Raw genomic sequence first — 288,358 nt, forward strand, 5'->3', positions numbered from 1 at the left:
TGGCAAGAGTGAGTGACCATCCTGTGCTGTAGGTCATATTTCTCTCTCTCTGGGTGGGTACATTTGGCCGCCTCCTCAGCAGGCACTGGCTGTCTGCCACACACATGCCAACACGTGCCTGACAGGGCAGCTGCATGCACCAGGATTTTAGCACGTGTCAGGAGCAGGCTCATGAATCTCATTGTCTCCCCCTGGAAACTGCCAGTTCCTTGAATGAGTACAGGGCAGCTGCCAGGGACCCAGCAACCAGATCTCAGCTGGAGGTAGGGGCTGAGTCCCGAAAACTGCACCTGAATAACAATGGCCCTTCCACCCTAGTGTCCCCACGTCCCCATGTGTCACCAATGCAACCAGCAGGTGCCATGAGCATGGGAGCATTGCTGAATCTCCAGTTGGTCCCCTTCCTTGGGTGGCCATCCACTGCCACAGCAGATGGAAAGAGAAAGCCCCTCCAGGCTCCTCTCCCTCCACAGCCCTCCACACGTGCTGTGATCCCAGCATGCGCATTCTGAATCAGTAAGAGCCAGTAAGAAAAACTCTCCGGTCCCTTCCAACTCTTACGTGTCCCCACCTGCAGGTTGATGGATGGACCCCTCCTTTGGAAACCATCCTCCCTGGAAGTAAGGCCTGTTTTCCTGTTTTCTTCTCTGAGGGGCCTTCTCCCCACCACATCTCCTAAAATTGGGCATGCACAGAGTACATTCCAGGGCACAGTTGATCTGCAGGCTGACGGCAGAATCTTGGGAGACCACAGGCCTGCTGCTGACGGTTGAACCCAAGCATCCAGGTGCCAACACGCCAAGCCCACACCCTTGGCCTCCCTGAGCCCTGCAGGCTTCCCAGGCCTCTTTGGAGCTAATGTTCCAGCATTCAGACCAGCACACCCGAGCCTGCAGTCTCATGTTACTAAAGTAGCTTGGCACACAAGCAAAGACTCCATGGGGGCTCCCAAGCTTCCCCTTCCAGGCACCAGGCCTTCTTTATGCCTCACGCTTCTTGATGAAGCAGATAGAGCACTTCTCAGGGAGTCAGGGGACCTGTCATTAGCAGGATGTTGGAGGAATAGTGAATCCTTCAAGTACACAGCAGTTTTCCTAAGAGTTGTCAATGTATTCTACATGGAAATGAGCTTTTACAGGAAGTCAAGAGCTAAAGGAATGAACAGAGTTAAGAAGATTTGCCTGGTAACCCAGGGACGCTCCATCACACAAATCCAGGGGACGCCACTCACACTGTGTTTGCTGGGAACTGCTCCCCCTACGGCTGCGCAGCTTTCTGCCTGCTCTTTCCTTCCCATTTCTTCATCCAGTCCCGTGGTCATTTGGGACACTGTGCCCTATGCTTTTGGCAAATTTCAAGTTAGTCTCTTAGAATGTGAGAGCCAGAGGGACCATTGGGTTTATGGCATCCATTCCTCCACTTTGGAGATAGGGAGGCTGTGGCCTGAAGAGGTAACTTGTCTGTGCATCCTAGGCGGAGGCAGGGCCCAGATCCTGCACTCCTGACTTCCTCTTCTGCAGCACTACCCTGTGTGTGGCTGCAGACCTGGGAGCCTGCTGGAAACACAGCTTCTCCAGCTCCAGCCCCAGACCTGCTGAATCAGAACCAGCCTTTGATCAAGACACCCTGGTGACTTGCATGTAAAAGTTCTAGAAGGACTGATCCTTAACCACACCCAGGAAGAAAGGATACAGCCCTCTAAACACACTCTTGTTTCTAAAATAACCCGCATTCCCTGCACTCTGGAAGGAAAAGGACATATGATGTATGGGGAGGAGAAGGAGGACTAAGGTGTGTTCATTTTGCAAAGCTGCTCATATGGAGAACGCTGCCCTCCAGGTGGACGGGCTCAGAAGGAACGTCTGTGGGACGGGCTGACAAAAGCCTGGGAAAACGTGACTCTGTAGTCCCCTCTCTGACTTATACAATTGTTTGTTTGGACACTTGACTGACACAAACACAGCCTCTTCACTCCTCACCCTCTTGACGTCAAGAATACGACCCTTTGCAGAGAGGGGAGACCTCAGAAGAGTCAGAAGAGTCTTGAAGAGGCCTTGAACTTGAACCCCGCAGAGCCAACAGCTGAACTCCCTCCTTGCCTCCCAGAGGCATGGTTCTGCAGGAAGAGGCTCAGCTCCCGGGCAACCAGACCCTCTCCCCACAGACGCCCCTTTGCTCTTCATGCTGCTCTTGGTTTGGCTTTGGCTGACAGATGTCATTTCCTCATCCCTGCTAGAGTGCAGGCTGCTGCTTCTTCCCAGGGGCCAGCAGCAGGGCCTTGTCCACCTCTGCCCTGGGCCTCCCTTGGTTCTAGGAACAGCAAGCAGTTGTTGGGGGCTGAATTTTCTACCCCCAAAAGTCATATGTTGAAGTTCCCCCCAGTTCCTCAGACTGTGACTGTATTTGGAAACAGTGCCTTTGAAGAGGTAATTAGGGTAAACTGAAGCCATTTGGGTAGACCTTAACCAATAGGATTGGTGTCCTCATAACAAGAGATTAGGACACACAGAAGCTCACAGGGGCACACACGCACACACACACACACACACACACATACATGTGGAGTGATGACCATGTGAGGACAGGGAGAAGGCAGCTGTCCACAAACCAAGGACGGAGGCCACAGGAGAAACGAACCCTGCCGACACTTTGACCTCATACTTCCAGCCTCCAGAACTGTGAGAAAACCAATTTCTGTTACTGAAGCCTCCCAGCCTGTGGCACTTGGTCACAGCAGCCGAGCTGACTAACGCACTCATGAGCATGCATGATGAACCCAATTCCTACTTCACAGCAGCTCCTTCTCTGGGAGTTACCCATTGTTATCCATTCCTGTGAGGAACTGGATGGAAAGACTTCTTCTTTTGATTTATTATAAACAAGTGATAGAAGGATGTAGGAGTTTGTGCACAAAACCTAAGTAGTTTTTTCCCCACTGGAAAAGAATCTGCAATGCATCCAGTTGTCTTATGATTGAGGTCTTTTTGTTGTTTTAATTTTACTTTAAGTTCTGGGATACATGTGCAGAATGTGCAGGTTTGTTACATAGGTATACATGTGTCATGGTGGTTTGCTGCACATATCAACCCATCATCTACGTTTTAAGCCCCACATCCATTAGGTATTTATCCTAATGCTCTCCCTCTCCTTGTGCCCCGCCCCCTGGCATGCCCTGGTATGTGATGTTCCCCTCCCTGTGTCCATGTGTTGAGCTCTTTATTAGCATATTTTTCAATCAAGAGTATTGTAAACTCCTTCTCTCAGGCATAATTAGATTTCCTTTACAGCTAGAGAACCTAGTCTAGGGTTGATTTGGTCTGTTGCCCATCAGCCCACTGCCAATATTTCTAAAGCTCTATGCCCAGGAGAACAGCACTTTTCACCAAAAGCAAACAAACAAACAAACAAACAAAAAACAAACAAACCAAACGGCAGTCACGGTGCCTATAATCACTGCACGCATGGCTACGCTCAACCGTAAGGGTCTTGTTTGTATTACCAAGTTATTACTCTGTTTTATGGCTCCTTTTTATTTCTCTGCATGCCCCTCCCTAGTTTTGTTTTTGTTTTTTAATCGTGATCCCTGTTAGTCAAGGGATGGCCTGTCCCTGTCCTGGGCAATCTGCCCCTGCTCCCCTGTAGCTGGTGGTAAGCACATTCATGGCCCCTGCCTAACTATCTCTTTTAGAGATCAGGTGTGATTCTAAGGAAATGGGGGGTTACCTTTAGTTTCTTTCCACATCTGAGGTTCTAAGTTTCACCTCTTCTCCTCCCAGTGTCCCCAAATTGGGCAGGCTTAGACTGAGCCTCAGCCTTCATCAGTCTGTCACCAACGGGTAGAACCCTCACCCACACACATGGGTAAGCAGGATTAAAATTGCCTTTGCAAAATTATGTCAGTGAGAAAATTATAGCAGTGAGGGAAATCTGATCTAGCCAACCCCCGCTCTCTTGCCTTTAGCTTTCAGGCTGCCTTAATTACTCCTAGGCTTAGGCCAAGCTAACTTTGGAAGACATTTAGGTTATAGTTTAAATAATAGCCCTAAATAATAGCCCTCCTCCCAAACTCGACAGCCTTTGAAAAGCTAACGAGAGACCACCAAGCTAGGGTGAAGAGATGAGCCTGAATTCTGCCAAGGTGTAGACATAAATGATTCTCAACCATTATTCCGGAGGTGCTACAGATAGTGTCACTCCTGTAGACTGGCCTTTTGAGATATCTTTTCAGGTTTTTTACATGTCTGACACCAATGGTTCTACTTGGACCCACCAACCAATGGCTCCTGTGACCCCACCCAGGAGCAATTCAGCTCAAGAGGACAGCTTTGACCCCCTATGATTTCATCTCTGTCCCAACCAATCAGCAGCAAGCACCCATTGCCTAGCCACCCCCACTGCTACACTCAAACAGTCCTTAAAAACTCCTAAACTACAAGCCTTCCATGAGATGAGATTCATTTGAGGAATAACGCCATCTCCCATGTGGCATGCCCAGCCTCGTGTCAATTAACTCTTTTTCTACTGCAATGCTGTGGTCTTTGTTTGCGCAGCAGGCAGGAAGAACCCATCAGGTGGTTACAGGGTGTCTTCCCATCAGGCCATGGCGGTGGGGCCACACCCGTCAACCTCCCTCCTATGCCAAATCTCCTGCCTGCCCCAGTTACCCAAGGAATCAGTCAGTGTCACTGGGGAGCCATAAATCTCACCAGTTATTTTAACAGAGAGAATTTAAATTAAAGGTTTGCTGACTAGGTATGAAGTTGGTAACTAGGTAAGAGGAAGGGAAAAGAGGAGGCCTCTTGCCAGTAGCTAGTGATGGAGGAGGGATGGGCAGGGGCACCAGGGGTGCCCCACTTCTCTGAAGGTCTGTGGGGCAGAGCAAAGGCCTCCCTGTCCCCTCTCTCTGCTTCCACTTCAATCTCTAAGAAAGCCTGAGCCAAGCCTGGCCTCTGCCCCCATCACTGGAAACTGCTTCAGGGTTAACCTTTGAGGAGAGATTTTGAACTGTAACCACCCAGTGGGTTTACCTTGCCCACTGCCTAGACAGAACCAGTTTATCAAGACAGGGGAACTGCAATAAAGAAAGAGTAATCCACACAGAGCCAGCTGTGTGGTAGACCAAAGTTTTATTATTGCTCAAATCAGTCTCCCTGAGCATTCAGGGGTCAGAGTTTTTAAAGATAATTTAGTGGGTAAGGGCTTGGGAAGTGGGGAGTGCTGATTGGTCAGGTTGGAAATGGAATCATAGGGAGTGGAAGTGAGGTTTTCTTAATGTCTTCTGTTCCTGGGTGCGATGGCAGAACTAGTTGGACCAGATTACTGGTCTGGGTGGTGTCAACTGATCCATCGAGTGCAGGGTTTGCAAAATATCTCAGGCACTGATCTTAGGTTTTTAAAATAGTGTTGTTATTCCCAGGAGCAATTTGGGGAGGTTCAGACTCTTGGAGCCAGAGGCTGCATGACCCCCACATTGTAATTTCTAATCTTGTAGCTAATGTGTTAGTCCTGCAAAGGCAGACTGGACCCCAGGCAAGAAGAGGGTCTTTTCAGGAAAGGGCTGTTATCAGTTTTGCTTCACAGTCCAACCATGAACTAAATTCCTTCCCAAAGTTAGTTCAGCCTAAGCCCAGGAATGAACAAGGACAGCTTAACAGTTAGAAGCAAGAAAGAGTTGGTTAGGTCTGATTTCTTTCACTGTCATAATTTCCTCAGTTATAATTTTGCAAAGGCAGTTTCAGAACCAGTGAAAGGTGAGTGCTGGGTTAAGGTGGCTTGAGGGGAATTCTCCAGCTGGGTGTTTGTCTTTTGTCCCATTTTCCTTCTTCCCACCTCTCCATTCTCTCTGCTTTTATGCCCCACCCTGCCTGGGCACCGACTGCTCTCTCTTCTCTCATGGCCTGGAAGGTTGCCCATAAGGATGGAAGTGCTCAGTGTCTCTCTGTTCTCAGTGGGCTGTTAAAAACGTAACTGCACATCCCTGATCCACATACACAGTCTGCTGCTTATAGGAGAACTTCTCAAGTTTTAGGGTACTGAATTATAAGGTCTCCAAAGCATAGAACACATGGGGTTCTAGAACTTGAATTTATGTTACAATAAAGCAGTGATTTAAAGAAAATACTCTAAGTCTGAGCTCTACTCCCAGAGATTCTGATATTGGTGTCTGGAGTGGGATCCACTTGGGCATGAGGATTTCAAAAAGCTTCCCAACTGCTTTAAAAGTGAAACCAAGGTTGAGAACTATGCCCTAAGATACACACAAATACAGCAAATAAATGCCATTATCAAAATTATAAGAATGGAGCAGTCTCAGTGAGGTGTAAAGAAACGTGTGGCTAAGCACAATCCTCCATTGTCATCAATCCCTGCTTTCTGATGTTGGCTTCCCCCAACTGGGCTTGAGTAGGAATCTTTAACTCATCTTGAACTCTTTCTAAGACACTAGTAGTTCCAGAGTTTTCAACAATTCTGCCAGGTTTTTATAAACTTCTTTCTTTTACCACAGGTTTTGATTTCTCTGAGACAGACAGAGAGAGAGAGAAAGTGAGAGAGGGAGGGAGGGATGGAGAAGGAAAAGAGAAAGAGGGGAAGGGAAGAGAGAGGGCAAAGAGAGAGACAGGAGAGAGGGAGAGAAAGAGAAAGGATGGGGGGAGAGAGAGAAGGAAGAAAAGAGAAAGAAGGAGGGAGAAAAGGGCAAGAGAGAGGGCAAAGAGGGAAGAGAGAGGGAGAGAGAAAGGGAGAGATGGGGAAGAGAGAGGGAGAAAGATAGAGAAAGAAGGGGGGAAAAGAGAGGGAAGAGAGGGAGCATGGACAGAGGGAAAGAGACAGACAGGGAGGGAGAGAGGGGGAAGAGAAAGGACAAAGAGGGAAGAGAGAGGGAGAGGGAGAGATGGGGAAGGAGAGGGAGAAAGAGAAATGAGGGAAAGAGGAGGAAGAGAGGGAAAAAGGACAGAAGGAAAGAGAGAGACAGGGAGGGAGAGAGGGGGAAGAGAGAGGGCAAAGAGGGAAAAGAGGGAGAGGGAGAGAGAAAGGGAGAGATGGGGAAGAGAGGGGGGAGGGAGAATGAGAAGGAAGGAAAAAATGGGAGGGGGGAAGGGGCAAGGAGAGAGAGACAGTGAGAGAGAGAAAGCAGTTGCCTTGGGCCCTGAGTCTCAGGCAGCAGTGACAGCTTCCTCCCTACCAGCTAAACAGGGCCTTTTCTTGTCTTCTAGCTCAAGGCAACATCTGCCTTTCCTCCCCAGTGGTGACATAATAAAAGCTCATGGCCATATAACCTGTCAACTTGTCTGTCCTCTTTCCAGCATCAAGAATCCACATGTTTCTTCCAGAGGGAAAAATAAAAGAAAGAACTTTTATAGACACCATGCAGCAAGATTTGAAAATATAGACTTAACATGGTTTTGATCATAGAGGGTATCTAGAATGCAGTCCCATCCAGATTTCAGAGATCATTATCAATTTTCTCTTTGTCCCTAATCAGATCACTGTATGTGGTTGAGATAAGTGGGGTGTATTGAGTTATGGGGTGGTATTCAGACAGAAGAAAATAAATAGACACAAACTCATCTTATTCTGGGTAATTCAATTGGAATGGAAAGAAAGGGAAAAGGAATGAAGGAAGAACCCAAGGTCAGCTGATAATGCTGCCTGCACATGGTATGACACCTTCAGAGCAAATGATAACATGGCTCTCTTTTTAATGCTCTCCTTGGCATGGAGATGCTGATGTTGTATTTTAATAATATAATAACACATCAATTAACCAGCCTTACAGCCATGCTCCACAGACAACACATTCCTTCATGTCATCTGGTGCTTTTTATTATTACACTTTGGATGATGTGTCCTCAACAAGGATCATTTCTCTCCTTTCTTAAGCAGAGCTTATTGGTTATAATTTAACATTGGAAATTAGTGAGAGTCACCATTTATGATGATTGTAAGGTACTTGTGCAGGATGAAAGTGGCATCTCCCAAGGGAGAGACCGGGGATCAGAAAGGAGCTATTCTAAGCTGTTATTTATCTAAGCTGCACCACCCCATGGAGATGGATAAGACAGGGCCCATCTCTGTTTAAGTGGTGGCTTTAGTGATATCAGCCCGGAACAGGGTGGAGAAGAGGCCCCTTAGCAGGATCATGCCGAGAAACAGGGTCCAAGAGTAAGCCCTCCTCATACAGGACAAGGCAGTGTTGTGTCCTAAATGATAATAATAATTGCTTTGGAGAGATGTGCTTGCCCACAGATAACCTACAAAGCCACAGTTCTTGCTGGAGATGCTGAAGCCATGGGATTAGAATCCATTTCTCCCATGTCAGAGTTGACAAACCCGGACAGAGGAGGGTCTCCACTGATTTTTGGCCAAAGCCTGAGCTCTGGAGTTTTCCACTGACAGATGGAAAAGGGTAGAGTTCCCAAAGCAAGGGGCATGGGGGTCCTGGGCAGGAGACCTGCAGAGGGGCTGTTAGGAGCAGAGACAGTGAGCGGTCAGGAGAAAGATAGCCTTGGAAGGTCTCAGCCTGGGAGATTCCTCTCCTTAGCCACAAAGGCCCAGGCTCTTGTCCTCCCCTGCTGTGTAGGGAAACAGCCACCTGGCCCTTCGGTGGTTCAGCCAGACTAGGGAGACAGAGAAGCTTGAGATGGGAAGGTATTTGCTTCCTGATTGCCACAGGCTGAAATGCAGTTAAGAGTCAACCCCCATTTCTCCCCTCCTCCACCCACACTTAAAAAATATCTTTGGTCGTGCCACCCTGATCCCTGGAAGCCATAAACAGGGGATATTCCAGGCCAAATGGCTGAGAGACTTGTCACTGATTGTCCTCAACCTTCCTGCCCTGCATACTCACCTCCTGGGCTACAAAAGATCACCCCTCAGGGCAGAAAGTGAGGGACTCTTCTCTGCACCCACGATAGACTGTGTTGGTCTTTAGTTTCTAGTTTCCTCCCTCATTGTCAAGCTGTCAGTGTTTTATTATTATTATTATTATGAAAAAGGGACAGGGGGCACTGATGAGGTTGTTTTAGCCAAAGATGCATAGTCTAAACCCAATCACGAAGAGACATCAGACAAACCCACATATTATAAAACAGCTGGCCTGTACCTCTCAAAAATGTCCATGTTATGAAAGGTAAGGAAAGGCTGAGGAAATGTTCTAGATTAAAGGATTCAAAGAGACATGATAAATACATGTAACACAGCATCCTGGGCTGGATACTCTACTGGAAAATGTTGGCAATACCAGCTATAACTAGGGCAACTGATGATATTTGAATGCAGATTATAGATAAAATGATAGTATCTTACCCATAATCAATGTTGAATTTTCTGAATTTCATCATCATACTAGGGTTATGTGAGAAAGTGTACTTGTTTTTGGGGAATACCCAAAAACATTAAGGGATAAAGGAACATGACATATGCAACCTACTTTGAAATCATTCAGAAAAAGTATGTACAAATAGACACACACGGACAGGCAAAGAATGATACAGCAAAGCAAATGTAGCAAAATGTCAACAAGTTGATACAGTGTCTATAGGAGTTCTTTGTACTGATATTGAAACTTTTCTGTAAGTTTGAAATTCTTTTGAAGAAAAAAGAAAAATATCAAAAGAAAGTGATGGGGAACTCCAAAAGAAAAGATCATGGAAGGACCCTTTAAATAGAAGCAATTCATATAGAAACTAGAGGAGTTGAAAAAAAAAAGAAATAAGTAAATAGAAGCAATTCAAATAAATATGAAAAATGTTCAACACCACTAACAACCCAAGTAGTGCAAGGTGGTACTTTTTAAAATCTCATCCCATTAACCTACTGAAGAAAAGGATAACAACCACTTTTGGTGAGGAATCAGTGACACAGGAACTCTCGTCCCTGCTCGTAAATGGACAGTGTTTCTGAAAAACAACTTGAGACTTTAAAATGCTTTTAGACTCAGACCTTGTAATAGAATTCTTAAAAACTTATCCAAAAGAAAAAAAAATCAGAGCTAGGGACAGAGATTTATATCTAAGCATATTCTCTATGATGTTATTTACAATGGAGAAAAACAGCATGATTTAAGTGTCCAAAAATAGCACAAAGGATAAATAAATAACACGTGTATATAGGAAAATACTGTGTAGTCATTTAGAGCTGTGTTTCAAAAAAACATTGTTTTCCCTGGCACAATCCTGCCCACCTCCCAACCTTCTCTCACTCTAGCCAGTCCACCCCTCTTTCCTGGGAAGATGAACCTGCTAGGACTTCCAACTCACCACGGAGCCCTTGGGGCACATTAAGGATCACAACAAAAGACTTTTGCTCACAATTTTAACCGATTGATCCAGCAGCCCTTTTTCCTGAATCTCCTGCTTCTGGTTCCTGAACTCTCTTGATTCTACCCTTGGCTTTTGAGGTTTTTCTTCTTTTATTGCATTGGTCTGAATTTCTGTCCTGGATTTATGTCAGTATCAGCCTGAAGCCTCTCACCAGGACTCAAGATGTTGCCCCAGGTTCTTCCCCTTTTGTTCCACTCTGCCAGTGCAGCCTTCCTGACTGACAGCTCTGCGTTGCATTCTTCAGGCAGTTAACACACAACCCCACTGCCAGTGCCAGCTCTGATATTCTAAGCTCTGCGTTGCATTCTTCAGGCAGTTAACACACAACCCCACTGCCAGTGCCAGCTCTGACTTTCTAAGCTCTGGCTGGAGTTAACTCCTTGGCTTCTGATACCAAGGAGGTAATTTTATTTGGTGAAAACTAAGATTTGGAGCAGAGAGATATAAATCTAACACGATCTTAGTCCACAGCCCTCACTTGTCTCACGGGTTATTTAGAAGTGTGTTGTTTGGTTTCCAAATATTTGAAGACTTTTCCAGATTTCTTTTTGTTATTGACTTCTAATTTAATTCCACTGTGGTCAGAGAACATACTCTGTATGAGTTCCATATTTTAAAATTTATTGAGACTTATTTTATGACTCAGGATATGGTCTATCTTGGTAAATGTTCCATGTACACTAGAAATTAATATGCACTCTGATGTTGATTACAGAGTATTCTATAAGTCTCAATTAGGTAAAGTTAGTTGATACACTGTTCAATTCTTTAATATCCTTACTGAGTTTTTCTACTTGTTCTATCAGTTATCAAGAGTGGGTATTGAGATTTCCAACTATAATTATGGATTTGGCTATTTCTCCTTTGAGTTTTATTAGCTTTTGCTTTGTGCATTTTGAAACTTATTAGGTGCATAACTAGGATTATTATGTCCTCTTGATGAATTAACCACTTTATCACTATGCAGTGATGATCCTCCTTATCATTAGTAATATTCCTTGCTCTGAAATTTACTTTGTCTAATATTGATATAGAAACTCTGTCTTTAGATTAGTATTTACACATATCTATCTTCCATCCTTTTACTTTTAACATATTTATGTCTTTATATTTAAAGTGGGTTTCTACCAGACAACATATACTGAGGGCTTCTTTTTTAAAAATCTAACTTGGTAACCTCTGCCTTATTTAATTAGTGTTTTACACCATTTACATTTAATGTGTTTATATGATTGGATTTAAATCTACTATCTGGCTATTTGTTTTCTGTTTGTACCTTCTATCATTTGTTTATTTCCTATTCTTTCTTTTCTTGGATTATTTGAGCATTTTAAATATACATTTTATCTCTTTAAGTTGTTTGCTAGATATAACTCTCTTGTTTTTCTAGTGGTTGCTCTAGGGTTTCTAGTGTATATCTTTAGCTTACCACAGTTTACCTTATACATTATATAACTGTGTATATTGTATAAAAATCTTGCAACAGCATACTTCCATTTCTCCCTTCCTGCCCTTTGTGCTTTTGTCATACATTTAAATTCTACATGCTATAAACTCCACAATGTATTGTTATTGGTTTTGTTTTAAACTACCTTTTAAATAGATTTGAGAAAAATAAGAAAAAGTATTTTATATTTGCCCACATATTTACTAATTTTGGTACTTGCTTTGATATGTCTGAAAAGTCTATTTCACTTCCTTTTTGGAAAATGTTTTTTGCTAGATGAACATTTTTTTCCTTCAGTTTTTAAAAAGGTTGCTCCACTGACTTTTGGCTTACATTGTTTCTGCTGTCATTGTTTTTATTCCTTTGGATGTATTATCCACTTGTCATCTGCTTACAAGTCTGCTGTCATTGTTTTTATTCCTTTGGATGTATTATCCACCACTGCCTTTGCAGCCTCCCCTTCACCCCTAACACACCCAGCTGGTTTTAAGATTTTCTTTTCATCACTGGTTTTCAGCAATTTGATTATGATGTGTCTTGGTGTATTTTTTCTTATTTTTCTTTTGCTTCGGAGTCATTGAGCATTTTGGATCTGTGGGTTTATAATTTTTATCAAGTTTGGAAAAACCTCAGACATTATTCTCTTAAATATTTTTTCCTATATCCCCACATCTTTACTGTTCTTCTGTGGTTCTAGTAATGTATATTTTAGGGTGCTCGATGTTTTATTGATGCACTGTTCATTTTTTTCCTCCTTGTGTTTCATTTTGGGTAAGTTCTATTGCTCTGTCTTTGAGTTTACTTATCCTTTCTTCTACCCTACCTAGTCTGCTGTTAATCCCATATAGACACTGAGACTTTTTAAATCTCTCCAAGTTCTATTTGAGTCTTGAATTTCTTCCATGTCTCTTCTCATTGTGTTTATGCTTTATTCTATCTTCTTGAGCATCTGGAGTAAATTTCTTATAGCAATTTTAATAACCTTGTCTACTAACTCTATCACCTGAGTTATTTCTGGGTCTATTTCTATTGATTTTTCTCATTATTGTTCATATTTTCCTGCTTCTTCATATGCCTGGAAGTTTTTGTTTTGATGCCATACATTGTCAATTTTCCATTGTTGAGCGCTGGAATTTTTTATGCCTAAATGTTTTCATGTTTTCTTCTGGGATGCAGTTAAGTTACTTGGAAACAGTATGATTCTTCTGAAGTTTTTTTAAAACCTTTATTAGGTGGATGCCTAACAGCCTGTCACTGAGGACTATTTTGACCCCACTACTAAGGCAATACTCTTCTGATCAGTCTACTCGATGCTTCAGGTGTAAGGTCTTCCACTATGGCTAACCTAGCTTGAACTGAGCTTTGGGGACTTTTCTGCCTGCTTCATTCCAGGGGTTCTTTCCTCATTTTTGGTAGTTTCCTCACAGGCATATGCTCATCAGTACTCAGATAAAGAATCAAAGGAGACCCACTTCACATCTCTGGAGCTCTCTGTCCAGCTCTCTTCTCCATGGTAATCTTCCCCGTGAATTCTAATCACCTTGGACTCTTCAAACTCTGATCTCTGTCCCCTCAACTCAGGGAGACCACTCAGTTCCTTTGGGGCTTCCCCTTCCTGTGCTGTGGTCTGGAAACTCAACCAAGTCATAAGATAGAACATTGTAGGCCTCACCTTACTTCCCTCCCTTCTTTCAGGGATGACTGTGTTGCACTATTTTCCCATATCTAAAAATTGTTGTTTCATAATTTTTGTTTGTTTGTTGTTGTTGTTGTTGTTGTTGTTTAACCAGAGGGTAAATCTGGTCCTGTTACTCCACCATGGCTGGAGGTGGAAGTCCTCTACATCCCTCTCGTGAAATATGAAAAGTGAACTATACAAACTGCAATAGAACGCTATGTGTTTAGAAGTTTAATTTGAAAATGAACCACTGAGACATAACCACATGGCTAAATCCCTTTTTCTCCTACTTAGGTAAAAGATATTATAACAAAAAGAAAAGAATTTAAAATCCTAGAATTTCAAAGGAGCAAAAGATGTTTTAATCATCCAGTTCCTCTCTTTCCTTTTGTACATGAGGAAGTAAAATCTCAGAGGTGTTAAGGAATTGTCATATTAGTATTGGTCAGAGCTGGGATCAGAACCCAAGTTTCCCAACAGACAAGCCACTAAACCATGTTATTTCCATTCTGCCCACAAACAATAGTGACCATTTATCAAGTACTATTAAGTACAATGCGTCCATATTTTGTAAGCATTATCCTAAACTTCCTGACAACCCTAGCAGTATCAGGGTAGGTACTACGATTGTCACCATTTTACAGATAAATTACCTGAAGCTCAGGGGGTTTAAATGATTTGTCTAAGACAGCTGTTCTCAAATATGGTCCCTGAAACTCTTCCGTGGGGTCTGCTGGGTTAAACTGTTTTTATAATAATACTAAGATGTTATTTTCCTTTTCTACCATGTTCACACTTGTACTAAAGGTGTAAAAGCAAAGATGGGTAAAACCACTTGCACCTTGGCATGAACCAAAGCAGTGGCACCAAACTACATTCAAAACTCTTGTATTTTTCACCATCATGAACTTTCAGGGCTTTTAAAAAGCCAGTTGGACTTTAAAATGTTCTAAATGAAACAGTATGTTATTAATTGTATTAATTATGGACATCTATGTAGATGTCATTTTATTATTCTGTGGGACAAAATGGGAAATACACTTAAAGCACTTCTGCAAAGAAAAGCATTTCCTTGAGTGTCTGAGTTTCAGGCTGAACTTGACACTTTTTTCTTGGAACGTCATTTTTATTTGAAATAATGACTGACAAACTATGGTTCATCATATACAGTTATATAGTAAACACTTTCCTAAAAATGAGGAAAGTGAATCTATCACTTCAAAGAAAGCAACTGACAACATTTGTCATCAATGATAAGATGAGCTTTTGGGGGGGAGATGGAATTTTGTAAAACATATTTTTCACTGTGAGCTTGACAGCTTCCCAATACTGCAATACTTTCCTGATGAGATTGGTGAAGACACTAACAAAATGATTTCATGGTATTATACAATAAAATGCATCAACATTTCGAATATTTGCTTAACTCAGCAAATAAATATTTTCAAGATGAGCAATGCCTGATATCAGAAAATCATGCATTAGTAAAAAAAATCAAAGTACAAAATCAACCAGTGCACTTTAATGTAATAGCATTTGAAAAATGTTCACTGATAATGCTTTCAGATTCCACACCACAATTAACTTTTAAGAAACTGCCATCTGCCTTTGTAGAATCAAAATATATCCCAAAATTACCTGAAAAAGCTATTAAAATACTTCCTTGTATTCCAACTGTATATCTGTGTGAGACTGAATTTTTTTCATATACATCAACCAAAACAATATATTGCAACAGAGTAGATGAAGAAACTGATATGAGAATCCAGCTGTGTTCTATTAAGCCAGGGAATAAAGAGATTTGCAAAAGTGTAAAACAATGTTACTCTTCTCAGTACCTTTTTTTTAAATAGCTTTTTACATAACAATGGGTTATTTTTGTTAACACGTAATGGGTTTATTATTGTTACTTCTAAAAAAGTTAGTAAATTATTACTTACATTTTCTCCTATTTAATTTCGAATAGTCAATATCAACAGACATAACCCACATAAACAAAGGCTCCTCAGCGTCCTTTAAAAGTGAAGAGTCCTGAGATCAAAATGTTTAGGAAGTGCTAGCCTTAGATAACACATCTGAGAAGTGATGAAGCCGGGTCTATGTTCATCTGGCTCCCAAACCCATTTTGTTTCCAGGATACGATGTTGCCTCCTTACCCAAAGTCTCATCAGTACTAAAATGAAAAACAGAATTGGATTCCTAAAAGCTTTATTTTGCAATGTTTTCCATAATACTTAAGTTTTTCAATGTTTAGATATTTTTCTTTATTGAAGGATGAATTTCTTTTTATGGCTTGTTTTATATCTTGCAATGTTTTTTCTATAATGTTTAAGTTTTTTTATGTATGGGGGTGTGTGTGCATATATATATTTTTTTCTTTTTCTTTTTTTTTTTTTTTGAGACATAGTCTCACTCCGTCGTCCAGGCTGGAGTGCAGTGGCGCGACCTTGGCTCACTGCAACCTATGCCTCCTGGGTTCAAGCGATTCTCCTGCCTCAGCCTCCCAAGTAGCTGGGACTATAGGCACATGCTACCACGCCTGGCTATTTTTTGTATTTTTAGTAGAGATGGGGTTTCACTGTGTTAGCCAGGATGGTCTCAATCTCCTGACCTCATGATCCGCCCGCCTCAGCCTCCCAAAGTGCTGGGATTACGGGAGTGAGCCACCGTGCCCAGCGATGTTTAGATATTTTTGTGGAAGCAAAAGTTTCTTGTCCTAAAGCTTTAGAACTCCATTAGGTATTGAAGATGACTCTTTGGGGCTATAAAATAAAATGTAGTAAACATACTAGTTTTATATTGCATGCAAAGTCCAAATAGCTGAGAGATGTCCTCTATTAGATTTCACAAAACAGAAAAAATTCTGAGCCAGGCACAATGGCTCATGCCTGCAATCCTAGCACAAGAGACTGAGGTGAGAGAGAATCACTTGAGGCCAGGAGTTTGAGACCACCCTGGGCAACAGAGCAAGACGCCATCTCCAAAAAAAATTAAAAAATTACCCAGGTATGGGCCGGGCACAGTGCCTCATGCCCGTAATCCCAGCACTTTGGGAGGCAGAGATGGGTGGATCACGAGGTCAGGAGTTCAAGACCAGCCTGGCCAAGATGGTGAAATCCCGTCTCTACTAAAAATATAAAAATTAGCCGGGTGTGGTGGCAGGCGCCTATAATCCCAGCTACTTGGGAGGCTGAGGCAGAGAATTTCTTGAACCCAGGAGGTGGAGGTTGCAGTGAGCCGAGATTGCACCACTGCATTCCAGCCTGGGTGACACAGCGAGACTCTGTCTCAAAAAAAAAAAAAAAAAAAAAAAAACCCAGGTGTGGTGCCCTGTATCTGTAGCCCCAGCTGCTCTGGAGGCTGAGGCTGGAGGATCGCTTGAGCCTAGGAGTTCGAGGCCGCAGTGAGCTGTGATGGTGCCACTGCACTCCAGCCTGGGCAACAGAGGTAGATAGATCCTGTCTCTTAAGAACAAAAAAAGTAATTCTAATTCTCTGGCTCTGGGCTGATTTTTCATCCACTGGGACTCAGCCCCAGGAGTTACAGTGATGTCCCAGGGGGGCCAGCCTTGCTGGGGGATGCCCTTAGGAGGAATTCTTGCATGCCCTTCCTCAGCCGTGCATTCTCCGCGACCTCCCTCAGGCTTCTGTGCAGCTTCTCCATCTCCTTGTATTCACTCCCGACATCTACAGGAGAGCAGAAAGCTCACATCAGGACTTGGTGTCCGTTGCAGAAACGTCTCCAGAAAGCAAATCCCCCAACAATCCTGTCACTTGTCCCAGAATATGAGATCTGGAGTGGTGCTTACAGATCAGACATCAAAGCAGGTGTTCCTCCTCTTACCAGAAAGCTTTCTTAGCATGGGGTCACCCTCAAAAGAAACCCAAACCTACCCATAAGAAAAACCCTGGGAAGTCACTGGGTCTGTATTAAGGCTTCACAGGTGTGTGATATACAAAGCACGTTGCACAACAACACCTCCCCTAACTCCTCTCCAGGCGGCTCCCCCTCTTCCCCCCACCCCAATCCCTATCCTCCCAGCACAACCCATTCTCAGTGAATGTTCTCTTTCTGGCATCTCAGGTTTTAATCCCATGATCTGTAATCAAACCATGTTCTCACAATGGTTAGTTTTATGTGTCAACTTGTTTAGGTCACAGGGCCCAGATACCGGATTAAACGTGAGTCTGGATGCCTCTGGGAGGGTGTTTTTGGATGAGATTTACATTTAACAGGGATGATCCAGTGACAGCCTTGGGCCTTTGAGATGGAGTTTTGCTCTTGTCACCAAGTCTGCAGTGCAATGGCATGATCTTGACTCACTGCAACCTCTGCCTCCCAGGCTCAAGTGCTTCTCCTGCCTCAGACACCCAACTAGCTGGGATTACAGGCACCCACCACCTCGCCTAGCTAATTTTTTTTTTTTTGTATTTTTAGTAGAGACAGGGTTTCACCACGTTGGCCAGGCTGGTCTCGAACTCTTGACCTCAGGTGATACGCCCGCCTTGGCCTCCCAAAGTGTTGGGATTACAGGCATGAGCCACCGTGCCCGGCCAAGCCTTGGTTGGGCCTTTGTCTGCAACATCGACTCTGCCTGGTTCTGCAGGGATGGCCTCTGGACTGGAACTGCCTCTCTTTCTGGAGTCTCTGTCCTGTGGGCCTCCCTGCATCAGATTTTGGGCTCACCAAGCCTCCACCATCGTGTGGGCCAACTTCTTAAAATAAATCTCTTCCTCTATCCACACATCCTACTGGTTCTGTTTATCGGAGGACGCTGACTAATTGCAGTCCCCTTTGAAGGGACACTTCAGACTGAGCCCTGAATGACTTTCTAATCCCCCTTGGCTTTCTGTGCCCGAGGGTGACTCAGGTTAGTTGGCCCTGAGCCTGGCCAGGGATGGGACTCATGAGCAGAGGGGAGTTAGGACCCGGAGTCTTTTTGTTCTGTCCCATATCTGGAAGGCCTGCCTTCTCCCCACTGCCTCTGAAATCAACCTAACCTTTGAGGCTTCCCCCAGGACCCAGCTTCAGTGATGCTTCCCCGCGTCCCAGCCCTGAATAACCACCCTGTCTCTGAACTTCAAGAATAACGATCTGAAGTCTGAGTGGGTTCCCTCCATCAGGGCTTTGCTTAAGTGTCACATTCCCAGGGAGACCTTCCTTTACCTCCCTGTCCCATACCCCAGCATCCCTTCTTCCCTTTCTGTGTTTCGCTTCCCTGCCACATATTTCACTTATTAGTTTGCTTACTGCCTGCCTTCCACCCACTGGGCTGTGAGCTCCGTGAAGGTGGGGACTCTTGCCTGTATTGGTCACCACTGTGTCCTCAGCACCCAGAACACTGCCTGGCACCCAGGAGGTGATCAGAATCGCTTGCTGAGTGAATGCAAACTCCCCAGTCTTACAATGCACATTCTTACACATCTTGTCTTACCAACCAGGTAAGGCCCTGACAACAGGGACTGCCTTTTAGATTTCTTTATAAAGTATGACCCCCTGACATGATGTATATTTGCTGTCGATGGTGAAGAGAAGGAAATAGGCTTAAATTATAGCAGTTGCACTTGACATCAAACTGAGGGGAGCACCATCTGTCAAGTGCACCTGCAATAATTCTTGAAGTTCAGAGACAGAGTGGTTATTCAGGGCTGGGATGCGGGGAAGCTTCACTGAAGCTGGTCAAGATCTCTGGCAAGCGGGAGTTCTTTAAAGCAGGCACATTGGAATGACTATCATCTTAAAACTTAGATTCCTATAAAGGCCTGGACAGAAGGTCGTGAGAGTCCAGTACATAATAGTGTGAGGGTGTTGTATCTCCTTCCCTGGAGTCCGTTAGGATCAGGTTAGAGGTCCATCTAACCAGCCATAAATGGGTCATAAAGATTCCCAGAGAGATGGAGAAGTGCAGAACGGATTGTTAGAAGCAGCCATTGTGGCTTTGACTTTGGGAACAGCTCTGTCTACTTTCACCCTGGCAAACTCAAATGGCATCAGATCTGTTCATTGCAGCAGGCAACTATGGATGTGGTATAAAATATAAAAGGCACAAAATATACAGGGTGCAGAGCAAGGCTCCCACCCTCTCCTACCCTCCAGCCTTCCAGTTCCCCTCCTTAGAGGCAACGAGTACTGCCAGTGTTCTATGTAGCCCATGGAGATTTTTATGCACATACAAACATATACATATGTATTTCCTTTTTTCCCCTCTCACAAATGGCAACATACCATATACATTTACTCACTTTGCTGTTTTCCACTTTGTAATATATTTTGGAGATCATTTCATGCCACTACCTATAAAGCTGCTTTATTTTTTCTAACAGTTACACAGTCCTCCACTCCTTGTGTATCTAATTTAATTTGAGCAGTGCTTTACTTACAGATATTTGAGTTGTCCCCATTTCTGACTTTAGAATGTTACCCTGAATAACCTTGTCTATATGCCACCCTCCCCCCATATAAGGATATCTGTAGGGTTGTTGCGCCAAATGATATGTGCATTTTAAATTTGGCTAGAAATTACTTAATTGCTGTTTGTACCAGGTTACCCTCTCCAGTTTATACCGGAGGCCTGATGGAGCCCATGGCCTGAAAGGGACACGGTTGCCTACACCAAGGTCCACAGCTGGGGCCGCATCCCTAGGCTATAGGTGGATTAAGAGAAGCCTTTCTCCACCATCACCAGACCATGAAATTTTTCTTAAGGAGGCATCAACTTAAAAGAAAGACTTTATGGAGAGAGCAGGGCAGAGCTGTGGATTTAAATTAGCCGCTTTCCAGCTATGGGACCTTGGGCACATTTCCTAATATGAGTCTCTATTTCTGCATCTGCAAAATGGAGCAACAACGTCTATCCCAGGGAGGTAATGTGAGAATTCAGTGAAACCATGAGCACAAAGCCTGAGTATAATGCTTGCTGTCAGTTGGGTGCTGGGCAAAGGGTAGGGCTGTTGTTTTCATCATCATCATCATCATCATCACCATCATCATCATCGTCATCATCTCCATTCCTTGCCCTGCTAATTCTTCCTAACTTCCTAACTTAAATTCCTAAAATTTAAACTTTAATACCTTTAAATTCAGGAAGGAGTAACCACAGCCAGGGCTGTCTGCACAATCACCCTGTATACAAAGCTTTGGCGTATTTACCTGCAAGCTCCTTGTAGAGGCCATCCCCCTGGGACGAAGCAAGGGCCAGCATAGTGGTGATGCTGCCCTTCACCTTCTCCACGATTCCAGTCTATGCAACAAGGACATTCAGTCTGTTAGGATGGTGCAGCCCAAGGAAAAGTGGATCTTATAAAAGGGACCCCACCCAGTCCCCCAGCCACGGAAGGTACAGACTGGGGTTGCCAAAGTCAGGCTTTGCAACCCAGTTGCAAAACGGTGAAACATTTTCAAGGACACCAAATGGCCCAGGAGGCAGCAAGACAACATTTCTGTGGGCTCCCATCTGTACAGCATCTCCCTCCCCGCCTACAGACTCGTGGGGGGCTGCAGCTCTGGTGCCAGCTGATCAAATCAGGAGCTAATAGGGAAGCATGAAGGCATGGCGGAGAGAATGGCAATCACAGAGATGGAAAAAGAGGGAAAGAGCTGGTCACTTTCCCACCATCCTCTCGTCCATGCATCTGCTCACTGGGGAGATGTTTGCTGCACACTTGCTCTGTGCCACTCACCTTACTGTACATGTCTGATTCTTCCCAACTGCCTGAGAAGTGTCTTCTTGCTACTCTTAGTCCTTTTATCAACTAAAACCCCTTTCTTCCCTCTTCTGTTTCTGCCTCCCTTTGAAAAAAATGTCAGGCTCCTTCCTGTAGCCTGGCAGAGTCTAGTTTTGAAGCTGGATCTCCTACGCTTTTTCTTTAACTTTCTAGATTCTAGATCAAGAGCCCTAAGCATACATCTCAGCTCTAGCCATGGACCTGGAACCTGTAACTCAAGGCCTCTAGGTTCCAGCTTCCTCATCTTTAAGATCAGGGAACGAGAGATTCACAGCTCCTAAACCACAAGAAGGAGTCACCTCACGCTAGAGTGAAAACGAAGCAGCAAGCCACATTATCGATCAATATATCAGAGACTAATCTGTATATTCAACAAAATACTATTCCATTCTTTAATTTACAGGACTATTGCGAAGAGGTAATTAAAAAAAAGTAAATCTTCAAACATTATGTATAAAAAGAAATTTCATCCATTGTGTAGAACTAAAATATTTTAAAAAACTAAAAGTTAACTGGCGTTCTTTAAAAAAAAAAAAAAAATCACAGAATGGGAACACTCTATGGTCTTGCCCAGTTTTAACTTCCTTTGTTTCTGTCATTTCAGATACATTTGTACATGGTCAACATACACATTTTTTAAGCGACATAGTTTCCTGGGTGTCTTAAGATCCAGTGTCTATGTACACAACGGGGAAATGGGAACTGGCTTTATGGAGTTCGGCCAGTTTCTTGTCCATGAATTTTTAGACGGTGATAACATGTTAAAGGATTGAAACTAAACTGCTGCTGGTGAACAAGATGCCTCTTAGCCTACTCCAAGGGGAATTACATGCTTTGAGTTGTAAAGAAGGATATTTTCCAAAACTGCAGTCCCGGTGGAGGAGAGGAGATTGGGCAGAAACAGGTTGGAGATGTTTCAAGAAGGCTGGTTCTGAGGTGGACTGAGATAGCAATAGGCCAGCTTCCTTGAGGGCTTGGGAGACAGGATCAGCCAGCCTGGGTTGAGGCAGAAAATGTGGAGCCTCACATGGCCAGGGAGGAAGCCCACAGTGGCATGGACTTCAAGGATCTCTACTACTTGGGGGAAAGGGGGTGGCAAGCCATGAGGCCCAGAGCAGAGGCAAGATGGTCCAGGTAGGCTTGGCAGAAGCATTTAGGCCCAAAGAAACCATCGGGAACTGTCTTCGGGGGTAGATAAAATTAAAGCTGAATGTGTGCTGGTTACCATAACTGACTGGCCTTGAGTAGTGTATCGATATTTACTTACTGACATTTTATGTAGACAAGACATCTCCCTATCTAAACAATCTGTTTTGAGATCGTGCTATTGTTGGACATGCTGGAGACAGGCTTCCCAATCCCAAATCCCAGCTGTGCATCTCCCTAGCTGTGTGGCTGGTTGATACATCTCCCGCTGCCAGAAGTTTCTTCTCTATAAAATGGGAACAATGATAGTACCTACCTCACAGACTTGCTGGGGATTAAATGAGCTAATGTAAATAGCTGAGCACATGTCTAGCTATTACAGTCTCTGTGCTACTGGTGACTCAGGAAAGAGGAGAGGCACAAGAGAGTGTTGGAAGACTGCAGCTCTCAAGTCGAAGCTCCAGAAAGCATCTGTTCCATTTGGACCCAAATGCCTACTATGCCTTCCACCTTCTGCACTCGCTTCCTCTCCTCCCCCGGAGCCTCTCGGGGTCTAGGATCCAGGATGTGGGCATAGAGTACCTTCAGCTGCTGAAACTGGTGCTGCATCCTTTCCTGGGCCCTTTCAAACATGCCCTCAGCCACCTGCCGGTCCACTCCTCTTCTGATGGCATCTTTCATCCGCTCACACGCTTTTTTGCCCGTGATCTGAGCTGCCTCTGGCAAAAATGATAGCCACAGTCACACCAAGACAAGGACCTGCTTAGAAATCTTTGGCATCATGGCCGGGCATGGTGGCTCACACCTGTAATCCCAGCGCTTTGGGAGGCTGAAGTGGGCAGATCACCTGAGGTCAGGAGTTCAAGACCAGCCTGCCCAACATGGTGAAACCCCCGTCTCTACTAAAAATACAAAAATTAGCTGGGCACAGTGTGCACGCCTGTAATCCCACCTACTTGGGAGGCTCAGGCACGAGAATTGCTTCAACCCAGGAGGCGGAGGTTGGAGTGACCTGAGATCACTGCCACTGCACTCCAGCCTGGGTGACAAAGCAAGACTCCATCTCAAAAAAACAAACAAACAAAAAAAGAAATCTTTGGCCTTAGAAAGAAAAGCAAGCCAAGCAAACAAACAACAACAACAAATATATATATATATACTTATATAAAAATAACACTTTATATGTTTAGATAATAACCAGCATTCAGAAAACCTAATGACTGAATTAAGCTGAAACTTGCAAAATCACTCCCTACCCCTCAAACGACAGAGCCACCAAAACAGGAAAGAGCCTGAAAGTGAGTTCACAAGTGAGTTCAAGTATTTGTGAATACTTGGAAACAAAAATGAGAACCTGGACACTGGATTCTACAGCTAAATCAGCTGGGATGTTGTATGCAAAAAAGCAGGGTGTCTGGACCAAGGGTAGACAGAAAGAGCTGGAAAACACACAGAGAAGGGTCCTCACACCCTGCAGTCATGTGGTTGCAATGTGTGGACTGAGAGTGCTGCAAAGTCTTAGGGTGCAAGAGAACAGGGCCTTTGAGGGAGCCGCAGAAAAGGATGCGAAAGGTGCTAACAGAAAGTCCCAGAGCAGGCAGAAATGCTGTCCCCCGCAGCCCCCACCTTCATAACAGAGCTTCAGGTCACTCTGGACAGAGGCAGTGAGGGACTCGTAGATCCTCCTCTTCCTTCTGAGGATGTGGTCCTCCAGGCCCCCGAGGATGGCACTTATCTGGGAAGATGTGGCAAAAGAGGCTGTTGGTGACAATTCCCTCAATGGAAGCAGGTCAGGTGTCCCAGTGCATGGCCACCATTCCCTCCACCTCCACCTTATATGATGCCCAGTTGTTTGTCTGTCATCTCCACAACTAGGCTGTGAGCTTCTCATAGGCAGGAACTCTGTTCTAAGCATCTTTATACCCCAAGTGCTTCCCATGGTGCCTGGCACCTACAAACTACTCAATAAATATTTGCTGAGTTGAACTCAGGCACAGGCAAGGTCCTGGAATGGGCCCTCTCTGGGGGGCAGAGGAGATACAAGCTCTTTCCCTAGCATTGCCATGTAATTTGAGGTGGCACTGGAAGGAAGTGGGTCACAGACAAGAGTCTTGAGGCCTCAAAACTAAAAATTGACCTAAAATTGAACAACAATAACAAAAAGGATAGAATTCTTTAAGTTTCACTGCATCGGATGCTACTTTGTAACATTGGCAAAAATGATAGGTTAGTGAAAATGGTTCCAGTTGATGCAAATTTTCATACAATTAAGGCTTCTTTAAAGATTCTTCCTGGAAACGGAGTCAACTTTGCAACCTTGTCGTGCACTCTCAGTTGCTTCACAGTGGAACAAAATGTCCCACACCTCCTCCAAGGCAGTCAGGCCCACTGCCGTCCCCACATCCCACTGGGTTCTGTATTTCACAGCGCCTCCTAGGAGGTACTCCCTGACCCTGGATACTCCAGGGAACAAGGGAACAGACAGGCAACCTACAAAACTGGCCTGGGAAGAAAGCCATGCCCAACCTCACTGCTCTCCTCACTTTATAAGGAACGTACCTCCTGGATCAGGAAATTTTTTTTGCAGCTATCATATTTCCAGCCACTTCTTATCCCAATTTCTGTCATTTTCTCCTGCAGGGAGTGCTTAAAAGCATCGATGTGAGGCATCAGAGCTGAACCAGTGGGCTTCCCCGTCCTACAGAGGAAAGTGACAAAAAAGTTTAAGAGAATGGTGGCTGCTGTGAGGCTGAAACAAACACGAAACTAGCTGGTGTCCTTTTATTCATTTAAGAGAAGGAAGATGAAATCTAACAGTTATCAAATCCCTATAACGTGCCAGGCACTGTGCTGTGCCAGACCTTTGACATAAAAACCTATGAAGTTCGTGAGATAATGCTCACTTAACAAGTGAGAAAAATTGAGGTTCAGAGAGGATTGCTGGTGTGTCCAAGGTCACACAGCTAGCAAGAGGCAGAGCCATGCTTGGAACACTGCTTTAACTACAGGACTCACAGTCTTTCCACTGCCAATGTGTGTCCACTTGAAAGGGTGGAACTTGAACTATACCTAAAAGTTGGGTAAGATCTGAAGAAGTGGAAAGAAGAAATTATTCCCCATGGGACAACATGGTAAGCACAGTCGTTTCAGAATATCCCAGAAATAGGAAGTGAGAGGTTGCAGAGGAGAGAGCACAAGCTTTAAATCCTAGCTCTCTGCTCATGAGTTGGGTGCCATTGGGAAAGATGCATAATTTTCTGAATCTCAGTTTGTTCAGATGTAAAAAGACAGAAGCCACTCCTTAGAGTCGCTGGGAACATCCAATGAGCTAATGCCTGCCAAGTGCTCAGCATTGGTGGCCAGGACAGGTAGCTGCTCTCTCTTTGCCACCTGCTGGGTGGGCTACAGCACAAGGCTGCAACCAGGCAGCGGTGCAGGCAGAGGTTGGAAAGGCAAGCTGGAGGCAGGTGGAATGTCTTGAACGCGTTCTAAGGAATTTGAAGTTTAGCCCACAGAATTGTAAACAGGGCGGGGGTGCAATCGATGGAATGGCATAATTCAAGACGTGCTTAAAGAAAGGTGGGGCAGGGATGGGGGCTCTGAGTAAGACACAAGCAAAGGCTGGAGAATGGTTCAAGCAGCCACCAATGGGCAACCACGTGAAATGCCAGCGGGAAGGACAGAGACTATGGGTGGCTGTACTTGGGGACTGGGAGATTCTGTTTCTGCTGATGGAGTAAAGAATTAGAGGTCAGCCGGGCGCGGTGGCTCACGCCTGTAATCCCAGCACTTTGGGAGGCCGAGGCGGGCAGATCACAAGGTCAGGAGATCGAGACCATCCTGGCTAACATGGTGAAACCCCGTCTCTACTAAAAAATACAAAAAATTAGCCAGGCATGGTGGCGGGTGCCTATAGTCCCAGCTACCCGGGAGGCTGAGGCAGGAGAATGGCGTGAACCCAGGAGGCAGAGCTTCCAATGAGCTGAGATCGCGCCACTGCACCACTCCAGCCTGGGCGACAGAGCGAGACTCCATCTCAAGAAAAAAAAAAAAAAAAAGAATTAGAGGTCAAGGAAGGAGGGAAGGAGGGAGCACCAAGGAGGTACAGTCCCCAAACCCACACCATGTATGTGAGCAGGCAGAGTGTGTCAGAAACAGACACAGCATCTTCAGTGCATTCAGGGAAAGCTCTGAGGCTGGGTGTGGTGGCTCACGCCAGTAATCCCAGCACTTTGGGAGGACGATGGGGGAGGATCATTTAAGGTCAGGATTTCAAGACCAAACTGGTCAACACAGCGAAACTCTGTCTCTACAAAAAATATTTTTTAAAAGTTAGCCAGGCATGGTGGCATATGCCTGTGGTCTCAGCTACTTGGGAGGCTGAGATGGGAGGATTGCCTGAGTCCAGGAGTTTGAGGCTGCAGTGAGCTAGGATTGTGCCATTGCACTCCAGCCTAGGCAACAGAGCAAGACCCTGTCTCATTTTTTAAAAAAAAGGAAGAAAGAAAGTTCTAAAGGCCATGTGTTTGCTTAATTCTACTCTCTCCAATCAAAATACCCTGTCCTGGGCTCAGATCCCTAAGAAAATGTATCCCCTGCTGCATGTATGAGATATTTGAAAAATAATGGGAATCGTAACATTAGTCTGAAAGCAGCATCTCAATCTGTGTCCAGGTCATCATGGGAAATTTTTAAGTAAACCAAACCAAGAAGGCTTTTGTGTTTTGCCAAAGACTAAGGTTTCCTTCTCCAGTTACAAGCTACTCTTTACACTTACAGATCCAAAGTCTAAATTCTTAAAGACTGGCTCCACATTCTTCCGATGTTTGTTCCCGAAGGTGCAAGATGAGAGATCCTTTACCTAAAAATGCTTCCAAAAACAGGGTCGATCTGGTCATAGATGGGCTGAGTGAGGGCTTCATTTAGATCAATTCTCGCCAGAGTCCTGGAGGCATAGATGCCATTTTTCAGGCAAACAGCTTTCAGGGTCTGATGAAAACCTTGGTTTCCTTTACTCCTCTAGATAATCAACAATAAATTAGCAGAGTTAGCAGGCATTAACTGGAAGGTCACTGGATTAGAATTGCATTGCCCTGGCCAAAGATCACTACCAAGAATCACAGGAAAGTGTAGAGACAACATGCTCTTTAAATATATGATTAAACTAAAAGAGGGAGGACAGTGGTCACACCTCTAGGTCGTCTGGGTGCCCCTGCCATGGGCTTCCTAAAGTCCCTGTGCTCACTTTGATCACAACCCTTCTGAAGTGATTCTGTGTTAGTTTACTCATTTGTCCAGCTCCTGTACTCGGCCATCAGCTCATTGAAATCAGGCACAGTGTCTCATCCATCTTTATGTCCTCAACATCTGGCAATAACTTAAGTAGTGTTTGAGAAATATTTGCTAAATGAGCAATTATTGAATGAATAAATAAATGAATGAATGACAACGTTCTATGACCGGACAATAAGTATATGTCTTGAATTTTCTAAGGATAGTCCAGATTTCATAAACTTTTTGTTAAACTTTTAATGAAATACAATTTGATTTGTAATGTCTTGGCGATGTTTTTTTCCCAGGGAAATAAATACATAAATGAGAGGAAAGAAAAATATAAAGCTAGACCTATGAGAGACATTAATCAATTTCGGCCAGATGGTAATCATTAGTAAAGAGAGTAAAAATGTGTTTGCTAAAATTTCAGTAGAGAGCTCTGTGATTTTTTAATCAATGATATATGTTTTAAGGGAATGGCCACATAGCATTGTACAATTGGTATAATTCTCTCTTTTTTTCTCTGCTCTTTTTACTTAGTATTACAACATGAGAATATCCCCAAATCATTGTAAATATGTTCCAGGCCAGATGCAGTGGCTCATACTGGTAATCTCAGCACTTTGGGAGGCCAAGGCAGGTGGATCATCTGAGGTCAGGAGTTCAAGACCATCCTGGCCAACATGGTGAAACCCCCATCTCTACTAAAAATACAAAAATTAGCCAGGCATGGTGGCACATGCCTGTAATCCCAGCTACTCAGGAGGCTGTAGCAGGAGAATCGCTTGAACCTGGGAGGTAGAGGTTGCAGTGAGCCGAGATCGCAGCACTGCACTCCAGCCTGGGCAACAAGAGCGAAACTCCAACTCAAAAAAAAAAGTTCCAAAAATTGTACTAATCACCATTTAATATAGTATCATATGGATGAAAAATAATTCATTTTACCTCTCTCTTGTTCTCAGACATTTCGGTTATTTTCCTATGTTAAATAATGATATGATGTTAGTATGTAACTGTCTTCCCAAATTTCTGATCTCAAAGATACATTGTTTGTTTGATAGGAGCACCTTGGGCATGTTTGTAGTCACAGAGGAAGAAGTCATTAAAGGGCTGATGAGATGGGACAGTTGATGGGGTTAAGTCCTGGAAACACTCGAAAATGTCTGTAGTTGCTTCTTCCGCTCACAGCAAACTCTCAACAGGGTGATCTCTGCCTCATGCCTTCGTCCTCTCAGCCCCCACTCACTCATTCACTTTCTGTGATCTAGGTTTTTCAATCGTGGGATAGAAACAGCTCTATCTAAGGTCACTTCTTTATCTATTGCTATGAAACAAATTACCCCGAACATAGCAGTGCAGTGGCTTAAAAACAAACAGTAAAGGCCTGTCATCCCTCAGGGATCTGTGGGTCAGGACTGGGATGGCTGGGCTGGCCACTCTGGCTCAGGATTCTCCTGAGGTGTGGTCAGGTGTGGCTGGGGGCATAGTCATCTGAGTGAGGCTGGAGGATCTGCTTCCAAAGACACCCGGCTGCTCGCTGGTGCTGGCTCCTGGCCTCAGGCGGGGGCCTTAGTTGCTCTCCATGTGACCTCCGCACACAGTGGCTCAATTTCAGGACACAAAGGCGTCCCCCTGGGAAAGTGACCCAAGAGCCACCACGGAAACTTCCATGGCCCTTGATGGCCTAGCCTCAGAAGCCACACACTGTCACCTCTGCAGCATTCTCCTGCTCAGAAATCAGCCCTGATTCAACGTGGGGGAGACTCCATGAGGGCATAAATACCCAGAGGTGAGGACCCTTGGGGCCACCGTGGTGGCTGCCTAGCACAGTCACCAATGAAACCCTCAATGGCCAAATCCAATGGCTCTGGTTTGCTTTTGTTTGTTTGTTTGTTTGTTTTTTACTTCTCAGGAGCATGTGATATTCTTCTTAATGAACTTTTTTTTTCTTTTTTAAGAGACAGGGTCTCTCTCTGTCACCCAGGCTGGAGTGCAGTGGCACGACCATAGCTCACTGCAGCCTCCAACACCTGGGCTCAGGTGATCCTCCTGCCTCAGCTTCCTGAGAAGCTGGGACTACAGGGGTATGCCACCATGCCCAACTTTTTTTTTTTAAGAGACAGGTTCTTGCTATGTTGCCTGGTTGGTCTTGAACTCCTGGCCTCAAGCAATCCTTCTGCCTCAGCCTCCCAAAGTGCTGGGATTACAGGCATGAGCCACTGCACTCAGCCTTAACAAACTTTATTACTTCAGTTTTCTGGTTGGAAAATAAGAAATTAAGCATTACACTAAAAATAAGCATAAAAATAAGAAAATAGGCATTACACGATTTCCTTCTTCTGCTACCTCTCAGGCTTTTCCTTCTCTGCCCCTCCCCTGCCCCTCTTTATTCTTTTGCTTCCTTAACGTGGCCTTTGTATGAAGCGATATCCTATCACTGTCCTTCTCTCCACTCCTCCTCAATCCCATTCACTGGTATATGTGCATCAATTCCATGCAAGTGACAGCTACATCCTCCAGCGCCACCTCTCTCCAGGCTTCAGTTCCACATTTCCAACACTGTATTAGATATTCCACCTCCATGAAACAGTAAATACATAATCTTCAGTTGTGAAAATATTGCTTCCGCAACCAAAGGATAAGCTCCTCCCTCCCAAATCTTCTTAGATCTTCTTTAAATTGAAGCAATTTGCTTTCTCTTGGATGCACATCTTCCCCAAAAATGTTGCCACCTTGCTTTCCCACACCCCCCCCATGTCTGAACTATTGATAATCCTCATTGAGATGTCCTTCAGATTTGCTCTCCCAGCCACCTCTTCCTTCCTATTCTGTCTGCCACAACCTTCGTTGAGATCTTGCCATGTCTCATCTTAACAAAGCACCTACTGTAAGGGAAATGGCTGCGCTTTAGTCAGGAGTAGGCCGAGGCGGTCTTCTACTGCATCATGACTCAGCGGGTTTGGAGTACAGGTGCACAACCCTGCACATTATGTAACCACGCCACATGAGGTGCATTAGAGGATCACCCACATGAGCTTGTGCTTGGCTCAGAACCACTATTGTCTATAGACGGTATAATTACCCTGCTAACGCTGTACATACAGCTCGCTCATGCCCAGAGAAAGAGTAAAGCCATGTCAAAACTGTCTACGATTCCTCGTTTATCCAGCTACCCGCCACTCGCTCACCAACTCCCCTCAGACCTCAGTTAGACCCTGACACCTCCTAACCAGGCTCTCTGCCTCCAGTTTTCCCCCAAGCATTACGCTTCCCAAAGCATTAGTTCTGATGAAGCTATTCTGCTCAAAACTTCACTATGTTCCAACTGTTCAACCTGGTCTAAAGTCTGCAGCAAGCTGACTGTCAGCCTATTCCCCCAAAACTCTGCCCTGTGTACTTGCACTGCAGTTAGATGGCAGCTTCTGGCTCCCACATGAGCTCTGGCCTTCCTCCCCTGAAATGCCTTCCCTGCCCCTCCACTCCTCTGCCCAAAGACACACCACCAGCCTCCAGGGCCAGGCTCCAACAACCTCCTCTCTAGAAGGTTTATTGGACTGTCCTCTAACCTGGCCTGCGATTTCTTTTCCAATATCCATCCCTCCTGCTTCACTGTTGCCTCCCTAGTCCTTCTGTTCTGGAGAAAATGAACTCTACTCCTGCCTCCAGGATGGGACACACACACAGGCCTGAGCTATTCAGCACAAGGCATTCTCTTTTCTCAGGGATCGGTTTAGAAATAGGCATGTGACCCACTTAGAGCCAAAGAAACACCGTGAGGGGTTTGCTGAGGTTTCTAAAAAAAGTTCACTCTTCTGAAAGCAGGCCCGGAAATGGCTATCCCCCTCTTCCTCTAGACCAGTGATTCTCAACCGGGAGTGATTTTGTCACAACTGAAGAGTGGGGGCTGCTACCAGCACCTAGGGGGTAGAGTCTAGGGATGAAACAACCTGCAATTCACAGGACAGCCCCTCACAACAAAGCGTGATCCGGTCCCAGATGTCAATCATGCTGAGGTTAACAAACCCTGCTCCAGAGCTCATGGTGTTCAGATGTGAGTGCAAGAACAGCTGCAGCCATTTTGCCATCATGAGAGAAGCAGCCTGAGAATGGGGCCCATGGAGGCACTGGATTCAGCTCATCCCCCAGGCCCTCTCTTCCCTTGGCTCTCGGACACGTGGGCCAATACACTTCCTCATGGCTAAGAATGGCTTCAGTTAGGGACTCTGATTTGCAGCCAAAAGATTCCAGCCTGCCACAGCCCCCACCAGAATGCTCTCCCTTCTCTAAACATTTGGAGAACTTTCTGACTGTCTTGTGGTCCTCACCAGCATGCTACCTTTTATTATAGTTCCCCAAATGCTCTCTTAACTCTTCTGAGCAGGGATGTATCTTTCTATTCCCGAAAACTAATAAGAAAAACAGTTGATTTGTTAGACACTCTCTTTATGCTGAGTGCGTTGGTCAACCCAGCATTATCGCTTTACGTTCATTCTTTCAACTTATCTTTACAGCAACCCTATAACATAGGTACCATGGTCCTCAATTTACACAGAGGAACCTGAGGCACAGAGAGTTTGAGTAACTTGTCCCGGTCACATAGGTGGCAGATGGGGAAACTGAGGTACGAACCAGAGCCCATGTGGGATACGAAGCCTCTTGGCAACCATGCCTTGTATTCCAAAGTCCTTGTTACATGCAGAAATGAATGAATGAATGAATGCAGCAAAATTTACTTTTATGGGGATTTATAGATGTTAAACTATATAACTGGTTGGCAACTACAAGTTGCTGCAATCGTTTGCTGAGTAGTTTAGGAGACGCAACAGGTGAGTGCAGCAGGAGTTGGGTGTCAAATTATGAAGTTAGGCCGACCTGGGTTAGATGTGGAGTCCATGCATGGCCATGGAAAAGGTATTTAGTCTCTCTAAGGCTGTAAAATTAAAATAATAATAAGGGTGTTTGCCTCACAGAATGGCTGTGAGGATGGGATAAGGTAACGTGCAGTATCTGATTCCACAGTCAGCATTTTGCTCACATTTGCTGACTGAATGCACGCATGCGTACATACTACACACACGGATACTTGGCTACCCACGCCCAACCGCATGGAAGACACTCCAGCTGTCATCCTCCTGTGTCCACACACTGACACTTTCCCCAGTGACCCCAGAATCACCCCAACTTATCTCCTCTTTTACTCTTGGTTCTTTCGGCATTTATTCTTTGTCTTGTGCTAGAGAATCTCCTCCTTTCCTTTCATCCAAATTGCAGCACATGCATCTACTTATCTAGACTTTTTTTTTTTTTGAGACGGAGTCTCACTCTGTCACCTCAGCTGGACTGCAATGGCACCATCTCAGCTCACTGCAAGCTCTGCCTCTCAGGTTCAAGTGATTCTCCTGTCTCAGCTTCCCCAGTAGCTGCGATTACAGGTGTCACCACCACACCCGACTAGTTTTTGTATTTTTAGTAGAGACTGGGTTTCACCATGTTGGCCAGGCTGGTCTCAAACTCCTGACCTCAGGTGATCCATCCACCTCAGCCTCCCAAAGTGCTGGGAATACAGGCACAAGCCACCACACTCAGGCTCATCTAGACACTTAAACAAGATTTTACACAAAGCACACAGATAACAACACCCAGAAGAGGCCAGGTGCTAGAAAGCCGGTATCATCGGTGCACATAGAAAAGCCTCCAGGAAGCCAACCACCCCATCACACTCACCTTTTCACACATTTTCCACTGCTCACATTCCAACTTTCCAAGGCCCACTAAAAACTACAACCACAGACCATCCATGCACTTCTCCCAGCATGGGGGGACACCAAGTCATCTTTGCTACATGAGCAGTGTTGTCCATCACATCTTCCCCTTAATGGGTGCTACGGACTAAAGTGTGACCCTTGAGGTTCACATGCGAAGCCCTAACCACCAGGGTGACTGTGTTTGGAGACACAGCTGGTAAGGAGGCAATTAAGGTTAAATGGGGTCATAAGGGTGGGGCCCTGATCTGACAGGTGTGGTGTCCTTCTGGGAAGAGAAAGAGATCCCAGGAGTGTGCGTGCTCAGTGAAGAGGCCACGTGAGGACACAGCAAGAAGGTGGCCATCTACCTTCTCCAGAGGAGGAGAAAGGCCTCAGAACTCACCCTGCTGACACCTTGATCTTGGACTTCCAGCCTTCAGAACTATGGGAAAATCGATGTCTGTGGTTCAGGCCACCCAGTCTATAGGATTTTGTTATGGCAGCCCAAGCAGACTAATACAATAGGCCTCTTTTTTCACCCCTTAGTCTTAGATAAATACTGCCTTACACTTACATTTTCATCCTTCAGAAACTCTATACAACTAATTATGAAATAAAACCACAATTTGTATGCCAATTGAGAGGTTACAAGATGTTTCCTTATTGTGTAAGCTCATTGATACTGATATCAACACTACCAGATAGGTAGGGCAAGCATTGAGCATCCTCATTTTATAGAATAAAACCAATAAATTTTTTAAAAATGGGTCTAGAGCTTTGCCCAGGGCTACAAGGTGGATGTTTGGTGGAGCTGGTACTCCAACCAAGACCCTCAGATCCCAGATTCCCACTCTGTCTTTGCTGAACTGTGTACCTTCCTTGGTCCTTTCAAGACACAGATGAACAACTGTTACGTGCAATTTTCACTCTCTCCTACCCTCCTCTAGCTCTTTTTTTTTTTTTTTTTTTTTTTTTTTTTGAGATGGAGTCTCACTCTCTCACCAGGCTGGAGTGCAGTAGTGCAATCTCGGCTCACTGCAATCTCCGCCTCCCTGGTTCAAGCAATTCTCCTGCCTCAGCCTCCTGAGCAGCTGGGATGACAGGCACACGCCACCACACCTGGCTAATTTTTGTATTTTTAGTAGAGACGGGGTTTCACCATGTTGGCCAGGATGCTTTTGATCTCCTGACCTTGTGATCCGCCCACCTCGGACTCCCAAAGTGCTGGGATTACAGGCATGAGCCACCGTGCCCGGCCCGCTAACTCTTTACCTCTTTTGAAGGGAATGGGATGATGCAAAAGAAGCTTGGGGATTGGGCAGGCCTCCTGGAATATCCGAGTTTTCCCTGGAAGGGTCACTCACCACCAAGCATGCCCTGAGGATGCAGCGGTAAGAAGTCCTGGCGGTCCTGACCCCTTCTTGCAGAGGCTGCTCCATGCAGGCGAAGCACTGTGCGATGGCCTTCTCCAGCAGCTCAACCTTCTCTTCCGCAAATCTCCGCAGGACACTCATGTGCAAGTGTTCATTCTAGGGACAAGGACCATAAAAGCATCAGGCCACCCCCTCCCTAAGGGCACCTTCTCCTGAAGCTTTGCTTTCTTTAAGCTTGTCACCAGCTCAAGATTCAGCTTATCACTCAGAGCTGACTTCTCTTTATTGTCCTCATAAGACCTCACTCAGTGCACAGACCCCTTTACGCTTTGTGGGGTTAGAGAATAGAACAAATACCTGCCTGGTGCAACTTATTTCATTTCTTAAAAATCACAGTCTCTGCTTATTCAGCAACTTATTTCAGCTGTATTATCCATCAGGCTATTTGGGGAAGTAGCTATCCACATAGAAATCCAATTGTTATCAAAACAGATTTTTCCAATGACATCTGATTCAACAAACATTTCATGAGCTTTGACTTTGCACGAAGGAGTTTTTAAGGATAATGCTTCTTAAATTTTAACATGCATACAAATCAACAGGAGATCTTAAAATCTGAAACCCAAGGTCCTGGGATTCTGCATTTCTAGCCAGTAATGCTGGTCTTCCGAGCTATGGACCACACTTTGCATAGCAAAGCTACAGGACCGCAAAAATAAATCCATGCTTCCTTCTTCAAAGAATACAGTCTAATCAGGGAGAAAACATATATTCAAATAATACAAGGAAGTGACCACCAGAGAAAGCCTTGACCCCTAGGTGCCTGATATGGTTTGCTGTGTACCCACCCAAATATCATTTTGAATTGTAGCTCCCATAATTCCACGTGTTGTAGGGGGGACCTGGTGGGAGATAATTGAATCATGGGATTGGCTTTCCCCATACTGTTCTCATGGTAGTGAATGAGTCTCATGAGATCTGATGGTTTTATAAGGAGAAACCCCCTTTGCTTGGCTCTCATTTCTCTCTTGTCTGCCACCATGTAAGACATGCCTTTTGCCCACCATGATTGTGAGGCCTCCCCAGGCACATGGAACTGTGAGTCCATTAAACCTCATTTTCTCTACAAATTACCCCGTCTCGGGTATGTCTTTATCAGCAGCATGAAAATGGACTAATACAGTTCCAAACTGGGAACTCATAGTGTTGTTCCCCACATGGGAACCTTGGTGGGTCCCACAGTGCCTGCAGCAGACAGAGCCACACTCCCCACCTTGGCCTTTAAGGCACCTCATAGCCAGAACTCACTCCATCTCTCTAGCACCACCATCTCTGTTTGCCTGACACATCCTGCCAAGTAGCTACCCCTGGACTTGCTGCTATTCCCCAAACATGCTGTCAGTCTTGTGCCCTCTGGGCCTTGCTGATTTCATCTTTGTTACTTCGGAGACAAAGCTCAAAGGTCCTTCCCATGAGGAACCTTCCCTGAGTCCCCAGGTAGAGGTGGGGCTCTCTGTCCTGTGCTCCCACTGCACTTCCCACAGTCCTGCACCACAGCACGTCTCCTGCCTCCTGCCGTATGACATTTCTCTCGTTCCCTGTGTCTTCTTCCCTGGATAGGAACTTGCCAAAGGAGCAGGCTCTTAGTCATGCTCTTTTATTCCAGGGCACAGCACAGAGAGCAAAACCCATAGACATGTGTGGATTGAACGAGTGGCCCAGAGAAACTGCAAGATAATTTGGGCTTTTAAATTCTATTCCAAATAGACAGAAATAGCTCTCGAATCGATGTGTGACCTGATACAGGTGATTTAACTTCTCTGATTCTCAACGGTATCATCTTTAAAGTAAGTGAATTGGGTTGAATGATCTTGAAAACAACCTCACACTCTAAAATGCTGTGAATCTTGGAGTAAATACGTTTTAGAGTTTATGGAGACTGTTTAGCATTCGGTGCACCCCGGGAATTTCCCTCATTTTCACCATTAAGACTTCTACAAAGCATTTTTCCCAGGACATCCTTTAGATTCTTTTGAATTTGTGGTGTCACCAGTGATGAAAATGAAAGAAGAAAGAAGTCATGGAAAGAAAAGCCATGGGCATGATTCTCACAGTGCCTCACTCTCAATAAATCCTTGTTGAATAAACAAAAGAATGATAAGAAAGGGAAGAGCGGAGAATAAAAGAACAATAAGAAACAAAGAAGCTGGCACTTAGTATGAATAAACGCAGACTTCATTTGACATTGAGATGTGATCATCAACTTCCTATGGACTCTTAAAAATAATGATTGCTCATTTAAAATCACTACTCAAACTCCAAATTTTTGGTTTCAGTGATCATCTTTGAAAAAAAATCAATCACACACATATTTAGATTTGATTTTTCAGAATTCAAAGGAACTGACAAATTCTTGCCTTCCAACTTTCTATCAAAGAGCTAAGAGTAAGACCAATACCTAAGGCCAAGGAATTTTGAGCAAAGTTGCCAGCAACTCCCTAACATAGCTATTGCAGAATTGCCAGTCAGCCCCCTTCTCCTCTATGTTTTCCACTGCTTGGAGTCTGGCTGCAAGGGTGAATCTGAGCCCCTCTGAGCTCTGCACTTCCATATTAGCAAAGAAAACACGTGGGGTGGGCACTTCTGGCCTTGATGGCAAAATGCCTTGTCCTAATGTTTGTAAAATACACCAACCTCACACAGCCTACATCAGATTCATTTTCCATCAGCACTTCCAAAAGCAATCTTGTGCTGGGCAGAGAGACAAATTTCACCCTGAAGAACTGTTTTGGGAAATTGGAAGGTCAAACCCTTCCCCAACGATTTCAGCGGACAAAGTCAAATAAGAAAATCTCAGATTCCAAGAGTTTTGTTTTGTTTTTGTCCTGTACAACTAGACCAAAACAAGACATAAGAAATAGATTTAAAAAAGACTGAATTTTGCTCTATATGCCCCTTTTATGCAGAAGAAAGACCCCACACCACTAAAGACTTTTTACAAGCATTTATACACAACCAAAGGCCCCAGGTGGCACTGCTTACTCCCACGTGGAAGTCAGGTCTCGAGTGTCTGCCTCCCCTTGCCACCCCACAGGGTCACCATTGGCCCACCTTCCCCATCCTCAGGACCAGCTCCTCGACCACTCACAAAGCCCTATTCATGTACTTCCTCTGCCCCTTCCCTGTTCCAGCATAACAAGAAGACAAACACCTTGACTGTGCACATCTGACAGGTGAAGGCAAGTGTGGAAATAAGTGAAAACCAACCAAATGAGGACAAGCAGAGGCTGTTTATTCACAGCTCACTACAGCAACAGAGTCAGCCACCATCATTTGAGTTCAGCAGAGACTCAAAAGCAGGCAGGGGAGTGGAAAAGCTTCATGGTGGACAAAAGGAAAGGCTTCGGGGTGCCCTGATTGGAGGCTGTTGGCCTGGGGACACTAAAGACGGGCTAGCTAAAAGCAGAGCAGCCAATGTGGTTGGTTAGGCATAGACATTTGGTTTTCCCGGTTGGTAGTAAGTTGGAAGCAGGAACAGAGATTAGGGAAGTTATTCATCAAGTCCCGGCCATCTGGTGCTGATTGTTACAGAGTTATTCTTTAGCCTCCTGGGTTGTTATTAGAGATAGCAGTTTGACTTCCTGAAGTCTGACTTACAGACAGAAGGCTTCCTGGGCTGTTTATTGTAGATAAGAGGTTGGTTTCTGGGCAGGTGGCTGCAGGTTGTGGTCAGAGATCTATCTTTACGCACGGTCCAGCAATTGTCTTTGCATATTCCATCTCTCATAAGGAGACAACACAGCTGGTGACTGACGACAGTAAGAGGTTTTTCTCCAAAACCCCCCAAGTCTCTAATCTAGCAGCTTATCCCTCTTATTTTAGGGTTAAAAAGAAACCATCCATGAAAGAGATAAATATGTCAATTACTATGAGAAAAGTAATTTTAACTACTTTTTCAGAAGGCCTGCATTCTTGCCAGTGAAGATAACTATTGAAACTCTACTGAAATTCCCTCCAAGCTTCCATCCTCTCACATTATTTTCCTGTGCTCTTCTGAGCTTGAGATTCTGACAGCACCAGAGACAGATGAAATATTTTTGGACTGTATACATAAACACGCCTCTCCAGGGTAACCAAGAAGTGTCTATATTCCACTAGAAGCAAGCCAAATCACGCCTGCCATCGCTTAAACACATTCCACCTTGTTCAAGTCTCAGGAGAGTTGGAAAATAGCTACTATTTTGACATTTTTCTCTCAGCCCATCTGTCCCAGGTAAAATATTACTCCTTTCTCTTTTACCCAAATGTTATGATTTTAACCCTCTAATTATCTTTTTGTCCTTTTAGACTCTCTGAACTTCATATCTTCCTTTAATATGAAAAGAAAAAATATCGTAAGTTAATTTTCTAACTTGGTAAAAGGAAATGTCCTGCCCAGGAAGGGGGAGGATATGAAAACCCAGTGTCTTCCATACCGGCAGGTTTTGCGTGGAGTTGAAACTATCTGTGAGGAGCAACAGGCCAAAGGCTTCAGTCACATACTTGGTCACTGTCCTCTTCTTCTTGTCCAAGAGGCTCTTCCTGATGTATTCTCTTAACTTAGGGATTTCTGGAATTCACAGGCAGCACAAATAATTGTTAAAGGCCAGAAGTTTGTGGTCAATAGAATTCATAAAAGTTGAAAGACCAAGGTGGCGATATGAATGAACTAGAGTTGAGATCCCAAGTGGGCTGGATGCCTACAGAACCAACCTTTCTGAAAAGCACTTTTCCCATGTCTAGGATCAATGACAGTGATGAATGGTAGATCAGCAATACTGCATATTCATTTTCTTTAGCCGTATAAAAAAAACTACATGGAAAAGAACAGGCTAGTTGAAAACATGGGCTCTTTCCTTTGAACAGCTATCACCTGCAGAGGTAAACCAAAGTGCTCAGAATTCTAGAGTCCCAGCCCTTCAGTCCCCCTAGACTTTTCTACCTATATCAACTAACCCTTAACACCAGAATAGCCCATGCTTGTTGTAGAAAGGAACAAGAACCTCTGACATGCAGGATTCTAGATGTGACAGGATTCCTGTCACATCCTAACCCATTGTCTGTCAGAAGATAATAGATGCCACTCTACCCTTTTCCCCATTATTCCCATATGTGTCAATTTCTGTATATTATTCCTTCCATATACCATGCTAGTTTTGTCTTTTATACCCTTAATCAAGCAGTTCCCCCATCTCTGGGAACATTTCACACCTTCTGCTCCTTAACCTCCATTCACATACCTACACATCTAATAAAATGCATGCACGTTGCAAGCCATATCAAGTTCAGATGAGAATGCAGTCCTGACCCTGCCTGCCCACCCACTTTCCACTGAGTATCTAGTGCACGCAGAGCTCTAGGTTCCCCGGGCTTCTATTGCACTCATGGTCAGCAACAACTAAGCCTTATTTTTACTTCAGTTTTTGCATTTGGGTTAGTATTAGCTCCTCATCCAGATTTCAAGTTCTGTGAAGAAAGAGCCATGCCTTATGCTTTCACTGCCTCACAGACAAAATATACAATAGTCACTCAGGAAACAATTCTAATGCCTGAAGCTGGGTGGGAGGGGACTAAGGAAATGATAACCCAATTTTTTTTTTTTTTTTTTTGAGACGAAGTTCCACTGTTGTCACCCAGACTGGAGTTCAATGGTGCGATCTCGGCTCACTGCAACCTCCACCTCCCAGATTCAAGCAATTGTCCTGCCTTAGCCTCCCGAGTAGCTGGCACCACCACGCCCGGCTAATTTTTGTATTTTTTAGTAGAAATGGGGTTTCACCATATTGGTCAGGTTGGTCTTGAACTCCTGACCTTAGGGGATCAACCCACCTCGACCTCCCAAAGTGCTGGGATTACAGGCATGAACAAACATGCCTGGCTTTTTTTGTTGTTGTTTTTTGAGACAGAGTTTCACTCTTGTTGTCCAGGCTGTAGTGCAATGGCGCAATCTCGGCTCACTGCAACCTCTGCCTCCCAGGTTCAAGCAATTCTCCTGCCTCAGCCTCCCAAGTAGCTGAGATTATAGGCATGCACCACCACGCCTGGCAAATTTTGTATTTTTAGTAGAGATGGGGTTTCACCATGTTTGTCAGGCTGGTCTCGTACTCCTGACCTCAGGTGATCTACCCACTTTGGCCTCCCAAAGTGCTGGAATTACAGGTGTGAGCCACTGCGCCCAGCAACCCAATTATTTCACCTTTACCAACCCATGGTAAGATTTGGAGGCAAGAGGAACTGTGGTCTCTGGCACCACAACAATGCAGAGAGGAAAATATCCTTATTTGCAATTCGTAATGAAACCATGGCAAGCTGGAAAAAAATTGTTTGTGTGACACAAAAAGTTCTAGAGCAGGAAATTCGAAGTGCCAAGCTTGATCTTGAGAATTTTAGTGATGGAGATTTAAAAAACATAAATTACCCGTTTCCTCCTCGGTGAGGAGAGCCTGCTGCCAGTACTCCTGGGCGCTGACTGTATACACCAGATCTGAGGCTTCCAGAACCTTGAAGTCCGCTGGCAGTTTTCTCTGAAGTGAGAGAGTCACACAGAAAACAGAATAACTCAGACCATGGCAAAGGCAATCATGCACAGGACCCACAAGAGCCTTCAGCCAATTTCAGCTCACTCACTTTCAGTTCTCCATGACCCTCTCTGGGAACAGACAATGTTCTCAATGTCTGGTGTTGCCATCTGTCCACTCCTAACAAGGTCAGAAGTTATGAGGAAACTGCTGCATAGAAACTATTCTCTTGGGAGTTAATATCAATTCTAGAAGAAAATGTGTAGAGAAAATAGTTCAAAGGTGTATTTAAATGTTCAGAGGGGGAATAATACCAGGATCCTTTCTCAAAAAAGAAACACATGTCTGGAATAGGCAGTGATGTGCTGCAGCCAGCTCGTACCAGCTCCTGAAAGCCAACAGCACACATCACTTTCCTACTCTGCATTCAGTGACGTCACACTGGTAGCTTGAAATTGACAATGTTGGGACTGTTTCAGTCCTGAATCTCAAATTGATAACCCAAATCCATAACCACATTGTGATCCCCAATCTTCAACCAAATAATTCCAGCTGACATGTGACCACAGCTTATCAATACTAAGAGGCACATCATTTCCCTGTTTAAGATTTCTGAAATTGAGATGCATCTTGCAACTGCTATAGACCAGGTGACAGTCACAAGGTGGTTGTCACTGCCTGCGTGTTATGGGCTGAAATGTATCCCCCTCCAAAATTCACATGTTGAGGTCCCAATCTCCACTAACTCCTATTTACACCACAGGAATTGGCAAATGGTACACATCAGCCTTTTGGGTTTTTTGTTTGTTTGTTTGTTTGGGGGGATTTTTTTGTTTTTAAACAAAGAGCTAGTTGTTAAACATTTACAAGCGCAACGCAACACAAACCTGGCTAAGGTCCTAGAAAAGTGACAGTTTCTTAAGTAGTGAGTAATCATACACATTTTAATGCAGACTAATGTTGAAACATTAGTCTGGGTGCAGTGGTTCACACCTGTAATCCTAGCACTTTGGGAGGCCAAGGCAGGCGGATCACAAGGTCAGGAGTTCGAGACCAGCTTGGCCAATATGGTGAAACCCCATCTCTACTAAAAAATACAAAAATTAGCCAGGCATGGTGGTGTGCACTTGTAGTCGCAGCTACTCGGGAGGCTGAGACAAGAGAATTGTTTGGACCCGGGAGGTAGAGGTTGCAATGAGCCAAGATCATGCCACTGCACTCCAGCCTGGGTGACAGAGAGAGATTCCATCTCAAAAAAAAAAAAAAAAAAAAAAAAAAAAAAAAGTCAAGCAATAAAGAATTATTTGAGGGAGTCTTTTTTTGTGCTTAGAAAAACATTGTCGTGGAGAAGTCATACTAGAATCATACAGAAATAGAATTACATATTCTTTCATTCTTCTTACTTAAAAAAGAGAAAAACATTCACCTATAGAATGTGCATGTGCGTGTGTGGGTATTTGAGGGAGGTAGAAAGCAGTGAAGAGTTGTCAATCTCTTTCTGATGCAAAGATATAAAGAGCTGAGTGAGTAGACGCCTTGCAGTCCACTGGGACTGGTGAGAAGCCGTGTCCCTGGCAAGCTATAAGCACATGTAGTTAAGGCTGGAATACGGATATCTGTGTAGACTGCCAGAAGCCCACCCCCACCAACCCCCTTATAGAGTGAGCTGAAGTTGCAAAAAGAATCTATCTGCTGAGATTTTGCTTTGATAGAGTTTTCACTCTAGGAAAAAGTTTAGGGAAAGCTGAAACTATTTTCTACTGGGAGATGAAATTAATGTAGAATTAACTTTAAGTAGGGTTTTAAAACAGTTCCAAGAAAGGCATGTGCTTAGCTGTGTCTAGATGTTTGCGTTATTTAAAATCTGGACCTAAATCTTGTATAACTTTTCTAAAAATTATTGAAGATTAGTTAACATTTATGCTTTTTATTGTAGTAAAAAGAAATGTTTATATAGTGTCAGTGAAGTGACTCTAGTATAAAGCGTTCATATTATTGTAAAAGAGAAGTAGAAACAGCTATAGCTAGAGGTAGGATCCAAGATGTTAGTAGATATTCATTAAATAATGCAACAGAAACATTACACACTGTTCTAATTTAAACACATGGCTTGTCATAATAAAACGTAACACAATATATTAAAGTTTGTAAAAAGACGTTGTATGTGAGAGAGGAGAAAACGTGGAAGCTCAGACCAGAAGGGAGGCTAGGTGTGGTGGCTCACACCTGTAATCTCAGCACTTTGGGAAGCCGAGGCAGGTGGATTGCCTAAGCTCAGGAATTCAGGACCAGCCTGGCCAACATGGTGAAACCCCGTCTCTACTAAAAATACAAAAAATTAGTCGGGCATGGAGGCACACGCCTGTAGTCCCAACTACTCGGGAGGCTGAGGCAGGAGAATTCCTTGAGCCTGGGAGGCAGAGGCTGCAGTGAGCCATGATCATGCCATTGAACTCCAGCCCGGACAACAAAGGAAGACACTATCTTAAAAAAATAAAATAAAAGGCCGGGCACGGTGGCTCATGCCTGTAATCCCAGCACTTTGGGAGGCTGAGGCGGGCAAATCACCGGAGGTCTGGAGTTTGAGACCAGCCTGATCAACATGGAGAAACCCCATCTCTACTAAAAATACAAAATTAGCCAGGCAAGGTGGTGGGTGCCTGTAATCCCAGCTACTCGGGAGGCTGAGGCAGGAGAATCGCTTGAACCAGGGAGGCAGATGTTGCGGTAAGCCAAATCGTGCCATTACATTCCAGCCTGGGCAACAAGAACAAAACTCTGTTTAAAAAAAAAGAAAGAAAGAAAAAGAAAAAAGGAAAGGAAAAGAAAGGAAAGGAAAGGAAAGGAAGAAAGAAAACAGAAGGGTTACTCAATGGAAGCAGAATCAGAAAGGATATAGTAAAGTTGGAGTTACACTGAAACCAGTAATATCAATCATGACCCAGCTGGGTGAGGCAGCTCATGCCTGTAATCCTAGCGCTTTGGGAGGCTGAGACAGGTGGGTCACCTGAGGTCAGGAGTTCGAGACCAGCCTGGCCAATATGGTGAAACCCTGTCTTCACTAAAAATACAAAAATTAGCCAGTTGTGGTGGCGCATGCCTGTAATCCCAGCTACCTGGGAGACTGAGGCAGGAGAATCACTCGAACCCAGGAGGCAGAGGTTGCAGTGAGCCAAGATTGTGCCACTGCATTCTACCCTGGGCAACAGAGCCAGGCTCCGTCTCAAAAAAAAAAAAAAAAAATCATGACCTGATTTTTAAAAATCTACCTGAAATCAGTGACATAAATCGTGACTCATTTTTTAAATCCACCTTTTCTAGCTTTGTCATGAAAATTATGTTGCAGTGATGTCACTCTGCCACTGTCTTACTTGTATGAAATAATTTGATCTGAGCCCCTAGCACTCTTTTTTTGCTGTTGTTAGAGATGGGGGTCTTGCTATGTTGCCCTAGCTGGTCTTGAACTCCTGGCCTCATATGATCCTCCCACCTCGGCCTCCCAAAGTGCTGAGATTACAGGTGTGAGCCACTGCTCCTGGCCCAATTATTATTTTTAATGTTATTCTCGCTAAAAGAAACCCCAGATTCCTGGAGAGTAGTTGCTCCATATCTTGGGGCAGGGAAAAATAAAGTGAACCTGAATATCTTGTTGTAGCTAGACAGCAAGAATGTTTTTTAAATGCTAAAGGGAGTAATGCTAAAGGGAGTCAGCTTAAAGCGTTCCCACTGGCCAAAAAGTGACACATTGAGCATCAGAATGAACACAATAGTTCTGTGAAAAGCTATGAGCTCATTATGATCCTAAAACTGAGTAAATAAAATAAGGTATGTTAAAGTAAAGGCATTAACCACCTCAAACAATGTATGCCTGAGACTGTCAAAATTCAGTCTGTAAATTCCACTTGAGCAAGTCCTAAAAGTTTACCTAACTTATATAAAAGAATGTTAACAGTCTTAGTAGGGGCACAAAAATCCCGTCAGGTCAAATCAGGCAGTAAAACTTTGTGAATTAGGGTAAAATAAAAAGTCGTGTGACAGTTTATAGTAAAAACTGAGCCAAGGCGGCCAGGTGCATTGGCTCACGCCTGTAATCCCAGCACTTTGAGAGGCTGAGGGCAGATCACCTGAGGTCGGGAGTTTGAGACCAGCCTGACCAGCATGGAGAAACCCTGTCTCTACTAAAAGTACAAAATTAGCTGGGCGTGGTGGCCCATGCCTGTAATCCCAGCTACTCGGGAGGCTGAGGCAGGAGAATTGCTTGAACCCAGGAGGCAGAGGTTTCGGTGAGCCAAGATAGTGCCATTGTACTCCAGCCTGGGCAACAGGAGCGAAACAAAACAAAACGAAAACAAAAACAAACCAAAAAAAAAAAACTGGGTCAAGGCAAAATTTAAGGGAAGGTCAAGTGAACCATAACATACCAGGTAGTAAGAAAAGATGTGGAGCTAGAAAGCCTGGTTACTATAGGATGGGGCCCAAATCAGGCATCTTAGAAGGATCTATGTGCCTGTGTCTCAGCCTTGAATCTCAAACTAGTAACTCAAATCCATAACTACATTGTGATCCCCAATCTTCAACCACTTAACTTCAGCTGATATGTGACTACAGCTTATCAATACTAAGAGGCACATTGTTTCCCCGTTTAATATTTTTGAAATTGAGATGCATCTTGCAACTGCTGCAGGCCAGGTGGCAGTCACAAGGTGGTTGTCACTGCCTTGTGTTATGGGCTGAAATGTATCCCCCTCCAAAATTCACATGTTGAGGTCCTAATCTCCACTACCTAAAAATGTGACCTTATATGGAAATTGGATCATGGAGGATGAAATGTATTAAGATGAAGTCATACTGGAGTAGGGTGGGCCCCTAATCCAATGACTGGTGTCTTTAAAAAAAGGGGAAATTTGGATACAGAGACACACACATGAGGAGAATGGCATATGAAGACTGGAGTTGTGCTGCCACAAGCCAGGAATTACCAGAAGCAAGCAGAGAGAACTGGACTAGATCCTTCCTGCAGTTTCAGAGGGAGCATGGCGCTGCTAATACCTTGATTTTGGACTTCCAGCCTCCAGAACTGGGAGATAATAATTTTCTGTCGTTCCAAGCTACCCAGCTGTGGTGCTTAGGAGGTTCATACACTGCACATGGGTGAACTTGGTCACAGCTGTTCACATTGCCCTTCCTTCTAATGAGTTGTGTGCATTTCTTAACTGCCATTTAATATGTCTTTTAAAAGATTATGTTATGATTCAGCATTGAAAGGTCAGCATTTTCCAGGCCGTTACATCGAAAGGCCTGGAAATGGAAACGTGGGGCATATACTTGATGTTAGTGGAAAAAATGCTCATGGTTGGTGTAGACAGTAATTCCAGATTTTTTTGCAAAGCAACACCTAAGTGCTTCATGGGACCTAGGAAAGGGAGACATCCACATGTAGATGAAGGTGGGTTGTGTTTTGATACTGAGGTATATGCAAAGTGACTGCCTATCCCACACCCAGCCAAAAAAAAAAAGTGATGGAAACTCAAAGAATGCCTTATAAAGAACTTCTGTCTCATGTTTTCTGTGATTAAAACTAAATTTGCTCCAAGGCCAGGCACTGTGGCTCACACCTGTAATCCCAGTGCTTTGGGAGGCCCAAGCAGGAGAATTGCTTGAGCCCAGGAATTAGAGACCAGCCTGGGCAACATACCCTGTCTCTACAAAAAATTTAAAAATTAGCTGGATGTGGTGGTGCATACTGGTATACCAGTAGTCCTAGCTCCTTGGGAGGCTGGTGGGGGTCAGGGGGTGTGGAGTGTGGGCAGGAAGATAGCTTGAGCCCAGGAATTCAACGTTGCAGTGAGTTATCATTGTGCCACTACACTCCAGCCTGGCTAACAGAGTGAGACCCATTTGGGAAAAAAAAAAAGTTCCAAACAACGGCATGTAGTACAAGTAAAGGTTTCACAATAATTCAAACTGAAATAAAGTGGTTGGAGAATGAAGGCATCACCTTGCCATCAGAGGTGTGGGTTTTAGGCCTCAGAAGAACTTGCACCATAGCGGTGACAGCTATAGTCACCCTGCAAACTGAGGTATTGCTGCCCAGGCCCTAACTCATACAAACCAATTCGGCATGTTTACTGGCATAGTTGTAAATTGTGTATTGAAGTGTTCTACGTTTCCATTTCCAGGGATAATATGATCAGGCACTCATACAATGCATATTTCTTTAATACCAACAAGAACAATTCAGCAGACCAATACCAGCTGTACTAAGTTTTGCCTCATTAAAACTGGCATCCAAGAATTGCCTGGTAGAATATTTTGGCTTGAGTATGAGGCCTAATGATATTGCGCTAGAAACAAAAGCTTTGAAATTTTCATTTCCACGTTGCACAACAGACATTTTCTGTATCAATATTATTGAAGGCAAAATACAGAAAGAAACTGAATATAGAGCTGGTCATCGGCCAAATGTTTTTACTATTGAATCCAATACCGAAGATTTTGTTTCAGCCAAACATATCATCTGTCACATGGTACTTACTCTGATATATCCCTTATGTTGTGGTGTTTATATTTTATCTTAAACTTGGTTTTAGTTTTATAGTTGTATAAGACTATTATAGGCCAGACGTGGTGGCTCGCGTTGGTAATCCCAGCACTTTGGGAGGCCGAGGTGGGTAGATCACCAGAGGTCAGGAGTTCGAGACCAGCCTGGCTAACATGGTGAAACCTCATCTCCACTAAAAATACAAAAATTAGCTGGGCATAGTGGCAGCCACTTGTAATCCCAGCTACTTGGGAGGCTGAGGCAGGAAAATCACTTGAACCCAGGGGTCGGAGGTTGCAGTGAGCCGAGATTGCACCACTGCACTCCAGCCTGGGCAACGGAGCGCAACTCTGTCTCAAAATAAAAAAGTTAAAAAAAAGACTATAATAATAATAAGTTGTATGTTTGTACCTATTTTAGTGATAAAATAGTAAAAATAGGAGAACACTAAGTGCAGCTCGGGCCTTATCCCTGTCCACTCCCTCTCACACTCTCCCTCTGAGCCTTTCCAAGCTACTTGCCTGTCATTCGCCAAACACAGCAGCCTGTGTGAACAGTGTTCCTGCTTCTGCCTCAAAAGTGCCTTCTCGACTTTTTCACCTTACTAAAGACTACAGGTTCTTTAAAATTCTGCTCTGCAGAGCACTGTGGTGCCTGCCGAGCTGTAGTCCCAGCTACGTGGGAGGCTGAGGCAGGAGGATCACTTCAGCCCAAGAGTTTGAGACCAGCCTGAGCAACACAGTGGAAACCCCATCTTTAAAAATAATAATAATAAAATTGGCCAGGTGCAGTGGCTCATGCCTGTAATCCCAGCATTTTGGGAGGCCAAGGCAGGCAGATCACCTGAGGTCAGGAGTTCAAGACCAGCCTGGTCAACATGGTAAAACCCTGTCTCTACTAAAAATACAAAAATTAACCAGGCATGGTGGCATGCACCTGTAATCCCAGCTACTCAGGAGGCTGAGGCAGGAGAATCGCTTGAACCCAGGAGACGGAGGTTGCAGTGAGCCGAGTTTGTCCCACTGCACTCCAGCCTGGGTGACAAAGTGAGACTAAGTCTCAAAAAATAATAATAATAAAATAAAATTCTGCTCAGAGGCTGAGTTTTCCTGGAACACCTCCCCAGTCCCACCTCCCCTGCCACCAGTGTGACCTGGCATCTTTCCTCCGTGTCCCATAGCACTCAACAATTCCTCCACTGTATGGAGAGCCCAGACTCACCTGGGCCTACTCCTCTGTGGACCACATGCTCATTCGACCCTCCCAACAATCACAGGAGATAGATATCATTATCTCCCCGCTTTAAAGATGAGAAAATGGTGCCTCAGAGAGGTAACCGAAGCAGTAGGACTGAGTTAAATCCAAACTGTCTCCTCTAGGTCAGTAATCCCAGCACTTTGGGAGTTCAAGGCAGGTGGATCACTTGAGCCCAGGAGTTTGAGAACAGTCTGGACAACATGGTGCAATCCCATCTCTATAAAAAATACAAAAATTAGCCAGACATGGTGGTGCATGCCTATAGTCCCAGCTACTTGAGAGGCTGAGGTGGGAGGATCTCTTGAGCCTGGGAGGCAGAGGTTGCAGTGAGTCAAGATCACACCGCTGCACTCCAGCCTGGCCAACAGAGTGAGACCCGCGTCTCAAAACAAAAGAAACAAACTGTCTATTCCAAAGCTTTGGCCCTTGCAACTACACGATACCAGGCATACATTTGTTTCTCAAAATCTAGTTGCTGGGATACAGAAAAACACATAGGGAAACCTATTAACTCACCTTCAGTTTTTCCTTGAGAATTCTAGTCCTTTGTAGTTTTATCATTTCATTTCTTTCTAAAACAGCCTCTCGCTGACTCTGAATAGCTTGCTAGGTTGCGAAAGGAAATAGAAGCATGCAGAGAGCAGCGTTATCAACAGTGATGAGGTGGCAAGATGCACATTTTTTTGGCAGATTTTCATTTGGTCCAGACAGTCAAATATGCATGCACTGTATTAGAATTATACACAGTTGCCGGGCATGGAGGCTCATGCCTGTAATCCTAGCACGCTGGGAGGCCAAGGTAGGCAGATCACAAGGTCAGGAGATCGAGACCATCCTGGCTAATCCAGTGAAACCCCATCTCTACTAAGAATACAAAAAATTAGCTAGGCGTGGCGGCACGTGCCTGTAGTCCCAGCTACTCGGGAGGCTGAGGCAGGAGAATTGCTTGAACACAGGAAGCAGAGGTTGCAGTGAGTCGAGATCACGCCACTGCACTCCAGCCTGGGCGACAGAGTGAGACTGCATCTCAAAAAAAAAAAAAAAAAAAAAAAATATACGTTGACCCTTGGACTACATGGGTTTGAACTGCATAGGTCCACTTATACGTGGATTCTTTTTCAATAATTGAAAAAGATTTGAAGATTTGCGACAATCTGAAAAAACTCACAGACAAACCCTGTAGCCTAGAAGTATCAAAAAATTAACAAAAAGGTGTCATGAATACATAAAATAGATGTAGATCCCAGTTTATATTTGATAATGTACTACCACGAAATGCACACGATTCTATCATGAAAAGTTAAAATTTATCAAAACTTCTGTAAACATCTATAGACTACATGGCACCATTGGCAGTCAAGAGAAATGTAAACAAACATTAAGATGCAGTATTAAATCATAACTGCATAAAATTAACTGTAGTACACACTATACTACTGTAATAACTTCAGAGCCACCGCCTGTTGCTGGTGTGGTGAGCTCAAGTGTTGCAAATATCCACTTAAAACGCCAAACACCGTGTGATACTAATGATCTCCATGTGAACAACTGCTCCAGTAAATTGCGTATGGCAATAAAAAGTGATCTTTTGCAGTTCTCATGTATTTTTCAGCCTGTTTAGAGCAATACCCTAAATCTTGAATAACACCATCGGACCCACGTGAAGTCCAGTGATCCTGGAGGGGCTCCCAAGTAGCAGAGAAAAGTCATGACATTACAAGAAAAAGTTGAATCGCTTCATATGTGCCGTAGATTGAGGTCTGCAGCTGCTGTTGCCTGTCAGTTTAGATGTACGATTCATCTTGTAAACAGATGAAGTAAACTTATGCTATTAATAAATACGGTGCCGTATTGTAAATGTATTTTCTCTTCCTTATGATTTTCTTTCTTTCTTTTTTTTTTTGTTGTTGTTGTTTGAGATGGAGTCTCACTGTTGCTCAGGCTGGAGTGCAGTGGCGCGATCTCGGCTCAGTGCAACCTCCGCCTCCCAGGTTCAAGTGATTGTCCTGCCTCAGCCTACTGAGTAGCTGGGATTACAGGTGCATTCCACCAGGCCCAGCTAATTTTTGCATTTTTAGTAGAAACGGGGTTTCACCATGTTGGTTGGGCTGGTCTTAACTCCTGACCTCATGATCCGCCCACCTCAGCCTTCCAAAGTGTTGGGATTACAGGCATGAGTCACCAAGCCCTGCCATGATTTTCTTAATGACATTTTCTTTTCTCTAGCTTACCTATTGTAAGAATACAGAACATAATACATACACAAAATATGTATTAATCGACTGTTTATGCTATCAGTAAGACTGCCAATCAACAGTGGCTATTAGTAGTTAAGTTTTTGGGGAATCAAAAATTATGTGTGGATTTTCAATTGAGCAGGGAGTTGGCACACTAATCTCTACATTGTTCAAGAGCCAACTGTAATATTAGTCATAAAAAGTATTATTTAAAAAGAATTAGTTCAGGCCGGGCGCGGTGGCTCACGCCTGTAATCCCAGCACTTTGGGAGGCTGAAGCAGGTGGATCACCTGAGGTCAGGGGTTCGAAACCAGCCTGCCCAACGTGGTGAAACCCCATCTCTACTAAAAATACAAAAATTAGCCAGGCATGGTGGTGGGTACCTGTAATCCCAGCTACTCCGGAGGCTGAATTAGGAGAATTGCTTGAACCTGGGAGGCAGAGGTTGCTGTGAGCCGAGATCGCGCCACTGCACTCCAGCCTGGGTGACAGAGTGAGACTCTGTCTCAAAAAAATTAAAAATAAATAAATAATAATTAAAAAATAAAAATAAAAATAAACTAGTTCATACTTACATTTCCCACCTTTCTTTCCCTGAAATGAAATTAGAAAAATGTAACAATTACTTAACTTTTACTATGTGTCACTGCAGTCTTTCGACTTTCCCCAAAAGCAGCACACACTCCCCTGTGTCTGTGCCTTTTCATAAGTTCTTTCTTTGACCCAATGCTCTCTCTTCTGACCCATCTCCAGCATCCACTTGAAAAAAGTGCCTTCATTTCTCAATGGCCAGCCAGCGTTTCGTCAGCTGTGAACATTTTCTGTGACCTCACTCCCTGTCCCAGTCAAAAATGCAGCCCTCTCACCCTGGGTTCCCATAGCACCTGGCTTGTCCCTTCATGTATAACCTTTAACCCTCTTTTAGATGGTGAGCTCAAAGACTGGGCAATGTGCCTCTGAATCCACAGCCCCTACCTGTGTTCAATAAATGCTTATCATTAATAAATTAGATTTAATTATGTTAATTTTTTTTTTCAGACGGAGTCTCGCTCTGTTGCCCAGGCTGGAGTGCAGTGGTACGATCTCAGCTCACTGCAACCTCCACATTCCAGGTCCAAGCGATTCCCCTGCCTCAGCCTCCTGAGTAGCTGGGACTACAGGTGTGCATCACCACGCCCAGCCAATTTATTTTGTATTTTTTAGTACAGATGGGTTTCACCATGTTGGCCAGGATGGTCTCAATCTCCTGACCTTGTGATCTGCCCGCCTCAGCCTCCCAAAGTGCTGGGATTACAGGTGTGAGCCACCACACTCAGCCTAATTGTGTAAATTTTAGTGTTGGCATTGGAAAGGGAGGGCTGGAGATATTCTCTGCTGGGGTGAGATGGGGAGAAATGAAGCTGCAATTCCAACCCAGACCACGACAGCAAGGGAATTCCTGGAGACAGCAGTCAGACCTAAGCTTCAGTGGGCATGGAGGAAATGGTGGAGGGGCTGTAAAGGAGCTGTTGTTGGAGGTGAGACACATCCGTGACATCACATCCCGTGAGCACACACCCCATGGATCCAGGAAAGCCCAGTTTATACCCGCTGATCCCCTCTAAGGACTAATCATACCCCCTCTCACTCTCAAAATTGTCCCAATATAGAAGGTTAGTTATAGTCTTCCTAACTATAGGGACAACAGAGCTCTCCATAGAAATCAACATCTATTAAGCCCAAAAATGCATACCTTTCATTGTTATTTGTTATCATACAACTCTTAGAGAATGCATCTACCTTCTCCCGAAGTTCTAAAACTTTTGAGGACCTGTTCCAAGTGAGTTAAAAAGTTCAGAAGTCTCTGGCTGGGGATGCTGGGCTTAATACCTAGGTGATGGGTTGATCTGTGCATCAAACCACCATGGCACATGTTTACCTGTGTAACAAACCTGCACATCCTGCACATGTACCCTGGAACTTAAAATAAAAATAAAAATTTAATGATTTTTAAAAAGCTCAGGAGTACAAAAACCTGAAACATCAAAGCTGTACCCTGGGCTGGGTGCAGTGGCTCACACCTGTAATCCCAGCACTTTGGGAGGCCAAGGCGGGCAGATCACCTGATGTCCGGAGTTCAAGACCACCCCGGCCAACATGGTGAAACCCCATCTCTACTAAAATACAAAAATTAGCTGGGCGGACCGGCCAGCGCCTGTAATCCCAGCTACTCGGCAGGCTGAGGCAGGAGAATTGCTTGAACCCAGGAGACGGAGGTTGCAGTGAGCTGAGATCGTGCCATTGCACTCCAGCCTGGGTGGCACAGCAAGACACTGTGCCAAAAAAAAAAAAAAAGCTGTACCCTACCAGATAGGATTATAGGCTGTACCCCCTAGTTATGGGGGCATCTACACTTTCTACATCTGTGGAGCAGGTGGGATCATCACATCACACAGTGCAGGAGGTACACCATCTGCATCTGGTACATGTGAGTGGCACCCCCAGAGCTGTGTAGGGGACACCAGCTTGGCACTAAGCAGCTACCCTGGAAGGTTCAGATTCCTAAGACAACCCAACCAAGGGTCCTGATGTCCCAGGAAGTCACCCAGCCTTTTCTTTCCTCCACAACAATCACTTCCTGAAGCCCTCTAACCACGTTACAAAGTCAAGCTCCATGCTACTGTAGTCAGGACCCACAGAGGAAAGCCCCTGACTGGAGCCCACATCCCTGCGAGCCCAGCACAATACCTTAGGTATTCTGGCAAGTGGAGTTTGTCCATCTTGGTGACCACCAGGGCCACGTCCCTACAGAAGCCCCGCTGGCAGGCTTTGATGCTCTCATTCAGAAGGTCTTCGTGGGCTCGCCCCCCAGAAACTCGCTCTATGTCGCTGATCACCCAGATCACTGAGCACTTGTCAATGGTCTGCAAAACATGACCACGGCATGTGTCAGCACAGGAATGGAGTCACGGTTCCTGAGGACCGATTCCCTAATGTATCCCTTAAGCCTCTCCCTCCAGTCCCACCGCTCACCGCTCCCCACCGCACTCTGTGCACTAGCTGGACTGAGCTATGCGTTGTTTCTCATATGTGCCTTGTTTTGTTAATTCCCTGGCCACAGCCTCTGCCTAGCCCCCATTTGTTCCTCAAGACTGTAGAGGACTTCTCGGGCATTGGGCTGGCCTCTGCATCCTGTAACACCTGGGACTTACCTCAAGCAGCGCCTGTGAGACACAGTGACTGCACCGGGTCTGCTCTCTGCCCCTTGATGGGAAGCGACTGTCTGCACCTTCCCTCTTGGGATCCACCTCACCTCAAGCCCAGTGCTTGGCACACAGGAGAGGCTTCACAGAAGTTTGTGGCATTAGAGATTGACAGAATTCCCTAAATCAGTCCTCCAGTCCCAGTCCCAGATCCATCACTGGCTTGCTTTATCTCAGTTGTCCCCTGGGGAAAATTCTTGTTTTTTCCAGAACTAGGTTTGGTGGTGCACCTACCCTCTAAGCTGTCACCTGACGGCAGCATTTTGATGTTTGACTGCCCCTGCACGTTTAGTTCAATGCCACCAGATGGCAGCATGGAGCCAGAAACCATATGACAAGTTGCAAAGGCCAATGAACATGAAACAACATAATGGCGTGAATGTTGCTTTATTAAATATGCAACTTTCACATGACGATCATGTGTAGCCTGTGACGTTTCTCTAATTGTATTGTTACTCTTGTCTTACCTCCACATAAATGAAAATCTGGTTCAACTCAGGGATTGAGTTTATTTGTGGTTCCTCAGTGCTTTGCATACAAAGGGATGACAAGTTTGTGACTTGAAAATTAAATCATCATTTTGCTTTACACCAGTAGTTTTTAACTAGTAGAGATTTTGTGCCCCAGAATATATAAACAGTCTCCAATTTGTGATGATTCAGCTTACAATTTTTCTTTTCAACTTTACAATGGGTTTACTGAACAATTGGTAAGTCCAGTACAAACGGGGCTAATGATGGTTATGATTCCAGCTTACAGTAGGCTTATCAGGATGCAATTCTATGGTACATCAATGAGCATCTGTATTTGGCAAAAAATGTCTGGAGACATTTTTAATTGTGACAACCTTGGGGGGGTACTTGAAGGTAAAGGCCGAGGATGCAGCTAAACATTCTTCAATGCCCAGGACAGCCCAACCCCAGCTCCCATCCCACAAATAATTATCTGGCAGCCCAAAATGTCAAGAGTTTGAGAAACCCTGATCCAGGGCAGTGGGTTTCAGCTTGCTTTTAGCATGGGAGGCTTTTTCAAATGAAATCTTAGTTAGAATTCCAACATATAAACTTGATTTTTAAAAAGCAGAACTGCTCTGGTTGAATTGGGAGTGCAGGACCCAGAACCACCATCGGGTCAATGCCCTCTACCCTCTGTCCAGGAACCTTTTGGCTCCATACATCACTGCTTAAAAAGCATCTGTTTCTCAAGTTAGAGAAACCCCTTGGATTATAGGGAAGTAATGAGGCCCAAGCGGTAAAGAGACTCGAGTGGGGCCACACGACGATGGATCCTGTCTCTCCTCTATACGTGAATAGACTTTGATTTAGGCAAGAAAATAAAAACCATTACGGCCCTTCTGCTTCCCAAAGTATAATCAACTTAGAAAAGCTTTGGGCTCTGGGCCAGATGTGGTGGCTCACGCCTGTAATCCCAACATTTTGGGAGGCTAAAGCAGGCAGATCACTTGAGCTCAGGAGTTCACCAGCCTGGGCAATATGGTAAAATCTCATCTCTACAAAAAAAAAAAAAAAAATTAGCCAAGTGTGGTTGTGTGCACCTGTAGCCCCAGCTACTCGGGAGGCTGGGACAGCAGGATTGCTCAAGCCTAGGAGGTCAAGGTTGCAGTCAGCCATGATTATGCCACTGTACTCCAGTCTGGGCAACAGAGCAAGATGCTGTCGCAAACAAAACAAAACAAAACAAAACAAAAGTAGAAGCAGCTTCCAGCTCTGTAGCGTCAACAGTGGGCAGAGAATGGTCCAGCCAGCAGAAGGCCATAAGGATGCTAGGCTGGGTGCTCCTTAAGGGCAGGGCCCCCGTCACCTTCATATTCCCCATGGTCCTGGTAAGCCACAGGTGCTTAGTGTTTACTAACGTGAGAAAAAGACAGCAACCATAAAGGGTGCAGTGGTTAAATTTCAGACCGACCCCACACAAAGCTCCCACTGCCAGGGTTTGGTAAAGTTAGCGTCGCAGAAGATACAAAAAAGCATTTCGATAAAACCTGAACTGCCAGACTTAGGAGTAGATGAGGTGGCACCCCACCACCCCCAACCTGCATCTCCCCAGGCCCCCACTTTGAGAATGGGACTCAGAGGAGTTCAGAGACATGCCTCAAGTCACGTGATTTCTAAGTGGCAGATCAGATTCAGGGACATCTGAATTCATAACGGGTTTTAGGGAAGGCAAGACTGGCAGCCTGAAAGACATAGGGAGGGCGACTGTGTCGTTTTCCCTGCAAAGAGGGGGGTCTTGAGTAACTTCTTGTGAGAGGAGGTCAAGAAAACCCACAAGAATGCAGGGGAGCCGGGCCAGGCAGAGCACGGTGGGAACCATCCCTCGCTTCAGCCTGACCTCCTCAGAGCACATTTTCTGAGCCAGATCCGCCGTCTTTGATAAGCTGCCCAGTGTATCTGAACTGGCTGCAGCCGCGGCTCCATCCAGCGAGAGGCCCTGGCAGCCTTCCTGGGCTGTCGCTCTCTCGGCCGGGCCTGGAACTAGCCAAGATTCACGATTTCCACCCCAGGATCCGAGGTCTTGCAGAAACTAAGGCTCACAAGGCCAGGCCTGAGCCACCGACCAAGGGGAAGGACACAGAGACTGCCTTCCTCCTGCCGGAGGTGGATAATATAGAGCGTGCCCTGGGGGAGGTGGGGTAGATAGAGCCCCAGCAGGGAAGTTAGGAAACCTGCTCTCCAGTTCAAGGCTGTGTGGTCCTGGACAAGTGACTTTCCCTCTCTGAGCCTTCATGTCTTCATCTGTACAATCAGGGCAGAGGCTAGAGCTTGCTCTAGATTGTGACTGGAAGTCGTGGTCACCAAGCTCCCCTGGCACAGTCATTCATCTAAACAAATCTGTGGAGTTTAAAGAACTGGATTCTTTGGCAGCTGCTGTGCTGCTCACAACTCACTGATGCTGGTCCCCCTCTCCCAGTCCCCTTCCAGCTCCTGGGCTCCTGTGTTCCTCCCACCCTGTGCTCCAGAGCACCTCTGTTTACCGCGCCCTTTCTCAATCACATGCCCCAGTCCCTCTCTTCCTGCAAGTTTCCCCAGGAAGCCAAACTCTGGAGCAGTAGTACTAAAGACCCCGGAACTTTTCCAGGCATGTCTTCCATAGTCTCCCTCCTCCACGGACCCCATGCTCCTTCTCCCATTCACCCAGGAAGACTCACCCTGTCCCCGCCACACCAGCTTCCTCAGACCTCCAGCTCTATGCTGATGCTGCTTACAGCCAACACAGTTGCAGCCTCTTGGTTCTTGGTGACTGGCTGCAGCTTCTCTGCTTTGTCCCCAACACTTGGCCTCCCAGTTCCATTCTGTCCTTGGTCACTCTGTTTCCTCTTAAGCCACTCTAATGCTGGTCTTTCTCATACATCACACACACTTGTCCCAGCTCCAATAGTCACGTCCTGTGATTCCTCCCTCCCCACTTTCTCTGGCTACCCATACCCTGCCAGGGCCTTGAGACTTAGAACATAGAAATTAAAAGAATTTAATTCCAATGAACTCATAAAATCCCTGAAGCTGAAACCAGAGCATTCTTTGTTGCTTGAGAAAGGGTAGAGGAGTTTAGGGAAGACAGAACTAAACCTACGAAAGACAGTCACCTTTTTCCACATCTCGTCCCTCTTGCTGTTGAAGTCGCCTGTGCCTGGGATGTCCACCAGCACGACCCCTTCTGGGATCAGGTCGGATTTGGGAAGTGTGACTTCCACATGTTTGATCAAGGGCCAGATGCGCATCTCAGCGGCCTCTCCATCCCAATCTCTCCTCTGTGTGCGGATGTAGGGGTCCAGCTTGATGGACAGCTCTTCCGCCTGAAGAAGGAGGACAGAGTCACACACACCAGCCATGCACCCAGCTCTGTTCACCCCGGTTGGCTGTGATGCAGGTTCATGGTAAGTATGCTGAGTAAGGGTAAGAAGTGCGTCCGACAGGAGGCCTGTGATCAGGTCTGTAGGACCTAGAACATGAGAGCCAGGAAGGACCCTGAAGAGGAGGAAGTTCAAGATCCTTACCTTACAGATGAAACAAAACCTATGTCAGCTAAAATGGGACTTTAGGGAAGTTATAGTATTGCTGAATAATAAGTTTATCTTCTAAACTGCATTCAGTTCTAAAATTAACATAATATGTAATTGACATTTTCATTATTAGAAAGCTAGCAATGACTATAGAAAATTAACAGTGATATGGTAACCATATTTTCCAAACTGAAAATTGATCTGAAATTGGATCTTTTTTTTTTTTTTTTTTTTTTTTTTGAGACAGAGTCTTGCTCTGTTGCCCAGGCTGGAGTGCAGTGGTGCGATCTCGGCTCACTACAAGCTCCGCCTCCCGGGTTCACGCCATTCTCCTGCCTGACTCCCCAGGAGCTGGGACTACAGGCACCCGCAAACACGCCCGGCTAATTTTTGTTGTATTTTTAGTAGAGACAGGGTTTCACCATATTAGCCAGGATGGGCTCGATCTCCTGACCTCGTGATCCGCCCTCCTCGGCCTCCCAAAGTGCTGGGATTACAGGCATGAGCCACTGCGCCCGGCCGAAATTGGATCTTAAAAAGAGTTTTTAAAATTTATCTTCTGATTACAAAAAATACCTTGATATGTAGGCATTTCTAGAATATTTTAATGATGGTGGGTGAGAGAGGGAATAGTTCTTAGACCATGGTTCCTACTTAAACATGTCTTGGGACAATGACACATCCATGCCAGCAACTATGACAGTAAATCTCAACTGGGGTACGTCAGAGGACAGGGGATTTGGGATGTATGGTGGTCACTGTTAAATAAATTTCTATAGAATAGTCCTGAAAGAAAGATAAGAATGTCAGTTCTTAAGAGAGTTTAAATTAAATCGCTGGATTTGTTGCAATCTGGGGAAGGAGTAAGAGATTTCATCAATTTCAACCAAATGATAAACCGCGAAAGAGGAGATAATAAAAGCTATTTAAGACATTGTAATTTTAAAATAGAGCAGATACCATAAGGGAGAAGTCCAGGAAAAGGCATGGGCTTGAAAAGCCCCTTTCTACAAGAGGGCTTAGCCCAATAAACTGGTTCCAGGCAAGCATCATTATGGAAGGCCAACTCAGATTCTAGGATCTCCAGTGGAAACCCTGAATTTGTAAGCCCACTCATTGAGATGGTAATTCTGTTCACCTTGTTTCCGTGGGTAAATTTATGACGCTGGGAAAGAGTATTTCTAAATACAGAGTTGGCAAAGACATTGATACCCTTGTGTAAGTTGCGTGTATTCAGATAAAGCAACTAGTTTTGTAATCATTGTGTTTCTTAGACATGCTCAGTCTATGTTTTAGATATTAGAAGTGTAATCATTTTAATAGTAATATTCATCTTAAAACTGTAAGAAATAGGCACTGTATTTGTTTGATTTTCCAGGTATGCAAGAGATAGCAACATGCTTTGAAAAGGTTTCATTCATTTGATTTTTAAGTGTGCCTAGTCAAGTATTTAAACATTTTAAGAGGCTCAAGTATATTGAACTTTAACTGTAATGCAAAAAGCCTAAGGAAACGTGATTAATTATGTAAGTATCATTAATATTTAAGGAAGATTTGCTTTGTTAATCAGCAGATCATTGAACATTTAACTTTAGGACATGTATAAAAATTGTACCCATTTTACCAATAATCGCTAGATTTATAAATAGAATAGCAATATTTTAAAGGTGTATTTAAAGGTGAGAGATACAAGAAAAACTAGGTTTTTAAATGTATAGCTTTCCTAAATTGAATGTTGATTCCACAAATATTTTGTTTTAATTCAGAAATTGAATTTTAACTTAAAATAAACATTGTTTATAAAAGCAAGAATATCATTCTACTAGTTGCCTATCGAATGTCCACCCTGTCCCTCTTTTATGCCAGCAGAATCCTGATTTTCTGTCTGATTGGGGAGGCAGTGGAGTGAAACTGGTCTAAGCAAATCATGACAAGTCTGCTTTTCACTTTCTCTGGACTCCCTTTCAGCCAGGAAGGGCCGTGTGGCTCAGTTCTGAACTCTGAAATCTACACAGAAATTTGTCAGAGGTATTTCTGGGAAAGTTTTTACTTTCTGATGAAAGGGGAGATGTGGCCGATGCCAACCTTTCCTCCACTTCTTCCTTCCAGGAGGCTAGCATGAAGTCTAGCACTCCGGGAGCCATCTCATGACAATGGGGGCGACGGAAGGCAAAGGGAGCCAGAGATGCTGATGTTGGCATTGCACAGCCACTAAACCAACCCCACCCCTACTGCCCCCAAACCTCTTACATGAGAAAAAGAATAAATCCCTGTTTGTTTAAGCCACTATAAGTCTTCTTAAAAAATCATTGGCAGCCCAAACTATCCCTAATTATTCTCAAGTAACTGTAAATAGTCTTTTTTTGGGCACAAAAGCTCCTCCATTCACATACCAAAAATTCCCATTTGATAGCCATAAATAATGAGGATAACTTGGGCTATGGATACTTCTAATTTGGGTAGCAACTTATTTCTTATTTCACACAAACACTGTACCACAAGCCCATCCCGTGAAACAGATTCAACTGTTAGACTTGAGACCCAGGATGAAATCAAGGAAAAAACGAACTTGACGCTACCTCTTCCGCCTTGAGGGTGATGACTCTGGAGGTGGGGATCTTCCTTTTGGGCTTCGCCCTCAGTAACTCCTCATAGTTCTTACTCTCTGCCCCATTTCCATAAATCATTTGTAGCTTCCAGGTGGCTTCCTCCACTGCCTCATCCCTGTTCCACGCATCTGCCTCTTCTCTGCCCAGCTCCTCCGTCCTATGCAGGAGTTTGGTCAGGTTCTTCAGCTCCTCCCTCCACTCCTGCCAAGGCAGAGTAGGGCCAAGCCCCTCTTGACACAGACACAGAGAACACCGACAAACAGAGGGGCCCATTGCCCCCTGTGGAGGGCCAGGGGGCTGCATATTCAGAAAATCTAGGTCATCTATCTGGGGTCTCGAAGAGGGGAATGGCTTGCCCAAAGTCTCATAAAAATGCAAGGACCAGGCTAGACCCCCTCCCCAGCTCACTTGATGAACTTTCTCCTGGGATGGGCTCTTTTCATTCAACAAAGGCATGAGCTGTATTTGCAAGGAATATAATGTTATCTCTGAGAGACAGTGAGAAGGAAAGAAAGAAAAGGAAGAAAAAAAGGAAGAGAAGGAAGAAGGAAAGGAGGGAGAGAGGGAGGGAAGAGGAAGGAAGGAAGAAAGAAAGGAAGGAGGGAACAAAAAAGGAAGAAAGGAAGGAAAAAGGAAGGAAGGAAGGAAGGGAAGGAAGGAGGGAGGAAGGGAACACTTACCTGGTCAGACAGAAGGTGGATTTTGGCCTCATACTGCACACAGCAGCCAGAGCTCACTTGTACAATGCAGGAAGTACATATGCTTTCTCCAGACACTGGTAGAAACATTGCTTGCTGGATGATGGCATTGATCAGGGAGCTCTTCCCAGCCCCAGTGCTTCCAAATAATCCAATGTAGATTGGGTCCACTGTTGGCTTTTCAATCAAGGCAAGAAGCCTATTTCTGGATGAATTTTAAAATGCACATTGTCATGATCATCAAAGTTTAGAGTGAAGAGCATTGAAACAGAATGCAAAGGAACTGAATTCTAATCCCGGGCACGTCACTACAACCTGAGTCTCTGTTTTCTCCTCTGTCAAAGGAGAATATCAATCCCTGTTTACTACACAGAGTTGGCCTGGGGATCAAATGAGATTATGTAAAAATATTTGGTAATGATAATTCCACACAATCCCTGTAATGTCTATATAGATGTGAGGTGTCTTTATTTGTATTCACTGGAAATTGCATATTCTTTTTGTTTGTTTGTTTATGTGTCTGAGACAGGATCTCACTTTGTCACCCAGGCTGGAGTGCAGTGGTGCAATCATGGCTCACTGCAGCCTTAACCTTCTAGGCTCAAGGGACTCCCTTGCCTCAGCCTCTGCAGTCGCTGGGACTACAGGCGTGCTCCATGAAGCCTGGCTAATTTTTTTGTATTTTGTATAGAGACAGAGTTTTGCCATATTGCTCAGGCTGGTCTCAAGTGGTCCACCCGCCTCGGCCTCCCAAAGTGCTGAGATTACAGGTGTCAGCCACTACACCTGGACAGAAATTGCATATTCTTGACCCTAGAAATACAATGTATACAGACATGAAGTATTAATAGTGTTAGGAGCAACACAGAGTCTTACTAAGCAGGAGAAATTGTAGCCTCAGCACCACTTGAGTCCTTCAAGTCAGCAGAGGACAAATAGTTGGGGACATGAGCTCAGAGTCACACAGCCTGGGGTGAATTCTGGACCCTCTCACTGACTACTGGTGTGACTTTGTTCAAGTCTGGGCCTCTCTGAGCCTCAATTTCAGTAAAATGGAAGTGATCATAATAGCTCCTACTTTATAGGAGTGTTGGATGGGTTAAATGATATTTGACATATATAAAGCACTTAGCAGATTACCTAACAGTGACAGCTCAATGAATGGCAACTATCCCATAGCTACAGAAATTTGTGTCCCTCTTTTCTTAGTTTCTAATTAAATAGTCCCTTTCCTTGTTGGGGGAAAGCACCTATAATCGCCTAAGGAAAGACACTGACATAAAATTTCAGGGTTGCAGATTTCAGACTCACATGAGATACTTGACTCCATTAGGGATGCTGTCATCCAGGAAGACAGACTGAATAAGTTTCTGATAAGTGTTGCTCAAAACCCTTCTGGTCCGTGATTCCAATTTTTCATCTGGAATTAACAGAGAGATGTCACCTGTAGGTACCTGGCAGGGATAAAGTACTAGGTCTCCAAAGGAGGTGTCTGTTGAAGATCGCAGAGAAGGGAAAAAAGAAATGAAATGAAAAGCCGATTAAACAAGATAGCAGGTTATCTCACACGAGGGATGGCGGCTCACTGGAGATAGCAATCATTGGTTCTGAAAATCTCCAAAGAGCCAGGCTGCTCTGAAACTCTGGTAACAGAAGTTATGGTATGTTTGGCCACGGGCTTCAGCCCCTTCTAGATTTTTCCCTCCTGTGGTCATAAAAAGAAAGAAAAAATGCAAGGACACCATGCTGACACCCACGGAAGCACCAACCTAATCATTTTCACAGGCTTTGTTCTAATCTGGAAGAAGTTATTTTGATAACAACCCTCCTGCCCAGAGATGCCTGGAGACAAATTGCCTAACTGCATACCGCTACAGAGACTTTGAGCTCTCTCTTTCCAAAACAGGTTTATTTGATGTTTCATCCAGCTTCAGAATTTAACCTCCTCTTCCTTTGACCATTTTAACATACTTGGAACAGAACCGAACCATGTTAAAACAACGGTTCCAAGACACTCACATTCCTTAAGAGCACTCTGCTCCATGGAGGGAAATGCTCGGAACCGCTGGTCTCGATCTGATTTCCTTCTTTTTCTCGTTGGTTCTTTATATAAATCATCTTCAACTAGAGATAAACAGAGGATATATAAGATTATAGGTGTTGGGGTATGGTATTCTTGCCTCACCTCTATCAGCATAGAAACTCAAAGGGTCTAACAGACTGGCTGGGTGCAGTGGCTCATGTCTGTAATCCAAAGCATGAGGGATTACATGCCTGGGAGGCCAAGGTGGGAGGATTGCTTGAGGTCAGGAGTTCGAGACATGCCTGGGCAACACAGCAAGACCCTTGTCTCAAAAAAAAATTTTTTTTTTTGGTAGAGACAGGGGTCTTACTGTGTTGCCCAGCAGGCCAGAGTGCTGTGGCATGATCATGACTCACTGCAACCTCAACCTCCCAGGCTTATGTGATCATCCCACCTCAGCCTCTAGAGTACCTGGGACTACAGGCACACACCATCACACCTGGCAAATTTTTGTAGAGACAGTGTTTCTGTATGTTGCCCAGGCTGGTCTCGAACTTACCAAAAATATATATCTATTTGTTTTTTATTAGCCAGGTGTGGTGGTGTGCACCTGTAGTCCTAGCTACTCAGGAGGCTGAAGTGGGAGGGTCACTTGAGCCCAGGAGTTGTAGGCTGCAGTGGGGTATGATTTTGCCACTGTACTCCAACCTGGGTCATACAAGACCCTGTCTCAAAAAATAAAAATAAAAAAATAGGAACGGCTTCCAGCTCTGTCTGCCCATAAACTCATTTGGGAAAAAACACTGTTGGATCATTCCAGTTTGGTTCCTACTTCTCAGAGTCACAAGACTGTCTGCATTTAGTTCCAAAATGTAGAGTTCAATCTATCTCCCCAGATAAAAAGTTTCTATTTGCAACTCCTCAGAAGCCAAAGTGGCTGGACATTCTTCACCAAATGCCAAGTCTTAGGAAATCAACCAACTGTGTAGAGAAAAGCTGAAGGCGGGGTTAAGTGTGCAGTGAGGAAAGGCCTCTGGGAGGTCTTTCCAGACTAGGAAAGAAAGCGACTAGAAGCAGAACGCAAAGGAAAACAGGGGCCAGGTGACCAGAAAAAATCACATCTCCTTGAGCCTCAATTTATTCATCTGGAAAATGAGAGAACTGACAAAAAAAATACACATGCATTACAAGAGTTTGGATGGATGCCCTTCAGAGATCCTTCAAAATTTGGGGAAATTTTTTCCCTTCTTCGCTTGGAGACATCAGCAGTTGCTTCCTTGCATAATAAGCAAGAACAGAAATCACCTAGAAGCAGATCCTTGTAGCTCTGCGGAGATTCATTCACTTAAGCAGTTTCCCTTGGTTATGAAGTGAAGGGCTTGTTGGGCCCATCATCCTAAAGAAGGGGTATAACCAAAATGTTGTGTTTTAGATGGATTTTAGAAAACACCCCCTGGTCGTGTTTACCTGGCTAGAAAGGGGCAAGAGGTGGATCTTTGGGGTGAAGGTTGTTGAAAATGGTTCTAACCCAGGGCTCCTGGGGCTGGCCTGCGCCTTAGAAAATGGCCATGAGGTGAACCGAAAGAGTAGATCCCCAAGAATCACAGGGAGGCCATGAGGCTCCAAAACTGAGTGTGACATTCTGAGGTCATTCCCTGCAGAATCACAGAGAAGAAATGTCACGTGGCATCCAAGAATGGCAGCCCACACAGAAGGCCCAGTCTCTGCCTGAGGGCTCCAGACACAGATCTCCCAGACAATTCAGGCAGCCCTCCCTCTCTGTTCAACCTTGCATCTTCCAGTATAAATGGAAGCCAACGCACACCCCGTAGAATATTCTAGTGCAAGCCATGCTATTTGCCAAGGCCTGAATCTCTGCCACCTCATGCTCCACGCTCATGCCACAACTGAGAGTTGAGAGAGGTTATACTTCGACCCTTCCCTCTCAGACATTCTAACTGATGATTGAGCTCAAATTCAAGAATTTGCCCTGGCTCGGTTTGAGGACTGCCTTAGAACTAAATACCAAGTGGTTGCTGGCTTGGCGGCTGGAGCTGGAGAGGAAGAGGCAAAGAAAGAAGTCTGCTGGTCAGGCCCCTAGGCCAGCTACCGGCTGAAGAACACTTTAATCTGTGCTCCAAAAAGCATCTCAGAACTCCAGGATGTGTCCACAACCTGTCTGTGGAAAGAGTGGAAAGGGATGTAGACTTTGTAACTCAGGAACTCTTTTGGGTAAACAATGTTTGCCTAATCTCTTAGCCATGTGTATAAAACAAGGGACAAGTCCACACATCCAGGGCCCTTATTTCAACATTGTAAGGACTGGCAACGAATCTGATAAGAGTTTGGAAGCTTATTTCTCAACTAAAGCAAAGGCTAGGAAGTCCAATACAGCAGGGTTTAAAACTTTTTCTTCAATTTCTAAAATGCAAAACTATCTGGAAAGGAGAAAGTATTCCATCTTGGATTTATACCATATGAGGGTGGTATTTTTATATTAGATTGTAACCAAAATAAACTTGTCCGAATTTAGATCACAGATCTTATTATTCTTGTCCATCGCTCAAGCCCTTCCTTGCCCTTTCCAGCATTCTCCACCGAGAAACCAGCTGTTGGGGTGGATAGCGGCAGTCCAAAAAGCGTAGTATACTGCTGCTGTTCCTTCTTGCTGCCACAAGGTGTCAGTTTTGAAAACTGATCCCCCAACAGCCTGAGCTGAGATGCGGTTTCATTGTTGACTGTTGAAATTTTTTTTTTTTTTTTTTTTTTTTTTTTTTTGAGACGAGGTCTCCACTCTCGCCCAGGCTGGAGTGCAATGGCTGGGTCACGGCTCACTGCAGCCTCAACCTCCTTGGCTCAAGCAATCCTCCGACCTCAGCTCCCAAGTAGCTGGAACTACAGGCACTCACCACCACGCCTGGCTAATTTTTTTTTTTCTTTTTTTTTTTTTTTTTTCCAGTGATGAGGTCTTGCTGTGTTGCCTAGGCTGGTCTTGAACTCCTGGGCTCAAGAGATCCTCCTGCCTTGGCCTCCCAAAGTCCTGGGATTACAGACATGATTCAGACCATTGCCAGAAACTGCCAGAAATCTTCCAAGCAAAACGATCCCATTCCTCTAGGCTAAGCTCAACTGAGGTGACCCCAAAGTGGCAGCTCTTCCTATATGCCTGCTCAGGCTTGCTTCAGATGCTAGCATCACCCCCACTAACCCAGAAACACTGCTTCACTTTGCCCCTAAGGAAATCCATCCCCTCGGAGTGAGGAAACATTCCCTCTTCAGTCCTCAAAACACAAAGGATATGATACGCCACTGTTTTCTGCAACTGGGGGTTACATCCCTGTCATCGTCCTATAGGGAAGGCTCCCTCATTGGCTCCAGGGGCGCAATACCAGCCTTCTGAGGGAGGGAAGCCACCCGCACTGACTCCAATGTGAGTCACCCTTCCAGGAGCCGCTCCAAGGCACCTACATCTCTCCTTCTACAGAAAGCCGCCTAACGTCATTCCAGGGGTCTTGTAAGACAGGCTACCTTCAGGGAGTCCAAGCTGACTTTCTGGAACATTATTATTATTGAGATGAAGTCTCACTCTGTCGCCCAGGCTGGAGAGCAGTGGCACAATCTTGGCTTACTGTGACCTCCGCCTCCTGGGTTCAAGTGATTCTCCTGCCTCAGCCTCCCAAGTATCTGGGACTACAGGCACACACCACCACACCTGGCTAATTTTTGTATTTTTAGTAGAGATGGGATTTCACCATGTTGGTCAGGCTGGTCACGAACTCCTGACGTCATGTGATCCACCCGCCTCGGCCTCCCAAATTGCTGGGATTACAGGTGTGAGCCACCATGCCCAGCCTAGAACATTTTTTTTTTTTTTAAAGAAAAAGCTGCACTTATTTAACTGCTGGCCAAACAGTTCACTTCATTATGAACAGGTTATTTCAGTTACTGTTGAAATATCTAATCTTCATTCACTATTTAAACTTGTCATGAGAAAGCACCTTCTGAATAAAGAGTAAGGAACAATGACAACAGAGAAATATAGTCCCAACCTATTTGCCTTTTATCCTATATCAGTAATCAGTTCCTATATCCTCCATCAGAAGATACTGCAGAGATGTTACCTGGATGCGGTTCCTGGCCAAAAACATCCTTCGTTTCTGCCATTCCTTGTTACGTGAACTCCTGCTCTTCTCAGTTCAGGAGAACCAGCCTGTGAAGACAAAGTACAAAGACAGGTGGGGCAGCGGAATTTGAAAATACAGAAAGCAAAACCTAAGGATGTGTCAGTCTGCTTGTGCGGTATTTCTGCCCATTCCAACGTATCTCTGAATCCCTCACAACACCTAGTACACTACTTGATGGAAATATAACAAAGATTAGTGTTTGAACACTGGTTTCCAATAATACTTAGGCCAGGCGCAGTGGCTCACGCCTGTAATCCCAGCTCTTTGGGAGGCCAAGGCGGGAGGATCACTTGAGGTCGGGAGTTCAAGACCAGCCTGACCAACATGGTGAAATGCCGTCTCTACCAAAAACACAAAAATTAGCCAGGCATGGTGGTGGGTGCCCGTAATCCCAGCTACTCGGGAGGCTGAGGCAGGAGAATCTCTTGAACCTGGGAGGCGGGGCTTGTAGTGAGCCGAGATGGAACCACTGCACTCCAGCCTGGATGACAAAGCGAGACTCTGTCTTGAGAAAAAAAAAAGAGTCTAAACCAGTATTACCTGAGAGCTTTAGGGTAACTCACGCTGAAATGAGAATAAGCCTCTGGTGACCAGAGCTGTGAAGGTGAATTTATATAGCTTCGCTGCTTTGGGTGGCATCAGTGCTCCATTGGGGCAAGCCTTGAACCCTGAGCCAGTGATATTTAGTTCCAGAAAGTCTCAGCAGGAATCTGGGAGGTGGAACATTAGATATTCCTAGAGTTCCCTGGAGTTGCTTTGGGGGGCTGCTGACTGGGGAAGGAGAGGCAGTGACTTGGTTCCCTGGACCTTCCTCACCAAGCGCAACTTCCACCAGGAGGACACCCCTCCTGGGCTCTCCTTGCAGCTTGCAGCATGGAGCATCTGCAGGAGGGAGAGGAGAGGCACATCCAAAAGAAGAAGGGACAGATCCAGTTGGTCTCCAGTCCACCAGCAGATAGGGCTTGGACATAGAGGGAGAACTGGACCCGTGGAGGCTCAGAACAGAGGGCACTGCCCAGACAGGGTAGAATCTGCTAGCCTGGAGCTGCTTCATCTCCACCCATAGAGAAGAATTTGAGGAACACGAGTGGGGAACACCCAACGTGCTTACTTGCCGTTACCTGATGTTTCTGTTTGGATCACTCAGCCGTGTATTTCAAAAGCAGTCACCAGCCCTTCTGAAATATGCAAAATCACCTTTGATCTGTCCTACTAGACCCACAGGCTGTTATTTAGGGAAACTATGTCTCATTTACACATTAACCCCAAATTAAAATCACCATTCATCAGTTACTCTTAGTTTGGTTTGCAGATATTAACTGACTAAACGGCTTCTGTATTTGGTGGGTGTTGGGTGAATGGGGTGAGAACCCCTATTAAGTGCAAGATTCTGAGTCTTAGGTAGAGCTCTTTCCCTCTCCCTTCCTCCCCTCTGCAGCCCATTTTCAGACCATCCCACGCTCCTTACAGTTCTCCAAAGCAGGGTATCCTATTGAACTGCTGAGCATTTTAGCACATGTGGGGTGCCCTTCCCTTCTTCTCGCAGGTGAATTCCTGCTCTTGCTTCAAAATCCTGTTCTAGTGTTTCCTCTGTGAAACGGTGTCTGATTCCCACTCATTCCCCCCGTGTGTCCCCGGCTCCATACACACCTGTGTTATAACACTGACTGTGCTGTGCTTACGTCTCTTCCTCCTGGTTGAACGACTCGAGGTCAGAGGACTGCATTTTTTTCAGTGGTGCATTTCTATTAAGAAGGGCAATGACTAACTAAATGTTAGCTGAATGAATGGATAACATAATGGATGGGAAGCTTTTGATGAGATTCCACACCAAAGGATGTTTAAAAGCTAAATTTGTTGTTTTGGTCTGGTGGTTTGTTTGCTTGTGACAGAGTCTTGCTCTGTTGCCCAGGCTGGAATGCAGTGGCACAATCTCAGTTTACTACAACCTCCACCTCCTGGGTTCAAGCGATTTCCCTGCCTCAGCCTCCAGAGTAGCTGGGATTACAGGCATTGCACCACCATGCCTGGCTAATTTTTATAATTTTAGTAGAGATGGGGTTTCACCATGTTGGCCAGGCTGGTCTTGAACTCCTGGACTCAAGTGATCCACCCACTTCAGCCTCCCAAAGGGCTGGGGTTACAGGTGTGAGCCACCATGCCTGGCCCTGAATTCATTTTTGGTATGTTAGAGTCCTTGATTGAAGAGTAAAGCAAAGAGTAGAAATAAATAGTCAAGTATGCAAATGAAGCAGCACTCACAGTGAGGACTGCTCCACGGGGATGAGGAATATTTGATGTGAGGAAGGGAAGACACAGGTAAAGGCAGAAGATGGGGGCGGGGGCCTTCATGGTGGTCTTCAAATGCATTACCTTACAGCTGCAAATAAAAGAGACATCCTGCATATTTTCTAGGGTTGCCAGAGGGTAGAAATAGATCCACTAGGTGGCAGGTACAAGAAAGCATTTTGGTTTAACATTCTCAACTAATCAGAGTTGTCCAAAATAGAATGAGCTCCCTTAGGAAACTGTGAATTTTCTGCCTCTAGAGGTGTCTGAACCTATATTGATATGACCACCTAATAACAACATTGAGATAGATAAATTTTAAGCCTTCTTCAAATCCCAAGATTCTATTTTCTTACTTGAAATTTTCACCAAGAAAGCTGGTAGTAGAAGTGCCCTATGAGGTCACCAAATTTCACAAGAGGCACAAGCAATTTCTGGTTTGGAATACTGAGTCAGAAATGCTGACACACATCAAAACCTAGGTGAGCTACAAGAAAAAAAAAAGGTAGATGGGCTATAACATGGGTAAATATACCATAATGCATGTCAATAATTTTAGGCAGGGTGTGATGGCTCATATCTATAATCCCAGCACTTTGGGAGGCTGAGGAGGGAGGATTCATTGAGCCCTGGAGTTTGAGACCAGCCTGGGCAATCAAGTGAGACCTTGACGCTACCAAAAAAAAAAAAAAAAAAAAGAAAGAAAGTAGCCGGTTGTGGTGACACACACCTGTAGTACCCACTATTTGGGAGGCTAAGGTGGGAGGATCCCTTGAGCCCTGGAGTTCAAGGTTGCAGTGAGCTATGATTGCACCACTGCACTCCAGCCCGGGTGACAGCAAGACCCTGTCTCAAAGAAAAAAAAAAAATTAGATACAGAACTAGGATTACCCCTAGGAAAAAGATCTGTTGTTTTCTGAAGAGAGCAGCTCAAGGAGTGACTCGTATGAAATGCTAGGCATCATATTATCACAGTGAGCACTGGAAGCAAAACAAAATGTATGATCCAACCAGTGAACAAATCCATGGTCGACCTCCAGGACAGCTGGTGTACTGGAATTCAAATTCTAGGAGGAAACAGTGGAGCCGGATAAAGTACAAAAGAACTGATAGACCAAGTTGATAAGAGTCGTGGTCATACAGACACTAAGATTAGGGACCTTCAATTGAGAGAGCTGTGGATTAAAGGGCACAAAATCAAAGGGCCTTGAGTTTAGAGCAGAAGCAGCTGTGGTCACTGAATTCTGGAATACGGGTAGTGGTTTTGGCTTCTTTCAGAATCACAAGAACTTTAGTTCATTTGACTTCATTTACTAAATCAACAGTACACAGTGTCCAGCAAGGGCCGTTAGCATGTAACTAGCTGGGGTTGGTTTGGGTTTAGCTGCACGCAATGAAGACAGAAAACCACACACCTTCCTCCGTAGCAGCATCTATGGTTTCTGTATACAAGTGATTTGTGAACTCTAACTGAAATTTGGAATCATTGGAAATTATGTGGTTTGGTTGTGGTGGATTGGGCTTCAAATTCCTTTGGCCGATGTTCAAAGACTGGCGGGAAGGGATCATTTGATGACCAAACAAAAACACTAGCAAATGGAAAGGGATCATTTGCAAAAAGGCTAAGAGGACAGAAGAAAATAAACACCAAGTACATAAAAAGGAAAAGCAATAAACAAATGGGGGTAGTTTGGTACAGACATTCAGTATATAGTCATTGGGTTGAACTAAATGATGAGGTGGGAAGAACATTAGGCTGGAAATCTGGTGCGGAAGCTTCCAGCTCCAGCTTTACCACCCATCAATAAAGCTGGAGGACTTCAGACAAGTCGTTTTATCACCCTGGCCTCAGGTTTCCCATGTGTAAGGCAAAGACTGAACTAGTCCTTAAAGTGTGAGTGTTCTCTGATTTAGATGGGTGCTAAAAAGACACAAATTCTCATTTTGAAAATGTCACCTGTCATTGAAACTGAGACCGTACCAATGATTAGGGCTTCCGTGTGGCCAAGAGCAGTACACCGAGAGCACTGTGATTTCAAGTGCATTGTATTAAGGAGAAAATGAGCCACAGGAGTATAGTCCTTCTTCTAATCATCCTGCAGTCTATTTCCCCCCAAAGGGAAGGAATGGTGGTGTTCATTGTGAAAATTTGGTTTCTGTGGAGAAGTAATTGATAACAGTCCAAATTTATTGCTCAGATAAGCAAGGTTCTGCCTGTGTGGTTTATTTTGCTTGTATTTCAGCTATGTGGTTAGCACTGAAGTTTTGCTTTTAGTGCTTATTTACATTCATGTGCACTGAACCTAAGAATAGCATCTTTTAAATAAGACTGTGCACATTCAGCTAGATATAGGAAGGCCGCACAGAACTGATTTCCTGATAAATAATTGTAACTTTTCACAGTTACTCTTGCTTTTCTCCCTCTCCTTTTCTTCTGTTTGTGTTTGCTTATTGTCTTTTTTCTTACAGGAAAATCACAGAGGCAACACAAACGCAGGTCATTCCTGTACTAGAACAGCTGCATATCATGGCATTGAATAAAGAATGCGGGCTGGGTGCGGTGGCTCTCGCCTGTAATCCCAGCACTTTGGGAGGCTGAGGCAGGTGGATCACAAGGTCAGGAGTTCGAGACCAGCCTGACCAGCATGGTGAAACCCCATCTCTACTAAAAATACAAAAATTAGCCGGGTGTGGTGGCACGTGCCTGTAATCCCAGCTACTCAGGAGGCTGATGCAGGAGAATTGCTTGAACCCAGGAAGTGGAGGTTGCAGTGAGCCGAGATCACGCCACTGCCAGCCTGGGCAACAAAGCGAGACTTCGTCTCAAAAAAAAGAATGCTAGGGCCCCTTCTTCTACAGATCCAGACCCTGAGGACCAGGAAGGGGAAGAAACTTGTCCAAGGTCACATAGTAAGGTTATGGCAATGAGGGCTGAAACTCAGTTTTCCTGACTCCAAGTTCAATGTTCTTTTCATCACATTCAGCAGCCTCTAATAGGCACTATTTAAACAAGCCCCCTGGAGCTCAGGCATAGGGCAATGGAAGGAGTAGTGCCCGCAAAGGAGGGTTCCCTCAAATGCATGGCAAAGGCATTTCAGGAGAAGGAAGGCTGTTGAGTGGGGAGAGAGAGTAGCAACTTGATAGAATTGTATGCAGGAACTGAAGCTGAAGCTACTGCCTGCAAACTGCTTTTTTGTTTTTGTTTTTGTTGTTCTTTGTTTTTTGTTTTTTGTTTTTTGTTTTTTTTTGAGATGGAGTTTTTGCTCTATCACCCAGGCTGGAGTGCAGTGGCACATGATCTCAGCTCACTGCAACCTCCACCTCCCAGGTTCAAGCGATTCTCCTGCCTCAGCCTCCCGAGTAGCTGGGATTACAGGCGCCTGCCACCATGCCCGGCCAATTTTTGTATCTCTAGTAGAGACAAGGTTTCACTATGTTGGCCAGGCTGGTCTCGAACTCCTGACCTCAGGTGATCTGCCTACCTTGGCCTCCCAAAGTTCTGGGATTACAGGCATGAGCCACCATGCCCAACCTTACTGCCTGCAAACTTGAAGACACCCTCAGAAGTAAAACAAGCCAGAGAGAGAGAGAGAGACTATCAGAGGAGTACATTTTCACTGCATTTTTTCTGTGTTCAATGCAAAATTCAATGTGTTTATTACAAATGACAAATGTCCTTTTCTTTTCCCCTAGTTATTCTCCTTAGGCAGAATCTCATTTCACCCTACCTTGCCTCGCATCATTAACCCTTGCCAACACTATTTACTTACTTAAATTTAAATGCTTAAATTAGCAAAGTTTCTCAAAGGGGCATTTTGGTCATTAACATTGGTTTACTCTCTACTTTTTTTTTTTTTTTTTTTTTTTTTTTTTGAGACGGAGTCTCGCTCTGTCGCCCAGGCTGGAGTGCAGTGGCGCGATCTCGGCTCACTGCAAGCTCCGCCTCCCGGGTTCACGCCATTCTCCTGCCTCAGCCTCCCGAGTAGCTGGGACTACAGGCGCCTGCTACCACGCCCGGCTAATTTTTTGTATTTTTAGTAGAGACGGGGTTTCACCGTGTTAGCCAGGATGGTCTCGATCTCCTGACCTCGTGATCCGCCCGCCTCGGCCTCCCAAAGTGCTGGGATTACAGGCGTGAGCCACCGCGCCCGGCCTACTCTCTACTTTTAATAAATATGGGAAGTGCTTGGTACACAGCAAGCACTAAATAATTTGTTGAATGAATGATGATAGATATAATTTTTTGTATCTATATCTAGATAGATCTATCTAGATATAGATATAGATATATATCTTAGATGGTAAGATCAAGAATAGCAGGAATTATATTTACTATTTTATTTATTCATCCATTCATTCAACAAATATTTGTGAGTGCCTATGATGCACCAGGCACTGTTCTAGATACTGGGGGTACAGCAGGGAACAATGTGGTCACAGTATCTGCAAACAAAGGGCTTCCATATTCCAGATGTGAATGGTGGAGCGAAAATTATTAGGGATTTGGAGTCAGAATGCCTGGATTTTTGCTCCTGCTCCCAATCTTCAATGCAACACAGAGCAAATCACCTGATCTCTCTGAGCCTCTATTTCTCCACATATAGGATAGAATTGGTTTTAAAAAAAAATACCTGTATCAAGAATTCATTGGCCAGGCATGGTGGCTCATGCCTGTAATTCTAGCACCTTGGGAGGCCAAGGTGGGCCGATCACTTGAGGTCAGGAGTTCGAGACCAGCCTGGTCAACATGGTGAAACCCTGTCTCTACTAAAAATACAAAAATTACCTGGGCATGGTGCAGCATGCCTGTAATCCCAGCTGCTTAGGAGACTGAGGCAGGAGAGTCACTTGAAGCCGGGAAACAGAGGTTGCAGTGAGTTGAGATCACACCACTGCACTCCAGCCTGGGCAACAGAGCGAGACTCCACGTCAAAAAAATAAAAAATAAAAAAGAGTTCGTTGTGAGAATTAAATGTGATAATGAATGCAAAATTGCTCTGCAGGCACTTATGCATCTGTACAAATGTTATTTTTTGAATATTTTGTGAAGGTAGTTAAACTAGAAATCAGTACTAGTGTCATCCAGGCCACGTCTGTTAGTCTTTGGGGAACAGATGCCACCTTAGCTGAGATTCTGACTCCCGTTCTTGTCCCTATTGATCAAACACATTGAGGATGCTCTACCATCTTCCTTAAAGAATCTTTGATCAGCTGGGTGCAGTGGATCACACCTGTAATCCCAACATTTTGGGAGGCTGAGCCGGGCAGATCATGAGGTCAGGAGTTTGAGACCATCCTGGCTAACTCGGTGAAACTCTGTCTCTACTAAAAATACAAAAAATTAGCCAGGCGTTGTGGCACACGCCTGTAGTCCCAGCTACTCAGGAGGCTAAGGCAGAGGAATCGCTTGAACCCGGGAGGCGGAGGTTGCAGTGAGCTGAGATCATGCCACTGCACTCCAGCCTGGGCAACAGAGTGAGACTCCATCTCAAAAAAAAAAAATCTTTGGTCAAGTTTTTTCTTGCTCTCACAAGAAGGTGAGCTGAAGAATGAAAGAAGGAAGAGGAGGAGACTGTTAATGAAATGATAGAATGTTGATGAAATTTAGAATTTATTTCCTTTCTCTTTGAGTTTGGGTTTAGGTTTAAGTAACTTTGGTGTTGGCAACATTTCCTAACCACCTCGTTGGCCACTGCACTGCTCTTCCAAACTAGGGATGTCCCAAGGGAGCAATTTAAACACATTAGCTCAGAAGCAAAAGTGAAACAAGGGCCTCCAAATCTCTAAAGGAAAAGAGGTATGTTTTCAGCATTAACACATCGGCTAATGTGTTCAGCATTAGAAATGTGGCCACCAGAAGCAGTCGTAGTAGAAGGGAGGCTTTAGGATGACATGTTTTTCTCCATCTTTCTTCCCTAGGTAAAGAGGTAAGCAAAATAAGCAGATATTTTCATAACGTACTTTAGCAGATTCTGGTGAAACGAATTTGAATCTTCTCATATTGCTCTCCCAAGCTTGTTAAAGCTAATGAGGCATAAGATGACACTTCCCTCCTTATCAGGAATTCATACACCTGCCAGCAATTTCTGCAATAGCTGTTTTCTTTTGGGAGGAATGATTAATGACTTGCCTAAGATCACGCTGTTCTGTAAAATTCAAACTAAAACCTGATTCTCCCCATTTCTAGCCCACTGGCCTTTTTACATAGCCTTAAAATTCACTTAAACAGCCTGAGCATGGTGGCTCATGCCTGTAATCCCAGCACTTTGGGAGGCTGAGATGAGAGGGGATCCCTTGGGCCCAGGAGCTTGAGACCAGCCTTGGCAACAAAGTGAGACCCTCATCTCTACAAACTTTTTTTTAATTAGCTGGGCATGGCAGCATGCATCTGTAGTCCCAGTTATTCAGGAGGCTGAGGCAGGAGGATTACTTGAGCCCAGAAGGTCAAGATTGCAGTGAGCCACGTTCATACCACTGCACTCCAGCCTGGGTAACAGACCGAGGCCTCAAAAACAAACAAACCAAACCCCCAAAATTCACTTAAGCAAACAGAAAAGTAAAATTCACTTTCCCTTAAGAAATAACTTGCTTTAAGAATATCAAAGGAGAGAGAAGAGACAAACGTCCCATATACAGAAGAATTCCAAATAATTTACGTAGCTACTCCATCCTCAAGGAGGTAGAATAAAACTCCCTGCTCCTCAAGTGTGTGCTGTGCATAGCAGCTTCTTTCCAAAGAGAACACGGCGGAGATTGGAGCAGGGAAAGGATCACCTTATAGCAGAGAAACCAGACAAGCGCTGCCTCTACCAGGTGGTCAAGGTCAACACCAACAGTCCTAAATCATGTTGACAATATTATCCCTTGATATGATGTGATGAGAACAGCACTTTAACTCCGGGACTCCTTCCCCAAAACCCGTAACTCCATTCTAATCATGAGAAAAACATCAGACAAATGCCAATAGGAGAAGCCTACAAAATACCCAACCAGTACTCCTCAAAACTGCCATATTCATCAAAAACAAGGAAAGTCTGAGAAACAACGCTACAGCTAAGAGGAGCCTAAGGGAACATAACTAAATATAATGTGCTATCCTGAATAGGATGCCACAGTAGAAAGCAGACGTTAGATAAAAACCAAGAATCTGAATCAAGCACAGACTTTAGTTTAAGAATAACATATCAGTATCGGTTCATCAGTTGTAACAAATGTACCACACTAATACAAGATAATGGGGAAGTTGGGTGGGAATTACATGGGAATGCTCTAAACTATCTTCTCAATATTCCTGTAAACTCAAAACTGTTCTAAAAATTAAGGTCCATTTTTAAAAAATCAACCACAAGTTACAGTACAAATTACATAAAAGAAACAACTTACCAGATGTCACTGAACAGAAAAAAAAAAAAAAAAAGTTCTGGTTTAGTTACAGGAGTCCACAGAGGAGATGGTGGCAGCTTCTCCTTGGTTCAGGTATTTGGAACCAGCTGGGGTACGTAGCCCTTTGGGCCACAATCACAAAGCCACGTTTACATAGCAGAAGTGAAACTGACTTGCCATCAGGGAGCTATTTACCATGGTCTCCTCCCACAGATACTGATTTATTCTGTCTTCTTTCACTTAAATCTAAATTCGCCAGGCGCGGTGGCTCACTCCTGTAATCCCAGCACTTTGGGAGGCCGAGGCAGGCAGATCACTTGAGGTCAGGAGTACAACAGCAGCCTGGCCAAAATGGTGAAACCTTGACTCTACTAAAAATACAAAAAAAAAAAAAAAAATCAGCCAGGCGTGGTGGCAGAACCCTGTAGTCCCAGCTACTCAGGAGGCTGAAGCAAGAGAATCACTTGAGCCTGGGAGGTGGAGGTTGCAGTGAGCCGAGATCGCGCCACTGCACTCCAGCCTGGGTGACGGAGCAAGACTACATCTGGAAAAAAAAAAATCTAAATGGTACATGAAACGGGGATCTTGCATCCCTCTCTGCCATGTTCCTACAAGTAGACAGATCTGTCTTTTTTCCTTTCCAAATGCATCACTGCATCCTTCCACAGCATCTTTTCTCTGAGGGTAAACACTATTCAGATGACTGGTTCACTGGAGCAGACAGGAAAAATGCCCCAGTTCCAAGACAGACAAAGCACTGGCTCCCCGACACCCAACTATAAGACATGACTGGGAGAGATGGAGGATATGAGATAATAAATATAAAGTTATTCTTGACCCAAAGTCTTAAAATTCACCAAAAACAACATTTGCCAAAAATAAAACAACATTGGATTGTTTGAGTGTAGAAATGAGTGATATACTGCTTTACACCTCTTTCTGGAACTTAAATTTTAAATCCGTATATTTTTATGTCTTTATTTAGTTAGAGACAAGGTCTTGTTCTGTCACCCAGCCTGGAGTGCAGTGGCGTGATCATAGCTCACCACAGCCTCGACCTCCCAGGCTCAAGCCATCCTCCCACCTCAGCCTCCTGGGTAGCTGACACCACGGTCATGCTCCATCACGCCCATCTAATTTTAAATTCATATTTTTAATAAACCCAGAAAACAAAAATTTGAAAGTGCTGCCCAGGAGAGAAGAAAATAAAACCCACTCCACTTTGCTGTGTCTGGCAACCCAAACCATCACATCACATACAGGGAAAAAGTTGTCCCTTGAACCCTCAGCTTCAGGGTGTGTGTTACCTTTTTTTTTTTTTTTTTTTTTGTGAGACACAGTCTTGCTCTGTCACCCAGGCTAGAGTGCAGTGGCGCCGTCTCAGCTCACTGCAACCTCCGTCTTCTGGGTTCAAGAGATTTTCCTGCCTCAGCCTCCTGAGTAGCTGGGACTACAGGGGTGCGTCACCATGCCTGACTTTTTTTTTTTTTTAATTTTAGTAGATACAGGGTTTCACCATGTTTGCCAGGCTGGTCTCGAACTCCTGACCTCATGTGATCCGCCCACCTCGGCCTCCCAAAGTGCTGGGATTACAGGTATGAGCTACTGTGCTGGGCCAAGGGTGTATGTTACCTTTAAAGGCCAACTCAGTCATTACCAAGACAACCCTCAGTACTCTAGGTATGTATTTAGTCTGAAGAGGGGATTCAGAAGGTAAAGAGGTCAGAACAGGGAAAGAATTGAAGATAAATGTTTAGACTGTGGTCTTAAAAACTGCTTTGAACTTTTGGCAAGGTGACGTCCCTCCTCCATAAGAAAACCACAGAAACACCAGTCTAAAGTTCAGAACAAAGAAAGTCAGCACAAATGCCATCCTGGATGCTGAGTCTTATACTGATCTCTCTAGGCAAAATCACCCCTTACGCTTACATTCATGTCACGTGTGCTCAGCTCTCCCTCTACTGGCTATTTCTTAGCTTCAACAGTTAACCACAAATGCTACTAAATTACTTAATTATTAAAATTAATTTTGAGCATTTTTAAAGCTTCCTGGGGCAAGGCCCAGTGGCTCACACCTGTGATCCCTGCATTTTGGGAGGCCGAGGTGGACAGATCACCTGAAGTCAGGAGCTTGAGACCAGCCTAGCCAACATGGTGAAACCCTGTCTCTACTAAAAATACAAAATCTAGCCGGGCGTGGCAGTGTGTGCCTGTAGTCCCAGCTACTCAAGAGGCTGAGGCAGGAGAATTGCTTGAACATGGGAGGCAGAGGTTGCAGTGAGCCAAGATCAGGCCACTGCACTCAAGCCTGGGCGACAAAGGGAGACTCCATCTCAAAAAATAAAAAAATAAAGCTTCCTGAGTTCCTTTGTTTGTTTGCTTGTTTTTGTTTGTTTGTTTTAGACAGGGTCTCACTCTGTCACCCAGGCTGAAGTGTAGTGGCATTATCACGGCTCACTGCAACCTCAACCTCCTGGGCTCAAGTGATCCTCCCACCTCAGCCTCCCAAGCAGCTGGGACTACAGGCATGTGCCACCACACTTAGCTTAAAAAAACAAAAAACAAAAAAACAAAAACAAAACTTTAGTAGCGATGAGGTCTCCTTATGTTACCCAGGCTGAACTCAAACTCCTGAGCTCAAGCGATCCTCCCATCTTGGCCTCCCAAAGTGTTGGGATTACAGGTGTAAGCCACCGGGTCCAGCCTCTGGGGTTCTTTATGGTAGTCCTTGGCACCTGCTATTGGACGCCTGAATGCTAGGCCTGTTAGATGTTTCTCCATTCTCTCAGGCTGAATTTCCATTGAGCTCACTGAAAACACTGAAGCAATGAGACCGTCGACAGAGCCTCATCATCACCCCCAACCACCTAACCGGTGCTCTGCCCTCCAGCCTGTTGCTAGATGAACTATCCATGCACCCATTAAAGGCCAATCCCTTCTCTGTGCACCAGATTCCATCCCTCTCTCTAACTGAAGAACCACATAGAGTACTTCCTCCTCTTCTCTAACTCACCAAACTTTCACTCTCCACTGGATTATTCCCATCTGTGAACAGATTTGATGTCATTCATTCCACCTTAACAAACACACCCTGGACCTCCATTTCCCTGCCAGGTATTAGTATATTTCTCTGCACTTCTTTATGACAAAACTCCTAGGCTGGGCATGGTATCAGCACTTTGGGAGGCTGAGGCAGGAGGATCACTTGAACCCAGGAGTTCAAGACCAGTCTGGGCAACATAAGGAAACCCCTGTTTCTACAAAAAATAAAAATAAAAATTAGCCAGGCATGGTGGTGCATGCCTGTAGTCCCAGCTACTTGAGGGGCTGAGATGGAAGGATCACTTGAGCCTGGGAGGTCGAGGCTGCAGTGAGCTGTGATTGCACCACTGCACTCCAGCCTGGGTGACAGAGCAAGACCCTGTCTCCAAAAAAACAAACAAAACCCCACAACTCCTCAAAAGAGTTGTCTCTACTTACTGTCTCAAATTCCTTTCCTCTCAAGCTATTCCACTCAAGCCTTCACCTTTCCCATCCCATTAAAACTGTTCTTGTCAAAGTCCACAATGATCCTGGTCAATTTTCAACCTTTATCTTTCTTGAGCCATCAGGAGCATTTGACCTGGTTGATCATTCCCTCCTGTTTGACAAACCTCCTACACTTGGCTTTCAGATAATCACTCCCCTAGTTTTCATCCCATCTCCCTGGAAGTGCTCCTCAGTCTCCTTCACTGGTTATTCCCTCGCTCCTCAACCTGTTAATAATAAAATACCCCAAGGCTTCATCTTCGGTCTCTTTCCTTTCCACAGCCACCCTGTTTCGTAGCTTTCAATTTCGTTCACATACCGATGGCTCTCGACTGATATCCAGTGTCAACCTCTTTCGTGTCTTCCTGTTCACTAGTCATCCGAAAATACAAGTTCAAACCAGTCCCCGCCAGTCCCTTGAAACACCTCTCCACCTAATTTTCTCCATTTCATCTAATGATAACTACATTTTTCCAGTCCCTTGGTCCAAAAGCTTTGGTGTCACACTTGATGTTGCTGTCTGCCTTTCATATTCCACATCTGATCTGTCAAAAAGTCTTGTTGAAATCTTCAAATTATATTTAGAATCTGAACACTTCTCACCACGTTCACTGCTGACTACCCCGATTTGAGTCTCAATAATCTCTGGCCTCATTCAGTGGTTCCTAAATTTTGCTGCACGTTGGAATAACCCAGGATCTTTTAAACATGCTAATGCCTGACTCCCACCCCTTGATATTCTGATTTAATAGGTGTGGGATGTGATCTGGGCACTGGGAATTTTTCACTGCTCTACAGGTGATTCCAATTGCAGCAAAGTTTGGGAATCATTGGCCTGGCTATGGTAACCGCCACCCACCTGATCTCCCCACTTCCACACCAACCCCCTCCCACAGTCTATTCTCAATGCAGCAAATAGACATGCTTTTAAATTACAGATCAGATCCATTCAATTCTCTGCTAAAAACGCCAATGGCTCCCCATCTCACTTAGGGTAAAAGCCAAAGGCTTTTCAATGGCCCACAAGGTGTTACATGAGCTGCACTGCCCCCCCAGCCCCATGCTCCACTCCTCTGACCTCTCTTTCACATTGCCTCACCCACTGCTCCCGTGATGTCAGCCTCCTCAGTCTCCTTGAACACCCCAGGCATCCTCTCACCTAGGACTTTTTTTCTTTTTTGAGATGGAGTCTCGCTCTGTCACCAGGCTAGAGTGCAGTGGTGTGAGATCTAGGCTCACTGCAACTGCCACCTCCCAGGTTCAAGCAATTTTCCTGCCTCAGCCTCCCACGTAGCCGGGAGTGCAAGCGCCTGCCACCATGCCCAGCTAATTTTTGTATTTTCAGTAGAGACAGGGTTTCACCATGTTGGCCAGGATGGTCTTGATCTCTTGACCTTGTGAGCTGCCCGCCTCAGCCTCCCAAAGTGCTGGGATTACAGGCTTGAGCCACTGCACCTGACCTTCACCTAGGACCTTTGCACTAACCATTATTTTAGCCAGAAATACTCTTTCCCACATATCTACACATCAAGTATTAGCTCAAATATCACATGGTCAATAAGGCCTACTGTAACCCCTATTTAAAATTATACCTATAACCACCTATCTCCCTCCCCTCTCTCTGAGATAAAACAGGGAAGAGGTAGAGGATGGTGCCATTAGATAAGGAAGAGCAGATCTGGAGTAATAATAGAGTTCTGTTTGGGACATGTTAAGTTTGAGATGCCTATTAGACACCCAAATCTAACAAGATATCAAATAGGGGGAAAGTTGGGGTTGGACTGGAAACCTGGGAGCAAACACGTGGTGCTCTGGGGATCACCTTGGAGAGACAAGGCTGAGTGACCCCCATGGAACACTAGTATTCTGAGGTGAGGCAGAGACAGAGTTCACAAAAGAAAGAGAAGAAAAACCAAGAGAGTGGAGGGCCCTGTCATAAAAGATGTTCATGGAAGTGTTGACAGAAAGAGTCAAACTCTGTAAAATACTTGAGGAGATTTATTCTGAGCCATGAGTGACCAACTGAGGCAAGACAGGCAAGCTCCAAAATTGGGCTTTGCCTGGGAGGGTTCTTGGCTTCGCCCAGGAAACAATTCAAGGGTGAGCTGATGGTGTTAAATAGCAACTTTCATTGAAGCAGCAGTGCACAGCTGCAGCAGAGGGACTGCTCCTTGCAGAGCAGGGCTACTCACAGGCAGTGCCCAGAAGAGCAGCTCAGAGGCAGTTCTGCAGTCATATTTATACCCACTTTTAACTATATACAAATTAAGGGGCAGTTTACGCAGAAATGTTGAGAATGAGGATGGTAATTTCCAGGTCATCAGGTCACTGCCATGGAAAGGGGAGGGTAATGTTCAGGTGTTGCCACGGCAATAGTAAACTGACATGGCATACTGGTGGGCATCTTATGGAAAGTTGCTTCCACCCCTGCCCTGTTTCAGCTAGTCCTCAACTTGATCCAGTGTCCAAACTCTGCCTCCAGAACAGAGTCCCACTTCCTACCTCACATGGTCCGTGACAGAGCCCCAGGGGATCCTGAGAACATGTGTCCAAGGTGGTCAGGTTACAGCTTGATTTTATACATTTTAGGGAGTTATAAGACATTACTACATGTAAGATGTATATTGGTTTGGTCCAGCATGGAGGAAAAGTTAAATATTAAATCTGAATTCAATTGAACCTGGACACAAACAATAGTCACCAAGTCCTGGAACAGGTTTTGTGAGTCCCTTGAGGCTTTCATCCAGCACTGTTGCAGAGAAATCTCTATTTCAATCTATTCCTATAGTTATTGAAAAACAATAGACAATAGCAAAAACAAGTTGACCTTTTTGTGTTCCTTGAGCCCGGTTGTGAAGGGCCCTTGTGACTGGGCCTCATGCCAAACAACTTGTTACAAAAAGAGCTAGGGTCCCAGGCCCAGCCGAAGCTTCAGGAGACCTCTCCTCATCTGTGCAAGGAGGAGTGGCCAACTCTGGAGCCCAGGCTGTTGTTTCCTGGTCTGGTGGTGAATCCTCCATAGTCTGGTGAGTGTAGTGCCCAACTCTGGAGCCCAGGATGTTGCTTCCCGATCTGGTGGTGAATCCTCCATAGTCTGGTGAGTGTAGTGCCCAACTCTAGAGCCCAGGATGTTGCTTCCCGGTCTGGTGGTGAATCCTCCATAGTCTGGTGAGTGTAGTGTCCGAGTCTGGAACCCAGGCTGTTGCTTCTTGGTCTTGTGATAAATCCTCCATAGTCTGATGGGTGTATGTATGTATGTGTGTGTGTGTATATATATTATATATATATATATATACTTTCCCTTCTACCCTTCCCATTGCAATTTGCTTCTTATATCTGCATTGCCATTTACATGGGATAAAGGTCGTTTACCCTTAAAGGTATTGTGTATGTGTCTTTTCTTCTCCCCTCACGCATATCCCACAGAGAACATCCAGAAAGGTGGGACAACTCAAAGCACTGATGTGGGGTCAGGGGGCAACACTTTCAGGTCACAGGCAGATTCAGTTTTCTCTGACTGGCAATTGGTTGAAAGAGTTATTATCTATAGACCTGAAATGAACAGAAAGGAATGTCTGGGTTAAGATACGGAGTTGTGGAGACTAAGGTTTTATCATGCAGAGGAAGCCTCCAGGTAGCAGGCTTCAGAGAGAATAGATTGTAAATGTTTCTTTTTTTTTTTTTTTTTTGAGCCGGAGTCTCACTCTGTCACCCAGGCTGGAGTGCAGTGGTGCAATCTCGGCTCACTGCAAGCTCCGCCTCCCGGGTTCACGCCATTCTCCTGCCTCAGCCTCCCAAGTAGCTGGGACTTCAGGGGCCCGCCACCACGCCCGGCTAATTTTTTGTATTTTTAGTGGAGACGGGGTTTCATCATGTTAGCCAGGATGGTCTCGATCTCCTGACCTCGTGATCCACCCACCTCGGCCTCCCAAAGTGCTGGGATTACAGGCATGAGCCACCACGCCCGGCCATAAATGTTTCTTATCAGACTTTAAGAGTCGGTTCTGTGCTCTATCAGCCTTAAGGTCTCTGTGTTGATGTTAACACTGGTTAGCAGCTCCTGAATTCTAAAAAGGAGGAGGGAATAAGGAGGCATGTCCACCCCCACTTCCCATCATGGCCTGAACTAGTTTTTCAGTTTAACTTTGGAATGCCCTGGGCTGAGAATTATTTTTGGTTTACAGATGAGAACTTATGTTCATTGGTATAGGATGACAATGAGGTCAGACAAATACCACTGAACTTGGCAGGCTGGGAAGTTACAAAGCTTAGCAAGGCCAGTTTCAGTGTCATAGTGGGGTCAAAGCCTCGTTGTTGCCTCAATTCTAGTAGGGTACATATTCCTGTCTTTATTAATGGGAGAGGTTCTTAATCTCCAGCCCATGGACAAAGGAGATCATAGATGGGTTTCAGGAAAACATCCCAAGTCCTGCCTCCAAATTTTGCAAAATTTTGTGCCTGTGTATTTTTCTGGAGAACGTAAACCAAACAGTGTCTGAGACAGGTCTCAGTCTGGAGGTTTATTCTGCCAAGGTTGAGGAGACACCCAGGAAAAAGAGACATAAGTTATCACGGAATCTGTGGCCTGTGGTTTTTCCAAAGAGGGTTTTGAGGACTTCAATATTTAAAGGGAAAGAGCAGGCAGAAGGGGAAAGAGGAACAACTATGCATTCATTTCACACTCAGTAAATCTGCCTTTTACAGAAGACAAAGTAAACATAGAGGAAGGAGTCAAATATGCATTTTTCTTGGGGTGGACTGAAGGGTGATTTCTAGTCTTGTCCTTGTCCCCTACCTACTGTAAATTTGCATGGTCAGGGTGAAATTCAACAGAAGTGTTGTAAGGTAAAGACTCTGCCACTCACAAGGAATTTCCCTGTGAGCAACTCCTCTGGGAGGCCACCTAGGGAGATATGTGGGCTTCTGTCTTTGCAGCTGTTTAGGAACAGAAGGAAGGCAGTTTTTGCGTGACTCAGTTCACAAGCTTAACTTTTTGTTGTTGTTGTTGTTGTTGAGACAGGGTCTCGCTCTGTCATCCAGGCTGGAGTGCACTGGACAACAGAGCATGATCTCCACTCACTGCAACCTCCACTTTCGGATTCAAGAGATTCTCCTGCCTTAGCCTCCCAAGTAGCTGGGATTACAGGCGTGCACCACCACGCCTGGCTAATTTTTGTATTTTTAGTAGAGACAGGGTTTCACCATGTTGACCAGGGTGGTCTTGAATGCCTGACCTCAGATGATCTGCTGGCCTTGGCCTCCTGAGATGGGCATAGTGCTAGTATTACATGTGTGAGCCACTGCACCCGGCCCTAAGCTTAACTTTTTTCTTTGGCAGAGTTTAGGGTCCCGAGATGTTATTTTCCTTCCACAAGAGATATCCACAGCTTTCACGATGGTTACCGATCATATGTGCCATTCATCTAAGACCAAGGTGACCACCTGGTCCCAAAGCCTGCACCTCGGATTCTTATTCGATTCCCGCCTGGTCTCTTCCAGGCCCTCAGTTAGTTTCCACAACATGGGAGGGCTCCTCCTCTGTGGTCTCGCCCATTCGCGTTCCCACCCACCCTCCCCGGATGTGACGACCCTGGGCTCCCACATCCCCCCCAGGAGAGACCATCCACTTCCACCCTTTCACTTAGGCTTCCTGGCGCAGCCTCTATCCAGGAACTCTGTCCCATAGCTGTACTGCCCAGGTCGAGCTTTCTAACCCCAAGATGCCACTCTGTTCAGACGTTCCCATCCTCCATCCCTGAGACCCGGGGCAGGATCGCAGCCTAGGGGCCTCACGCGCCGCCTGCTACCCAGCTAGTTGCAACAAGGGGCGGGGCGGGGCTTTGTGCACGTCGGCTTCCGGGAAGAGCTTTACGATACATTGACCGACATTTTACGACAGGCGGGATTGTTTTGTGGCTGTCAGCTTTCCCCGTGGTCTGAGTTTGTGGCTGCATTTTTATCCCTGGTGGCTCTGCTACGGCGGCGCAGAAATGAGGCAGAAGCGGAAAGGTGCGAAAGGGGAAGGAGATGGGGGAAAGGGGTGGTCCGAAAGGGGCGAACGCCCAGGCAATCAAATGCTGAACCGAACTTTTACCGCGAGAATCCGCTACCCAGTCCAGTCGCCCCGCCACCTAGGGTCAGTCTGTCCATTCTGGTCCCCGAGCCTTCTCGTTTTTCCTGTTTTGCTTTTTGAAGCACCCTACCCTTCCTCTCTTCCTCTTTGGCAGTCACGTGGTGTCTTGTTTGCATGGCAGGGAAACCTTTATTCCAAGATACGCCCTCCGAGGAGTTAACGTCGATTTAACGGGTTGTAGGACTTTTCATTTGTTAAGATTTGTTTCACGACACATTTGACGTGTTAGTTTGAGAGTTTCTTTTAAAGCCTTATTTTAAGGTATGAAAAAAACCTTAATTATCCTTGGATTCAGTGTAAGAGTTGTGCATGCAATTATTCCCATTTTTATTACATCATGAGTTAGCTATGAACAATTCCACCTTTGGTTTTTCAACAGGACGGATTCAAATTTGAAATATTCTCTCACAGGTTCTGTTCCTATTTCTATATCTCACAGGTTCTGTTCCTATTTCATTTGACCAGGTGGTCTAATCGTGGTAATTGTTGTCAGAATAATAGCTACCATTTATCGAGCTTGTATTTTGAAGTCGGTATCATTTCCATTTTACAGATGAAGAAGCTGAGATTCAAAGAGTTAAGTAACTTTCCCAGACCAAAATTATACTTAGGTATGGAGCTGGCTGGTCAGGCTGTATCTGTGACCTCAAAAAACATAAAATGAAAAATAAATACATCGTTAATCACTATGCTTCTTGACATTAACTGTTATTTTTCTTTCTTCCAAGCAACAATTCTAAGTGTCCAAGTTACCTTAGATTAAGTCTTGTCATATTTGCATGTCCTAAATTAATTTGTTATCTCACTCTAACTTGCTCCTTCTCAATCTATCAGGATTCTTTTAGCTTCTTCTGTCACCAAGTCATGTTGATTCTTACTTAGAAATTACTTCTTGATATAGTTTCTTCCTCTTCATTCTGGCCGCCAATCTCCTAACCCACCTTCATCACTAACTAATATTTGAATGGTATTTTAGCTTTCATATACATTATTTATTTGAGTCTTAGAATGGTTTTGTGAAATTTGGATGTATTACCCCAATTTTACAGACAAGGAAATGGGCGCTCAAAAGTTGTTGATCTTGGCCAGGCGCGGTGGCTCATGCGGGTAATCCCAGCACTTTGTGAGGCCAAGACGGGTGGATCACTTGAGGTCAGGAATTGGAGATCAGCCTGACCAACATGGTGAAACCCTGTCTCTACTAAAAATACAAAAATCAGCCGGGCGTGGTGGCAGGTGCCTGTAATCCCAGCTACTTGGGAGGCTGAGGCTGAGGCAGGAGAATCACTTGAACCTGGGAGGTGGAGGTTGCAGTGAGCGGAGATCGCACCACTGCACTCCAGCCTGGGTGACCAAGCAAGACTCTGTCTCAAAAAAAAAAAAAAAAAGAAGAAAAAAAATTGTCGATCTTTTCCTTTACCACACAGCCAGTAGGCATTGGGACTGGATCCTGTCTTACATTTTGTGGGTTTTTTAAAACAATGTTGCCTTTCAAGAGCCATTCGAGTAGTATCCATATTATATGTATTCTTTTTCACTTTCTGAATCATTCTTTGTACCAATAATATTCTTACCTTCCTTAAACATTACTTTCATCTTTTTATTTCCAAAGTTGAGAATATGCAATTCTTCACTGTCTATTGCATTCCATTTCAATGCCTTTGCCTAGTGGCCAGGGTCCCCTGTCATCTGTTCTTTATTAAACCCTGTTAGAAAGCTGGATTTTAGTTAGGCTGTGCTGTTTCACACAAAGATAGGTAATTCCTATGCCTGACGTTATTTCTTCTGGATTGCCTTCTGTTTTGCATGTCCAAATCTTGCCCTATCTTTAAAGATCCCTGTGCCATTTCCTTCATGAAGTCTTTTCCTACTCATTTACTCTTCCAGTTCTTGATACACTCAAGAGCTATACAAGTGGTTTCCAAATCTTATCTCTTCTTATCAGCCGATCCCCTTTTACCCTCCAAATAAATTCTTACACAGAACCTCAATATATAAACAGCTGAAAGCAGAGCTGCTGTGGTGGAAATAAAGAGACCTCCTCCTTTTTTTCCCCCATGCCTTATTTTCCTCTTCCCTTCTCCCTTCCTCTGCCATGACCACCACCAGTCCTACCTCTGTTACATGGCCCCGAGGCACCTTTGTAGAATTCTGGAAGTGCTGAGTTACATGGTTTGGAAAGCATTTAGCCTTTGAGTATAGATGGACTTTATTTCTCTCAAAAATTGTTGTGTATGTTAGCCTTGCCTCATTAAATTAGATGCAGTGTGTTACAGTGAAAAAAGCATGGAAGTTGTGGTGAAAAGAGCTGGATTTGAGTCTTGGCTCTGCTGTTTACGATAGCTTGTTAACTTGCCTTAGCCTCATTTTTCACATCTATAAAATGGGATAACAGTACCTACCCTCCGTGTTACTGTAAGGGTTCAAATGAGATAAAGTAAATGTGTGGGCTCCATAACTGCCAGGGCCTTCCATCCACGCTTTCATTATGTTTTAGCTTTCTCTGCAGTGTGAGTCCTCAGCCCCCTGGGCCACGGACCAGTACCGGTTCATGGCCTGTTAGGAGCTGAGCCACACAGAAGAAGGTGAGCAGCAGGCGAGCAAGTGAAGCTTCATCAGTATTTGCAGCCTAAGCTCTGCCTCCTGTCACATCAGCAGTGGCATTAGATTCTCAAAGGAGTCTGAACCCTGTTGTGAACCGTGCATGTGGTGGGTCTAGGTTGTGTGCTCCTTATGAGAATCTAATGCCTGATGATCTGTCACTGTCTCCCATCACCCCCAGATGGGAGTGTCTAGTTGCAGGAAAACAAGCTCAGGGTTCCCACTGATTCTATGGGAACAGAATTCGTTATGGTGAATTGTATAATTATTTCATTACATATAACAATGCAGTAATAAAAATAAAGTGCACAATAAATGTAATGCACTTGAATCATCCTAAAACCACCCTGCTCCCCTGGTCTGTGGAAAAATCATCTTCCACAAAACCAGTTCCTTTTATCAAAAAGGTTGGGAACCACTGCTCTACAGGCGAGAAGCTTGCTTGCTGACAGCTTCCAAGCTGATATCCCACAGCTTTTGTCCCTGGAAAAAGACTGGCATTTTTTACCTTGAAGAAAAGAGCTCAGATTGGCCTGGCTTAGAGATATGCCCATCCTTGAACCAATCCTTGAACTGTGCTTGAGTGGATGGCGTCATACAAGAACCTGTCAGCTTCTGCTGTTGCCTTTGGATGAGACCGAGAGCCCCAGTTGCCAGAAGTTCATGATGGTGGACAGACAATATTTTAGAAATGCATTAAGATTCTTAGGCAGATACCTGGGTTTGAGTTTCAACTTTACTCCTTGATAGCATCTTCATGTAATAGGCACATATTCTTGTTCTGTCTACCTCTGTTCTGAGAATTACCTGAATTCATGCATCTAAATGTTCTTTATGAACTCTAAAGTATTATGCACATATTAGTAATTACACCTCTGGAGATAAAGGGAAGAGAATTACTTTGGTCCTTTCCTGTGTGATTAAGTTCTTTCTCCTCACATTGTTTCTACTCCTGTATCCTTTCCTGTATTTATTTTTAATAATCTCATAGAGTATGTGCTTCTAAAGGGAGCTTTTCCCATATATATGTAAAGCCACGTTTGTTTTAAAGATACAAAAGATATGATCAAATTGTAAACAGTAGAGATTTAGCATCTTCTGAACTTGAGCTATTCATTTGGTATATTTGTATGGTTTCGGATGGAAAACTGCTACTAAATCAGATTTTAAAATCTTGATTGAATGATACGATTTTTGACATTGTTGAATATTAACTTTCCAGGAGATCTCAGCCCTGCTGAGCTGATGATGCTGACTATAGGAGATGTTATTAAACAACTGATTGAAGCCCACGAGCAGGGGAAAGACATCGATCTAAATAAGTAAGTGGATATAAAGAGAGAGCAAGCTTGTTCTTAGGTAGCAGATCTCTTTTATGAAATTATCTAGTACTACTTGTTTTCCAGCTCAAGTTTTATTTTAGTTGAGAATTTTAGCTTTCTGCCTTGCCTTGTCATTCATTTCTTTTTTTTTTTTTTGCAAGTTCCGCCTCCTGGGTTAACGCCATTCTCCTGCCTCAGCCTCCTGAGTAGCTGGGACTACAGGCGCCCGCCACCACGCCTGGCTAATTTTTTGTATTTTTAGTAGAGATGGGGTTTCACCATGTTAGCCAGGACGGTCTCGATCTCCTGACCTCGTGATCTGCCCGCCTTGGCCTCCCAAAGTGCTGGGATTACAGGCGTGAGCCACCGCACCCGGCCGTCATTCATTTCTTGATGGCAAAATTGTCTTAGCTTAAGAATACTAATAGCTTCTAACATTTATTGGGCACTTACTGTATTCCAGACACTGTTGCTAGTGCATTATATGTATTAGCTCAGTTAATCCCCTCAAAATTCTGTGAGATAGGTACTGATACCAGCCACACTTGACAGGTGGGTAATCTGAGTCAGAGAGCAGTTAAATAATTTGTCCAGGGGTAAGTAACTAGTAATTGGCAGAGCTGGGATTTGGAATTAGGTCAGCCGTCTCCAGAGCCCATGTTCTTCTGTGCTGCATCGCTGCACATCCTACTTTCCTTCCCTACTGTCTCAGCTGAAGCAGCAGCTTTCTGTCAGGAAAACCCTCCCTTTGGGGCCCCTGATCTAATCCAACCCTCCCCTGCTGTAGAACCTCTTTGACACATTCATCCACTTCCTCTCCATAATCATTTTCAGCTTGGACTTTCCTACAGTCTCAAATAAGAGTTGTCTTTCATCTCTGCATCTATTTTTTTTTTCAAACTATAATATATATTCACTCTATGTAGATCTTCCCTAATGAAAGGGTTCTCTCCCCAACCCCAGGTCGTCTAATCATCACATACAGGAATGACCTTTTCTTAGACTCTCTTCTCTGATACTTGAGATGCTGCAATATTTTACCCCTTCCTTGAATCCTCATGCTTAGTAAATATTTGCTACAGGAATAAGTAAATATCCTCTTTTGACTATAAAGTTATTGTATTTTACTGATTTTTCTACCGTGTCTTTAGAAGTTTTTCTTTCTTTTTTTGTTGGTTATACCCCTGATTATACAAATCTTTAATTTCTAGTGAACATTTCTACATCTTATATATATTTGTTGTTCTCTTTAATTTAGCACATCTAAAGCTAAAGCTGCCATCGTCCTTAAAACTCACCCCTCCTCAGATGTCACCAGCCTATTACTGGAAGGTCTCTCAGTCTGGCTTCAACCTGCTTTTCCAAGTTTTTAAATCTCTGTACCTTTACATTGAAAATCTTCTGCTTTCTGTCAAGTTGGTCTGCTTGTATTTCTTAAAATATATGCATTCCTGTTTTTGCATCTGCACATAAATCAGCCTGTCTGCCCTCCATGTCATCTTTGTGTCTTTAGTGACTGAGACCTACTCTTTCTTCTGTGCTCATTTCCATGAATATCTCCCCAGCACACATCAGATTCCTCCCTGAACTCTGGAAGCATTCATTGTTGGTATGTGTGTGTGTTTTATGACATATGTTTTAATCATTTATACATTAATTTTCTTGGTACGCCTGTCTGCAAACATGTAAACATAGAACATGAAAGGACTGTGCCTTGTACATTTGAACATAGCAGGTATTCAGGCAGCCTCTTGTACGTGTTAGGTACTCAATTAATATTTGTTGACAAATATGTGAGCACTTCACAGATATTTCTAGATGGATTAAAGTTAGAAGACAGGGTGACTGTTAAGAGTTTGGCTAGGAGGCACAAAGAAAAGCTGGTAAAAGTTTTTTTTAAACTTTCAAAAATATGTACTTTATTTCCTATTTGGTTCTGCATAGCCATCCTTGATTTTTTTTTTTTAATTGTTGTTGTTGTTTTGTCTAAGACAGTAGTTGTCAACCAGGGGTGATTTCCTCCTCAGGACATTTGGCAATGTCTAGGGACATTTTTGAGTGTTACAACAGGAAGACAAGAAGAAGGCTGGTAGTACGTAGAGACCAAGGATGCTGCTAAACATCCCTCAATTCGCTGGCCACCTGCCACAGCAAAGAACTGTATGGTCCCAAACATCAGTAGTGCTGAGGTTGAGAAAGGTGGAGTCAGAATAGTCCTTTGAAGCTGCAGCACTATTCTGAACTAGATCTATATTGTGTCATCGTCCAGGGACCCTTCTCCCTCCATAGTCCTCTGGTTTTCTTTCTGGTACTCAAGGGTGGGAAGTAGTCATTCACTCGTGAATTTTATTCTTCTATTTCCCTGATAGTCACAGATCTTAAAACTATCCTTGTCACGTGGTGAAGGGATTGGAGAGTGACAGTTGTTAATGATGTTGTTTATAGATCATCCTCTTGGTAGCTTGTCCTTAAATAACCGTAATCTTGATAATGTGAGATGCTTTACTTTCAGGGTGAAAACCAAGACAGCTGCCAAATATGGCCTTTCCGCCCAGCCCCGCCTGGTGGATATCATTGCTGCCGTTCCTCCTCAGTATCGCAAGGTCTTGATTCCCAAGTTAAAGGCGAAACCCATCAGAACTGCTAGTGGGGTGAGTGATTCAACTCATGAGGTATCGACACACTGGGTATCTGTTCTGGCAGAAGTCCCTGCTCCATGTAACACCCGTGTAGTGAGGTAGAGGTTGGGGATTCTGAACTAATGAAGTCCCTGTATTAGGATATGTGCTGGAGTGGAGACCTGTGCTGAATGCAAGGAGAGCAGAGAGAGAAAAAAATATAATTGTGATTAAAGGAGTAGATGATGTTTTGACCTCTTTAAAAATATAGATTTAGGCTTGGTGACAATCACAACAGGATAAATGTTGGCCATCTTAAGCTGGTAGCTTTCAATATAATTGATGCTTATGAAAGGTACTTTTGAAAGGTAGTTAATGGTGCAAAGTAGTTCTATATATGGTCATTATGAGCACTGTGGAAGTCCAGACGACAGCGATGTCCCTGCAGCAAAAGGGGCTGGGGAAGGCCCAGTAGAAAGCACAGAGCTTGCTTGACCCATAAGCCAAGAAGAGCAGGCTCGAAGTGTCATGGGAGCAAGGACACAGGGGCTAAGGCACAGAGGTAGAAATGACAGGAAGGGCGTGGTGCACGCAGGGAATAGCGAGTATGCCGAAGGGCGTTAACAGTTCAGGAGAGTAGGACTGTGCGTTGAACAGATAGTTCGGGATCAGCTTGTAAAAATCTTAAGTGTCTGGCAAAGCAGCTAGATAATAGGAAACAAAAGTTTTGAAAAAGGTAGTAATATGAACAAAGTAGATTTTCAGAAAATTAATTTGGATACAACATGCAGGGTAGTTTGGAGACAAAAAGACTAGTTTAGACGCTCTTGGTATGATGTCAGTATTGCAGTGTTAAGGACTTGAGTTAGGATGGAGACTCTAGGATGAAAAAAGATGAGTGTGAGATACATGCACAGAAATTGATGGTATTAAGACCCTCCTAACATATGGTCCCCAGCACCAAATGCTGTTCCTAATGTGATCCCACAAGTTCATTCTGTTATTTGAATTGGGATATTATATTCCAGGCAGCTTGTGTTGACTTGGTGACCATATCTCCTGGATCACCTTAAGTTTGTGGCTAATTAAACCCTAAAATTTTTACATACAATGTACCACCAAACCTCATATCCTCTTCTTTGTACTTAAGTGTTTTTGTTTTGTTTTGTTTGTTTGTATCTAGTGTAAAAAGCTTGTTAGCCAGGCACGATGGCTCACACCTGTAATCCCAGCACTTTGGGAGGCCGAGGTGGGCCGACCACAAGGTCAGGTCAAGACCATCCTGGCTAACACGACGAAAGCCCGTCTCTACTAAAAATGCAAAAAAAAAAAAAAATTAGCTGGGCGTTGTGGTGGGAGCCTGTAGTCCCAGCTACTCGGGAGGCTGAGGCAGGAGAATGGTGTGAACCCGGGAGGTGGAGCTTGCAGTGAGCTGAGATCATGCCACTGCACTCCAGCCTAGGCGAAAAAGCGAGACTCCATCTCAAAACAAAAAACAAAAAAACTTGTTAAGAGAAACTAATAGTCCATGCCCCTCACCTCCCTTTTTCTACCCTAGGGCAACCATTTTTAACTCTTAGCCAATTTCTTTAGCATTGACTTCCATATCCATAAATAAAATAACATTCTTTACATAATAGATAAGTCTTGACTTTCTTTTTTTTTTTTTTTACCTGAGACAGTCTTGTTCTGTTGCCCAGGCGGGAGTGCAGTGGCACGATCTTGGCTCACTGCAACTTCTGCCTCCCAGGTTCAAGCGATTCTTGTGCCTCAGCCTCCCAAGGAGCTGGGATTACAGGCATGTGCCACAATGCCCAGCTAATTTTTGTATTTTTAGTAGAGACAGCGTTTCACCATGTTGGCCAGGCTGGTCTCGAACTCTTGACCTCAGGTGATCTGCCCGCCTCAGCCTCCCAAAGTGCTGGGATTACAGACGTGAGCCACTGTGCCTGGCCGACTTTTTAGAGTTAAGCATTATGTGTGGGCTTGCCATTAAAGAAGACAGAAACTTAGCAACCTTTCAGCCTGACTGGCAAACTGAGGCTTCTGTGATACCACCTTCTCTGTTTCTTCCTCTGTCTCTGATCATTTCTGTCCTTTCTTGGCTACCCTTATTGTGCTTACCTCTAAAAGTTGATGTTTTCTGTCGTCCTGGGCTCATTGTGTTTGGTATTTTACATGCTTTCTTTGGTAACCTCATCCATTTGATGATTTTAGTATTGATGTATGCTGACTCCCAGCATGAACAATGGTTCATTCCCTGAGCTTCAGACTCCTGTCAGATTGTCAGTTAGGCATCTGTCCTTTGACTGCCTGAGAACCTCCTGAAGTATAGCATAACCAAAACTAATACCAGACTTGCTTATTCACCTTTCCTGTCCATGTTAGTTCATGGTACCACCGTGCACTCAGTTTCCAAAAAATGTGAAATGCATTTTCCGTTCCTACTGCCACTGGTAAGAATGCTTTGGCCTTTATTATTTCTTGTTTAGATTATTTCAGTCATTTCCTTACGCATCTATTTTGTCCTACCTACATGAAATGCATCTTTAACAGTGTCACAAGAGTGATCTATTGAAAGTATCAGAAACACACAGCTGGTGGCCATTCCCTATCTACTGCCATTCTCACCTCCATGCTTTTATTCTTGCTGTTTTTCTGATGGTGCTTTGTTTATTTTATACAGTAGTTTTAGGTTTACAGAGAAAAAAAATTTATACACTTCCTCCAGCACCTTCACCCCTACCCCAGTTTCCCTATTATTAATATCTTGCATTGTTTGGTACGTTTGTTAGAATTGATGAACCAATATTGTTGCATTATTATTAACCAAAGCCTGTAGATACATTAGAATACACTCTGTGTTCTACATTCTATAGGTTTTGCCAATGCATAATGTCATGTATCCACTATTACTGTGTCGTATGAAATAGTTTCACTGCCCTAAAATCTATTTGTGGCCGGGCGCAGTGGCTTATGCCTGTAATCCTAGCACTTTGGGAGGCTGAGGCAGGCAGATCAGCTGAAGCCAGGAGTTTGAGACCAGCCTGGCCAACATGGTGAAACCCCGTCTCTACTAAAAATACAAAAATTAGCCGGGCATGGTGGCGAGCGCTTGTAATCCCAGCTACTTGGGAGGCTGAGGCAGGAGAATAGTTTGAACCCAGGAGGCAGAGGTTGCGTTGAGCCAAGATAATGCCATTGCACTCCAGCCTGGGTGACAGAGCGAGATTCTGTCTCAAAAAAACAAACAAACAAACAGAAAAAACAGCTCCTATTTGTCCCTTTCCCTCTGCATGTTCTAGACATAACCTGACTACCACTGATTGTTTTATTGTCTTTAATAAAGTTTGCTTTTTCCAGAGTGTCATGTACAGTAATTGGAATCATACAGCCTTTCCACTTAGCAATATGCATTGAAGTCTGCCATGTCTTTTTGTGACTTGGCAGCTCATTCTTTTTTTTTAATTGCTGAATGATAATCCATTGTACGGATGTACCACTATTTGCTTATTCATTCACCTATTGAAGGACATCTTGGTTGCTTCCAATTTTTGGCAGTTTTAAACAAAGCTGTGTGAAGGTTTTTGTGTCCACCTACATTTTCAGCTTACTTGAGTAACTGTCAAGAAGTGCAGCTGGTAGATCATATAGTAAGACTGTGCTTCACTTTGTAAAAAACTGCAAACTCTTCCAACGTGGCTGCACCATTTTGCATTCCCACCAGCAGTGAGTGAGCACTCTGATGCTCCACATCCTTGCTAACACTTGGAGATGTCGGTGTTGTGGATTTTATTTAATTAATTTATTTATTTTAAGACAGGGTTTTGTCCTGTCACTGAGGCTAGAGTGTGGTGGCATGATCACAGCTCACTGCAGCAACCTCCCAGGTTCAAGCTATCCTCCCACCTCAGCCTCCCAAGTAACTGGGACAACAGGCATGCACCACCACACTAGCTAATTTTTGTGTTTTTTGTAGAGACAGGGTTTCACCATGTTACCTAGGATGGTCTTGAGCTCCTAGGCTCAAGCAATCCTCCCAGCTTGGTCTCCCAAAGTGCTGTGTATAGGCGTGAGCTATGGTGCCCAGCCAGTGTTTTGGATTTTAGCCATTCTCATAGTTGAACAGTGGTATCTCCTTGTTGTTTAGTTTGTAATTCCCTAATGACATGATGTTGAGCATCTTTCCGTATACTTATTTGCCACTGTATATCTTCTTTAGTGAGATATCTATTCACATCTTTTGCCCTGTTCTTAATTGGGTGTTTTCTTACTAGGTTTTAAGAGTTCTTTGTATATCTTAGCTGGAAATCGTTTATCAGGTACCAATTATGCAGATATTTTCTCCTAGTCTGTGGCTTGTCTTTTCATTGTCTTTCTCAGAGCACAACTTTTAAATATAGACAATTAGGTCCATAACCCATTTTGAGTTTGTATTTGAGTTCGTGTTTGTGTTCTTGAAACACCATGGTTGTTAACTTGGATACATTACTGTCATCTAAGCCTCAGACCTCACTTAAGTTTCACCAGCCGTTTCAATAATGTCCCACAGAACCTAGTTCAGAATCACCTGTTGCATTTAATTGTCATATCTCTTTAGTCTGGACATTTCCTTTGTCTTTTTTGGACTCCGTTATCTAAACACTTTTGAAGATTTCAGGCAAGTTATTTTGTAGCACGTCCCTCAGTGTGGGTTCATCAGCTGTTTTCTCATCATGAGATTCAGGTTACTCGTCTTCGGCCCGTGCATCATAGAAGCGGCACTACGTTCTTCTCGTCATCTCCCATCCAGTGGTGCGTAGGTTTGGCTTTCCTATCACTGATGTTCCTCGTTTTGATCAAGGTGCTGTCCACCAGACTTATGCTCTGTCAAGTTATTTTTTTCCACTTTGTATTAAGAAGTGTTGTATGGAGAAATACTGAGAAACTAGGTGGATATCCTGTTTCTCATCACATACCCTGTTCACTCCTTTATTTGTGTGAAGGAATTAATGGTTTCCTATTTGGTGGGTTGTCATCTGTTACTATTTATTTTGATGCACAAATTATTGTGGACTTGACCAGTGGGAGCCTTTTCAAGCTGATTTCTATGTCTTTTTTAAATGTCCTCATCATTCTTTGAGCAGTTTCTAGCTTTCTAGCACAATAAAATGTTCCAGGCTTGGCCAGACATGGTGGCTCACCCCTGTAATCCCAGCACTTTGGAAGGACGAGGTGGGTGGATCACCTGAGGTCAGGAGTTTGAGATCAGCCTGGCCAACATGGCAAAACCCCGTCTCTACTAAAAAAAAAAAATACAAAAAATTAGCCAGGCATGGTGGCACATGCCTGTAATCCCAGCTACTTGGGAGGCTGAGGCAGGAGAATTGCTTGAACCCAGGAGGTGGAGGTTGCAGTGAGCCAAGATCACGCCATTGCACTCCAGCCTGGGCAACAGAGTGAGACTCTGTCTCAAAAAGGAAAAAAAAGGAAAATGTTCCAGGCTTATCTTAGACTTTCTTTGCTCCAGCCCCGGAATCAGCCATTTCCCCAAGGAGCCCTGGTTTGTTTTAGTTGGAGAAGGATATTTAGATACTAAGACCTGAGTCCTAGGTGTGCTTACTGCTGTTAGGGTGTTGCTGCTGCCAGACTCTCTCAGTGGACCAAGCGAGGACATATATATGTATAGCTGCATACATAACATGCACACATACATGTAACACATTTCCATTTGTATTTATTTATCAGTCTACCATATGTTGAACACTCTGATTGGCCACAATACCTTTAATTCCACCCAGCCCACAGAGTTCATTCTGCTTCTCTCTCTTTCCATGTTTATAGCTACTTCTCTGATAGTAAGAAGCCTGGCTTGCTTTCACTTTCATAAATGGCCAGATTTGACCAAGTGCCCCGGATGTAACCAATCTTGCGTCTCTGCCACTGCCTCCTGTCCTCACCTCACTGAGGCTCTGTCAGACCCCTCTGAGGTTATTTACACCCAGACCCTGAAACATGAAGCTGCTAGTTTAATAGTCCCTGCTGCAAATATTGAGATCCAGTGTGTTCATGAGGCATTTGAGTCACAAAGGTTAGGTTTATGTATAATTTCATAGAATTGCTTAAAGAAATTTTTTTCTTACAGGCTGTTTACTAAGACAATCAGAGAGAGAAAGACTAAGAATCACTGTGGCTTTAACAGTTAATTTATTATTTTGTACTTAATTTATTGTAAAATGGAATATAACTTCACATATATATTACATACGGACAATTTAAAGATGATTAATATTGAACAGAGATCACTCTTGTACCCATTGCCCAGCTTAAGAAATACAGCCTCGTCAATAACTTTGAAGCCCCTTTTTGCCACTCTGTGGTTGCATTCCTCTCCTTCCTTCCGAGGGATAAGCACTCTGTGGAGTTTTATATTAATTATCCTATAATAGCTTTTTTATTCATCTTTCTTTTATAGATTGCTGTCGTGGCTGTGATGTGCAAACCCCACAGATGTCCACACATCAGTTTTACAGGAAATATATGTGTGTAAGTATGGTGATTTTATTAAATTGTATGTGTGTTTTAATTAAACTAAATATGCCCCCTCTAGCCCTTAGTCAGTACATCCTGGTAATGTTTAAAACTTCAGCTTAATAGATTTATAGATTACTCCTTTCAAGCAAGCAACCATTGGTAGATATTTTAGTGCTTTAAAATTGGAATATATGAGGCCGGGCAAAGTGGCTCACGCCTATAATCCCAGCATTTTGGGAGGCTGAGGCAGGTGGATCACCTGAGGTGAGGAGTTAAGACGAGCCTGGCCAGCACTGTGAGACTCCGTCTCTACTAAAAATACAAAAATTAGCCGAGCGTGGTGGCATGCGCTTCTAGTCCCAGCTACTTAGGAGGCTGAGGCAGGAGAATCGTTTAAACCTGGAAGGTGGAGGTTGCAGTGAGCCGAGATCACGCCACTGCACTCCAGCCTGGGCAACAGAGTGAGACTCCATATCAAAATAAATAAATAAAATTGGAACATATGAATATTTTAATTTATTGCAATATACAATTTTAAAAATGTAGGTTATGGAACTCACAACAGTAGACATTGGGATATGCAACTCAAAACAGCACATTCTGTTAAACTCATAAATGAAACATGGGAATATGAGCTGCCTAAATTCCACGTCAGAAATTTAAAATGAATTTGGATCAGAAACATATCAAAATAAAAAATTATCCTTATACGTAACCTTTAGATTTCTCAAACTCACCTATTTGAAAGAATTAGCGGAAGAGTTTGCATGATTCCGGGTAGGAAGATAAAAGGGGGGAAAGATTTTCTTGAGTATGGTTCCCAAGAGAACACTGAGTATTGATTCAAACTTAGGAAAACTTCATTTCTGTTATTTGCCCCTAAAAGCTTAAACCTCTGAAATAATCACAACTGCAGTATTTTGAAAATGGGTGTAATAGTGTCCCTTTACATATTTATCTTATTTACTTCTTGGTAGAAAATACATTATTTACAGATACTGCAAAGGTAGATTCTTCTGTTAGGATTTGAAAAGGAAGCTCGTTTGTTATCAGGATTCTTTGGAGATGGTAGATGCTTGGAACTAGCTGGTTGAACTCAGTTTTGCATCTGACATTCTTGTTCTTTTGTTGTACTGGCAGATACTGCCCTGGTGGACCTGATTCTGATTTTGAGTATTCCACCCAGTCTTACACTGGCTATGAGGTACAGTAACTTTGAGGCTGTCCTGATGAAATGTTGCATCATGCTTTACCTGTAGTATGGTTTTACCAGTACTGGCTTTCTGACAATTTTTTGTTTTTGTTTTTGTTTTTTTCTGATTTTAAAAGCTGTTCATTCACCAAATATTTGCCAGTGTCTACTAGTGCCCTATATTGTTCTAGCCACTAGAGAAATACTTACATAAGCATAAATAATACTTACTTCTTATCCAAAACGCTGTTCTAAGTGCTTTACAACTGTAAACCTTATTGCAGTGTTTTGAAGATAGACACTATCATGAGCCCAGTTTGCCAATCAGGAAACTAGGGCATAGCAGGCTTAAACAGCTGGCCCAAAGACACACTATTAGTAAGTGACAACCAGGTTTCGAAGTCTGTGCTGCTCACCACTACATTGTACTGTCACTTTAGCAGTGGAAAATGGACAGGGTCCCATTGTCTTCTGGAATTTACATTTTTTTTTCTTTTTTTTTTTTTTTTGAGATGGATTCTCACTCTGTTACCCAGGCTAGAGTGCAGTGGCACGATCTCCTTCACTGCAACCTCCTCCTCCTGGGTTCAAGTGATTCTCCTGCCTCAGCCTCCCGAGTAGCTGGGACTACAGGCAAGCACCACCACGCCCAGCTAATTTTTGTATTTTTAGTAGAGACAAGGTTTCATCATGTTGGCCAGCCTGGTCTTGAACTGCTGACCTTAGGTGATCTGCCTGCCTCGGCTTCCCAAAATGCTGGGATTACAGGCGTTAGCCACTGTACCCAGCCTGGAATTTATATTTTAATAATGGAAGGTAGACAGTAAAGAAACAAGAAAAAGTATCAGGCACTCAAAAAATGCTAAGCAGAGATGTAAAATCAAGTAAGGTGATGGCAGCTGAGATGGTTTAGCTGTGGTCGTTAGGAAGGGATTCTGTGAAGTGAGATTGAAGTTGAGTCTGAATGACAAGAAGGACCTAGTCCTAAGAATATGTGAAAGGGGCATTCCTAGCAGAGAAGTCACTAGAATGAGGCCCAAGGAAGGAAAGACATGGGGGTGTTGTGCAGTGCAGGGGGTGAGGGAAGCATGAGGCTCGGAGTGCAAATGAGCTGGAGTTTGTAAGCAAAGGTAAGGAGTTTCCATTTTAGTGTAGGAGTCATGAGAAGCTATTAGGATTTAAGGCAGGGGAATGATACAATCCGATTTAGGTTTTTTGAAAGATCATTTTGATGGCCGTGTAGAGAAAGGGTTAGAGTGGAGACCAGAAAGAAGGCAGAAGGCCAGTGAGGCGCTTTTGAAGGAGTCACCCTCCTCAGAACACCTCAGAAGCCAGGAAAGCTTGTGACTTTTTTCTCATATCTGTTTTCATTTTTTTTTTCTTGTTTTCTAGGGTTCAAATTTTTTAAAATACAAGAGGAATGATTTCGTGAAAAGGCTTCCTCTCATTCCTATCCCCTAGCCACTCTTTTTTACTCCTCCCCCTACCAGTTAGTGTTGTTTGTTATTTCCTCCCCATCCTTCAGGGATATTTTAGGGAACACAGCATACACAGGTTGCCTATCCCTTATGTGAAATGCCTGGGACCAGAAGTGTTTCGGATTTTGGATTTTTCTGGATTTTGGAATATTCGCATATACATAGTGAGAAATCTTGAGAGTGGAACCCTAATCTGAACATGAGATTCATTTTGGGTTTATGTACACCTGATACACCTAGCCTGAATTAATTTTATACAATATTTTTAATAATTTTGTGCGTGAAACAAAGTTTGTGTTAAGTACTTATGTGTGGAATTTTCCACTTATGGCATCATGTTGGCACTCAAAAAATTTTGAGGTTTGGAGCATTTTTGATTTTTGGATTAGGGATGCTCAACCTGGACATATTCTTTATTCGACTGATTCCATATAAGGTAGCATATCAGAGTCCTCTTTCACTTTGCCTTTTATTTTACAATATCTTAGTGAACATTTTATGTCAGTACATTGTTTCGTGGCTGTAGAGTATTCCACTGTATGATGGTAGCCATTACAAACTGTGTGGTATTTTAGAAGCTTACTTAAAAGTTACTTTATTATATGATTCTGGTATATGTATGCACATCTATGTCTGTGAGCAGAACACTTTGGTGACCCTGGGATTCCAGAAGTGTTTATACAAAAGACAGATGTGATCCAAGGAGACACCCTGCTGTTGAAGTGTTTATGACAGCGTGAGTGGACACCTGCCAGATGCGATTCAGTACATTATTTTGAACGCTGACAAGACTGAGAAAAATTAATGGGGGTACAAGCCACGTTTTCAGTGTTCGGAACCATGGAGAGTTTTTTTTTTAAATACAGTCCTTTTGAAACTACTTTTTAGTTTTAATTCAATGTGGGCATAACAATATTTTTCTCTTCTAGCCAACCTCTATGAGAGCTATCCGTGCCAGATATGACCCTTTCCTACAGACAAGACACCGAATAGAACAGGTACATTTTTAAAAAACATGTTTCTTAAAAATTAGGTGTTTATACTTAGTAAGAAGCCATTGTTGCTTGATTCAAATTGAACCTGAAATAAGAACGAAAAAGGTGTTTTTCCTCTTTGTAAGTTTTCAATATCCATTTGAGGGAGGGAGAATTTGCCATGCCTACCAAGGTCAAAAACACTACTTTCTTTAAAGACTGTATTTATTGTTTAAGGGTTTTATATTCTCTAAGTTTTTTTGAATTTGTAGAAAGTCATTTGTAGTATGAAATTTGTGGAATAAAGATGTATGAAAGTTCTTAGACAATGGGTGGGTGTGTTGACTTTTAATTTCCAAAAGTCAGATTAAGAAGTATTTTGACTGGCCATGCGCAATGGCTCATGCCTGTAATCCCAACCCTTTGGAAGGCTGTGACAGCAGGTCACTTGAGCCTGAGTTCGAGACCAGCCTGGGCAACATAGCAAAACCCCATCTACAAAAAATACAAAAATTAGCATGGCATTGTGGTGTGCACCTGAAGTCTTAGCTACTTGGAAGGCTGAGGTGGAAGGATCCCTTGAGCCTGGAAGGTCAAGGCTGCAGTGAGCTGTGATCATACCACTGCACTTCAGCCTGGGTGACACAGCAAGAACCTGTCTCAAAAAGAAGTATTGTGACAGATTTGTTGGGTGGAAATAGGAAATTTCCTACAAAGGAGTACAAAGAACTAGTCGGGGTATGGCATTGTTCTATATCATGGTCATGGTGGTGGTTACATAACTCTAAATATCTATCAGCTCTCATCCATTGTATACTTAAAGTTAGTGGATTTTATCGTATTTAAATTATACCTCAGTATGGTTGACTAAAAACAACTACTATGTACATGACCTTGCAGTGTTCAAGAAATCTGAACATTAATACAGATTTCCTTTATTTACAAGTTTATTTTAAACTTGTCCAATTTAAAAAATGTAAAGCACTGTCCATAGTTGTAATAGTAATGTATAGTAGGCACATCCAAGTCTAAAGTAGATAATGATACATAACCATAGTGGATAAGTTGTCTCTGGGTTTGTTTATTGGCTTATTGGTGAATACTGTTCAGTTTTAATATCCACTTTGCTGTCACCCAAGCGTATGAGGAACAGGATTGTCGGTGACAGGAGAGGACTCCATCTGGGGGAGCCCACATTTTTCCAAACAGTGGGTTCTAAACTGACCTTTGCTTCAATTTCTTTTTGGGCTATGATAGTTAATTTATTTAAAATGTAAAACTATTGAGCATGAAATGCTTATGTTTACCAAAAAAAGGAGCATAGTTTACAAGATTTAGAAATGAACATAGAGCAGTGATTCTTTTCTTAAATGCACTAGAATTACCTGAGTAACTTCTCCAAAACGTGTCACATCTTCACCTCAGGAGGTTCTGATTAAGTCTGCTTTAAGGTCCTAGCAAGATATTTTTAAAAACTACCAGGGTAATTTTGATGAGTATCTCTTGTAAAGAACCATAGATATAGAAATAGAGTATTCTTTTAGTGTTGATATATGTACACACATGCATATATATAATTTTTCTGTATACATTTTTTGCCATTTTCAGAAATTAGTGTTAATTTCAATACCTATTTTTAAAAATTAGAATCTTGGCTTATTGTAGTCAACAAAATGAAAGATTTGTATCATTCTCTCCACTAGTAGAGGAGACCTAATTTTTTTTTTATTATTATTATTTTTTTAAACAGAGTGTCACTCTTGTTGCCCAGGCTGGAGTGCAGTGGCACAATCTTGGGTCACTGCAACCTCCGCCTCCTGGTTCAAGCGATTCTCTTGCCTCAGCCTCCAGAGTAGCTGGGATTACGGCACGTCTGGCTAATTTTTGTATTTTTAGTAGAGACGGGGTTTCACCATGTTGGCCAGGCTGGTCTCGAACTCCTGACCTCAGGTGATCTGCCAGCCTGGTCCTCCTAAGTGCTGGGATTACAGGCATCAGCCACCGCACCTGGCCTGAATATTTCATTTTTAATCAGACTTTCACTTTTTTTTAGAAAGCAGACTTGAAGTGCCTCCTGTGCCTAGAATCATCCATCAATTTTGGACTGCTGTCTTGATTTTTCTTTCTAATCTATTCTTTTTTTCTTCCATTACATCAAATCCTTATTATGTTACATAATCATTCATGTATCATTGTTGACCATAAATGCCACCTTTTTGTCCTCTAGGCTTACCACCAAGTCTGACATAAAATACATGATCAATAAATACTTACTGTTTTGCGTATTGTATTATATTTGTCTTTACTGCTTTCTAGTTTATATTCTTCGTGTTTTTAAATTTCCACTTTGTAGGCATTCAAGTCAAGCCTCTTATTTGTTATTTTATATTCTCATTCTCCCTCCTTATTTGAGTTGTACTCACTTTTTTCTTTCAGACTTGAGCCTATTTTTTATCCACAGAATTAGCTAAGTGTGTTTCATTACTTCTGATTTTTAAACTGTACTGATGAAAACACTGCAAAATAAGAGATTTGCAATGCCTTCTTAGAGTAGTTCCTTATGCTTATATCATTCTAATGCTGATGAATTTGTCTTTCAGTTAAAACAACTTGGTCATAGTGTGGATAAAGTGGAGTTTATTGTGATGGGTGGAACGTTTATGGCCCTTCCAGAAGAATACAGAGATTATTTTATTCGAAATTTACATGATGCCTTATCAGGACATACTTCCAACAATATTTACGAGGCAGTCAAGTAAGAAATTCTTATTTTATCATAGTCTCCAGAGTGGTTGTCAGTTTATGCTCCTAGCAGTAGTCTACTAGAATGCCTTCTGCCCTGCATCCACATTCTTACTTCTCATAATCTTTCTTATTTCATGGGAAAGGATTATTTCAGTGAAAATAATGCTTTCGCTGAAATAATCTTTTCCAGTGAAAATAATCCTTTTAAAGAAAAAATGAATACAGTTTGTTGACATAGTAGTATTCTCAAATAGAGAGATTCGCCAAATATGGTCCATGAATGTCTTTTCAGCCTTAGGCTGGTCTAAATGACAGTAGTTTTGATTGACCTGATTGAGTTTTTCAGCCCACCCAAGAAGGGGGCTGGGAGTATTTTAGCTGCTGTAAAATCAGCAAAACAAGGTACTGTTATTTAAAAACCTAATTTAGAGTAAATATTTCATAATTATTAAATAATAACTGTTTATGATTGGGATCTTAGTCCGTGTTGTGCTGCTGTAACAGAATATCTGAGACCAGGTAATTTATAATGCACAGAAATGTATTGGCTCACAGCTTTGGAGGTTGGGAAGTCCAATGTCAAGGTGCTGGCATCTGGCAAGAGCCTTCTTACTACGTCATCACACGGCAAAAGGCAAGAGAAGCAAAAAGCGGACCAATTCACCCTTTTATAATGGCATTAATCTTACCCACAAGGTCAGATCGCCTCTCAGAGGTCCCACCTGTTAATACTGTTACAATGACAATTTCAACATGAGTTTTAGAGGGGACAAACTCATGTTTGTCAAATCATGTGTTATTCAAACCACAAGTTAATTTACTCATTTTGAATTCTAGTTGACAAAATTATGCATTATTTTGACACCTTGTTTTTAGCAAGAAGAATACTACAGGTTAGTATGTAGTTCAGTGATTTAAGAAGTGAAAGTCTTAAAATAGTTTTTGTTTTCAGGAGTTGCAGGAACACCTGGATAGTTACTATTTTCCTTATTTAACAAATACTTCTTGAGGGCCAACTAGATACTATGTGCTGTTTTAGATACTGGAAAGTGGTGATATTTAGGCTGAAACCGGAAGTACAAGGAGGAGTTAGGCCAACAGCAAGAAAGATAAAATAAAGGTTCTGAAATGGGAAACAGCCTGGGGTGTTCTAGGGACAGAGAGGAAGCCAGCATGGTTAGATCCTGTGTTAATCCATTTGTGTCCCTATAAAGGAACACCTAAGACTAGGTAAGTTATAAAGAAAAGAGGTTTAATTGGTTCCAGTTCTACAGGCTTCACATGAAGCATAGTACTGGCATTTGCTTCTGGTGAGGCCTCAGGAAGCTTCCAATCATGGTGGAAGGTGAAGGGGAGCCAGTACATCACATGACGGGTGCAGGGAGGTGCCACACTCTTTTAAACAACAAATCTCACGTGAAACAACTGAGCGAGAACTCACTTATCACCAAGGAGATGGTGGTAAGCCATTTATTTATGAGGAATCCAGCCCCAGGACCCAAACACCTCCCACCAGGCCACACCTCCAATATTGGGGATCACATTTCAACATAAGATGTGGAGGGGACAAACACCCAAACCATGTCACATCCCAGTGAACAAGAGAAAGAACGTCATGAGACGGGGTTGAAGTGTTAGGTAAGGGCCAAGATACATGCTTTTAAGGAGTTGAAGTTTTATTTGAAATGCAGTAGGGAGCAGATGAAGGGGAAGTGGCATGTTCTGGTTAACAGGTAGGGTCATTCCAGCTACTGTCTGGCTAATGGATTAGAGGAGTACCAGGGTGAAAGTGGGAAACCAGGTAGGAGGCCATCTGATTACATCCATCCCTGCTCAGATGGGGGCAGCAGCAGTGGTGATGGAGAGGAGATTGAGATGGGGGTAAGAGAAAAGAAGGGATCAAGCCTGACACTAAGGTTATGGCTGTCAGAAATGGTAGGAAGGTAGGGTAGGGCTGTATACTGAGGTGGGAAAGATAGCGGGAAGAGCAGAGAAAATCTCAGAGGGAGAAAATCAAGAGTTCTGTTTTGGATGTGTGAAGTCTGAAGAGCCTGTGATACATTGAAGTGGAGATGTCGGTGGGCTCTGAATACAAGAGAAGTCTGAGCTGACGGTACGAAACTGGGGATTATCAGCTCATAGGTAACATTGACAACCATGTAAATGGAGGAGACCACCTCATGGGAGAGTTGTGGATCTCCAAGGTATACTAAGTGAAAAGCAATTTTTAGAGCAATTCTTATAGTACGATCCCATTATTTGTGTGTTCATGCACATACACACACACATATCTGTATATAAATGCATAGAAAAGGTGGCAGAATAATGGTCATCATAGACCTTAGAGCTGAGGAGGAAAGGACATGGGAAATGGCAGCAAAGGAGGATATTTACATTTGCTCTGTATACAGTGGGCCAGGTGTTGTCATGGGTGTTTAATATTCACTTATTTAGTACTCATAGTAAGCCTTTGAGTTAAGTGTTCAGATTATCCCTGTTTTACAGGTGAGGAAGCTGAGGCACAGAGAGATAAGCAATTTGCCCAAAGTTGCAGAGGTGGTTGGTGGTAGAGTGGGATATAAATCCCAGGTAGCTTTGCTTTCAGAGCCTAACTTTGCAAGCTGTGCTAGGTGTCAGAATGTGAGTGTGTCTGTATGTATGTGCACATGTGTGTGCACATCATCAGAGCTTGAAGATCTTGGAAGGAATATGGCCTGTTTTTCCTCGCCCTCCTTCCCTGCCACCCTCAGGCTTTTCTCTGGCTTCTCTTTTATATGGGGTGAGGGTTTCATATAGCTAATTATAAGGTTGTTCAAATAGTGCCACCTCTTAAGATTTTTTGTGTAGGACCAAATTTTGGATAGACCTAAGAGTGGTTTTTATTACCCTGTAAGTAAAGCAGTTCTTGGCACATAGTAAGCACAAGTAAATGCGTGAATGAATTTTGAATGAACAGTTAGCTAATGACCTGGGTAGGGTTGCTTCTTGGAATTGGGGGCAGCCATATCTTTTTGTGCCCTCCCTACTCCCCCTACCCCCTTAACTTCCTTTGTTCTCCTTGGGTTTGTAAAAGTGAAAAGAAGAGAGGAGCTTTTTCATAAAATTTAATACCAAGGGTAGCTCAAAGAGCCCATGTGAAAGGTTTGGCAGCTGGGAGAGTTTGTGTGGACAGCAGCCCACTTCTGTTTGATTGACTCTAGGGAATGCAACAGGTGAATTCTGTGTCCGTGAATCTGGACCTGTAGCATTGTGATTTCTTCGTCTTACAGGGGCTTTAGTAATAGAGGAGATGGCGACTGCATTGTTACTGCTTGTTCAAAACTGATCAAAAGGCCGGGTGTAGTGGCTCACGCCTGTAATCCCAGCCCTTTGGGAGGCCAAGGCGGGCAGATAGCTTGAGGCCAGGAGTTCGAGACCAGCCTGACCAACATGGTGAAACTTCCTCTCTACTAAAAATGTAAAAATTAGCTGGGCATGGAGGCTGGTGCCTCTAGTCCCAGCTATTTGGGAGGCCGAGGCACAGAAACACTTGAACCCAGGAGGCAGAGGTTGCAGTGAGCCAAGATTGCACTACTGCACTCCAGCCTGGGCGACAGAGTGAGACTGTGTCTCAAAAAACAAACAACAACAAAAAAAACTGATCATTAATATGAGTCATACTTAGTAAATGCTGAAGTCTTCAAACTTTAGAGGAGTAATGATATCATCCAGCTAATTACTCTTAATAATACTGAAAAATCAAACTATACCTTAGATAAAATGTGATTGAGGAAAAACAACCTTTATTAGTTCAAAGCCAGGCGACGGGGATGGCAGCAGAAGGTTCTCTCAGAGGGTTGCTGACCACAGTTCATTCAGCTCTGAAAATTCCCTGGCAGGGACATCTATGAAGATAAGTTTTTCTATGCAAGCTTATATACTTCTGTACTCATTTCTTGGACCTTAATATGTAAGGTCTTCTTATCTTGAAGACCTTATATATTAAGTGGGATTGAGCTGTAAATATCTTAGACTTGCCTCTCTCCCCCATAAAAATTTGCCACTAAGCTTTTCATCTCCTGCAGTTTGGGTCCCCTGAGGTAAAAGAAGCAGGCCAACTAAGATCTGCATAGTGAACTTTTAGTATGTATCTAGTTTGACATTTTCATCAATTGAAAGTAAAAATTTTGCTTTATTCTTGGTGTAACATTTTATTTTTGCAGGAATGTTCTAGTGCTAATGGTGCTTGAATGTAAGTTTTCCATCACTGGGTTGAAAATAGGGTTGTCTAGTCCAGCGAGCTCAGTACAGATCATGATGTGTTTGTAGAAAAAGCCCTGTGGAAGAGAAAGCCTCTTTCAGTAATATTCTAGGCAGTGCCAGTGTTGTTTTGTTTCTGTTCTTGAATTTACCTCAAGAGGGCAACAAACACTTTATTTTCAGATAAAAATTTATATATGATTTGGGTCTTCATTGCAACACATCTCATGAATGCCTCTTGAGAAGTAATGAAAGTACAATCTGGGAGCCATAAAACCATCCATAAATTACACTGAATTCTGCCAACACACACTTTAAATGTTTTGCTCTTTTCTCTTAGTCTCTATATTTTTATGAGATAATCTGGAAAAAAAAAAGACCTGATTTGTGGCGTGTTGTTGCTTTGTTAAGGTAAAGTTGTACTACAAATCCCTCATAATAGAGTTTGTATTTGTTTTGTGGGAAACTTTGTATTTGAGGAAATAATAGTCTAGTTTGTGCTATAGAGCTAGAGACAGAAAGTATTTTCAAGTGTTGGCATAATTGTGAAATAAAAAGCAGCCCAGAGAAGTTGTGGTTTTGACATAATGTGGCCCTCGGAAATGTTTGGATTTGACCTTGCCCTTCTCTCTCATCCTGCCCAGAGTGTATGCGTGAAAACTGGTTGGTTTGCACAGCGTAGCCCACCGCTCTTAGATGTAAGGTGATGAACTTCATGTTTATTTTACTTTTGTTTTTGCTTGCTGACTACATAGATGTAAACTGACTTTCATTAGCTTGGCAGGGTTTTTTAAAGATTAATTTTAAATTAGGTTAAAAATGATATATTGTGACCTATGAGTCAGCAAGCAGCATTTAAGGTTAACAGTCTGTTCACGTTAGGGTCAAGTTTTACTGCTGTGTTGGCTCAGGTGTCCCTGCTATGTTTTCATATGTTGAACCTGATTAAAGTTTTGCTTCTTAAAAGAATAGGAGTTAAGGTAAAGAAAAGCCCCAGCAAGCAGAGCCTGGTTATTATTTATGGCAAGCTAGTAGCAAGCAGTGTGTTATATATTCTCGTGGATGGAAAAATTGGAAAGTTGAGTGAACAGAGAGTTCAAGGACAAAACAGGTATGGCTTTTGTGAAGGCTCATTAAATCAAGCAAAGTGCTAATCACTCAGTACTATCAGCTGGACTGAGATTCTTCAGTAGTCTCCAGAGAGCAACAATTACTGGTGACTGTCATCGTGTAACAATCAGGCTCTGGAGATGAAAAAGACCGGTAGTGGGATCTGAGTCACCCATTCACTAGAATGCAAATGTTGCCAAATAACTCCAACAACCTTTTAAAATAGTTTTATTCCTTTTTAATCAGCTTTGCCCAGAAGCAGTTTTACATTCAATCTTTAATGCTCCTTGGCTGTTTTCACAAGATGCAATTTAAAGGGTAGTTACCCATTAAAAAGTAAGTGAGTCATACTTTCTCCCTGTGGAATTTTAAATTCATTTCCCGTTCCTTCCTCTTCCCCCACCCCCCCCCCCGCCCCATTAATGACTTTAGATCCTCCAACTATGTTCTTACCTGTCTTAGAAAAGCTGAAGTGCTAGGTAATGCTAGGTACCAGGCCCAGAAGACAATTTCGTAGACTTGCACAGCTGCAACGGAAGCAAAAGGAACCTACAGAGACCTGAGAGTGAGTGACTGTGGCCCTGCTGCCCTGGGTGTCATTTCTGGCAGGCCTCAGGACCTTCTGCATTTCTGGGCTTTGACGCTGACACTGCTTATCTCTCACTTTTTCTATTGACCATTTTACTTTCTCTTTTGGTCACCCAGATTTCCATACATGGTGACCAGGATCCTTAACATTGGCCAGAGAACGTAGGATACAATCTTAGTCACTTTAAGAGAGTTGATATGGTTTTTCTTTCAGCATTTTATTTGAAACAAAAATTAAACAGTTTTAAGTGAGCATCCACATACCCATCACCTAGATTCTACGATACTTGCTTTATCACATATCTGTCAGTTCCACTATCCATTCATCAGTGTCTCCCGCGTGTGCTTGCGCTGTCTTTTTTGATGAATTTCATAGTAAGTTGTATGCTTCAGTACCCTTCTCCCGGGATACTTCATCATGCATATCACTGACTAGTGTTCACTGTCTGCAGTGTTTTTCTTTCGAAGTAAGTTTACATACAGTACAAAACAACTTGTGGCGTTTTATATATATATATATATATATGTGAACACATATATTAAGTATACCATTTGATTATTTTTGACAAATGCATATACCTGTGCTACAAAGTCCTATTAAGATACAGAATGTCACCGTCATCCCAGAAAGTTCCCACATCCCACTTGCCAGTAAATCCTCCCCTGCGCCTCCCAGAGGCAGCCATTCTTCTGATTTTTTTCCCCATCACAGATTAGTTTTGTCTCTTCTAGAACTTCATATAAATGGAACCATATAGCATACACTTGTAGGCCTCTCTCACTGAGCATAGTATTTTGAGATTTATCCATGTGTTGGGTGATTCATTAGTTGTTACCTATTTAGTGCTGAGTAGTATTCCATTGTATGCAGAGATCACAGTTTGTTTACCATCCTTCTATTGATAGACGCCTGAGCTGTTTTGTTTGTGGCCATTATGAATAAAACTTCAGCGTACATTCTTGTATAAGTCTTTTTGTGGCTATATGTATTTATTTCTCTTGGGGGAATAAATAGACATAGAATTGCTACGTAAGTTTAGTTTTACAAGAAACCGCCAGTCATTTTCCCAAAATGGCTCTACTATTTGTACTCCCACCAATAATGTATGAACATTTGGTTGTACCACATCTTCACCAACATATGGTGTAGTCACTCTTTTTAATTTTAGCCATTCTAGTGGGCGTATAATGGTATCTCGTGGTTTTAGTTTGCTTTTTGCCTGATGACTAATGATGTTGAACACTTTTTTAGTATGTGCTTATGCTATTTGAGTATATTTCCTTTGTGAAGTATCTATTAAAATCTTTTGCCCATTTTTGATTGGGTGGTTGTATATCCTAGCTGCCAGTCCTTTGTCAGCTCTATGTTTTGCAAACATGAAAACCCAGTCTGTAGTTTGGCTGTTTGTTATGTTAATAATATCGTTTAGCCAAAGTTTTTAATTTTGATAAAGTAGAATTTAGCAGTTGTTTTCTTTCATGGTTATTGCTTTTCTGTATTGTCTCTAATAAACCATTGCACGTTCCCAAGGCACAAAGATATTCTCCTGTGTTTTCTTCTAATTACAGGTTTGAGCTTTCACTTACAGGTTTATGTTCCATCTTGAATTAATTCTTATGTGTAGTATGAGGTGGGGATCAAGGTTCCTTTTTCCCCATATAGACATCTAGTTGCTTTAACATCACTTCTTTAAAGATTTTCCTTCCCTATTCAGATTATATCACACCTTTGTTAAAAATCGAAGGACTCAGTAAATGTGGGCTGGGCTCTTTTCTGTTTCATCAATCTGTTTTTCAGTCCTTATGCCAGTGCTACACTGTTTTGATTACTGTGGCTTTTTAGTATATCTTGAAGTCAGGTAATGTGAGTCTTCTAACTTTGTAATTGTTTTTCAAAATTGCTTTAGAAATTCTAGGTCCTTTGCATTTCTATGTAAAATTTAGAATCAGCTGGCCAATGCTCTATTAAAAAGTATAATGGATTTAGAATTGTGTTAAAACTATAGAACAAATGGAAAGAATTGACAATTTATTGCTTCTTGCAATTCATGAACATAGTCTATCTCCTTGTATACTTAGGTTTTTAAATTCTCTTAGCAATCTTCATTGTTGAGATTGTATAAGCCTTTTGTAAACAAATTTTTTCAAACTATTTGTATGTGTTTTGGTGCTACAGTAAATGAAATGTAAATTTCATTTTTAAATTTTATTATTATTATTATTATTTTTTTTTTTTTTTGAATCAGAGTCTCGCTCTGTCGCCCAGGCTGGAATGCAGTGACGTGATCTCAGCTCACTGCAACCTCTACCTTCTGGGCTCAAGACATTCTCCTGCCTCAGCCTCCCGAGTAGCTGGGATTACAGGCATCTGCCACCATGCCTGGCTAATTTTTGTATTTTTAGTAGAGATGGGGTTTCACCATGTTGGCCAGGCTGGTCTCAAACTCCCGGCCTCAGGTGATCCGCCCACTTCAGCCTCCCAAAGTGCTGGGATTACAGGCGTGAGCCACCATGCCCAGCAATAAATTTCATTTTTTCAAATTTTTGCTGCTAATATATATACATACAGTTGATTTTTATATATTAATGTTATGTCATAAGACCTTACTAAATTCACTACTTAATTCTAAAAGCTATTTTTGTAAATCCTTTAATATTTACTTCCTAAACAATCATGTCATCTGCAAATACAGTGCATTTTACTTTTCCCTTTTGGATTTGTATGCTTTTCTTTCTCTTGCCTTACTGCACTGCCTAGGACCTTTCGTACAGTGTTAAACAGAAGTGGAAAGAGTGGGCATCTCTGTCTTGTTCCCAGTGATACAGGGAAAACATTTTTATTTCAGTATTAAGTGCAGTGTTGCCTGTGGGTTTTTTATAGTTACGTGTATTAGATTGAATAAGTTTATTGAAAGGGTTTATCATTAACTCATTTGTCTAATGCTTTCTCTGCATCTATTTAAATGGTCATATGATTTTCCTCCTTTATTGTGGTAATATGGATCATTTTGTTTTTTTTTTAACATTAAACCTCACATTCCTAGGATAAACCCTGTTATATCATCATCTTTACATATTGTTGGATTCAACTTGCTAATACTTTGTAGAGGATTTTTGTGTCTATGTTCATACAGGGTAGTGGTCTGTAATTTTCTTTTTTATAATTTTGTTGTCAGGTATTAGTTGTTGGTATTAGTGTAACGCAGGCTTCACAAAACAAGTAAGGATGTGTTGTTCCCTCCCCTGTTTTCTGAAAGTGTTCCTGTAACATGAATATGATTTCTTCCATAAACGTTTGCTAGAACTCACCAGTGAAACTAGGGCTGGAATTTTCTTTATGGGAGGGTTTTAGATCATAATTCAGTTCATTTAATAGATATAGAGCTATTCATATTTTCTGTTTCATCTGTGTCCATTTTAATAAGTTACGTTTTTCAAGGAATTTGTCTGTTTCATTCATTTTGTCAAACATTTTGGTATTACGTTGCCTTATTAGGCTTTTAACGTCTGTGGAATCTTAGTGATCACCCCTGTTTCAACCCTGATACTCATCATCTGTGTTTTCTCTTTTTTTCTTTTTTACCCGAGTTAGGGGTTTATCAATTTTGTTGTTCTTTTCAAAGAAGTAGCTTTTGGTTTTATTTCCTCTACTCTGTAGACTTCTGCTTTTATTTTTATTCTACTTTCTTTCCGTTTAATTGCTCTTCTTTTTCTAGTGATTTAATAAGGTATAAAAGCTTGGCCAGGCGCAATGGCTCAAGTCTGTAATCCCAGCACTTTGGGAAGTGAGGTGGGCAGATCACCTGAGGTCAGGAGTTCGAGACCAGCCTGGCCAACATGGCAAAACCCCGTCTCTACTAAAAATACAAAAGTTAGCCGTGTGTGGTGGCACGCACCTGTAATCCCAGCTACTGGGGAAGCTGAGGCAGGAGAATCGCTTGAACCTGGGAGGCAGAGGTTGCAGTGAGCCAAGATCACGCCACTGCCCTCCAGGCTGGATAACAGAGTGAGACTCCTTCTCAAAAAAAGAGAAAAAAAGCTTGGCCATCATTTTAGACATTTTCCTCAAAGCACTGCTTTAGCTGAATCCCACACATTTTGATATGTTGTATTTTAATTATTATTCAATTCAAAATATTTCTTCATACCCTTTATATGTATGTATTTGATCCATGGAATGTATAGGAATGGGGTGTTTAATTTCCAGATTTCCAGACAATGAGGTTTTTCTTGATATCTTATTAATTTCTAATTTATTTTCATTTTGGCCACAGAACCTATTCTGTATAATTTTGGTGTTTTAAAATTTATTGAGACTTGTTTTATGGCCCAGCATATGTGTTCTCTCTTGGTGAACATGCCATGTGTGTTTGTAAAGAATGTGTGTCCTCAGTTGCTGGGTGTCATGTTCTATAAATATCAGTTAAACCAAGATGGTTGGTAGTAGTGTTCAGGTAAATTTTGTTTTTTATTCTTTTGTAGTTCTATCAATTGCTAAGAGATTGAAATCTCCAAGTATGATTGAGGAACTCTCTACATCTCTCTTCATTTATATTGATTTTTATTGAATGTATTTTGAAAATCTGTTATTAGGTACATACACATCTATGATTGCTGTGTTTTCCTGATGTATGAGCTTTTCACCATTGTGAAATTACCTCTTTATCATCATGAGATGTCCTTCCGCATCCCTGGTCTTGCAGTTTACTTGGTGTTAATTTAGCCGTCACAGCCTCATATGCTTACTGTTTGCCCTGTGTATTATCCTTTTCCATCCATTTGCTTTCCACCCATATGTTTCTTTATCTTGAAAATGCATTTCTTTAGACAGAAGTCTACAGTAATTGGGTCTTTTTTTTATCCATTTTGCTCGTGTGTGCCTTTTAATTGGAGTGTTTAGTCTGTTAACATTTGATGTAATTATTGATACATCAGTTTAAGCTGATGGTTTGATTTATATCTGCCAGTTTAATCATCTCCTCACTTTGGTTTTCAGTAGCCAAGAATAATAGTTGTAATGAATACTATTATGGTCTAATTCTTTATAATGTATTTTTTCTATATCCTTTAATAGGGAATATCTTCTTAAGAGAAAGGGAGAGGACTCCTTATATCTAGTACAATGCCTTAAGCATAGAATTCTGGTACTTAATAATGCTAAGTGAATGCGGTGGAAAGAACTGTCCCTTAAGAATCAGGAGACATAGTCTCCAGACTTATTTATATTATTATTTTGCATTATTACCTGGTTTAATCCACTTATTTTGTGTGTGTGATTTAGTTTCCTCATCTATAAAAATGAGGAGGTTTAGGACTATATTATCTCTAAGATTACACCTTTCTGTCATCTATGATTTGAAGCTTTCTAATGAATGAGAATTTTTATCTAAAAGATATGTTCACAAGTTATTCTTCATTTAGCAACCACTTTCTGACAACCATTTTTTATAATGTTTTTATGTATATAACCCTTAAATTTCAATGTGGATATAATATTAAAAGAATGCAATATCTGTGATTCTTTTTTTCTTTTCTACTAATAATGTGTTGCTGCTGGTTCTTTAGCTACACGAGGGGACTACAAAATGATAGTTTTTGTCAGCCATGAAAAAAATCAAACCTCAAACAAAATGTTATAAGCTGTTTTTATATATCTTAAGCCCTGCCAGCTAATGTGATAGGGCACAAGAGTCTTTGATTAGTCTGTAAGCTGCAGTGCCACCAGGTTGGTTTTTCATAGGTAGTACTCATTTTTAAATCAAAATTCTGTTACTTCATTTTGTGTTGGGCAGTGGTTAATTTATAGAACCTCGTGACATAACCACCAATATCGAGGAAGCAGACTTGACTACCATCTCAAAAAAAGACTGGGGGTAATAGTTATTTTTAAATCCTCAAGCACATCAAACATCCAACTCAGTTAAGTCTAGAGCATCACTAGCAGAGCATTGGGCAGAACTTCAAATTTTATTGAGGTATTTTCAAGATAGGGTAATAGTTAAGAAGAGGAATTTGTTTATGGTGCTGCTGCCAAGGAGTTACACCAATAACTCAAGGTGTTATCAACAATTCAAACAAATCTGGCTGTTCAAAGAAGTGGGTAAACTCCACTGACTTGTTTTGGGACCGTAGATGGAGAAGAGATTGTATGTTGTGACTAACGAAAATGAATATTTCATCTCTGTACCATTTTTTACTGTGCAATTTGGTTTGAACAGGTTGAGTATGAGGTTGCAGCATATCCACACAGGGAATATTCTGTAAGCCATTCAGCAACTTGAGCCTTGAGTTCTTGTGAGAGTTTAAGCAAGACTAGACTCAGGCACATCCAGTTGCAGTAAGGACAGAGGTTTTGAAAGAGGAGCTGCCACGAATTATTTGTAATGAGAGGTGCCCACCTCTTTGATACCACAGCTTCTTGGAGTGAAACAAAAGATAGTTTCCAGAAGATAATGAAGAGACTTTAAAATCAGTGTGCTATCTTCCTTCCATCAGTGTCCCCCTGGTTGGGCCCTTAGTGCAAGGAGACGGTAATAATAGATAGTGCTTCTGTCAAAAGGTCGCTTTCTTCTTTCCAGAAATAGAAACATGCTTCCCAAGAAATAATCTAAATCTATTTATATTTCTGCCACTTCTAGCTTTTTGTTCTGTAGTCGTTTCTTTTTTTTTTTTTTTTTTTTTTTCCTCTATGTCTTATCCCCCCAGCTAGATTGTTAAGCATGTCTGGGACAGGAACTATTATATTTTTACTTTCTGAAGAATACCTGGCCTACTGCTAGGCACCTTCTAAGGTTAACTTTTTGCAAGAGGAAAGATAAGCGGTAGATGTATCTGGAGGCTGCTGTTGGAGTGAAGAGAGACCTCCTGTGTTCCCAGTTATGCCTAATTCATTTATTCCTTCTTCAAATTTGTAATTTTTTTTTAATCAACGGAGAATTTTTAGTGTTGAAGCCTTTTAGCCTCTAGACATGTTTGAGCCTGCTGGCTTTCAGGGGCTTCCTGTCCAGATGGAGAGACAGACATAACCACAAATAACAAGGCAGACTACTTGTATTGTGGGCAGGGTGCTTGGGAATGGGAGCACTGAGATCTCACTGGGGGTGGAGGGGTTCTGGGAAGATGTCATTAGGGGAGAAATGTATTGGAGCTCTGTTTTGAAGGCTCGTAGCCTTTGGTTTTTGTTTGCTTTTAAATTCCTGGGTTATTGTCCCATTTCTCTTCACCCCTGCTCCACAATTTTTAAAAATTCTGTCAATATAAGGCTTTGACTTAAGCTATGCTTCACAGAGAACATAGCATCTTTTATAGCTGGTGCCACTCCTATGGCATACAGAAAAGCGTAGGATTCAACATAACCCCACAGTGTTGAGCTGTACAGGCTTAAAATGAACCTGTAATACCACAAAAAGAGCAGTGGAATTGGAATCAGAGGATCCCTTTTGAGTCTTGGCCTTGTCTCTCGAGAAGTTGACAGAGTTGCTGCATGCCGAAGAACTTGTAGCCCCCAAAGAGGTATGGGAGTTGAACTAGGTACTGAAGGAGAGCCATGCTTTTGGATAGCTAAGTGGCACATACTGTTGGATAGCTACCTAAACGATACAGGGGGTTCATATTAATACCAGGCCATAAAATGTCAGCACAGATTGGTTGAAAGCCTGTATACGCATATTTGCATATTAAAGAACAGTTATGTTGATATATTTACATCTCTGTTAAGTGAATCAGATTTAGTGAGATGTAGGATTAGATATAGTATTATCAAAAAATTTTCATGAGAATACAGTAAGCCTATGGGAAAAATTCATTGTTTTGTCATTCAAATTTGATACAAATTTCTGTTTAATTGCTTTTCAGATGAAAATACAATTCTGGAAAGAGGAAATATAGTGAAAGCCTTTTTATAAATATAAAATATTTTTTCAAAACTTGAGTTGTTTTTTTCTTCCTCCATTTCTGTTGCTGCAAAAGGTAATGACATTTCCTGCCTGAGGAAAAACATTTTTGAAATGGAGTTAAATTATTATTTGAGAATAAGGTTTCCTTCTGTGGCCTGTACTATATTCTGATGACTTATAAAGAGACCTTGTGTCTTATAAAGAGACCTTGTGTCTTATAAAGAGACCTTGTGACTTATAAAGAGACCTTGTGTCCTCTGTATGTCCTTGGTGGGGCCTTTGACACTCTGCAATAGGAAGACTAGCTAATAAATTTTCTCTTTCCTCTACACAAATTCCCATTTGTGCAATTGCCTCCCCTCTAGTTTTTCCCAGTGATGTAAGCTACTATTATGCCACCACGCTTGCTAACTTAATGGTATCACTTTTAAGAAATACTGCAGGTTTTTAAAAAATACCAATTGGAATGCCTCATTCTAGGATATTCTCATTTACTTTTAAAAACGTAGTCATTTAGAGCTTTTTGCTTTCTGGGGTTTTTTGGTATTTTTTTTTTCAACCTTTGTATGGTGTGCTTTCTCCATAATATATGAATATTTATTTTTATTTGAAAAATGTTTTCCCTCAAACCCAATAATTGATGCTGGAGGAAGGTGTGTTACGTCTCTCCTGTGGCATCATGTACTCCTGTTACTGCGTGCCTTAGTACTCACCTGTTTAAGAGGCACAGGACCTGATGATTCTATTGTTTCAGAGAAGCCAAATTAGTTTGAATCCTGTCTTAGGCAAGATTTGATAAGATCTGAGCCCTTTTTCTGTCTCATAGTTCATCTTTTAGTGACTTTGAACTAGTTGTTTACCTTTAGTCCTGTTGCCTGTGGTAATCCTACCTAAAACCTCGTGGAATACAGAAATAAACAATGCAAAAGAGTTCAAATGTCCAGAATGAAAGATTTGAGAATTTGTTCTCTAGATTGGTAATTCTTAGCTTTCTTAATTATTATTGGCAATAAATAAGTCTGTTTTTATTGACAATTAAGAGTGAAAGAGTGAACCTCATGGAATTAGTTACAAAAATTACAGAAATTTTATGATTTTTACTTTTCAGTAAAGAGCAGTGAACTTCTTCAGAAAGAAGGAAAATAAATGGGAAATTTTTTTTTAAAGGCTTCTCTCATCCTCCCCCCAAAATTGAGAACATTGTAGAAGGGTGCACTAAGAAGAATGATGGGGTTCTAAGACTTGAGAGATGTTGGCCGGGCACAGTGGCTCATGCCCGTAATCCCAGCACTTTGGGGGGCCGAAGCAGGTGGATCATTTGAGGTCAGGAGTTCGAGACCAGCCTGGCCAACATAGTGAAACCCCGTCTGTACTAAAAATACAAAAAAATTAGCTGGGTGTGGTGGCACGCGCCTGTAATCCTAGCTACTCGGGAGGCTGAAGCACAAGAAATGCTTGAACCCAGGAGGTGGAGGTTGCAGTGAGCCAAGATCGCGCCACTGTACTACAGCCTGGGCAACACAGTGAAACTCCGAATAAAAAAAAAAAAATTGAGAGATGTTGAAAAGCAGAGAAGTCTGGGGTGGGTCCACGCTGAGTTGTCTAAGCAGTGTGGTAACTGGAATACAGAGCAAGGACTTTGAAGTCAGGTGGACCCAACTTCAGATCCTGACTCCGATTTTATTAGCTCTGTGCCCTTGAACACGCTGTTTACTCCCTTTCAGCTTCAGTTTCATCACTTGTGAAATGGAGGTAATAGGACACACTTCATAGAGCTAGTGGGAGGATTCAGTACTAGAGTGTGTGGCACAGAGCTTGGCCCACAACAGCCTCTGTAAATGTGAGCTCCTGTCGCCTCACTTCACTAGCCCTGCTAGCAAGAGACTTACTTCTCTGCCTCTTTGGCCAGCATTAAGGCCACTAACTCAGAGAGCATGAATCTAAAGTGGTGCTCACTACTCTGATACGTGATTTTAGTAAAAGACAAAAATGATTGGTAATTTTGTAAATCATTGCTAAGATTAATAGACTAGGTGAAAAGGCTTTTGTGTATATAGAAGACATTTCATCTAAAATATTCCTATAATCATTACATATGCCCTCCCCCCTTTTTTTCTTTCATTTAAAATGACTCAAAAATATAGAGTGGGAAATAAATAATGCAGATGGTTTTCACTTATGTGAAAAATGGTTGCTAGGAATTGAAAAATAGGTTTTCACAGTTGAAATCACTGCTTTCAAGGAGATTATGGTTGCAGCTTACTGCAGGAGAATAATAATGATAATGATGATAATAACATTACTATGCTAGCTCAGTCACGTCAATCCTATGAGGTGTAGATAGTATATTATCCTCATTTTGCAGTTAAAGGAACCGAAGCAGAGGTTAATAGCATCCTCATGTGCATAGTTAGGAAGTAGCAGAGCCAGGATTTGAACTCAGGCAGCCTGGCTCCAGAGCCTACAGTCTACCACTATCTCATACTAGGAGGACAGAGAGAAGGCAGTTTTTTGAGATGGAGTAATGTCTTAAAACCTGCAACAGGTTAATTATTTTAGATTTGCTCTACAGGTATTCTGAGAGAAGCCTCACAAAGTGTATTGGAATTACTATTGAAACCAGACCCGATTACTGCATGAAGCGACATTTAAGTGACATGTTGACCTATGGCTGCACAAGGCTGGAGATTGGGGTGCAGAGTGTTTATGAAGATGTGGCTAGAGACACCAACAGGTAAGATGGTGGCAGGTGATCTTGCACAAGTCTTCCTCCAACTTCACCATTTTCTCTACATTCATACCCAGCCTTTCTTCCTTCTGACCACTCTTAGGGAAAGAAGTATGGGTATTCCTCCTTTTCAGAATTCTTTCTTCTGTCTGTGTTCTTAATTCCATCCCCTCTTTCCCTCATTTTCAGTCTTTCTCTAGTGGGTCTTTTCCAGCAGCCTGTAAACACGCTCATCTCTCTCCCTCTTCTTGTCCTAAGCAGCCTTGTCCATATAGAAAGCAGGGGAGAGGACTCGGGGTTAGTAGTTTAAAGCAGGAGAGAAGGCCAAGAACAAAGAAAAGAGTTTGAATAAAAAGGACATCAGGGTAATGTTTAAGAGATTCATTTTTGTGGAGCAAATACCAACTAGCAAAAAGTTTGATGATGCCATGGTTGTAAACTTTGAGAAATTTGGGAGTGCAAGGAAAGAAGGAAGTAAGAGTTGTTAGAGCTTTATTATGTTCCCTCTAGAAGTATATCATTTAGTTGAAAAGAAAATACCCGCGAAAGGTTAACGGTATAAGGAACTTCACAGTTAATTGCTAAATTAGTGGAGCAGGGGAGACAATTGAGAGTTTATTAGGCAGCTGAGATGATTGACCAAGAATTCTAACGGTGGGCTTTGGAGGAAGGATGTGTTGAGTTGGGTGTTAAAGGCCCCTTTATTCTGTAGGATTTGGGTAGGTGTGATTGGTGTTGTGCCAGGAGAAGGAAGCAAAGGGGAACTAGGGAAACAAGCACTGAGCAGCATCTTAGAAACAACCAAGAGGAATGCCAGGCCAAGGAGGATGGAATTTTCCCTTAAGGAATAGAGATCTGTTGAATATTTTTTAGCATGGGGAAGAATCTCATGGATATCATGTTTAATTAAGAAAGAGTAACCAAATAGGATGCTCTTATGTGGGAAAAGGCTTCAACCAGGGAAACTGTGGAGTGCTGTAGCCTTCAAGGGCTGTGCTAGAGAGACAGCTATGCAGATGGAGGGGAAGGGGAAGCTTTCTGAAGAATACGACATCTGAGTTGGGACTTCATGGAAGAGTCTGAGTTGGTCAGGTGCAGAAGAGGAAGATTGAGGCAGAAAGAAAATAATGAACTCCTGGAGATGGGAGTGCATAGCACATTTGAGGAATTTGGAGTGGCTTAGTTTGATTAGAATGTGAAATAGGAGAGTGATAAGAGGTGAGGCTGAAAAGCAGGCAGAGGGGCTGATTATTAGGGGCCTGAGGAGTCAGCCCAGGGAGGCTGGACATTAATCTAATGGAGCAAGCCACCAGCAGGCATAAAGCTACAATGTGATGGAGCATATCTGCAGCTTAGAAAGATCGCTTACAGTGTAAGGGGCAGTCAGAGAAGAGCAAGTTGGAAGGGAGATCGGGTACGAGGCTGTTACAGAAATTAAGCAGGAAATACTGATGTCCTGGAAAGAAGTGAATGGTGGTGATTGGTGACTGATTGGAAGTGAGGATAAGAGAGAATGGGAAGTCAAGGAGGCTTGGAGAGAATATGGGTTTCATTTGGCTACACTAAGTTTCAGATACCTGTAGAATAGCCAAGTGAAGGTTTGCTTTAGAGCAGGGCTAGGCAATAGACAGTTCAGCAGTGATCAAAATGTTCTGTGCCTGCAACTGAGTTTTCCATTTTAATTCTTCTAAATATAAATTTTAATAACCACATGTGCCTAGTGGCTGTCATTTTAAATAGTGCTGCTTTAAAGTATTGGTTATTTGGGTTTGGAATTCAGGAGAGGCCTGGCCTTGTCCTAGGAATTGGGAAGTCATCAGCAAAAAGACATTAGAAATTGAAGCCATGGAAATGGTTGGGAGCATTCTGAGAGAGTGAGATGGAGTCTGTGGTTTCTAGGATCCTTCTGCCGTGAATGGGAACACCTTGGTGGCAGAAGGATAGCCACAAGACTTCCGTTTAGTTGCCCAAAACTATTATTAGGACTTGTTTCCTGCTGGATTGGCTCTAGAATGCCAAGTTAAGATGATTTATCCACGTGACCCCAAATGACTCTGCCTTCTCACTAAGTCATTCTCTCTTTCTACTGTTATTTAAGGATCCTCCAAACCCACCAGTGAAATCTATTTTGTATCATAGGTTTCACTCTTCCTCCCTGTCTACAAATAATTTCACAAGATCTTTAAAGGAAAGAACATAGCAGCTTGCTGCTTCTGCATGGTTTTGAGCTCATTTTAATTTTTAATACAGGTATTTACATTCATAAGCTTATTTTGACTGGTGATGCTAAACCAGATAATTTTAATACACATTAACTTTTGCCATCCCAATGCTTTACTTTCAAGACTTTAAGTAGATGTGTAAGAGAATTTCTGAGAAATATCTCAGAAATAAAGTTATTTACTTCCAGGCCTCCTGAGAGGTGGGGATGTAAAAAATGACTTTCTGAGATGTCTTTTCCCCCAGCCATATGATTTTGGTTATGGAACTTCTGTTACCTGTCTCAGAGATTGTTTTCCCCTTGTTCCTTGTGTTAACTTTGTCACCCATTTATTTGTGTAACAGATGTTACACAAATAGGTAGTGATTTTCACAGGTAGTGATTTTCTTTCCTTAGGGGCCACACTGTGAAGGCAGTGTGTGAGTCATTTCACCTGGCCAAAGATTCCGGTTTTAAAGTGGTGGCCCATATGATGCCTGACCTGCCAAACGTGGGACTAGAAAGAGACATTGAACAGTTCACAGTAAGTGTGACTTCAGCCAAGTTCATTCAGAATGGCTCTGCATGTTTCTTATCCCATCTGGTCTTGTTGCTTGTTTACTGTTGATGTTTTCCAGTGTTAAAGAAATGCATCCTTATTATAGAATATTAGAAACACAGTAGGGTAAGAGACATCACCCATAGCCCCATCAGACAAAACTCTTAACATTTTAATGAATTCTTTCCAAGATTTTTCTATGCATAGGTTTTTTGGGGGGTGAGGTTGTTTATGCAAATATAACACAGACATACAAATATATATGACATAGGAAATTATTGTAATAGTTTTTTCACTTAACATTTTAACAAGCATTTATCCATGTTGTAGCCTGGTTTCTGTTAACATGTTAACATATTTAAATGTCTTTTTAATTTAATATGTCATACCTTGCTTAAACCCTTGCAAGTTTTTCAGAATTTAAGATATACTGGTTTTTTAATATTATTTAAAAAACACTGCAGGTAAATGACTTTATGTGTATAATTTTTTTTAGTATTTAGATTTATCTGTTTATGATAAATTCCATGGAGTAGAATTATCAGGTAAAGGTAGAAACATTTAAAGAATCTCACTGTATTAATAAGTTGCTTTGCAGAGAGTTATAACAATTTATACTCATTTCAGCAGAGTTTTTCTTCCCAAATAATTCTCTCCTGTTTATTTTCTATATATGCTTATAGATGCATATGCACATATGTACATATATTTTACTGTTTGCTAGTTTGATCAATAGAAGTGCCATTTTAACTTGCATTTTGAAATTGTAATAATACATTTTTCAAGTTTGTATTTACTAATTACATTTCTTTCATCTTTTTGGAATTGTGTGTTTTTATCCTCTGACTTATTATTCTATTGAGATAAGAATATTTTTAGTATTAGTTTATATGAATTTTTTAGGTAAGGAGATTATGGACTCATTGGTTTTTATATTTGTTTTAAATATTTTCCTTAACCTATTGTTGACCTTTTACTTGTGCTTCCATTAAGTCGATCTTTTTTTTCTTTTTTTTTTTTTTCTTCAAATGCTTCTAAGCTTAGAACTGCCTTTCTGTTCTTTGAATTTTAACTCTGGGTTGTTTTATTGTTGTTATTTTAACTCTCACAGTTTCTTGATCCATGTTAACTTTGTTGTGAGAAATGAGATTGGTCAGGCCTTTTGTTTTTCTTCAGATTCTCCGATAGGGCAAGTGTGTTTTAAGATGATGACGATATTTATCAAGTTATTTCATCTATAAAAGTACTTTTAATTTGCTCTGTTTAGAAAAATGCAGTTTACCATGTCTTATTTGTGAAGTTAATAATTCTTTCAAGAAGTTTACTTTTATTATTTTTTAAGCTGGTGAACTGCACCTGAGGACCTGTTTATGAGATAACATTAATTCACAGATATCCCTCTTCGTAATTCCCCCACAATGGCTATGTAATAGACTGTGAGTCTAGTATCCTCCCCTCAGTAACTAATAGCCAGATGCTCAGACACCAGGCCAAAAAGGCACCTGAAACACACTTTTTATTATCATTATTATTATTATACTTTAAGTTCTAGGGTATGTGTGCACAACGTGCAGGTTTGTTACATAGGTATACATGTGCCATGTTGGTTGGCTGCACCCATCAACTTGTCATTTACATTAGGTATTTCTCCTAATGCTATCCCTCCGCCTGCCCCCCACCCCACGACAGGCCCCGGGGTATGATGTTCCCCACCCTGTGTCCCAGTGTGAAACACACTTTTCTTTAGCACAGCTCCTAGGGAGACCAGTGGGATAGCCAGAACTCAAAAAGTTTAAGTGCTCCTGAAAAATATAGTATGTTTCATACTGTAGGAAGCCATAGCAAATAGCTGAGTCTCAGTACATATTTTCCTTGGCGTCTTCAACATAAGGAATAGTTCAGTAATACTGCAAGGACAACCCTTCTTGTAAACAGATTTATTTGCTTGTTTGTAGTCTTTGCAGGGAAACTCACAGGGAATATGAGTGGATCATATTTCTTTTCTAACTGCGTCCTAGTAAAGAGTAACAGAAGGGAGCTAAAATGAAAAATCTGAGTTCTTTCTAGAGAAGAATTCTCTACAAATTAAATTGTTTTAAAATAAATAAGTTTTAGAAATTGATAAGAAGAGGCAAACAGCTCGGTAGGAAAATGGGCAAAAAACTTGAACAAGCATTTCACAAAAGAGAATATTCAAATAGCCAATACACCTATCAAAAAGTTGTCAAAGTAATTAATCTTCAAAGAAGCGAAATTTAAAACTACATTTGGTTTCTCAGTTTTTTGTTTTTTTTTTTATGGAATTTCGCTTTTTTTTTTTTTTTTTATTGATCATTCTTGGGTGTTTCTCGCAGAGGGGGATTTGGCAGGGTCACAGGACAATAGTGGAGGGAAGGTCAGCAGATAAACAAGTGAACAAAGGTCTCTGGTTTTCCTAGGCAGAGGACCCTGCGGCCTTCCGCAGTGTTTGTGTCCCTGGGTACTTGAGATTAGGGAGTGCTGATGACTCTTAAGGAGCATGCTGCCTTCAAGCATCTGTTTAACAAAGCACATCTTGCACCGCCCTTAATCCATTCAACCCTGAGTGGATACAGCACATGTTTCAGAGAGCACAGGGTTGGGGGTAAGGTCACAGATCAACAGGATTCCAAGGCAGAAGAATTTTTCTTAGTACAGAACAAAATGAAAAGTCTCTCATGTCTACCTCTTTCTACACAGACAGGGCAACCATCCGATTTCTCAATCTTTTCCCCACCTTTCCCCCCTTTCTATTCCACAAAACCGCCATTGTCATCATGGTCCGTTCTCAATGAGCTGTTGGGTACACCTCCCAGACAGGGTGGTGGCCGGGCAGAGGGGCTCCTCACTTCCCAGTAGGGGCGGCCGGGCAGAGGCACCCCTCACCTCCCAGATGGGGCAGCTGGCCGGGCGGGCGACTGACCCCCCCCCACCTCCCTCCCGGACGGGGCGGCTGGCCGGGCGGGGGGCTGACCCCCCCACCTCCCTCTCGGATGGGGCGGCTGGCCGGGCAGAGGGGCTCCTCACTTCCCAGTAGGGGCAGCCAGCCGGGCAGAGGCGCCCCTCACCTCCCGGGCGGGGCGGCTGGCCGGGCTAGGGGCTGACCCCCCCCACCTCCCTCCCGGATGGGGCGGCCGGCCGGGCAGAGGGGCTCCTCACTTCCCAGTAGGGGCGGCCAGGCAGAGGCGCCCCTCACCTCCCGGACAGGGCGGCTGGCCGGGCGGGGGACTGATCCCCCCACCTCCCTCCCAGACGGGGCGGCTGGCCGGGCGGGGGCTGACCCCCCCACCTCCCTCCCGGACGGGGCGGCTGGCCAGGCGGAGGGCTGACACCCCCACCTCCCTCCCGGACAGGGCGGCTGCCGGGCAGAGACGCTCCTCACTTCCCAGACGGGGTGGCTGCTGGGCGGAGGGGCTCCTCACTTCTCAGACCGGGCGGCTGCCGGGCGGAGGGGCTCCTCACTTCTCAGACGGGGCGGTTGCCAGGCAGAGGGTCTCCTCACTTCTCAGATGGGGCAGCCGGGCAGAGACGCTCCTCACATCCCGGACGGGGCGGCAGGGCAGAGGTGCTCCCCACATCTCAGACGATGGGCGGCCGGGCAGAGACGCTCCTCACTTCCCAGATGGGATGGCGGCCAGGAAGAGGCGCTCCTCACTTCCTAGATGGGATGGCAGCCGGGCAGAGACGCTCCTCACTTTCCAGACTAGGCAGCCAGGCAGAGGGGCTCCTCACATCCCAGACGATGGGCAGCCAGGCAGAGACGCTCCTCACTTCCCAGATGGGGTGGCGGCCGGGCAGAGGCTGCAATTTCGGCACTTTGGGAGGCCAAGGCAGGCTGCTGGGAGGTGGAGGTTGTAGTGAGCCGAGATCACGCCACTGCACTCCAGCCTGGGCACCATTGAGCACTGAGTGAACGAGACTCCGTCTGCAATCCCGGCACCTCGGGAGGCCGAGGCTGGCGGATCACTCGCGGTTAGGAGCTGGAGACCAGCCCGGCCAACACAGCGAAACCCCGTCTCCACCAAAAAAATACGAAAACCAGTCAGGCATAGTGGCGCGCGCCTGCAGTCGCAGGCACTCGGCAGGCTGAGGCAGGAGAATCAGGCAGGGAGGTTGCAGTGAGCCGAGATGGCAGCAGTACCGTCCAGCTTCTGCTCGGCATCAGAGGGAGACCGTGGAAAGAGAGGGAGAGGGAGACTGTGGGGAGAGGGAGACCGGAGGGAGAGGGAGAGGGAGAGGCGGTTTCTCAGTTTTCTACAGCACCTTGGTCTTGTATTGTGGATATAATTTATCTTTTCTTATCTCTCTGAAGAAATTTATTACAGATATTTTTTATACATTTTATTTTTCTGTATGCAATGCCTCTGTTTCCTCCAAGTGCCTTTTGTTTTCTGTTTTGGTTGGCCCCTTAATGTTCAAGGCTTTCCCCAAGTTTATGATGATCTTCAACCAGTTTCTTATGCCTTTTTTTTTTTTTCCTTGAGACGGAGTCTCGCACTGTCATTCGGGCTGGAGTGCAATGGCACGATCTTGGCTCACTGCAACCTCTGCCTCCCGGGTTCAAGTAATTCTCCTGCCTCAGCCTCCTGAGTAGCTGGGATTACAGGTGCCCTCCACCACACCTGGCTAATTTTTTGTATTTTTAGTAGAGACGGGGTTTCACCATGTTGACCAGGCTGGTCTCGAACTTCTGACCTCGTGATCCGCCCGCCTCGGCCTCCCAAAGTGCTGGGATTACAGGCATGAGCCACTGCACCTGGCCTAAAGCGATTTCTTATGCTTTTAAGAGTAGGGGTTTGAAAAACCGGATGGCAAGGCCTATGTGCCTAGCTTGCAGGCGTGCTTCATTGAAGAATGTTCTTTTAGCAATAAGCGCTTCTTTCTTTAGGGGATTCCTAAATGTCAATATCGTGAACACTTACATAGAGCCATTTGATTCATCCAGAGATGAACTCTCCAACTTCCTGCTTTGGGCTGAGTGGCCTGAGTATATCTCAGGAAGTTGGTTGCTGACATCCAGAGAGCGAGGCGGAGAGTCCACCAGTCTATGTGCTGGCTTTTCCCTGTTTTCAGCCTTGGTCTTCATCTAGACCTTCCTTTGTACCTGGAATCTCAGAGCGCAGAGGCTTTCCAGTTTCTCCAGGGACTAAACGTTCTCATCTGCCTGTTCGGGAAAGGCTAAGGGTTAACGGATAATTCCCTCTATGTACACCCTTGATCCAGTACCCCTGTTTTTATTTCCATGTCTCTCCTCCATCCTGCCCAGTTCTTGGTACCTCTGATCCGTGATCCTTTCTGGGACTCTGCAGTGTGATTGAGCAGGCCTTTCGTTACTGTCTCCTTTTGCTATTTTCTTTACTTGCAAAGTCATTCACAAGCCTTCCTAGTTTCTGTCTTTGAAGAATTTGTTGCCATCTTGGGTCTCATTCTTGCCTCCTTTCTTGTTCTCTTTGTTCTTCTGGGTTTATACTTTTTAAAAAATTCTTTCCTGTTCCTTTTTTTTTTTTTTTCTTGAGATGGAGTCTCGCTCTGTCACCCAGGCTGGAGTGCAGTGGCACGATCTTGGCTCACTGCAACCTCCGCCTCCTGGGTTCAAGCAATTCTCGTGCCTCAGCCTCCTCAATAGCTGGGATTACAGACGCGCACCACCACGTCCAGCTAATTTTTGTATTTTTAGTAGAGATGGGGTTTCACCATGTTAGCCAGGCTGGTCTTGAACTCCTGACCTCAGGTGATCCACCTGCCTTGGCCTCCCAACGTGCTGGGATTACAGGTGTGAGCCACTGCACCTGGCCCCTGTTACTTTAGTGTGGTTTTGGAGGGAAAGAAAAGAAACACTTTTTTAAATTCTCTAGTGTAACCAAAAGTTGAGAACCAATCAATTTCCATTCTTTCCAAAGGAATGTATCAGCCCATATGTCTCCGAAACTTATTATACAAGCACCAGAAATACTTTTCTAAATCCCATGTTCAAATGTAGATTCAGACTGGGTGAACAATGGCTTCTATACGTGCTCTTTGTGGGATGGCTGCAGAATATTTATTAAAGACCTGATGATTCTTTAAAATATAAATGTTATAGGAAAATCACACAATTACAGAAGATCTCTGAAACTAAATAGTACATAAAGAATACAGCATTTAAGAACGTGACAGATGTCAATGAGAGATGGAAAAGTCTATTGTTATATTTCTTTGTAAAGCAAGTTAAACAATGAAGAGCTTTGGAAGACTAATGTGGCAAAGATAAAAAGGATTTTTCCATTTTACAAGATAGAGCCCTGCCAGCTGAGTAGATACTCCCACCAAGGTGGGAGTGAGAGGGGACTGTGAGTCCACTTTCATTTCTCCAAAATATATTATGCAAAACAAGATTAGAGCAAATTATCAGTGCAAAGTCATGGAAAGGAGAATGCCTGGTGTCTCATTGCTACATCCCAAAATAAAGAAAGAAAGCCAGCTGGGGTGATGTAGTATAAGAAATGACTGTGCCAAAAGTAGTTGAGTTAGATGTATTGCTCAGTGTCCAGATAACAAATGGACAACGTGTAGCCCAGGATAGGAATGGTGCCAGTTGGTTTAGGGACAGAGTAGTCATATCCAGGGATCAGCAAACTTTTCTTCTAAAGGGCCCTATAGTAAACATTTTAAATTTTGTAAGCTAGATGATCTCTGTCACAACTTTTGAAATGTAAGCAATTAAGTATATTCCATTATTAAAGAAAGATATCCTCTAGAGGTGAAGGCAGACATGGAATAGATTGTCATGTGATGATAAGAAAGAGGTAATACTGGGTTCAGTGGGATTTTTTTTAAGTGGGACAGCTAGTATTTGAAAGTCAGAGGGGCCTCTCTGAAGAAGTGGCATTCAAACTGAAACCTGAAGATTAGCTAGATAAAGAAAAATTGATGAACTTTCCAGGCAAAGGAAATTGCCTTTGCAGGAGTGGAAAGGCCAGATGGTGAGGGGTGGCATGAGATGAGATTGTGCAGGAGACAAGCTGGAATGGTGAGGGCCTAGTGCAGTCCAGCACACACTTGCTTGGCCCCAGTGAGACTACAGAAACAAGGAGTTTCTGTTCTGTCTGTATGCCCTACCTGGTCAGAAGCAAAGGCTGCCCCAGGGCCTACTGGGTGTGCCAGAGAAGCTGTCAAGGGTTGAGATTTCACCCTCAGTGATCTCTGCATAACTAATGGAGAAGTCATTTTCTGTTCTCTATTCACAGGAGTTTTTTGAGAACCCTGCTTTTCGTCCCGATGGGCTGAAACTCTATCCTACCCTGGTGATTCGTGGGACTGGGCTTTATGAGCTTTGGAAATCAGGAAGATATAAGAGTTACTCTCCTAGTGACCTGGTCGAATTGGTGGCTCGGATCCTAGCCCTCGTGCCTCCATGGACTCGAGTGTACCGAGTACAGAGGTAGTGTGTTATCTTTTATTCCTAAAATAGTTGGTGACTAGTCTGTTTACTATTTCTCATGGAAATAGTCTGATTTCATATTGAGGGTTTTGGATTTTTCTGAATGGAAATAAGATAACTGGAATGCTATCTGAAAATAGGGAGGGATGGAAATCATAGCATGTCTAAGCCACTTTGCCAATAACGTATTTATCTATCTACCCATTCATTCATGAGCCTGGAGACGGAGCCATGACGGTCAATAGGCATGGTGCTTGCTTCCGAGCAGCTTATGGTCTAGTTCAGTGTTTCCTCTTCCAGGTCTGCTTCCATCTAGATGCAGTAATGGGTATGAGCATAAGAAGTGTGGCCGTGTGTGCAATCTCTGTTCTAGAGCCTCTGAAAGAAAAAGTAGCAACAATCACTCTTTACAGATATTAATGTAAATATGGAGGAAAGGTGACATTTCTGATGGCTTGAAGAAAACAAAATAATCTGAACTGCTTTCTTCCTAGAAAAGAGAAAGTAAGATCTCATTTACAATCAGGAACCTTATTTACCTATTTATACTTACATACATACATACATATATACTGGAAACGTAACATAACATCACAGAAAAATTTTAGAAGCCATAAAGTTACCTGTATACCTACAATCCTAACAAAGCCAATTCCCACACACACATTCCCACCACCCTGCCAAAAACTACCCAGGTTCCAATATTACAAATGCAAGGCCAGAAGGAGACTGCAAATGCATTACAATCAGCTGCTAGAGCAGGACTCCACTGAGCACAGAAACTGTGTGACTGATCATGTAAAGCAATGAACACTGAAAACAAGCCGAATTAACTACTTAAGGAAAATTATCGAGGATATAAAGTAACGGACTTGCTTGAAGGTCAAAGGACATTTACATGATACTTCTGCTGCATACTGATTTCTCAGTTTTAAAATCATTGGCCAAACTGCACGATCTAAATTGCCTATATGGTCTCTATTTTTTAAAATACACCTAAGAATACTAAGGAGATTTTAATAGAAAAATCAACTGTTGAAATTGCTTGTGTGGCCCTTCCCCTTGTTGTTCAACCCTTCTGAAGCAATTCAGTCCAAAAGACATTAGGTGGTGCGGAGGAGTGTAGGTATCCACATGCAGGAGGCAGGGAGCCACAGCGGTCCAGAGCAGGGTGAGAAGGTCACTCATTCACATGCAGGAGGCAGAGGCGTGGTGCAGGCTGATGAAGTCAGAATGTGGCGAAAAGGGCATTCATTCCCACCAAGGGCAGATCTGGTACAGGATGTCAGAGCTGTACGTCCTCTAGGGGTGGGTTGGGGGTATATGCAGAAGAGGAAACAGCAAGAAAAGACCAGTTACTTACAGGGAGTTAATCTAATCAGCAGATATATTAAGGATACTGGGTGCTAGGTTTTTTTTGTTATCTTAGAAGTCAATTACAAAAGTTGAAAAAGGAGAAAATTAGTGTGAGCACTGTGGTGTTTTGGAACAGGAGATAGTGGTGTGAACTCATGGTTTCCAACATATAGGTAGATGTAGAAATAAGTGTAAATGTAATGAATAACAACACAGTCGGCCCTTCATATCTTCGGATTCTGCATTCTACAAATTCAACCAACTGCAGATGGAAAATATTCAGAAAAAACAGTGGGTGGTTATTGCATCTGTACTGAACATGTACAGATTTTTTTTTCTTGTCATTACTCCCTAAACAATACAGTATAACAACTAGTTATAGTACTTACAGTGTATTAGATATCAATAAATAATCTAGAGGCCAGGTGTGGCTCACGCCTGCAATCCCAGCATCTTGGGAGGCCGAAGTGGGCGGATTACCTGAGGTCAGGAGTTCGAGACCAGCCTGGCCAACATGGTGAAACCCTGTCTCTACTAAAAATACAAAAAATGGCCAGACGTGGTGGCAGGTGCCTGTAATCCCAGCTACTCAGGAGGCTGAGGCAGGAGAATCACTTGAACCTGGGAGGCGGAGGTTGCAGTGAGCAGAGATCATGCCATTGCATTCCAACCTGGGTGACAAAAGTGAAACTCCATCTCAAAAAAAAGTAATCTAGAGGTGATTTAAAGTATACAGGAGGATGTGCATAGGTTATATGCAAATACTACACCATTTTATATGAGGGACTTGAGCATCCATGGATTTTGGTGTCTTTGGGAGTCCTAGAACCAATCCCCTTTGGATACCGAGGGACAACTGTACATATTGTGTGTGTGTGTGTGTGTGTGTGTGTGTGTGTGTGTGTGTGTGTGTGTGTGTGTTTTATAGCAATGAATGTACTTAGTTTCCAGTGAGCACAGCTGGTTTCTAGATCTTGGTCTCTAAATGCTCTCCATTACTAAAAGGAACCTCTTGTGCCAGAAAGTAAGGAAGTATTCAAAGAAGAAAAGGGAATCTGGCTTAAAGGGCTCCCATTGGCCAAATCTGGGACAATTTGAGCATCAAAATAAATATTGATATTAACAGATTATAACCAGCTGAATAAAATAGGAATCCACTAGTTTATACCAATATTCATAATTAATAAATTATAAGTGTGATTCAGAAACATAATATTTGCAGTCAGTCTTCATCATTCTCAGATTCCTTATTTGCAAATTTTCCTACTCACTAAAATTCGTTTGTGACTTAAATCCAATACTGGCATTTTCACAGTCATTCTTGGGCATGCTTAGCAGTGAAAAATTTGAGTTGCCCAGCATTGTCACCAGCTGAGGTCAAACAGGTGGTGCTCTGCCTTCTCGTTTCAGCGCTCACACTGGGAGCCAATGTCCTTCTTGCAGTCTGTTTCATGCCATGTTTTTCAAAGTTTTGTGCAGTTTTTTGAGGATTCACCATTTAGTATGGCCCCCAAGCATAGTACTGAAGTGCTGGCTATTGCTCCTGAGTGCAGGAAGGCTGTGACGTGCCTTCTGGAGAGAATACATGTTATGTAAGCTTTGTTCAGGCATGAGTGATGTGCCGTTGGCCATGAGTTCAGTGTTCATGAATCAACAATATATATCAGATAAGGAGTGTTTAAACAGAAACACACATAAAACAAGGTTATGTATTAAACAGTCGACAAAAATATTGTGACCAGGGCCTCACGGGAACCTAACCTTGTATTTTCCCTAAGAGCAATTACTCAGTATACAATGTAAGTGTGTTGGTGACACTTGGTGTAGAATGTTAACTACTTATTGCCTGCTAACAGAACTAGAACCAACTACCGACTGTATATAGTTGCAGAGTATCTCCCCCACCATACTTACCAATTGCAGAGTGAAAGAGAATAACCTAATAGTGGGAAAACCTGGCAGCTGATCAAAGTGAACATTATCAGTAATAGGACAAATCACAATTCTAGGCTGCCTGATAGAGGGTATGAAATAGCATCACTTCTCTGTTACTCAGCCAGAACTTCACAATCTGAATCCAATAGTCAGGAGACATTAGACAAAACAAAATTGAGGAACATTCTAAAACATAACTGGCCCGTAATCTTCAAAAGTATCAGGATGAAGAAAAGAGTTCCAACTTGAAGGAGACTACACAGACATGACAATTAAATACAAGGTTCTGAACTGGGTCCTTTGGCTGTAAAGGACTTTATTGGGACACTGGTGAAACTCAGATGGGGTCTAGGATTAGACACTAGTGAAGCATCCATGTTAACTTCCTCATTTTGATGGTTCTTTTGTGGTTATGTAAGAGAATATCCTCGTAGGAAATATTTAAAGTATTCTCAGGGCGTTGGGACGTCTTATTTGCAAATTAACTTTCAAATAGTTCAGGAAAATAATTATTTGTACTGCACTTGGGACTTTTTGTGTAACTTTGTGATTGTTTCAAAATCTAAATTAATACAGTAGACAACAAAGCTGCAGTAAATAGCATTCACAGAGACAAAAGAAAAAGATGATTTGCATGTATAACTGACTCAAGCAACCAGAGAGCAGTAAAGATGCAGCTTCTCAGCCGCAGAGCATGGCAACAGACAGCACAAAATAGTTAGCAATTTCACATCCAGAAATACCGAAAGTAACAAGGCATGGATCCCACAGGCAATCAGATGAAGAATTTGCATTTTCTCCCTTCGTTTTCGGCTTAAATTTCTTTCTGCTGTAACCAGTGAGTCAAAAGCAGCAGAGACATTGCTATACCATTAAAAGCTTAATTTTATAGACTTTTAAATACCACTATGCGACATTATCCTGGCCTACCAACAACTGAGAAAATAAGGACTTGAAGAAAACAAGGGCAGCAGAAATAGTCTCTATAGGAAAAATGTAAAGGAGTGATGACAGGAAGAGTGGAGAACACTTATATGATACAACCGAAAGGTCATATGATAAGAAAGGCATGACATTATTAATAAGCAACATATGAGGCCTGTTAAGGAAACCTGGCTGTTCTCAGTTCTTCTGATATGACCCCGTTACACTTCTCCTATGGAGAATTGGCCCATAGGAGAGTCCACAAGCTCTAATTTCAGGAGGCCCAACTGTCACATATGTTTCTCTATCAATACATCACTTATGGAGCTTGTGAGTGAGGAGTGGTACAGGTGGATGTAGGCTTAAGATTTCGAAGTGACACTCTTACTTCACACATAGGTGGGTGGATTAAAATGTAATGGAATACTGTAAAACAAGAGGCAGTGGTGCAATCTCTTTCAAAATGTGGAATTAGTAATGTCCTCGATGAGTCTGAGGACAGTTTATTGTTTGAAGATAGTGATGACTCAGTTCCTAACACAGTAATGCCATTGGTGAAGAGAGTCATCCAGAGTCTAGCTGTGATGTCAGGTTTTTATGCTTTAGGATTGATAATGTAGTTAACTGTGAATATGATCATTTGCTAGATTTTTTAGTACAAAGACTAATATCTTCATAGTATTTTCCATTTTGTTTTCTTATTTTTTATGTAGTTTTGGTGCTTTTAACTATGATATTTGTTGTCACACACGTTTCTGTTAGAATTCATTTTTTTTTTAACATACCTTACTGTGGACTGAGGTTCAGTAAAGCATTTACTTTTTTGTAAGCATGAGGAGAATTCCTTGAGATGCATTATGTTACTTTATGTTTTGCGTTGAGTGTTACTAAACTATTACTCTGACTGCCTGCATAAGAACTCATTCATATTTATTATATTTTGCTACTTCCTTTTTACTCATTTCTTTGTGTATACCACATTGAAAAGTGATTCAGATTTATTTTATATTGGAACTTGCTTTTTATTCTTAACAGCCACTGAAATCACTGAAATTTTAGACTAGGCGTATGCAGTGCTGAGGTAGCGTATGAGATTTCACGTTCTAGTCAATGTATTACATCTTGTGTTTCTGCTGTGTAGCACCACCCCATGATCTCATACACTTCTTTTTTGATCATGTGATTTTATACTGCCCCCCAACAGTCTGTAGAATATTACTAATTATCCAGAACTTATGTTTCTTCCTGATTTCTAGCCATAAAATATTCTATTTACATGAGCAAAATAATGTTTTCTCTGTAAAACTACTAAACCACTTTCAATATATGTATTAATAACAAGTTAACATTATTTTTCCAAAAATTTCCTTACAAAGTTGGAGTGCATCTTTACATATCAGTATATTTTATACACTAGCAAATTTGCTGTTAGCACTTTCATGTTCCATTTCCTAAGGATTTAGAATAATCTTCATGGTTATAAACTTAATGGCAGCATAGTACTCTGCAATTTTAATTTGTCTTTTTTAGTAAACTGTTCGCCTTGTTAGAAATTTAGGTCGCTTCCAGGTTTCTTTGCTTTCTTCTTCCTTTTTTAAATGTAATTATCCTGGCCTCCACTACAGCTAAACTTCACAGAACTTTCTACTGCTGTTGAAGTAATCTCTTAGAGTAGTATAATCTGGGAGAAGGATTGCGCATGGTAAAGGGTCTAAGCATCTTTTCATTATTATTATACTTCTTAAATCCTTTCTGGAACAAGGGGAAAATAAATAAATGTTACAGTTTTTGCTGTGAATATTGATATGGCTTTCCAAAGGGATTATACCAGTTTAAAGTAAACATTTACTGGTTTTATCACAACCTCTATAGAATTGGGCGCTTTATGGTGTTTTTATTTTATTTAACTAAGGGTATTAATTTGCATTTCCCTAGTTTCCCTTGTAACTGATTATTATTTGTGTTTCTTCTTACATCAGTTGTATGTTTATATTTAATTTGCCAGTCATGAAATTTGGATTATAAATATTGTCTTTTTATTGAGAAAGCTCAGAAAAAGTTCATAAATGTTGCCTCATTTTGAATTCTTTCCTCTCACCCAAACGAATAGGAGACTAGGGAACCAAGAGGCCACATTCATGTTCGTATAGGACACTTAGCACATAATAACAATCTGATAGCCGTGTTCTAGTAAAACAGCTTCATATCTCTATTTAAAAACCTTAAATTCAGCCAGGCATAGTGGCTCACGTGTGTAATCCCAGCACTTCGGGAGGCCATGGCAGGTAGATCACTTGAGCCTAGGAGTTCAAGACCAGCCTGGGAAACATGGTGAAACCTCATCTCTACCAATAAATAAAAACATTTTAAAAATTAGCGAGATGAGGTGGCACATGCCTGTAGTCCCAGCTGCTCAGGAGTCTGAAGTGGGAGAATCACTTGAGCCTGGGAGGTCGAGGCTGCAATAAGATGTAATTGCTCCACTGCACTCCAGCCTAGGCAACAGAGTAAGACCCTGTCTCCAAAAACAAAAACCCTGAAATTCCATTTCAAAGTGTTTTAAAATTTATATTCAGATATAACTAGAATTTGGTAACTAGAATTTTGGAATTCAGACACTATCTAAAATGTCTAGACTTTTAGAAAGAAACTTGTATCAGGCTGGGCGCGGTGGCTCACGCCTGTTTTCCCAGCAGTTTGGAAGGCCGAGGCGGGCAGATCACCTGAGGTCAGGAGTTCAAGACCAGCCTGGCCAACATGGCAAAACCCTGTCTCTACTAAAAATACAAAAAAAATTAGCTGAGTGTGGTGGTGGGCACCTATAATCCCAGCTACTTGGGAGGCTGAGGAGGTAGAATTGCTTGAACCTGGGAGGCAGAGGTTGCAGTGAGCTGAGATCGTGCCACTGCACTCAGCCTGGTGACAGAGTGAGACTCCATCTCAAAAAAAAATAAAATAAAATAAAAAAGAAACCTGTATCAAAAGCTATATAGTAAAATTTTGAAATAAAAGTGCTCAGAAAAATGTTAATTGCTAACTTAAACATTATAGTCAAATGTGTATGAGAAGGCTGAGTGTTTATACAGCATCAAGTGGCTGCGAAACTTTCTGATTTGGGAAGAGAGACTCATGGGGATTTTACTCAGCCATGTTTTTTTCTAGCTTCAGCCTTAAAGTTTTAGAGCAATTCTGAGACTGTAGAAAATTGCTGTTAGTCTAAGACTACAGTTAAGCACCCTGACTCTGTTTAATTTGATATTAGTTATGTCTTGCTAGGAAGAAACCACTGGCAAAGGAGAAAAGTCTCCTCTCAGGATATTTAGTCCAGATGATTTTTAATAATTATAGTTTATTTATTTTTGTTTGAAATCATTGTAAAGGAAGATCATTTGTGTCTTTCTGTTCAGTGCCTTTAGAAAATCTGCATAGCCTCCATGGAGGTTCACCTAGTGGCAGCTTCCACCAATTATAGGCAACACACTGTTGACTGGTGAAGCTGAACTTACAAGGTTTATGTGGAGAAGGACCTTTTTTTGTTGTTGTTTTGAGACGAAGTCTAACCCTTGTCACCTAGGCTGGAGTGCAGTGGCACAATCTCAGCTCACTGCAACCTCCGCCTCACAGGTTCAAGCGATTCTCCTGCCTCAGCCTCCTGAGTAGCTGGGATTACAGGCTCCCGTCACCATGCCCGGCTAATTTTTGTACTTTTAGTAGAGACGGGGTTTCGCCATGTCGGCCAGGCTGGTTTCGAACTCCTGACCTCAGGTGATCCGCCTGCCTCGGCCACCCAAAGTGCTGGGATTACAGGCGTGAGCCACCATGCCTGGCCAAGAAGGAACTTAGGCAGGTATCAGAAGGGAGAATGGAGGAAAGGAAGATAATTTGAGTGAGAACACAATGTTTCACACTTTTAAAATTTTACTGTATTTTACTGATAGATTACTTGATGTTTTTAATTGGTTATTTCCCCCGCCCTGCCCTACCCATTACCTTTTTTAAAAAAAGACTATTTATACTTTTTAGTTTTATGACAGTTGAGTTAGTAACATCTTCCATGGTGTTTTTATGAAGCAGCATCCTAATAGAAGATTCTGTGTTCTAGCCCTGAAGGGTGCAGTCAATGATTAAATGTAAAATTCTGTCCAGACACATGATGGAGCCACATTAAACTGTTGCTGCCCTCAGGCTATTTGACAGCTGTCTGCTGATGTGATATTTAAATCATCGTGAAACATTAGAATAGGAATACCAATTCACAACCCAAGCATGTTTCTGAAGTATGAGCAACTGCAGACAAAAAAAGGCCTAGACATCACTTGAAAGGTTTCTGATGAGCAAATTGCAAATATCAGCACCTCTAAGCTTGAAATGTTACCTGTTGAAATAGAACAGTGAATGTTCTTGTATGTAATTGATCTTCAGGCCAAGAAAGTGGAACTAGATTGAATCAAATGGAGAAACCTAAAAATAATTTTAACTCCTACCTAGATGAATGTAGCAAGCTCAGATAGTCAGTAATCTCATCTAGGTTTTCAACTCCTAGAAGACTGTAACAATGCCTGCTTATATAGTCCAGATTGCTTACTGCAGTAGTCTGTCCATTGAACATGTTCAGCATACATAGAATTCTCTCTTTTCATTTTCAGTGAAAAAGACTTTGTCACTGAAACTGGCAATTACCACATTTCTGTTCCTTAATGAGGAAAAACGTCCATCTGGTATACTCGCGGCACGATACTACCAAAGACCATTGAATCCGTGTTGCATTCTCATAGTGGCAGACGTAAATTTAAGGACATTTGTGAATTGTCAGCATCAACTTGAATGCCTATGTTACCAGGTCCTCACTGACTTGTGCTCTCTGGTAATCAGGGCCAGCTTCAAGGATATGTGACCCATGCAGTCTCATAGGGTCTTGCACTTGGCTTAATATTCTGCTGTCACCGTCTTGAAATTATTAATAATTTTTTTCACAAGGACTCATGTTCTCATTTTGCACCGGGCCCCACAGATTCTGTAGCAGCCTCCTGGGTCTTTTTATCATACAGTTCTGCTTACCAACACTGTATGTAAAACGTTCCCTAGAGAGTTTACGTCTATTGAAATTTTAATGTCTTTTGAAAGTACCAGTTTGTTATTAAAAATATTTGTAGAGATCATCTCCCCTTGCCTTCCCATCTCCCCTTCCCACTGCCTGTGGAGACAGTGCACCTGAAGCGTGGCCAGCAGCATGCCTTGCACCTGACTGATGCAGAGGTAAGGAGAGGGAGTGCAGAGATGGCAACTGCAGTTGTTGGGAGATTAGTTACATTGAGCAAAGAAGTTATTTGATTTAGCAAATGAGTAGATGTCCTAAAGATAAGGAGAGCCAGTTTTCTCACTCCCTGAAGGGATTTACAAACATTTAAGAGGTGAAAGCTGAAAAGAACACCAAGGTACCATGTTAGTATTGGAATTATCAGTATGAACTTACGGGTTTAAAAATTTATATATAGAAATAGTTATAGCATGTATGTTTATATATATAAATATATGTCTCTCTCTGTGTGTGTATGTGTGTATGCATGCATATATTTCTTAGTAGTGTATACTGAGAGGTTCTAGAGGCAATGACACCCAGCAGTAATAAACACAGTGAGTTCCAAGATTATAGTTTCTAAAACCACTCTCCACTAAAAGAAATCAGTGCTTAGAAAAATGACCATTTCCAGGGCTGGGCAGCAAACATACAGGATGAACACAGAACATCTTGTTGTTCCAGAGAGTAAGTAAATAATCAAAGAATGACGGGTCATGTCAGAAGGACCCAGAAACCAGCCTGAATGCATACCCACTGGCAAAAATCTAATGTCAGCAACAAAATAAATAATGTTAATATTAGTTAAAAACTTGTATAAAATAGGAATCCATAAGTTTATACTGATATACATAAATGAATAGATAAATAGGAAAGAAGGGAAAAGTCTTCCTTACATACAAGGTCAACTAGTAAATATAGAAGGGATGGTAGAAATAGTCACTATTTGGCAACCATTAGATTAGTAGTAAATGCTTCTACTAATAGCATTTACATTGGTGTAATACTACAATACTACACTACATTGGTGTAATACTACAGTAGCATTAGGTGATAGACACAGGAGTCATCAGTCAATATGAGACTAGTAGTTGTAGGTTTGATGAGGAACAGGGTGTTGTCATGATATTGACATTTCTCCCCATAAAATATTACTCAGATGTAAAAGGGGAAATGGTGACCATGGTGTAGATAGCCGGCAGACACAGTCTTGACCAGGGCATCCTGTGACAAAACAGGTCAATATAGCATGCCTATATTATTCACTGAGACGGGGCATCATTTCTGTGGTATTCCTGCCAAGAATTCATGGCCTCTGGTCATGAGGAAACACTGGACACATCCAGTGAGAATAAAGACTTTCTAACTGGATACCATTAAGTATGGTGTTAGCGATAGGCATTTTTAGATACTCTTTATCAAGTTGAGGAAGTTCCCCTTTATTCCTAGTTTACTGAGAGCTTTTATCATGAATGGGTGTTGGATTTTGTCAAATGCACTTTCTGTATCGACTAATATCGTGAGATTTTCTACTTTAGCTCATTGTTTTGATGAATTACAATAAATCGCACTTGGTTTCAACATATTCTTTTTATGCATTTGATACATTGGATTTCATTTGCTAATATTTTGTTGAGGATTTTTGCATCTATGTTCATGAGAGATGTTGGTCTGTAGTTGCTATGATCTGAATGTTCCTCACCCACAAAAAAATAAAAATTCATGTGTTGAAATCCATACCATCAGGAGGTGGGACCTTTTGGGATGTGATTAGGTTAATAAGGCAGAGCCCTCATGAATGGGGTTAGTTACTCAATATAAGAGGCCCCAGAGAACTGCCGCATTCCTTCCATCATATGAGACACAGCAAGAAGGCACCATCTGTGAGAAAGTGGGCCCTCACCAGGCACTGAATATGCAAGTACCTTAATCTTGGCCACCAGAACTGGAAGAAATAAATTCCTGTTCATAGTCTAAACAGTTCATGGTATTTTGTTAGAGCAGCTCGAACAGACTCAGACAGTAGTTTTCTTGTAAGTTCTTTGTCTGGTTTTGGTATTAAGGATGCTGGCCTCACAGAATGAGTTCAGAAGTACTAAGAAGTATTCCCTCTGCTTCTGTCCTCTGAAAGAGATTGTAGAGAATTGGTATAGTCTTGCTTAAATGTTTGGTAGAATTCACCAGTGATATAGTCTTATTCAGATTGAGTATTTCTTCTTGTGAGTTTTGGCAGATTGTATCTTTCAGGGACTTTGTCCATTTCATCTAGGTTATCAAATTTGTGGGCATAGAGTTGTTCATAGTTTTCCATTGTTATCCTTTTAATGTTCATGGGCTCTGTAGTGATGTCTCCTCTTTCACTTCTGATACTAGGCGTTTCCATCCTCTCCTTTTTGTTAGCTTGGCTAGAGGCTAATCAACTTTTGATTGGTCTTTTCAAAGAACCAGTTTTTGGTTTCATTGATTTGTTTCTCTGTTGATTTCCTGTTTCAATTTAAATTTCCACTCTAATTCTTATTATTTATGTTCTCCTGCTTACTTTGGATTTAATTTACTCATTTTATAGTTTCCTAAGATGGAAATTTAGATTTTTTATTTTATTCTTCTAATATAGGCATTCAGTGCTATAAATTTTCCTCTAAGCACTGCTTTTGCTGCCCTCGTTCTTTGTTTCTATTTTTGTCTTCCATTCTTTTTCTGCCCTTTGTGGTTTTAATTAAGCATTATGTATTATTCCATTTTCTCTCCTTTCTTAGCATATCAGTTATTCTTCTTTTTTTACTTTTTTTTTCCAGTGGTTGCCCTAGAATTTGCAATGTGCATTTACTACTAATCTGAATTCACTTTCAAATAACACTATACCACTTCACTTCACAGGTAATGTGATACCTTTATAATAACAAAATAATCCTAATTCCTCCCTCCTGTCCCGTGTGTCATTGCTGTCATTCATTTCACTTAAATACATGCATAAGTAAGCATTTGTATATATGTATGTATATACACACACATAAGCTATCTATAGCAGCATACATAATTGAATACATTGTTGCTATTGAACAAACTCTGTTAGATCATTTTAAAATAAGAAAAAGGAAAGGTTTTATTTTACCCTTGTTTTTGTTCAACATTTCTCTTTATGTAGGTCTGAGTTTCTGACCCATATCATTTTCCTTCTCTCTAAAGAATTTCTTTTAACATTTCTTGCAAGGCAGATCTATTAGCAACGAATTCCCTGAATTTTTGTCTGAGAAAGCCTTTTTCTCTCCTTTATTATCCTTTGAAAGAATACTTTCATAGGATACAAAATTCTAGGTTGGTGGCGGGTTTTTTTTTCCTATCAGCACTTTAAATACTTCACTGTACTCTCTTCTTGCTTGCATGGTTTCTTAGGGGAAGTTGGATATAATTTTTATTTTTCTCTATACGTAAGGTGTTTCCCCCCCTCCCCAGCTTCTTTCAGGAATGTTCTTTATCTTTTTATTTTCTGTAGTTTGAAAATGAAATGCCTACGTGTAGGTTTTGGGGGCATTTATCCTGTTTGGTATTCTCTGAGCTTCCTGGATCTGTGGTTTGGTGTCTGATATTAATTCTGGGAATTTCTCAGTCACTGTTGTTTCAAATATTTCTTATGTTATTTTGTTTCTTCTCTTTCTGGTGTTCTTATTACACATATGTTACACCTTTTATTTATTTTAGAGACAGGGTCTCACTCTTACCCAAGCCATTCTCCCACCTCAGCCTCCCAAGTAATCGGGACTACAGGCGTGTGCCTCCATTTTTTGTGGGGATTATGTTGTCTAGGCTGGTCTCAAACTTCTGGGCTCAAGTGATCTTCCTGCCTCGGCCTTCCAGAGTGCTGAGATTATAGGTGTGAGCCACCGTACTCGGCCTGTGTGACACATTTTGTAATTGTCCCACAGTTCTTGGAAATTCTGTTCTATTTCTTTCAGTCTTTGTTGTCTTTGCTTTTCCATTTTCAGAGTTTCTCTTGATAATATCTCAAGCCTAGAGATTCTTTTCTCAGCCGTGTCTGTCTACTAATAAGCCCATCACAGGCATTCTTTATTTCTGTTTCAGTGATTTTTTTATCTCTAGCATTTCTTTTTAGTTTTTCTTCAGATTTCCATCTTTCTGCTTACATTCCCCTCTGTCCTTAAATTCTAGCTACCTTTTCCGTCAGAGCCTTCAGCATGTTAATTATAGTTGTTTTAACTTCCTGGTCTGATGATTCCAACATCCCTGCCATGTCTGTTCCTTATTCTTGCTCTGTCTCTTCAAGTTGTGTCTTTTGCCTTTTGGTATGCCTTCTAATTTTTTGTTCATAGTCGGACATATAATGTTCTAGGTAAAAGGAATTGCTGTAAATAGGCTTATAGTAACCTGATGGTAAGATGACGGGGGAGAAGTGTTCGCTAGTCCTGTGATTAGGTCTTAGTCTTTCAGTGAGCCTATGCCCCTGGACTGTGAACATCACAAGGGTTTCTCAGTTTTTCCTATGCCCTTAGATGGGACAGGATGACTAGAGTGGGCAGGAGTTGGATATTTCCTTCCCCCAGGTCAGTTAGGCTCTGGTTAACTAGTTTCTCCTGCGGGAAGGCCTTAATTAAGAAAAGCAGTGCTAGGGCATGTTTCAAAATGGTTTCTTTTCCCCTCTCCCAGCCAGAAGCAGAAGGGTTTATTTCTCTGATATTTAATGTGAGGACCTGGCCAAGTTACTGGAGGTAAATCTCACAATATTGTAGGAGTTGGCCTGTGAGTGGGTCCATCCGGAGTTTTTAACTCTCAGACTTGTCTGAGCCTCCAGCAGTTCATCAGTTAGAATTCAGGTTTTCTTACCTTAGTGTTGGTTTCTCACAGCAGTTTCCACTCAGGAGTCTCTGCTCTGTTAAGCCACGACTTCCACTAGGAGTCTCTGGTCTCTGTTCTGGGAAGCCACAACTCCCTCTATTTGCCTCTCTGTCTCTCCAGCCCCGGGGCAGTAGTTTACCTTGTGTCTTCCCCTCTTATAGGTCCAGAAGAGTTGTGACTTTTCAGAGTGTTGACCTTCTACTTGTTCAAGTAGAGTAGCAACTTGCAAGCTCCTTAAATGCAGAACCAGAAACTGGAAGTCCCTTCTCTGCCTGTTTTTCACTTGGGATGTCTTTTTGTTGTTGAGTTGTAAGAGTTCATTGTATATGCTAGATACAAGTCCCTTATCAGATACATGATTTACATATATTTTCTCTCATTCTGTGAGTTATTTTTTTCACTTTTTTATTGGTATGATTTGCAGCACAGATGTCTTTAATTTTGATGTCTTTTTCCTTTGTCACTTGTGCTTTGGCGTCATGTATAAGAAGCTCAGCAGTGGCTGGGCACAGTGGCTCATGCCTGTAATCCCAGCACTTTGGGAGGCCGAGGCAGGCGGATCACCTGAGGTCAGGAGTTCAAGACCAGCCTGGCCAACATGGCAAAACCCTATCTCTACTAAAAATACAAAAATTAGCTGGGTGTGGTGGCAGGCACCTGTAATCCCAGCTGCTCAGGAGGCTGAGGCAGGAGAATCGCTTGAACCTGGGAGGCGAAGGTTGCAGTGAGCTGAGATCATGCCACTGCACTCCAGCCTGGGTGACAGAGCGAGACTCCATCTCAAAACAAAAAAATAAACGTGCTCAGCAGCATGAAGTTTACTTCTGTGTTTTATTCTAACAGTTGTGTAGTTTTAGCTCTTACTGCACTTAGGTCTATGATCCATTTTGAGTAAATTTCATATATGGTATGAGGTAGGGGTCCAGTTTCATTCTTTTGCCTATTTGTTGAAAAGACTATTATTTTCTCATAGAATTGTCTTGGCACCATAAATGATTTTTAATGTGTAGATCTTACATCCTACCTTTGAAACCATTACTGAACATCCAGGTAGCTCTGACTATGGTGATTTACCAGATGTCATATCCTAGAAAATCCTTGTGGGATTTACATGTCATTTGCAAGCTTTAGTAGTTTCCATAATGAGGCAGACTCAGGGTCTGCCTAGCCAAATTGTCATTTGCCAGCAGAGAACTTAAAGTACCAAAGAAGGGCCTAATATTCTTCCCTAATGTCAAATTAAGGCTCCAAAGTGCCTCAGCTTTTTATGATTGTAAATTATCAGTCTGTCTAGATGAATTTTTAGTTAATGTTTTACCTTTGCCACTTATCAGATTAGTGAATTCCATGTGTTTAATACCTGTCCACATTTGTCCCTATCAAGTTTCAAAGTATGCTGTTTAGAAATTAGAACAGTTCTTTGAATTCTGTGTGCCAGTGAAAAGAGCAAGTATGAAGTTGTGCATATGAATTAATAAGTAAATCAGTTTCTTCATAGGTAGGGAGGAAGTTTAATTTGGATGTAGGGAAGGGGCAATAGGATAAGACCAGGACAACAGAGCATCATTTATGACTGGGGAGCTAATGGAGGGAAGTTGTCCTGTTGGTTGAGAGATGGGTTCTGCAGCCCCTTCTGTGGGCTGGGTAGGCTCCGTGGGCGAGTCTCTTACACATTGTTGTCCTGGATTATCTCCTCTGAGTCCATTCTACAAAGGAGACTCTTAAAAACCATGTTTTCTACCTATGGTAACAGAGCTGATGAGAGTTTAATGCCTCTTTTAAGGGTTTGAGATTTTTTAATTGGTTTTTGGCGCATTGGGTAATTAACTTCTCAGTGACCAGTTTCCTACATACAGTCATCCTTCAACCCACAGAGGCCCTACCTTTAGGCCTCTGCTCTCTTCCTATGTCCAGCCATCCATGGTATTCCGCACCTCTTCATTCATTTTCTTCTTAATTAACTGAGGATACAGAGAGGAGCACTGCCCCAAGTGTAGTCCTGAGATGCTATCTCATGTTCCTAAATGCAAGAAGGCTGTTGTGTGCCTTAGAGAAATTACATGTGTTAGGTAAGCTGCTTTGAGTTATAGCGCTGTCCTTGAGTTATAGTGCTGTCCATGAGTTATAGTTCTGTGGCCATGAGTTCAATGTTAATGAATCAGCTATATGTTAAATAAGGTGCCTTTAAACAGAAACATGCATCAAACAAGGTTATGCATTGATTAGTTGAAGATGTTTTAGGGGCTCACAGGAACCTAACCCTGTATATCCCCTGTGGACAATGCTTTAGTATTCACTAATTCAGTATTCACAACAGCATAACTATCATGAATAACAAGAATTAAATGTATTTGTCATGTAATGGGCGCTAACACTGGTTGCCACTGACTATATCAGATTAATTTTGTGCTGTGTGTGATGTTTTAAATTTTAAGTTTTATATATTTCTTATATGTGTATATATGAGATGTATAGCCATATATTTAATCTATATGATGTATAGCCACATATTTAATAATTTATATATTTGTGAGTTCTTTATAAATTATTTCAGGGTAAAAAGGGGCATTTAGAAGACTTTGTTTGGCTTGTAAAATCTGAAACAGTAAAATTTTAAAAATACACATATGTTCCTTGCCAAAATTAACCATATTTTTTACTTTAGTAGCCTTCATTTAGCATCATCTGATTACTAATTTTAAAATGTATTTGATTTTAAGAAAATTATAGTTCCAAAGATAGAAATTTATTTTACTGATAACTGTAAGTAAGCCATATATGCTAACTCTGGTCACTCTAATATATACATTTTATGTCACTCTCACTTTGAACCCTCCAATGTGTCTTTGCCTTAAAGAATTTTGACTTATCTTTGATTTATAGAGTTTGTATGGCAACTCTCCTGGCTTCCAGAGCCTAACAGACTTACTTGTATAGCTTTTAAAGCTAATCGATTGGCTTTTGATACTTTTGCTGGAGGAATATCTTATTAAAATCAAATGGATGAATTAGCTAATTGTATTTAACATTTGAAGGGATAAGTGAAAAGAGGAGGAAAAGACTCAAGTTGATTCAAAAGCAAAATGAGAAGAAAAGATAATTGGCATATTCTCCACATCTTTCCTCTGATCAACCACATAGGAGACAAAACAAATTAGAGGCTTGTCTTTGAACAGGAAGCAGATGTGCCGAGCATATTTTTACTTCAGATTTTGTTAACTATTTTATCTTTAGATACTGATTTTTGTCTAGAGGAGAGTGTTGGAGCAACTAAAATGGAACTCATAACTTCAGCTCTTGATGGAAGTTTCCTTGATGCCTGGCACTTTATGCTGTATTAATGCCAGGAAATAAATTTTATTTCCTCCTATCTTTAGGCAAGCTGTTATTCCTCTAATGCACAGTCACTTTTAACTTAGATTTTCGAGAAACAAGGAAAAAAGATTTAATCTTTGAAACCAGTTGTTGGCTAAGGCAGGCTTTTGAGCATCCCAGTTACTTGTCATTCAGCAGCTGTGTGGGAAAATGTAAGCTACATTGTTGAATGGATTTTGAAAAGGAAAAAATTTATTTCTTGATTTATTTGGTACAAATGTCTCTTTACTCAAAAAATCTTTACAAATGGTTATTGGGCATTCAGTCATTTGCTTAGCACTCTGTAATTTTATAAAGTGATTTCCATCAGGTGCCTTTCACAGAAACCCTGAAGGTCAGGGGAAATCATAATTTCCTTGATGAGAAAGCTGAGGCATAGAGAAGCTCCTTGTTAGGAGGCTTTGCCTCTGATTTCCTGGTCGGCTTCATAGGTTTTTTGTTTTTTTATTTTTGTTCTTTTTAACTTTTTTAATATCCTTGCCTTACTGCTGTGGAGAATGATTTCTATTTTGCAACAGCTTATGTTTTTCTCCTGTGTACAGGGATATTCCAATGCCTTTAGTTAGCTCAGGAGTAGAGCATGGTAACCTGAGAGAGCTGGCACTTGCAAGAATGAAAGACCTCGGAATACAGGTAAGAGCAAATATGGCGGTCAGGCCACAACTGTTGAGAAAAAGAGAAATCTGAAACACAAAAGACTTTGCCACTACCACCCCTAAAACCAGACTTGTGGGTCAGGTCAGAAAGCCCCCAGATGTTGAAAGCATAGTCACTGGACTGTGTCGGAGCTGAAGCCAGTGGTGCAGGGGCTGCCTCCTTTTCCTTCATTCCCTTCTGCTTTCTTCTGCCTGCTCAGATTGCCAACTGCGTGCCCCACTCCAGTTTTTAAAAACAGTTTTTCTTTTGAAGTATTAGGTATTCAGTTATTGACTGAAGAAAAAGGAGATGTGAATCCTGAAAGGAAAATATAATCATTTGAAAAGACAAGTATTATGTGCATGAAATAATTGCCAAAACTGCTATTGCCCCACATATACCAGTCTCCCATCCCTCTGGCCATTGAAGTCCCTTCTTCGCTCACAGATATTTACTAAACATCTCCTCTGTGCTGGCCCAGGATATACAAAGAGCCCAAGAACCTGCAATTTAACAGTCTCTGTGGGAAATTCTTAAGTCATAGGCAGGTTTAAAACTCCAGTGCTCAGGAACTTCTTAGAGCTGCTAAAGGGATAAACCAGAAGTGGTGTTGAGACCAAGGGCCGACTCCTGGGCTCTGCCTTCAGAGATACTGGATCAGTAGATTGGGATGGGACCTATCTGTTTGTTATCCAGCACTAGGTACATGGTTCTCATGCACAATTCAGATTTGGGCCACACTTTGAAAGACATGGTTCCAAGGATTGCATATGGTGTTTGTGGACTTACCTAAGACATTTTATTCTCTCACTCAAATTATTATGGAGAAAATGTTTCAGAAGATTGTTCAGGGGAGAGTTTGTGAATATTATTGGCATATTCTACCAAAAAAAAAGTGAACAATTTTATGTTCCAGAAAAATAGCAAATGACACCAAACAAAATTGTGTGCCTGCTTTGCCTCCAAGGCTCCAGCTGTTTGTGTTCTCCATCTCCTCTTGCCTACAAGAAGGGCACTGACCTTCAAGAAGGCCAAGGTGACTGACCTGGCCTGGTTATCCCAACAATCTCGTTATCCATCCATCTTCTTTAACCCTCACCCCTCATAAGCCTTGTTAGCCTCTATTAAAGTAAGCTGGGATTGAGTCCAAAGGCTGGAATTTAGTCATAGCCAAAATATATCTAGTTCCTATAGGCAGCATCTTGAGCAGAAAATAAGCACACACCAATCTCTGCCTTTAAAAAAGCATGCCAAAAAAAAAAAAAAAAAAAACAGAAACAGCATGCAGATGTTCATTAAGAACATGGAACAGTAATACATTCCCATGCTAGCTACTATATAGAACTGCTGTAGTGAAAGGACAGCAGCTACATTAAGTAGATTAATAATTACAGAGATTGATCATCTTCGTCTGCTGTACAGTTTTTGTTTACTGGAATTCATGGACTCTACATCAGCAAAGCATTGTCTTGAGCTAGTTCCTGGGGTGTGGAAGTAGCTTTAGTTTTCTACAACTGAATAATGAGCTCTTATTTTTCTCTTGGAATTCTGTACATATATACCAGTCCTTCATAAATATACTATTACTAGAAAAGCTTATGTGACATCATCAAATTTCCCACAGTGATCTTTTCTTACTGGAAGAAAATGTTTATGGTTTGTTCTATGGGGGGGAAATATACCATAAGATATATAATTGAATAATTACAATGATTTATAATAATGAAAAGGATTGTGTAATTGTAAATGTCTGGTAGCATAGCATGCACTGTGGGTTGTGGAATAGAAGTGAGAGCCACATCACAGATGCTTGGCCATGCAGACCAGACATTGCATTGGCATTGTCTGCAGGCAGCTCCATGCCTTCTCAGATATTCAAAGAGCCATTTGTGATTGTGCTTCAGAGTATGTAATACATGGCTCTAGGTTCCTCCTCCCTCCCTCCCTCTCTTCCTTCCTTCTTTCCTTCCTTCCTTCCTCCTTTCCTTTCTTCCACAGTGCCCTTCTTGCAAAAAAAAAAAAAAAAGCCATCTTCAACATGTAATTTTTGGATATTCCTAAAATGATACAAATATGGGGATGCTAAAAATGTTAACTGCCTTAAAATGGAAGTTTTAAACATTTAGGAATTTACTTTTTACTCTTTATATACATACTTCTGGATTGTACTTTCAGATAGTTATATCCCCTAGGCAAACCTGTTTCTTACTTTTATGACTTACATTCTTTACTGCTAAGATTATATTATATATTGATCTTTTTTGAATTCTAAATTTATTTTAAAAGCACTACTGTACTACTTCATACATTCCTACTCTGGTTTCCCCATCCTCAGATTCATTAAAGGTGGTTTTATTTTGAAATTCAGCTCTTTTATCTCACTGTAAGTTATATGCAAACTTAATTTTGAGCCCAGGGTTTGGTGGAGAGGTTTAAATAAAAATAAAGATTGAATTAGTTACCAGTTTTATATTTGTGCCCCTCCCACCCCCCCACCCCGCTCCCGCCATTTTTTTTTGACAGTGTCGAGATGTGAGAACCAGAGAAGTTGGAATCCAAGAAATTCATCACAAAGTACGGCCATACCAGGTTAGTCTCTTCATGTCATAGAGGGCCTAGGTACTGTCCTTAGATCTTTGCCAACCCTGGGCCCACATATTCTTAACCAAGGACAGAGCCCCAGGAGTGAATAACTTAGGAGCAGAGACTAATCGAGGATTAGATACCGGTGTCAAACCATGAAAGCCAAATACAAGAATTCTAGAAGAGCCAGGTTAGGAAAACGAAGTCTGAACCTCATTCTAGATTAGCACTTCCAGTGGAACTTTCTGCAGTGTTGGAAATGTTCTGTGATCTGAGCTATCCAATATCCAATATGGTGGTGACTGTTGAGCACTTGCAATGTGGCTTGTACAAATGAGGAACTAAATTTTTAATTTAAAATAAATTCAATTGTAAATAGTCCCCTGTGACTATGAGCTACATTTGGGAAGAGCATAGTATGATCTGCTTCTCTCTTTATGTGTAACTATTCAGCTGTTGCCCAATGGTGATAAGCAAATGAATAGATCAGCCCTTATCCACATGCTCCACAAAAATTAAGCATAATGCCTTAAGGCATTTGTGGTATGTAATGAATTAACTTTTCTCTTATACTCTTATAATGTCTAGCTGTATGCCAGATTTTCTGTAGGATTTGATTCTCTTGTGGAACCCCATTTGAGAAAGGCTGGAATAGATGATCTCTGCATTGATATTTCTGTTCTCAGCATGAATCAGTTAATTGACATTTTTCACATTTAGGACCTTTTGAGAGAAAAAGTAGACCCAACACAATTTGCCAGGTTCTTGTGCTGTTCAGTTATTTAGCAAACATTGTTGAGAAGGAATATGTGTTAGTCTGAATTGTTCACCTTGCTCTGGGTACCATCTCCCCATCTACCGAGTGTTTCTGCGTGTGGCCATGTCCACGTGTATACTTTTCTCTGTGCGTGCAATATTGTTACATATGGCTTCTATTTAAGAAAAGTACAAGAGCCATTTGTACAATGAGCTGAAGAGCCAAAAGCCTGTGCAGACTGCTACCACAAAGCTTCCCCCCAGAAGCTACCCTCCATGATTGAACTTTCTCTAACATTTTCATCCCATAATTATGCATAATATTTAAGTGCCCTGTGGGAGGCCATACTTCCTTGAAATTTCATCAAGGTGCAGGTGACCAGCATCACATTTTTCTTCCCCAAAGATAGGTTTCAGTGGAGGCGATAAGGACTAGAAGATGAAACCCAAACCATTGAACACCTGACAGTTTTGAGACAAAGGGGTGTTCCTGAGAGCTACGCATGAGACGTGATTTTGAAATTTTACATTAAGAGACTCTTCATGGGGAGTCAAATGCATGGAAGCCTTTACTGAGCTGGATCTCTGTAAGAGTCTCAAGGTTAATGAAGTTCAAGTATTTGTGAAATTATACAGTTATTTTCCTTTTATAATAGTCCATGAACAAGGTGTGAACTTTAATCTTGGTGCTATTTGAGAGTAGACAAGTAAAAAGAAACATAATTAGTGATTATTCATTCCTTATCCCTAACTAGATATTAACCTAAATAAATACATACAATTACAAAAATGAATTTGGTTCTTTAATTTTGAATAATATTTTTTGTGGCTTTTTACTAAATAGGTTGAATTGGTAAGGAGAGATTATGTTGCAAATGGTGGCTGGGAAACATTCTTGTCATACGAAGACCCAGATCAAGACATTTTGATTGGCCTCCTACGATTACGCAAGTGTTCAGAAGAAACTTTCCGTTTCGAATTGGGTGGAGGTGTCTCCATAGTACGAGAGCTGCATGTGTATGGGAGTGTGGTCCCTGTGAGCAGCCGGGATCCTACTAAATTTCAGCATCAGGTATCCTGTATTCCATTTCTATTTGACTTCTAAGAAACTGGCTAAGTAGGAAAAGAGAAAAGGAATGGGGTGAAGAGAAGAGGAAGAGGCAGAGGAGCAGGAGAGGGGAAAGAGAAGCATAGAAACAGAGGAGCCAGTGTTTTAGTTGTTCAGAGATGTTTTCTCTCCAAATTGTATCCTTTTGTGAGGAAAGGATAAACTGAGATTCAGTCAGTTGGAACATAACAGATTGAACCACATGGAATTGTTTTTTTTTTTGAGACAGAGCCTCACTTTGTCACCCAGGCCAGAGTGCAGTGGCGTGATCTTGGCTCACTGCAACCTCCGCCTCCCTGGTTCAAGGGATTCTCCTGCCTCAGCCTCCCTAGTAGCTGGGATTACAGGTGTGCACCACCATGCCTGACTAATTTTTGTATTTTTAGTAGTGATGGGGTTTCACCATGTTGGCCAGGCTAGTCTCAAACTCCTGACCTCAGATGATCCACCCACCTTGGCCTCCCAAAGTGCTGAGATTACAGGCATGAGCTACTGTGCCTGGCCTGCAGTTAGTATTTTTGAAAATAAGAAATCGTCTAATACTGGCAATCTCATATGGGTCAACTTATTGTGGAGTCAGGTTAGACGGTGATGGGAAAGCACTTATGAAACACTTCCTAAAGTTAAGCCATATTATACATAGGGGAACCCTATTCTAACCCCAGACAACCTACCTTAATAGCTCATTTTTTAAAATTTCCAGAAAATGTGTTAAAACCTAATGGTGGATATGATATAAGAGCCAAAATTGATTATTTAAGAATTTTGCCTGGTTTCTCAACTCTTAGAAAGTAGAGAGGTGGCTGGGAGTGGTGGCTCACGCCTGTAATTCTAGCCCTTTGGGAGGCTGAGGCAGGTGGATTACCTGAGGTCAGGAGTTCAAGACCAGCCTGGCCAACCTGGTGAAACCCTGTCTCTACTAAAACTACAAAAATTAGCTGGGCGTGGTGGCACGTGCCTGTAGTCACAGCTACTCGGGAGGCTGAGATAGGAGAATCACTTGAGCCTGGGAGGCGGAGGTTGCAGTGAGCCGAGATTGAGCCAGAGTGATCTCGCCCAATGCAGTGAGCCACTGCACTCCATCCAGCCTGGACAACAGAGGGAGATTCCGTCTCAAGAGAAAAAAAAAAAAAAAAAAAAGTAGAGAGGTGACTAAGAAATTAAAAGACATACTGCCCCAGACTTCTATCATTTAGAGATTGCCTAGAGCCCACCTAAAAAGAGACAGAATTTGAGAGGGAATTACTGTCTTCCTGTGAATAGATTACATCATCCACAACATACCTTTTGGTAGTTCTTGTTCAAAAGTTACACCTTTTTCAGTTGTCTGCTACAGTGTACCTTTGGTATGATTGAATGGTTTCTTTTTCCTTACTCCCATAAGTGGGCTTTTTCACTCTTAACAGATTTTAGCAACTACTAAAGTATATAGCCTTCTTGTTTTATGGACCCCTCTTAATGAACTTCCTTCCTTTTCAATTCCCACTCCCCTTTGTTGCTCCGTGCAGGGATTTGGCATGCTGCTGATGGAGGAAGCAGAAAGAATAGCTAGAGAAGAACATGGGTCTGGGAAAATCGCCGTGATATCAGGTAACTGGGGGAGGGCGAAGTTCGTGATTCCTTCCCATTTTGAACTTGGCACCACAGTGAAGACTATGTTGGTACCCTCTTGCCCCTGTTGATGGTTATTACGTTCAAAATTGAGCTGAGCTGACTGGCGAAGGACTTGTGCTCAAACAAAATTCACAAAAGCAGTTTAGTGGAATAGAGATTTCCGAGCGCTCTGAGAGTCAGGACCTGTGACCCATATCCCCTCTTCTGCACTCTCTGTCACACTGGTCAGCATGGTCGCCTCCTCTTTGTGCTGTGCCCAGTTACTGTATCTGAGGAAATGGAATTTGATGATATGGACAGGAGAAAAACATGAGCGTTTTTCACTATTGTGGAGATTATCACTGTTGTTCAGAAATTAAAATAGAACCTCAGTTGCCAGTACGAGCTGTTTAAAGGCCAAATTCTTGCTCTTTCAATTTTGTTCTCAGTAACTTCAATCCTGGGGAACAGCTTTCCCCTGTTTGGGAGTAAAAAAGTTTTCCCCAGCCCTCTTAGGGTCCCTGGCTGGGTCCGAAAATTAAACTGACAAAGGCAGATTAACAGGGGAAAAGCATACACATTTATTGCATATAAATTTTATGGAACAGGAAAGCCTTTATAAGGAAATAAAGACCCAAAGAAATGGCTGAACCTGAGTGTTTTTATACAAGTGCAAAGTCATGAAAAAATAAGACAGGACACAGGAGTAAGAGCTAAGGGTGATAAACGGGAATGTTTAGCAAGGCCTGTTCATTTAGATCCCTCAAGGTGCCCCTCTGCCTTCAGAGATGAAGATGTTTGTTTGCTCCAGGTGGTGTGAGGGCACCTCCCTCATGAACATCTCATGACCTGCGTCAGGGGAGAAGGAAGGGGAAGGTCTAAGGGTCCTTCCTGTATCCGCCATTTTCTGATTCCTTCACCTTAAGATACTCAGTATGCCAAGACACTGTCTTTTGCGGTAGTGTGTTCTGAACCCCATCAGGAGCTTCCCCATTCCTTATCTAGGACAGCAGGTCACTGGGGAAGTGGGCATGAAAAGGAAAATTCAGTACAGCATGTGTGAGTGGAGCAAGAAATGACGTAGACCCCTTTCACATCTGCTGTTCCATAGTGTATCCTTATAGAAATCACTGTTCCCAGTAAGAAGCTAACAGGGTGAGAGCCATGATCAAAATGTAGGTTATTTTTCATCCAGCATGTTTGTTTTCCCATTAGACTACTACATTCCTAAAGCTAAAATACGCCTTCTGAGAAAATCATCTCTTCTGAAAATGAAAGTTGAAATGAGGTTTTTAAAAAAAAAATAAGTTGTTGCCAATCAGTAAATCAATACCCATGCTTGGGTTTTAATGATTATAATTATGAAAATGCAATGACTCAGGCTCACTTATAATCATTTAGTGTAGTTGAGGTTTTTGGCATTATCCAGACAGATTCCTAAAGCTTATTTTTTTTTTACATGTCTAGCTTTATTTATTTATTTTTTTTTTCTGTTATCTTTCATCGCACAAAGAGGTAACTAAATAAGGCCCACTTGATTTGTACTGTTACCTGTAATTAAAAAAGGTTTACTTCTCAACTGTTTAACCCGTGATCAGAAGTACCAGGCAAGGGCCAGACTGACTTAGAACCCCTCTGCACATGTGTCTGTGTAGAGTTGATAACACCTGAAATTTCCATGGCCTCTTTTGTCAGAGCACTGTTAGTGTTCTAGTAAAGTGCTTGTGAAACTTCAGTGTGCTTACAGATCACCTGGAGATCTTGTTAAAATGCAGGCTCTGTCTCAGTGGGCCTGGGTGGGGCCTGTGCTCCCAGGTGATACCAGGCTGTCTTCAGACCACACTTTGTACACAAGCAAGGCTTTAGTATTCTCTTCCAAGTGTATTCTCTTTTCAGTCACTGAGATAACGACAGCGCTCTGTGATCCTGGCAGTGCTACACTCCCAGAGTCTGATAATAGTCAAGTGACTTTCTGGTGTCTGTGGGAACCTAATCAAAGTTAAAATGGAAGAGCATGCATATTCCATCACTGCTCTACATCATTTCATCTGCCTTTATGACATCTGTGTCTTTTTACAATGTTGCATGCAGAGAGGACCCCTGGCTTGCCTGAGGTCATATCCAATTGCTCATAAGAGCCTCAGTTTCTGCTTTTTATGAGCGGGGTGATTTCCATTTTCTAAGTGGAAATCAGCATCTGCCCTCTTTCTGCCATATCTATCTCCCTAGCTTTTTATCATAATCTAAATAATAGCTCAATTTCAGATCATCTGCATGTAGAGTTTCTCAAATAACAAGAAGAGACTTGCTCAAATTAACAGGGAAGAACCTTTCTCTTGTCAGCTGGTATGATAGGTCTACTTCATTTCTATACAAGGGGTTTCTTTTGGCCAGTGGGTTTCTCTGGGAACAGCCCTGGAATGACTTCTTGGGACTCTAGTGAGTTCAGAAGGGAGGATGCCGTAAGCATTGCTTCCTGTCACCCTGCCTGGAAGCCCCACCATTGCTCTCTATAGGGGAAACTACGTAGGCCTGGACTTTCTGTTTGACTTAAGCTCTGGTCACCCTTCAAATGAAAGAACAAGAACATTTGCTGTCTGGATGATGCATTTTTATTTCTCCAATTTAGTAATCTATTACTGTTCTGTGTAAGTTTCTGAATCAGATGCCGGAGAAGTTAGTCCATTATTAAGAACTTCAAGGAGGGCAGATGTGAAGAGCTTATTATTATATGGTGTTTTTAATGTTGTGTTTTTCTGGTTTTTGCATTTTGACTTTGGTTTCTCTGATGTGAGTACAGTGATGTGTGTGCGTGTGTTTTAGTTTTTTGTAAATAGGCAGTTATTCTCCATAAATTAATCCTTAGAATGGCGTGTGTTTTAGTTTTTTGTAAATAGGCAGTTATTCTCCATAAATTAATCCTTAGAATGAAAATCTCTTTATGACCGTGCTGGTGTCTGTGGGCTGCATTTTGTCAACGTTACCTCATTGGATTAGCTGAGAAGAGGCACTGATTTGGATGGGAGTGGGGTGGGGAGGACAGGTGGCCAGGATTCCATTCCTGCTTTGCCAGTAGCTCTTCTTGTGATCTAGGATAATTTTACTTACTCTCCATGGGCCTTTATTTCCGTATTTTAAAAAAGTGGATGTGGTTATCTTTTACAGTTCTGACTCTAGAATTCTACCCCTTAGTATCTTCTTTAGTTCTCAGCATGACCAATTATGTTTTCCTAATTAAATTGTAGGTGGGACCTTTTCTGTGCCATATTAAGAGGCTCTTTAATTTCATCAATAATAGATCTCGGTCTCGTTGTAGGTTGGGTGTTTGCTGATGAAAATGGCGATAGTTTCCCATAGGTAGTTAATCCTATGCTTTGTGAATGCCTGTTAACTTAGGTCACAACTGGTGATACTGTTTGACCTAAGTGTTTACTTTTTTTCCGACCTTGTCCTCAGTTTGTAAATCCATCCTTGTTCCAGGTCTGTAGGCTTTTGTATAAGTTGTACACAGTGGTGGCCTAGACATTCTGTCCTGGCATAACTAGTAAGCTTGAGTAAGGGAAAGATAGAATCATTTATCATTTTGGTTACTCTTGTGTAAGAGTAATGCATTTAGGTAGAATTTTTTAATTGCATTTTGATTCATTATGACTTCCCTTCATCTTGCCAGATTTTCTCTGTAACTTGGGTTTATAATCTTGGATTCAGCCTCTAGACAATATTATGAACTACACAGTAGATCTGATTTGAGTCACTATAGAAAGACTCTGGGTATTCTTTTTTCTGTATTTAAAAACAAATTGGTTTTTTATCTGTGCTACTTCAGTAGACTTTGTTTATAGGTATATACTGTGTATTTTATAGCAGATTATCTTTTTAAAAAGATGACTACCTTTATGGCTACATGAGAAAATTGAAAACTTTCTCGTGTATCAAAATCAAATGAAGCAATTTCTTGAAAAAGAGGCCTTTAGGTTTATTCTGTTTTTTTCTTAGTGAACTACGTTTTAAAGTGAATCATCAACTCTAAATGTGAAAATTAAAGTAAAAATGAAATGTTCAGTTTCATCAGCATCAAAGTCACCGTGTATTGAGGGGTCACGTATGAAATGAAGAGACATATGAAAAAAGAAGATGTGTGAAATGTCACCCTGCCCTGTGTGAATGTTCGTGTTGGGCTATAGGAAACTCACCCACCTTCCCCTCGTTGATTGTCTTTGACTGCAGAGGAAGATAAGTTTTCTTCCTACTTAGACTCCAGATTAGTTCATAACTCAAGATTAATTACTTCACAGTAAGAAAATATTATTTTTTTACATATAAAAATGGACAAATCAGTGTTATGAGAACCACCAGTTTATAAAATAATGTGTAGGCAAGAAATAACAGCTAATTGCTGCTAAATATCTAAGCAATTAATTAGTCCCTATTAATTCCAAGTGGTATCATTTGCCAGCTTAATCCATATATCTTCTATCAACACACACCTGTTCAAGGTTAACAAATTGTGTTTACTTAAAAACCATGATGTTTATCTACTTGGATGATCAGCATTCTTTCCTTTAAAAATGTTAACATGAGCAGTTTTTCTGTCTCCTCTCTTATAATGTAAAGTGCAAGGAATTATACTGGAGAAGCTAACCACAACGTCTGAAATGCCATCACTAATAATCACCGTGGAAACGGAGATCTCTGATGTCACACTGCCTGTACCATTTCCAAAAGGGCAAATAGAACTGTGATAGTCACTATTTAAAAAGCCATTTAACACCCCCAACAGAATGAGTTTTTTTCTTCTGGCAATTTTGGCTAGGTATCAGATCCAATCGTGTGACTGTTTCAGTTTGCCAAGCTAATTGCTATGCAGCAAGATGACCAGCTATTCCCCAAGCTCGTCTGACTACCTTCATCATAAGCAGTATTCTATTTGTGTCCTTTCAAGTAGAAAATTAATATGGCCATTGGCCAAGAATCATACAAGGCCGATGGATCACACAGTGATGGTGAAGAATAAGGAAAATGTCTGAATGGTCAGTGACAGAAATCACTGAAGTCAGAGACTGATAGCCATTTTGTTTAAATCTATTAAAAAGCCAGAGAAGGGGAGAGGAGAGAAGAATTTAAATATAGGGTGATTAAATGAGTCACTATGGAGATGAAATCATCCTTAATCATGATGGTCTTAGTTATATGACCCTAAAACTACATCACAGTGCCTCCTGGTCAGAAAATAAGTGTACCTGCACCTTATACAATCCAATATGGCTTTCTAGGACTGCAGTTAATGGTCTTGTTTGCCAGAACCACTGATTAATAAAATCATATGTGGGCAGAAAATAGCAGTTGTTTTGTTGAAACATTTAAACTACAAATGGCTGAGATTTACTTATTCGACCTTCACCTGTCTCCCAGGCTACTACACATCTCCCTAAGTTTCAGGAGAAGATAGTTTTATTCCTTGCATTGTACTCTAGTTGAAAAGAAGGGTACATTCATAACTAGGTTTGTCTGAAAATGGACTCATAATCCTTAACAAAATGCCTGGAAAAGCATTTCTTCATTGTAGCATATCTATTTGCTAATGGACACAGGAAGCCTGCCAAATGCAGACCAGTTTGTGGCACCTACACGAGTGTTAGTCTATGGCTTCTCAGAAAGGAAGGGAAAGAGTGTTTGTCCTTTTGTACTATCTTTGTGACAAATTATCCCCTAAATGTCCCCTAATTAAATGTACATTTTCTGGGTTCTGTATATTCCTCTGTTCCATTTTGGTATTCTAACAAAGATCATATATGTTTCTTTTTTGGTGCATGTTCCAGTAGTATTTTTAAAATAATTATTAATATCTTCTTAAAGACAATGGATACAATATAAAGTATTTCTTTACTACAGGAATTCAATTTCAACATCATTATTAATCAGACTGGAATTGATGATATGGAATACTACTTTGCTAGATAATGTATTAGCTAGGTGTTTGCTAATTGGTGTCTGTTGTAGCTGCATTGTGGCAGCATTGTTGTGTAGCTCCTCCCAGGAATCTGTATTCCATGACTTGACATTTACTCATTTGAAGGTGAATCAGGTACCAGTTTGTAGTACACTGCACATCAAGTGCATTAGACCATCTCTAACTTGGCATCACAGACTATGTTAATTAGTACACATGTTTTGAATATTATTGAATAGGCCACTAATGAGTTTCTACTGTTTGGATCTTGGAGGCAACTGAATTTTTTGTGATGTTTCCCAGCCAGAAGCTAGTGATACTGATTTGGAGTGGCTGATTGGCATTTGAAGTACAGCATTTGGCAAATGCTGTTGCTAATCCCAGGTCCATGCAGTCCAGCCTCTTACATTTCAGAGTGTGCATGTTGAGATCTTGAAGTCCAGCCTTGCCAGTGTAGACACAACAGCACATTTGTAGACTTTTTGTCCCCATTCTTGTTCCTCTTAGTTTATGGATATAGGGAATCATAGTCTTATGCTTTTGCTTAGGAGGAATAGGGTTATATCATGTGATTCCTAATAACATTCCTGAAAGGTCTGGAAGCTTTGAGATGAATGACTACCTTTATTTAAAATTAGACACTTCACAGGCTTTTTTCTGAGGAAGCAAGCCCTCTCCAAAAGTGGCCCAACCTATGCTACTCACTACCAGCTGTCTATCAGAAAGTCTGTTTTAATAGTTTGTTGCAATGTTGACTCCTTATCAATGTAACTTGAATATGAATAGTACTGTTCTTTTCTCTAAATATTTGACATTGCCTTAATTCATTCAATTTGATAAAGTTTTTCTATTTTAGATCTGTTAGAGGCAGAGATTTGGCAGGTTATTCTTTGGGTGAACAGGTATTACTGAATAATGCTGGAAAATATTGGTGCTGCCTTCCTTAGCAGCAACCAAGATACTAGTTTTGTGGAGCCTTTTAGTTTAGAGATTTCTAATTCCAGCAGAACACATGCAAGGAATTTCTTATTCTTTAGTTGGCCTGGCTTAAGCTGTTGTCTCTGACCAACAACTCACATTTCTAAGACAGTGCCTGTTAGACATAGAATTGTAGTTTGTGGCCATGGGATCATTTCCTTAGGCACCCCATCCTCTAGTCCCTAAGCAGACCACTGTCCACTTGTCCACCATTCATGAATAAATTGCTGGGGTTCAGTAAAGCAGTCCACATGCCCCAGATCTCTACCTGCGTGATCTGTTGCCTCACTGCAAATCCTAATAATTAGTGTTTGTTCTGGTTATTTATTATAACATACCACCCCAAAGTTTAGTGACTTAAAACAACAACCCTCTTATTTGCTTAATGATTCTGTGGGTCAGAAATTCAGCAGGGCATAGAGGGGATGGTTCCTCTCTGTTCTCTGATGTCAAGGGCCTCAGCTGGGGTGGCTTAAATGGCAGCCAGTTGGCTGGGATGGTGTGTCTGAAGTTTCAGTTCTGACTGGGGCTGTCCATATGAGCAGCTTGGTTTCTTGTCCACCTGTCTGCTCCATGTGGCTTGGGCTTTTTAATAGCACAATAGCTGGGGTTCTAAGAGGGAGGAGCAAAGGCCTGGTCTTAGAAGTCCTAGAATGTCTATATTAGTTATCTGTCATTGTGTAATAAATTACCCAAAAACTTAATGGCTGAAACAACAAGCATTTTTTATCTCATGGTTTCTGTAGATCAGGAATCTGAGAGTGACTGAGCTGGGTGCCTTTGGCTCAACATCTCTAACAAGGCTGTAGTCAAGGTGTCAGCTGGGGCCATAATCATCTCAAGAGTCCATTGGAGCTGAAGGATCCCCTCCCAAGTTCACTGTGCACTTTTTGGCAGGCATCGGTTCCTCACAAGCTGTTGGTCTTGGGGCTGTGGTTCCTCGCCATCCCTCGTGGGCCCATTTATAGGGCTGCTTGTCACATGATGTGACAGCTTGCTCTCTCAGTGGGAATGATCAGAGAGAGAGAGCTCATTCAAGATGGCAGCCATAGTATTTTTATAACCTAATCTCAGAAGAGTGTTAATGAGTCCACCTCACCCTCAGGGGGAAGGGATTACACAAGTCTGTGAATACCCTAGGTGGTGAACTTTGGGGGTCATTTTAGAGACTGCCTACCACAATGTATCTTCTGCCTTGTTCTGTTGGTCAGAGTCACTGGGCCAGGCCAGATTTAAGGGAAAAGGAAGTAAATTCCATCTCTGTAAGGGAGAAGGCAGCCATCTTTGGATGCTGTCAGCCGTAGTGGTGGAATACTTCTCCATTGCTTTGTGATTAGTAGGCATCCATTACCTCTCATGCCTTCTCCAAAGATAGACCCTTTGGGCAGACCTAAATTCAAGAATTCTTGTCCCAACCAGATTTTCATATAGTCAAGCATGGCAACACAATCACACCTCACACTTTCCTAGGTAGAGCTTGGCAGGTCCAACAATACTCAGCCTGCACCTGACCCTTTGTGTGCCATCTCTCTTCCGTGAGGACATGCCTCTCTCTTTCCCTTTGCAACCCTATTTTATACCTGATGCTTTAGGTGCGCGTGCTGGCCATTTATATTTTTCTTCTAGGTAATGGAACATAGAAGCCTGGTTTTGGGCTGAGGATACATGGTTTCCCTCTGGAGCTTTCCTACCCTTAAATACTTATTTTCCCCCTACAAACACATGGAGAAATTTTATGCATTGTAAGAAAATTTTTTTCATTTGGGGAGTTGATAAATCATAGGTAAAGTAGAATTTGCCATTTTAACCATTTTTAAGTGTATAAATCAGTGGCATTATTTACATTTACAGTGTTGTACGACCATCACCATTATTTCTAAAATTTTTAACACCCTAAACAAACTGTGAACCCATTAAGCAGTAACTCCCAGTTCCCCGCACAGTCCTCTAATCTATTTTCTGTCTCTGTGAAGTGGAATCATAGAGTATCTGTTCTTTTATGTCTGGGTTATTTCACTTACCATAATGTCTTCAGTGCTCATCCATGCTGTAGCATGTCTCAGAATTTGCTTCCTTGTTATGGCACAATAATATTCCATTACATGTATATACCACATTTTGCTTATCATCCATCAGTCTGATAGACATTTCGGTTGTTTCCACCTTTTGGCTATTGTCAATAATATTGCAGGGTGTACAAATACCTGTTTGAGTTCTGCTTTCATTTCTTTTGCATATATACCCAGAAATGTAATTGCTGAGTCAAATTGTAACTCTATGTTTAACTTTTTGAGGAACCACCAAACTATTTTCCACAGTAACTGCACTGTTTTTCATTCCCACCCACAGTGCACAAGGATTTCAATTTCTCTACATCTTTGCCAACACTTGAGATTTTTCTTTTTTTTTTTTTTATAGCCATCCTAGTGGTATAAAATGGCATTCTGTGGGAGGTTTGACTAATATTTCTGTAATGATTAATGATGTTGAATGTCTTCGTCATTTTTATCTTCTTTAGAGAGATGTCTATTTGGGTCTGTTGCCCATTTTTTAACTGGATTGTTTGTCTTTTTGTTGTTGAGTTGTAGGAGTTCTTCATATTTTCTGAATATTAGACCATAAAATATTTGCAAATGTTTTCTTCCATTCTGTGGGTTGCCTTTTCACTTTCTTGATACTTTCCTTTGATGCACAGAAGTTTGTAATTTTAATGAAGTCCAGTTTATCTGTCTTTTGTTATTTGTGTCTTTGGTATTATATTTAAGAAACCATTGCCAAGGTCAAGGACATAAAGATTTTCCTCTCTGTTTTCTTCTAAGGGCTTTATATAAAGTTATAGCTCTCAAATTTAGATCTTTGACCTATTTTGAGTTCATTTTTATATATGATATAAGGTAAGAGTCTAATTTAATTATTTTGCATGTGGATATCCAGTTTTTCTAGCACCACTTGTGAGAGAGACTTTTCTTTTCCCATTGAATGCTCTTGACACCCTTGTCAGAAATCAGTCGAAAAGAGAAGTGAAAGTTTATTTCTGGGCTCTCAGTTCTATTTTGCTGGCCTATATGTCCATCTTTACATCAGTACTATGCTGTTTTAATCACTGTAGCTTTGTAGTAATTGGGAAGTATGAGTCTCCAACTTTGTGCTTCTTTTTCAAGATTGTTTTTGGCAATCCCGGGTTCCTTCAAATTCCATATGATTTTTCACATGGCTGTTTTTATTTCAGCAAAAGCCACTATTGGGATTTTGATAGGGATTGCATTGAATCTTTATATGGCTTTGGGTGGTATCATCATCTTAACAATGTTAAGTCTTCCAGGCCATGAACACAGGATATCCTTCCATTTATTTAGTCTTCTTTAATTTCTTTTAGCAATGTTTTGTAGTTTTCAGTGTGCCAGTCTTGCACCTCCTTGCTTAAATTTATTCCGAGATATTTTATTCTTTTGATGCTATTGTGAGATTTTTAAATTTTTGTTTTTGAATTGTTCATTATAAGCATATAGAAATAAAACTGATTTTTCTTCCATATTGATTTTGTATTATGCAACTTTGCTAGATTTGTTTATTAGCTCCAATAATTTTGTATGTGTATGGATTCTTTAGCATTGCCTACATATAAGGTCATGTCATCTTGAATAGAGATAGTTTTACTTATTCCTATCCAATTTGGGTGCCTTTCATTTCTTATTCTTGCCTAATTCCTCTGGCTAGAACCTTTAAGTACTGTGGTGAAAATGGGCAACCTTATCTGGCTTCTGATCTTAGGGGGAGAGGTTTCTGTTTTTCACAATTGAGCATGATATTATTATCTGTGAGTTTTTCACATATGGCCTTTACAATGTTAAGGAAGTTCCCTTCTATTCTAATGTATTGGGTGTTTTTATCATGAACGGGTTGTGAGTTTTGTCAAATGCTTTTTCTGCATTTGAGCTGATTGTATGATTTTTTTTCCCACTTAATTCTGTTTTGGTTTATTACATTGATTTTTGTGTGTTGAACTATCCTTGCATTCCAGGGATAAATCCCACTTGGTTGTGGTATATAATCCTTTTAATATGCTGGTAAATTCAGTTTGCTGGTATTTTGTTGAGGAGTTTGGCGTCTGTATTCTTAAGGGGATGATGGTCTATAGTTTTCTTTGTAGTGTCTTTATCTGGCTTTGATAACAGAGTAATGCTGGCTTTATTAAATGAATTATAAAGTGTCCATCCTCTTCAGTTTTTTGCAAGTATTTGAGAAGGATTGGTATTAATTCTTCAATTGTTTGGTAGAATTTACTAGTAAAGTAGTCTGATTTTGGGCTTTTTCTTATTGGGACTTTTTTATTACTGATTCAGTTTCTTGTTATGTATTTATGTAGACTTTGTTTCTTTATGAGTCAGTTTTTATGTTTCTAGAAATTTGTTTCATCTAGGTTATCTAACATGTTGGCGTACAGTTGTTCATAGTATTTTCTTATAGAATTCTTATTTCTGTACAGTAAGTAGTTATGCCCCCTCTTTTATTTCTGTTTTTGTGATTTGAGTCTTCTCTTTTTTAACCCAATCTAAGGTAAACATTGCTAGTTGATCTTTTCAAAGAATGAACTTTTGATTTTGATTTTTTTTTTTAATTCTCTATCTTCACTCTAATCTATTATTTTCTTCCTTCTGCTAGCTTTGGGTTTTGTTTGCTCTTTTTTTTTCTAGTTCCTTAAGGTATAGAGTAGGTTATTGATTTCAGATATATCTGCTTTTAAAATCCCAAATGTGATCATATGTATCTGCTTTTTTCATGTGAGCATTTACAGCTATAAGTTTCCCTCTGAGCACTGTTTTTGCTGCATCCTATAAGTTTGGAATGTTGCATTTTGTCTTTCATTTGCTGAAGGTGTTTTCCAATTTTCCTTGTGATTTCTTCTTTAGCCCATTGGTTGTTTAAGAATGTGTTAATTTCTGCATACTTATGAGTTTTCCAGTTTCCATCTGTTATTCTAGTTTCATTTCTTTGTGATCAGAAAAGGCATTTTATATAATTTCAGTCTTTTTAAATTTATTAAGACATGTTTTCCTGACCTGACATATGATCTATCCTGGAAAATGTTCTGTGTGCACTTATGGAAAATGTACATTCTGCTATTAGTGGTAGCATGTTCTATATATGTCTGTTAGATTTAAGTGGTTTAAAGTGTTGTTCTAGTTCTCCCTTTCCTTATTGATCTTTTGTCTTAATTTTTTTATTGTTGAAAGTGGATATTGAAGTATCCAAGTCTTAATGTAGAACTATTTATTTCTCCCTTAAGTCCTGTCAAGTTTTGCTTCATATATTTTGGGGCTCTGTTGTTAGGTGCATATATGTTGATAATTGTATAAATCTTCCTGATCATTGAACATTTATCACCATATAATGGTCTTCTGTCTCTTGTAACCTGTTTTGACTTAAAATTTGTTTTGTCTGATAATGTAATCACTCTATGACTCTTTTGGTTATTAGTTGTTTTCTTAGTGGTTACCTTGGGGATCATAATTAACATTTTAAGCCTCCAGTCAGTTTGAATAATACCAAGTGAGTTTTAATAGTATGCAAACACTCTGCTCCTATACATCTCTGTCCCTCCCCCTCTGCATTTTTATTGTCACAGATTACATCTTTATACCTGTGTATCCATTAACCTAGACTTAAAATTATTGTTTAATGAATTTGCCTTTTAAATAATATAGGAAGAAAAGAGGAGTTACAAACCAAAAGTGCAATAATACTAGCTTTTATGTTTACCTATGTAATTATCTTTATTAATATTCTTTATTTCTTCATATGGTTCCAAGTTACTGCCTATTCTTTCAATTCAGGTTGAATGACTTCCTTTAGCATTTCTTATAGGGCAGGTTTAGTAGTAATAAGCTTCTTTAGCTTTTCTTAATCTGGAAATGTCCTAATTTCTCTTTTATCCTTGAAGGATAGTTTTGTTGGATATAGAATTCTTGATTGGCAGATTTACTTTTTTCTTTCAGCCAGCACTTTAAATGTGCCATCCCATTGCCTTCTGACCTCCATAGTTTCTAATATCAGTTGTTAGTCTAACTGAGGATTCCTTCTATGTGATGACTCATTTTGCCTCTTGCTGCTTTCAAGATTCTCTCAGGTTTTCAACAATTTGACTCATATTGTGATCATTGTGGATCTCTTTGAGGCTATCCTGCTTGGAATTTGCTGAGCTTCTTGAATGTATAGATTCATGTCTTTCAACAAATTTGGGAAGTATTCAGCCATTTCTTTAAACATTTTTTTCTACCCTTTATGTCTCTCATCTCCCTCTGAGACTCCAGCAATGCATATATTGGTATGCTTGATGGTATCCCCCACGTCTTTTATTTTTCTACATTTTTTCTTTCTGCTCCTCAGACTAGATAAATTCAGTTGCATTATCTTAAAGTCCACTGATTCTGTCTGCTGCCTCCTCTTAACTGCCATTGAACACCTCTAGTGAATTTTTTATTTTTACTATCATACATCTCTGTGCCAGAATTTCTATTTTTTAATATAATTCCTGTCTATTGACATTCCTTTTTGATAGTATCCCCTTGATATCCTTTCTTTGTCCATGGTTTCTTGTAACTCCTTAGGCATATTTAATACAGTTGATTTAATGTCTTTGAGTAGTAATCCCAATGTCTGAATTTCCTCAGGAATAATTTCTGTTGAATTCTTTTTTCCTGTGAATGAGCCATTCTTCCCTGTTCTTTGTATGCTTTACAATTTTATATTGAACTACTGAGAACTACACAATTAGTATAATGTGGTAACTCTGGAAATCATTCTTCTCTTTCTGAGGAGTTGCTTTTGAGGTCTGTAATCATGCATTTGTCTAGTGACTTTTTTTTTTTTTTTTTTGGTGGGGGGAGTCAGTCTTGCTCTGTTACCCAAGCTGGAGTACAGTGGCATGATCTCGGCTCACTGCAACCTCCACCTCCTGGGTTCAAGCTATTCTCCTGCCTCAGCCTCCCTAGTAGCTGGGATTACAGGCATGTGCCACCACGCCTGGCTAATTTTTTTGTATTTTTATTAGAGACGGGGTTTCACCTTGTTGGCCAAGCTAGTCTCAAACTTCTGACCTCAAGTGATCCACCTGCCTTGGCCTCCCAAAGTGCTAGGATTACAGGCATGAGCCACTGCACCCGGCCCTGTCTAGTGACTTTTCCAAACTATTTTTGCAAAGTCTGAGTGTTCTTCATTGTGTGTGTAGTCACTGAAATTTCTGTTCTTATCTCTATGATCAGCCTGTGACCTGAGAGGGATTTTTCTTAAATGTCTGGTTCAAAAAAAGAAAAAAGGATGTGTATCTCTTCAAATCTTTTGATACACTCCACGAAGGAAGTGAGATGGGGTCAAAACAAAGACAAGTGTCTGCACTGGTCCTTCCAGGAACCTCCAAAGTGAACATAATACACAGCCCTACATTTTTGGAGGACTAGGTCCTTATTGCCCACTCCAGTTCCAGCCAGCTGCTCCAGGAAAATAAGTTACCATTCCTGTGGCTACGGTGGAGCTAAGGAATGGGGGATGGTTGGTGGCTTAAGCATGCTGTTCCCTGAGTGAAGTTTTACAGCCTCTCCCTCATCAGACACTCCCCTAGTCGCTGTAAGTATCTTACCAAGTTCCAGCATTCCAAAATAGTTGGTTCCAATTATTTTTTTTCCAGCGTAATCGTCGTTTTAGCAGAAGGATGAATCTCTGAAAATTCCTACCTTGCCATTTTCCCTCTTGAAGTCTGTATTTAAAGAGACTATAAATAGAAGGGGTCCCTCTTCCTACCAGGTTATAAGATGGTACAGTCTAACTTCTGCAGAGACACACTAATGATTTTTGACATGAGTAAAGAAGTGAGAATGATGTGTGACATAGCAAACATCCTGCACTGATAGAAACAGACCCTCTATTTTTGAATCAGTTGATTGTGGGCCATCCTATGTCACATCATAGGCCAGACTCCCTGAAAGAAAAAAACTCTCTAAGAGCTGTAAGATAACCCACCAGCATCACCCAACTGTAAGTTACCATGGTAGTATCTATTTAGATTCTGTATACCTCCTTTGTAAATTACCTATTTTTATTCTTTGTTCTTATCTTGGTAGCCTTTTCAAAATGTGTAGAAGAACCTTTAGGCTGCTGGGTAGGAGACTCTCTTGAGGTACTCTGTATTTCCACAGTGATGGAGAATAATGTGTACTGTGTTAGTTGCAATAACCAGTTTGAAGAACTAAGATTATACATGGGTAACCTTTGTATGATTTTTTTTTTAATAGAATGGGGAAAAAAATTCTGAAAGGTTTAGGGTCGTATAGTTAATTGGTTCATTTTCAAACATTCAGGATAAAAACCTTTTCCCAACTTTCATATCAGTGTACACTGTTGAAGAGTAAAATATTGCCATCCTGGCAGGAGATCAATGAGAAACAATAAAGTCTCATTTCAATAGCAAGTGAATGAAACTAATGAATATATTTCCTTGTGTTAATGTTGGTAGATACATCAAGTAGGCAATAGTTGATTAATTGAACCCAAAAGCAATTAAAACAGTTTAATTTGTTTTTATTTCACTGATTTCTTTTAATTAAACAATCATAAATCATCTGAATGTTTTGCATCTAATCAAAACAGAAATTTGAGCTTTAAAGGATAGATTTACAAGTTTGGCTGTGAGAATGTGATGTGGGCTCAATTTTAATTCTGTCTAAGAACACATTACTAGCAGTGAAGGGTGGCCTATGTCCTAACAAGTAAGCATCAAAGAACAAGAATGCACCTGTAATAGCTAATTCATTTTCCTGCTTCAGACATGAAAACATTTAAATTATTAAGCCAAGGTTTTTCTTAAGGAATTCCAAGAGGTAAAACTCTTCAATTTCCAGGCTCCTAGTACATACTGAGCAAATACTTGATCAATTAAACTTATTTCTTCCTCTGTTACATCACATTAATAATTCCACGTTCATTCTTTGTCCAGTTGGAATCACAACCCTGGCTCACTTGTTTTTCCATAGATGTGAAGAATTGATTTCATTCCCCATTTAAGCAGTCACATAGTTGAGATTATTTAATCTTGCCTTTTTTTTTCATTTTAAAAGTTTACTGGAAGCTGTAACAAATAGCAGAGTTTATAAAATGTTAAATAACACCTGTATGTCTTAGCTCACTCAGGCTGCTATAACAAAACTGGGTAATTTATAAATGAGAAATTTCTCATAGTTCTAGAGGCCTCATGACCTAATTGTCACCCAAAGACCTTACCTCTTAATACTATTGCATTGGGGATTAAGTTTCAACATACGAATTTTGTGGGGGATACACATTCAGACCATCGCACTCTCTAACCCCCACTTATGTCAATAACCAGCATCCAAGAAGTGTCTCTGTTGGCCCTTCCCTCTTCCTTCCCAGTGTCCTAACTTTTTTGGTATTTTCTTCATAAGTATGTATCCCTTAACTACATGGTCTAGTTTTGTTGTTGCATATTTTTGTTCTGGTTACTTTTGCTCAACATTACTGTAAGATTGAGTCAACGTTGTAGTAGCTGTATTTCATTCCTTTTCATTGATATATGGGATTCCATTATGCTGATAGTTCACGATTTATCCGTCTTAACTCTTGCTGGGTTTCCAGGTTAGAGTTATGAATATTCTTGTGTATGTATTTTGGGACACATAAGGACATATTTCTGTAGAATGTACACCTAAGAGTGCAATTGCTGGGTTGTAGAGAGTACATAGATTTAGCTGAGGATTCTGCCAAGTGGCTTTCTAAAGTGCTTCTACAATTTTTCACTACTACAGGAAATGTATGAGTTTTAGTTGTTCCATTCTGATGAATATGAGTGGCATTTCTTTGTGGTTTTAATTTGCGTTCCCTGATAACTGATGATTTTGACTACCTTTTCATGTGTTTACTGGCCATTTGGAGATCCTCTTTCTGAAGTTGCTGTGTGCACATGTGTGTGTGAGTTTTTCTAAAATCCACAAGATATCATTATTATGTACAGTTAGTATTCATTTAGATTTACTGATAAAATTGACCCTTAAACAACACAGGTCCACTTATACTCGGATTTCTTTCAACCACACACAGATTGAAAACAGTGTTTGTGGGTTGTGAAACCTGCGTATACAGAAGCCTGACTTTTCATAGACGCAGCTTCTGCAGGGCCAACTGCAACACTTGAGTGTGTGCAGATTTTGGTATATAAGGGTGGTCCTGGAACCAACCCCCCCACATATAACAAGGGCAACTGTATATTTACCACTTCTTTGCTCTTCTATCTTTGCTATATCTTTAAAGTATTTTCTTCATTTTCATTGACATGTAGGACTCCATGATGTACTACAGTTTATCTGTTTTACTGTTGATGGATATTTCGGTAGTTTGCACACATTGTTTTCTTTATACCTTTAGTTGGTAGCAAGTTGTTCCAGTTTTGGTTGTATACAAATGTCTTTATTTTGCATTATTATTAAAGCAGTGGTCCCCAACCTTTTTGGCACCAGGGACTGGTTTTGTGGAAGACAATTTTTCCACAGATAGTAAGGGGGTTGGGGTGATGGTTTCAGGATTCAAGTGCGTTACATTTATTGTGCACTTTATTCCTATTATTACATTGTAATATATAATGAAATAATTATATGAATCAGTGGGAGCTCCAAGCTTATTTTCCTGCAACTCAGCAGTCCCATCTGGGGATGATGGGAGGCAGTGACAGATCATCAGGCATTAGATTCTTATAAGGAGCACACAACCTAGGTCCCTTGCATGCGTAGTTCACAATAGGATTTGTGCTCCTTTGAGAATCTAATGCCACTGCTGACCTGACGGGAGGTGGTTACTGCTCCTCAGGCAGTAATGTGAGCAATGGGGAGTGGCTGTAAATGCTGTGTGGCCTGGGGGTTGGGGACCCTTGTCTTGTCTTCACTAGGTATAGAATTCTGGGTTTGCAGGTATTTTCTTTCAGTACACTGTATCTATCTTCCCCTTATTTCCTGGCTTTTAATGTTGCAGGTAAGAAATCAGCTGTCTGTCTTTGAGGATATTCCCTCAGGCTACTTCTGTGGTTTTTTAGAAAATATATTATTTTTATTCTTTCAGACTGTCTTGGTTTTTCTCTAGTTTTACTAGGATATTTCTAGGTTCTAGGTATGGATTTCCCGTTTGGGCTTCCTTGGGCTTCTTTAATCAGTGAACTGGTTTTTAAAATCAGTTCTGTGTGATTTGCAGCCTCTAACACATGCATATTGACTCTATCCCATTCTCCCTCACCTCTCTTCCTATGACTCCAGTTAAACATATTTTAGACATATTTATTGTATCCACTGTGTCTAATACCCTCTTCCCCACCAACGTTGCTTTGTTGTCCAAAATTTCTTCTGACTTAATCTTTCAGGTTACTAATTTAGCTGTGTCTGATCTGCTAGACCCATCCATTGATGCATTGGTCCCACACTTTAACATTTCCTAAATTTCTGGTATCTTTTTCCATTCTGTAATGTCATCTTTTAATGTTTCCAGTTGTTTTCAGACATTGAACATAGTAAGCATACCTGTTTGCAGTCTGTGTCAAGTGATGTCACATCTGGAGTCTCTGCTGTTTCTTGTCATGTCCTGTCTTAAAGTGTACCTCATCATTTTTTATCATTTGCTGAGCATTTTATATGAGAATTTGCTTTCAGGAATACTTCAAGACCTAGGTGATGCTAGCTTCCTCCAAGGAAGACCTGTTTCCTTTAGCCAGGCATCTCAGAGTCGTAGTTGTCTAGGACCAAGGCTGTGGTTTATCTAGAAGATTCCTATCCCCACCACACCAATCCCTCCTCCCAATTCAGAGCCTTTCAGAATACAATCCAGAAGGGGGTGCTATGCTTGGGTCCCTGTCTGTGCCAGGCTCTGAATTCAGACCCATGTTCCATCGCCTTGAGCCTCCTCAAGGTATGGAAGCAACTCTGCCTCTCAGTTGCTTCCACACCTCCTAAACAGGGCACTGGGGGAGTGTTATGACTGCTTCTCTGCTTCTGGTGGCCGCAAGACACTGCCCCCACGCCCCCAGTATCTCACATGCCCTTCCTAGATCAAACACCCTGAGACACAAACACTTCTACTCCCCTCTGGAAACTCACATTTTCTCCTTATTATTGGCCTGAGAGCTAAGAGCTCTTAACAGTCTCTGATACTTTCCTAGCAGAAACATTTTCAATTTTGTCTAATATTTTCATTGTCTTTGGCTGGAGGGTTATTCTTAATTTTGTCTGCCATAATCAAGCCTGAAGTCATCTGTTCACTAAGCTTAAATACTCGCGACTCTTCTGCCCTGCCTCTAGCTTCCATCATTGAACCTTCTTTGTTGTTTTCCTCCAAACTCTGTATTGTAGTGCTTGTCATTTTAGAAATGGTGACTGCAATTTATCAAGTTGTTACTGAAAAGTATACCCCTTCCCATTCTCACATTTGTAAGCTGAATCTGTTTACAAAGTTTATTATTGCCTGTTATCAGACCCTTTTCTGTGATTTATTCTTCAGTTTCTTACTAAGCCATATTGTTAACAATGGAAATAGCCACCATGTTTGTTTCATCTAATGAGTTATCAAAGGACATTGAAAAACTGGACACAGATACAGGAGGTGAGGTGATCAAGACAAATGGCAAGTTCTTTCTTTACCAGAAAAGAAGGGATGTGCTTTCCCACGAAGACTAGAGGTGCAAGACCAGAGTCAGGGGAGTTGGGTGGGCCTACCCCATCACATAGGTGCCAGGCGCATTAGAAACACTCTGGGCCATGGGGTCAGGCAGGCTGGGTCTCAGTTACTGTTCTGCTTCCCTATAGTGTGGCCTTGAGTTATGACCCATTCTGAAACTCATCTTTCTCCTAGGACAATAATTGCAATCTTGTTACATTTTAAATAAATTAGTGCATGGAGAGGCTTTAGCAATCCAGTGCCTGGCAGGTATTTAAATCTCCCTCTAAGTTTATAGTCACTTAGCTATCAAGTGGTTTTCTTTGTTTGTTTGTTTGTTTTGAGATGGAGTTAGAATCACAAGCTAGGTAGCACTTAGGTTCATTTCCTGCTCTTGATTTGTGATTTATTTTCCCTTTTAGAGGAAAGGTATACTTATTTTTAGTGTCCAAAGGCTTTACTCTGGTATTGCATTTATCCCCTTAGAACAGAAGGCTGCAGTAACTTGGAGGAACAAAGAGTTGGTTTTCAATGAACTCAGGTACCACACAGACTAGCTTACTCTATCTCCCCACTCTTTCCCCTACAATTTCTCTCTAAAATAGAATCACAGCAGAATTTAAGTAAACATCTAGGTTTGCGGCCGGGCACAGTGGCTACACCTGTAATCCCAGCACGTTGGGAGGCTGAGGCACATGGATTGCCTGAGGTCAGGAGTTCGAGACCAGCCTGGCCAACATGTTGAAACCCTGTCTCCACTAAAAATACAAAAAATTAGCTGGGTGTGGTGGCATGCACCTGTAATCCCAGGTACTCTGGAGGCTGAGGCAGGAGAATCGTTTGAAGCTGGGCGGCAGAGGTTGCAGTGAGCCGAGATCACGCCATTGCACTCCAGCCTGGGTGACAAGAGAGAGACTTCGTCTCAAAAACAAACAAAAAAAACCACATCTGGGTTTGTTCTCCACCCACCCCCCCTTTTTTTTTGGCCTTTGGTTAGTCTAAGGTTGTGTGATTTGATTTCCCATTTTTACTAAAGAGCATTGAGCAGCCCAGGATGAGCGTGCTCCTGCAGCCAGAGGCCCAGGCTCCGGCATATGCATTGCCTGTGATTTTCCCCCTTTCCCGAATCCTTTGAGTTAGCAGATTAAGCCACGTGGTGCGTATCTTTTGGAGAGGGACATGGAATCAAAGCAGAGGATTTCTTTCTCATCATGAGGAGCTTGAGGACATTTGGTTCAGAAAAGGATCAGAGAGATGCTGTACCTCTGGGTCTCCTCCGGGTTGGAGATTCACAGGGAGGCCAGGGGCTCTTGGCAGCCAGCCTTGGAGCAGTAGCCAGAGGTCATCCTTGGGAAGGGGGCTTTCCCACTGAGTGCTGAATAACTCTACTCCTCTCGGCCCATCCCAGAGCAAGCAGTGTCCTCTGCCTTTAATGTAACCCCTTTCCATGGGTCTATCTATAATTGATCTAAAGTGTGTGCAGTGGAAGTCATTTTAATAACTTACATATAGTAAAGCTCATGTACAAATAAACAGGCTTGTTTTCTTCTCCCCAAAGGGGTGGATGTCCTGGGGCAGAGGCAGAGGGGAGGCCACCACAGAAGCTGTTCACTCTAGGCACTTTGCAAGGTATTCTTTTTTCACCTAACTCATCATCATTGCTGGTTGAATGGGGAAGATAAAATATTTATCCTGCCTACAGAGTAGGGAAAAGGTCATGTAGGAAAGCTCAGGGTGTAGATGAGTGAACTTGGGAGGATAAAACAAAGCCAGTGTTTGGACTCCCCCAACTCCTGCCGTTCTTTCTTGAGAGAGTCTCGCTGTGTCCCCCAGGCTGGAGTGCAGTGGCACGATCTCAGCTCACTGCAACCTCTGCCTCCTGGGTTCAAGCAAGTCTCACGCCTCAGCCTCACGAGTAGCTGGGATTACAGGCACTCACCACCACACCCAGCTAATTTTTTGCATTTTTAGTAGAGACAGGGTTTTGCCATGTTGCCCAGGCTGGTCTCGAACTCCTGAGCTCAGGTGATCTACCCTCCTCAGCCTCCCAAAGTGCTACAAAACAAAGCCTGCATTTGGACTCTCCCCACTCCTGCTGTTCTTAATGCTGGCTCTGTAGCAGGGCACCCTGAGGCCGCTGCGTGGAGTGAGTTCCTGCACATTCCCCATCCCAGGGATTTGGCAGAACCCCACGCAGGCCATCGGGTGGAGCACTTGGTTCCTTGTACAGCCTGTGGGTGCCTCTCCTCTGGCGGAGGCAGAGCAGTTAGGCTGAGGGCTCGGAGACAGTCCAGGCAGCCTGCATGTCAGTCCAGGAGGGTGGCTGACGTCAGCTCTGAAGGATGATTGCTTTTTCTTGGCTGGCTAACAAAAGGAAAGTTACTATGACAGAGGACTTTCTGGGAGCCCTGCTGAGCATGGAGAGGGGATCAGAGCAGAGCAAGGCCCTCACCCAGCCTTGGTGGCTAAGTGCAGGGGTAATGCCTTTCCCAACCTGTTCTGCAGGTTGTAGAAATAGGAGGAAATTTTTCTTTCAAAAAACAAGGGGCAGAAAGAAATTTAGCTCTTTAGGTGAGCAGAGGTTAGAGTCCAGACTGACTAGAGGTGAAGTTCCCTTCCCTGGATGCCAGCACTTCTCAGAGGACCTGGAGACAGTGTTCCATCTTAGGGCTGAGCTCGCCATCTCAGGCCTGCTGCGTCTTATTGAAAATAAGGACAAGAACTTCAATATACAGCTTTCCTCCAAAAGGCCCATCGTGAGGCCTGAGTGCCCCTGCCCAAGGTGGTAATCGTTTCTAGGGCACACCCCCTGTAGAAAGGAAAAAGAAGGCCCAAGGAGCCTGTAGCTCCGTGGGAATCATGATGAGAAATGCTTAGATGTACCCCAGTAAAGCAGCTCTTTTAACCAGCATGCTTAAGAAATCAGGGCACTCTTGATTGTTGAACTTTCTGGTTATCCAAGGACTGTCCACTCCTGTGTTAGATGTAAGGAACTCTTCTCTCTCACCTCTGCAGCCATTTATGGTAGACAAATATAGGTTGATGCATATTTTTGGAAGTAAAGCACTTTGACCAACAATTACACATCTTCCGTCTTAAAATTAGGCCATCATTTTCATTTGACAGAGGACATATAAAATAGCAAAACTAAACATGTCTCCAGGAACTGAGCTGAGCAGAACCAAAAGGAAATGTTAGAGATGTTTTCTAAGTTCACGTGAGTAGAAAGCTCGAAACTCAGAAGTCTCCTGGGTGGAAGGCGGAGGTTGCAGTGAGCCAAGACCATGCCATTGCACTCCAGCCTGGGTGACAAGAGCAAAACTCCATCTCAAAAAAAAAAAAAAGAGAGAGATCTCCTGGGTGAATTGTCCCTGCTAAAGCTGAGTGATGGGTGCAGGGAGGTTCAGTGCACTGTCTTCTGCACTTTTGTGTGTTTGACATTCTCCAAGATACATTGTTTTAAGTCCATGGAAAACAGTATCTGTTTTGTAAAAGTAAAATAGAAACATAAAAAGCCAGAAGTATTTCTGAAAGATTTGGGGCAGTTTTTGTTAGATAGAGATAATAATGTAAGTCAGGAAGCTGCCTCTTAATCTCTCAGCTAACAAGGTAGGAAATTTGTACCTAGGTTAAGAAGTCGTCCTGCCCTTCAGCTCTTGTACATTGAATCATTCCATTACCCAACACCCAACATAGAGCCAATTTTTTTTTCAAATACATCCTCCGGGAACACATTTCTTTGTATATACACAACATAAGAATAGCTGAACAGCATATGAGAGATCTGCAAACATTTATTGCATCTTGATTATATGCCAGACACTGATGATAGAAGCCATTGACTTTAAAGAGCTGACATCCTAGGGAGGGAGACAGACCTGCGCAGTGTGATTACTAAAACAATGGAACTCTAATTAAGGCACACAGCCAGCCTGGAGAGAGAGTGCTGTGAATTCTGGCTTCTTTGTAGATAGGGGAAGTATCTGCACAGGTCTCCTGGTGGGGGATGAGTGGGAGGGTGGCTGGGAGTGCCTTTGCAGACAGAATGGGCGGCTGCTGAGGGAAGCGCCCAGAGGCAGTGGCTGAGCCCGCATGGTGATGCCCAGGCTGGTTTGCTGATCCTGGACCTAGTCAACTGTGCCAGGAACTAAAGTTGAAGGGTCTGGGCAGGAAAGACTTTGTGGATCAGGCTAAGGAATTTGAACTTTATCTTGGGACACATCATTAGTGATTCTAAGCAGGAGAGCAGTGTGTTCAGAATTACTCCGAATTCTGATTTTAAATAGTGGCTTGACCTCATTTGTTTTTCTCTTCCTGTCCTCAAGCTTCCTTGTCAGTTATGATACTTTTAGTTAACAAGTAACAGAAAACTCAGCTCAGTGACTTATACCCAACATGGATGAACCTTGAAGACATTGTGCTAAGTGAAATAAGCCAGTTATAAAAGGACAAATATTGCATGATTCCACTTACATGTGGTATCTACAGGAGTCAAATTCATGGAGACAGAAAGTAGAATGGGGGTTGTCAGGGGCTGGGAGAGGGGGAGTAAGTAGGGTTGGTGTTTAGTGGGTACAGAGTTTCAGCTTTACAAGATAAAGGGTTCTGGAGATGGATGGTGGTGATAGTTGTACCACAGCGTGAATGTATTTAGCAACACCGAGCTGTATACTTAAAAGCAAAAATATCCTCAAAATGGCTTAAACCAAATGGAAAATATTTCATAAGAAATATATAGAGAAGCTTTGGGACTGATTAATTCAGGGTTCGGCAATTTCAAAAAGGAGCCAGGTGGCTCTGCCTTCTCACTCTTCATCACCGCTTCAGCCCCTTGGAAGACAACTGCCCCCGTCCGAAATTACCTTGCAAAGCAACATCCAAGAAAAGAGACTGTCCCTAAGTCCATTTTCGATTGCTTATAACAGGATACCTGAAAGGGAATTTATTTATTACAGTTTTGGAGGCTGAAAAGTCCAAGGTCAAAGGGCTGGATCTAGTGAGGGCCTTCTTGCAGGTGGGGACTTTCTGTGGAGTCCTGTGGTGGCACAGGATAGCACATGGCATCACACAGTGGCAGGGCTGCATGTGCCAGCTCAGGACCCTGTTCCTCTTCTTGTAAAACCACTAGAACTCATTATCCTGTTAGTCCATGAATAGATTAATCCTTTCATGAGGGCAGAGCCCTCACACTCTAGTCACCTCTTCATAGCCCCACCTCTCAGTAATAGGGATTAAGTTTCAACATGAGTTTCAGAGGAGACAAATACCTAACCCATAGCACTCCCTGTGTCTCTTTAAGAACAACAAAAGCTTCCAAAATCAGAGTCTTCAGCATCTTGGCATGAATGTCTAGCAGCCATTCCACATGCAGCCTGACCGGAGCCCCACTCCTGATTCCTCTTGCAAGCTCTTCCCACCATCTCCTCACTCCCAGGCAGTGGTGGCTCCTGTTTCTCCAGACTCTTCCTTTACTCAGGCTAAATACCCTGGAGTCGCCTTGGCTCCCGTCACACCCCACATCCGTTGGCAGATTCTTTTCGCTCTGCCTTCCACATATGCCCAGGCTCTGGGTACTTTTCACCACTGTGACTCAGCCCGAGCCACCACCATCTCCCACCTGGATTACTGTCATCGCTTCCTACCTGGTCTCCCTATTTCTGCCCTTGGTCACATATCCATTCAGTGAGCAAATATTTACCATGTACCTCACATGTGACAGGCATCACTCTGGGTACTGGCAGCTCTACAGTGAATAAAACAAAACCCCTGCCCTCCTGGAGCCTTCATTCTGTTCTCAAAACAGCTGTCAGATCATGTCCCTCCTTTGACCAGCATCCTCTCATTCTTCCATCTCACTCAGAATAAAAGCCAGATTCCTTAGGAGACCTGCATGATGGTGCCTCCTTGTTCCTTGAGTAAGTTGAGTGCACGCCCGTCTCAGGACTTTCACATTTGTTTTTCCTGCTCCCTAGAATCCTGTCCCCCCCATGTAGCCTCAGGCCTTTCTCTTTCATTTTATTCAAGTCTCTTGATTTGGAATTTGACAGAAAGATGGGAATGAGTTGCCCTGAACAACTGGCAGTGGAGTGGCCATTTACAAAGAGGGAGCTTCCTGCGGAGGAAGCTTGGGGGGCAGGTTACCAGGAGTTGGGTTTTTGACCTGCTACACCTGCCATGCAATTTAGACATTCAGGTGGGTCATGCAGCACCTGTGGACGAATCTGAGGCTCAAGGAGAGCTCTGAGTGACAGATTTAGGGGTTGCCAGTGTATACATAGGTTTACGCTCAGTGTCACAGGAAGCGCGTGCACAGAAGAGCTGCATATTGCAGTGATTTCAGTTAGGGATACGAGGAGGAAGCAGCAAAGGAGACTAAGGAAGGGCAGCCAGCGAGCTAGAGGAGAATCAGGAGATGCACTTCTCCAAAGCCCAGTGCAGGGACCTGCGGAGAGGGAGGGAAGGACGGAGGGAGTGCCTGCGGCAGGTGCTGCTGATCGCTCTCCCCGCCCAGCCTCAGCTGTCTCACTCCCAGGCACAGACAGCCGGGCTGTTTGAGGAATGCGTCCAATATGCAGGGGTAATGGACCTTTAGTACCAACTTCAACTAGTTCATGTTCCTTGAATGTTGAGACATCATAAAAAATATAATTTGGTCTCTGTTCCTGGTTCCTGACATAGAGCTCCTAAAACCCTTGTAATTTTCTGAGCTGCAGGGGTTCAAGGGGCATCTTCTGTTCTAACCTGGTGACTCTTGGTGGGCTCCTGGGTGGGGACCTGTCACCAGAAAAATGAAGCCATGAGGAGAGGGTTGAACCTTCAGCCCCACCCTCCATCCTCCGGGGAGGGAAGGGGGCTGGAAATGGAGTTAGTAATTGATCATACCTACACAATGAAACTCCATAAAAATCCCTAAAAGATGGGGTTGAGAGAACTTTTCATTTTGGCAAACACATCCACTTGCCGGGAGCATGGTGCACCCCAACGCGGTGGGGACAAACACTCCTGTGCTCGGGACCCTCCCAGACCTCACCCAGTGTGCCTCTTCACCTGGCTGTTCACTTGTGTCTTTTATCATATCCTGCAATAAACTGGTAAACGTAAGTAAATGTTTCCCTGAGCTCTGTGAGCCATTATGACAAATTATCAAATCTGAGGAGGGGCTTGTAGGAACCCTCCATTTGTAGCCAAGTTGGACAGCAGTTGTAGGCAACCTGCAGCCCCTCTGCTCGCAATTGGTGTCTGAAGTTGGGGGCAGTCTCTGGACTGAGCTCAGAACTGGGGGGCCTTGCGCTCATCAGAGTAGGTAGGGTCCAAACTGAGTTAAATTGTAGAACACCCAGTTGGTGTCAGCAGAGAACTGGACAGTTGCTTGGTATGGAAAACCTACACTTCTCTTCACAAACCACACTTCATGAGCCAGGGCCATCCCAGCAAAGCTGCTTCTTTGACACCAACTAATGAGGAAAACACTTTTTCCTGTTAAGCCTTGTATACTTCAACACTTCTGACAGTAGCCACAAGTGTACCTTCGCTACTGGGGCTGAGTGGAGATCCCATTTTTCCCCCCACTCTTCTCTCTTTAAAACTTCTGGGAAACCGTCTATCGTTTGGCCTCATCTGGAGCATAGGCAGCTCAGACAGTAAATCCACCTCTTCTCGTTCACCTGTAGCACCTAAGGTAGTGCTTGGTGTTGCCAGTAGGATAGTGAATACGCAGGCTCCGACACACGGGTGCACACGTTTGCTGTTGCCTGTGAGTGTGTGTGTCACATACCCTGAGCTTGAGTTAAAAATCAGGGAAAGAGACTTACTTCTCTCCACTTAGCAGTTTCTATATTTTAATGCAGCCTGAATTCAAAGTAATAATGTTCCAAACTTTTTAAGCTGAGATTTTATGTGGGAGAGAATTTGGTCTCTGGGTGGGAGAGGGTGTAAGGCTGAGGGAAGCACATGCCGACTTTTGAGAATTGCTAAAGTGAACGCTCCTTTTTTAACTTCGATTTTTCTGCAGGGGTCGGCACCAGGAATTATTATAGAAAGATCGGCTACAGATTACAAGGCCCGTACATGGTGAAGATGCTGAAATAATGGCCACACCAGTCCACCCTTCTGCAGTATCCTCCCTGGCAGAGCACGGAGAATCAGGATTTCTTAAATACTCAACAGAGAGGCTGAGCAGAGCAAATGGGGGGGCTTCACCCTCATCCCGCAGCTGCAGAGACTGGAAACTGCCTTCAAGGCCACGGCTGGTCATCTGCAGACCACACCCCAGATCCGCCCTCTCCTGCGTGCACCCAAAAAAATCACTTGCGTTTTTGAGGCTTAAATCATCTATCCAGTTTCTACATTTTGCATGAGGCCTGCAGGTGGCCTATTTTGACTCAGACGGTGACAAAAGCAAATTAACTCATTTGGACACCATAACTCATGCAATAAAACTGATTGTCATTCGAGGAGCAAACTTAGGAGTAGTTTATTTATATACCCTAGGGACAGAAAGTCAGGTTGAAACAGGAAAACCACCAGACTCTAATCTCAGCCCTTTAACGACATACGCATTGGAGCGCAAGTTAGGAAAATGAGCTTTTGTTTTCATGGAAATCATTCTGATTACAGTGCTGATGTTTAGAAATAGCAGTGTGACTGGGAAAGAGGAATTGCAGTTGTGGGGGTGTGAGCCTGGCAGCAGCCAGCCAGCAGCCTCTCCCAGGCGGGAGTCTACCATCCGAGACGGCGATGACAAAGAGCTTCATTCCACATTCTTTGTTATCTCTACTTCCCACCCTCTTGGCAACTACAGAGCAGTGTGGGCAGCCCCAAGTGTGGTCCCCAGAGAGCGTTTGGCTTTCCTGTTTGTCTATCCTGAGCGGGTGGAGTCTGAGGTTGTGTGCCCCTAAATCAAGATTTGCTTCCACAGAAGCCATTACTTGCAGTTTTTTTTTTTTTCCTGAGAAAGTCTCGCTGTGTCACCCAGGCTGGAGTGCAGTGGCGCAATCTCACTGCATCCTCCGCCTCCCAGGTTCAAGCGATTCTCCCGCCTCAGCCTCCTGAGTAGCTGGGATTACAGGCACCCGCCACTGCTAATTTTTGTATTTTTAGTAGAGATGGGGGTTTCACCATATTGGTCAGGCTGGTCTCGAACTCCTGACCTCAGGTGATCAACCCACCTTGGCCTCCCTAAATGCCGGGATTACAGGCATGAGCCACCGCTCCCAGCCTTTGATTTTTTAAGGTGGATTTTGGTTGTTATAAATGGAGAAAGGTAAGAGTTCAAGTTCAACCCGTGTGTGAAAGCAAAACAATGGAAAACAGGATTGGCTTCTTCAAAGGCTCCTCTTGTAGAACTGCCTCTTTGAAATTTCGAGGTAATCTACTTTGGAGACTGCCTGGAGAGGGTCAGTTCCTAAGTTAAAAGCATCGCTTAACCTTGGCTCCTGTGGCATTTTACAAAGGTTTAAAGGAATTGATTCCTCTGAAAGGGCCTGAAAATAAAAAGTCTTTAACATACAAAGAAGAGTCATGTGGTTTTCTTTCTCTCCCTGTAAATGCAGTGACATTTGCCACAAATGTGCAGGTTTCAGTTTCCAACCTATGGCACTGTTCATTTCCTCCCGGGTGCTGTTTGCCATTTCATTAAACTGCTATGAGGCAAATGGCAGTGGCTTTGTTATGGGCTCGCTGTGGAGCCACCACAGCTTTCCATGAGTGTCGTTTAGGGACTTAGCTACTTCTCAATTATGCTTTTTTACCCTATAAAAATAAAACAATAAAGCATACTCCCGCTGGTTGTCAGAGCTGTGTTGCTGGAGACAGAACCAGCTGCACAGCCCTGGAGCACAAAGTCTCTGGGCCTCAACCTTCTCATCTGTCCTAGGTGCCCAGATGGATCCACACACATAAAAGGGCTTTTGTGAAATGGTAAAAAGGCCTGCACGTGGAAAGTTCACTTCAAAAGATGACAATTTAGGGAATTTGAAACAAAATGACAGGAACTTGCACCTTTCTGATGGCTGTCAGCTATTATTGAATCCTGGTTTTATCTCAGGATTCACAAGAATCCCTCTTTCTAGCTCATCCCTGGCCTTCCATGCCGTATCTTGTGGCCTGTGCAAAACGGCAGCAGTTGGGGAGCTTCCCCCGGGTGTCAGAGCTCCCGCCTCCCTCTGCCACCAGAAGCTTCCGCTTCTCTTGTGACTGCCAGGGCTCATTCCGGCACGGATGGTGCTTGGCACCTCCACTGTCCGGCTGGTCTGTCTGCTCCGAGGCCTGTGGGGCCACCTCATAAGAAAGCTCAGTTGGGCACGATTCTGCTGGCCTCAGTGTGAAACCATCACAGCTGCAGGCTGATCCCATCTGATTGGAAGGACTCCTTAGCAACCACCTCCAATCTAGAAAGCTCTGCTTTTAGCTCAACTTCTGGCTACATCACCTGAAGTTTTTTTTTTTTTTCTTTTTTTAATTCAAGTCATATCAAAAACAGACTGAAATAAATTTGAAGAGAAAATGAGATTTTTAAAATACATTATCACCAAATGAAAGGGCCTGGTAAAACTCATTGTTCCTCCCATTTGGGAACAAGCAAACCGCTTTTCCATTTTCCATCTCTGCAGACCCTAAAGTACTGCAAAGACAACTCAAAAACCAACTCCTGTTCCCCTAAAACGTCTTTCAGATTGCAAATTTTCATTGCCAATGGGGTTTTGGCTTTTTTGTTTTCAAGATTATCACATTGAAAACAGAAAATCCTGCTCCTAAAGAACTCACAGACCCCTGAGTTTACCAAAAAAAAAAAGCACAAGATCTGGAATCTGAAAACCTGGTTTCCTCATTCACCATGAAGCTTTGAGCAAGGCCCCTCCCCATTTTGAGCTACCATTTCCCTATTTGTAAACACGTGTCTCTCGGGGCAAGCATAGGAATCAGATGTGGCATTTGAGAGACACTGCATAAACCAGGACATATACCAATAGTTGTTGCTGCCCCCACTGAAGTGGCTTCACTGCTGATGTGTGACCTTGGGCAAGTCAACCCTGCAAAGTTTCTTCATCTGTAAGATGGGAGTGAGGACTACAGAAGCCCATGTATGCAGGGTTCTTAGAACAGGAAGCATATTATAGACACACTAGCTTTGATTACTAATATCTAGCAAGTGCAATCGTCGGCCCATTTTTTTCTTCAATGAGGGAGCTTCTCTGCTGACAATAGAATTTCTGATTCTTTGCTACAATCTAAGTTTTTCTAGAAGCCCATGTCAGAAGAATAGTATCTCTAATGCTCCAAGACCCTATTCTCCTCCTCCGGTCTATTTTATTCACACAAGTCTAGGGTTGCACATTGTCAAATCCATTCCTTGAGGGCCAAGATCCTAGCTGAGATTGCAACAGCAAAAAGCATTTTGAAATACCACTGTCACTGGAGTGGCTTCCTGGAAAGTTGTCCAGTAGCAGCACGCATTGCCGATCCCAGTGTGAGCTGGTGGCTGTGTCCGCCTAGGGAGTCTGGCAGCCATTTGTGGCAGGGGTTGGGATGGGGAGGGGACACCTTTCTATATATTGGAGTTGTGTACACCAGTAATACATTTGTGTTTCATTCTGTGAAGGCATTTCCAAAAATGATGTTTCAAGAAACTGATTTTAATGTAGACAAATCCATGCCTGTGAAAAAGTTGCCACTAGGCTGCTTTTCTCTATCCTGCCTTCACTGCCGTCACCCAGATGTGCAGCTTTATCTCCTTTGTCTCTACACACCTAATTCCCCTCTTGTCCACCTGGAAAATGTCTCATCATTCAGGGGAACAAACGACTATTTGTTGAGCCTCCACCAGGCCCTGGACTCTGCCTCAGGTCCTTCACCTTCCTCATCTTGGGATATCCCCGCAGCCCCCGCCGTCCTCAAGGTCAATAAGGTAAGGTGAATAGTCTCCACTACTTTTTTTTTTTTTATGAAACAGGATCTCACTCTGTTGTCCAGGCTGGAGTGCAGTGGCAGTCATGGCTCACTGTAGCCGTGCAAACTCCCAGGCTCAAGCACTCCTCCCACCTCAGTCTCCCGAGTAGCTGGGACTACAAGCATGCACTACACTCAGCTAATTTTTTGACTTTTTTATAGAGGCGGGAGGGGTCTCGTTGTGTTGCCCAGGCTGGTCTTGAACTCCTGGACTCAAGCGATCCTCCTGCCTCAGCCTCCCAAAGTGCCGGGATTACAGGCGTGAGCCACCGCGTCTGACCTTTCCTCCATTACGTAAGTAAAGAAGGCAGGCTGGTGTCTTCACCTCTGAGCCTGGCATCACAGGAAGCCACTGTGGCACCCAGGTGCAGTCACAGTGCCATTCCCCAAATGTCTGGGGATTGCATATACTATAGTCTGAATAGGACCCCGGAGTGGCCCAGTGCAGTGGCCCTGGTCTCAGTCATTAAATGCTAAGATGCAAGCTTCGAGACCGAGTCAGTGATTCAGCCCTTCCCACCCCACCCGGCCCCACTCTTCCTCTTTTAGAGGAAAGCGTTTCCAGTCAGCTTATGTTAGATGCTAACAGACCGAGCCTGTGCCTTCAGATGTGGATTTCACCCTCATGGCAGCCTGTGAGAGAAGCCCTATTATCAGCATCCCAGTAGTTCCAACTGGCAGGAGAGGAAGTGGATGATTTCCTCAAGAGAGAATGCAAAGTACAGAAAGAGCCTGCTCTTTTCATTTAAATGAAAATAGCGCTTGGGGGCTCTGAAAATTATATATGCTCATTATAACAAATGGAAATGAGACAGAAAAGCACAAAATAACCTGAAATCCCACCGTCAGTGCCAGCCGTGGTTAACATTGTGATGAATGTCCTTCCAGCCACCTCTCTCTATACACACACACACACACAATCGGCTTTACATAGAAGAGTCATATTGTACATGTTGCTTCTTTTTTACTCTACAAGATGTAAAGTAAGCATCTTTCCATTTCAATATGGATTTACTTGATGGTTTTTTTGTTTGTCTTTTGTTTTTGTTTTTTTTTTGCTTTTGAGACACAGTCTCACTGTCTCCCAGGCTGGCGTGCAGTGGTACTATCTTGGCTCACTGCAGCCTCCAACTTTTCGGCTCATATGATCCTCCTGCCTCAGCCTCCCAAGTAGCTGGAACTAGAGGTACGCACCATCACGCCCAGCTAATTTATTTTTTTGTAGAGCCGAGGTCTCCCTGTGTTGCCCATGCTGGTCTCGAACCCCTGGCTCAAGCTACTCTATCCTTTGCAGTGACTACCTAGTGGTCCCCTGTCTGTAGGTGCACGGGGGGATTTCAGCAGGCCTTTCTAATCTCACACTCTCATCATCACAATACCTAGAATCAGATGTGAAGCACAAATCTGTTGGCTCAATACCAAGATGTACTTCTTTAATTTCTTTTCTACAATCACTCATTCATGGCCGGCCCCCTTTGTTCCCCCCGCCCCCCGCCTCTTTGGTTGTCCCGCCACCAAGCCTTTCAGTCCTTCACTCATACTGGGGAAGGCCTCCCTGGCTAGCGCATGCCCTTTCTTATCCAGAGGGCAGCAGCACATTCAATCATGAACAAGTCCCATCACACAAAATGTCAAGATGCCTGCTCACTGGAAGGCACTGGTGCATGACACCCTTTACTGAGGTGAGAGGTGACTGTACCTTATCTTTTTTCCCCTGATGTAAGGGACTGCGCCAAGTCAGATCCCTGCACCAGCTGCAGACACTCGTCATCTTGTCTGCAAGGCTAGAAAATGTGACCACCAGGGAGACTTGATGGTACCTGCTGTCAACATCAGGGCAGGCAGCAGAGGGCTCTCAGTGCTTGGACTGCCCAAGAAAGAATGGCGGATCGTCCAGATGCCTGGGGACCAGGCTTGCTTCTGCCTCTGTCCAGCTCTGCAGGGACAGGGAATGGGTCACCACATGTCTAGGGTGCTGAGGCAGCAAGCAAAGGATCACCTGCATCTACTGAAGGAAAGAAAGTACAGGAACATTTTGGCAAGAGGAAGAAAGGGAAGTAATGCGCTGAGCAGTCATGCCTGGTATTGCCCCATGATGGTCCTCGGAGGGAGGAATTAAGGTCCTCGTTTTACAAATGAGAAACTCAGGCTCAAAACAGCTCAGTAAATTAACCAAGGCTACAGAGCTAGTCAGAGAAATGAGTGTGAAGACAACAAACTGGCCCAATACAGTGGCCCACGCCTGTAATCCCAGCACTTTGAGAGGCTGAGGTGGGAAAATCCTTGGAGCTCAAGAGTTCGAGACCAGCCTGGGCAACATAGTGATACCCATTCTCTATAAAAAATTAGCCAGGTGTAGTCGTACACACCTACATTTCTACCTACTACAGAGGCTGAGGCAGGAGGATCGCTTGAGCCCAGGAGTTGGAGGCTGCAGTGAGCCATGGTTGTGCCACTGTACTCCAGCCTGGGTGAGAGCAAGACCCTGTCTCAAAACACACACACACACACACAAAACAAATTGACATTTGCAAACTTGCAAAGATTCATACTTATGAGCAGTGGTTCCTCTAGAATTTCTAAAACAAAGTTTCTGGCTGGCAGTTGGGTTGGAGAAGGGTTTATCTTGAAGCTACGTGGCCTGGCAGACATCGTTTGCCCCCATCACCTGCTCCAACTGCCAATGGGCTCTTGAAAGACCTCTTAATTAAAATACACAGACAACAGATACATCCAAATAAAAAACTGGTGAATAGGGACAATATGGAAAGAACGAACTAGTAGCAAGAAATCAATCTGCTTAAATAGAAAATTGGAACTAAGTAACTCTGGGAGTGACTGTTACAGAAAAAAATGGAAGTGTCTGGGTTAAAATGGAGGATGGAACACGCACATCTAGTATTGCTTCCACCTGGAGCCAGATGTGTGCATTCCATCCTCCCTTTTAACTAATGTTAAAGAGAGGTGAGGGCCTAGCACAGTGACTCACGGTGACTCCCCACACTTGGGGAAGCCAGAGTGGGAGAATTGCTTGAGCCCAGGAGTTTGAGACCAGCCTGGGCAACATAGCAAGACCCTATCTCTACAAAAAATTTTTAAAAATCAGCCAGGTGTGAACCCTGATGGCACACACCTGTAGTCCCAGTGATTTGGGAGAGGTTGAGGCAGGGGGACCACTGGAGCCCAGAAGTTTGAGGCTGCAGTGAGCTATGATTGAGCTGCTACATTCCAACCTGGGTGATAAAGTGAGACCTGTCACAAAAAAAAAAAAAAAAGACTAAGTTTGCCTGATGCTTACAGATATGGAAAAAGAGACAAGTGAGCCACACAGGAGAGGAAGCCAGAATGGGCTGTCTAGGGTTTGTCCAAAAGGGCTTCATAGAGGGGCAGAGAGGTCCCAGCCAAGAGGTCCCAGTACAGAGAAACTGAAAGTCCCCTCTCACCCCACATCCCTAGGGCTGCAGAGGAGTAAGTGGCCAAGACTACAGATGGGAGCAGCCTCCTTCCCCACTCAACCCCGTGGGGACCCGGAGGACACAGAGCCAGTGTAGGCTTATAAGGCCCCTGCCTCCCTTATTTCACCTCTGTCCCCAGCACCCCAGCCCTTCCTCCTCCAGGAAATGGGGAGGAAGTGCTGGCGCCCCTGTGGCAGGTCCTCCCTGGAAGAATGGAAGTCCCACCCTGGAAACGTGGATGTCATATGGCATAGGCCGTTCTCATTGTTGAACTGAGATCATGTTGAGAGGCTCAGAGAGAAGGAAGGACACCTGTTACCTAAGACAAATCATAAAGGTCAGGGGAGGCTGAGGTTTTCATCCCAGGGCTGGGGAAACAAAATAATAGTTGACCTTTGAGAACCTCCCATCAGCTGGGCTTGTTCAAATAACAGCAACATTCTGATTGTGTTCCCAGCTCAGTCTGTTCAACTAGCAGTCACATAGACAACACTGGATTTCCATTTTAAATTGAAAAAAAAATTAACTATCACTTTTGTTTTAATAAGTTATTACCCCCTTTGAAAACAGACACTTTTTCTTCTGTACCAAGATGTCGGCGCCGCAGGTAGAGTTTGACCTTTCTCTGGAACTAGAGGATTTAGCCTTGAATTTTTTGCCTGGGATTTTTTACAGGGTGAGGCCACTTTCAGCCACAGGAGAGTTCATAGTGAAATGAAACCCATAGTGTCAGTACTTTGGGGTTAAGATTAGAGATCCTTTCTGTATTTGGAGTTTAAAGTGTCACTTTTCAGAGAATTTGACATTTCAGATTATTTGACAGATCAGCTGTGATTCCAATTTAAAACAGGCATTGATTTTTAGACTTAGGATTTTAAATGGAAAGATGTGACAGAATTTGAATAAATTTGTAAACAATGCTGGAATATTTAAGAAATCTTGAGATTTGCTATATTTAAATTTTTAATGTGTTATTAGATTTATAAGACTTTTGAAGTTACTTGGGGCTGGGCACCGTAGCTGACACCTGTAATCCCAGCACTTTAGGAGATCAAGGAGGGCAGATCACTTGAGTTTAGGAGTTCAAGACCAGCCTGGGCAACATGGTGAAACCCTATCTCTACAAAAAATACAAAATTTGCCTGAGTGTGGTGGCATGCACCTGTGGTCCCAGCTACTCAGGAAGCTGAGGCGGGAGGGTTGCTTGAGCCCAGCAGGAGGTTGAGGCTGCTGTGAGCCATGATCACACCACTGCACTCCAGCCTAGATGACAGAATGAGACCCTGTCTCAGGAAAAAAATATATATATATATTACTTGGAAGGGTTTTTGCTTGCTGAAGTCATAAATTGCCCAGTCAGGCACTTAAAGTACATAAAAAGAAAATAAAGACATTGAATTTATATAAATTTATTAATGTGGTTTTAAATCATTTAAGAAAATTTTATTTTTAAAAGCTTTTATATATATTATATATTTTTATATATATAATATATAATACATATATATTTTATATATATAATACATATATTTTATATATATAATACATATATATTTTATATATATAATACATATATATTTTATATATATAATACATATATATTTTATATATATAATATATATATATTTTATATATATATAATATATTATAGAGACAGGGTCTCACTATGTTGCCCAGGCTGGTCTCAAACGGTTGGCCTCAAATGATCCTCCCACCTCAGCCTCCCACAGTGCTGGGATTACAGGCGTGAACCACCGCAACCAACCTCAAAAAAATCTTAACCGAGGTGAAAATAGGACTGATTTGGAAGATGCATGCTTCACTCACACCAGGCATGGAGAAGGGCAGCAAATCACACATGGCACATCCTGAAATCTCACTTAATCCTCTTGTCACTCATGGGCTCTGGAAGTTGCACAGCAAGTTCAGCCACATTCTATAACTGTGTGAGCTGGTTCATTGACTCTATTCATTTATCACCAAGAATCCACGATAGCAGGGAAATCTACAGAACACTAGTGGCGCCCACTCAGTCAGGAGAATCCAGGAAGCCTCCTAGGGGAAGGGCTGTGAGGGATGAGCGGGAGTGGAGCAGGGGAGCAGACATGGAAAGAGAATTCCAGGCTGAGTAGCGGGGAGGACCCAGCCTGGGAAGGTGTCTCAACATGAGGTTGGAAAGACCAGTTCTAGAAAGAAATAGGCTAAATAAGAGTGAAGGCAGGCCAGGCATGGTGACTCATGCCTGTAATCGCAGAACTTCAGCAGGATGACACAGGAGGATTGCTTGAGCCCAGGAATTCCAGATCAGCCTGGCCAACATAGCAAGACCCTGTGTCTACAAAAATTTTTTAAATTAGCTGGGTGTGGTGGTGCATGCCTTCAGTCCCAGCTACTTGGGAGGCTGAGGCAGGAGGATCATTTGAGCCCTGGAGGTTGAGGCAGCAGTGAGCTGTGATTGCACCACTGCACCCCAGCCTGGGCAACAGAGCAAGACCCTATCTCGAAAAAAAAAAAAAAGAGTGAAAGCAAGAGAACATCTGAGAACTCAGTATTGGGATTCAAACTATAGCAGCAAGTGGACTGGAAGGGTGGGGGAGTGGGGAACAGCAACAAATGCAGCATCCTTTAAACAAAGATAGTATCCCACAGTGACACAGTGGCATAAAGTGGTAGGGTCCTGGGACTCTCCTCCTGTGAACTGCCCCAGGCCTGGGGACCTCAGCTGTTCTTGTGTTCCCAGAGCCTGGCACCCAGAAGGTGTTCCATAAATCTTTGCTGGAAGAATGACAAGAAGGGAAGGATGGGAAGAAAATGTCTAAGATGGGGGAACTATTGGAATGAAGCTGAGAGACATTGACTCAGCACATTCTGTGGTCCAGCTGATGTTGTTTTCTTTTTCTTTTCCTTTCTCTTTTTTTTGAGACAGAGTCTTGCACTGTCACCTGGGCTGGAGTGCAATGGCGCAATCTCGGCTCACTGCAACCTCCACTTCCGCCTCCTGGGTTCATGTGATTCTCCTGCCTCAGCCTCCTGAGTAGCTGGGATTACAGGCGCACACCACCATACCTGGCTAATTTTTTGTATTTTTAGTAGAGATGGGGTTTCACTATGTTGGCCAGACTGGTCTTGAACTTCTGACCTCGTGATCCGCCCGCCTTGGCCTCCCAAAGTGTCGGGATTACAGGCGTGAGCCGCCGCGCCTGGCCTGTTGTTTTCTTGTGTGTTGTTTCTCTTTATGATTTATCCTGCCCAACACAAAAGTAAGCAAAGCAGCTTCATATTGTCTAACTTGCTTTTAATATTTTACTTGAAATGTCATAACTAGAAAGTTTTCTGTGCTTTAAAATGTCAACATCGACCTCCTGCTTCACCCTCCAGGTCTTGTTCCCAGTGCTAATTCTCCTGGGCCCCTTTGCCCAGGGCTGTGACGGCGCCTCCCTCCCTTCCGCTTGTATAACATTACACAGTCCAGCCTCCCTCCTCCTCCCCGCTTCCTACATGGACACAATCCACTCTGAGTTGTGAATCTATTCGTGACAACCGTATCCCCTCTGCATGGGCACCAGTCACCCATTTCCACTTGCGCTGTTGACATTTCTGCTGTCATGTCCCACTGTTGCCTCAAAGTCATCTAAAATTAAACTCCGCTCCCTCCATCCCCACAAAACCACTGCCCTTCTTGACTTGGACCTCTGTTAATGGCTTCAGCATCCTCCCAACCACCCAAACTCCAAGCTTTTAGTCACTTTGGACTTTGCTCCCTTCCTCACCCTGCATATGTAGCTAATTACTAAGCTCTTCCCTCAATTTTTCTCTAATATTCATCTGAGTTTTCACTGCCTTGATCACTGTGACGCACAATAGTCCTAATATTTAGAGGTACATAGTGATGTTTCCTTACGTACAATGTAAGTGAACAGATTAGGGTAATTAGCATATCCATCATCCCAAACATCTATCATTTCTTTGTGTTGGGAGCATTGACTATCCTCCTCCTAGCTACTTGAAACTATATATTATAGTTAACTAAGTCATCCCACAGTGCTACAAAACACTATGACACTCCTCCTATCTAGCTGGATTCTGTATGCTTTAACAAATCTCTCCCTGCTCCTCCTAACTGATCTGTCTGCCTCTATTTTCTCCCTCCTTTAATCCGACTTGTCAGATTAACCTTCCTGTAACAATCATAAAAGCAACAACAGCTAGCATTTATCAAACACTTAGTACGAGCCAGGCACTGTTCTAAGATCTCTACCTGTAGACATACATTCAAAACTCCCATCAATCTCATCGTGTTACTTTTATTTTTTTTATTTTTTATTTTTTGAGACGAAGTCTTCCTCTGTCACCTAGGCTAGGGTGCAGTGGTGCAATCTCAGCTCACTGCAACCTCCACCTCCCAGGTTCAAGCGATTCTCCTGCCTCAGCCTAATGAGCAGCTGGGATTACAGGAGCATGCCACCACGCCTGGCTAATTTTTATATTTTTTGCAGAGACGGAGTTTCCCCATGTTGGCCAAGCCAGTCTCGAACTCCTGACCTCAAGTGATCCATCTGCCTTGGCCTCCCAAAGTGCTGGGATTACAAGCATGAACCACCACGCCTGGCCTCCTCTTATTTTATAGATGAGAAAACGTGAGGTACAGAGAGGTTAAGTAGCTTGCTCAACAAAACACAGCTAGGATGTGGCATCAGAGGATGACCCAGGAGGTCCCCATTGCCTACAAAATGAACTGCATCCTCCCATGTCCCCACCTCCCTCTCTCTGCTCAGCTACACTGACGTCAGCAAGATGCCCAGTGCATGCCTCTTCTGTGCCCCAAAACACAACTCAGTTACCCCCTTCCCACCTCCCTTCCGGGGCCATCTGAGCTCACCATGGTCCTGCGAGCATTGCCGATGCTACTCCTTAGCGCTGCAGTGGGGCAGAGTGGTACCTTTTTTTGGGGGGGTGTATGTGCTGACGTAGGACATGGACTTGATGGGACTATTTTGGAATGGAAGACGTTTTAAGGTGGCAGGATCCAAACAGTCATATCAAAATGTAAATGCACTATTGCCTTTTAGGTTTTATTTTATGTTTAATTGGCACAAAATATCCGTAAAAGACTCCCTTAACCCTCACCCTATCCCTCAACTGCCCTCAGCACCGCAGATATCTACGGGGATAGATGAGGGGTCTGTGTTGCACATCACTTGATCTTTTATCCTGATTTTTCACTAGGATATGCATCCACGTGGGACAAAATTCTGAAGGGACAAAGGATATATCATGAAAAATAAGTCGCCTTTATACCCCATCCCCTGCCACCCTGCCCCTCCCAAAGACAGCCACTCATCTTTTCGGAGAGTACATATCCAGTGAATGTCAAGCATATCAATACAGATGCCTGATACTTTTAAAGATGAAAGTACACTTATGGGTTTTCTGACATTATGATGATCAAGACACAAATATTAAAAATTATCCTGATGTCAACATGGCGGCATTGACGTGTCCTGCACCTCCCCACCAGCATTTTGTAAAAGGGACAAGGTCTTACACACCCCGTGCCTCTGCTCTCCAATCCCTTCATGCCCCACCAGGCCCAGTGCTGGTCCAGGGTCTGGGCTCAGAGCAGACACTCAATGATACGATTTGAAGGAAGCTCAGACAAAACCCTGGTCTAGAGCGAGGGCAGGAACCAAGTGAGTGGTGGAGAGGGAAGAGCTGAGAGTAGAGAGGGGAGAGATGGAGTGAGCCCAGGAGGGAAAAGTGGAAGTGATGGGGAAGAGGGAATGGCAATGCTTACCTGGCACTCTCCTCCCCTATCCACCAAGGCACTGATCAGCCCTCGACAGCCCACTGTGGGAAAGTCCCCAAGCCACCTGCTGCTGGGGGACCCATTCATCCAAGCCCGACCACCCGAGGCCAGGAGACTGCAGCTTAGCCCACCTTTCCTGTGGTTTATTCACTTTACAGAATTAGACTGAGCTCGACTTACCAGGCCCCCGTCTCTAACCGTCCTTACCATCCCTGAGAGAAAATTGCTTCTCTGATGACTCACAGGGAAGGAGCCATAAAGCACTGAATCACCGATGCCCCCTCCTACCCTGCTCAGTAGTTTCTGCTTTGTGTTTTCCCTTCCAGACAATTTCGGATCTGTTTCTCTGGCCGTGGCCCCATAGGATGGCTGCTGGCTGAACCGAAGTTGGCAGTAACCTTTTCCCCAACTCGTTGTTTACCTGAGACTGGCTGTCACTGATAAATGCCTTGCCTTGCCTGGCTACTAACCACGGTGAAAAAGAAAAGAAAATCAGATTAACAAGAGAACAGATCTGTGCTTGGCTGAAGCCCACACTGTTTCCAAATGATAAGAAGTTCATGCCCCTGACTGAGGCTGTGAGGAAACCTTTCTCTAATGGGTTTTGAAAATTGTTTAAGAATAATTTTGAACGGTGTGACTTTCAAAAGGCTCCCACAAAGGGAAAATGCAACACTCCTTTAAGACATATGAATGTTTTTGTCTTAAAAAAAAAATGTCCAGCAATTGACATTAAAAAAAAAAGAAATTGAAACTAGAGACAGACCTTACACCCGTCACAAAAATTAACTCAAAATAGATCACAGACCTAAATGTAAAACATAACTGTAAATCTCCTAGAAGATAACACAGGAGAACATTTTGATGACTGAGTATGGCAATAACTTTTTAGATACAACACCAAAGACAAAGATCCATGAAAGAACCCACTGATTAACTGAACTTGATTAAAATAAACTTGAGCTCTGTGAAAGACACTATCAAGAGAGTAAGAAGAAAAGTCACAGACTGGAAGAAAATATTGCAAAAGACATATCTGATAAAGGATGCATATTCAAAACACAGGAAGAGCTCTTAACACTCAACAATAAGAAAATAAACAACCTGATTTTAAAAATGGGCCAGTCCGGGCTGCACATGGTGGCTTACACCTGTAATCCCAGTACTTTGGTAGGCCAAGGTGGGTGCATCATTTGAGCCCAGGAGTTTGAGACCAGCCTGGGCAATATGGTGAAACCCCATCTCTACAAGAAAAATATAAAAATCTAGCCAGGTGTAATGGCACATGCCTGTAGTCCCAGCTACTCAGGAGGCTGAGGTGGGAAGATCACCTGAGCCTGGAAGGTCAAGGTTATAATGAGCCATGATTGCACCACTGCACTCCAGCATGAATGACAGTGAGACCCTGTCTCAAATAAAAGGGGGCCAAAAACCTAAACAGACACGTCATTAAAGAAGAGATATAGATGGTAAGCAAGCATGTGGAAAGATGCTCCACATTATGTCTTTAGGGAAATTTACAACCATAAGATATCTACCTATTAGAGTGGCTAAAGTCCAGGACACTGAACACCAAATGCTGATGAGGATGTGGAGCAGCAGGAACTCCCATTCATTGCTGGTGGGAATGCAAAACCAAACATCACTCTGACCATACCTCCCCCGCAGTCGTACCCTTGGTATTTACCCAAATGAGATGAAAACTTATGTCCATACAAAAGTCTGCTCATGAATACTTACAGCACCTTTCTTTATTGTTGCCAAAAACTGGAAGCTACCAAAATGTCCTTCAGTAGGTGAATGGATAAACTGCAGTATATCTGACAGTGGAATATTATTCAGTGCTAAAAAGAAATGAGCTATCAAGCCATGAGAAGACGTGGAGGAAACTTCAATGCATATTGCTGAGTAGAAGAAGCCAATCTGAAAAGGCTACATAGTATGATTCCAACAATATGACATTCTGGAGAAGGCAAAAGTATGGAGACAGTGAACAGATCAGTGGTTGCCAAAAGTTACCAGGAAGAGAGGGATGAACAGGTGGAGCACAGAGGCTTTTTCTTTTTTCTTTCTTTTTTTTTTTTTTTTTGAGACGGAGTCTCGCTCTTTCTCCCAGGCTGGAGTGCAGTGGCACGATCTCCGCTCACTGCAAGCTCTGCCTCCCGGGTTCATGCCATTCTTCTGCCTCAGCCTCCTGAGTAGCTGGGACTACAGGCGCCCACCACCACGCCCGGCTTATTTTTTGTATTTTTAGTAGTGACGGGGTTTCACCATGATAGCCACGATGGTCTCGATCTCCTGACCTCATGATCCGCCCGCCTCCGCCTCCCAAAGTGCTGGGATTACAGGCGTGAGCCACCGCACCCGGCCCAGAGGCTTTTTAAGGTAGTGAAACTCCTCTGTATGATACTGCAGTGGTGTACACAGGTCATATATTTGTCTAAACTCATAGAATCTGCAACACCACGTGTGATCCCTAATGTAAACCATGGACTCTGGTGATAATGTGTCAGTGTAGATTCATCAATTACAGCAAAGCACCACTCTGGTGCGGGATGCTGATAACGCCAAAGGCTGTCGGGGTGTAGGGGCCGGAGAAACATGGAAACTCACTGTACTTTCTGCTCAATTTGCCTTTGAACATAAAGCTGCTCTAAAAAATGAAATCTATTTTAAATATCTTAAGGGAAAATATTTTAGGAATAAATTAGGGTGGGTACAGTGTTTTACACATGTAATCCCAGCACTTTGAGCTCAGGAGTTTGGGACCAGCCTGGGCAACATAATGAGACCTCATCTCTACTAAAAATCAAAAAAGTTGGCCAGGCGCAGTGGCTCACACCTGTAATCCCAGCACTTTGGGAGGCCGAGGCGGGTGGATCACAAGGTCAGGAGATTGAGACCATCCTGGCTAACATGGTGAAACCCCGTCTTTACTAAAAATACAAAAAATTAGCTGAGCGTGGTGGCGGGTGCCTGTAGTCCCAGCTACTCGGGAGGCTGAGGTGTGAGGATGGCTTGAGCATAGTAGACAGACGCTGTGGTGAGCTAGAAATCCCATTCTCTTTCATCACCCGCTTATGCTTGCCAGCCCCCTTATCTGTGCATCACTGCAATCCAGCCTGACTGACAGAGCAAGATCCTGTCTCAAAAAAAAAAAAAGAAAAGAAAAAGAAAAAAAAAAAGAAAAGAAAAAGAAAAAGAAAAAAAAAAAGAATAAAGGCTGGGCGTGGTGGCTTACACCTGTAATCCCAGCACTTTGGGAGGCCGAGGCAGGCAGATGACCTGAGGTCAGGAGTTCGAGACCAGCTGGACCAACATGGAGAAACCCCGTCTCTACTAAAAATACAAAATTAGCCAGGTGTGGTGGTGCATGCCTGTAATCCCAGCTACTCGGGAAGGCTGAGGCGGAAGAATCGCTTGAACCTGGGAGGCAGAGATTGCGGTGAGCTGAAATCACGCCATTGCACTCCAGCCTGGGCAACAAGAGCAAAACTCCATCTCAAAAAAGAAAATAAAATAAGATAATACTCACAGTCACGTAGGGAAAAAAAAAAGATGCCCAGTGGATAAAGGAGTTGGGAAGGGGAGGGGGCTGATACAGGTACAGGAGTTGCTGATCAAGATTCCTGTTTGCTTTACCATGTTCAATTAATTTAACAGCAAAATTGCCAGGTTTATAAGAATGAATGTTCCTGAGCAGTCCTTGGTATTTCCAACAAAACCCCAAATGCACATCCCAGCAATAGATGACTACAGGGCTCCCTCAGGCCCAGGCCCAGGCCCAGTGAAGCCATCCCCCATGCAGACCAGGCCCTGTCTGGACTCTGTCCTTGCCCCTGTTGGAATGTGCATGTGTTCTGTCTCAGCCTTTGAGACCAAATCATCAACATGCAGCACAGTCAGTGCTTTTTAAAAAATGGGTCATCTCCTTGTATTTTTCCCTTGTTCTTTCCCCATTCTAATAGGCTCCATGCTTAGTCTCAGGATGTAAACTTTTATCACGAGTTTTTTTTGCTTGAATTAACAAGTGGATTGGCCAGACTGTAAAAGACATCAGGGAGACAGAAGATGAAACCCAGAAGGAGTTAGATGCTGAGCCGAAGAAGGCCCCGCGCCAGGCCCTTTGGTTGCTCGTGTCTTGATGGCACCCGGGACCAGAGGCTCCCAACTCCAGCTGCACATTTGAATCACCTGAGCAGCCACACATCTTGACAGAGTCAGGCATGGATTACTCACACATCCAAGGCTAAGTGAAGAGAGCAAGTGCAGCCATTAGAGAATGAACAGGGACCTAGCCAGCAAATTGCACAGATCTCTGCATGTGAATAGCTAAAACATGCAGTCAAACATGTGTGTACAAATTTGCATGCATCTTAGGTATTTATTAGGCATAAAGTATATGAATAATACGCATAGACACATACTCATGGACACACAGGTATACAGGAAAAGATCAGAAAAAGGCCTCCAGGGTATGTAACTTTAGCCAAAATGCAAAACAAAATATTTTCAGTTTTCATCATTATCATATTAATATTAATAAGCAAAATGATTGCAATGTAATGCCAGGTGGTATGTTTTTTTGGATGACAAGTTGTGAACATAACTTTTTGTTCTGTTTCCTTATTGTTGTTACTTACTCTTGTAAAATTATACAGAGTTCCACACTAATAATTATCCTGGATTTGTTCTAGACATCTGAATCTGGAATGTAAGCTATAAATATATTTATACTAATTTTGTCTTTTTTAAAAAACAGCTTTATTGGGATATAGTTCAAACACCATACAATTCATCCATTTAAAGCACACAATTCAATGGTTTTCAGTATCTTCACAGGCTTGTGCAACCATCACCACAAGTTTTAAAATTGTTTACCTCCACAAACAAAAACCCCATACCCTTTCCCATGACGCCCTTATCCCTGCCAGCCCTAAGCAGTCACTAGTCTACTTTCTGTCTCTATAGATTTGAATGTCCTGGACATTTCATATAATGGAATCATACAATATATGGTCTTTTATCATTGGCTTCTTTCACTCAGCATGTTTCTGAGGCTCATCCACCTTTGTAGCATGTACCAGTACTTCATTCCTTTTTAAAGATGAATAATATTCCCCTCTAGGAATATACCACATTGTTTACACATTTATATTTTGATGGACACTTGAGTTGTTTTACCTTTTGGCTATCATGAATAATGCCTCAATGAATATTGCTGTACAAGTATCTGTTAGAATCTATGTTTTCAATTCTTTGAGGTATGTACCTGTAAGTTAAATTGCTAGGTTCTCTGGTAACTCTATGCTTAGCTTTCTGGGGAACCACCAAACTGTTTTCCACAGTGGCTGCACTATTTTACATTCCTACCAGAAATGGGTTCCATTTCTCCACATCCTCACCAATACATGTTAATGTCCTTCATTATTATGATGTTTATTATAGCCACCTTAGTCAGTATAAACTGGTATCTCATTTTGATTTTGATCTGTATTTCCCTGATGTCTAATGATGTTGAGCATCTTTTCACATGCTGGTTGGCTTCTTTGGGCAAATGCCTCTTCGAGTTCTTTGCCTATTTTTTAATTGAGTTGCTTGTGGTTGAGTCCATTTTTTCTTAATAGTTATTGGTTTTAGTCCAATTGGCCACATCAGGTAGTAAGACCCAGAGGTTCCTTAAATTTTATGTCCCCCACTACAGTGACTTTGGCAAGAAGACACGTCTATTTTGGACTATGCTGCTGCCTTGCATTGCTCTGTTGTCCTTAACTACAAGTTCTGTCATTCTTATGTCATTTGAAGACTCACAGTAAAGACTGAGATTCCAGGACCTGAACTCAGCTCTGGATCAAACAGACCTGATAGACATCTATAGAACACTCCACCCCAAAACAACAGAATATACATTCTTCTCATTACCACATGGCACTTACTGTAATACTGAATCACATAATTGGAAGTAAAACACTCAGCAAATGCAAAAGAACTGAAATCATAACAGTCTTTCAGACCACATAATCAAATTAGAACTCAAGATTAAGAAACTCACTCAAAGCCACACAACTACGTGGAAATTGAACAACCTGCTCCCGAATGACTCCTGGGTAAATAATGAAATTAACACCAAAATCAAGAAGTTCTTTGAAACTAATGAGAACAAAGAGACAATGTACCAGAATCTCTGGGATGCAGCTAAAGCAGTGTTAAGAGGGAAATTTATAGCACTAAGTGCCCACATGAAAAAGCTAGAAAGATCTCAAATCAACACCCTGACATAGTGTTGGAAGTTCCAGCCAGAGCAATCAGGCAAGAGAAAGAAATAAAGGATATTCAAATAGGAAAAGAGGAAGTCAAATTATCTTTGTTTGCAGATGACATGATCCTGTAACTAGAAAACCCCACTGTCTCAGTTCAAAAGCTTCTTAAGCTGATAAGCAACTTCAGCAGTCTCAGGATACAAAATCAATGTGCAAAAATCGCCAGCATTCCTATAAACAAACAACAGGCAAGCAGAGAGCCAAATTATGAATGAACTCCCATTCACAATTGCTACAAAGAGAATAAAATACCTAGGAATACAGCTAAAAAGGGAAGTGAAGGACCTCTTTAAGGAGAACTACAAACCACTTCTCAAGAAAATCAGAGAGGACACAAACAAATGGAAAAACATTTCATGCTCATGAATAGGAAAATGGCCATACTGCCCAAAGTAATTTATAGATTTAATGCTATCTCCATTAAACTACCATTGACATTCTTCATAGAACTAGAAAAAACTATTTTAAAATTCATATGGAACCAAAAAAGAACCTGAATAGCCAAGGTGATCCTAAGCAAAAAGAACAAAGCTGGAGGCATCATGCTATCCGACTTCAAACTATACTATACTACAAGGCTACAGTAACCAAAACAGCATGGTACTGGTACAAAAGCAGACACACAGACCAATGGAACAGAATCGAGAACTCAGAAATAAGACTACACACCTACAACCATCTGATCTTTGAGAAATCTAACAAAATAAGCAATGGGAAAAGGATTCCCTATTTAATAAATGGTGCTGGAAGAACTGGCCAGTCATATGCAGAAGACTGAAACTGGACCCCTTCCTTACAGCTTATACAAAAACAAATCCAAGATGGATTAAATACCTAAATGTAAAACCCAAAACTATAAAAACCCTAGAAGAAAATCTAGGCAATGCCATTCAGGACATTGGTATGAGCAAACATTTTATGATGAAAACACCAAAAGCTATTGCAACAGAAGCAAAAATTGACAAATGGGATCTAATTAAACTTAGGAGCCTCTGCACAGCAAAAGAAACAACCTACAGAAAATGTTTGCAATCTATCCATCTGACAAACGTCTAATATCCAAAGCCGAGAAGGAACTTAAATATACAAGAAAAATAACATTAAGAAGTAGGCAAAGGACATGAACACATGAACAGACACTTCTCAAAAGATGACATTCATGCAGCCAACAAACGTATGAAAAGAAGCTCGACATCACTGATTAAAGAAATGCAAATCAAAACCACAATGAGATACCATCTCACGCCAGTCAGAATGGTGATGATTATTATTATTATTATTATTATTTTTTTGAGACAGAGTCTCGCTCTGTTGCCCAGGCTGGAGTGCAGTGGCACTATCTCGGCACACTGCAAGCTCCACCTCCCGGGTTCACACCATTCTCCTGCCTCAGCCTCCCGAGTAGCTGGGACTACAGGTGCCTGCCACCACGCCCGGATAATTTTTTGTATTTTTAATATAGACAGGGTTTCACCGTGTTAGCCAGGATGGTCTCAATCTCCTGACCTGGTGATCCACCCGCCTCAGCCTCCCAAAGTGCTGGGATTACAGGCTTGAGCCAGTGCGCCCGGCCAGAATGGTGATTATTAAAAAGTCAAGAAACAACAGATGTTGGAGAGGTTGCAGAGAAAAAGGAACACTTGCACACTGTTGGTGGGAGTGTAAATTAGTTCAACCATTGTGGAAGGCAGTGTGGCGAGTCCTCAAAGATCTAGAGGCAGAAACACCATTTGACCCAGCAATCCCATTACCAGGTATATACCCAAAGGAATAGAAATCATTCTATTATAGATGCACGTGTATGTTCATTGCAGCACTATCCACAACAGTAAAGACATGGAATCAACCCAAATGTCCATCAATGATAGACCGGTTAAAGAAAATGTGGTACATATACACTACGGAATACTATTCAGCCATAAAAAGGAATGAGATCATGTCCTTTGCTGGGACAATGGATGGAGCTGAAGCTGTTATCCTCAGCAAACTTATACAGGAACAGAAAATCAAATACTGTTCTCACAAGTGACAGCTGAATGATGAGAACACACGGACACACGGTGGGGAACAACACACACTGGGGCCAGCTGGGGGAGGGCAGAGGGAGGTCGAGCATCAGAAAGAATAGCTAATGGATGCTGGGCTTAATACCTAGGTGATGGGTTGATCTGTGCAGCAAACCACCACGGCACATGTTTACCTGCGTAACAAACCTGCATATCCTGCACAGGGACCCCAGAATGTAAAATAAAAGTTGAAAAAGTAAGATTAAGAAAAAAACAAAGAACAGACTCCAGGTAGCCACTGGTCCAAGGAAGATGAAAATACACATGGAGCAGAACTGATTCCAACTGACAGTCCAGAGCCCAGTTCAACACCTGCAGGCCTGAAGCACAGCTACCCAAGCTGATTCACAGACCCAGGAGGGAGAAAAAGTAATGTTTGATGTTATATACCACTGAGATTCTGGGTTTGTTATGAAGAAATAGCCAACTAAAAACATTCTTCACTTAAAAAAAAAAAGACTGAGATTCACTCTGGGTACCACTGTCAGACATCTAGTCAAAGCATCATCATGTCTTGAATAGAGTTTGATGCAAGGAGAATTGTTATTTTTGTGACTTAAATCCTTCCCTTTCAATAAAGCAATGGACAGTGGCCATCTTTGCATAATACAACTGTGAATACTTTCTCTTCCTACTGTTCAAAATTTCCAGCTTTAAAGACTGTATATTACTTTCATAATGTAAAACCTTTTTTCTAATAAAAGAGACATTTTACTGCCATGAATAATTACAACTTCTCAGTTCAATTTCTCTAAATATTGGTTTAGCAGCAACCAGCTATCTTGCCTGCAGGATAGCTCACCTCATCAAAAAGTCCAAGAAATTGAGGGCTCAAATTGTTCTCTTTCATCCATCACTGGGCTGGCTTCAGAGGGGCAAAAATGCTACAGGATTTACTCCATCAACTTTCACCAAACTGAAGGATATTACCTGGGCAGGGTGTAATGCTTTCTTGAGATAAAATCAGCAATTGAACAAAGTGGAATCTATTCATCTGAAAGCACAGTCATGAGTGCTAGGTTCTCAGCCTTGATCTGCTCTCAATTGGCTAAGTTGGGAAAATTACTTCCCCTCTCCTGCCTGCATTTGTGTGTAGAATGATGAGATTTGATTAGAACCTTACTCTTTCCAGCTTTAGCAATCCAAGAACCCCACTTACAGAGGCTAACAGCCCAAGGAAATTACTATTTTGTAGAAAATATCTTTTGTGTGTAGGAGAGTGGGGGGTGTATGAGGGAGGCAGAACTTATCCCCATGAAACAATCAACACAGGCACAAACATGTGGGCTAGGATGTTCTTTGCAGCATTGCTTACAATCGTGAAATACAGAAACAATGTGATTTTCCAACAGTAGGGGAAGGATTATAGAAATTATGGCATAATCAAAGGATGTGATGTTTGGTAGTCATTTAAAATTATTCTGGCCAGGCGCAGTGGCTCATGCCTGGAATCCCAGCACTGTGGGAGGTCAAAGCAGGAGGATTGCTTGAGCCCAAACTCATCTCTACAAAAAATACAAAAATCAGCCCGACATGATGACATGCACCTGCAGTCCCAGCTACTTGGGAGGCTGAGGCAGGAGAATCCCTTGAGCCCAGGAATTTGAGGCTACAGTGAGCCATGATCATGACGCCACTGCACTCCAGGCTGGGCAACAGAATGAGACACTGTCTCAAAAAAAAAAAAAAAGGGTAAAATTATGCAGATCTATTCCCACTGACATAGCTATTAATAACACCTTAAGTGGAACATCTACTTATAAAAATGTTTAAGTGTACGTTTTTGAAATATATATACCTACACATACCTCTTGAAAGGTTAATAGTGATTATTTTATGGTGGTGAAATTGCTCTTAAGATTTTTCTTTTGGTTTGTAATTTCTAATTTTCTATAATATACATGCCTTATTTGTATAATTCAAACAAATATATAGGGTATGCAAGTCAAGGTTCTCCAGAGAAACAAAGCCAGTAAGAGACATACACACACACGGACACACACACTCACACAGAGAGACAATAGGATATACAGGTTGGATACCTCTTGCCTGAAATGCTTGGGACCAGAAGTTTTTTGGATTTCATATTTTGGGGAATTTTGGAATATTTGCATATACATAACAAGTAGATAAGTTGGGTGTGGGACCCAAGTCTAAACAGGAAATTCACTTATGTTTCATATACATCTTATACACATAGCCTGAAGGTAATTTTATACAATATTTTAAATAATTTTGTGCACATCCAGCCTGCACATGGGCCACTGTATTGCCCTTTGTGGGTGTGCTTGTGTCATTGAGCCTGGGCATTTGAGGAAAAGATAGAGCGCAGCTGAAGGGGGCTGGAAGGACCTTTTTTCCCTTGAGGACTGTGGGTTGTGCCCCTGCATTTTGACTGTGATGCACCACGTGAGGTCAGGTGTGAAATGTCCCACCTGTGGCATGTTAATGCTCAGAAAGCTTCAGGTTTTGAAGCACTGCAGTTTTCAGACTAGAGATACTCAGTCTGTGTAGATATGTATAAACAGAACCAGCAGGATATATACATGTATGTTTATATGTGTATTATGTGTATATACACATGTGAGTGTATGTGTGTGTGTGTGTATATATATATGTGCAGATATATAATGAGATTTATTTTAAGGAATTGGCTAACCTGATTGTGGGGCTAGCCAATCTGCAATCCACATAACAAGACAGCAGCCTGGAAGCTCAGGCAGTCTTGAGGCAGAATTTCTTCTTCCCAGAGGAAGCTGTTTCTGATCTTAAGGCCTTCAACTGATTGGATAAGACCCACCCACCCCCATTATCTAGAGTAATTTCCTTTACTTATAAAGTCAACTGACTGTAGGCGTTAACCACATCTATAAAGTACCCTCCCAGCAACACCTAAATTCATAGCTGATCAAATAACTGGGTGCTACAGCTTGCCAAGCTGAAATACAAAAGAAACCATCACTCAGGTGATTTCTAATCAAATAATAAGGTACAATAACAGGATGGAGACTTTAACTTTTAAGTTCAAGGGTACATTTGCAGGTTATATAGGTAAACTTGGGTCATGTGTGTTTTGTTGTACAGATTATTTCATCACCCAGGTATGAAGCCTAGTACCCATTAGTTATCTCTCCTGATCCTCTCCCTCCTCCCACCCTCCACCCTCCAACAGGCCCCAGTGTGTGTTGTTCCCCTCTATGTGTCCATATTCTCAGCATTTAGCTCTCACTTGTAAGTGAGAACACGCAGTATTTTATTTTCTGTTCCAGCATTAGTTTGCTAAAAATAATGGCCTCCAGTTTCATCTATGTTGCTGCAAAGGACATCCTCACATTCTTTTATATGGCTGCATAGTATTCCATAGTGTAAATGTACCACACTTTCTTTATCTGCTCTACCACTGATGGACATTTAGGTTGACTCCATGACTTTGCTATTGCGAATAGTGCTGCAATGGACATATGCATGCAAGTGTCTTTATGATAGAACGATTTGCATTCCTTTGGGTATATACCCAGTAATAGGATTGCTGGGTCAAATGGTAGTTCTGGTTTTAGGTCTTTGAGGAATTGCCACACTGTTTTCCACAACAGTTGAACTAATTTACAGTCCTACCAACAATGTATAAGTTTTCCTTTTTCTCTGCCACCTCACCAACATCTGTTCGACTTTTTAATAATAGCCATTCTGACTGGTGCAAGATGGTATCTCATTGTGGTTTCGATTTGCATTTCTCTAATTATCAGTGATATTGAGATTTTTTTTCATATCCTTTTTGGCCACATGTATATCTTCTTTTGAAAACTGTTCATGTCCTTTGCCTACTTTTTAATGAGGTTGTTTGGTTTTTTTCTTGTAAATGTTTAAGTTCCTTGTAGATGCTGGGTATGAGACCTTTGTCAGATACATAGTTTGAAAAAGTTTTTTCCCATTCTGTAGGTTGTCTGTTTACCCTGTTGGTAGTTTCTTGTGCTGTGCAGAAGCTCTTTAGTTTAATTAGATTGCATTTGTCAATTCCTGCTTTTGTTGCAATTGCTTTTGGCATCTTCGTCATGAAATCTTTGCCTGTTTCTATGTCCGGAATGGTATTGTCTAGGTTGTCATCCAGGGTTTTTATAGTTTGGGGTTTTACATTTAAGTCTTTAATCCAAGATGGAGACATTTTAATCCACCAGGATCTCGGCAAGGCTGGGATAGGCAGGCTGATATAATGAAGGTTTGTTCCTGGCAAGAAATCCTGCAAGAGCCTAGAAGAGGTGCCCTTTCCAAGCCCTGAAGATGGGGGATCACTTGTGTGAGTGGGAGAAGGTGGCAGAAAGTAGAAGAGACAACAGCCAGGTCAGAAAGTGAGCCAGTGCCTGAGACAATTGCTCCCCATGAATCTTTAGTCACCAAATTGACCAGAGGCCTGTGGATCAGAGCTGCTGATGTGGAAGTAGGAACGTGGGAGAAAGACCAGAAAAGCCAGGGCAGCCAGACTGAGGAAGCTTAACGTCCCAGGCGGTGGAAAGGAGTTTGGGTTAAGTTCAGCCAGACTTCCAGGGGGTGCCGGTGCCCCTGGTGACATCCGGTGTTGACGTATCAAGCCTGGATCTAAATAGCTTTACAGAGTTCCTTTTTTTTCCCCATGCTGGGGTCAATCGGGTAGCACAGACTGATGGAGCATACGTTTCATATAGATTTTTAAGTCATTAACAGTTCTAAATTAACCAGCTGAATGCTCTCACTGCATGAAGGAACAGGCACGGCCAGTGGGGGTTCTGGGTTATTGACTGATTGTTCAGCAAAAGTGAGGCTAAAGAAAGATGTTAAAGTGAAATTTAAGAGCATCAATGACAACACAAAAATATCCAAATAAAACCTTGCTGCTTCATTCGGGAACATTACAAAGCAAATAAGGATGATCCTTGTCTCTTAATGTATTTGGCAAACAAGGAGAAAGGGGTTGTTTCTTTTCTGTTTCTCAGTCCTGGCAGATGAGGTTCCAAAAGGCTCCTAACTTACCCTCTATAGGGCAAGCTGCTCAGGTTGGGATTTTCATCTCTGTGCCTTTTTGAAAGCTGACAGGCACTACCTATTTTCTCTTTGCTTCACACTGTTTCTACAATGAGCATGTATTACTTTTATAACCAGGAAGAAAAAAATTTATATTTTTTAAATCTGTTGGAGGACTCCTTGCTTCAAGATAATTTGAGATCACATGCTTTACTTCTCATCTAGTGCAAAATCTTTTGAAATAATCGTGTGTGTGCGAGTGTGTGTGTGTATACTTTTTTTTGTTGAGACAGGGTCTTGCTGTGTTGCCCAGGCTGGAGTGCAGTGGCATCATCATGGCTTACTGCAGCCTTGACCTCCTGGGCTCAAATGATCCTCCCATCTCAGCCTCCAGGGCAGCTGGGACTACAGGTATGCGCCACCACGCCAGGCTAATTTATTTCTGTAGAGACAGGGTCTTGCCATGTTGCCCAGGCTGGTATTGAACTCCTGGCCTCAAACAATCTTCCCACCTCGCCCTCCCAAAGTGCTGGGGTTACGTATGAGCCACCATGCCCAGCCAATATTTTTCAAATCTGGTAGAGGAGTCATGGATTCAAGATCATTTGAGGGCATGTGTTTTACCTCCTCTCTAGTGCAAAAATCTTTTGAAGGGATCCAATAAATATCAATATAGGGGGAAATACCTGTAGCAGGAATGGAAAATGAAGAAGGATACCATAAGTGGGCCAGGAACACTGAGGATTTCCTGGAGGAATGGAAGGAGATGGGAGCAGGGAAACGTACCAGGAGAGTTTTACCTGCTACACTCTTCTGGATGCTGATTTAGCCAAATATTAATTATAAATGAGCACCCAGACTTGCAGCCATCCGGCCCCTGGGAATTTATTCTAAGGAAATAATTGAATATATGTATAAAGATCTATGTTATGATGATGGCTGTGTGTTCATGTTTTTATATTTTCAAGGCTTATTAAATTTTGCCTCTGTCCTTCAACTAAATGTTTTCCACTCATATGATCACTCTGAAATTTAAAACCAATAGAAAAGATTTTATTACTGTGACTATACAAATATTATTCCATGCTGGGCTGCATAATGTGTTGGAATTACATTTATTTCTCTATGGATTCAATTTCACAACATTAGACCACTTTAAAGAGAATATCTCTAGTGTCAAGGACAAACATATTCTCTATTTTGACATCCCATCAGCTCCTTAAAATGCCACCTTATAAGGCTCCTTTAAAAATGCCACATTTTATATTGGCTTATATGTTTCTTGTGTAGTTTTTTTCCCTTAAATTTCCTTTCCTTTCTTTCTTTAATTATTTGTTTTTATATTCTCAATTCTTTCCCAACCTTGTAATCATACTCTCATTCTACCTCTGGTTGTCTTCTGCCTTGTGAGCTGGGACTTTCAGAGTCTCCCACACAACTGTCTCTCAGAACTTTCCTGCCCTGCCTTCTAGAGTTGAAATCTATGATTTCCATGTTTTCCTCTTTCCTGACTTACCCTCTGGATTTGCTGGAAAACATCCTCAAGTAACTTCCTAAGAAAGGTAGATAATATTAGAAACAAAAAAGGGAACATAACTGCCAATGCAGAAATAAAAAAGATACGGGGACTATATTATAAACAAGTTTGCTAAATTTGAAAATTTAGTTGAAATGGATCAATTTCCTTAAAAAGTGAAGTCTACCAAAATGAAAAGAAATAGAAAACCTGAATCATCTCATAACTCCTTAACAAACTGAATCGACAGTTAAAAATCTTTCCACGAAGAAGCAGTCATACAACTTTAATGGAGAAATCTACTCATCATTTCAGGAATAAATTTCAGTCTTACCCGAACACTTCCAAGAAGGTAAAAGGAGAAATACTCCCCAATTTATATCTTTTTGTAACTAGCGTAACCAAGTTTAACCTTCATATCCAACATCAGACAAGGAATGTTTTTTAAAAAGGAAAGTTACAGGCCAATCCCACTCATATATTAATATTAATAAAAACTATGGTAGGGGCTGGGCGTGGTGGCTCACAGCTGTAAACCCAACACTTTGGGAGGCCAAGACGGGTGGATCACAAGGTCAGGAGACCAAGACCATTCTGGTTAATGTGGTGAAATCCCGTCTCTACTAAAAAAAATACAAAACAATTAGCCGGGCGCGGCTACTCGGGAAGCTGAGGCAGGAGAATGGCGTGAACCCAAGAGGCAGAGCTTACAGTGAGCCAAGATCGCACCACTGCACTCCAGCCTGGGCGACAGAGTGAGACTCCGTCTCAAAAAAAAAAAAAAAAAAAAACAAAAAAACTATGGTAGGAATATGTGCTGCTCAACAAAATTCGCACTCTCCTTTTTTTCCTGGGCATATAAATTATACTTCCCAGCCCTGCTTGTGGTTTGTGTGACCAGAGGACCGCATCTAACTAATGAAATGTGAGCACAGGTGATGTGTGCAAGTTCAGGCCAATGCTTTTTTAATGAGCCCTCAAACTTCCCTTACACTCTTTTTCCCTGTCCACTGGCTGGATGCAGAGGGTTGCAAGATCCATGAGACAGAAGGAACCTGATCACCACCAACTGGATTGTTTGATGGGCAGAAAATAAACTCCAACTGCGGAGAACCATGGAAATTTGGAGGGTTTATTTTGTTACAGAAGCTAGGATTATCCTTAATCAGAGATTGATATTTTGAAGTGTGTTGCTGCCATAATAAAACCCCAAAAGTGACCACAGCTTGGCAGTGGCAAGCTGCAAGAAAATAGATTTTTGTTGGCCAAACCAACATGTGGCACATCGTTAGGTAAAACTGTCACATGTGATAACTTGGAAGGTAGACCTGCATGACCCCGTAGTTCTAAGGAAAATGGGTGGCTAGCCAGACTGTTAGTGTGTGTCAGTTTTGATTTGCAGCATTTAGCAGATATTACACAGAACTGGGCACAGACAAAAACGCCTGGTTTGAAAACAGAGACAAGGAAATAGAGCATAAAAGTTGGGGATAGGAGTTTAAACAATCCATCAGTTTCTTAATTACTCAGAGGGATTCAGCACTGCAGCAAGGATCGGATTAGAATATTGTTCACAAGGTAGCTCTCATTCAGTTGAAAAAGAAACCCTTGAGTGTGAGGAAGGAAACAAAGAAGGCAAGTTTGAGAATTATGTCCAGAACTACACCATCCAATTCAGGTGGTGATTGAGCACCAGAACTGTGGCTAGCTTGAATTTCAACGTACTCTAAGAGTAAAATCAACACCAGATTTCAAAGACTTGGTATGAAACGAATGTAAAATAGCTCATCGTTAATTTTGGATTGTATTGCTACCAGGGAAAAAAAAATTCAGGCCTAGCCTTAAGAGCCTATGACTGTAAAAACAAACTTTAGACTCCCAAACCTGAGTCTGCAAGAAATTTCTGTAATATGTGGTTCAGATTCTGGGCTCTCAAAATTTCTTAAGAAGGCAAACTTCAAAACCAAATACTTGGGCCAGGCATGGTGGCTCATGCCTGTAATCCCAACACTTTGGGATGCTGAGGTGGGAGGCTGAGATGGGAGGCTAACTTGAGGCCAGCAGTTTGAGACCAGCCTGGGCAGCATGGTGAGACGCTACATCTATAAAAACAAAAAATAAAAAGTTCATTGGGCACAGTGGTGTTCCTGTAGTCCTAGCTTCTTGGGAGGCTGAGGCAAGAGGATGGCTTGAGCCCAGGAGTTCAGGCTACAGTGAGCTATGATCGTGCCTCTGCACTATAGCCTGGGCCACAGAGCGAGACCTGATGTGTTTAAAAAGTCCAACACATTCTGTACTAATTATTTGTGATAAATCACCTTTGATTCAGACATAAAGCATGTAAAACATAAGAAATGAGGAATGTGACAGAGAAAAATTAGATACCCAAAACACATTTTGTTTTTACTAATCAGATTCAAAACAATAGACTTAAGAATACTTTAAGATAATTCCTTACACTTTTGAATCTATAAGGAGCTTAAATTTTAAACAAAGGGCATGTAGATATGTTTGTGGTAGAATGCTATTTTCAGCAATTAAAGACTGCTGAAAGGGCTTGCAGATCTGCCCAGGCTTTGAAGCCTCGGTACCTAGGTACATCTAAAATACATGCTAGTTAAAATACTATTTTGTGCCCTGCACAGAGAATTAATTTTATTTCTTTAATGTACCATTAGAAGCAAGCACTATTTGATATTGCAGATGTGCAATATAGCAATAGCAAGAACAATCTAATTGCTGAGCATGTGGCAATATTATTCCTTTATGAAAGTGTCATACTTGTAAAATGTTCTAAATTTTCTTCTTGTTCTTTCATTTTAGGGTTGGGGTACATGTGCAGGCTTGTTATATGGGTAAATTGCATGTCACAGGGGTTTGGTGTACAGATTATTTTGTCACCTAGGTAATAAGCATGGTACCCAATAGGTAATTTTTTTTTTTTTTTTTTTTTTGAGACAGAGTCTTGCTCTGTCACCCAGGCTAGAGTGCAATGGCTCAATCTCCGCTCACTGCAACCTCCGCCTCCCAGGGTCAAGCGATTCTCCTGCCTCAGCCTCCCAAGTAGCTGGGACGACAGGCATGAGCCGCCACACCTGGCTAATTTTTGTATTTTTAGTAGAGACAGGGTTACGCCACATTGGCCAGGCTGATCTTGAACTCCTAACCTCTTGGCCTCCCAAAGTGCTGGGATTACAGGCGTGAGCCACCGTACCCTGCCTGGTGTAGTTTTTTGATCCTCTCCCTTCTCCCAACCCCCATCCTCCAGTAAGCCCCGTTGTCTATTGTTCCCTTCTTTGTGTCCATGTGTACTCAAAGTTTATCTCCCACTTGTAAGTGACAACTTGCAGTATTTGATTTTCTGTTCCTTCGTCAGTTCGCTTGGGATTATGGCTTCCAGCCCCATCCATGTCCCTGCAAAGGATTTCATTCTTTTTAATGGCTCCACAGTGTTCCATGGTGTGTATGTACCACATTTTCTTCATCCAGTCTACCATAGATGGCATTTAGGTTGATTCCATGTTTTTGCTATTGTGAATAGTTAAGCAATGAACAGACATGTGTATGTAACTTTATGATAGAATGATTTCTATTCCTTTGGGTATATACCCAGTGATGGGATTGCTGGGTCAAATGGCAGTTCTGTTTTTAGGTCTTTGAGAAATTGCCACACTGTCTTCCACAATGGTGAATGATTTACACTCCCACCAACAGTGTATAGGCATTCCTTTTACTCCACAACCTCGCCAGCATCTGTTCTTGACTTTTTAGTAATAATCATTCTGACTGGTGTGAGATGGTATCTCATTGTGGCTTTGATTTGCATTTCTCTGATGATTAGCGATACTGAGCTTTTTTTCATATGCTTGTTAGTCACGTGTATGTCTTCTTTTGAGAAGTGTCTGCTCATGTCCTTTGCCCACTTTTTAATGGGGTTGTTTTTTGCTTGTTAATTTAAGTTCCTTATAGATTCTGAATATTAGGCCTTTGTCAGATGCATAGTTTGAAAAATTTTCTCCCATTCTGTAGGTCATCTGTTTACTCTGTTGATAGTTTCTTTTGCTGTGCAGAAGCTCTTTAGTTTAATTAGGTTCCATTTGTCAATTTTTGCTTTTGTTGCAATTTTTGGCGTCTTCATCATGAAATTTTTGCCAGTTCATATGTCCAGAATGATATTTCCTAGGTTATCTTCTAGGGTTTTTATAGCTTTAGGTTTTACATTTCAGTCTTTAATCCATCTTGCATTGATTTTTGGATATGGTACAAGGAAGGGATCCAGCTTCAGTCTTCTGCATATGACTAGCTAGTTATCTCAGCACCATTTATTGAATAGGAAGTTCTTTCCCCATTGCTTGTTTTTGTCAACTTTGTCAAAGATCAGATGGTTGTAGGTGTGTGGCTTTATTTCTGGGCTCTCTATTCTGTTCCATTGGTCTATATGCCTGTTTTTGTACCAGTCCCATGCTGCTTTTGTTACTGTAGCCTTGTATAGTTTGAAGTCAAGTAAACGTTATGCCTCCAGCTTTGTTCTTTTTGCTTAGGATTGCCTTGGCTATCTGAACTCCTTTTTGGTTCCATATGAATTTTAAAATAGTTTTTTTTCTAATTCTGTGAAAAATGTCAGTGATAGTTTGATAGTAATAGCACTGAATCTATAGACTGCTTTGGGCAGTATGGGCATTTTAACACTATTGATTCTTCCTATTGATTTGTTTGTGTCATCTTTGATTTCTTTGAGCAGTGTTTTGTAATTGTCATTGTAGAGATCTTTCACCTGCTTGGTTAGCTCTATTCCTGGGTATTTTATTTTTTGTCTGTGACTATGGTGAATGGGATTGTGTTCTTGATTTGACTCTCAGCTTGGACATTAATGGTGTATAGAAATGCTACTAATTTCCGTACAATGATTTTGTATCTTGAAACTTTGCTGAAGTTGTTTATCAGTTCTAGGAGCTTTGGGGCAGAGTTTATGGGGTTTTCTAGGTATAAAATCATTTACAAAGAGAGATAGTTTGATTTATCTTCCTGCTTGAATGGCTTTTATTTCTTTCTCTTGCCTGATTGGTCTGGCTAGGATTTCCAATACAATGTTGAATAGGAGTGGTGAGAGTGGGCATCCTCATCTTATTCTGGTTCTCAAGGGGAATGCTTCCAGTTTTTGTACATTCAGTATGATGTTGGCCATGGGTTTGTCATAGATGCTATTATTTTGAGGTATGTTCCTTCAATGCCTAGTTTGTTGAGGGTTAACGTGAACAGATATTGAATTTTATCAAAAGTCTTTTCTGCATTGAGATGATTATATGGTTTTTTTGTTTTAGTTCTGTTTATATAGTGAATCACAATTATTGATGTGAGTATGTTGAACCAACCTTGCATTCCAGGAAAAAAGCCTACTTGATTGTGGTGAATTAGCTTTTTGATGCACTGCTGGATATGATTTCCTAGTATTTTACTGAGGATTTTTTTGCATCTATGTTCATCGAGCATATTGGCCTTAAGGCTTCTTTAAATTTTGTCTCTGCCAGGTTTTGGTATCAGGATAATTCTGGCCTCATAGAATGAGTTAGGGAGGAGTCCCTCCTTCTCAATGTTTTGGAATAGTTTCAGTAGGAATGATATCAGCTCTTTTTTATACAACTGGTAGAATTCAGCTATGAATTGTCTGGTCCTAGACTTTTTCTGGTTGGTAGGTTTTTTGTTAGTGATTCCATTTCAGAAGTCATTATTGGTCTGTTCAGGGATTAAATTTCTCCCTGGTTCAATCTTGGGAGATTGTATGTTTCCAGGAATTTGTCCATTTCTTCTAGGTTTTCCAGTTTGCAGGCATAGAGGTGTTTGTAGTAGTCTCTGAGGGTTTTTTATATTTCTGGGGAGTCAGTGGTAATGTCCCCTTTGTCATTTCTGATTGTGTTTATTTGGATCTTTTTATTAGTCTAGCTAGTGGTCTATCAATCTTATTTTTTCTCTCAAAGAACAAACTCCTGGATTTGTTGATCTTTTGCATGGTTTTTTGCATTTCAATTTCCTTTAGTTCAGCTCTGATTTTGGTTATTTCTTGTCTTCTATCTAGTTTTGGGGTTGATTTGCATTTGTTTCTATAGTTCCTCTAGGCACATTGTTTGGTTGTTAATTTGATATATTTCTAACTTTTTGATGTGGGTATTTAGTGCTATAGACTTTCCTCTTAACACTGCTTTAGCTGTGTCACAGAGATTCTGTTATATCTTGTTCTTATTCATTTCAAAGAATGTCTTGATTTCTGCCCTAATTTCATTGTTTACCCAAAAGTCATTCAGGAGCAGGTTATTTAATTACCATGTAATTGTATGATTTTGAATGATTTTCTTAGTATTAATTTCTATTTTTATTATGCTGTGGTCTGAGAGTATGTTTGGTATGATTTCGGGTTCTTTGAATTAGTTGAGAAATGTTTTACGGACAATTGTGTGGTTGATTTTATAATATGTGCCATGTGCAGATAAGAAGAATGTATATTCTGTTGTTTTGGGACACACACAGAGGGAAGATCATATGAAGACCCAGGGAGAAGGTGGCTGTCTACAAGCCAAGGAGAGGCCTCAGAAGAAACCAAACCTGCTGACACCTTGATCTTGGACTTCTAGCCTTTAGAATGTGAAACAATACATTCTGTTGTTTAAAGTCTCTGTGCTTGTTACAGTCTCTGTACTTTGTTATGGCAACCCTAGCAGATTAACACACTAGTCATTTGGGTCTCTGTGGGAATCCTTCTGTCATCGGAACAAGATAAAATCCTAAGCCCATGAGGAACATTCTGACAGTGCTGACGCAGGAAACAAAAACAATGTTGTGGCCCAACTGCAGCCTCGTGAGGAACAGGATTACAGCTAGCAAACGTTGTCTGACCTTCAGAGGTTGGTCAACTTATTTCCCTTTAAAATATTTATTTGGGAATATAGTTTGATTTTCTTTTCTTTGCCCTCCAGATATTTTCATAGGAATAACTTTCATTTGTATTCTATAGTTTACTCAGATAATTGAAAGAGGTGTTTCAATCAGGTATTTAGCTGCAGGAGTATAGTTCATTTCACTACTAAGTATAATTTAAAGCTGCAGTCACATAAAATCTCTTTGGGGTTACTTTTGGTGTTTGCTTTTTGTTTTTGTGACAAGGTCTCACTCTGTCACCCAGGCTGGAGTGCAGCGGCAAGATCATAGCTCACTGCAGCCTCCATCTCTCAGGCTCAAGTGATCTTCCTGCCTCAGCTTCCTGAGTAGCTGGGACTACAAATATGAACCACACCCCACTAATTTTCTTTTTTTTTTTTAGTAGAGACAAGGTCTATGTTGCTCAGGCTGGTCTTGAACTCCTGAGTTCAAGCCATCCTTCCACCTTGGTCTCCCAGATTGCTGGGAATACAGGTGTGAGCTACCCGCACCTGGCCAAAATCTCTTTTTGGAATGAAATGTAGCCAAAAATGTGTTTGTAAATGCCCAGTAGAGCTTGTATAAAGACCTTGATCAGAGCACACAAATGTGTTTTGCACAAAGATCCATGCTGTTGCCACCACACGTAGCCTGAGCCAGCACCCATGAGGATCAAACATCACCTGGAGCCAGTAAATGGGAAGCTCTGTTTATTTTAGGGCTTTCTGAAATTATCATCATTAGGGAGGACAGGCGAAATAATTTAGTGATTTTCCTCATATGAAACTCACAAAGAAAAACAAATGTACTCAGCAGGCATCTTTCTCCTTTCTGTTCCCAAGGCTGGAAAATTCTGTATTGGGGCACATTTTGGAACACTTACAGGTTTTTTGTACTATAATGGTATTACACATCTGATTCAGCAGCTAAAGGAATGTGACCTGGCCTTTACTTCCTATATTTCAGTGCCTTAGGGGTTTTGTAGGTGTCAAAGTAGAAGATGGAACCACTGCACAAAATCCAGAACTTCAGCAACGGTTCTAACACCTTTTACTAAAGCCCATCTTGGCATCATCAGCTCAGCTGTGTACAGGGACATTGAACATCTTGAGTACAATTGGATATGAAAATGCATGCTTATGTTTAATAGAACTCATGATGGATTGAAACAACATCTAATCGGAAGCCGTGAGCCACCACTCTCATAGGGAACCATGTCACAAAGAAGACTTCTATAGGGTCTATACCCACAGCCCATATTAATTGGTGCCAGGAGATCCTGGCAAGGTACCCAGAGATAAAATCCTAAATGAAACCTGATCCCAACCTGGTGTGAACTGTAATTACGATGGTTCAAACCCAGTTGGTTGTGTTTTATTTAGTAAAAGAGTTGGACTGGAAATCGGTCATATTTTGAGCAAATGCCTTTGATAGCTACATTAACCACTCTATGACTCTGGCTGTTCATGAGGTTTCCCAAAATAACACCTTTGGCCACTACAAAGCTATGTGGAATCGTGGTTTAAAATGCTTGCTAGTCTTCCTATTGGGGTTCTACATTTGATTTCCATTAAGAGGTATCACATGGAACAATCACTGATAGCTCAGAGGTGATGGCATTGATGTAGATATTCCTACTGATTAAGGGCTGGCCATTAGTACCATTTTCAGATAGTTAATATGAGTTATTCTTCAGCCTCTCTTTTATGCCTTTCAACCTCTGTTCATGCAACCCAAACCAATTTCTTATCTAAAAATTATCAATACTGTGACCCAGGTCACTTTTGACACAACTTACTGTGTTTGGGAATTCAATCTTTAGTTTACACATTACTAGTATCCTTACCTGTTCTAGATTTGCATCCGATTTCTGGACATCTTATAGCTGAACTTTACATATTCTTAAAGGGACATTGGGAGTGACAGGAGGTAGTCAAATGCCTAGGCAGATGGGGCGGGTCCCCAGTGAAACCCCAACTCCAAAGCTAAAGACAGTTTAAAGCCTGAAAATCAAGCTACAAGTCAAATCCATGGACCGGATTGAGAACCAGTCTTCACATTTGGCATGCTTTCCTCTGATTGATCCCTACTCTTTCATAATTGGTCTTCCACACTGCTATGCCCACCTTTGAGTGGTGCCTTTGCTTCAGCCTTTCTTTGCATACTCACAAACCAATCAGCATGCACTCCCCTATTCTGAGCCCATAAAAGCCCCGGACTCAGCCACACTGAGAAAGAAACCACCTGATTGTGGGGATAGGGGACCACCCCCACATTCCCTCTCTGCTGAGAGCTGTTCCATTGTTCAATAAAATTCTTCTCCACCCTCCTCACCCTTCAGTTGTCTGCGTATCTTCTCCTCCTTCTTGGATGCGGGACAAGAGCTCAGGAACTCCTGAATGCAGATACAAGCTATAACACAGGCGGCCTAGGGCACCACACCCAGTCCGGCCAGGGGCTGAGCCAGTGCACAAGCCAGAGCCAGCCTGGGTGGGCTGAGTCGGGGGTGTCTCCTACAGCAGGTAGCGTGCCCCAGCAAGGCCCAGGTAGGGGCGTTGCTAGCCAGAGGTCCCCAGCTGACAAAATGACCAAGAAAATTCCCACAACAACATAAAACATACTGGTATCGTGGGCCCCTGAATTTACTTACCCTCAGTGTGGTTTCTCAGAATGAACATCAAGATTTCCCAAAAATTCCTGGAAGGAGCCTTTTACTAGTGAGGAAGATGACAACTTCCTCCATGACAATTCCTGGATAAAAGAACTGTATGATTTTACGTTGGGTGATACAATAAGTCTTTCCTTGAGAAGGAAGGTCCATCAGAAAGGGGAGGTAGTACTAGAGTCAATGCCATTAGAACCAAAGGAATTTTTCTCAGAAACTTTAAAATAGCTGATAAGGTGAAATTTTTGCATTATTAAACTAAGACCAGTGATACTTAGAAACCACCTTGGTACAATTTCCAAGTAGGATCTCCATGGTATTAAGAAGCTAATTTGACTTTAAGCAGCCAGCCTATCTCTGTAGTGTTCAGCTTTGCTCCCAGGAGACTGGTTCATTATATTGTCATTACTGAGGATATTTTTTTCACCTACATCTGTCATTTTGTAAGCATATCATTAAAAATGCTTTTTAAAAGCTACTACCAGCCGGGCATGGTGGCTCATGCCTGTAATCCCAGCACTTTGGGAGGCCAAGGCAGGCAGATCACAAGGTCAAGAGATTGAGACCATCCTGGCTAACATGGTGAAACCCTGTCTCTACTAAAAATACAAAAATTCTGGGCGTGCTGGTGTGAGCCTGTGGTCCCAGCTACTTGGGAGGCTGAGGCAGGAGAATCGCTTGAACCCAGGAGGCAGAGGTTGCAGTGAGCTGAGATCACACCACTGCACTCCAGCCTGGCAACAGAGGGAGACTCCATCTCCAAAAAAAAAAAAAAAAAAAAAAAGCTACTTCCAGTATATTATTTTCACTATAAAGTTGTCTTTTATTAAAACAGCTAATAAACTAAGCTATTAATCACACTGATAGTATTTAGCATGTTTTTGTATTTGATTGTCTTTATATCAGGAGATACCTGGGTACTGAGGTGAGCTTGCTTTAAAATTTCACCACCAAAAAAAGCAGCCCTGGGTGATCATAGTATAAAAGGATGAAATAGAAATATCACTACAAGCTGGATTACTCATTTTTAATTTTTACTATTGTACCTAAATTAGGTACTGTTTTACTTGAATTAGTGCTGAATCCTATACAGTCTTACTCATACTTATTGAATTTTTTTAAATGTACTCTCAAAAGCTAAATTATGTTACACACAATTGTAATTGCGTAGAGAGTATATACATGATGCCAAGATTTTTATATGGCTGTGTTGGAGGCCATATATAGTAAATGTGTGTTTTCCACTGTAAGTAACAGCAACAAATTTAATTCTTAATAAAATGTCAGATTCATTCTTGTACCTGTTTTTTCTTTGATGGTGATAATTGGCCTTCAATTCAGCTTCAGCTGAATGTTAAATGTTAACATTTAGCCATTTGGAGATCAGCTGCTATGAATATTCAGCATACCTCAGTGGAGGCCACTTAACCCAAGTCCCCACACGCCTCCAAAGTTAATTTAGAGCAGCTGAGACTTCCTTCCTAAGTCAGGCACTACAGAGCTAGATGCTGAAAGGGGTCTAAATCCCCGAGTTCTCGCCTCCACTTTCCCCAGGGTACCCACAGAGAACAGGATTTATGAGGACCCTGCAGGGAGAGGCCATGTTTCTCTCCCCGCCACCACCCCCGCAACCAGCAAGGCATGTTGGCCAAGAACCTGCGCTAGTGCAGAGATGGATGCTCGGCTTTAGAGACCCATACACACCAGCGAAAGCAAAGCCCGTCAACATTAAAGTGAGCAGAACTGGATCTTAGCCACCGCGGGGAGAAATCTGCGGGGCACACTGGAATTGGCTTAATATGCTTTTAAAGTTTCTGAGATGGGACACTTTTGTTTCTCAGAGGACTCATGTGCTTAGGTGGGCAATTTCCCCCACAAAATAAAATCAAGAATAAATAAACTTCAGACACCAACAGAACCCTCTGTGTCTCCTCCTCAGTTAAGACAATAAAACTTGATCAAGGTGAAAGAAATGGTTTGACTCACAGTGTTGGCAGAACGAAAGGGACATTGTTAAGGAATATTTATTTTTGGTTTTGCCTTTCCTATCGTTACTTCAACCTGTGACCCTTTGCTTTTCAGGCCAGGAAGTTCCAGGCTGACATTGCCCCAAAAGGAAAGAGGTCAGGGAGAAACTGAGGGAGGGAAAAAAACAAAAACAAAAAATTACCTTTAGGTTTCAAAAGCCCCAGCACAAATGCTGCTTCCACGGGGATTTATCCTCTATGCTGAAAGAATCAACGACTGGACAAGATATATGGGAAGTGGTTTTCAGGAGATTGGCAGTAAAGTGGTGAAGGACTTGATCCCTGAGAGATGAGAAGCAAACAGAGCCAGCCTGTGATGGCCTCGGGCAAGGCCTGGGGAGGGTGTCCGGGAGAGAGAGTCGCATGACAACAGAAGGAACTTGGTAAACCCCTTAAGCTGGGGAGACAGATTCCAGACTCTGGAGGGACCAAGGAGGCTGGAGTTTGAAGGAGAGAACTGTACAGCAGGAGAACTCTGGATTTCAGTATTCAGCACGCACTAGTCAATACACACCTGTGATGAAACTATCCAGGGCTGGGGGAAGTCCCACTGAGAGGATTAGAGGGAACAGAGGCCAGGATCACACAGGGCCGGGAATAGTGCCAGGATCAATAACAACTTAGACATCAAAGCTTGATAGTGATCCTTTCAGATGATGGGTACCCCAGTGCCTTTCCATTTTGAATGGAAACTGTGATATGGTGCTAGACCCAAAGGGAAGGATTCATGACCTGGAGTCAAGGGGTGTCCCGTGTGCCGTCCCTCTCAGTGGCCAGTGAGGAATTTATGTTTTCTGTTCTCACAACTCTGGGCTCTGCAACTCATAGTTCCCAGATGGAGAACTCTTCTTCCAGTGGACACAGCAACTTCCATTGAAGTTTAAGCTGTGACTGCCTCCTGGGTACTTCAGCATCTCGTGCCAAGGGACCAGCAGGCAACAAGGAGAGATACTAACCCAGCAGGGCTAATTGACCCTGGTCATCAGGAGGAGGTAGGGCTGCTGTGACTAAATGGGGGTAGGACGGGTCCACTTGGTCACCTCTCAGCACTCCCTTATCCAGTTTGACAGCAAATGGACCAGGAATGGCAGGAGTGTCAGCCTGAGCAGGGAGTGGTGCTCAGGATTCAGACTGCCTCAGAGGTAACAGCCTGTGTTAGGTCACATGTTAACCGCCAGGACCAGCGAAGGTGCTAGCCGAGGCGGAAAGGGATCCTGAATGGAGATTGGAAGAGGGAGATGAGTCCTTGGGTAGCCAGGAGACCAGCTGCAGAGGTGAGCACTGCAGCTCATTCCACAAACCCTCCTCTTCCACATTTCACCCAGGAAGAACAAGGGCACTGGCATCCTGCAGTAGCTGCTCCCAGAACACAAGATAAAGAAGCAAATCCAAACAGCATGACAGTACAGTATTGTGAACACAGGGATGCACCGCCCAGATCCACTGCTGCCAGGGGCTATTAGCAGATGGCCTCCAGCTGTCAGCCCCTTAAGGGATTGCCCCAAGACAGAGAGCTGCCTTGCCAAGATCACATCAGTTATCAGGGCAACCCAACGTGGGACAACTCCGAAGGGTCATCCTAGCTCCAGAGCTCCCGTGGGGTGGGCAAAGGCTGTCACTGGGCCTGCATCACAGTTGGATGCCTTCCTGCTCCTTCTGCAGGAGCTGATCCCAAGGATACTCCTTGGCCAACATGCTACATTTCACACTCTGCTTCCCAAGAAGGCAAACTGCAATGCTAAGATCACCCATTAGGAAGTAAAAAGTAGAGGAGGTGGTTTTCAATGCAAGCCATGTAGGGTGGAGGGCTCACTTGTAACCATTGCACTATGCAGTCCACTTAAACCAGGAACTTAGAACTCCATGGAAAAGGTCAAGAGGGGAAATCTGTAACTGACTCTACAACTAAAGGGTTTAGACAAAAAAAAAAAATTTTTTTTTTTTTTTGAGACAGAGTCTCACTCTGTTGCCCAGGCTGGAGTGCAGTGGCGTGATCTCAGCTCACTGCAACCTCCGCCTCCTAGGTTCAAGCAATTCCCCTGCCTCAGCCTCCTGAGTAGCTGGGATTACAGGCACCTGCCACCACACCTGGCTAATTTTTTGTATTTTTTTTAGTAGAGATGGGGTTTCGCCATATTAGCTAGGATGGTCTCGATTTCCTGACCTTGTGATCCACCCGCCTCAGCCTCCCAAAGCGCTGGGATTTCAGGCGTGAGCCACCGTGCCTGGTCCAGGACTCAAATTATTGAAGACTGCTTAAAAGTGACTTGAGGCCAGTCGCAGTGGCTCACACCTGTAATCCCAGCATTTTGGAAGGCTGAGGCGGGTGGATCACCTGACATCTGGAGTTCGAGACTAGCCTGGCCAATATGATGAAACCCCATCTCTACTAGAAATACAAAAATTAGCTGGTGGTGGCGCATGCCTGTACTCCCAGCTACTCGGGAGGCTGAGGCAGGAGAATCGCTTGAACCCAGGAGGCGGAGGTTGCATTGAGCCGAGATCATGCCACTGTACTCTAGCCTGGGCAACAGAGTGAGACTCCGTCTCAAAAATAAATAAATAAATAAATAAAGTGATTTTTTTTTACTCTCAGGCAAATGAAGCTTGAGATAGAAATTATAGGGGACAATTAAGTGTTTTGTTTTTGCATATCTGAGTCTTAGAAATTACACCCACTGCAAAATATCTAAAATCAGTGAGATTTCACTATTGGAATTAAATAATCAGAATTATAGCACCCATATAGGCACATAGCCATTTCTATATTGTTCCCTAGAACCATCTACTGTACCAGTCTACAAAAATCTTTCTGTGTTTCCAAACATCAAGGCATGGAACTAGAGAGAGCATATCTGTAAGTCATCCCATTAGAAGTCATTCTTATTCCTCTGTAGTAGACCAAAGGGCACCCTCCCCCAAAAAAGATATCCACATCAGATCTCTGGAACCTGTGGATGTGACCGTATTTGGAAAAGGCTTTTTGCAGATGTGATTGAGTTAAAGTTCTTGAGAGGATTATCCAGGTCCGCCCTAAATTCAGTGGCAAATGTCCTTGCAAGAGACAGGTGAGGGAGATTTGAGACAGAAGAGAAGACACCCACACAGGAGAGGAGGCGATGTGAAGAAGAGGTAGAGAGCGGAGCGATGCAGCCTCAGGCCCAGGAATGCCAGGAGGAGATGCTGGAAGAGGCAGGGAAGGGGTTCTCCCCTAAAGCCCCCACAGGGAGTGTAGGCTGCTGGATCTCAGACCTCTGGCCTCCAGAACTGTGAAAGGATAAACTTCTGTAGTGTTAAGCCCCCAAGTTTATAACAATTTGTTGCAGCAGTCACGGAACACTGATATGTCATCACGCCTTCAGCATCAGAATACATCCATGACTGTTTTGAAAGCATACAGCTTTACAATCCTCAGCTAGCGAAAGAGACAGTGGCAATAACCAGACTTCCCCATGTGTAAGCACTGTGGGTACCATGCTGCGGAAACATTGCCCGCGGCTATAGACACAGGAGTATTGATCTGCCTGTGGATGTGAATTACAGCTCCTCTCCTGAGAGTGCAGAGGCAGCGGGTGTGTGGATTTTTACATCCTGAGCCTATTTCAGCCAGAGCTATGCTCAAGGTCAAACAACTTAAAATCCAGTAGACAGTCTTAGAGCAAAGAATTGACCTCACTTGCATTTTGCTAATAAAATAAAAAGTAAACCATTTATCAGGACGACATGCAACTTGTTGGCACCAAGCTGGGAATCAGATCCTCTAAAGAGAAGAAATCCTATTTTCCACTGTAAAAAAAGTGTTGATACACTTGGCAAGGATGTCGGAATAGGGAAGGGGACACTTACAAAGTCAAGGAGAAACACTGTTCTTTCTCTTAGAGTAACAAGGAAATTCATTTCGCAACATACCATTTTGACAGTAGCATTGTGAATAGAGCCTATTGTTATCTCTGCCCTCTGGGAATATACAGAAAGATACTGCCTTATCTGTGGAGGCTCAGGAACTTCACGGGGGCCATTTAGGAGCCCCAAATCTCACCATCTTCTCTCTGGGGAGTTTGGGGGAAAGTGGAAGAAATGAATAAAGAATTAGTTTTTTTTAAGTCTTTGAGAAATCTTCCAAGTGATGGCAAAGTATTCAGTGTGAAGGCTTAAAAGTGAACAGGCAGAAAGGAATAAATGATATGCCACTTAATCTTGTGAACAATCCTGAGGGTTGAGTGTTATTGTTCCCATTTTACAGATGGGGCAAATGAGGTTCCAAGAAGTTAAAGACTCGAGGTCACAGTAAGACACAAAGCAAGGACTGGAACACAAACCTGACTCCTAATGCCCTGCCCCTTGAACTCTACCACATTTCCCCAAAGTCAAATAGATACGTAAATAATAAGGGGTGTGTAGACACGCCCTTGGGAGAGAAAGCTGTATACCTCACAACCCATGAGATATGAGGGGGTCAAATAATATAATTGATTTATTCATATATCAGGTTAGGCCGGGAGCAGTGGGTCACACTTGTAATCCCAGCACTTTGAGAGGCCGAGGCAGGTGGATCACCGGTCAGGAGTTCAAGACCAGCCTGGCCAACATGGCGAAACCCCGTCTCTACTAAAAATACAAAAATTTGCCAGGCGTGCTGGCAGGTGCCTGTAATCCCAGCTACTTGGGAGGCTGAGGCAGAAGAATTGCTTGAACCTGGGAGCAGAGGTTGCAGTGAGCTGAGAGCGCACACTGCACTCCAGCCTAGGTGGCAGAGTGAGAATCCATCTCAAAAAAAAAAAAAAAAAAAAATTCAGGTTATGTCTATGTTTAACCAGTAATATATATGGGGCACAGGGAGACAAATAGGGCACAGTTGTCTCTACCTTGAAGGGGCATGAAGTCTAGAAGGAGAAATGTGAATTACAGAAATGACAAAGCAGGAACAGTGTGCACAACAGGACACAGGTGCAGACCCACACGGAAGCCCAGCAGGGAGAGGCGGCTGCCAGGGACAGGTGGCAGGAGAAACTTTAACCCAATTGTGGGAAAGAAACTTTCATGCTAAAGAAAGCATACACAAAGAGAGGCGAGATGGGATATAAAAATGCTTTAAAAATGTATAAAATGTAAAGAATTATTTGAAGAGAAGTCCGTACGGAAATTCGCACTGGACAGACTTCAGCTTTTGTAACACCCAGTGTCAGTCCCCAGAACAGAATTAACTCGTCTCAGCTCCTCAGACTGTTATAAATCTGAAGTTGAAAAGGATTCTTTAGAACCCTAATGATGTTACAACTAAGTTTTCATTACAGCAGTCCCCCTTATCCATGGGGGATACATGCTAAGACTTCTAGCGGGTGCCTGAAACCGCAGATAGCACCAAACCCTCACATATCCTACTTTTTTCCTATATATACACATCTGTGATAACGTTTAATTTATAAATTAGGCACAATAAGAGATAAACAATAATAAAATAAGACAATTATAATGATATAGTGTAATAAAATTTATATGAATGTGGTCTCTATCTCTTCTCCCCCTCTCAGACTATCTTATGGTACGGTAGTCACCCTTCTTTCTGTGAGGAAGAAGGGGTAGAGCAGATGGCATGGATTTCATCGTGCTACTCAGAACAGTGTGCAACTTAAAACTTATGAATTAGTTCTAGAATTTTCCACTTATGCTTTCAGACTGAAGTTGACTATGAATATCTGAAACCACAAAGACCAAAACTGAAGATAAGGGGGGACTACTGTAATACGTTATGTAATGCATTAGTTTAGCATATTGAAACAATTACAGTGAAATAAGTATGATGGGAACTGAAAATTAGGGAATAGATAAGTTCAGGTTATGAAGACACATAGAAAGATAAACTGTTGTGTGATATAATGCTCAGTAGACACCTCTACTTCTGTGCTGATGGAGTAGACACACTTCTCCTTATCCCTCTGCTAGGTACTACTAAACTCTGGACAGTGAAGGTAAAACAAACAGAAGACACTAAGAGGTGGAAAAAAGAAAACAAACTAGGGAGGGAATGTGGTTTCCAAGTAACCTGGTGGTGAGCTCCCTGGTTTTCTTCTTGCTCCACATGTTGCTGACTTGGGACTGAAGAAGCTGCCAACCCAGAAACGCAAATGGATGTCAACCAAGAAAGCCTGAATCAAAGCCTGCTCTCTAGCCAAACAACAGGAAAGGGATAGCCAAGAAGACAGCAACCACTCTACTCCAGCCAAACACCAAAGAAAGAAACTATGACCCCAACCCCACCCATGCCAGCAAGGGCCAAGTGGAGAGCTTAGACTTCCCCCCTCACCAAGCTACCACAAGGTGCCCCCAATGCCCTCAAAACCAGGCGGTGTCAGAGAAAGCTGAGGAGGGATCAAGATGTTAAGCACCTTCCAGGTGATAATGATTTTAAGCACCTTCCAGATGATAATAATTTTTTATCACTACCACCTCTCTGTAGTGTCAGTGGAGACCACAGGGGGAGCCTGGACTTCTACCCCCACCTGGGGTAGTCATGAGGTACCCTTTCCTCACCCCAGTTGGGTGGTGTCAGAGGTTGCCTGATGAAAAGTCAAGACTTTCACCACCAACCAGCAGTAACAAGACCAGCTTCCTCTCCCCCAGAAAATAAAGTGTTAGTGGTGAAAATAAAGTGTAACTGGACATGAGGAGCAACAACAGGCTACTCAATCCCCTCCCAGTTAAGTTGGCATTAGTGGAAGCTTAGTAATTCTTACATCTATCCAGCAGTAACAAGGAACCCCTTCCACTCCCCACTGAGGTATCAACAGAGGCTGAGAGAGGAACCTGGACCTTAACCTTCACCTGGCAATAGCAACACAGTAACCTCCCTTCTCCTGCTGGAAGGGTGTCAGACAAAGCCAGCTAAAACAGAAGGTTTACAAAGATTCAGAGTCTCATAACATAATATCCAAAATGTCCAGGTTTCAGCTAAAAAATCATTCATCATACCAAGAACCATGAAGATCTCAAACTGACTTTAAAAAGAAAATAGATGACAACACTGAGATGACAGGGATGTTACAATTACCTGACGAAGATTTTGAAACAATCATGGCGAAAATGATTCAACCAGTGATTATGAATACACATTAGACAAATGAAAATATAGAAAATCTCAGCAAAAAAATAGAAGATATAAAGAAGAATAAAAACAAAACTTTTAGAACTGAAAATGAAATAACCAAATTTAAAACTCAATGGATGGGCTCAATAACGGAAGAGAGAGGACAGAGGAAAGAATCTGTGAACTTGAAGATAGGGCAATAGAAGCTACCCAGTCTGAACAACAAAGAGAAATTCAACTGAAAATAAAAATGAACAGAGCCTCAGGAACCTATGGCACTAAAACAAATTATCTAACCATTTGTATCACTGGGGACCCAGAAGGAGAAGAGAAAAAGGATTGGATTAAAAAACTACTTGAAGAAATAATAGCTGAAAACTTTCCAAATTTGGCAAAACACGGCCTACAGATTCAAGAAAAGCCCCAAATAGGATAAACTCAGAAGAATCCTCACCAAGGCATATCATAGTCAAATTTCCAAGAACTTAAAATCTTGAAAGCATCAAGAAAAATGTGACACCTTACTTATAATGACAAACAACTCAAATTACAAGGGATTTCTCTTAGCTAAATGAAGTTCTCTAGACAGAAAGGAAACAACTTAAACTTTGGAACATCAGGAAGTAAAGAACATGATAAACAAAAATAGGGTTAAATATAATAGACTTTACTTAAGTTTTCTAAATTATGTTCAATGGGGTTGAAGCAAAAATAACACCATCTGCTGTGGTTCTACATGTATGTAGAGGAAATATTAAAGAATTGTATTGTAAACAGAGAGGGTAAAGGACTATAAAGGGAGATCGTTTCTACGATTCATGAACTAGTAAAATGTGGATGGCAAAAGACTGTTAAGTTGTATATATACAATATAATAGTTAAGCAATCACTAAAGAAATGATATAAATATACTCCAAATGATATAGATAAATCAAAATGAAATTCTAAAAAATGTTCAAGTGACCCACATGAAGGAAGAAAAAATAACAGAGAAACCAAAAATAGAACAGAAAACAAAAAATAAAATGAAAGATGTAAACTCTAATTAGTGCAATAATTACATTAAATATAAATGATCTAGATACACCAATCAAAAGACAGGGATTGTCAGAGTGAATTAGAAAAAGATCTAATTATATGATGTCTACAGGATACTCACATTAAATATAATGATGTAATGGTGAAACTCTGGGTCTACTAAAAATACAAAAATTAGTCAGGCATGGTGGCAGGCTCCTGAAATCCCAGCTACTCAGGAGGCTGAGGCAGGGAGAATTGCTTGAACCCGGGAGGCAGAGGTTGCAGTGAGCCAAGATCGCACCACTGCACTCCAGCCTGGGTGACAGCGCGAGACTCTGTCTCAAAAACAAACAAAAAAAATCTATCTATCTATATATATAATAATGTAAGCAGGTTGAAAGTAAAAAGATGAAAAACAATATATGATACAAACATTAATCAAAGAAAGCAGGAGTTGCTGTATTAACATCAGATAAAATAGGCTTTAGAGCAAGAAAATTATTAGATACAGAGAGAAACATTACATAATAAGTATCAATCTACCAAGAAGACATAGCACCTTGAATGTGAATGCACCAAACAGAGCTTCAAAATGTATGAAGCAAAACTGAAAACTGAAATAGATAAATTCATAATTACACTCTTCTCTCAAAAATCGATAGAACTACATAGAAAATCAGGAAGGAGATAGAAATATCAGACAATACAGGATCTAACATTTGTAGAACACTATATTCAACAATAGAATACACATTCTTTTCATGTGCATATGGAACATATACCAAGATAGATCATATCGTGGGCCATAAAACAAACTTCAGCAAATTTAAAATAATTTAAGAACATGGGCAGCCAATCCTGATGCGGCTCCCTGGAGCCTGATGCCAAGCAGCTCCCCAGTGGGCTAAGCAGGGGCTGGCATCATGGATTTCTTCAAAGCATTGCTGAAGAGGTCAGCACCTTGAGGCTTCCAGCTGCAAGGGGGCAAGGACCTCAATGTGCCCTTCTCCATTTCCTGGCTCACTCCTGGAGGCAAATGATCTGAGCCTGCATAAAGTGCCTCAGCCTGGGTCTCAGCAGGTCTCAGCCAGTTCAGAGCAAACCACAGGAGGTTCTGGCTCCTGCTACAAACCCCCTGCAGTTCACGCTTGCACCCAGCACCTTCAACAAGATGGCCTGGCCCTTCAGGGCACCCCCACCACCTGCTGGCAATGCACCATAGCAGAATGGACAGCTGCTCCAACTGCTGGTCCCAGATGCCACCAAGCAGTGGCTGATGGAGAACACAAAGGACTGGCCACCATGGTCTAGGACAGGCCAGTCACATTCCTTCAGCATCCTTGCCCACGTCATAGACACCGAGTTCATGCAAGACCTGGATGAGGAACACCTGAAGAAATCAAGGGAAAAGTATGTCCTCGGACTATAGAGCCCATGCTAACCTGCCTCCAGGATTGGTACCACCAGCACTCTGCCCATATGCTCAATGTACAGTTGTAGCTTAGCCCTCTCCAGCTGGCTGCCCTGTCTACCTCTTTCTATTCCTTCTGCCCATGGCCAGCAATAAACACAAGATCACAAAAATTTAAATTACAATACCGTTTGCAATCACTCAAAAAAAAAGGAAATGCTTAGGTATAAATTTAACAAAACGTGTTCAGGTCTTACATGCTGAAAATTACAAAATGCTGAAAAAAGAAATCAAAGATCTAAATAAATGAAGATACATACCAATAATCCAAGAATACCATGTTCATGGATTGGAAGACTCAACATAATAAAATTATCAATTATCCCCAAATTAATATACAGGTTTAATGTACTTCCTATTAAAATCCCAGTAAGAATTTCTTAGAGAACAATCTAAAATTTATATAAAAGGCAAAGACACTAAAACAGCTAAAACAATTTTGAAAAAAGCATAAATTTGAAGGAGTCAGCTTATTATTTAGCAACTGTAATCAAGACTGTGTGGTATTGGTGAAGGAATAGACACACAGATGACTGAAACAGAATAGAGAACTCAGAAATAAACCTACATATGCCCAACTATTTTTTGACAAAAGTACAAAAGCAATCTAATGGAGAAAGGACAGTTTTTTCAACAAATGGCGCTGGAGCAATTGGACAGCCATAGGTTAAAAAAAAAAATGAACCTTGACCAAAGCCTCACATTTCATACAAAATTTACAGACTTAAATGTAACATACAGACTTAAGTGTAAGACACAAAATTATTAAACTTTTAGAAAAATAGAAGAAAATCATCAGGATCTAGACAAAGTTTTTAAGCTTGACACCAAAACCATAATCCATTTACAAAAATTGTAAATTGAACTTCACCTAGATGTAAAACTTTCACTCTGCAAAAGATCCCATTAAGAAGATGGGAGAAAATGTTTACAAACCATATATCTAACAAAGGACTGGTAACTAGAATATATAAAGAATTCTTAAAACTCACCAGTAAAACCAAGCAATCCAATTAGAAAATGGGTAAGAGACATAAAAAGACATTTCACTGAAGAGGATGTACATGTGGCAAATATACACATGAAAAGATGTTCATCAACATTAGTCATTAGGGAAATGCAAACTAAAACCACAATGAGATATCCCTACATACCTAAGAGAATCACTTAAAAATAATAGTCACAATACCAAATGCTAACAAGGATGCAGAGAAATTGGATCGTTCATATATTACTGGTGGGAACGTAAAGTAACAGCTATTCTAGCAGACAGCTTGGCAGTTTCTTCAAAAACTAAACACACGACCACCATACAACTCAACAACTGCATTCCTGGGCACTTACCCCAGGGAAATGAAACTTATGTGTGCACAAAAATTTGCACGCAATGTTTATAAGCAGCTTTATTTGTAACAGCACAAAATTTCAAACAACTCAGATGTCTTTCAGCAGGTGAATGGTTAAACACACTATGGTACATCTACACAATGGAATTCTACTCAGCAATGAAAAGGAACAAACTATTAATAACAATTGATAGATATCAATAACAATCTGGATAAATCTTCAGAGAATGATGCTAAGTGGAAAAAGCTAACTCAAAGGTTTACATACTGTATGGTTATATTTATATAATATTCTTGAAATTATAAAAACTATAGAAATGGAGATAAGATTAATGAGGATGGGGGTGGTTATAAAAGGGGTACATGAGGGATCCTTGCAGTGATGGAAATGTTCTGTATCTGGACTATTTCAATGTCAATATTCTGGTTGTAATATTGCACTTCTAATATTGCACTGTAATATTGTAGTTTCATAAGATGTGACCATTGGGGGAACTAAGTAAAGGGAACATGGAATCTTTCTGTATTACTTGCAACTGCCTGTCAATCACAATTATCTCAAAATAAAAAAAAATGCAGTGGAAACATAGACTACAAGAGGATATATACAATAATTGCAACTATGTAAAAACATGGGCACAGTAGGGAAAGAGCATACAAAACTGAAAATTCTTTGGAGTATAATTATAGAAAACTTGGTTTCCTAAAATTTAAAGCCATTATTCTTGCACTGTGTCTTTTATAATTTGTCTAAGGTCTTTGGGACAGCATTGTGCCGACTGTTTCAATATTTTTTACCACATGTACAAATACCAGGTTTCAATTTTTGTTTCCAGGGGAGCAAAAAGTGCACCCGACTTAATCTGTCCATCAATGAGTCATATAAAATCTCTAAGCCTTGGTTTCTTTGGAAGATCAATAACATCTCTTCCATCTGCCTCACCGCATTGTTAAATGAGGCTCAAAATGGTAAGGTGCTTCCAATCTGAAAAGCCATTGTAAAGCCAATGTAGTACGCAATTGCAAAGTAGTCCCCCATTTTAAATAGCCAATGTGCAGTTTTATCAACTAAAATTGACTGAAGCAAGGAATTACATTTATCTAGTGTTATGGGCTGAATTGTGTCTCCCTGAAATTCATATGTTTAAGCCCTGACCTTTAGTTCCTCAGCATGGGATTGTGCTTGAACGTAGGGTTCTTAAAGAGGTAACTGAGGTTAAATAAAGTTATTAGGGTAGGCCCTAATCCAATATGACTGGTGTCCTTATAGGAAGATTATGACATAGACATGCACAACCATGTAAGGACACAGGGAGGAGACGGACATCTCCAAGCCAAGGAGAGAGGCCTCAGGAGAAACCAACCCTGATGGTTCATGACCTTCGACTTCCGGTCTCCAGAGCTGTGCAAGGATAAGTATCCATTGTTGAAGCCATCCAGTATGTGGTACTTTGTGATGGCAGCCAAGCAAACTAATACATCAACCTTGAATCCCCCATTAAAGGTTTGACCATTAGCAATCTATGTCCAACAAAGTGTCCCACAGCGTACTAACATGGATGTAGCCTGGCCTTGGAATCAAATCACCCTTGGCTACGATTCTGTGTCTGCCACTTGTGAGCTGTGTGACTTGGGGAAATGACTTCTGCCTCTGGACCTTAGGTTCATCACGTATTAAAGGTGGTTCCTTCCTCCCGGGGTTAAATAAGGATGCAGTGAGACTGGATTAAATGACAGGATGTTTATGAAGGCCTGACCCATACAAGGCACTGTGTGTATTAGCTTCCCTTCCTTATCTTGAGGATTGTGTATCCCCAGATAAATCGATACCATCTTCACTCATAGAGTCCCTAGTACTTTTACATGTCTTCACATTTTCATATGATTTTCAACTTAACCAGTCTTCAGTTAAGATAGGAAGAGTGGGCTGAGCGCTGTGGCTCATGCCTGCAATCCCAGCACAGTGGGAAACTGCAATCCCAGCACATTGGGAAACTAAGGCAGGAGGATCCCTTCAGCCCAGGAGCTCAAGACCAGCTTGGACAACAGAGTGAGACCCGTTCTCTACAAAAAAATAAAATTAGCCAGGCATGGTGGCACATGCCTCTGGCCCTAGCTACTCGGGGAGCTTAGCTGGGAGGACAGCTTGGGCCTGGGAGGTCAAGGCTGCAGTGAGCTCTGATTGTGCCACTGTACTCCAGCCTGGGCAACAGAGCCAGACCCTGTCTTGGGGGAAAAAAAAGAAGTAAACAGGGAGAGAAACCTAAACGATTTGGACAAAATACAGAGCTAAACGGTAGAAGAGTCCAAAATCCAGGCTTCCTGGCGTTTCTTTGACTGGAAAGATGGAAACTCCTAGTGTGGAACGAGGCTAGCCCCATGCAGGATAAGAATTGCTCTTGTTGGAGGCTGTGTCACAGGCCATGGTCACTCATATTTGGCTCAGAATAAATCTCTTCAAATATTTTACAGAGTGTGACTCTTTTCATCAATACTATGTATGAAAGGGACAGAAGTAATTTTTCTAATTTAAATAAAGGGTATCCCTGCCCCCCAATCCATCCAGATTCATTCTTCCCAAACACAAACTTCATTCTGTTTCTTTGCTATCTAAGATCCTTCTCTGACTCCTCTTTCCTGATGCTGGAATGAAATTGCGTCCAACTCTTTCCGTCTGACCATCACCTCCCCACATGGTCAGCCTCTGGCTCCTTGTCCCGCCTTGCTCACAACCCCCCTCCACCTCACAGGGCTCACTTCCCAGCTCACCCCTTGGCCACACTCATTTCCACCTTCAAGCCTCTGCTCTAGCCCTCCCTCCCCCAACTCCTCTCCATGCAAACTAAGCTGGAGACCAGCAGGGACTGCCCACCCCCCAACCTTTTTTTTTTTTCTTAGAGAGAGTTTTCGCTCTTGTTGCCCAGGCTGGAGTGCAATGGCACGATCTCGGCTCACTGCAACCTCCGAGTCCTGGGTTCAAATGATTCTCCTGCCTCAGCCTCCCAAGTAGCTGGGATTACAGGCACACACCACCACGCCTGGCTACTTTTTTGTATTTTTAGTAGAGATGAGGTTTCACCATCTTGGCCAGGCTGGTCTCAAACTCCTGACCTCATGATCTACCCGCCTCGGCCTCCCAAAGTGCTGGGATTACAGGTGTGAGCCACTGCGCCCAGCCAGGGACCCCCTTTTTAAGGGCCCATGCCCCGACCTCCACTGCCCCAAGCATGGAAATAAAGGAAAATTCTGAGTTCCTTCAAGGGAAACTCCAGGCAGCTCACTAGCCCAGAGAAGCAAACATGCAACTTTATAAGAAGATCATAGTAGCCTAAAATGATAGCCAAGGGAAGCTGGAATTCAGAGATGTTTGGTTTCCCTAGACAAACTAAGATATATCTTAACAAATGTCCCTGGATCCCCCCACCAAGGAACCCCACATATGTATGGACCCACTGGCATGTAGACCTCAGATACAGGGAAACTGAGGACTCAACTCTGACCATCATTCTTTGCTCTAATTTCTTCCTGAGGGGCTTGGAGGGAGTCACATCTGGAGCCAGTTAACATTTTTTTCATCTGACCACAAATTTTTAAACAAAGCTTCTCTTTCTTAACCAATTGCATATCAGAAAATCTTTGACTCTACCTATGACCGGAAAGCCCCCACTTTAAGATATCTCACCCATTTAGACCAAATCCAACGTGTAAACTCCAGGTATTGATTTGCGATTTTGCCTGTAGCTTTTGTTTTCCTGAAATTGAACCCTGAATTTTCCTGAAATTAAGCCCCAGGGGAGGTCAGGGATTGAGCAATAGCTACCCGGTCGGCCTTGCTTGGCATCCTGCAAATAAACGCCTTCCTTTCTATCCCTGAGACCTCGGTGGGGATTTCTGGGCTTTCTGCACCGGGCAAGCGGACCCCAGTTCAGTTCAATAACCACCTTGCCTATGCAAGGCCAATTTTATTCCACTCCGAAGCCTCCCAGACAACAGCAACTCCATTTCCCAACTCTCAGTGCCTCAAAACCCTCTGGGCCCCTGTTTCATTAATCAATTGACCTCAAGTGGTCCCCCGCCCCACCCCCACCCCCAGGACTCAGCAGCTCCCACCCTGCCGCAAGCACTTCCCACTGGAAAACTTTCCAAATAAATCAGTAAACCAGGACCTGGGGCTTTTGCTGGCAAGTCAAATTACAGTATTTGTCTGAAGACTATTTTTCATTCAAAAATAAGCAGGGATATTAGCTCAAGACACACATACACACACAAATTCCTTCTTACAAGGCAAACATCCCATTTTAATGGATCTAATTAGATCCTCAGGATATAGACCTAAGAACAGACATCTGTACTTCTCTCTTAACACCAGAGGAACTGGGTGCCACCCTCCAGCAACACTGGGGCACGGCTGAGCAGGAAGAGGAGGAGGGGAGGGGAAAGGTCAGGGGTCAAAGGTCACTAGGCACCTTCACACTGGCCAGGCTGAACTCTGGAGAACTATTTCATAAAAGCAGGTCATAAAACAGCCTTTGGTTCCCTCATGGAAATAATATGGTAACTGGAAACTGATTCAGCATCATAAATATACTGAAAGCAAAGACATCCCATCTGTATTAGTCTATTTTCCCACTGCTGTAAACGACTACCTGAGACTGGGTAATTTATAAAGAAAAGAGGTTTAATTGACTCACAGTTCTGCAGGCTGAACAGGAATCATGACTAGGAGGTCTCAGGAAACTCACAATCATGGCAGAAGGCAAAGGAGTAGCAAGCACATCTTCCTATGGCAGCAGGAGAGCAAAGCGGGAGGAGCCATACACTATTAAATGCTCGGATCTCGTGAGAACTCACTCACTATCGTGAGAACAGCAAGGAGGAAATCCGTTCCCATGATCCAATCACCTCCCACTGAGGCAGGAGAATACGGAATTAGGGTAACCAAGGGTTAAGGCATACGTGGAAGAACAGCAGGTGCAGCCAGTTCCAGGCAAGACTGGGCAGCACACAGGCCACATCCTGGCTCCTATGATAACAAGACAGGAGTTTCCACTTCAGCCTCTGATTGTTCATGGGCCAATCTTTCATAGGGTGTAACCAATTGGAGGCCTTTCAAGGGCACCTCAGAGTGTTACCAAATTCTTTTAGCCTAATACAAACCCTAAACAACACTGCAACTCGGGGGCTCTTGAGCTGCTTGCTCCAGCCTGTTCCCACTCTGTGGAGTGCACTTGCACTTCATAAATCTGTGCTTTCTTTGCTTCATTCTTTTGTTGCCTTGTGCATTTTGTTCAATTATTTGTTCAACACGCCAAGAACCTGGACAACTCACAGTCAAGACCTTCCATCTGGTAACACCACCCGGCCCCTCCTCCAATTCAACAGGAGATTTGGGTGGGGACACAAATCCAAACCATATCACCATCTATAAATCAGTTCTTATATTACTTACAAGAAAAATCTATGCAAGAATTGGCATAAATATACCATAAGTATACCATACATGCTAATTAAAAGAGAGGTTCCATTATATACTCATAAACACATGAATGTACAATTTTACTATATCATAAATGTTATCTACTATGAACACATTAGCTGTCATTGTAAACATTGAATGAATACTAATTTTCCTTGCCTTCTTGGCATTTGGACAAGTTTTGTGAAGATGGTTTGCAAGGTCCAGGTTTTCTAAAAAAGTCCATAGAGAAAGTTTGAACAGATGTAGCAAAGAGAGCGATTCATCTTAGAGTGCTTGGTCCAACTTAGAACAGCCTCAGAGCCTCATAGGTGACAGGTGGGCAAGTAGAGGTGGCAAGAAAAGCATGGAAGCCTGAGACAGTGCCCAGAATTATTCCGGAAGGAGAAGAGAAAGTAAACAGTCCTCCAAACATTAGTGAATTTTTTGGCAGGCGGCAGGGGGAGAGGAGGACCAACATGGGCGATGGCCACAGATACTGGGGTGGCTGAGTCCCACATTCACTGTGAGATGGTTAATGTGACATGTCAACCTGGCTGGGCCCCAGTGCCCAGTTGTTTGGCCAAACACCAGTCTAGATGTTGCCATGAAGTTATTTCTTAGATGTGATTACATTTAAATCAGTAAACTTCCAGTAAAGCAGACTACCTGTCATAACGTGGGTGGGCCTCATCCAATCACTTGGAGACCTTAAGTGCAAAGACCAAGGTTTCCCAGAGAAGAAGAAATTCTCCTGAAGATTGCAGCATAGAAACCTTACCTGAGTAGCCAGCCCGTTTTGCAGAATTCACGCTCAGGACTGCAACATCAACTCTTACCTGAATTTGCAGCCTGTCAATCTTCCCTGCCGGCTTCAGACTTGCCAGCACCCACAACTGTGGGAGCCAGTTCCTTAAAATAAATGTAGGCAGGTAGATAGGTAGGTAGGTAGAGAGATAGATGATAGATGAATAAATAGACTGATGATAGATGGATAGATGCAAGAGGAAAAGAGAGAAAGATAAGTACATCTTTTGTTAGTTGTTTCTTTAGAGAACCCTGACTGATACAATCTTCTAGCATCTTGAGCCAAGAAGGAAACAATTGTGCATAGAGTGGCCTGGACAGCAGAGAAGCTGCAACAGGTGAGGAAAACTGTGGCTGAGAACTCCAGTTCACTCCATCCCTGCCTCACTTTCCCAAAGGCAATAGGAGCCTTCTGAGTTCATGGGACGGCCCTGAACACCAGGCTTTTCAGAAGTAGGAGCCATCCACGCAGAATCACTGCCCAAGCAAGCTATCAGCAAAAATCAGTCAGGGCATCAAAAGTCCAGAATGAAACCATGGATGCTTTTTGTGGATCAATCAGATGAACCTGGGAATGAGGCCAGTTCACCTTTACGAGCCCCAGGGGGCTTCAGGCCAACGCTTCCAATCAACCATGTGTTTAGTGCAGAGCCAGGGCTTTGTGGGCAGAGGGCCTGGCTCTCTCGATTTCTGGCCTCTGGAAAGAACAAGGGCAATCTGTGTTTTCATTTGTAAAATGAAGATAATTTTGGCCCCAGGCTCACAGGGTGACTGTGAGCACTAGATTGACCGGCATGTGCTTCCTGAGCCAGAATACTAAAGCCAGTTGCTCCTAATAGCTCAGAGCTATTTTCTGATTTTCCTCTTTTTTTTTTTTTTTTTGACAGAATCTCGCTCTGTCACCCAGGCTAGAGTGCAATGGTATGATCTTGGCTCACTGCAACATCCACCCTCAGGGTTAAGCGATTTTCCTGCCTCAGCCTTGCGAGTAGCTGGGATTACAGGCACACACCACCATGCCAGCTAATTTTTGTATTTTTAGTAGAGACACAGTTTCGCCATTTTGCCCAGGCTGGTCTCAAACTCCTGACCTCAAGGGATCCACCTGCCTCAGCCTCCCAAAGTGCTGGGATTACAAGCATGAGCCACTGTGCCCAGCCAGCTCAGTGCTATCTTCAAGGCAGCTCCTAGGACACCTCCCACAGGGAAAATAGTTCTCTCTGGTTGTGACAACACAGGACTTCATGTAGGGGTCCCCCAAATTGTAGGGAGGTAATTTTCACATCTTTGAAGGATATGAAAATTAGACCCCTTAGGGGAAAATACAGGCTGAGAGACAGTGGCCGATCGTGAGGTCCCTGATGAAGAAGGAATTGGATTCTGGCAAGTGAAGCCTCTCTGCAGGATGAGGACAGGAATATTGCTATTATGCCCTCCAAACAAGGAGCCCCACAAACCTTAAGAAGGGGGAAGGTGAGCCTTGGCTGCTGCAAGACAACAAAAACAACCACGCGCTTCACAATTACTAACTTGCTTCATTCCCACATTGATCCCCCAAAGCATCATTAGACTATCTTTATTTCTTTTTTACACATAAAGAAACTAAGTCTCCAACAGACTTGGCCAAGGTTCCCCATTTCGTGAGAGGGGGAGCTGAGACCCATGCACAGGCACGTGAGTCTCTCACCTGCCCCTTCCATGATACCTGCGCCCTTGTTCACAAGGTCATGAGGTGATGACTCTATGCTGCGGTCTGAAGACAGACAAGGCCCTAAGACAATAAAGAAAGATAAAGGTAAACAGGTTAACACTTTTGTTTTAGGAAAGGGCACCTTCAGAGAATGATCAAGATGAACAAAACTTCCCACCCTCCTGGAGCTTTTCCTAGAGAGGGAGACAGACATTATATCAGCACAATTTCCATCTACTGTCAATCCCTGAAAAATAATAAAATAGAATAGAATAAGATAAACCAGCACGACTGTGTTGTCTTATGAAGGAGAAGTGCGGGAGATCCCAGGAACTCGTGAGAGGCAGGAGTGGGTTGGCGTGAAGCAAAGGCTTCAGGGAAGATGTGAGGTTAAGCCGAGAACCGACAGAAGTTCAGGCCGGGGCATACACGACTCCGAGTCCACATACACAAAGCCAAAGGCCAATAGGAGCAGTTGTACTCCAGACACCCAGCTTAAGGCATGCTGATAGGCCGGGTGTGGTGGCTCACGCCTGTAATCCCAGCACTTTGGGAGGCAGAGGCAGGCGGATCACCTAAGGTCGGGAGTTCGAGACCAGCCTGACCAACATGGAGAAACCTCATCTCTACTAAAAATACAAAATTAGCCAGGCGTGATGGTGTGTGCCTGTACTCACAGCTACTCAGGAGGCTGAGGCAGGAGAATCACTTAAACCCAGGAGACGGAGGTTGCAGTGAGCCGAGATTGTGCCATTGCACTCCAGCCTAGGCAACAAGAGTGAACTCCATCTCAAAAAAAACAAAAAAACAAAAACAAACCAAAACAAGCATGCTGATATTAAAACAAAACATGGATGGGCTATGGCTCAAATTGTGGAAATCTGTACATATTTTGAGTTCAATGGGAGCCCTCCAAGAAATCCCCAGCTTGGGAGTGGCCCCATCATGACCTGTTCACCTTCATCCACCACAAAACCTATAGGTCTGATCCAAACCAAACCCTCAAAGCAAATGTGTAGGATCCAGGCACACGGACTTCAGTCTGCTTGATTTCAAAGCATGAAATCGTTGGCTGTTTTCCCCAGAAGCTACCTGCTCAATACAGGTTTCAAGCTGAATGCCATCTTCCATTCCCTTGCATGAAGGCCTGCATACCATAAGGAAGTCCAAATAGCTCAGCTGCCACTTCCTTCCCTTGTCTTTCCATCCTAAAGGAATCTGCAGCCCCACATTGGCTGGGGTCTTTGCACCTCTCTGAACCAACCAGAAGGAGTGCACATAAGCGCCCAAGAAGAGAGCAGAGGGAGATAAGTAAAAGTGATGTGCTTGTATTAGAAGCCACAGACAAATCTGCGATAACATTTAGAAGTCAGTTTTAATCCTGAGAATGTGGAAGTCAAAGCCCATCTGATGTCAGGTTGAATGAATAGATTAAAAATTCAATCAGAAACAGCAGAGACTTGTCAAGGATTTCAAAAGCCCCTCCAATCCCTTCTGTGTGGGCAACAAAGTGTGCCTAGCAAAAATGCAAATCAGATTGTTATCACTCCCCTGTGTAAACCCTTTTATACCCATTCACAATAAATCTCAGACTGCTCACCATGGCTTCAGGGCCTCAAGCCTCTTTTTTCCCCAGCTCACTGCTTTCCAGACCCACTAGCCTTTCAGCTCCCACACACACCACGCTTCCTGTGCCTCTGAACAGCCGTGCAGGCGGTTCTCGCTGCCTGCGGCCTGCTTCCACCAGCTGGTAACTTTTGCTTGCCTCTCCAATGAGAGAGGCCTCACTCACCCATCCCATCTTAGTCATGTTTTCCTGAATAAGTCTCACCTTGATGCTTTTGTAACTCCTTCAGTGCACTAAAGACAGTCTGTTGAGTTTGTTTATGAAAAGTCCAGTCTCCCCAACTAAAATGTCAGCTTGCAGAGAGCAGAAGAGGTCGGGCCTGTGTAGCTCGCTGATGAATTCCTGTTGAGAGACACTTACCCATGAGCTGCTCAAGTCCTGCACATCTTGAGAAAGAGCCCTTACTTCTGGGGTATCTTTTCAAGGATGTCTGTACGGTGAAAACCTGTGGTAGACAGAGTATCTCCTTCCAGAGCAAGTCAGGTGCGCGTGCTGTGCAGTATCATGAAGACCATGTCTCCTTCTGGAATGGACAGGCAGGCTTGCTGCCTGTGATTTATGAAGCTTAAAATAGCAAATATAAATATCAACCAAGCAAAATGGTATTTACGATACATGTACATAGGGAGTAACAAACACAAAATTCACAATGACGTCTGCCTCTTGCAGGGAGGCCAGGGGGTGGAATCTGTGAGAAGTTGCTGGAAGTTTCCATGCCATTGGGTGTGCTTCTGCCAGCTGATACCCTTGGACTCTCAAGTGAGAGACACCACACTTGACCATCTTACGTTGGTAGCATCTTCCTGGGTTAGTCCCACCTCGAAACCTGTATATGCATAAAAGACAATCTACTATATGTACCATGTATTATGTAATATATACATAGTATATATAATACAGGAATATGGTAACATAGTAATATATATTATCTACATATCCATTGTAGATAATACATACATATTGTGTATCATCTATATTATTAATACATATCACATATGTTTATACACATATAATATAGAGCAGTGGTCCCCAAGCTTTTTGGCACCAGTGACCAGTTTCATGGAAGACAATTTTTCTTGTCTTTTCTTTTCTTTTTGAGATGGAGTTTTGCTCCTGTTGCCAAGGCTGGAATGCAGTGGCACAATCTCGGCTCACTGCAACCTCTGCCTCCCGAGTTCAAGTGATTTTCCTGCCTCAGCCTCCTGAGTAGCTGAGATTACAGGCACCCACCCCCATGCCTGGCTAATGTTTTGCACTTTTAGTAGAGGCAGGGTTTCACCATGTTGGCCAGGCTGGTCTCGAGCTCCTGACCTCAGGTGATCCGCCTGCTCCATCTCCCAAAGTGCTGGGATTACAGGCGTGAGCCACCATGCCCGGCAGAAAGACGATTTTTCTATGGACAGGGGAGTGTGACGGTTTCCAGATGATTCAAGCACATTACATTTATTATGCATTTTATTTCTATTCTTATTACATTGTGATATATAATGAAATAATTATACAACTCACCATAATATAGAATCAGTGGGAGCCCTGAGCTTGTTTTTCTGCAGCTAGGCGGTCCCATCTGGGAGTGATGAGAGACAGTGACAGATGATCAGGCATTAGTTAGATTCTCAGAAGGAGTATGCAAGCTAGATCTCTTGCATGCACAGTTCACAATAGGGTTTGTGCTCCTATGAGAATCTAACGCCACCGCTGATCTGACAGGAGGCAGAGCTTGGGCTATAATGCAAGCTATGGGGAGTGGCTGTAAATACTGATGAAGCTTTGCTCACACACTTGCTGCTCACCTTTTGCTGTGTGGCCTGGTAACTAACAGGCCACAGACCAATACCCATCTGTGGCCCAGGGCTGGGGACCCCTAATACAGAGTACATAATATGTAGCAATGTCCTAGTTGTTAAGTTGGGTGGTAGACTCACAAGTGTTTGTTTTATTATGTGTCATAGCCAATATGTAGTTAAAAATATCATTTCGTATTATCTAATATTCCATCTGATAGTTTCAATAGTAACAGTGGCCATTTCAAGGTAGTTAAGATTTAGGCATGATTCCCTTCTCCCATATAAGTTTCTTAATTTTCTAAGTTCTTTTCAAACAATAACAGATTGTTTCTAGAATCAGAAAACATAAACTTTGTAAAATATATGAGAAAAATGTATACTGGCAAATTACAAATGGAAATGTGAAGATCTTTCCCATTTAAGGAGAAGAAGAGTCATGGATGATTTTCTGCTGATATGTTTAGAGACCTGGAGATCCTCTGTAGTTTTGGCTTTCAAATCTCTCCTCCTACTGTGTTTCATGTACTTGGAGCACTTTTCTCATTTCCAGTCTCAGACTGGAAAGAAGTTAGTGTTGAACCACACCCCAGTGGATACCTAAATTCTCTGGGAAATTGAATTTTTCCCTAGATAGAGAGAGGCGGTCCATGGAGATTGATAATGCAAGGCCCCAACCCTGTGCCCTGTCCCATCTACAGGGGACTCAGGCTGGCTGTGGCACAGGCATGGAGCAGAGAGAGGCTGGGTGTCTTAGGGCAGGGAGACTTTCCCAGAGAGGGCAAGGCCAGGGACCAAAAAGAACCCCGGGAATGTCACTGGGATGTTTGGTGGATTAGAAATCATGGCCACAACATTCTCAAGCATCTCCTGCCAAGAGGAGGTATCTAGTTCTCTGCCTCTTTAATCTGGGTGGGTCTTGATACTCGCTGTGGTCTCCTGAATGTGGTACAATCAGCATTGTGTGTGTTCCAGAACTAAGAGGCCTGCAGCTTCCATTTCCTCTTCCTTTTTTACGCAACTACCACGGAAAGAGGTCCAGGCTCTCCTGCTGGAGGGAGGAGCCACATGGAGAGTGAGACCTGAAGGATGAGAGACCATGGGGAGGAAGATGCCACAGGAAAGAGACCCATGACACCGCAGCAGACAGGCAGCACCAAGACTCCATCTATGTGAGGGAGGTCATATTAGGTCCTCCAGCCCAGCTGATCCTGCTGATAACACTTGGAGCAGAGAGCTGAACCCACTAAGCCCTGCCCAAATGCCTGACCCATAGAGTCATAAGCCATCAAATAGTTGATTAGCTAGAGTTCCGGGTGCTTTGGACCCAGCAACAGATAACTGATACAGGGTGATAGAACAAGGAAATAAAAATACATCTCAATTAATTGAAAAGTTTGAGGACACACTATTAAAAATTAGACAGGAAGTCAGACTACAATTGGGCCATCTGACTCTGTCTGTCAACTCATCCAAAAAAAAGCAAAATCCGGCCGGGCGTGGTGGCTCACGCCTGTAATCCCAGCACTTTGGGAGGCCAAGGCAAGCAGATCACGAGGTCAAGAGATCGAGACCATCCTGGCCAACATGAAACCCCGTCTCTACTAAAAATACAAAAAAATTAGTTGGGCGTGGTGGTGGGCACCTGTAATCCCAGCTACTCAGGAGGCTGAGGCAGAATTGCTTGAACCCAGGAGGCAGAGGTTGCAGTGAACCGAGATCACACCACTGCACTCCAGCCTGGTGACAGTGTGAGACTCCATCTCAAAAAAAAAAAAAAAAAAAGCAAAATCCAACAGCAAATTCTTGAAGGAATTTCTGGAAATTCTTGAAGGAAGAAAGAGCGGCTTATGAATTTTACAAGTTGTGTCACACAAAAGGCTTTCTAGAATCCTCTTTGGACTCTCTCTTTATCAATTACTTTTCAGTAACAGCAACTTCCGAAAGTCAGTCTCCCCCCTTCTCCGTCTTCACACATATGCACACATGCACGAGCACGCAGGCACACACATGTGCACATGTACACACATTGTATTAGGCTGTTCTTGCATTGCTATACAGAAATACCGGAGCCTGGGTAATTTATAAAGAAAAGAGGTTAAATTGGCTCGTGGTTCTGCAGGTTGTACAGCAAGCATGGTACAGGCATCTGCTTAGCTTTTGGGGAGGCCTCAGAGAGCTTTTACTCATGGTGGAAGGTGAAACGGGAGCAGGCACTTCACATGACTGGACCAAGAGCAAGAGGTTGTGCAGGGGGCATGCCACACACTTTTAAACAACCAGATCTCATGACAACTCACTATCACAAAGGCGGCACCAAGGAGATAGTGCTAAGACATTCCTGAGAAATCCACCCCCATGATCCAATCACCTCCCACCAGGCCCCACCTCCAACACTGGAGATTACATTTCAACATGAGATTTGCGGGAACCATATCCAAACCATATCACACATATACAAATGCACTTGCACACACACACACAGACATGCATATACACATGTTCACACATATACAAATGCACACATACACACATGCATGCACATACACTCACATACATGCATGCACGTACACTCATGTACATGCATCCACACGCACACGTACACTCATGTACATGCATCCACACACGTACATGCATCCACACGTACACATGTGCCTATGCACATAAACATGCATGCATGCACACACACGATTCCCTACCTCCCTGCCACGTTGCTCTACCGGCACTTCCTCTTCCATCATTGGCTATCATCTCTGTCATCTGGGTCGCAGTGAGTCTCCTTACTTTCTAAAGTCCCCTCTTCTTCTCCAAGTCCTCTTCTTTTGTGGAGAGCAGCTACTTGGAATTCTGATGAATCAATTCTCCATTTATTACATACTCAAGCCACAATAGCCACCCTTGCCAAGTTCCATGTATTTTACCTCTTCGTTGTTTTTCCCTGCAGATTCTACGGTCCAACACCAAGGAGCCCTTTCCATTCCAGCTCAAATGCCACAATCTCAAAACATTTTTTTCATGCTTCTCACTCCCACTCTCCATATCAACAGCCCATGGAATGAGCTTCTGTCTTTGCTAACCTTGGGGTTATCCTCCTATCTTGTTCTACACAGGTCTGCTTCTCTTGCTAGTTTATAACCTGCTCGCATCAAGTGCTGTGTCTTATTAATCTTTGTAACCACCACAGGCTCTAACTCAGCACCACACACGTGGCAGGCATTCAGTGATATTTGTCAAGTTGAATGTAATTTAAATGAGGTCATTCATTCAGGTCTGTGCCAGGAAAAAAAAAAAAAGTCACCTTTTCTGAGATAAGCTGGGGTCACTTGCATACCAAGTCAGTCCAAACTGAAAGTAACATCAAATGACAAATAATCGTCTATTTCAAAACTAGAAAAGTAATGGATTTTGTTTGGAAAATAAGCATAGGAAGGACGTTTTTCCTTCTACTCTTCCATGTTTTCCTGTATTTTGTAAATAAATGTGTGCTCATTTTACAATAAAAATAAATTTTCACATGAGTAACTCAGAAAACAGAAATCATATTATCATTTATGACATTATGTCCACTGGATACTTTCTTTCAAAGTGCTATGAAGGCAAATATACTTGTTTCTTCAGCCTGAAAGAATCATTTACCAGTTTCCCGATGCTATCAGCTAAGTATTCCACCAAAGAGGGAAAAATGACGCTTGGTCCAGCTCTGTGATAGATGGAAGTTAAACATCTGAAAGTTCATCAACCCACACGCCCAGCTGGCCAGCTTCCTTGTCTCCAGCTGATCCTTGGAATTTAATCTCAGTCCCAAATTTATAGATGAAATTCTCCCATCACATCCCATCTAGTTGAATTGTTAAAATGACTCTAATTTTGTTCTCTTTGACAGAGTCTTGCTCTGTCGCCCAGGCTGGAGTGCAGTGACACAATCATAACTCATTGCAGCCTCGAACGCCTGGGCTCAAGCAATCTTCCTGCCTCAGCCCCTCAAGTAGCTGGGACCACAGGTGTGTGCCACCACACCCGGCTTTTTTTTTTTTTTTTTGTATTTTTTGTATAGATGGAGTCTTGCCATGCTGCCCAGGCTGGTCTCAAACTCCTGGGCTCAAGCGATCCAGCTAAAATTGCTCTAATTTCATTATTTGAAATCTTTTCAAAGTTAAACTTCCAGAAACACCTCTGTTCTTATTTTGGGAGACTATGTCTTGACCTTTCCTTAAGAGAGTTTAAGGTTGTCTTTCAGTTAAAATAAGATCATAACTCCTCAACTGAACATACAAATCATTCCCTTGGTCTGGTCTGCACTTTCAGCTTCTTCTCTGGGCGTTCCCTGGAAACCTGTTTCTCAGAGCTGTCGGTAGAGCACCTGCATCAGAATCACCTGAGGGCCGGGCGCAGTCGCTCACACCTGTAATCCCAGCACTTTGGGAGGCCAAGGCAGGAAGACTTCTTGAGCCCAGGAGTTCGTAAGCCAGCCTGGGCAACACGGCAAAACCCCATCTCTACCAAAAATACAAAAATTCGCCAGGCATGATGGTGTGAGCCTGTATTCCCAGCTACCCAGGGTGCTAAGGCGGGAGGATCAACTGAGCCCAGAAAATTGAGGCTTCAGTGAGTCGTGTTCATGCCACTGCACTCCAGCCTGGGCAACAGAATGAGGGCCTGCCTCAGAAAAAAAAGGGGGTTGGGAGAAAGAGGAGAGGGGAGAGGGGAGAGGGGAGAGAGGAGAGAGGAGGGAAAAGGAAGAAAGGAAGGAGGGAAGGAAGGAAGAAGGGAGGGAGGGAAGGGAGAAAAAGAAAGGAAATCACCCTGTGTACTGATTTAAGTGTAGACTCCCGAACCCACACACAGATCCAGACAGAATTGAAAACACATTCACCAGGTGATGTTCAGGTTCACAAAAGCCTGAGCGCCACAGCTTCAGAGCCCCTAGAGGCTCGCCATTCCTCAACGGAGCACGTCATTCCCCACCCTCTGCCTAGAACAACCCCTCTTCCTTCTCTGCTGATCCCTGCTTGTTTTTCTAGACCTAGCTTGACTGTCATCTGCCCCATGAGGCATTGCCAGCCCTCGCAGGAAGAGTAAATGATTTCCTCAACTCCCCACACTTATAACTTGATATATATACAACTATAATAACTTGTATACCTGTCTGATCTCTGTTGAACAGGACCTTGTGCTTTTTTAATGAAAAGTAGATTTTTAATTTCTTAAGGTGATCTGGAGGTCAGAAGTGATAGGAATAGGAAGTTCAAGCCCAGTGTCTCTGGCCTGTGGGACAGCACCAGCCACACCCTTCTCCAAAGCCCTGAATTTGAATATAAGGTCAGACCATGGGTACTAGGGAGCCATTGAGTGTTCTTGAGCAGGGCATGGATATGTGAGAGCAGGGTGGTGGGTGGCTGGAGGAAGACAGTGTGTCCTGGGGCAGTTGCCCCTCTTCCTCTCTCGGGTTTAGAGTGGGGTTTCTCTCCCTTGTGCTAACAACATCTGGGGCTGGATTATTCTCTGTGGTGGGGGCCATTCCAGGCATTGTAGGATATTAAACAGCATTCCTGGCTGCCACCCACTTGACGCCAGTAGCACCTCCCCGTTTTGAACACCAAAAATATCTTGAGACATTACCAAGGATCCCCCTCTGGTGAGAGGCACTGTTTTGGAGTGGGAGGTGTGAGATCAAACAGAAAGAAGGCCAAATCCAGCAGGCTGGACTTGCTGCTACACCCATCCATCCTGTTTTCTCCGCTGCAAAACGGGTACGTGAGTGCCACATGTAAGAGTGTCTGGAGCCACGCAAATGCTCCATAAACATGAGCCAGGCACCTCATTACGACGAGTTCAGCCCCCTTATTATATAGAGGATGATGCTGAGGTCTGGAGGCCTCCAGGGCAGGAATGCAGGATTTTCTACCAGCTTGGGTCACCTGTGGGCCATCCATCTGATCTTGCCAGACTCAATCAGTTACTCCTCCTGAGCAATCAGCCACGAATCCTGATGCGTGCAGGCCAGTAGGGAACTTATGATTTTCCTATGACTCATTAAGACAAACACACTGCTATTTTAAGAGCATTCAACCTTGTTCTACCTAAAATTTTTGCATCACCTCCTGGTGGCCGGATATCATGTGGGAAAGGCTGAGCTAGCTGTAGGTATACAGCAGGCACTCGGCAAGTCTTAGTTTTGGTGAATAGTGTTTCCACATTGGGTCAGCACATATGGACCCAAAGTGTGGGTCAGGAGCTTCTTGAGAACCAGAACGCCCCCTTCACTGCCAGCAAAGGGTCCTGGATGAGGTGAGCAGAGCAGAGAAGAGGAAACTGGGCGGGGCGTATGTTAGGGCCAGGTCAGGAGCATTGAGAAGCGAAGCTGTGGCAGCACAGTATGCTGGCGAGACCACGGCCTTCTAAATCCAAAAGACTGTGTTTCACCCTGCTGCGCCCTTACTGGCTGCATGACCCCAAGTAAGACTCCCTGACTCTCCATTTCCTTGTCTGAAAAATGGAGATGGTACCACCTATTTCCCAGGTAGGGTTGCCAGATGAAACGCAGGATACCCAGACGCGTCTGAATTTCAGACAAATAATTTTTTTAGCCCAAGTAAGTCCAATGCAATATTTAGGACATACTTTTAATTTGTGTTGCTGTTGTTTCTTTAGAGAAACAGAGTCTCACTCTGATGCCCAGGCTGGAGTACAGTGGCATGATCACAGCTCACTGCAGCCTCGACCTCCTGGGCTTATGTGATCCTCCCCCCTCAGCCTCCTGAGTAGCTGGGACTACAGGTGCCTGCCACCATGCCTGGCTTTTATTTATTTTATTTTATTTTATTTTATTTTATTTTATTTTATTTTTGTTGTAGAGATGGGGTCTTGCTGTGATGCCTAGGCAGGTCTCAAACTCCTGGCCTCAAGTGATCCTCCTGCCTCAGCCTCCCAAAGCACTGGGATTACTTTTACTTTAAAAATTTATTGTTTATATGAAATTCAGATGCAATGGAGCATCCCGTATTTTATTTGCTAAATCTGACAACCTTATCCAAGGGTATCACGGGGATTAAAGAAAATGATTCCAAGGGCCTGTCAGAGGCACACATACAGTAGGCGCTGTGTTTTCTAAGCGACAGCACTTAGGAAACAACAAGAAACCATTAACATTCCTTGAGCAAGAGCACGACACAGCCATCCATCTCAGAGGGTCTAAATTTAGCTCTGGCCAAAAACAATTATTTGAGATTTCTTAACATGCCTAGAAGTAGAAAGTCAAAGTCATTTAAAATATATCACGTAAGTAGCTTTCAATTATAACTTTATCTTTTCCAGGTTCCGCCCCAGCAACTTTGTAATCTAGCGTGTTTGAAGTGTCTAAAGACTCCCAGCATAATGAATGGGGGTAATCATAGTCTTTCCCAGAATGCCTCGGCTTTGATGATATAGTGTGGCCGCCGCGTGGTCTGACTCGAATGACAATTGACTAACTCATGTTTCTGCTCAATTAACTTCCAGCCCTTGGTAGCAGAGCTGGGGTTTGAAGCTCTAACTCCTGGCAAGTCCCCTCCCACCAATAACCTCAATCTCCAACCAAGGCTCTCCTCGAAGAACGGATACATTTATCTTTCATAGCTGACTCCTGGGAGCAAATGAAAAAGTTAATAAATTAGCAGAGGAAATCATATGGAACTTAAGCAAGGTGTACTTTTCTCTAGGATCGCAAAAGAATCAGATGGGGGCCAGGCGCAGTGGCTCACCCCTGTAATCCCAGCACTTTGGGAGGCTGAGGCGGGCAGATCACGAGGTCAGGAGTTCAAGACCAGCCTGGCCAAAATGGTGAAACCCCGTCTCTACTAAAAATACAAAAATTAGCCGGGCATGGTGGCATGTGTCTGTAATCCCAGCTATGCAGGGCAGACTCTGCCAAGCTAGGTGACCTCCAGTTTCTTCTTCCTGCTTTTTTGGTGTGGGATTGGACGGCTAGAGGCAAAATCCCCTAATTTTTCCTGCAGCCAAGTGTGTCTATGGGACTCAGCTCTAACCTATGGGTTGTAGTTGAAAGTGACATGTACAACTGTCATGTCACTTGTTGAGGATGGCACCCACTAGTCCAGGCTCCTGGGTGAGGTCATAAGACAGAAGCCTGGACCTAAACTTGAGAGAATAAACTTCTGGCCAGGCACGAAGGCTCACACCTATAATCCTAGCACTGAGATGCCAAAGCGGATCACTTGAGCTCAGGAGTTTGAGACCAGCCTGGGCCATATGGTGAAACCCTGTCTGTACAACAAAATACAAAAAAAATTAGTCAGGCTTGGTGGTGTGCACCTGTAATCCCAGGTGCTCAGGAGGCTGAGGTGGGAGGATTACTTGAGCCTGGGAAGTGGAGGCTGCAGTGAATTATGGTGGCACCACTATACTCCAGCCTAGATGACAGGGCAAGACCCTGTCTCAAAAAAAAAAAAAAAAAAAGAATAAACTTCTGTGTTCTTAAAGCCACTAAATGTCATTGGGTCACCTTGTTACATCAGCCTAGACTTTACTCCACATAGCTCAGTTAATCTACGGAACTCAATTTTCTCAGATCAGTTATGCTTAGGATGAACTCCAACACTGTCTAGACCAAGCCCTACAGGGCTGTTATAGGTGGAGTTGTGTTTTCTGGAACATTCCTATGGTGAAGCCCTAACCCCCAGGACCTCAGGATGGGACAGTATTTGTGTTGCCAGTGGGTTGGTTCAGGTTCTTGACTTCACTGCACAAAACAATTTGAGAACAAGACCAAAGTCAAAGTTGGCAAGAGAGTTTCTTGCAACGTGAAAATTCCCTCTGACAGCTGATCAAAGCAGGCCCGTCAAAGGCGAGACAGCACCGACTGACATGGGGAAATCCCTTCATGGGAGGCTTACAAGGTTATTCATGAAGCGGCAGGAACAGGCATTGCTGCGAAGCATGTTTTAAGTGGTCCCCTGGATGCACACGTGCTATTGTTGTACATGCTAGTACATACATCATGTCTCATTAGCATCTTAACTCTCCACCCAGGGGCGTGTTTGTTACTATTATAATAAGCATAGGTCAGCCCAAGGACACTAAGCATGGGTTTCTGTGCTTGCATGAATTCGGGGATTTTCAGCCGGGCTCGGTGGCTCATGCCCGTGATCCCAGCACTTTGGGAGGCCGAGGCAGGTGGATCACCTGAGGTCAGGTGTTCAAGACCAGCTTGGCCAATGTAGTGAAACCCCATCTCTACTCAAAATACAAAAATTAGCCAGGCGTGATGGCGGGTGCCTGTAATCCCAGCTACTTGGGAGGCTGAGGTGGCAGAATCATTTGAACCCGAGAGGTGGATGTTGCAGTGAGCTGAGATCGCGCCATTGCACTCCAGCCTGGGTGACAGAGCCAGCCTCTGTCCCTAAATAAATAAATAAATACGAGGATTTTCCCCTCTTCCCTTCTCCCTCCTTGCTGCAGGATGTTCTAGCTGTCAACCCTTGAGATCCCAACATTGCTGGGAACCGAGCCCAGCCTTCAGTTTGCACACTGTCAGGTGGTTTGTTCTCTCCTCCTATTTGGCAAGTTTTTTTCTCCTTTAAGGGAGTCTATGGCCAATCTATCTAACCTACCTCATTTGGACACAGGATATTTGAGAGGTGATTAAGTTAAAATGAGGCTGTTAGGGTGGATCTTTACCCAACAGGACTGGTGTCCTGCTACGAAGACACAGACACACATAGAGGAAAGGCCAGGTGAAGACATGGAGAGAAGACGGCCATCCACAAGCCAGGGAGAGAGGCCTCAGGAGAAACCAGCCCTGCTGGCACCTTGATCTTGAACTTCCAACCTCCAGAACAGTGAGAAAGTAAATTGCTAGTGAAGCTGCCCAGTCTGCGGTACTTTGTGATGGCGGCCAAATGGATGAATACAAGGACACTGTATAATGCAGTTTCTGCAAGTGGGGCACCCCTGCTGTCCTGCAGCTGCCTGCTTTCCAGAAGGTCCCACCTGGCCCACAGCTCTACAGTGAGTGTCCCACCACCCCTCCCCTTCCACCTCTATTTATTCCCTTCCTGGCATCAATCACACTCTCTGATTCTATTGTTATTTATCATTGTACTCACTCACTGGTGCCCTGTCACCATGAGGGTCTCCTGGCCACAGCAGAGTTCACTCTCTTCATCCCCATTCTATCGCCAGCACATGGCATCAGGCATGACACAGAGGGGTGCTCAAGGACAAGTGTCAAGATAACGAGTTGCTGGTGATTCAGATTCAAATATACATAAATATGTCTAGAGAACTACAATGGCTCAACTGAAGGCAACTTTTGGGGGAGCAGAGAGATTTCAGGGCCAGACAGAGAAGTCGTCCTTGAAGAAGAGCTGTGTAGTGGTTAATTCTATGTGTCAACTTGATTGGGCCACAGGACACCCAGATATTTGGTTAAATATTACGCTGGGTGTTTCTGTGAAGAGGTTTCTGGATGAGATGAACATTTGAGTCAGGAGACCGAGTGGAGTGGACAGCCTTCCCCAGTGTAGGTGGCATCATCCAATCCACTGAGGATCTCATTGGAACAAAAAGTAGGAAAAAGAGAATCAATCAATCAATCAATCTCTTCTTCTCTCTCTCTGCCTGACTGCTTGAGGTGGGACATGAATCTTCTCCAGCCACTGGAATAAAATTTACAGGATTTACACCATCAGCTCTCTTGCTTCTCAGACCTTAGGCTTGGACTAGAACATCAGCTCTCCTGGGTCTTTATCTTGCCGACCACAGATCCTGTGACTTCTTAGTTTCCCTAATCATGTAAGCTAATTCCAATCCATCAATCAATTAATCAATCAATCAATCTCTGACTCCTCAGAAACTTCATTCTGTTGCTCTGGAGAAACTAATGAATACAAGTTTAGACAAGATGAGCTGAACTTGGCACAGGTACAGAACTAAGGGGTGGAGAGGAGTGGTGGGACTTTCCCTCAAGTCCAGCTGAAGTGGGCATGCTGGTGGCCACCTGGGAGAAAGGGGTATGGGTGAACTGCAGGAGTGGCTGCATTTGCTGTCACCCCTTGAGATCCCAACAGTATTGCTGGGAGACCCTCCTGTTAGTCTTCCTTCACAGACGACGCTTGTAAAACTGAGGCCTGGGAGAAGTACTGCTTTGATCTGAGAATGATGGCAGAACAGCCAGCCAGGCAGGGCTCAGAGCGGCAGGCTCCAGCCCAAGGCTGCAGGACTGGAAGCCACAGTCCAGCATGGGTGGGAAGCCTCTCCACTCATGTGAGAGCCCCAAGACACTCACTGGGAACTCCCAGGAAGACCTGAAGGAAAGGGGACTTCTGAAGGGGAAGCCAACAGGTGGAGGTTAATGAGGTGTAGGGTTTTTTTTTTTTTTCTTTTAGGACAGAGTCTCGCTCTGTTGCCCATTCTGGAGTACAGTGGCGAGATCTCCGCTCGCTACAACCTCTGCCTCCCGGGTTCAAGTGATTCTCCTGCCTCAGCCTCCCGAGTAGCTGGGACTACAGGTGTGCGCCACCATGCCCAGCTAATTTTTGTATTTTGAGTAGAGATGAGGTTTCACTATGTTGGCCAGGCTGAAGCAAATGAGGCTTGGGAAAATGAATGTTTACCCAAAGCCACTTGGCTGGTGAGGGCAGAACAGAGATTAAACCAAGGACTGGCTGACTCCAGAAGTCTTTCCACTCCACCACGCAGCTTCCTTAAAGATCACCCAGCCCCACCTTCTCATTCTACTCATGAAAACACTAAGATCCCAAAAAGTAGGTGACTCCATTGTATAACATGGCCAGTGAGTGCCGAAGCTAATTGTAATGCTCAAATCTCCAGTTAAATTATTTGTCCCCTGGGGCCTGCAGTACCCACCTTGTAGGTCCTAATCCTCCAGTCAAAGACCACAGGAACACACCTGCAGCTGGACAAGTCCGGTTTATCATGCGTTGCAGCCAAGGAAAACACACTCCATTGGGGAGCGTGGAGTGTCCCAGTAAGACAGTGTTCAGAAGGACTTAGTCCAGGGTTTGGGCATGTGTTAGGTGGTTTGAGGAAGGCAATGCTCCAGATTGCATGCTGTCAGGAAGCAGCATCCTGCTTCCTGAACAAACAGGGTTCTTTGTCCCATGGCCATGAAAATTCAGGCCAGAGTCCCTGCTAGAGCACTTCCTGCCGCAGCTTGAATTCCAGGTTCCACACAGGAAGAGGAGGGGCCAGGCTCCTCCCTGCCGCAAATGGCTCAAACTTCCCAAGTCTCCACCCCAGTGGGCAGGCTGGTTGGAGTTTCTCCAGGAACCCTCTCTCACCTGGGGAACACTGTGACTCGGTATCTTAATACCTCCTACCTAGGAGGAGGGAAATTAGACTCAGACTAAAGCTGTAAGTGGCAAAGACACAGTGGTCAGTCCCATTGTCTGGAAGAAGGCTGATTCATCCTCTATTGCTTTGTAGCAAATGACCACAAACTTAGTGCCATAAAACACCACTGAAGTGTTCTCTCCATTTCTGACGATACTACAGGACTGAAGTCTAGGAGTGGCATGGCTGGATTCTCTCTCAGGGTCTCACTGGGCTGGGGCTGCCATTGTCCTCTGGGCCCTGGATCCTCTTCCAGGCACACTGGCTGCTGGCAGAATTCATTTCCTAGCAGCTATGGGACTGATGTCACCATTTTCCTTCTAGCTGAAGGCCGGGGCCTGCTGTCAGCTCCTAGAGGCTCCCTGCAGTTGTTGCTGCTTGGCCCCCGTAAACAGTTCCCAGGATGGAGTTTGCTTTCTTTCAGGCCAGCCCGCATATGTCCCTCTAACTTCCTCTTCTGTGTCCAGGTGGAGAAAACTGTGCTTTTAAAGGGCTCATACGATTAGGTCAGGCCCACCTGGATAATTTCCTTTTTTTTTTTTTTTTCTCCTGTCACCCAGGCTGGAGTGCAGTGGCTGATCACAGCTCACTGCAGCCTCAACCTCCCTGGACTCAGATGATCCTCCCACCTCAGCCTGCCCAGTAGCTGGGACTACAGGCATGTGCCACCATGCCTGGCTAATTTTTTTGTATTCTTTGTAGAGATGGGGTTTTGCCATGCTGCTCAGGCTGGTCTCGAACTCCTGGGCTCGAGCAGTCCTCCCCCTCTGCCTTCCAGCATGCTAGGATTACAGGCATGAGCCACCATACCTGGCCTAATTTCCCTATGTTAAGGTCAATTGATTTGGGATGTTAATTACATCTGTCAACTCCCTTCAAAGCAGTAGCTACAGTAATGTTTGCTAAGTAATTAGGGGTAGGTGCGTGTATACCAGGGGCCTGGAATCTTGGGGGCAGCTTACAATTCTACCTACCACAGGGGTATGCCTGGTATTCTGTGGCTTGGGCAATGTTCCTGTATTATTTGTGTTCCAGCATGATTAGGGAGGGATCTTGTTTTTGTCTTAATCCATAGTGGTCCCAGTGTGACCTTATCTGATGTTGATGCTGTATGAAATTTGTTGTTCAACAGGCCTTGCTGACAGTCCCAGGCCAGCTCCCAGATGTCAGGGGCTGCTTTCTCCTTCTCACGGGGAAGATGCCAGTGACATTCGTAGGAAAAATGGGCAGAGACAGTGTTGCAGGACTTTTCCTTAGTTCAGCTAAAGACAGGGTTCTTTGTCCCATGGCCATGAAAATTCAGGCCAGAGTCCCTGCTAGAGCACTTCCTGCCGCAGCTTGAATTCCAGGTTCCACACAGGAAGAGGAGGGGCCAGGCTCCTCCCTGCTGCAAATGGCTCAAACTTCCCAAGTCTCCACCCCAGTGGGCGGGCTGGTTGGAGTTTCTCCAGGAACCCTCTCCCACCTGGCTGTCTCAACAGGAAGAGCAGTTCCCAGGAGAGAAAACCCAGGTAGGTAACAGACACATGAAAAGATGCGCAATGTCTCTGGCAATGAGGAAAATACAAAGTAGAGCAACAATGAGATGTCCTCATGAGAGGTGAGGCCAACTGGACTTCCTGGGTCAAGTGGGGACTTGGAGAACTTTTCTTACAAGAGGATTGTAAAATGCACCAATCAGCGTTCTGTAAAAACACACCAATCAGCACTCCGTAGCTAGCAAGAGGATTGTAAAACGCACCAATCAGCGCTCTGTAAAATGCACCAATCAGTAGGATCCTAAAAGTAGCCAATCGCAGGGAGGATTGAAAAAAAGGGCACTCTGATAGGACAAAAATGGAACATGGGTGGGGACAAATAAGGGGAATAAAACTGGCCACCCCAACCAGCAGCAGCAACCCTCTCGGGTCCCCTTCCATGCTGTGGAAGCTTTGTTCTTTCGCTCTTCACAATAAACCTTGCTACCGCTCACTCTTTGGGTCTGTGCCATCTTTAAGGGCTGTAACATTCACCACGAAGGTCCATGGCTTCATTCTTGAAATCAGCAAGACCACAAACCCACTGGAAGGAACCAACTCCAGACACACTCAGACCCATCAGATTGGCAAAACATCAAAATACTCATCAGGCAAAGATTGGGAAAGATGAAGAGAAACAGGAAATCCCATACTAAACATCAGAGTATAAATTCATAGGACTTTGCAGAGCAAGTTGGCAACATCCAGTTCAGCTGAAAATGTGCATACTCTGATCTTCCAGTTTAAAATCTGTAAATGGCCTGAAAAAAATCTTACATATGAGCCTAAAAAGACATGTACAAGAATGTTGATTGTACATAACAGAAACAGAACAAAACAAGTCCCCCCAAATGGAAATAACCTAATGCCCACCACAGAAGAATGGATAAGTCAACTGTGTTATATTCAGACATTGGAACACCATATGGCATTTTAAATGAAAGAACGAGAGCTACATCTATCTGCTTTGAATAAATTCCAGAAAGAATGTTGAGAAAAAAGCCCAAAAAACAAAAACAAAAAAAACCCCAAGATACAGTGGGACATATTTACAACAAAGATACCATTTATATAAATTTTTAAAACAGGAAACAATGCTTTATAATTTTTATGGATATACAGCCTATGTGGCAAAAATATAAAAATGTGAATGGAAATGATGAAGGCTGAATTTGAGAGAATGATCTCCTCTGGCGGGAGAGGGAGGGAGAGGAAAACATCCAAGAAGGGTACACAGGAGGCCTCAATTGTTATCTGTCATGTATAATTTCTTTAAAATAATTCTCTGGCAAATATGGCTTAATATTAAAATTTGATGAAGCTGGATAATGGGTATGTGAGTTTTTATTCTTTATTCTTATCTGTATGTTTCAAACATTTATTGCTTTATTCTTTATTTTTATCTGTATGTTTCAAACATTTATTGCTTCAAGCAATAAATTTGCTCTTTGATTTGAGTGGGAAGAGGCAAGTTCGTTTTTCTAAGCAGGGACAATAGAAACAGCAATGAGGGAACCAGGAGAACTAGACTGGAAACTGTAGAACTGGGAACTATGCAGCCTGGACAACATAACAAGACCCAGTCTCTACAAATAATTTTAAAAATTAGCCAGATGTGGTGGTGTGTGCCTGTGGTCCTAGCTACTCTGGAGACTGAGGCAGGAGGGTCGCCTGAGCCCAGGACATCAAGATCATGCCACTGCACTCAAGTCAGGGTGACAGAGTGACATCCTGTCTCAAAAAAAGAAAAAAAGAAAAAAGAACTGGGATGGCAGAAAGAGGGACGGAAAAGGATCTAGAATGTTTTCAGGTTCTGAAAGTGTCCCACCCCCAATCTAATTCTGGACTCCCACAATACCCTGTGTTTTTATCTATCACTACTCTTTCCATATCCAATAGAAATCTGTTTTCAGTACTCACAGTGTCACCCCATCATTTTGCTTTTATCTATTTTGTCATATGTTTATATAATTGATACATGTTTGAAATGCTTGTTCCCTGGTGCTGCAAAGAAATAGCATTTGAACACAAATTTAATTTTCTCAGCAAGGCCATTTTTACTTTCTGCAGAAAGGGTACACTCACGAGCAATTTTACCAGTAGAGTACACTGAACAACGGAGACAGGGTTATTTATAACCTGACATGTCCGCCCTACTGCTGTGTCCAGTTTTCCACTGGCTGGAACGGGACCTCACATTCTGTATTTGTCCTGATTGGCTAGCAACTTAGAACTTTTTAAAAGAGGTAAAGGCAGAGGAGAACAAAGGAAGAAGGGAGTAACTTGTGGAATGCTGAGAAAGGTAAAAAGGTAAAAACACCTTCAAATAAGGAATAGGAATAGGCTATGACCTAATGCTTCCTTCGACCAGTATAAGCATACCAGGGCAAATATTTAGGCTAATTTGTGGGAACTAAGAACACAAAGTACATTGATTTCTTTGTTACGGCTAGCAGATATCTAAGCATGTTAGCACAGGTCTTTGAATAAATTTTGCTTCTAAGAGAAGTTACTATTTATTCCTAATTAGACAGGAGGAAAGTCTCTTTGAAGAGGAACATCTACTTTACTTTTTATATACACAAAGGTGGTTATCTCAGAGTGGCCAGGATTTCAGATGATGTCTACTTTCTTTATTATGTACATTTTTAATAGCATTTGAATGCTTACAAATTAAGAAAATTAAATTTCCAAACAAAAAATGAATTCTTTTACAGACGAAATTCTTTTCTCTGTCCTGTGTGTCTGTCTGCCTATCCCAGAATGAAACATCCTTGAAGGCAGGAAGCACATCTCATTCAGATTATTTCCTCCTCTGAGCCTAGCCGTGCCCTGGCTCACAGCAGATGATTGGCATCTGCTGAATGAATGATGGGTGAATGAATGATGTGTCCTTCAGAAGAAAGGCTAAAGTAGGGAGGAAGGAGGTGATCAGGCAGGAGGGAGGGACTAAGAATCAGAATCCTCACTGGGCTTTGCTGCCATAAAACTCAAACGTGCTCTAAGATGGGAAAAGAGTACTACAACTTATTTAAAGGTATAAAAAACAAGCAAACGAAACAAACAACGATGCCCCACTGAGCCACGTGGCTTTCACAGGCACAGAGCCTTAGAATAGCATGCAACCTTAAAGACACCTTGCCCTATTGTTTACTTAATGCCAGAGTCCTTCCAACGACTTTCCCAATGAACTCCTGCCCCTTGCCGACATTAGCCTCTCCCAGGTGTGGCCATTCTATCTTTGGCTGGCTCTGTTGGAAATTTCTTTTTGATAAGGTGAAATCCTGTACTCTCCATCCGGATCCTACTTCTTGGGGCCATTAAATGGAAGACGAACCTCTTTGGAGCTTTCATTCAGATCTAAGATGGGACAAGGCACATTTCCTGTGAACACCTGTGCTTTCCAGTTTAATAAAATGGCCCAGGTACCCAGCATGGAGAGGGTGCCTGAGGCCAAGGAGCTAATGGAGGAGACTCCCTGGGCTTGGAGATGCAAGGCCTGGAGGGGCCAGGGCAGGGCCTTCCATCTGGAGAGCTGAGCACCCCTCCCTCTCCGCAGGCTCCAACCGAAGATTCCTGAGGCCCAAGGAGAGAGGGTAAACAAAGGAGGCTGACCTGGCTCTCTGACAATTCTACGTCTTTGAGCTTCCAGGTCCTCCTCTAAGTGCTTTCATTTAATCTTCACTGAACTCTACGAGGTAGGGACTATTATCCCTCTTGAAGGGATGAGGAGGCAGACACAGAGGTTGCAGCCTGTGCTCTGACCCACTCGGCCATGCAGCCTCCCTTCATGTCCTGATGTCCCGAACAAGGAAGACAGCCGTGGCCCAGGGCTGGAAGGCAGGGCACGGGACCGTACCATACATTCCCAGTGTGGTGGGACAGAGCCCCGGAGGAGGTGTGAATCATGCACTTGGCAGCGCTAGGCCTGTTGGTGAGAAGCAAGTGCCCATCAAAGCCTGTAGGACATGCATCAGGGGCAGGGTCACCTCCAAAGGGAAGGGGCAATCTGTCTACACTCTAGATAGGCTGCATCTACACTCTCATCTACATGATACACACATGGGTGGGAGGGTTTGTGTGTGCATCTCATAGATGTACTCTTAATCCAGATTAACTCTGGCTTTAACATTTAACTGGAGCAAGGAGGATCACTTGAGGCCAGGAGTTCAAGACCAGCCTGGTCAACAAAGAAGAGCCCCATCTCTGCAAAAAGTGTAAAAATCAGCCAGGTGAGGTGGTACACACCTGTAGTTCCAGCTACTTGGGAGGCTGAGGCAGGAGGATCGCTAGAGCCCAGGAGGTCAATGCTGCAATGAGTTGTGATCATGTCACTGCACTCCAGCCTAGGTGATGGAGTGACACTCTGTCTCAAAAAGCAAAACAAAACAAAACAAAACAAAAAACTAGAGAAACATATCTAGTGGTGAACTAGCAGCCAAACCTTCTGAGCCTCAGTCCACAGTGCTTGTCATCACTGACCAAAAAAATTAAAAATTTTCTGAGACCCAGATAAGAAGCTGGAACTCTTCCTTGCTACCTTGAACTCGCGCTGTCTGCTCACTTCAAACGGCCTTACAATCCCACTATTTCACTGTTCGATGTCTCAGTCTGCACCTTTGTCAGTGTAGAGGTGCAGATTAATTCCACAGGCTTAAGTAAATTCAGTCCTCATTCCACAATCCCAATGTGGTGAGCACAGGTCAGACAAGGGGCCACACAGATCTTAGGAGAAATGGAACCATTTTTTTCTGTTATTTTTCTTTTTGATACCATCTGCAGGGACATGCGACAGCGAAAAGCTATAACTGCCTGAATGAGGATTTTTCTGTCTACTGAACTGCTCTCTGAAATCCCAAAGGATAATCATCTCTGAACAGCAATGTCATATTGCGCCCCCTTCTTGGGATTTACTTCCCTGAAAGCAACTCTCTCAACCACAGCCCAGCATCATCTCAAAGGCAAAGACAATTCAGCAAAGTCCTGGCCTCATCTCCCTCTAGGTGTCTGGCAGAAGTGAGAGAACCACATGCAGAAGAAAATGGATGGCCACTCCCCTTCACTTTCTCCCAGCAAGCTCTACTCAAGGCAAAGTGTGTTCCTGCAGAAAAACAGGGAAGAAGTCATAGTTTGAGTCTGAATGACCATTTCAACAGAGATAGGCTTCTTATTGGTCCCCAACCAATGGGCACCAGAAAACATTCAAAGAAACATCAGATAAGGAGAGAAAGATCAAACTCAAGAAAAAGAGAGAAAAGAGAGCAGTCATCCAAGACAGGAAGAAATTGTGTGGACAGCAGCAGCAAAGGGCTTGGAAGAGGAAGAAGGGGAGAAGAATGAATGACAGAGGAAGCATGGAAGGAAAGAGACCCAGACGCAGTAAGTCAGCCAGAGACAGAGAATGGACACAGACATGCAGAGACAAATGCAATGAATACCCAAAACCCAACCGACAACACAACCTCTGGCAGAGGTCGTTTGTCTTAAAATAATCCAAGCAGATTGCAAATTAGTTCAACCATTGTGGAAGACAGTGTGGTGATTCCTCAAAGACCTAAAAACAGAAATACCATTCGACCCAGCAATCCCATTACTGGGTATATACCCAAAGGAATATAAATCATTCTATTATAAAGACACACGCATATATATGTTCCCTGCAGCACTATTCACAATAGCAAAACATGGAATCAATCTAAATCCCCATCAATAATAGACTGGATAAAGAAAACATGGTACATATACACCCTGGAATACTACACAGCCATAAAAAAGAACAAGATCATGCCTTTTGCAGCAACATGGATGGAGCTAGATGGCATTATTTTTAGCAAACTAATGCAGGAACAGAAAACCAAATGCCCCATGTTCTCACTTGTAAGTAAGAGCTAAATTCTGAGAACACATGGGCACATAGAAGGGAACAACACACACTGGGCCCTGTTAGAGTGTGGAGGGTGGGAGGAGGGAGAGGATCAGGAAAAATAACTAATGGGTACTAGGCTTAATACCTGGGTGACAAAATAATCTGTACAACAAACCCCCATGACACAAGCTTACCTATGTAACAAACCTGCACATGTATGCCTGAACTTAAAATAAAAGTTGAATAAAATAAAATAACCCAAACAATTAGTCAAAATTTTGGTGGCAAGTATAGGGTCCGTTGAAGGGATCGTCTTTTGAGGGGAGACTGCAGGTGAGGATCTCCAAGATATAACTGTATCCACTCTGTGTCCCCAGTAAGCTAAAAATCCCCTGTGTAAAAACCCTGAATAGAGAGCCCCCAGGCTCATGAATGCAAATGACTCTTGCACAATTTGTGCCCTTGAGGAAGAGCAGACTGATTTTCTACAGGTTGGTAATGTCAGATGTTTTTTCCCATTCACCTTCTTTTCCTTCTACCCGGTGAGCCTGTACACAGAACAGTCTGGAAGGTCTCAACAGATACTGTCAGGCATGGAGCCATTCCTAAAGGTAAGAAATGTGGAATAGCCTTAGGGACATTTTTCTCTATAATTGCCAGGTATTTCCTCATATTTTTTGGAATGATTTTGTTTTCCACATCTAAGCTCTGTAGTGCTGATAAATACAGAGGTCCCTTGCTGGGAGCATCTCACTCTTTTCCCAGCTTGACCATACCTGCTCTAAAGCTCTCATGGGTTGCTAAGAATCCCTCCCCCAAGGGTCTTCACAATGTATTTATGTACATCAAGGAAGGATTTTCACAGAAACACTTTGAGGAAGCAGGGCCAATATGAGTTTCTCCATTCTACAAAAGGAAGTGCAGAAATGATTGCAAAAACTCACTCGAGGTCCTCACAACCCAGCCACAGCACAAACAATACGTGGATTGAGGTCTCCCATCCAGTTCCAACTACTCCTGCGTATATCACCTTGGCTGTATATCTGAGGTGGCAAAGCTCCTGTCCTCACACATGTTCCCTCCTTTTGCTTCAGCTCTTTCTTGTCTTTAATTGAAGCATTGCAACATTTGAGTCCCCAGGTAGCTCTCACCTCCTTCCTCCCTCTCTAGAGACAACCACTATACTGAATTCAGAACCTGTCGTGCCCATGTATATTTAATAGCTTTTTTTTTTTTGAGACGGAGTTTTTGTTCTTGTCACCCAGGCTAGAGGGCAATGGCACAATCTCAGCTCACTGCAGCCTCCGCCTCTGGGTTCAAGCGATTCTCCTGCCTCAGCCTCCCGAGTAGCTGGGACTACAGGGGTGTACCACCACACCCGGCTAATTTTTGTATTTTTAGTAGAGGCAGGGTTTCCCTATGTTGGCCAGGCTGGTGTCGAACTCCTGACCTCAGGTGATCCACCTGCCTCGGCCTCCCAAAGTGCTGGGATCACAGGCGTGAGCCACTGAGTCCGGCCTATTTAATAGTTTTTTATTTAAGTATGCACATATAAATACCATAAAGAGTTGTTGTGTAGATTTCGAAACCTTTTATATCATTCTGCAACTTGCTTTTTTTTTCTTTCCACGGTGGTTTAGAACTTTGTCCATACATTAGCCCTGATTCATTCATTTCAACTGTTACTGTACTCTACACCGTCACCTCTTTTCAACAGCCTTGCTGGAAGTCTGTGCCTTCCTGTCTTTCTTCCCTTCCTCCACAGGATTGAGCGTCAGAATTTGGAGCCAGATGGGCTCAGCAGTTTGTCCTGTGCTTCCGGTAGGCCAATCCCCTTCTACGTTACAGCCACTATTAATTTCCACCAGGGTTTATCCCAAGTGATTGGATTAATGAGACTGTTGATACAGAAATTTCACTGCCGCTTCATAATTAGTTCTCAGTGGCAGTTGTTGTAGTCATGATCCTTCTCAGTAGGAAGAGGTGGAGATAAAACTGGAAATAGAGCTTTTCGAAACTACATGAAGCAGGAAATTTAAAATGGGACCTGGCTACTTCCTACTCAAAAGACCAGTGAGACTTGGTAAATAAAAGTAAAGTAAAAGTTGTGCTTTGGGTATGTTGGGAGACATATGTAGGAATGTCATTTTCTCAAAATATTCTGATAAGATAATTAAACCAAACCATAATCAACTGAAAACTCTTTTTTTAATGTGGAGAATTATATGGCATAACAGCAGAATAAAACTGCATATGTTGAACTGCTGGGTTAGGTGGCCGTGAGAGCTGTGCATTGTCTGAGCTCACCATTCTAGGGGAGACATTGTCAAGCCCGTCCCTCTGATTGCAGCTGCCAGTTTCATGGCAGTGAGATCCATGTCATTTACCCCTAGAGCCAAGAACATATCTGGTTTTCCCATTTGTTAAATGAATTGTTTAGTGAATGAAGAAAAGTAGCAACAGTGAAGTTGCATTGGCACGTAAGAATTTCCTAAAGGCTGCCCGTGAACAAAAGAATTATACCAAGCTGCCAAAAGGGCTACAGATAAACTCACACATGGCAGCTACAAACAGGAAGGGAAGAAGCATGTCTACAAATGTTATAATGAAGCCAAGTTCATTCAGCAAACACCAGCCAAGGGCTTTCTAAGCCCAGTGATGCAGCCTGAAGAGAAATAGAAAGGGCCTAAAGATAAGGGAAAGGAGGAAATATTTACTGAACATCTACTCTCTAATTTTATTCATGTTGAATTTCATCTTTACCACACAGAGAAGTGGATGCAAGCTCCATTTTGCTCATGAGGATGTTACAGGACCAACAGGTTGGTATGCCCATTGCACAGTAACAGACCAACTACACTGAGACAGCAGAGTTTGCAGCAGAGAAAGAGTTTAATGATTACAGGGCTCCAAGCAAGGAGATGGAAGGAGACCCTCAAATCCATCACCCTGAGGAGCTCTAGGCTGGGGTTTTTAGGGGGATCATGGAGGGGAAAGGGGTCGGAAAATTGGGGTCATTGATTGGTTAGAGGAGAGGGGATGAAATCATCAGAATATGGAAACTGCATCCTTTGGTGAGTCAGCTCCTGTGAGGTCCTTCAGACCAGCTGACGTCAGTAGCTTCATTGGTATGCAGAACCTGAAAGAATATCTCAAATGGAAAATGTAACACTTTATAACACTCAAGCTGTTATCTATAGAGCAGTTAAGGGGAACTATAATCTTGCAGGGTCTACGTGATTCTGAGGCAACAGGCACCAAACAGCTATGAGGAAGCAGGTCAGAGAGCAGGCTGCCCTCATGATTAATACTGTGTGTGCTGCAAGCTTGGTTTATCTTCGTTTCTTCCCCTTCCTTCTTCCATGACTAATTTTATAAAGTATATAGGGATGGCTTCAAAGATGCCAAGACTGAGAAAGGCTGTCTAATGGAGCCACTGCCATTAAGCTAAGCAGCAGCAGACCCAGGATTCATTCCCAGTTCTCTCTGACCTGAATGCCCCTGGCTTTCCAGAGCAAATATGGCATCTCTCCAAGATAAGGAATGGTCCTAGACTTTGAAGAGCTTACAGCCTAACAAAGGAGATCATTTCAGTTTAATTTTAAAAAATAACCCATTAGAAAACAACCATGGACAGAGGAATTGAGACTTCAGTACTCCTCATAACCAGGTAAAGTTTAGCCTATGAAATTTTATCTGTTTTCTTCCTACATTCTAGAAAAACACCTCCTGAATGTTGTCATTTCTTCTATTTCTGTTTCCTAGGATGATTTCTTTACACACTCCACCTGACCACATGGATTGAAGTTTGTCATCAACATTGTCACTTTTTGGATCACCCAGCATCTGAACCTCCTTCCAACATTTGGGGTGCTCCCAATCTTATGAATTTTAGTGACAGGCAGAGGCTACCTCCCACTACAGGGGCCAAAAATGCCAGCTGATTACCTTCCCAGTCCCCTTGCTGCTAAAGCCTCATGGCTGAGGCTTTGAAACAGGAGTGAGTGAGGCAAGGAAGCGAAGACCACAGATGATTCTGAAGTTTAATGAGATTGAGCCCCTGGGGGAGGAGTGGTATAGTGCTGGGGCGGCAACCTGTGTCCAGAGCCAGGGCTCCTGGTGCTGGTACCGAGGGTGTAGTCTTCAGCATGACAACAGTTGTGTCCTCCCCAGACCAGCTCTGTACTGGAATGTGCTGGGATTATATCCCTTGGTCCTGGCTCAGTGGCCTCTGAGCCCAGGTCTGCACGTCTCTTCCCTTCTACTGAGCTAACCAACATTATTTCTTAGACAATTTTAATCAATAATAAAGCTTAAATGTAAAACTTGGACAAATCAGTTAAATCCTACTTGCCTCCCCATAGAAAGGCAACAGACTGCTTGGAATTGACATTACCATTTTCATGCATCTTTAATACTTTACTCTATATTAGGGAACCCTGAGCACTACACAGCAATCGTCCTGTATACTCTTAAACTTCATACAAATGGTGTCATACTCTATGTATCCTTCTGAAACTGGCTTTATCTCACTCAACACTATGATTATGGATTATTCCAGGATGATACATGTGGCTATTAGTTCACTCATTTTTACTGCTGTGGCTCTAACAGAATTCCACTGAAAGAATGTATCACAATTTGTACATTCCTTTATGGGCAGACATATGAGTTATTTCTAATGTTATGTTAATATAAATAATACTGCTGTAGACCCTCTGGTACATAGCTCTTGGTCTTTGTGTGCCAGGGTTCCTAGAGGGTATATTCCTAGGAGTAGAATTGATAGGTCCTACCACATGAGCCTCCCCAGGCTTACTAGATAATGCCATATATCTAGTTCTCTAAAGTGGTTGTATCTTATATTGGTTTAACAAGTTCCTTCTGCTTAAATGAGCCAGAGTCCATCTCTATTACTTTTTTTTTTTTTTTTTTTTTTTGAGACTGTCTTGCACTGTCGCCCAGGCTGGAGTGCAGTGGCACGATCTCCGCTCACTGCAAGCTCCGCCTCCTGGGTTCACGCCATTCTCCTGCCTCAGCCTCCCAAGTAGCTGGGACTACAGGCACCTGCCACCATGCCTGGCTAATTTTGTGTATTTTTAGTAGAGACAGGGTTTCACCATGTTAACCAGGATGCTCTCAATCTCCTGACCTCATGATCCACCTGCCTCAGCCTCCCAAAGTCCTGGGATTACAGGTGTGAGCCACTGCGCCCAGCCCATTTCTATTACCTTTAACTAAGAATGCAGTCTGATGTTGGGAGACAATTTCCACGGGTTTCTCACCTTTCTGCATGTCTTAGAGCAGAGGTTATCACTGTCTTTGTTCCACGGTATCTCTCCAAGGATTTTGGAGAATGAACAGCTTTGGAAAACAGTGGTACGTCCTCAGAAGCAGAAGGCAGGGCATATTGATTCTCTGTGCAGAATAACAAAGGTAATGCTTCCTTCCAGGGCAAAAGTCAGGAAGGCTTAAACTCATTATAAAAGATTCAGGTTACTTAGGCTTGGGATTCCTCTCCTGAAATGAACCCCACTGTGTATGCAGTTATCATCTAAACATCTTCACATCCCTGGGGCTCAAGGAAGCGGTATAAATGATGGTATTCTGGCTATAGTCATTGCAATAAGTAACAGAGTCCTTTGTCTCTGACCCAGGAGCCTCATGTCTTCTGCCAGCATCCATGAAACTCTGGCAAGCTGACTTATTAGCTTGCGAGCAGGATAAAGTCTCAGACCCTTCACAGTCCTTGAAAAGTGACACAGAAAGTAGGGTGGTTCGGGCAATCGACCTTCAGGGAAACTAGGAGGGGGACCTGAGATTGGTTGTCTGAACTGATCAGAGCTTATGACACTTAAAAAAAAACTAATATTAAGAAATGAGACTTTAGCCATTCATGTGTATACATTAGGAATGCTCCCAGCTCTAAGCAATGGAATATTGATGTTAATAGTGGCTTAAGCAATAAAGACTTAATTATATCATATAACAAGAACTCTGGAAATAAGAATTGCAGGACTGGTACAGAAGCCCAGTGAGGCCAAAGGCCCAGGCTCCTTTTTCCTGTTCTGCCCTATCATCATTAATTGTCGCCTCATTGTTACCAGATAGCTGTTGCAGGTGCAGGCAGCTTGTCTGCATCAAAGTAGGAAGATGAGAGAAAAGCTGGCACCAGCTGCATCTGATCTTTTTACCAGAAAAACAAACCATTGCCCTGAAGGCTTCTGGATTGGGATAAAGCCATCATTATGGGATAAAGCCATCATTACTCATGACTTTCAGCTGGGCAAATGCTACCTGCCCCCAACAAAACCAGTAAACAAGGAAGAAGAGGCCAAAGGAGAGTGGGATGAATGTTCACCAAGGATCCGACAGTGTCTGCCACAGTCTACCCAGAGATCCCCCAACATCCCAATGTCTGACCCAGGTGCTACATCCAGCTCAAAGTCCAGAATCTTAAGTCCAAATGTGTCTTCTCAAGGTCTAGTGACCTGTAAGCTAAAATAAATAAATAAATAAATTATTTAATTCACCTGCTCAACAGTATTAAGCAAGTAATAGAATAAGTGAATCAACATTTTTCAGAAAAGAGAAAAATACAAGGCAGTCACCCATCCACAACACGCATGCCGTATCCCACTAAAAGTGAACAGAGCAGACACTCTGGTTGGCAGTCTTGAGCTCTTCAGTGTGCCAGGCCAGCAACCCCTGGTTCTGCCTTTGAAATGACCTTCTCTGCCCATTGGTCTCTTTGCCCCCTTGTCCTGGACCCTGGGGGTGCTGCCTTGCCCACTGTCCTCCACAGCCCCTCTGAGATGGGCACTGAGGAGGATCCCCTGGAGTTGCATGATTTTCACAGTCTTTTTTATTTTTTAGAGGTGGGGTCTCACTATGTTGCCCAGTCTGGCCTCAAACTCCTGGGCTCAAGCCATTCTTCCACCTCAGCCTCCCGAGTAGCTGGGGTTACAGGCACACACCACTATTCTTGGCACAGCTGTTTCTTTCTTTCTTTCTTTTTTTAACTGGTATATTGTTTCTTATACACTTTTATAAAACTATTATGTACATTCTTGGACAAGTCTTTCTTTGGATACCAGCAACCACTTTTTCACCTATCTAATTAGAAAAGGTCAAAATCTTGGATAACACATTTTGTTGGCAAGGTCATGTAGGCAGGCACTCTCATACTGCTGATGGGAGCATAAACTGGAACTACTTCCATGGAGGGCAATTTGGCTAAATATATTACTCACGTATATATGAGTAATTTTGAGATATATATAGATATCTATCTATATACGTTTGACTCTATACATATACATTACTCATGCAATGTCTTTTGACTAATTCCATTTCCAGGAATGTATCAAACAAATGTATTTATGCATAAAAAATGACAGTTCTACAGGATTATTCATTGCAGCTGTGTTTCTAAAGTACAGGCTTGGAAACCACCTAAATGCCAATCAATCAGGGATGGTTGAATAAAATATGGTACATCCATACAATGATATTCTATGCAGAATTCATTGTATATTGTATAACAAGAATGCTCTTAACTTAGATCTCCAAGAAACATTGTTAAAAACAGGTGCACAATAATGTATATAGGATAGTCAGTGTTATCTGTGCCAAAAAGAAAGGGAATCATATACCTCTGGAAGGACATGTAAGAAATTGATAACAAAGGTTGCAGAAGGGAACTGAGTGACATGGGCATGGGTGGGAGCAAGACTTTCCACTAGGTATTCGTTCTTTCATCTTTGAGCCGTGTAAATATATTAGCTATCTAACATTTCAAATTAAACACTTGGTAGGCCAATGTTCATGGCAGCATTGTTCACAACAGCCAAATAATGGAAACAACCTAAATGTCCGTCAATGGGTAAATAAATAAACACAGTGTGGTCTAGCCGTACCATGCAATACTATTCAGCCTCAAAAAGGAAGAGAATTCTAACACATGCTACCACATGATGAACCTTGAGGACTATGCTTAGTGAAATAAGCCAGTCACAAAAGGATGAATATTGTATGATTCCACTAATAGGGAGGCAGCTAGAAAGCTCAAATTCACAGAAACAGAAAGTAGAATAGTGGTTGCCAGAGGCTGTGGGGGAAGGGAAAAAGCGGATTGTTTGATGGGTTATAGAGTACCATTTTTACAAGATGAAAAGAGTTCTGGAGAAGGATCATGGTGATGGTTGCACAACATTATAAATGTATTCATACCACTGAATTGTACACATGTAAATGGTTAAAACAGTAAGTTTTAGGTTATGTGTATTTCAACACATTTTTTAAAAATTGATAAAAGAAAGAAAGAGAGAAAGAAGAAAGAGAGAGAGGAAGAGAGAAAGAGAAAGAAAGAAAGAAAGAAAGAAAGAAAGAAAGAAAGAAAGAAAGAAAGAAAGAAAGAAAGAAAGAAGGGAGGGAGGGAGGGAGGGAGGGAGGGAAGGAAGGAAGGAAGGAAGGAAGGAAGGAAGGAAGGAAGGAAATCAGAAAAAATCCAATTGAGAGGCATTCTACAAAATAGCCAGTACTCAAAACTGTCAAGGTCAGGAAAAACAAAGCCAGGCTGTCAGAGGTCAGAAGAAACTGAGGAGATATAACAAGTAGATGGCATGTGGTATCCGGGATTAAATCCTGGAACAGAAAAGGGACATTAATTTAAAAACTAGTGAAATTCAAATAATGGCTGGAGTTAATAGGTTTGTACCAATGCTGGTTTCCTAGTTTTGACAAATGTACTGTGGTCCTGCAAGATAATAACAATAAGGGAAACTGGGTGAGGGGTAGACGGAGGGTCTCTATACTATCCTAACAATGTTTGCATAAGCCAAAAGTTATTCCAAAATAAAAAGTGTATTTTAAAAATCCAACATTTTAGTTATTTTCAGGAACAGGATTTGCCAGAATAACCTAACCCACCTTAATCTGAAAATGGAAGGCTTTCCCCTAGACAACCCCATCATTCATTCCCTATCTCCTTCAGGTCCCTGCTCCAATGTCACCTGATCAAGGATTTTCCCCAGAACACACTACTAAAAACTACTGCAACGTTTGTTATCCATTTCTTAGTAGCCCCACCTCACCTGGAGTGATGGTAAATACTGAGTGTCAACTTGATTGGATTGAAGGATACAAAGTATTGATCCTGGGTGTGTCTGTGTGTGTGTTGCCAAAAGAGATTAACATTTGAGTCAGTGGGCTAAGGAAGGCAGATCCACCCTTAATCTGGTGGGCCCAATCTAATCAGCTGCCATCCAGAATAAAGCAGGCAGAAAAACATGAAAAGGAGAGACGGGCCTAGGCTTCCAGCCTGCATCCTTCTCCCGTGCTGGATGCTTCCTGCCCTTGAACATCAGACTCCAAGTTCTTCAGTTCTGGGACTCGGACTGGTTCTCCTTGCTCCTCAGCTTGCAGACGGCCTATTGTGGGACATTGTGATTATGTAAGTTAATACTTACTAAACTCATATATATATCCTATTACTAAACTTATATATATATCCTATTAATAAACTCATATATATGAATTAATAAGCTCATATATATATGAATTTACATATATATATATATATATCTCCTATTAGTTCTGTCCCTCTAAAAGAACCCTGACTAATACACTTGGCTACAAGGAATGGAAGCTCTAGAAGAGAAGTCCTAATTATTAACCATGGCTTCAACAGTAGGTTAGGAACAAGAACTACAGCATCTCACCATGTTTTCTTTTCTGGTGTGTCAAGTAAGTATGTATGTCTCTTTGTGAATTTTATCCTTCCTGTTCCTCTCCTTTTCCCTCATCATTTTATGTAGGGTGTATCAGTACTCAGTCCATGAGAATGAAGCTTATCCAAATAACCTATCATGGAGCTAGATGTGGTAACCAAGAGTCTCTGGGGCACTCCTCTTTGGGAGAGGGGCAGATATATTTTCTGTTATATTCCGCTGCACTATGTGAGCCTGGAGCTTTGCAGTTTACATTTGGAAATGTAAATATGGGAAGAAGAGTATATTATGTGCATTGGACAACCAAACTAGTGGTCTCTGATGAACAGTTACCATGCTCTTTGACCACAATCACTCGAATGCCCCACCTTCAGAGCTAACATTTAACATGAGTGCTTATTGTGTGTCAGGCACTGTTCTAAGTGCTTTATCCATATTAACTAAGAAAATCTTCACCCAAATCCTATGAGCTAGGCACTACTACTTTCATTTTACAGATAGGAAAACTCAGTCATAGGGATATTACATAATTTAATCAAAGTCATATTGGCTGGGCACAGTGGCTCACACTTGTAATCTCGCACTTTGGAAGCCTGAGGCGGGCGGATCACAAGGTCAGGAGTTCCAGACCAGCCTGGCCAACACAGTGAAACTCTGTCTCTACTAAAAATACAAAACTTAGCTGGGCGTGGTGGCGGGCACTGTAATCCCAGCTACTCAGGAGGCTGAGGCAGGAGAATCACTTGAACCCGGGAGGTGGAGGTTGCAGTGAGCCGAGATCACACCACTGCTTTCCAGCCTGGGTGACAGAGCTAGACTCTGTCTCAAAAAAAAAAAAAAAAAACAAAGTCATACAGTAAGTGGCAGACCTCAAATTTTGGAGTCCAAGGAGTTTGGACTCCACACAGAGTTTACACTTTTAACTACAATTCTGTATTGTCCTCACTGTACTGGCAAAATTCAGAGAATTCCAATCTTGCAGTTTCTGGTAGAAGGCAGAACTCATCTGCCACTTTAGAAACCATTAGAAAATTCCAGAAATTCACTTCCCCCGGCTCTTCTGCATGTCAGTCATGGGCACATGATCTAGACTCCACCAATAAGAAACACCCGGGCCAGGTACGGTGGCTCATGCCTATAATCGCAGCACTCTGGGAGGTCAAGGCGGGAGGATCACTTGAGTTCAGGAGTTTGAGACTAGCCTGGCTAACATGGCAAAACCCCGTCTCTACTAAAAATAAAAAAAAGTTAGCCAAGTATGGTGGCACATGTCTGTAGTCTCAGCTACTCAAGAGGCTGAGGCAGGAGAATCACTTCAACCTGGAGATGGAAGTTGCAGTCAGCCAAGATCGTGCCACTGCACTCCAGCTTGGGCGACAGAGCCAGGCTCCATCTCAACAACAACAACAACAACAATGAAATACCTGCTGCAGACTTTGAGCCAGTAGGCAGTTATGCAAAGAAGTGAAAACCGCAGATCATTCTATCTGGCAGCATTGTACCAAGAATGGACTCCAGGGCAACAATGGCTATTGCTCATCTAGAGCCAGAAGTGTCTGGGTTGCTATCTCCATACAGGGGCAGAGGCAGCAGTGATAGTCACACAGAAATAGAACCAATCCATAAAAGTAATTTTGATCATGGCTCCTGGTTATGTAGCCTTCAAGTCTAGTTTTCCAAGGCCTCTCAGTGAGTGGGTGTGAGCTACCCAACATCCTTTTAATAAATCGCTTTGCTACTAATGTCAGTCAGAATCAGTGTCTGTTACTTGCAATTAAGGACCCTGATATATGAGTCCTTTTCTGAGGATGAGTGATTCAGAAACATCAAGGTTCCAGGCACACCCAGAAAATTGATGGTACAGTCACACTAGAAGCATATCAACGTGATTGTGTGGGCTGTGGTGCTTCTTGGAAAAACAACTTAAGCTCTATTCTCTTCTGGAGTTCATCCACATCTTGCATAGATACTGTTGGAATGGCACATGTAATCCTTCGTTCAGGAGGGCTGAGGACCCTACAATGATTAATTTTACATGTCAACCTCACTGCTCCATGGCGTGCCCAAATATTTGGTTAGATATTATTCTGGGTATGTCTATAAGGGTGTTTCTGCATGAGATTAACATTTGAATCAAGCAGATTGCCCTCCCCAGTGTGGGCAGACCTCATCCCATCAACTGAAGGCCTGAATTTTAAAAAGGCTGAGTAAGAGGGAATTTACTCTCTCTGTCTACCTGATGGCCTTGGAACTGGAATATTGATCTTCTCCTGCCTTGGAACTTGGACTGGAACTTGTACCATTGGCTCTCCTGGTTCTCAGTCTTTGAGTTCCACATCTTGGGACTTTTCAGGCTCTGTAATTACATGAGCCAATTCCTTATATCTCTTCATCTATATCCATACATACATAAGATATATAAGATACACACACACACACACACACATACAGGTATATCTCATTTCATTCAGCTTTGCTTTATTGCACTTGGCAGACATTGTGTTTTTTACAAATTGAAGGTGTGTGTTAACCCTATGTTGAGCAATTCTATCATTAAGATTTTCCCAACAGCGGGTACTCACATTGTGTCTCTGTGTCACATTTTGGTAATTCTCACAATGTTTTAAACATTATTCTTATGATTATATTTGTTATGGTGATCTGTGATCAGTGATCTTTGATGTTACTATTGTAATTGTTTTGGTGGACCACAAACTGTGCCCATGGAAGATGGTGAACTTCATCAATAAATGTGGGTGTTCTGACTACCCCACCAACCGGCCGTTTCCTCATCTCTCTTTATTTCCCTGGGTTTCCATATTCCCTGAGACACAATATTATTGAAATTAAGCCATTGAAGAACCCTACAATGGTCTCTAAGTATTCGAGTAGAAGGAAGAATTGCATGTCTCTCACTTAAAAGCTACAGGCCGGACACAGTGGCTCACGCCTATTATCCCGGCACTTTGGGAGACCAAGGCGGGCAGATCACTTGAGGTCAGGAGTTCAAAACCAGCCTGGCCAACATGGCGAAACCCCATCTCTGCTAAAAATACAAAAATTAGCCAGGCACGGTGGTGTACACTTGTAATCCCAGCTACTCGGGAGGCTGAGGCAGGAGAATCATTTGAACCAGGGAGGCAAAGTTTGCAGCAAGCCGAGATCATGCCACTGCACTCCAGCCTGGGTGACAGAGCAAGACTATATCTCAAAAAAAAAAAAAATTAGAAAAGGTTAAACTTAGTGAAGAAGGCATGTCTAAAGTCAAGATAGGTGAAGAGCTAGGCCTCTTGTGCCAAACAATTACCCAAGCTATGAATGCAAAGAAAAAGTTTTTGAAGGAAATTAAAAGAGCTACTCCAGACCTTCCACCTGTCAACACACTGATGATAAGGAAGGGAAACAGCCTTATTGCTGATATGGAGAAAGTTTGAATTGTCTAGATAGAAGATCAAACCAGCCACAACATTCCCTTCAGCCAAAGCCTAATCCAGAGGAAGGCACTAACTCTATTCAATTCTATGAAGTATAAGAGAGGTAAGGAAACAGCAGAAGAACGGTTGGAAGCTAGCAGAGGTTGGCTTATAAGGTTTAAGGGAAAAAGGCATTTTCATGACATAAAAGTGCAAGGTGAAGCAGCAAGTGCTGATGTAGAAGCTGCAGCAAGTTCTCCAGAAGATCTAGCTAAGATCATTGATGAAGGTGGCTTCACTAAACAACAGATTTTCAGTGTAGGTAAAATAGCCTTGTGTTGAAAGAAGATGCCTTCTAGGATTTTCATGGCTAGAGAGAAGTGAATGCCTGGTTTCAAAGCTTCAGAAGACAGGTTGACTGTCTTGTTAGGGGCTAATAAAGCTGGTGATTTTAAATTGAAGCCAATGTATTGTCCATTCTGAAAACCCTAGGGCTCCTGAGAATTATGCTAAATCTACTCTTCCTGTACTCTATAAATGAAATAACAAAGCCAGGAGGACAGTACATCTGTTTATAATGTGGTTTACTGAATATTTTAAGCCCACTGTTGAGACCTACTGCTCAGAAAAGAAAAATTCCTTTCAAAGTATTACCACTTGTTGATAATATACCAAGTCACCCAAGAACTCTAATGGAGATGTACAAGGGGATTAAAGTTTTCATGCCTGCTAACACAACATCCATTCTGTAGTCCATGGATCAAGGAGTCATTCTGATTTTCAAGTCTTATTATTTAAGCAATACATTTCATAAGGCTATAGCTACCATAGATAATGATTCCCCTGAAGGACCTGGGAAAACTAAGTTTAAAACTTTCTGGAAAGGATTTACCACTCTAGATGCCATTAAGAACATTTGTGATTCATAAGAGAAGGTCAAAATATCCACATTAGTAGGAGTTTGGAAGAAATTTATTCCAACTCTCATGAATGACTTTAAGGAGTTTAAGTTTTCAGTGGAGGAAGGAACTGCAGGTGTGGTGGAAATAGCAAGAGAACTAGAATTGGAAGTGGAGCCTAAGGATGTGACTGAATTGCTGCAACCTCATGATAAAACTTGAACAGATGAGGAGTTGCTTCCTACGGATGAACAAAGAAAGTAGTTTCTTGAGATAGAATCTATTCCTGGTGAAAATGCTATGAACATTGTTGAAATGACCACAAAAGTTGAGACCATAAACTTAATTGATAAAGCAGAAGTAGTGTTTGAGAGGATTGACTCCAATTTTGAAAGAAATTCTACTATGAGTAAAATGCTATCAAACAGCATCCCATGCTACAGCGCAATCTTTCCTGAAAGGAAGAGTCAATCAATGTGAGAAACTTCATTGTTGTCTTACTTTTAGAAATTGACACAGCCACTCCAACCCTCAGCAACCACCACCCTGATGAGTCAGCAGCCATCAACATCAAGGCAAGACCTTCCACCAGCAAAAAGATTATGGTTTGCTGAAGGCTCAGATGATTATTAGCATTTTTTGGCAGTAAAGTATTTTCAATTAAGGTATGTACATTGTTTTTTGGACATAATGCTATTGCACACTTACTAGACTACAATACAGTGCAGACATAACTTTTATATGCACTGAGAAGACAAAAATTTCATGTGACTCACTTTATAGCAATAGTCACTGAACCAGCAATGTCTCCAAGGTTTGTCTGTGTGTATACATACATACATATATATCTCCTATCTGTTTTGTTTCTCTGGAAAATCCCTAATAGAGACCCTCTCTGGAGAGAAATGTTCCTAGAGGAATAAGGAAATGTGCTTCACCCAGTAAGGAGGGGAAGGGCATTTATTTAACAAGATCTGTTAGGTTAAACCAAGTTTTCTCTAACCTTGGCTATCCATCCACAGACCACTTAATGGACATTTGGAGCACAAATTTTAGGTCATCTCTAAAGAGATTGTAAATTTTATGATAAAATAAAAATACATAAAATCAATACTATTCATTTCAGATCAATGAAAAAAATGACAGTTTGAACTCTTTCGCTCTTTGGAGGGATGACATAGTTTGTGTCACAGGATTCCACATCTGACTGGTTTCTTCTATATTTACCTAAACTTACCAGTTGTAAGTTATTGAGCAGGGCAGCAAGAGTTTAGCTCTGTCGGAGAGTGCTAGATATTTGGGTTGAACAGGGACACGAAAATCGTGGGGAATGACTCACTGAAGACTCCTTTCAGCTCTCAGTCAGATGCTAAGTCAATAAGCACATCACACTGAAAAGCTGGAGGGATGACTCTGGGCTTGGCATCAGTGCTGAATGGATTCCTAATCTACTCTTTGGAAAGTAGCTTTTCATGCTCCATTGCAGCCCCTGGAGGTAATTTTTAAATATGCCCAATAATACATCATTGATTTCTTTCTCCCTGAGAAGAAAATCATCAAACGTTAGAGAAAAGACAAACTTTCTGCAACTGTCCTATTTGTACCACAGACAGTCTAGTGTCTTATCCTCAGTATTAAAATTCATGGTCACTAAGCCCTGAGGCAATAGGTTCGGGCTCTAAAGACAATAAACACGTGGCTGAGAAAACACCAGTTCAGCAAAGCACTTGAAGTCTCAGAAATAGTTTATGACATTATCAGTGCCATAAAGAAATGTTTCTATTTCATTCCTGATTTCAAAAGTTATTGAGCACTGCTTTCTCTTTGACAGGGTACTTCAGTGTTGAAAATGTCTTGTACTAGGTGCACAGTAGGTATAATTTGGATAGACTCACAATTTTCATTATTTTCATCAATCTTGAATCAAGGTCAAGATGCATAAATACCATTGGCTACCAATTGTTCTCAGGGAATAGAGTCATGTGTGGATCAATATTGCAGCGCAGGCAGGGCACAGTGGCTCACACCTGTAATCTTGAGCCCAGGAGTTTGAGACCAGCCTGGGCAACATGGTGAAATCCCATCCCTAAAAAAAATACAAAAATTAGCCAGGCGTGGTGGCTTGCGCCTGTAGTCCCAGCTACCCGGAGGCTGAAGTGAGAGGATCCCTTGAGCCCAGAAAGTTGAGGCTGCAGTGAGCCATGATCTCACCACTGCCTCCAGCCTGGGCAACAGAGTAAGACACTGTCTTAAAAAAATAAAAACCTTGCAGAGCAAACCTTTATCGATCAATGCACTGCCTTGCTATACACATAGGTAAGTATACTCAGAGATTATACCAACACATATTTGCTAATCTATACCACAGCTCATGAACTAATCAGAAACTAAATGAAAAACCTTTTCTGTAGCATAAATTTTTTAGTGACAAAAAAAGACAAAAGTTTTCTAAGCTCTTTTCCCTCATGTATGCATCACACCTGTGCCACAAGCCAATTCACATTCTACCTACACATCAGGGGCTTCCTCCAACCATGCATGATTGCAATTGCTCTTTCATATTGCCTGTGATATCCAAGACACCATTTTTTAAATGAATTTCTCAATAACTCATATTGCTTAGCTCCATGTATATTTATCATCAGTTTTTGGCTGGTTTTACAAGCTTCCCATCAAAAGTGTAACTAATACCTTTTTCTGCTATGAGGACTCTGGAATTCTAAATGATGTCACTGTAGTTTCAGTCTCGTCTCTGCCATTAGCAACAAGATTAATCAGTTGGAAGTTTACTAAAGAGGTTTGTGTGCTTTGGGAACAACACAAGAACTTTGAAGTCTCCCTATTATTCTTGACAAAGTTTCATAGCAAACAACTTATTAGGGACCAGGTGGAAAATAGATTGCTTCCATTAAAATCCAATTTCTCATTTATTTACTCTCATACTTCTTATTTGCACTCCTCTTTTGACAAATTGTGCAGTTTTACTTCTTCCAGCACACAGAGTCACATTCTGTATTTGCACATTGTATGTTTGGGTTGTGGTGTTTACATTATTGTTTTCATCTCCATTTTGATGCTTCTGTGAACCACTTATGAGCCATCTATCCTTTTTAAGTTAGAGAAATGCTACAACACATTTCAACCTATAAATGTTCCCTTAACTGCTGCTTTCACTGTTTGCAGTAGGTTTTGATACAGTTCTCCTGTTCTTCATTTCAATGCTTTTCTAGATATTACAGTACAAAAGTGATGATAATAGATGCCGAATTCAATCCATGTAAATGACATGTAAATACATGGACCTAGAAGAACTGAATCTGTTCAGTGAAATGTTGCAGAAGATGATATTGTGAAAATGAAATACATACACAACCTTTGAGAAGATGAACACTATGACTTCATTTGTTGTCTTTTAAAACCTGTGAATCACTTAATAGCTGAGCTGGGACCACAGGTAATCAGTGATCTGGTCGCCGTTTTGATTGTCCAAATTACTAAATCAATGTTTGTTTCATTTTGTTGTTGTTAACCTATTTCATTTTTTAAATTTAGAAATAATTTTTTTATTTCCAGAAACTTTTTGTTTTTTTGTTTTTTTGTTTTTTTTGCTCTTTGGCAATTCCTTTGCAATATAGTCTAATATTTCAGTAAGGTTTACACAATGTCTTTGAATCTCTTGTTACTTCCCAAGTCTGAATCAGCACTCCCTAGCCTGGCTTTGGCTAGGTTTCGCTTCAAGCCGCTGAGCCTGCTAAATGGTTCAGGGTCTTTCTTTTCCTGTTTGCAAAGAAAGTAGGCAAAGACTTAATGCAGGTTGGGATGTTGAGCTCTTGCAGGCCCCATGGAGCTGGCCGCTTGGGAAGGAACTGTTTCTCCTGTGAGTCAGGGCCCAGTGGCCTGGCAAGCAGGGGTCTCTTGACTGAAGCCCCTGAGGAGACACCCAGTATCTCAGGGACTTTGGGAGGACCAGTCCTCTCCCAACCACATGGAAAGAGAGCAATTCAACCCAGCAGGGCGGTTCCTCTTCAGGGGGACCAAGACCTGTGGAATCAGCAGCCCGTGCCCTCTGGATCACTGGGCTCTGGCCTAGGCTTTGCCAGAAAGTTTGGCTTCCTCCCAGGTCCTTGGGTGTTCTCTCAGTACTGCAAATAATGGTGCACCAATGCAACCCTCCACTGGCCCTTGCCTGCACTTCCTCTCATGCTCAAAGCTCCAGATGTGTTTGGGATCCCTCTCTAGCCTCCAATAGGGAGACACACTTGTCTTACTGGTCAATGAACCCAGCAGAGAGAAAGGGACAGGGGGTCATGACAGTGCTCTCCAACCAACATCTTTCCAGAATCCCCAGTATCCAATCTGTCTCTCATTGAACTCATCCTTCAGGTGGTCACCAGTGAGATTTATCTAAAACACGAAAGTGTCAGGCCCTGATGAGAACCATTTGTGATTCTCCATCAGCCGAAGTCGAAGTGCAAGCTCTGGAGCACGGTTTACTAGTTTCATTCCACCACTCGCTGACACACATTTTACTCTGAATAGGACAGAAGTGCTTGTGGTTCTCACATCGTTGCTGCATTCCTGTGTGTTCCTGTCAATGCTGCTACATCTCACTTCCAGTGTTTCTTTTATCTCGAGATTTAGCTCAGGTGTCACCTCCTCCAGGAAGTTGTCCCTTAACCCCCAGGTTGGTTGAAATACCTGTTATCTGTGCTGCCGTAGCACTTTGGGAAGGCCTCTCTTCTAATGTTCACCTAATGCTGTCACTGTTTCCAGTGGGTTTTGATACAAAGTTCCCCTGTTCTTCATTTCACTGGTTTTCTAGATATTACAATACAAAAGTGACCATAATAGATGCAAAATTCAAGCAATTTACGTAAATGACCCGTAAACACATCGACCTAGTAGAAGAACTGAATCGACACATTATGTTGAACTTCTGTTATGCTGTCTCCTTCTATGCCATCAAACCCTCAAAGTTGAAAACTCTGTCTTACTCATTTCTGTATCCCCGGAGCCTAGCACAGTACCAGCCACGTGGCATGTCCACAAAATATTATTTGTTGAGTTAAATTGAACATATGTCACAGTTTCCAACCGACTGAAATTCAACTCTTTTTACAATCCCCCCACCAATGCCCCAGGAGTACTTAGTGAGTTAAATTCGACCATTTAATGTACAACTCCCATAACAAAGAATGTTTCTACCCTTGAAAGGCGATATTGCATTTCAGAAGCCATCTGAGATTAGAGAATATGACCTGGCCTCAGATTTCTGTAGATGGATATTTTTACCCAAATAATACCATCCTGATTGTTCGATATCTGAAACTCTTATTCATCTAGAGCAAGAGAACTCATTCCTATTGTCAAGGCTGCAAAATTCTATAACGCACCATGTGAAATAGGCCAAGGTGTTGCTATCAGCAGTGAGAGATTCTTACGCCGGCTGAGGACTCGGCTGCTTTGCCAGAAAGGTTCTTTCAACCAGACCACAGTGTCTGTTTGTCCCTGAATAATCCACATTTTCCAGTCTGTTATGATGCATTCCTTTCCCAGCTCCTTTTTTTGCGGCCTGATTCTGCCGCATCACCACATTATTCCCACGGCCCACTTCCTGTAGGGGACTGGATTTGGCATCAGTTCTTATTTTTCCCCAAAGCTCAGGTAACAACAGCTTGGGGGAAAAAATCTTTGAGAGCACCCATCTCCTAAGTTTAATGGAAAGGAGAGAAAACTGGCAGGTCGGGGGAGGCGGGGGGACTCTGCATAGAGTACATTTTTAAGCTAACAAAGAAGATAGATTTTATATCAGCGTGATGACGAACCACGATACATCACCCATTTTCCTATAAGGTGAGGATTTTTTCTTAATCAGCAGTACAGATACCGTCCCTTCAGGCCATTTTCAGAGAATATAACCCTGAACTACCTACTCCCACCTCTTTTAGAAAGCCTTGCTAAGAGAAGTGATGTTTAAGAAGGAAGGCCTAGAGTCATGCACTTCTGACTTCGATCCTATCTACTGTTCAGGTTAAACCACCAAAAAGCTCCCACTGGCCCCGTCTACAAAATCATCTTTCACTGAAATGCCCTGGAAAGTTTAATATCAACTTTCACTGAGTGTCACAAGAGATGGAGCACAGAAGTTGACGCTGCTTTTATTATAAATCTTGTTATTAAGGAGATTACTCAACATTCCCGACAAGAACAAGAAGGACAGCAATAAAAACCCTGTGCGAAGAAAAACCTGAAAAACTCGCAAATCAGAGGAGAGCAGGCAGACCAGATGACTACAGCTAACGTGATATCCTGGATTGAATCTTGGAACAGTGAAAGGATATTAGTGGGGAAACTGCTGAAATCAAAATAAAGTCTGGTGTTTAGCTAACAGTTATGTACCAGTGTTAGTTCCTTAGTTTTGGCAAATGTACCATGGTTCTAGAAGATGTTGACATTAGGAGGAATTGGATGAGGAGTTTACAGGAACTTGACATTATCTTTGCAACTTTTCTGTACATCTAAAATTATTCCAAGATTAAAAGTTTATTTTTTTAAAAGACTTGCAAGGCCGGGTGCAGTAGCTCATGCCTGTAATCCCAGCACTTTGGGAGGCCGAGGCAGTCGGATCACTTGAGGCCAGGAGTTTGAGATCAGCCTGGCCAACATAGCCAAACCCTGTCCCTAATAAAAATACAAAAATTAGCTGGGCATGGTGGTGTGCACCTGTAGTCCCAGCTACTTGGGAGGCTGAGGCAGGAGAATTGCTTGAACCCAGGAGGCAGAGGTTGCAGTGAGTCAAGATTGTGCCACTGCACTCCAGCCTGGGTGACAGAGAGAGACTCTGTCTCAAAATAAATAAATTTAAAAATAAATAAATAAATAGGCCAGGTGCGGTGGCTCACGCCTGTAATCCCAGCACTTTGGGAGGCCGAGGCGGGTGGATCACAAGGTCAGGAGATCAAGACCATCTTGGCTAACGCTGTGAAACCCCGTCTGTACTAAAAATACAAAAAATTAACCAGGCATGGTGGCGGGCACCTGTAGTCCCAGCTACTCGGGAGACGGAGGCAGGAGAATGGCGTGAACCCAGGAGGCGGAACTTGCAGTGAGCCAAGATCGCGCCACTGCACTCCAGCCTGGGCGACAGAGCAAAACTCCATCTC

The 288,358-nt window shown here is 42.7% G+C and overlaps 2 protein-coding genes and 1 pseudogene across 5 annotated transcripts; 2 read left to right on the forward strand and 1 right to left on the reverse strand.

Moving 5' to 3' along the window:
• Nucleotides 1-15,458: 15,458 nt before the first annotated feature.
• Nucleotides 15,459-78,513, reverse strand: NUGGC (nuclear GTPase, germinal center associated). Its single transcript, XM_008956228.6, has 19 exons — nucleotides 77,748-78,513; nucleotides 68,013-68,101; nucleotides 63,888-63,992; nucleotides 63,180-63,288; nucleotides 61,851-62,073; nucleotides 61,141-61,371; nucleotides 58,145-58,354; nucleotides 54,026-54,201; nucleotides 51,874-51,892; nucleotides 49,577-49,666; nucleotides 41,163-41,268; nucleotides 39,181-39,314; nucleotides 34,697-34,861; nucleotides 27,176-27,333; nucleotides 24,874-25,012; nucleotides 23,941-24,049; nucleotides 22,897-23,033; nucleotides 20,594-20,684; nucleotides 15,459-17,130 (listed from the first exon to the last, which is right to left on the reverse strand). Exons 2-19 carry the CDS (start codon nucleotides 68,053-68,055, stop codon nucleotides 16,985-16,987), a joined length of 2,391 nt encoding a protein of 796 aa, XP_008954476.1. The 5' UTR covers nucleotides 68,056-68,101; nucleotides 77,748-78,513; the 3' UTR covers nucleotides 15,459-16,984.
• Nucleotides 78,514-86,861: 8,348 nt separating this feature from the next.
• Nucleotides 86,862-186,940, forward strand: ELP3 (elongator acetyltransferase complex subunit 3). Of its 4 annotated transcripts, XM_003830789.5 has the most exons (15): nucleotides 86,862-87,284; nucleotides 91,232-91,331; nucleotides 93,844-93,982; nucleotides 100,404-100,474; nucleotides 101,603-101,666; nucleotides 104,062-104,130; nucleotides 106,707-106,861; nucleotides 123,256-123,417; nucleotides 126,029-126,155; nucleotides 133,415-133,608; nucleotides 151,669-151,759; nucleotides 154,286-154,351; nucleotides 155,946-156,173; nucleotides 157,718-157,799; nucleotides 185,441-186,940. In XM_003830789.5, exons 1-15 carry the CDS (start codon nucleotides 87,266-87,268, stop codon nucleotides 185,515-185,517), a joined length of 1,644 nt encoding a protein of 547 aa, XP_003830837.2. In that variant the 5' UTR covers nucleotides 86,862-87,265; the 3' UTR covers nucleotides 185,518-186,940. The 4 variants fall into 4 exon arrangements, 3 of the variants coding, with proteins under 3 accessions (XP_003830837.2, XP_034821780.2, XP_054972368.2); XR_010112919.1 differs by lacking the exons at nucleotides 157,718-157,799; nucleotides 185,441-186,940 and adding an exon at nucleotides 157,229-157,675 and having other exon boundaries at nucleotides 87,123-87,284; nucleotides 155,946-156,464; XM_034965889.3 differs by lacking the exon at nucleotides 91,232-91,331 and having other exon boundaries at nucleotides 87,152-87,284.
• A 47,221-nt stretch (nucleotides 186,941-234,161) lies between these two features.
• LOC112440699 (PDZ and LIM domain protein 7-like) lies at nucleotides 234,162-234,777 on the forward strand (annotated as a pseudogene).
• The last annotated feature ends 53,581 nt before the right edge of the window (nucleotides 234,778-288,358 follow it).

This window comes from Pan paniscus, chromosome 7 (assembly GCF_029289425.2).
Source record: "Pan paniscus chromosome 7, NHGRI_mPanPan1-v2.0_pri, whole genome shotgun sequence".
In the NCBI taxonomy this organism is placed as follows: Eukaryota; Metazoa; Chordata; class Mammalia; order Primates; family Hominidae; genus Pan; species Pan paniscus.

Bases quoted from the DNA above. Each gene is read 5' to 3' on its own strand.
- NUGGC (XM_008956228.6), bottom strand. From the start codon at position 68,055: ATGGCAGAAACGAAGGATGTTTTTGGCCAGGAACCGCATCCAG. The intron at 61,372-61,850 runs GTAAGTGTTCCC...CTGCCTTGGCAG, and splicing joins TCCACCTTCTGTCTGACCAG to GAGTGGAGGGAGGAGCTGAA. The intron at 27,334-34,696 runs GTGAGTGACCCT...TTGATTATCTAG, and splicing joins TCCTCAGGGCATGCTTGGTG to AGGAGTAAAGGAAACCAAGG.
- ELP3 (XM_003830789.5), top strand. The intron at 123,418-126,028 runs GTAAGATGGTGG...TTCTTTCCTTAG, and splicing joins GTGGCTAGAGACACCAACAG to GGGCCACACTGTGAAGGCAG. The intron at 133,609-151,668 runs GTAGTGTGTTAT...TCCTGTGTACAG, and splicing joins CGAGTGTACCGAGTACAGAG to GGATATTCCAATGCCTTTAG.